General features: G+C 41.0%; 1 protein-coding gene across 5 annotated transcripts; it reads left to right on the forward strand.

Moving 5' to 3' along the window:
* Positions 1–16,291: 16,291 nt before the first annotated feature.
* LOC126278344 (ATPase family protein 2 homolog) lies at positions 16,292–185,436 on the forward strand. Of its 5 annotated transcripts, none has more exons than XM_049978384.1 (11): positions 16,299–16,501; positions 24,402–24,639; positions 29,439–29,624; positions 55,797–56,330; positions 61,683–62,025; positions 69,411–69,684; positions 74,880–75,089; positions 86,369–86,629; positions 93,377–93,544; positions 99,565–99,734; positions 185,380–185,436. In XM_049978384.1, exons 2-10 carry the CDS (start codon positions 24,447–24,449, stop codon positions 99,721–99,723), a joined length of 2,328 nt encoding a protein of 775 aa, XP_049834341.1. In that variant the 5' UTR covers positions 16,299–16,501; positions 24,402–24,446; the 3' UTR covers positions 99,724–99,734; positions 185,380–185,436. The 5 variants fall into 5 exon arrangements, with proteins under 5 accessions (XP_049834337.1, XP_049834336.1, XP_049834341.1 ...); XM_049978383.1 differs by lacking the exon at positions 185,380–185,436 and adding an exon at positions 103,678–104,771; XM_049978381.1 differs by lacking the exon at positions 185,380–185,436 and adding an exon at positions 103,678–104,715 and having other exon boundaries at positions 16,323–16,396.
* Positions 185,437–288,358: the final 102,922 nt, after the last annotated feature.

The raw sequence follows: 288,358 nt of genomic DNA on the forward strand, positions 1-288,358 counted from the left end.
CCCCTAACTGAAGGATGTTTGAGGACACTAGTCAAAGATCATTAGTCTATAAATTAAGTCTTCAGTTACTGCTGCAATATAAACAGAGATTCTAAGTTTTACAGGTGTAAAACTCTTTCTTAATTAGCATTACTGAAGTATAATGAAAAGTAGTGAAGTTTATACATCGATTATAAATACAGTAGTAACAACTCACACAAATTACTTCAGTTGTATTAAAAGAATCCTATTACCTCTAAAATCTCAAAGAGGTCCGAAGGTTATTTCTGTAGAGTATGATAGATTTGTTCCCATAGACGCCCTTTATTATCTAAAACATGTGATGCCTCACTAACTCCAGGCACGCCCCCAGAGAGACTGAAATATATCATTATTAAATCCCTCTACAAGAAACGTGGTAAGAGAGATGTCAATAACTACTGACCTGTTTCGGTACTGACATCATTTTTCAAAATTTTTGAGAAGTTAATGTATTCCAGAATGGGATTCCACCCGAGCAACAATAATATTGTCACCAAATCACAGTTTTGATTTCAGAAGAGTGTCTCTACTGAGAATGTAATTTACACGTTTACTCGCCAAATTTTACAAGCACTAAATAACATAATGATACCACTTGGTATTTCCTGTGACCTATCTGAGGCACTTGACTGTGTGAATCACAGCATTCTCTAAGATAAACTGAAGCTTTATGAAACTGATGGCACAGCTAAGCAAAAGGATGCAGAAAGTTGCACTTAATAATTCAACCAATGTAATCAGGGGAGATTCTTCTCACTGAAGAGAAATGACGAATGGGGTTACCCAATAGTAAATCAAAGGTTAACCATTGTTACTCATGTATGTAAGCAATGTTCCTTCTAATACACAACAAACAGCATTAATTCCTTTTGTGAATGGCACTAGTATTGTAATCAGTCTAAGTATACAAACAGTAACAAGAGATGGTAGAAAATATTCTTGAAAGTGGTATTAACTGGGTTCTGTGAATAGTATCACTCTCAATTTTAAAAAGGCAGAACACATTCAGTTTTTCACATTTAGTGATACTACATCAATGGTAAGTGTAACACATGGTGGGTAAATAATAAAAGGGTTTAGAAATTTCAGACTTTTTCATTGTTGATATTGATGAGTATTAAAACTGGAAAAACATCTTTTTGAACTCCTAAAACAATATAGTTCAGCCACATTTGCATTAGGATCATTGCAAATCTTGGGGAGAGACAAATCAGTAAGTTGACATTTTGCGTAGTTTCATTCAATAATGTTCTGGGGTATCATCTTTTAGAAAGAAAGCCTTCATTGACCAAAAACGTGCTGTAAAAACGATATGTGACTCTCACTCATGATTATCTCATAGACACCTGTTTAAGGAGTTGGGCATTCTGACTATTGCCTCACAGTCTTTTTATTCCGTTATGAAGTTCATTGTAAAGAAACAAAGGAAAAATGACATTCATTATGTTACATTATGGTTGTCTTTAGCACAAAAAGGGGTGCACAATGCTGCAACTAAAATTTTTGAACATTTGCCCAGTGATACAAAGTTCTGACAAAGGGCAATGTGAAATTGGAAAAAATACTGCAAATGTTTCTCCTTAACAAATCCTTCTATTCTGCAGAAGAATTACTATTATTGTAATGTGTAAAAGATGGTGGGTAGGAATTATTAACTCACATCTATATATTTAATAATATTAATAATTTTAAAAAACTTAAAAATATTCCGTTTGTAGCCATATTTGCAAATTAATTTACAATGTGAATGTAAAATGACTGTCTCCACATCGCTATAATTTATCATGCAAGTGATCCATGAAATGTAAAACATACTAACATAATGGATGGCTGTTATTAAAGTGTAGTTACTCATATAGGTCCTGTGTGGGCTATCATTATTTTATGGCAGTGAAACTTGGTAGATATTCTAATGCATTAATGCAGAACCAGTTTATGCTGAAAAAAAAAATTTCAATTTTGGCCACTAGGTGCATATTTCGATCTGTTCACATAACAAATACGTATAAAAATGTCTCCATATATAATGGGTTAGGAACAGAACTTGGGCAGAGAAGTCAAAAAAGTGAGAAAGGTATCATGTTGATTTTATTATTTACCACTGCTTACACAATTCGTTCAATGTTAGCACTGGAGCACCTAGTAGCCGAAATCAGAACTATTTTTTTTACAATGTATATCAGTTTCACATTAATCCATTAACATATCTACGAAGTTCCATTGCGATATGATAATTACATCCCACTCTGGATCTCAATGAGTAGCTACACTTTAATTATAACCACCCAGTAGTTCTTAATGGCGCGTCCACACAGTTAATGTTGGCCATCAACGACAGATGCCAGAGCAGTACAACTTTAGCAGCGAGACTGCAAGAGAGTAAAAACATGTCGCAGGAGTATTACTTAATCCTAATAATTTGACACCAATGGAAACTTTTTATCAGAGTTATGGATGGTAGTAGCACCTTAATAGACGGCATTTTTATGCTAGAAGATATAATCCATGAAGTTAACAGTGAACAAGTTTCGTGTAAGCTCTCAGATAATCGTGCTCTTTTCACTACAGTAGAGGAATTAAAAATGTGAGCAATATGTTGGCAACGAAAACAATATGTGTTTCAAAATGAACAGCTGTGGGAGGAATTCGCAGAGTATCAGAACAAATGACGTGTATAATGTACCAGATATCATTTGTGAATCCGTCTTTAACAACTGCCTTACAATGAAATCTGACATGCCTCCAGTGTAGTGTCAAAGAAATGACGAATAACAATGGGAGCTAAAATATCATTTTACAGGAAAAGCAAACTGGCAGAATAATTATTGCAAGCAAGCTGCACCATTCTTGGCAGAGAGGTGTTATACATGTAACTTTATTTTCAATCAAATGATATATGCAAGCTGTTCTAACTAGGAACACAAGGAAACACACGAACATAAAACAGGCATGTTTTATTGGGTCATGGAATGACAACAAGAATACAACGAATGTAGCTAGATGTATCAAATACAAGGGCTGGGCTGGTCGCGTAAAGCTACTGGAACCTGCCACATCCCAAAAACGACGAGGGCAGCAGAGGGCTTGAAGGTGATGTGTGCCATGAAATTGTTTCCACAGCCCAACCCAAGGGCAAACAGATCCGAAAACTCAGAGCATAAGGAATACAATGTGTGATAAGGCGTTTTGTGTGACACCAGATGCACTGCATCTATAATAGAAAAACCAAATGTTGCAAAGGCATCCAAACCGAAACAAATTTCCAATACTGACAACGTTAACCGCCAGGTATGTAACGGAATGAATAACTGACTTATAAACTGTGTCTGCCATGGATTGGCCGAGAATAGGGATCTGCTGCGTGTTATACACTCCTGGAAATGGAAAAAAGAACACATTGACGCCAGTGTGTCAGACCCACCATACTTGCTCCAGACACTGCGAGAGGGCTGTACAGGCAATGATCACACGCACGGCACAGCGGACACACCAGGAACCGCGGTGTTGGCCGTCGAATGGCGCTAGCTGCGCAGCATTTGTGCACCGCCGCCGTCAGTGTCAGCCAGTTTGCCGTGGCATACGGAGCTCCATCGCAGTCTTTAACACTGGTAGCATGCCGCGACAGCGTGGACGTGAACCGTATGTGCAGTTGGCGGACTTTGAGCGAGGGCGTATAGTGGGCATGCGGGAGGACGGGTGGACGTACCGCCGAATTGCTCAACACGTGGGGCGTGAGGTCTCCACAGTACATCGATGTTGTCGCCAGTGGTCAGTGGAAGGTGCACGTGCCCGTCGACCTGGGACCGGACCTCAGCGACGCACGGGTGCACGCCAAGACCGTAGGATCCTACGCAGTGCCGTACGGGACTGCACCGCCACTTCCCAGCAAATTAGGGACACTGTTGCTCCTGGGGTATCGGCGAGGACCATTCGCAACCGTCTCCATGAAGCTGGGTTACGGTCCCGCACACCGTTAGGCCGTCTTCCGCTCACGCCCCAACATCGTGCAGCCCGCCTCCAGTGGTGTCGCGACAGGCGTGAATGGAGGGACGAATGAAGACGTGTCGTCTTCAGCGATGAGAGTCGCTTCTGCCTTGGTGCCAATGATGCTCGTATGCGTGTTTGGCGCCGTGCAGGTGAGCGCCACAATCAGGACTGCATACGACCGAGGCACACAGGGCCAACACCCGGCATCATGGTGTGGGGAGCGATCTCCTACACTGGCCGTACACCTCTGGTGATCGTCGAGGGGACACTGAATAGTGCACGGTACGTCCAAACCGTCATCGAACCCATCGTTCTACCATTCCTAGACCGGCAAGGGAACTTGCTGTTCCAACAGGACAATGCACGTCCGCATGTATCCCGTGCCACCCAACGTGCTCTAGAAGGTGTAAGTCAACTACCCTGGCCAGCAAGATCTCCGGATCTGTCCCCCATTGAGCATGTTTGGGACTGGATGAAGCGTCGTCTCACGCGGTCTGCACGTCCAGCACGAACGCTGGTCCAACTGAGGCGCCAGGTGGAAATGGCATGGCAAGCCATTCCACAGGACTACATCCAGCATCTCTACGATCGTCTCCATGGGAGAATAGCAGCCTGCATTGCTGCGAAAGGTGGATATACACTGTACTAGTGCCGACATTGTGCATGCTCTGTTGCCTGTGTGTATGTGCCTGTGGTTCTGTCAGTGTGATCATGTGATGTATCTGACCCCAGGAATGTGTCAATAAAATTTCCTCTTCCATGGACAATGAATTCACGGTGTTCTTATTTCAATTTCCAGGAGTGTAGCTTACCAACCTACGATCAATGTGGTGGGGACCAGAGACCAGCGTATCCCTGTGAACTCAGTACAGTGCAGTGATTTCCATGTCAACCTATTTGCATAATGACTGATCCATCATCTCCACTTAAATGACAAATTTTATCTGGCCTGCAGACAATGGCGAACAAAACTATGAAACAGTATGAATATCGATGTCCATCGATTCCAGTAGTGACTCCTGAGGGGTGAGAGATTGATGGACTGCCGCTATGTGACCTTTGTTCTTCTTCTTCTTCTTCTAGAAGCCTACCACTTGGGGTAGGCCGCCCGCCCATGCCGTATAAAACACGAGGGCCATAAAGGAAATGGCGTTCGCTGGCTTGTTTGTACTTGACTAACTCCACTTTTCCCAGTGCTCTAGGCTCTGAGCACTGGGACTGCATGGTATCAATAACGATGACATCACTCCAAACTTTTAATTGGCTGCCTTAGCCGCGGGAGATCCCGAACTACCGTGCAATATTCTCCCAACATTCGGTCCTCAAACCGAATGGATGGGACCTTGATGTACCTCCTTATTTGCGGTCGATTGAATGATTGCATCCGAGACCATGATGTCTGCATGTGACTCCTGAGATGAACTGACACTTACGGCTGAGGTTGTGAAGTGGGGCCGCCCAAGTGCGATACGATTGCTGTGGCTGTTTGCGACATTGGTGGAATCAAACAAGGACAGCAAGCACACGTGTGTGCTTACAGTGATGGAAGGGCAGTGAACGACACATATTGTCAATAGAAAGTGACACTTTTCTTACAGGGGAGCTAACTGGCATACTAAGTGATACACATGAGGGTGTATCTGCAACAAGAAGAGCCTTACAGACCGCTTTGTCAACCACTGAGAACGCCACGAAATGTTGGCGAAGCCCCTTCTCGTAAGTGTCCCAGTCTTCCGCAGACTCATCTGGGGAGGGGGTGGGGGGTAATGTGGCAGCTGAACAACCAGTGCTTTAGCTTGGCCCATTGTAGCCAATAACCCTTCAACATGACCTTATTCATCTGTTGTTGTTGCTGGAATGACTGGAGTAGAGCCTCCATGGAAGAGCTGAATGGCAAAAAAAGGAAAAAGAACAAAAAAATAACAGGATTGTCACCATCATTAGAACAGAAAGAACTCGTTGTTTTAAAATGTGCTGTAAGAATAATATGTGGCTCTTACCACGATCATTTTGTAAACATCTGTTTAAGAACTTGGGCATCTTGACTACTGCTTAACAGTATATTTATTCCTCCATGAAACCTGTTGTAAATAATCCACTGTAGATCAAAATGAACAATGATGTGTATAATTGCAATACGAGAGGAAAAAATGACTTTCGGTACTCCACATAAAGGTTGTCTTTAGTACGAAAAGGGGTGCACAATACTGCAACTAAAATTCTTAATCACTTAACCAGGGACATAAGAAGTCTGATGGACAGCAAAGGAAAATTTGAAAACAAACAGAAAAAGTTTCTCCTGGACAACTCCTTCTATTGTGTAGAAGAATTGTTATTATTGTAATGTGTGAAAGATTGCGAATAGGAGTTACTAACTTAGATCTGTAAGTTAAAAAAGTACTTATAAATGTTCCACATGTAGGAATAATTAAAAATTAATTTCTGATATGAATGTAAAATGACTCGTTTTACATAACTGCGATAAATTACGTTTTATTCGGCAAATATTCGTACAAATCTGACTGCTTGAAGCTAATTCTCAAGTATTTTCAATAAATCTCTATTTAACGTTGTAAATCAGATTCTCAGTGTTCCGAAACCTAACTGCCAAGCTACAGCCACAACCGACTTCACACAAGCAGGAGTCACTGCCTTAGCATAGTAAGGTACTATGTTAAGGAAAATATAAATCGTAAATATTTTGACTTCTACTGTTGTGAGACATACAATGTCTGATAAACGAAACCTCCTGGCAGATTAAGACTGTGTGCCAGACCAAGACTCGAACTCGGGACTTTTGCCTTTCGCAGGCAAGTACTCTACCAACTGAGCTACCCAAGCATGACTCACGCCCCGTCCTCACAGCTTTACTTCTGCCAGTACCTCGTCTCCTTCCTTCCAAACTTTACAGAAGCTCTCCTGCGAACCTTGCAGAACTAGCACTCCTGAAGGTTCGCAGGAGAGCTTCTGTAAAGTTTGGGACGTAGGAGACGAGGTACTGGCAGAAGTAAAGCTGTGAGGAGGGGGCGTGAGTCGTGCTTGGGTAGCTCAGTTCGTAGAGCACTTGCCCGCGAAAGGCAAAGGTCCCGAGTTCGAGTCTCGATCCTGCACACAGTTTTAATTTGCCAGGAAGTTTCATATCAGCGCACACTCTGCTGCAGAGTGAAAGTCTCATTCTGGAAACATCCCCCAGGCTGTGGCTAAGTCATGTCTCCGCAAATCCTTTCTTTCAGGAGTGCTAATTCTGCAGGTTCGCAGGAGAACTTCTGTAAAGTTTGGAAGGTAGAAGACGAAGTACTGGCAGAAGTAAAGCTATGAGGACGGGGCGTGAGTCGTGCTTGGGTAGCTCAGTTGGTAGAGCACTTGGCCACGAAAGGCAAAAGTCCCGAGTTCGAGTCTGGCACACAGTTTTAATCTACCAGGAAGTTTCATATCAGCGCACGCTCCACTGCAGAGTGAAAATCTCATTCTGGTCTGATAAACGGTTTCGTTACAGTAGCGATAAGAACTATACCATGGTACTCTGGTTCTCGGCAGATATAGACACCACACAGGGCAGTTCTGTGGAAAGGCTGGATAATTCCAAGAGATTCGTTGTCTATGAAAAGTACGACTATTTGGAAGAAGAGGGCACAACAACTACTGAAATGTTAAAATGTTTACAAAGAAATGAGCAGAAGTATCCATGAGATCAAACAAAATTACCTTCCACATTGAAGCCGAAAATAAAACAATGAAACCTACGTCCAAGTAATTTCATAAATTGTGACTACTGAAATGTTAAAATGTTTACAAAGAAATGAGCAGAAGTATCCATGAGATCAAACAAAATTACCTTCCACATTGAAGCCGAAAATAAAACAATGAAACCTATGTCCAAGTAATTTCATAAATTGTGAGACGGAAGGCGAATAGGGACCTTCTGTCAGAGAAGTAAAATTTTTAGTACAAGCAAGAACGTTCGATAATGTCTAAAACTTTTATTTCCATTTTTTGTATATTGTAGTATATTACTTCATTGTGCACACGCTTGTACTGATTTTAAAGTTGCTTAAATCCAACAGGAGTCAATAATATCATTAAAAGCAATCAGCAACAATGTTTTGAAAAGTCATATTCTTGTCGTTATGGAGTCCCGATAACGGGACATTTTTCTAAATCTCGCAGCTGTGTAGGCGATGCTTCAAAAAATAGTATCTCCTCAGTTTTATAGCTGTTTTAAGTAGCTCTGAGTAGGTTTGTATAAAAGAAAAACTTTTCTGAATATAACAGTGCCAAACAACACTGGTGGTCCATTTTTAAATGAGTTATAAATGCCTAAAGATGTTAGCACTTTGCAGCTGGAAGACCTAAAACGCTTGTCCACAGCTGACAGCTGACGTTACTGTAGGAACAAAAACATTCACCTACAAAACATCTTAACTGTACTGCTGCTGTTCGAAAATAATGTAAAAGATGAAGTTGCTGTGAATATATACGATTGGCTAAATCTCTTGAAAAACAGTAATACTAACAAAGTATCTCACATAACTAAATACGCCCACTTTGAGTTCATCAACAGCTGCAAAGTTAGTGTATATTGTAAAATGGATGTTAATGGAAATGTATTTGCGAACCAGATCTTCCCGATGAAAATGGACCCTTTGGGTTTTGTGAAGCCGTGATTCCAGCAGGGATGACAAGACAACGGAAAGAATATCTATTTCATTCATTAGTACCTATTCAAAAAGGGGACAAAAAGACATTCTTAATCCTGAAACAGAACAAAACATGGACCAGGACCGTTACCTCAGGTTAGTGACAATGAGGATCCTGAGGAAGAACCTGACCAACCAGATATTCCAGGGCCAAAGAAAAAAAGGCGAATGCACTGTTTGTGACGAATGCACTGTTTGCGAACGATCTGGAACCCATTCAAACACAAGTAGTTTAGCAACAGAAAATCAGATCCTTTGACCACTATAAGATATGGGATCTTACTAAGCTATTTTTGGGTGTTTTGTGGATTCACGTACGATACTGCAGTGCCTGCGTTATTCCGAATTATGACGCAATGTTCCTTAGGACACACATGTCTGTCTGAAGGAATGGGCACTGCGCCGATTACAGCCATGAAATACATGACATGTATTTGCAGGTACGAATATGAACAACCATCAGCCGTATAATGGATTGAAGACAGTGAATACTTGGGCCGGACCGGGACTCTGACTTGCATTTCCCGGTCATCGCGACTGCTCTGGTTTGTAGCAGCCACTTGATCATTTTCGGGCATCAGTATTGCTCGTTCACAAAGCCGAGAATACTCGTGACGTGTTTATTATGATACATGTCCATAAACGAAATGAAATAGTTTCTCTACCGAAGGAACAATTAGACAAAAGTTTTCTGGCAGAGGCACTGACCCATTCGATTCGGGCAATGTGCCCTCGCCGATTTTTACTAAAACGTGCGAGATTTCTTGCGCACAGGGATTGCCACCCAACTGAGCCCACATGTTCCACATCATACTCAGCTTCTATACCCGAAGCCAGAGCACAGAGCGTTTGAGACATGCCCTCACATAATCTGCTCTAGTTTTTCAAGTTGTAACGGATAGAGTCTGGCGGAAATCACCACAAAATGAAACAGTGATGCCCCCATGATGCGATCGTTTCGCCAGATGTCTTGCAGACTGCGACTGGCACCTTGCACGGCTTTTTGTGTGCCATGGTGCATTCGCCTTGAACGATTAGGCTACACTCTGCAAGGATCTTCGCCTTGTCGCTGCTTCGGGATACTGCACATACTGGGATTTCATTTATGTCTAGGTCTGAAGGTATCTTGAATATGGTGTGCACAACTTCTCTCGAGGGAGTAAGGCAGCAGCAATCCCAGAAGACGCAACAGCTAATGTTACCTTCCCTTGCCTCCTGCTTTCAACCAGTAGTAATTGAGTCAAAAAGGTTTTGCCTATGCATCAGGCGCGTCAAGGAAAAAAGGTTTCATCCTTCTCTTGATTAACACTTCGTAATACTTTGTCATACAAGGCCTTTGCTCATCGGAAAGCGTCCCAATATTATTATTTATGATCTCAGCCACTGTGGTAGAACTATAATTTGTCTCCGCAGCAAAACCATGATTAACTGGCGGACCGTAGCGATTCCCTGCGGTTCTATGACACCGTAATGGCTCATAGGATTACCACCAATGGAAATAACATCTTGAAGCGAGCAAAGCAACAATCAACAACTCTCTCATCAGATTCTGTTGCACTGTTTTCAAAAATGCACGTACCTGCAAAAAGAAAATATTCTAATAGAGATTGCTGATATTTCTCCCACAACTTCACAGAATCGGAAAGTCTGCAGAACACGATGATAACTGCAAATAAATGACGCAGTCGACTGGGGCTTCCACTGGTTATGGGGTCTTCGAGCTCTTCGTCCCAATTTCGGTCGTCATCTGGCAGATGCAACGCGCTGCAAGCTGCATAAAACGTTGAACGTTCAATACCATATGTGGCTTCGCGGACTGTGTGCAGTAAAGCGCGCAAGTAATAGGATTCACTATTTACTTGGATGGACAGGGTGCACTCCATCTAATGTGGGGTCCTGATAAACGCCTGGAAAACTTTCCACTGGTTGACGGCATCGGCTTCTGCTGTAAACGGCCCTTTTCATAATTGTAGTTGGATGGCACATCATAGTACATAAGAATTTGAGCCAAACTATCTTCCCAACAGTCACTGGAATAAGCTAAGAGTGTGTTACGGCGAAGATTATCTAAACATTCGTGCAAATCTTCGGGATTGAAACCGACTCGCTGGCCGTTTTCTAAAAGAACAACTAAGTATATAACGGTACGGTGCTGTTCGCGAATTGGAAAACCCAGTATCCGCCACACTATTTCCGATGTACTAATATAGCAAACTGACGGATTTTTGGTCACCTCGTCACGATCAGCAGTGTCAAAACCAAACGTTGCTTAGTCACTTCCTTTACTCAGTATTTGCAAGTGACTTTGATCGACTCTACTCTAGCGCAGTATAAGACGTTCAGGTGAGCTTCAAACGCACATGAAAGTACTGGTAATTGCTGTACTACCCACCGATCATCTACCGCGACACACTCACAGCACCTATTAACTTCACCTGTGAAACCGCCGTCTTGAGGCTGCCGGCGGCGATACGAGGGATACCCTTTTTCACCAGTAACATTTTCACGAGAAAAAGTTTCGTTAACGACATTCTTCGGAAACCTCTTCGTGCAACGGCTTCTTCAGGCAAAGTGGACTGTTATTTAATGAGCCACATGGACCATGCATCATTTTGGTATTGACAATCTTGTGCAGAATGTGGTCTGTGTTGGGATTGGTTACTTTGGTGCTAATGACTCGATCAATGTCGTTGGGCCCAATCTTATCTTCGAGCCACAAAAGGTTGTGTGATTGAGCCAAATCACGCTTTTTCCACTCTGTGGAATACATATAGCAGCAGACTGCTCCTAATACCTTTTCTTTTCTAAGAAGGTGTATCAGCGTTTCTTTTTTTAATTGAAATATTCGAGGAATCAAGTAATGCCTATCGTGGGATGGTTGGCTGGCAAGCAAGTTGTTCTCTATTTTCGGCCACTTTGCACTGATGGTCATAATAATAAACAAATCTCCGCCGCCATATTTTCTAGCATAACAAAGTGCATTCTGAGTATGGTCTGCCATATACCTGGGACCACCAGTAAATATGGAAGGGAGAATCACCACCCTCCCAAGATTTCAGCATCAGAATCTTGTTGTAATGCGTCTCTAAGGTCGATGAAATTTTTCACATGTAATTGTCTGTGATGAGTACTAACCGTGATAAATACTAACCGTTCAGGTTCAGTTTTTGTATATACCTCTACTAAAAATTGGTTAAAAAGACTTCTAAGTCGGTGTAAGTCGATATGTTTGTTCTCACATATCTGGTTAAAAAACTGTATAACTGCCTTGCAGAAGTTTTTTGTTGTTGTTAAAATTTGGACCACACGTGTGAGGATGAATATTATACCTAGCAAAGTTAGCCATTTTCACCTCGACAAAACATTAAAGGATACTGGAAAGAATCATAAGTGCGATGCTTTTCATTGGTTATCAGAAGTCGATCATCATGAGTACATAACACAATGTCTTTCCTATCACATTCCTGGTCGATCAACAGGAAAGCGACTTCGTTTGTTGTTGGTGGATTATAGCGACCCAGATGAGATCCTCTTGGTCTTCTTTCAGCTGTAATTACAAACTTGTAATTGTTGTACTCGTCATTTAACTATTACAGCAATTCGAGAATGAATTGAAGAATGCATGTGGATAACGGGATTAAACTGTTAACATAATAATTATGACAATAAAACGTTTCAAAATACTACTTTTTATGGATTCTATCATTTCTGTCTTGGTTTGGGTACTTTAATTTTGTAAAACTACTGCTGTCCTGATTTTTTTCTTCCAATTTAATGAAATGATGCACATAATTGAGTTGATCAACATTTAAAAAATGGCAGTTTTACTCATTTTTCACGTACAGCTCGTGTTTGACCAAAAATTTGATTATGGCTAAAACATTTTCATAAAAAAAACACATAAGACAGTTTCTCTGTACCTCCTATTGATTCTGATTTTCCCATGCTGACCCAAAACCACTACGTATGTATAGAAAACTCGGCTTTTAGGGGGCTTATCCAGATGGAACATGCACCAGATTTTTAAGTTAGAACTCTAACTACACGGCTGTGACAACTGTATTTTATTTTGTGCAGTAGTTTATGCATGAAGTGCATACAAACATATGGCCAGACAGATAGACAGATAAACGAACAAAAATTCCAAAAATAATTGTTTTGGCTTATAATGCTGTTATAAAGACTCCTCATATTAAATTTCCTTAAATCGGCATGTTACAGTTTTGTTATATGTATAGCTATCTGATTCTAGTTTTTAATCTGTTGGTTTTGATGAGCAAGAAAGCATAGTAAAGTATAATATTGACAAATTCAGACATCGATATGAAAATCATTATCCTGTCGCAAAACTTCTAAAAATGTTACTTAGAGAGACGTTGTGTTCACATGGGGCATTTTTTGCCATCTTTTCTAATCTCTAAGAATTCGATTTGGGTAGTTGCTTCTGGATGTACAGTCATGCAATGAATCTACCAAAATATCTCATTAGAAACTCGTTGTTTGTTGAACCCGATATCTTTTAACGTCTTACCATTTATATTGCTGAAACTGATTACGAAATCCCTATGAATTAAGTGACTGTGTAATAACATTACAAACCAGTCATTTGTTTAAATTCCATATTGGGCTACTTAAATGGGAATACTATTACTGTTTCTTTCATAAGCACATGTGTTAATCATAACATTGCACTTTTCTACCTGCATATTCTGCCATGTACTTGACATCTGCAGAATGTTCTGTTTTCACATTTAGTAATTTTTGACACTTGTAAAAACTGCATTTGTTTCTATGTATATGTGAATGTATCAGTGATTCGTTGATATACATGCATTAAATGTTTATAACTATGTATTAGAGAGTAAAACAGCTTTGTTTGTAATGTGCGATGTGACATCCATTCTGAAAGTCCTGCGATCTATTTCACAGATGCGTGATGTTGAAGACACAAGTATATGTAGAGTAGACTATGTTACAACCAATTAAAACTGCAAGTAATTGACAGTGGGGTAAAGGCCAAATCACATGGCTGCAGCACACACCAGCCACATATGCAGCTGCAATGTCAGTGTCTACTCACACTGTCCATCATGTCATGTCATGTCAGTTCACTTATGCCAGTACTGAACAGTGAAAGTGACGGTACGAAAAATTGGAGTATGGCATCAGAACTGAGAAACTGAAAGCCCATCTAAATGCAATAATCTGCATAGATATCCATGTAAAAGTTTGTGCATGAAATGTATCGCTGCAAATACAGTGTGTTCACATGAAACAAGCTCCATTATACTGTTCACCCACCATATGTCGGTGTAGAAAATAAATTTCAGTGGCAAGCCACCACACTCTTGTCCCTCAAAGTTTATTTCATTTATTCAAAAATGGAGGGAATTCTATTGTGGTCTGTGTTTGCAACTTCCGTTGAAAAAAGTTATAAATATGAAAGAAACAGAAAGGCTAACCAAAATGACCCATACAGTGTCTGCTTAAGCAATGACAGTTTTCATACAGAAATTTATTTCACGGGATGCAGGGTGAACCTCTTGACTGGTGTAACTATTTGCAGATGGATTTGGAAACATATAAATATCTTTTGACACTCATAACTCTACTAAAACGAGGAAAAATACTTGTATACACACATAAATTTCTCTACATGAGCAGCTGATGGCGACATTAAAATTCCTGACAACAGTAAGGAACTAAAATAATCTAGAATTTTCTACTGCAGTTTCGAAACAAGAAAGAAATCATACATAACACATGCAAAGGTATTTACATTCTCCTCAAGGATAAGTTCGTGAAGGCAAGTAAATACTGTACTGGCACCTCAGTTCTAACAGGTTACCTACAGTACGTATTTTTTACAGTTTTAGACATGTTTGAAACGCAGTATACTCTTACATACATGGCCAGTCCAACTTTTTTGACCACCCAACCACATATGATCATGGCGTAGGACAATACTGAGTTAAAGTATCTGCAGCACAGATCAAATAAACCTTTGCAGTAACTAGTCTGAATCAAATTTATATTTTATTGCCGCTTCTCTGTTTGCTATAGGGACAAAGGCTCGTCATTTTTCTATGAAGAAAGTACAAACCACTGCCTTCATATCTCTATTACTGTATTCCGTACTCTAAATTTTCCATTAGCACCTATGACTTCCACACATTTCGATAAATGCGGCAAGGAAAGCACTTACGTGTATCTGCCGCTTCAAAAGTCACTTTTAAGTATGCACACACATACGAGAATCACAAGAATGAAGAAACAACTAACTCAAACACGTTTCATGCGGCAGATCTCCTGTCCAGCTTGTCTATGCAGATGTGATTTGAACCCACTGATTTTAAAAATTTCGCTCAAACCTCCAACTCCAACGACCAGATTTGCGCATATTTCATGTCTGTGCAGATTTCTTGTTCATTCACAATAATCTGTCTGTGCGGATGTGATGTGCTCAGACATTTGAGCAGATAGATTGTTACTTGTGAGTGGACCTTAACAGCAATAAAGTTTATTAACGCATTTCTTAGCAATGTTGTGTGCATACAATGCGAAGTTTAATTCCACCAAATGCTATCACAGAGAAATTATTATACAGAAGACATTGTGCATGTGCCAAAAAGCATTCGCAAGTTCTCTGTCTATGTTTTGCATATTTCTCATTCAACACCTCGTAAAAACAATAAATTGCTGAAAACTTTGTGTTGCATGTACACAAGAGTGGGAACACATGGATTAATGGCCAAAGCAAACTTCATAATGTCTGATCTCGATCAGCTTTGTGTGTTAAAGTGTTGAGGAGTGAAACAACATTTCAAAACATCATTTTTTCTAGCTTAATATATAAATACAAACAGCTTAAACAACATTTATAAGGGAACAAATAGCGCCTGTTTATCTTATCCATTACGTTTCTTTCTTAAGTAACCAATAACATCCTAACAATTGTGCTTTTCTTCTTCATTAGAGGGGAGTTTTTCTCTTAAAATATTATTTTTTAAAATTACTTCATCAGCTTCTATTCTTATTTATATACAGTGTAGGTGTCAGCTCTGTTCTGCTATTGTAAAACCTAAACAATTTTTGTTCTTACATATATCTGACTTCACTTTGCAAAGAACGCTCGATGAAAGATGTAACCAGTCGCCATGGAACATTTGCAGTTTGCCACAAACGCAAAGGACAGAAAAAAATATTAGATAAAGAAGATACAAAAGAACAAAATAAACTATTATAAAATGAGTGAGCGCGGCGAAAATAAGTTAATTTCCAATGTTAGCAGACAAACACACCGTCAAAAATTTTTACCAGAGAAACCTTGAAGTTACGTGACGTGATGGCATCCTATGTGAATGCCACCATTTTAAATGCATTGTGGAATATTGTCACGTGGCATGACGACCAGTACGAATTTGCCAGAAGGGCAGTGATGACACAAAGCTAAAACTATTTAAAATTTTAGCGTTTGGCAAAAAGTCGAACGACGCTACCAAAATCTGTATGTTTCCACATCCAATTTTGGGGGCGCCAGTGGAGTGGCATCACCTCGACTGCGTGACGATCCGAGTCTGCGCTATTTTTCTAAAATCCTTGGTCTCCACGTGTGTACAAACTTTGGTTGATAGTGTTTACGTGAAAGCCTCGAAAGATGTAAACAAAAACACGTGCGAGGGAGATGTCAAGTGCGTCTGATTAGTTTTGGAGTTTTAAGTCAAAAGTCATGCAGTTCAATGATGAGTGATGTTAGAACTTTTATAAATCCCATACAAACAAACTGCGAATAAACTGTAAGTGCCTTCGCGTTGTATTATCGTAACTGGAACGAATCTGTGAGTTGCCTACTGCGTCATGTGTTCCGTTTTCTGTGCTTCAGATCCTCATAGATTATTTACCATGTTCCAAACTCTTAAAGAATATTCATCGTTGTCCTCCCCCAAGGAACCTATTTTTACTCACGCCGTTTCTTAAAAATAGTTTTTTATGTCTCTTAACACCTCAGTACTATTTTTGTAGGCTATTATAGTACCATGAAATAAAGACTCCTTCACAACCATTTGCATTAGTTATCATAATACAGATGTAGAATGACATAATTTTCTATTTCCCTTTTTTAACTTATTTTTTTGTTTTTCACATTGGACTACAGGTTAATCCTCAAGCGTGTAGGGCTGTGCTGAAGCACGAAATCAGCAGATTCAAAATTTCCTAAATAGCTATTTTGTTGCTTGTTGTGGTAACATAATCGTGTTTACTGATGAAGAGTGTATCTTTCTCCCTATAGTTCAGGGGATAGCTCATTGATAAATCACGTAATTGTGAATTGAAGGATGACTGTTCCAAATTATAATCTCCGCACTTTAACTTCCTACGTGATGGTGGATATATATTATTTTTTCAACTAGCAATCTGCTGTCTTCGTCAGCCATTGATGATGACATGTCAGTTGCCAAAAGACCTGCTTGCACTAAATTCATGATGTCCTGAATTAAATTCCAAACCTCTTCACAGTGTTTTAAGGAACTAAGGTATAAGGTGACTAGACAGTGATCTGCCCATTGTATAGAGGGGTTAAGCTTGTCACATTTTGTCCTCTCCCTTCCCTTCAGCCCTAACAATACTAACATTGCAATGTTCAAAACCCAACCACAATAATCCACACAACACTGGTGCTTGATTCTTCATAACATGTTTGAGGAATGCGGCAGGATACCTTGTCCACTAGGACCTTGCGTATGACAGCAATACTGGATTGTGTTAGTGGCCCCTCAAGCCCATTTATAGAGTATTACACTATCTTTGACTTGAATGTCGTCTCCTCACTGTACACAGATAAATTGTTCCAGTGTTGTTTTTATAGTGCACATTCGTTAATATGAACATTGCAGCAAGTAATTATTATAAAAATAATTATATGGTATATTTTGGCCAGGAATCTGCTTTTGGGGAGTTCGGCTACCTAGTGCAAGACTTTCTATTTGATGCCACTCTGGTGACGTGGGTGTTGATGGCGTTGACAACACAACGCCCAGTCCCTGAGTGGAGAAAGTGTCTGACCCAGTCAGAAATCGAACCTGAGCCCCTCACATGGCTTTCAGCAATGCTGACCACTCATTGATGGAGGTGGACTTATGTGTATCGCTACCCTCTAAGAGACTTTCGAACAGTTTGTACATGCTTGAGACTTGTCGTTTTCACCACCATGAATGTGGTAAAAATATAAGAAAACTGAATAAAATCTTGTTTTATGTTGTGAATTGGCAAATATGAAATAGAATTTTGTGTGAACATGAATTTTTTAAAAAGAAGTTCGTGTGCATTGTTTGCCAAAGACAAGTCACTGTATGACTGTAAAATTTTCCATTGAATGGAAAGATCTTTGATAGCTCGCCTTTGCACTTTTGCAAAACTCACTTGCCTCTCACTTATTAAACTAACTATCCATCAGAATTGTGGTTCTTCCCCATAACTTTGTCACAAAAAAGCGGGGTGCAGAGTCTACTCAAAACAGAGAGAGAGATATGGTTGAAGATAAAAAGGTTATAAGGTAAATAAAGAAAAACTACCAATGAAAAATAATCTACCAGTTGGGGAAATGTGGTGGGGCTTTTTATGCTGTTTGAGTCATGGTTTGTGGAGGATTGGGAGGATGTGTTGAAGAGCAATTTTACATCATCAAAGTTCAGGGAAGCTAGTACTGGGTGGTAGTATCCAAATGACCCCTTTGGTGTAACAAGCATGTTGTTCCCTCAAGTCAATCTAGGTTTTACTTTTTTGTACTGGTTGTCCCTAAGGGGGACAGTTACGTGTTCGTTCATGTGCTCAGCCAGTTTAGTTGTCATCAGTCCTATATATCAAGCCACACAGTGAATACATGTTAGTTGGTTAATAACATATGTGGTTTGACATGATGCTCTACCTTGGTTTTTGTGGAATTCATCAGTGATAGGGCTGGAGTCAGTGGCAGTGGGTGAGTGCTTGGGGTAGGATTTACAGTGGGAACACTTACAGGGGTATAAATTGTGAGACATGGTAATTGCCTGTGAATGTTATATGATTGGACAAAGGTTTTACACAGGTTAGGTAGGAGATGGAAAGTGAAAAAAAGGGAGAGATTATCTCATTTCAGGGATTGGTTTAAGAAAGACATAGGCTAGGCAGTGTAACATATTGGTCCATTTGAGATCTGAGTAGCACTGGAAAACTAGGGAATGCTTCTGCGTGTTTGGGAAATGGGAGCTGTGTTTGTCAGAATGCAAAAGGAGAATGCTAAAAGATAGAATTGTTTTTGGATGTGGTCTATGGTATATTTGTGGGAGAGGCTGTTGTATGAGTGTTAAGAAATTTGACTTTGCGCCAGATATGTTGGCCATGGATGCCAAAGCTTTAAGAAAGTGGCTGTTATATTAGTGTGGAAGTGGTCAGAGCCATTGATGTGGATGTATGATTGTTTTTCGGTTGGTTTTACATGGGTGAGAGTTTCAGTGAGATGTAGCTCAACACCAAGCTAGCTTTGGAAAAACATTTTTCTGTTAAATGTAACCCTTTATTACTGTGATAGCATGCATGTGCAAGATAGCAGCTACCTCCATTCTTGTTCAGAGTAGTGAATCAATTTCACATTATGACTGCTATGACTACTTGCTGACTGGGGGGGGGGGGGGGGGGGGGGGGGGACATGGTTCCATGAAGTAGCTTGAAATGAGGGAAAGTAGAGCAGGAAAAGGGTGAGGGTAAACACTCATCTAGAGTAGATAATTTTTTTTTTTTTTCTAAAAGACTGGTATTAAGTTTAAAGGGAAAAGAGATTGTGAAATTAAAATTTCCTGTCTTTTTCTTGGAATTATATCGGCAGCTTTTCGGCCATGTGGTTGTAGAGCTAATAGCTGGTATAGCTGGTTGGAGATGGTGTTGCTTGATGAAACTGAGGTGGTTGCACGTTCTGTGGGAACTGAAGTGCATTTTTGTGCAGATGGTTGAGGCAGCCACTACTCCCCTTTTGATCATAATGCAGTATAGTGTAGGTTCCACAAACAGAAAAACTGTGCCCAGTAATTGGAAGAAAGCACAGATAACACTCATGTAATAGACGGGTTGCAGGACTGATCCACAAAACTAGCATCCAGTATTGTTGATAACCATCTGTTTTAGAATCTTTGAACATAGTCAAGCTAAAACAAAATGAGGTGACTCAAACAGAATGACCTCCAGCATGGATTCTAAACACATCTTTCTCACAAAAACCAACTCATGCTGTTCTCATGTGACATGCAGGGAACCATGGATCATGGCAGTCAAGTAGGTGCAGTATTTGCCTAAGTACCACACCAGTGTTTATTATCAAAAGTACATGTGTATGGGCTGTCAAGCAAAGTTTGTGACTGGACTGAGGATTTGTTGTCAAGGAGGATATAACATGTTACCTTGGATGGAGATTTAGAAGTAACTTTAGGGGGAGTCCATTGTCACGGGTGGGACAGTTGTACTACATTTTTCAACAGTCCGATGTTGATGTAACATAAAGTATAAATAGGAATAAAGTAAAGATTGACTGGTTGCCATACAAATAAATGTTTTACCTATGCTTTAAATCTGAATGTCAGAAGTTTACAAATTGAACTGTTATTAATCTTTAAAACTTTGTCACAGGTGGGACAGCAAATAGACGTAGCATTGAATAACCACCAACATTCTAGAAGAAATCTCTGATTTATGCACTTATTTTCTTTTGAAAATATTGAATTCACATTAATAAAACAATTCTCTACATGACATAATATCAATAAATATTATATTAGTAATACTTACTTACAATAATTGCAATCAAAGACTGTCATGGGTGAGACAAGGAAGTGTCACGGGTGGGACTGTTTTTTTTTGTTTTTTTTTAACTGATTTTATTACGTCAGTTAGCTATGAATCGATAGGTGACATATATTTAGAGGGCACGTTAAGTTTTAATAACTTTGTAGAACATTTTTGTTGCCTATAAATAATATAAATTTTGGTATAGTATTAGTTTACATTTCTGAGTACTTAATTATTTCACTTGAAGAATGTACCACTTCGAAAAAATATACACTTCACCTCTCACCCACTTTCGAAAATGTCTAAATTGCTGGGAAACTCATAATATAAGGTGTCCCTAACATGTTTGACATTTGGATTCGGGAGAATAGCAAGTACTTGTTTAAACTCTACATCCTGCTCATCAGCTTTGAATACTTTTGCTGAGTCCCCAACTGATCGCATACACATAATCTGTATTTCCCCATTGCCTTCTACACTTCTCTGTGCAATTGTAGCATATATATATGTAGTGGATTACTTTCTTGCAGTTTGGAACTCAACTAAAATAAATGTTCCTGGCATGATTTGTTCCACAGCTGGTTCTGAACATGTAACTTCTTGGGAATTGGGTGTCAACAGGACATCAGGATATGATTCCTCATCACTCATCTCAGAATCTGTGTAGATTAGTGAATATATGTTAGATGAAGGTGGAAAAACCTCCACTTTCTCTAAATCTGATTTTAGGAAAGTTCTACCACATACTAGCTTACAGGTATTGTAATCGTTGAAGTGATGGTTGCTGCGAATATCTTTTAATTTTTTAACAGCTTTCCAGTGTCCATCCAGAAGGTCTCTGTTTTCATCAATATGATCTTTTGTCTGAAGAAGAAAGTTTATTCCAGAAACAGATGATTTGGCACAGTCTAAAAATTCTTGTGCATTGCTGATGATGACTTTTCTTTGCTTAACTTTATTCCAAACAGACCTTTTTGTAACAGCTCCAATGCCATCCACTGCACCTTTCCGATGTAGCCTAATGTTGCAAAGAAAAACCATTCTCCAGTCACTCCAAAGTCTTGCATCATGTAGCAGAGGTTAGAAATGGTGAATTTGTTCTTAAATTGACCTTCGCAACCATCAGAAAAAATTTGTATCAAGGTCAAATTGGGAAGCTCTTGTTTCAGCTTACTTATTATAATCTTCAAACATGCATAAACTGAGTACTTGTCATGGCACAGTTCATCGCTCACAATTGCAAATGACTGTAGCCCTGTTTTCATCCAAACACAAATAGTGACCACTGTAATCTGTGTATGACTCCAGTGGGCACTTTGTATCTCATCTTGTGCCAGTGCTACATAGTTCCTGCAAAATCTATTTGCAGTATCACTTCATCATCACTAACTGATGCTTTCACAGCCTTGAAATCTCCAGATTGCATCCTTTTGACAAAGAAGTGCTCCTTGAATGTTTTTAGTTGAGTCTAAAGTTCAGAGAGAGCTTCACAAAGTGTTCCACTGGTAGTAGTCTGTTTAGGGTGACACTCATGTTTGGTCCATTTTCTCCAAGATATTATGTCACGCAAATCAAACTTTCCATTTATTAATGTGTGCAAATTCATGATGCATTTCTTGCATTGACTTGTCATGCATATTTCACTTTCTACATCACAGCAAACAAGATTCATAAGGTGAGTGTGAGTAGCAGGGACACTAGCTATTTTTTTGTGAATGGCTTCAATGATGAAGTTGAAGTTAGCATGATATCTGCACAAGCATACATTGTGAGGCATTTGAGATGTTAGAACAACATTTTTAGGCCGCAACTCGTAGAATTTTGAAATCTTGATATCAATATCTGGATTGTCTTGCTTAAAAAGAAAAAAAAAATGCTTCCTTAACTGTCATATTCGTGCAATGTTTCTGCAAGCTAACTCTTTTCCCAGTTTCGTGGTCTACAATAGACTTTACATCCTTTAACCAGGTGTCTGCCTGCTGATTTCATCATTTGTGAAAAATGTTTGTATTTTGAGCAGATTATCACCTGTAAGTTTACTAGACTTTTCTTCACTACTGGAAAAATCTGCTTTACTACCTTTTTAGGTAAGCTTCCACTTACAAGCTTTTTATTACTGCTGATTTTTTTTGAGGGGCTTGAAAGAAGCACCTTCTTTACCCAAGAAACAGCTTTGCCACGGGACTGAGGACATATATATGATCCTAACTGGGAAATACAGGTCTCAGACTGATCTTCAATTATTACAGATTTTAGTTTAAGTCTGTACTTCCTTTTTCTTTCAGCTTCCTTCTCTCAATATTCCAATAAAGATTTTTCACTGAGGATACCTTCATATTTTCCCTTCTTCTTTTATCCTGTCTCTTTCTTTTTCTTTATGGACGTTTTCTAAATAAATATTAAGTTTTTATTTAGTGTAAACCATCAAAGCACTTGTTATATCAACCAAATTAACTTAACAATAACAAAAAGTGTTAAATGGTTTGGATTTTAGTAACATCCAAAAAACTGTCACGGGTGGGACACAATTTCTTTTAACATATTTATAAATGATCATTTACAACTTAGAAGGTGTCTTATGGTTCATTGGATGTTTTTTTTGTTTGTTTGTTTGTTTGTTTGTTTTTCTTTTTCTTTCTCCTGACCTAAAATATATAGAATTACTATAATTGCTGAGTTAGAAGATAAACTTTTTCATGTTCTTTGTCATGTGTGGGACACTAAATACATAGTAACTTAATAACTCACCTTTCTTTAAAAACTGAAGTTTGTCAGAAAGATAAGATTCTGCTCTTGAAATTTAACAATTAAAACATCAACAATTGCTGCAACCCAAATTTAAACAGCTGCCAACACAAAAAGCAAACCTTTAGATGTGCCACAGGGTTGTTTGTTGGGACACTTGATTTTCATATTGTATTTTAATGACATTATGGACAATATTAATAACAAGCTCAGGGTTGTAACAAATGATGCAGATATGTGTAGTGAGTATGTACACAGATTGGTCACTTTGTTTAAATGTTCAGAAATGAATTAAGAAACCATAGTCCCCTGTGACTATAACATCAGTGAGGCACAGATGCATTTGACCAGTTCTACAATTTGTAGGCATAGGAAATGGAACAAACATATAGCCTAGTTCATAATTGACACAATTTCTCAGAAACAGTGATTTCCCCTGTTGTAATGAATGAATGAACACTATCTTGACACTATTTCTTTATTAATAAAAACCAGTTTTTATTTCATTCATTAGAATATGTAGGATCAGTCATACATAGAGCTGCTTGCAAACCAGTTCAGTGGTCTGATACTAGGAAAATTCCATCCACAAAGTATATTGCTTGCAAAACACTTGTACAATTCATCCATGATTATTACTGAAGTATGTGAGACCTGTACCAAATAGAACTAACAGCTAAGCAATAATCCACTTTATGAGTTTGAAAAGATGAGTGATCACATAGACTGTACGCTATGTAAAAATAATAAGATAATGGCTGTAGATAGAGGAGGTATGAGAATAGTACTCAGATGAAGTGATGGACAAAAAGATGGATGTAGAGTCGCAATATGAACCTATGACTGAGGAAGTAGAAGTAAAGTTTATAATTTACTGTAAATGTCTTTGTTGCTCAGTCAGAACAAAAATTAAATTTCTGTGTAAGACCTATTTCAGTTGCCTTTTGGGTTTTCAGATAATCTGAAAACACAAAACAATAAAAAGTTTTCTGTTAATAACTTTTTGTAACATATACTGTATTTTTTCTGTATTTTCTTGCAATTAGCATGTAAAGTGATTGTAATTAATAGTGTAAGTGCACTGTAACTTCTTTATAAAATTAGGCTGTGCTTAACTGGTTCAATTAATTTCTATAGGGACTTCCTTGGGCCTAATTTAAAAGGCTACTATAGGTATCGAGTATGTCGCGCAAATCTGCTACTAGAAAGTCTACATCTCTGTGGGAGAAATGTGAAGTTTGCCAGGCAGTTATATCTCAAAAGGATCATGCTACACATCTAAATGGATCATGCCCTCAGGTACCAGAAGCATGGAATCATGCTTACATTATGGATGGTGTTTTGTATAGCACACTGGAACAGTTACCATCAGTAGGTAAGTTGCAATGAGAATGAAAATATTCACTGTCACTTACTTTAATGGCAGTTGGTGGCAGAGTGTGTGGAGATCATATACCTTCTGCTTTACAGCTTACAGAAATCAATAGGAAGTTTGAGGTTTCCATGGGATCAACACTCAAGAGTTCTTAAAGTGTGATATTTGCATTCATGTGTTGAGACTCGGGCATGATATTTGTGGGAAAATGCTACATGAACCAATAATAAGTAAATGAATGCTTTATCACATTGTGAAAAGAAAGCTGATGTTTGAAAATGTCCCAGTAATAAAAATTGCAGGCGTCACTGCTATCAACGAATGTGGCATAGTTGGTATTTTGTAATAAAAGCAAATTCTGTGTAATTTGTAATGTTTGAAAAGTTGAAATTTGGGGAAATATTGTGATGGGAAATCTGGGAAATTCATGTGGATGGGCTATTACTTTTTATTGTAATTGTAATTTTTTTTACTACAGTATTCAATGTGGCCTGTAAATGTGCTTCATTAAAAATACACTAGCATCTTTGCTTTTGTTTTTGTATTTATTCATAAAAGCTGATGTATGTGCTGAATATTGCCTATAATTACCTGATGCCATTGTCCAGCTTTGTCAGTGGCAGATATGCTACTACAAGCATTAGCATTTAACATCCTATACTGTTGGAGTCTGGTGATGACGGGAGGGAAGGATTCCTCGCAATCGTTGGTAAAAAGGGGTAGAAGTGAGAGAATAAAGAGACAGGTAGCTTAGAATTCTCTGATCACTTGAGAAATTTTAGCTTGATATGTATATACAATGTATGACATTTATTCAGTAAGAGTTTATAATGAGATGAAGGGGCACCTTCCAATGCGATTCATTGCTGTTGTTGGAGTCCAACATGCTCATTGGAAATTACTACAGTCATCAAATATTACTTGGTGACATCAGAATCTTATTCTTCATAGCACATATCTTGGAGACATAGTCAATGTCCAACAACTTACCTCCACAACTTGCCACATATGTTATTGCTTATTGGTGGATGAAGCTCTCAGTAATTGTTGTTGTGGTCTACAGTCCTGAGACTGGTTTGATGCAGCTCTCCATGCTACCCTATCCTGTGCAAGCTTCTTCATCTCCCAGTACTTACTGCAACCCACATCCTTCTGAAGCTGGTTAGTGTATTCATCTCTTGGTCTCCCTCTACGATTTTTACCCTCCACGCTACCCTCCAATACCAAATTGGTGATCCCTTGATGCCTCAGAGCATGTCCTACCAACCGATCCCTTCTTCTAGTCAAGTTGTGCCACAAACTCCTCTTCTCCCCAATTCTATTCAATACCTCCTCATTAGTTATGTGGTCTACCCATCTAATCTTCAGCATTCTTCTGTAGCACCACATTTCGAAAGCTTCTATTCTCTTCTTGTCCAAACTATTTATCGTCCATGTTTCACTTTCATACATGGCTACACTCCATACAAACACATTCAGAAATGACTTCCTGACACTTAAATCTAGACTCAATGTTAACAAATTTCTCTTCTTCAGAAACACTTTCCTTGCCATTGCCAGTCTACATTTTATATCCTCTCTACTTCGACCATCATCAGTTATTTTGCTACCCAAATAGCAAAACTCCTTTACTACTTTAAGTGTCTCATTTCCTAATCTAATTCCCTCAGCATCACCCGACTTAATTCGACTACATTCCATTATCCTCGTTTTGCTTTTGTTGATGTTCATCTTATATCCTCCTTTCAAGACACTGTCCATTCCGTTCAACTGCTCTTCCAAGTCCTTTGCTGTCTCTGACAGAATTACAATGTCATCGAACCTCAAAGTTTTTATTTCTTCTCCATGGATTTTAATACCTACTCCGAATTTTTCTTTTGTTTCCTTCACTGCTTGCTCAATATACAGATTGATTAACATCGGGAGATACTACAACCCTGTCTCACTCCCTTCCCAACCACTGCTTCCCTTTCATGTCCCTTGACTCTTATAACTGCCATCTGGTTTCGGTACAAATTGTAAATAGCCTTTCGCTCCCTGTATTTTACCCCTGCCACCTTTAGAATTTGAAAGAGAGTAATCCAGTCAACATTGTCAAAAGCTTTCTCTAAGTCTACAAATGCTATAAACATAGGTTTGCCTTTCCTTATTCTTTCTTCTAAGATAAGTCATAAGGTCAGTATTGCCTCACGCATTCCAGTATTTCTACGGAATCCAAACTGATCTTCCCCGGAGTCGGCTTATACTAGTTTTTCCATTTGTCTGTAAAGAATTGGTTTTAATATTTTGCAGCTGTGGCTTATTAAACTGATTGTTCGGTAATTTTCACATCTGTCAATACCTGCTTTCTTTGGGATTGGAATTACTATATTCTGCTTGAAGTCTGAGGGTATTTCACCTGTTTCATACATCTTGCTCACCAGATGGTAGAGTTTTGTCAGGACTGGCTCTCCCAAGGCCGTCAGTAGTCCCAATGGAATGTTGTCTACTCCGGGGGCCGTGTTTCGACTCGGGTCTTTCAGTGCTCTGTCAAACTCTTCATGCAGTATCATATCTCCCATTCCATCTTCGTCTACATCCTCTTCCATTTCCGTAATATTATCCTCAAGTACATCGCCCTTGTATAGACCCTCTATATACTCCTTCCACCTTTCTGCTTTCCCTTCTTTGCTTAGAACTGGGTATCCATCTGAGCTCTTGATGTTCATACAAGTGGTTCTCCTATCTCCAAAGGTCTCTCTAATTTTCCTGTAGGCAGTATCTATCTTACCCCTCGTGAGATAAGCCTCTACATCCTTACATTTGTCCTCTAGCCACCCCTGCTTAGCCATTTTGCACTTCCTGTCGATCTCGTTTGTATTCCTTTTTGCCTGCTTCATTTACTGAATTTTTATATTTTCTCCTTTCATCAATTAAATTCAATATTTCTTCTGTTACCCAAGGATTTCTACTAGCCCTCGTCTTCTTACCTACTTGATCCTCTGCTGCCTTCACTATTTCATTCCTCAAAGCTACCCATTCTTCTTCTACTGTATTTGTTTCCCCCATTCCTGTCAATCGTTCCCTTATGCTCTCCCTCAAACCCTGTACAACCTCTGGTTCTTTCAGTTTATCCAGGTCCCATCTCCTTAAATTCCCACCTTTTTGCAATTTCTTCAGTTTTAATCTACAGATCATAACCAATAGATTGTGGTCAGAGTCCACATCTGCCTCTGGAAATGTCTTACAATTTAAAACGTGGTTTCTAAATCTCAGTCTTACCATTATATAATCTATCTGATACCTTTTAGTATCTCCAGGGTTCTTCCATGTATACAACTTTCTTTCATGATTCTTAAACCGAGTGTTAGCTGTGATTAAGTTGTGCTCTGTGCAAAATTCTACCAGGCGGCATCCTCTTTCATTTCTTAGCCCCAATCCATATTCACCTAGTATGTTTCCTCCTCTCCCTTTTCCTACTACCGAATTCCAGTCGCCCATGACTATTAAATTTTTGTCACCCTTCACTATCTGAATAATTTCTTTTATTTCATCATACATCATACATTTCTTCAATTTCTTCATCATCTACAGAGCTAGTTGGCATATAAACTTGTAATGCTGTAGTAGGTGTGGACTTCGTATCGTATCTTGGCCACAATAATGCGTTTACTATGCTGTTTGTAGTAGCTTCCCGCATTCCTATTTTCCTATTCATTATTAAACCTACTCCTGCATTATCCCTATTTGATTTTGTGTTTATAACCCTGTAGTCGCCTGACCGGAAGTCTAGTTCCTCCTGCCACCGAACCTCACTAATTCCAACTATATCTAACTTTAACCTATCCATTTCCCTTTTTAAATTAACTGATTTGACATTCCACACACTGATCCGTAGAACGCCAGTTTTCTTTCTCCTGATAACGGCATCCTCTTGAGTAGTCCCCTCCCGGAGATCCGAATGGGGGACTATTTTACCTCCGGAATATTTTACCCAAGGGGATGTCATCTCAGTAATTATAGTTGTGTAATTTCATATGTCAAAACAGAGTAGACTAGCATCTGAGCTTGACCAGAGTCTGGCCAACTCCATGATCTACTGCAATACTTTAACAACCATTTATGTTTAAGGACTGTCAGTTTGAGATAGATCCTCATTATGTATCCATTGAATGATATGAGCTCTCCCCTCTTAAGTGTGATGTGTAGTTATGCACATTAAACCAGAAAAGTTTCTTGAATCTTCTATAGAGTTAACTATGTTCATCATATTGCTTTGCATACCTACTAGTTAATCAGTGTCTGCAACAGGTGGGGAAGTGGTTGTTTAAGTTCTTAATAAATCTAGATAGAAATGTAATATTTGCTAGAGATGTTATTTTATATTTAGCATGATGCAACAGGAATATAGAGAAAAGGGCAAGGAATGTACTATTGATTTTGCAGTTCACACATTGCTGAAAGAACAAATATCTATGAACAGTAAAGGCAGAAATGCGTGCCTCATCATGAAAATTATGATTTAAACTTTCTATTATATCTTTGAAGTCCTCTTGTTGAGTGATGGTATCAAATATTGCACAAGGTCATTCTTGATACTTGAAGAAGAAGAAGAAGAAGAAGAAGAAGAAGAAGAAGAAGAAGAAGAAGAAGAAGAAGAAGATGATGATGATGATGATGAAGATTCTCTGAGTGTATATGATTTTTTAAAAAAAATAAATGAAGCGATAAGTGTGATGTGTCTTTTAAAAATATATACATCATTCATACTACAGGAATTTTGTGTGAAAATCAGCTATGTTGGATGCATTTTGTTACAGAATCGTTGAAAAATTTGCCCTCTCAGGAACGTGAGAAATTAGTACTTCTGTCACAGTCTGCTCTTCAGATTTGTGGTATGATGATTGGTGATCCGGTCATTATCAGTTCAAAAGGGAATTCTGCTGTGAAAATTGCCTGGCCTACTTCAGAAAAGTCTGTAACATCAGTTTTAATGATAAAAGAAGGTATACAGAAAATTTTATTTTCTTCATATAATTTAAAACTACTTTATTTGTTCATTTAAGAGGGTGGAATAATATTTCCATCAACAATCTTATTTTATGTGTACAATGGGAGCTACACTGTAAAATGTATAACATTCTATTATTTGTTTCAAATATAGGGTGAACATTAATAAAACTGACTAACTGCAGGGATAGATTTCTGACTGGTAATGGAGGAAAAGAGTCCGATGACTTTGTGTCCGGAAACACATCATTGCTACAGTAAATGGTGCTGAGGAATAACATTTCCTTTGACCATGTGTTGTGGGTTCCTTGTGTGTTGCCGCTGTGGTTGAGTAGTTCTAGGTGCTTCAGTCCGGAACCAAATGGCTGCTATGGTTGCAGGTTCAAATCCTGCCTCAGACATGGATGTGTGTGACGTACTTTTGTTAGTTAGGTTTAAGTAGTTCTAAGTCTATGGGACTGATGACCTCAGTTTTTAGTCCCACAGTGCTTAGAGCCATTCGAACTAACCTTGTGTATTGCAGGCTGTGTGATTGACATGTGTACAGTAAGCAGCAGAACGGTCCTGCATTCATGACTGGAACAAGCCAAGAGGGTGTCTGTGTGTTTGGCCAAGCAGATGGAAACGGATGAGAGGCAGCATGGCATACCGAAACAAGTACCCTCACAGACAACAACCCCATCACACAACATTTCAAGCTTGTTTTGAATGATTGTGTGATCTTGGGTTCTTTAAGACACATGGATGTGCAGGGAGGCAGTGGACTGTGTGTACACCATATTTGGAGGACCAGGATCTACAGGATATTGAGATGAACCCTACTAGAAGCTCTAGGCAAGTGACTCACCCACATGGCGTAAGCCAAAGTATGATTATGTGTATGCTGCATGACAACTACTACTATTCCTGTCACCTGAAATCCAAAGGAGGCCACTTTGAACATCTGTTATGACATGGGTGCAATGTGTTCCATGATTATTTGTTGTCATTGCACGCACATCGTCCATTTCTGGACACATGTTCATAGGACATTTTATCCTCCAGTTACAGTCAGGAACGCATCCCTGCAGTTTGTCAGTTTTATTGGTGTTCACCCTGCATAATCCATAATGGTATATTTCCAACCTATGGATATTTGAACATTGTAAGTTCTTCTAACTTTCCTACCTCTCTTTGTATCTCATCATCTAAATGATTCTATCTCTGGAAGGTATCTCAATGCAATATGTTATTCCCAGGAATTTAGGCATATCTTCTCTAAATGGTGTAATGCTTTACATGTATCACTAACGATTTTCTTATTGATGGGATCTTAAACAGTACTGAGGGTTCACATGTGTGCTTCTGCGCCCACAGTGATCCTCACTGGTTATTTCTCTTCGTTCGGTGAAGAAACAAAAAATCACATTGTGACAGATCTGTACTGTAATCTATAAAAGTGTGTGGAATCATAATTTCCCATGGAATCACTGTGCTGTCACCACCATGCAATGATGTACATTATTTTGGAGGAATATGACCGTGTACAGCTCCAAGTGGTTGCTCCTCCTTTTGAAAGCTTCAAAATGTGTGCCTCAGCCTCGTAGTCTGCAATTACTCTTCTACTTCCACTAAGTGCGACCCTGGCAATGTGTACTCTTATAGTGAATGATATGATTTTTCCCACACTCACTGCCCTTTATTGAATGGCCATCCGCCTTTGAGATGAAGATGCATGAGTGCTACTTTGGCATAAAATAACTTGATACGGCTACTTTTTCTTATAAGGTATGATACTGAGTAGTGAAGTAAGGTAAAGGTAAGCTATCATCAACCTGAAAGTTGGTTTGAAAACAGAGTGCTTTGCTGGACACAGGCCTGTTGGAGATGGTATGTCCTTGTGTTTCTCTCACCTTTGAACTGAATTATTCAGCCAGTTATAAGGGGTCTCTGAACCACAATGCAGCTTGGCATCTTCCACATTAACAAACATTACTACATCTACATCTACATGACTACTCTGCAATTCACATTTAAGTGCTTGACAGAGGGTTCATCGAACCACAATCATACTATCTCTCTACCATTCCACTCCCTATCAGCGCCCGGGAAAAACGAATACCTAAACTTTTCTGTTCAATCTCTGATTTCTCGTATTTTATTTTGATGATCATTCCTACCTATATAGGTTAGGCTCAACATAATATTTTCGCATTCGGAAGAGAAAGTTGGTTACTGAAATTTCATAAAAAGATCTCGCCGCGACGAAAAACATCTTTGCTGTAATGACTTCCATCCCAATTCGCGTATCATATCTGCCACACTCTCTCCCCTATTACGTGATATTACAAAACGAGCTGCCATTTTTTGCACCCTTTCGATGTCCTCCGTCAATCCCACCTGGTAAGGATCCCACACCACGCAGCAATATTCTAACAGAGGACGAACGAGTGTAATATAAGCTGTCTCTTTAGTGGACTTGTTGCATCTTCTAAGTGTCCTGCCAATGAAACGCAACCTTTGGCTCGCCTTCCCCACAATATTATCTATGTGGTCTTTCCAACTGAAGTTGTTCGTAATTTTAACACCCAGGTACTTAGTTGAATTGACAGCCTTGAGAATTGTACTATTTATCGAGTAATCGAATTCCAACGGATTTCTTCTGGAACTAATGTGGATCACCTCACACTTTTCGTTATTTAGCGTCAACTGCCACCTGCCACACCATACAGCAATCTTTTCTAAATCGCTTTGGAACTGATACTGGTCTTCGGATGACCTTACTAGACGGTAAATTACAGCATCATCTGCGAACAACCTAAGAGAACTGCTCAGATTGTCACCCAGGTCATTTATATAGATCAGGAACAGCAGAGGTCCCAGGACGCTTCCCTGGGGAACACCTGATATCACTTCAGTTTTACTCGATGATTTGCCGTCTATTACTACGAACTGCGACCTTCCCGACAGGAAGTCACGAATCGAGTCGCACAACTGAGACGATACCCTATAGGCCCGCAGCTTGATTAAAAGTTGCTTTGGAGGAACGGTGTCAAAAGCTTTCTGGAAATCTAGAAATACGGAATCAACTTGAGATCCCCTGTCGATAGCGGCCATTACTTCATGCGAATAAAGAGCTAGCTGCGTTGCTCAAGAGTGATGTTTTCTGAAACCATGCTGATTACGTATCAATAGATCGTTTCCTTCGAGGTGATTCATATGTTTGAATACAGTATATACTCCAAAACCCTACTGCAAACCGACGTCAATGATATAGGTCTCTAGTTAGATGGATTACTCCTACTACCCTTAAACACTGGTGCGGCCTGCGCAATTTTCCAATCTGTAGGTATGGATCTATCGGTGAGCGAGTGGTTGTATATGAGCGCTAAGTAGGGAGCTATTGTATCAGCGTAATTTGAAAGGAACCTAATCGGTATATAATCTGGACCTGAAGACTTGCCCGTATCAAGCGATTTGAGTTGCTTCGCAACCCCTAAGGTATCTACTTCTAAGAAACTCATGCTAGCAGCTGTTCGTGTTTCAAATTCTGGAATATTCCATTCTTCTTCCTTGGTGAAGGAATTTCGGAAAACTGCGTTTAATAACTCCGCTTTAGCAGCACAGTCGTTTGTAACAGTACCATTGGCACTGCGCAGCGAAAGTATTGGCTGCATCTTGCCGCTTGTGTACTTTACATACGACCAGAATTTCTTTGGATTTTCTACCAAATTTCGAGACAATGTTTCGTTGTGGAACCTATTAAAGGCATCTCGCATTGAAGTCCGTGATGTGTCTAGATGTGAAAGAAGTGAGAAGTAACAGATAAAGAATCCTAAGAGTGATAAGCTTTTTGTTTTCACTTTCATGAAAAATGTTAAGTGTATTTACTATAGTACTGACCTTTGCTGGTCATTCGGATGTGCTATCATGTTTAAGAGAATATCCTTCATCTCTGAATGTATTGAACAATCAAAATATTATGAAGTCAGTTGGAAAAGAATTGACAAATTCAGTCATTGAAGACACTGATTTGTATTCAAAATCTCTTGTTAAAAAAATTACAGTTCACAGAAATGCCCAAATTTCATCTCCTTGACTGGTACCTGCTGCAAGCAATGTATAGTATTCTTGGTGTATTGTGACAGATATAATTTATGCACATGTTGAGATACTTCTGGGAGATGCCACAAATGCAGAAATGTCCATCAATGTAATTAGTACTTAATACTTATGAATATAATAGAAAGAAACAGTCCACATGGGAAAAATATATAAAAAAAATATGCTGTAAATTACCAAACGGGAAAGTGCTGGTAGATAGACACAATAAAAAACACACAAACACGCACACAAATATCCAGCTTTCGCAACCCATGGTTGCTTCATCAGGACAGAGGGAAGCAGAGGGAAAGATGAAAAGATGTGGGTTTTAAGGGAGAGGGTAAGGAGTCATGCCAATCCCGGGAGCGGAAAGACTTACCTTAGGGGGAAAAAGGGACAGGTATACACTCGCGCGCGCGTGTAATTGTAATATGAGACACAATTTAGGTCGAATGAATGACGATACAGCTATAGTAATTTGGTTCGATCCTAAGCTTAGCAGTTAAGCTTTACCAGGTAGTCATTGCTATGCGTCAGTCGCTCCGTCCCTATTTATACGGGTACCCGTCCTTTTGCACGTGCTTCATCTGGTTTGAATTGATTGCTTATTTTTCTTTGATCTGATGAATGCTGTTCTCTTTGTTATAGGCGTTTACGTCACTCAAAGCTGAAAACTTATTATTGTACTGTGTCATGCATTGTTTGTCGCATTCTGATAATGACCTGTCGCCGCTCGCGGCATGGCTTGGTTTTGTGCTGACTACCACCACTTACAATTAAAAAAATAAAAAGAGAGAGGAATCGTCTCATTTGCGAAACAATGGCAAGAGACTGCTGTTTGTTGTTATTTACACTGCTGCTTTCTTTGATAATGATCAACAAAAACCAAATAACAGACTGCATATGATAGATGATGATCTAAAAGAGAGTTTAGCGAAATTTTTCTCTGTTTGAAAATCTTTGCAGATGCCTCTTTAGTACATTACATTCTGCACAGAAATTAGAGTCATCTTAGATTTAAAAACATAGCCAATTGCCATGCTTCATTTCTGACTGTATCACTATTAGGCATAAGAATAATACGAATATAAACATGACATGATATGTATATCCTCCCGCATTTTTGTTGTCTCACTCTAGTTTCGTAGTTTATTAGGCAGACAGGATTTAAATGAGATAGTAGCAAACATGAAAGAATACATGGCAAAATGTTTGTATTCATATTATTCTTATGGTGAAGAGAATTCTGCATGTGATTCACAATTCATAAAAGTTCCTATTAGCAGTCATCTCTTCTCACAGATAGCAAAAAATTCAGAATGTAGAGTTGGCCATATTGACAATCATCCCAAACAGTCTTGCCAGTCGGATTTTCGTAGTACACTGAAATGCTGCTACATTCGAAGATGAACAATACGGAATTTGTATTTACTTCGTTGGATAATGTAGGAAAATGCAGTGGTCGAAACTCGGGGCGGAGAACAAAGCTCGTCTTCCACGTTTTTTTTAAATTTATTTACTGTCGCAGAGGTTTTGGCGACAGTATTTAACTGTGTGCCTGCAAAGCATGCCTATGTAGCGCTACGTATATTTTACGGCAGAAGTTAGTTGTAGCGGCACCTACCGACATTTTTCAGAACTTCCACTTACTTTGCACTAGATTTTAAGCCGCAGGCAGTTTTTTGGATTACAAAAACCAGAAAAAAAGTGTGGCTTAGATTCGAGTAAATACGGTACCCTATGTCACTACCAGTCATTTCCTTTCCTGTTCCACTCACAGATACAATGAGGGAAAAACAAGAGCCCTAACTTCTTGTGCCTTATTTTCATGGTCCTTACATGAAATTTATGTTGTTGAGAGTAGAATAATTCTGTAGTCAGCTTAAAATGCCAGTTCTCGAAATTATCTCAATAGTATTTCTTAAAAAGAATGTCATCTTCCCTCCAGGGGCTCCAGTTGAGTTACTGAAGCATCTCCATAATACTTGTGTGTTGTTCGAACCTACAGGTAACAAATCTAGCAACCCGATTCTGAATTGTTTTGATGTCTTCCTTTAATCTGACCTGGTAAGGATACCAAACACTTGAACAGTATCCAAGAATAGGTTACACTAGTGTCCTTTACAGATGAACCACATTTTTCCACAAATTCTCTGAATGACCCAACGTTGACCATTCACCTTCCCTCCCACAATCCTCACATGCTCATTTCATTTCATATTGCTTTGCAACATTACTCCCAGGTATTTAAACAACATGGCTGTGTCAAGTATGACACTGCTAACACGGTACCTGAACATTATGGGTTTTTTTTTCCTCCTCATAGGCATTAACTTATATTTTAGTATGTTTAGGGCTAGCTGCCATTCATCCATTCTCTGTCATTTTCTTCTGTAAGAGCAGTAGCTGTAATGCTGGGTCCACATTCCTTTGACATTGATTGTCTCCCCTCTTCAAGCAATTCAAAACATCTCTGCGCTGGTCTGTAGGAAAGAGTAGGCTCACCATAGACCTCCTGTAACACTGTATAGGCCTCAGTAGTAGTAGTAGTAGTAGTAGTAGTAGTAGTAGTAGCTTTATTCATTCGTAGATCTCTGTTTACAAGGATATAGGACATGTCAAAGTATTTACAAATTTAGATCAATTTAAAATAAGCTAATTTGTATACACATAGAGACAATCATTAGATAAACTGAGTCAGCATCCCTCCATAATGAGTGAGATGTTGAGCTCAGAAAGAGAAAGAGGAAGAGGTGTTAGTATTGTGCTATGCATAGCTTGGGGGGTAAGTATTTCTAGGAAGGAAACAAAAATAAAGTGAAGATGTTATGTGGAAGGTTGGATATTTTATAATCATTATTATTATTATTTATTTGTATAACTTTTTTTTTATCAAACCCCTACTCTGTTTTAGCTAAGTACTCCTCCAATGTATAAAATGTATGGCAGAACAGGTACTTTTTAGCTGCCTTTGTAAATAAGTGTATTTCTGCAATTTCTTTAATCTTTTTTGGTAATTCATTGTACAGTTTTATTCCTTGGTAGAAAACGCTGTTTTGAGTTTTATGTTTATTTTTCTTGGTAAGTGTAAGTTGAGTCTATCTCTTGTTGCATGGTCATGCAGAGAGCTGTTTGTGCAGTAATTACCGATGTTATTTTTGATGTGTACAACTGACTGGTAAATGTATTCACATGGAGCAGTTAAAATCCCCAGTCTTCTGAACAGATCTTTATAATGAGCTCAACTAGTATTTTTGATTATTATTATTATGGCTCTTTTCTGGTGTTTGAAAATCGTGTTCATATTTTGTGCATTTGTTCCCCAAAAAAGAATACCATAGCTAAGAATTGAGTGTACATATGAATAATATGTAACTAAAAGACACAGCATGTTACACACTGATGATACGATCCTAAGGGCATAACATGCTGATGACATTCTGTTTGCAAGTACCTTTGTGTGTTCACACCACTTCAACTGAGAATCAATATTCATTCCTAGAAATTTTGCATCTACATTTAATTTAACATAGTCATTTTTCCTCTTCAAACTGAAATTCATGGCATTAGTTTTCTTTATTTTCAATGTCACTTTATTGCTTATTGATCAATCATAAACTTCCTTGAGAGTTTCATTTGCTGTCATCAGCGAAGAAGATTTTTTCACCATGAGTAACTCTACTGGGAAAGTCATTGATGTGTATCAGGAACAGTATTGGTCCTAATATGCTACCTTGTGGAACACCAATATTAATGTATTTTGGTTCTGATAAGTGTTTGCTGAATGTTTAGATGTATTTGAAGTATGTGTTATTTATATTCTTTGTACCCTATCTGTTAGGTATGATCGAAACCAGTCATTAGCTACCCCTCTTATCCCTACTGCTTCTAATTTATTAAATAGAATCTTGCGGTTGACTGTATCAGATGCCTTAAAAAGATCCAAAAAATAAGCCTGTGACACGCTTTTCTTTATCAAGACCATCCAGTACAACTTTTGTGAATTCTACTATGGCTGACTCCGTATTTTTGTCGCTTCAAAACCAAACTGTGATTCGCTTAAAAGATTGTATTTATTCAGTTAACTCATTAATATGTTTTTTATAATTGCTTCTATTATTTTTGAGAATGCTGACAGCAGGGAAATGGGCCAGTAATTTTCTGTCTTCCGCATTACCTTTCTTAAGCAAAGGTACAACTCTTGCCTGTTTTAACTGCTCTGGAAATGTCCCTGATGTGGAGGATTCATTTATTATATTTGTTAAGGGGCCTTGTATAATCCCTATGCATTGTTTCAGTACACACATTGGTATTTCATCTAAGCCTACTGACTTTTTATTTTTTAGTTTTTGAATTGTTTTGCTGACTTCATTCTCTGTGGTTGGAAGTAACATCATTGTTAAATACAACATTATTTACAGGTTTTATATTTGTTTGGGGGAATTTTTGTTGTAACTTCTTTGCAATACTTGAAAAATGCTCGTTTAAATAGTTTGCTAAGTGCTGTGGATCGTTTATTACTTTATCCCCCTTCCTTATCAGTATGTTATTCTGTGTTTGTTTGCCTCTCCCCGTTTACGTTTTTATACCATCACAGACTGCTTTTTTTTATTCTCTGCATTATATATTATTTTGTCATTAAATGACTGTTTTGTTGCAATCAGCACCTTCCTATACATATTTTTCTATCTATGATAGAAAATTTAAGAATTCTGGATCACTGTGAAACTTTTACATGGAACTGAGGTGTTTAAGTGTTTGGGAGGACTTTTTAATACCTCCTGTTATCCATCTGTTTTTGTGAGATGTTGATACAGACATGCATACTTTTGGAAATGCCTTTTCAAAGTTCAATTTAAACAATGTGGAGCATTAAGAGAATTTCATATTCACATTGGTTTCCTTGTACACTTCATCCCAGCTTTGTTTTTCTAGTCCTTTTGAAAAATCTTTTATTTTGATTTTTGATAGAGTTTGTTTGTAGGCTTGTAGTTTTGGGAATGATTTGATGGCTGACTTTACTGTTCTTATTTGACAGAGATGGTCTGATAGTCCGAGATCTTTTACAGCTTCATCACATTTTTCCCTGTCCATATTTGTGGCCACATGTTCAATTATTGATGAAGTCATCGTGGTAACCCTCGTTGCACTATTGACCAGTAGGGACATGCCAAAACTTTGGAGGATGTTTATGAAGGTGCTGTTGGATTCATTTATGATGTTAGTGTTGATGTTAATGTCCCCATGCAGAATTATGTTGACATTTTTACTTGAGACTTTATCTACGACTTCTGTTAATTATTGAAAAAAGTGTCCACACTACCACTGGGAGATCTATATACACAAAATGTTTAATTTCTTGGTGATATCAGGCCCTGTTAATTCAATAGCTCATATTTCATTATGACCATAAAAAAATTTTGATCATTCATTATTGAACACTCCTCATATTTATAATTTCATGTAAAGTCATAAATTATGTGTTGGAGAGCCAAAATACTTGAGAGATGCAATTAAAGCTGGTCTCTTTTTCAGTTAAGGTAAAATAAATGTCATGTTGTTGTTGTTGTTGTTGTTGTCTTCAGTCCTGAGACTGGTTTGATGCAGCTCTCCATGCTACTCTATCCTGTGCAAGCTTCTTCATCTCCCAGTACCTACTACAACCTACATCCTTCTGAATCTGCTTAGTGTATTCATCTCTTGGTCGCCCTCTACGATTTTTACCCCCCACGCTACCCTCCAATACTAAATTGGTGATCCCTTGATGCCTCAGATCATGTCCTACCAACCGATCCCTTCTTCTAGTCAAGTTGTGCCACAAACTCCTCTTCTCCCCAATTCTATTCAATACCTCCTCATTAGTTATGTGGTCTACCCATCTAATCTTCAGCATTCTTCTGTAGCACCACATTTCGAAAGCTTCTATTCTCTTCTTGTCCAAACTATTTATCATCCATGTTTCACTTTCATACATGGCTACACTCCATACAAACACTTTCAGAAATGACTTCCTGACACTTAAATCTAGACTCAATGTTAACAAATTTCTCTTCTTCAGAAACACTTTCCTTGCCATTGCCAGTCTACATTTTATATCCTCTCTACTTCGACCATCATCAGTTATTTTGCTCCCCAAATAGCAAAACTCCTTTACTACTTTAAGTGTCTCATTTCCTAATCTAATTCCCTCAGCATCACCCGACTTAATTCGACTACATTCCATTATCCTCGTTTTGCTTTTGTTGATGTTCATCTTATATCCTCCTTTCAAGACACTATCAATTCCATTCAACAGCTCTTCCAAGTCCTTTGCTGTCTCTGACAGAATGACAATGTCATCGGCGATCCTCAAAGTTTTTATTTCTTCTCCATGCATTTTAATACCTACTCCGAATTTTTCTTTTGTTTCCTTCACAGCTTGCTCAATATACAGATTGAATAACATCGGGAAGAGGCTACAACCCTGTCTCACTCCCTTCCCAACCACTGCTTTCCGTTCATGTCCCTTGACTCTTATAACTGCCATCTGGTTTCTGTACAAATTGTAAATAACCTTTCGCTCCCTGTATTTTACCCCTGCCAACTTTAGAATTTGAGAGAGAGTATTCCAGTCAACATTGTCAAAATCTTTCTCTAAGCCTACAAATGCTAGAAACGTAGGTTTGCCTTTCCTTAATCTTTCTTCTAACATAAGTCGTAAGGTCAGTATTGCCTCACGCATTCCAGTATTTCTACGGAATCCAAACTGATCTTCCCCGAGGTCGGCTTCTACTAGTTTTCCCATTCGTCTGTAAAGAATTCGTGTTAGTATTTTGCAGCTGTGACTTATTAAACTGATTGTTCGGTAATTTTCACATCTGTTAACACCTGCTTTCTTTTGGATTGGAATTATTATATTCTTCTTGAAGTCTGACGGTATTTCACCTGTTTCATACATCTTGCTCACCAGATGGTACAGTTTTGTCAGGACTGGCTCTCCCAAGGCCGTCAGTAGTTCCAATGGAATGTTGTCTACTCCTGGGGCCTTGTTTTGACTCAGGTCTTTCAGTGCTCTGTCAAACTCTTCACGCATTATCATATCTCCCATTTCATCTTCATCTACATCCTCTTCCATTTCCAAAATATTGTCCTCAAGTACATCGCCCTTGTATAGACCCTCTAATACTCCTTCCACCTTTCTGCTTTCCCTTCTTTGCTTAGAACTGGGTTTCCATCTGAGTTCTTGATATTCATACAAGTGGTTTTCTTTTCTCCAAAGGTTTCTTTAATTTTCTTGTAGGCAGTATCTATCTTACGCCTCGTGAGATAAGCCTCTACATCCTTACATCTGTCCTCTAGCCATCCCTGCTTAGACATTTTGCACTTCCTGTCGATCTCATTTTTGAGACGTTTGTATTCCTTTTTGCCTGCTTCATTTACTGCATTTTTATATTTTCCCCTTTGATCAATTAAATTCAATGTTTCTTCTGTTACCCAAGGACTTCTACTAATCCTTTTCTTCTTACCTACTTGATCCTCTGCTACCTTCACTACTTCATCCCTCGGAGCTACCCAATCGTCTTCTACTTTATTTCTTTCCCCCATTCCTGTCAATCGTTCCCTTATGCTCTCCCTGAAACCCTGTACAACCTCTGGTTCTTTCAGTTTATCCCGGTCCCATCTCCTTAAATTCCCACCTTTTTGCAGTTTCTTCAGTTGTAATCTATAGTTCATAATCAATAGATTGTGGTCAGAGTCCACATCTGCCTCTGGAAATGTCTTACAATTTAAAACCTGGTTCCTAAATCTCTGTCTTACCATTATATAATCTGTCTGATACCTTTTAGTGTCTCCAGGCTTCTTCCATGTATACAACCTCCTCTCATGATTCTGAAACCAAGTGTTAGCTATGATTAAGTTGTTCTCTGTGCAAAATTCTACCAGGCGGCTTCCTCTTTCATTTCTTAGCCCCAATCCATATTCACCTACTACGATTCCTTCTCTCCCTTTTCCTACACTCGAATTCCAGTCGCCTATGACTATTAAATTTTCGTCTCCCTTCACTATCTGAATAATTTCTTTTATTTCATCATACATTTCTTCAATTTCTTTGTCATCTGCAGAGCTAGTTTGCATATAACTTTGTACTACTGTAGTAGGTGTGGGCTTCGTATCTATCTTGGCCACAGTAATGCGTTCACTATGCTGTTTGTAGTAGCTTACCCGCCTTCCTATTTTCCTATTCATTATTAAATCTACTCCTGCATTACCCCTATTTAATTTTGTGTTTATAACCCTGTAGTCACCTGACCAGAAGTTTTGTTCCTCCTGCCACCGAACTTCACTAATTCCCAATATATCTAACTTTAACCTATCCATTTCCGTTTTTAAATTTTCTAACCTACCTGCCGGATTAAGGGATCTGACATTCCAGGCTCCGATCCGTAGAATGCGTTTTCTTTCTCCTGATAACAGCACATTCTTGAGTAGTCCCCACCCGGAGATCTGAATGGGGGACTGTTTTACCTCCGGAATATTTTACCCAAGAGCACGCCATCATCATTTAATCATACAGTAAAGTTGTATGCCCTCGGGAAAAATTATGGCCGTAGTTTCCCCTTGCTTTCAGCTGTTCGCAGTACCAGCACAGCAAGGCCGTTTTGGTTATTGTTACAAGGCCAGATCAGTCAATCATCCAGACTGTTGCCCTTGCAACTACTGAAAATGCTGCTGCCCCTCTTCAGGAACCACATGTTTGTCTGGCCTCTCAACAGATACCCCTCCATTGTGGTTGTATCTACGGTACGTCTATCTGTATCGCTGAGGCACGCAAGCCTCCCCGCCAACAACAAGGTCCATGGTTCATGGGGGGATAAATGTCATAGTAAATGAAAAATGTAATATGCTTATTAATGATATGATTAAGGACTGTGATTGTTTAGAATGTGCCCTTCATGTTTGAATTATTTGTAGTGCCCCTTCAGATGGAGTTAAGTGATCTAAAACAGACAAACTGCCATTGCGATTGAGTTGCACTTTTGGGATGTTCCGGATCTCAGTCATTACATGATGGCGATGTACCATAAATAATGGTAATTATGTGGGGTATTTGATAAAAAGTAAGATAGTAATTCACATTTGAATTCCAAGGCACTATAATTTTCATTGTTGTTCCAGTTAAAGCACAAACAATGGTCTAGTACAGTCATTTTGTATTGACAGAATTGATCCAACAGGGTGTGCATGGAGTCAGCATACTGCTTTCTGAGCCATTGGTAGTTTCCCATACTACTCACTCAAGTAGATCCTCAGATGGCATCACAAGGCTGAGTGCACCCTGTTCCAGTTTGCCCAACAAGGAAAAGTGCCTAGCGGTATTGGGAATTGAACCTAGGTTTCCCATATTGCAGTCAGATACACTGACTACTGGCCTGTGGAGGCAGACACACAAATCCATGTGGCTTCTACTAATTATTTCTTTCCAGAATGAATTTCCACCCTACAGTGGAGTGGTGCTGATTTGAAACTTCCTGGCAGATTAAACTTGTGTGTTCGACCGGAACTCGAACCTATAACTTTTGCCTTTTGTGGGCAAGTGGTCCGCTAACTGAACTATCCAAGCATGACCCACAACTCATCCTCACAGTTTCACTTCTGCAGGCACCTCTGTTCTGTCTTCCACATTTCAGTTGCCTTTGGAAGACAGAGTAAATTTGTTATGGTTGCTGGTCAGTTTAAATACTTTTACCTGAATAATGAAAATACTCTCAAGTCTTTGTGTTTACTGTTCTTGTTCCTAGTATTGATTTTTGTCAGCTAAACTATTGGTTTGAAAATAGAATGTATGAATTAACAACAAATTTAATAAAGAATAAATACAGTATTAGTTTACACTAAAAAAATTATAAATAATATATGCTTTAGAACTCAAGAAAACTATCTGCCTGATAAGAGAGATGATAGGAAATATTTATTAATACTACCCATTGCTACATAACATTGTAGTTGACATTAAGGGTAAAGGGTAAAAATGAAAATCTCATTCTGGAAACATCCCACTTGCCCATGAAGGCAAAGGTCCTGAGTTCGAGTCTCGGTCCAGCACCCTATCAGTTGTAGTTATAATGGAGTAGGGATAGTGGTCTCTGAATATCAGATGCATTGACAGATATGTTATGGAGTTTAGGGTGGCATTAGAAGGTGACGGTGGGTTGTGTTGGGAGGATATTGGCGGGAGGGGGGGAAGAGGAGAGGGGGGAGGGAATCTTATTTCAGGACTTGACTTGAGAAAATCAAGTCTTGACGGACTAATGTATTGAGGCATTATTGAAGGCCTGGGTGACAAGTGGACAGTGGGCGAAAAGAAGGATACTTCTGTGTATTTTTTTGGAATTGGAGAGGGTTAGATGAGTAAACTTCCCGTGAGATTTGTTCATGAATAAGATCTGTGGCATAGTTGCAGGAGAGGAAAGTCTGGTAGAATATGTTGGTATAGGCATAGAGGGATCTTGGGTGGAGCAGATAAAAACTGATGAGCTGTTCTGTCTCACAATTTTATAGTCTTATAAATATGAATTAATTACATCTATCCATAAATATGGACTTGAGGTAAGTGGATCACCTTTAATTACTGAATAGGATGTCAAATTAAACATCTTTCAGCCATCTAGTTGCCAACCTTATTTTATTTGGCAACCAGTTTCAGCATTTTACTAAACCATCCTCAGGGCCCTGACCAATGTGTAGGAAGATTCTACCTCAGTTGTGATCAAAACAGATGCTAGCAATACTGGTATTAGTGGCTTTTTGCTGTCATGATCACTTCAGACATCATCTGTTGGCAGGTGACAGTTGAAGTGATGGCTACAACCAAGTCCCACAACCATCTCTAAAAAGATGAATGTACAAAGACTTTAATTACTAACTTTGTTTTGATCATGAAATTTGTGTTGGTAACTTAAAATATTGCTTCATTAAGGTTTTTACGTAGTGGGGCCTTGCCTTCATAGCAGAAGATAAAGGGCTTCATTGACAAACTACACAACAGGAATAAAATTGATTGCATAACAGAAGATCTTCAAATTAAGAATCATACATGGGTCCCTGCAAGGCCTGCTGCTATTATTAGCTTACATTCATTCTGTTTCAAAGATTTTAAAGAAGTGTTCAAAAACTATAATGTTAATCAACCACATCAGACAGAGACCAGGTGACAGCTGAGGAGACCTATAATTGGTTCACAGAAAACTGATTATTTGTTACTATTGTGGTGTTTTATGTATTACACAATTTCAAATGAGTACAATGAGTTTTTGGTAATAGAAATAAGCATCAGTTATCATACGCTATATCAAACACTGTTGTAAAAGTGTTCAGTTGAATAACAATCTGAAACAGAATTGACACATAAATGGACTAATCAGGAAATTCAGTTCAGGTCGTTTGGCTGCTAATAGGATCTCTTGCTGTGTTGATTTGAAGAGATATGTTAAAGCTTAATTTGCAAACTGTCGCTCCAGGTTGTTCCATTGTAGCATGTTCTTGAGTAATACAGGTAAAGTAAATAAATTGTCTGTTCGGCAAAAGTGAACAATAAAAATATTGTGTGATGAAGTAAATGTTTTGCTGACTTCTCATTCAGAATTGTGGAATTCTTACCCTCATATCCTTGTAAATTTGTTCCCTAGTGGTATTTGGGGCTAATAATAAAACTCGGTATCAGATGAACTGTAATTTATACAATCATAATACAGCTCCCATAAATAAGTCCCTTGCAGACTTTGCCTCTTTATGTAGTTTACAGAATGGGCTTCAGATGTGAAGATCATCAAGAAGCTGGCACTAGACACGAAGCAGTAAATTGGGAATCACTGTAAATTACGATGGAAATCAGAGCATATATTATTAGAATTTTCTTCATAATGAATGGGGTGTTTTTAGGAACCATAGAAACTTCAAGGAAGAAAGTTGGTTCCAGTGCAAAGATTTGATTTGCTGGGTATTACCAGTTTCAACCTTAGGTCATTATTAGTCTGGTACTGCGCGCTGTGGAATTTGAATCACCGCCAAATGTCATGGATGTTGAAGACCCCTAGAGGTCTCTACACTACTGCGCCATAAGGTGTCGTGGCGCACGCTTCCTGGCCCACATTTGGAGTGAGGGTGCCACAGTGGAACATGTGGTTCTAGCGGCCAATAGCAGCGCCCCCGATAGAGTATTTAAGCGCCTGCCTCTCTCTCAGCCAGTGAGTCTTATTATTGCATAAGTCTTGACACATCGCCTTGACAACAGACAGCGTGTTTATCGTTCTTTGTTCTCATTACTAGTGGACATCTTGGATTCATTTGGTTGTCTCTGTCACTCCATTGCTTCTTGCGTGTTGTCGTCATAAGGTGTCTCTCCATCATCTGTCATTGTTTCGTGTCCTTCCTTTCCGTTCATTTGTTTGTTCGTGGGCCACTCTCCTTTTGGTCCTGCCGCACTTTCTCGACCACCCGCCACCAAAAATGTAACCGCGACCATTCCGGAATTTACTTGCATGGAGGCAAAGTTGGTCAGTCTTCTGGAGCAACAGCAGCAACTCATGCAGCAGCAGCAGCTCCAGTTAGACATCTTACAACAGTTGCTGCAGTTGCTAATGGACAAAGTCGATGTTTTGGACGCATTTCCACAACAGCTTCTGAGTCCTCAGGTGTCTGACGCTTTCCCACATCCGCTGTCATTTCCACCCTTTAATGACGCTAAAGAGGACTGGGAAACCTACTTACATCGGCTGAAGCAACATTTCATGGCTTTTCAAGTCACGGGCGATTCATTGCAGCAGTCGTTGTTTTTGTCTTTGGCCTTCCCAGACATGTTCTTCCTTCTCAGCAAGTTGGCACCGTTTTCTGATCCTGTGGCTCTCTCTTTCCAGGAGATATGCCTTTTGCTGACAAACTATTATTCGCAGTGCTACCATGTGGTCGCCTTGCGGCTGGAGTTCCACCAGTACCATAAACAGTCTGGCCAATCGTATCATTCCTGGGCCACAGAATTGCAAGATCTCAGCCATCAATGTGATTTTACGTGCACCAATTAGTAGTGTAAGGCTTTGTATGCTGACTCCCTGATCCGGGATGTGGTCGTTCAGCTGGCTCCCGATCCTGAGGTCTGTACTGCGGCCTTGAAACTCAACAATCCCTCCTTGCAACAGATTCTCCGCATTGCCCACTCCTTTGAAATTGCTCAAGCAGCTAACGAGCGCCTTATGGCATGACTGCCGGTGGCGGCGATTGTGGTGGCACGGCGGGTTCCGCCCTCACTACGTCGACGTGGCCCGGCCAACAGAGGCGAGCACTGCCAGGACCCCTCGTTGTCCGATGTCTCTATGGCATTGGTGCCTCCGGTCGCCCCTCATCACCGGTCACATGGCCCTCTTCCATCTGACCCACATTGCTTTACTGCACATTCATGGGCTGATTGTCCCCACCACTGGAAAACATGCATGCTGCGTAACGAGGAGGGCCACATCTGATCGGTTTGTCGTAGTTACTCGACTTGCTCCAGTCCTGCCCCTCCTGGGCCTCAAGATACAGTCCATGCTCTCCAGTCGGTCGTCCCACAGAATGACCTGTCTGCGCTGAAGCTTTTTCTAATGCTCCACCTTTTAACTGAGGATGACCGTTTTCAGGTCGACACCGGGGCGACCATCTCCCTAATTAATATGGCAACATATACCCGGCTGGGCTCTCCTGAGTTGTCACCTCCCTCTCGCCGTTTGGTCGCCTACGGAGACAGTTCCATTCTCCTTCGTCGGCAGTTCGTCATACGTAAGACGTACAAGTGTGTTCCCTGGCTTCTTACCCTCTTTGTCATCGACCATCTGTCGGCTTCGAATATTTTTGGGCTGGATGTATTTCAACTGTTTAGCTTTTCAATTTCCAATGAAGTTAAGGTTGTTTCCCCGGCTGTTCCTTTTCAGGACTTGGACGATCTGTGCTGCACTTTTGCGTCGTCATTTGCAACGGATCTCAGATGTGCTTCCGGCTTTCAGGCACACAGCACCCTACGGCTGGATGCACAGCCTCATGTTTTCCGGGCCCGGCCCCTTCCGGTGGCCTTATGGCCGGTGGTCAAGCTGGAACTTGATCGGCTCCAGGGCATTGGCGTTCTGGAGCCTGTAATTTACAGTGCCTGGGCGACGCCACCAGTGGGCATATGGAAACCCAGTGGACCCCTTCGACTGTGTGGGGACTTTGGCGCTACAGTCAATGCTTAGTCCCTCGTTGACTCTTACCCCCTTTCCAGACAAGAAGACCTTCTCGCCAAGCTTGCCGGTAGAGAGTATTTTTCAAAGATTGGCTGAATTATACCACCAGTTGTCCTTGGATACTGACTCTCAGAACATCACGATTATCAACATGCTTTTCAGATTGTGTAAGTACAAGCGCCTTCCCTTTGTTGTCTCTTCAGCGCCGGCAATTTTCCAGCTATTCCTGGAGCAGCTTCCACAGCTTATTGCCGCCTGTGTGAATTATCTGGATGATATCTTGGTCACCGGGCATTCCCGCCAGGAACATTTGCAAAACCTCAGCACCTTATTTCACCCTCTGCTATCTGCTGGTTTATGCTGTCGGCTGGACAAGTGGAATACTTAGGCCACTGGCTTAACAAAGATGGCATTCACCCTGCAGGTCATAATGTCACGGCCATTGAGGCCTTTCCTCTTCTCAAGGACCTATCTGAACTCCAGGTGTTTTTGGGCAAACTTAATTATTACTTAAAGTTTTTGCCCCAGGCTGCCTCCGTTGCTTGAACCCTCAACCACTTGCGTCGCAAAGGGGTACCTTTTGATTGAACTCCTGCCTGTGACCAGACTTTTCTCCGTTTAAAGGCGATTCTAAAGTCCTCCCCTTGCCTTACTTCCTTCTATCCGGACCACCCTTTGGTTGGGGCGGCTGATGCGTCGTCGTATGGCATTGAGGCCATCCTCGCGCACCAGGATGCCGATGGCCCCGAACAGCCCATTGCTTATGGCTCTAAGATGTTGACCCGAGCACAATGGAACTACTCCCAGATTGAAAAGGAGCCCCTGGCAATCGTGTTCACCTTCCAAAAATTTCACACCTTTCTCTTTGGGGCGAAGTTCACTCTACTGACGGACCATAAACCCTTCGTTATACTTTTCAGACCCCACTCTCACTATCCAGAGCAGATGGCTCAACGTCTCGAGAACTGGGCATTGCTTTTATGTAATTATGCTTACACCAGCCGGTATAAGCCCACTGCCCACCATGCTAGCTAACGCGGATGCTTTGTCACGTCTCCAAGCAGGCCCCGATCCTGCCTTTGACCAACAGGAGGTCCTCTGCTTTCACATTGGCTCCACCCACTGCGATGCGCTGGATAGTCTGCCTGTTATGCTCACATTGCAGCGGCTACCTGCCGTCACCCTGTCTTGCAGCAGGTTCTCCAATACATGGTCCACAGGTGGCCCTCCTATGTTACTTGTCGGATGCAGTCTGATTTCAGTCCCTGGCGCCACCTGTCCCACAGGCTCTCCATGGTCGATGATGTCCTGTTGGCTACGGAGTCGGATGCCGATTGGGTGGTCATCCCTCTGGAATTGTGGCTTCAGTTTGTTACACCACGGGCACTAGGGTATGTCCTGTATTAAAGTTTTGGCTCACCGGCACATGTTTAGGCCCGGCATCGATGGCGATGCTGAGCACCAGGTCTGTGGGTGTACTGTCTGTGTGCATCACCAGGCAAGGCCCCCCCCCCCCCCCCCCATCAGTCATTTGCACCGTGGCCAGTGTCTCGCCGACCCTGAGATCACATCCATATTGATTTTGTGGGCCTGTTTTTGGGGTCCATGTGATTACTCATTGTTGATGCCTATTCCAAATACCCATATGTTGTCCACATGGCATCCACCACCACGGAGGCTACACTCACAGCCCTGGCCCAGGTTCTCATCATTGAGGGCCTGCCACACATTTTGGTCTCCAAAAATGGTCCCAAATTCACGGCATCATCCTTCCACGAATTCTGTCATGCCAACAGTATCAAACATATCCGTAGCCCCCTCCTTTCCACCCTTTGCCCAATGGTGCGGCAGAGACGCTTGTCCGCACTTTTAAACACCAGTTGACAAAGGTGGTCGACACATTTCCAACCACGTCGGCCCTCACCCGGTTTTTAGCACCTATTGCCCATGCCAATTGACGGACACAGTCCAGTGAAGCTCCTTCGTGGGTGACAGCCTCGGACCCTGCTCCATTTGCAATACCATCCGCCTCCCGGCCCTCGCAGTGGTATGCCCCTGGCACGGCCGTGTGGGCCTGCGAGTATGGGCGCAAGATGGCTTGGAGCCCTGCCACTGTCATTGCGGCCCATAGACGGCATGTGACATTGGTGCAGATGTCGAAAGGGATGGAGCGCCACCATCATAATCAACTCCACCCCCATGCCCCTGTGGGACTCACACTGCTGCCTCTTCCCCTACTTCTTTCGGGTACAGATGTTGTCCTCGAGTCACCATCCCTGCCCCTCGGTTGCCGTCTCCCCGCAGGCCTGCTACCGGTCCTTTCCACCCCCGAGTGGATCGGCGGCTCCCTCTCCCACTCTGGATCAGCTGTCATGGATACCTCGGGCGTCCCTCCCTCCCCATCAATAGTAGTTGACGAGCTTGGCTCCTCTCCCCACTGCCGCCCAACTCGGCACCGTCCAGGGCGTTTCTGCCCCTACGCGCTAGTTTCAGGGGGGAGGGATCTGGTATAGCGCGCTGCAGAATTTTAATCCCCGCCAGACGTAATGGATGTTGAAGACCCCTAGAGGTATCTGTGCCATCGTGCTGTAAGCTACATTTAAAGTGAGGGCACCACAGTGGAACATGTGGTTCCAGTGGGCAATAGCGTTGTCCCCAATACAGTATTTAAGCACCTGCCTCTCACTCAGCCAGTGAGTCTTTTCGTTGCATGAATCTTGACACATCGCCTCGACAACAGACTGCGTATTTATCATTCTTTGTTCTCATTACTAGTGGATGTCTTGGATTCATTTGGTTGTCTCTGTCGCTCCGTTTCTTCTTGCGTGTTGTCATCGTAAGGACTCTCTGCATTGTCTGTCGTTGTTTCATGTCCGTACTTTCCGTTCATTTGTTTGTTCGCGGGCCACTCTCCTTTTGGTCCTGCTGCGCTTTCTCGGCCACTTTGCGACCGTTCTGGTCGCGATTACAGCAGGTTACAACAATTAGATGTAAAGAAAAAGCTCTAATGTGGGTAGCAAACATGATAGCTGCTAGGTATGTATTTTGACAACTTGAATTCTCAGCTGCATAATCTCCAAAGCTATTCATTACTGTATTTATTATCGTTTTTAGTTCTATTTATCTATGAAAACACAAACTGGATATTCTGCAGTATTTTGATGACCTACTGAAGTCAGAAGTAATTTTAGCTGGCCTTTGGTAGGAATACAGGCTTATTATAGCTTGCACTGTTACTAAATAGTATCTTGTATGTACAGTATATCTCTTTTTATGGTAGTATCTGGTATGCATATCTCTTGTTGTGGATGAACTCCATTAGTAACGTGAGTAGTTTACTTGTATAAAAGTTGCAATGGCACGGGACCTGTGACGTGCAATCTGGACTTTGAACAATTTTGTAATTAGATGAGAGTGCAGGTTTTTCAACCATGGAACACTTACAACAACTCCTAACAAAAAATATGCATGGGTATCAGCAGGATAACAACAGCTATATCAAAGTCAGTGCAAGCATTAGTTACTTTAGCAGGAATGTCTTCTGTGCCACTCGTATTTATAGACTTTCCACCATTTAATAAACAACATGAAGAGTGGGACACATAGTGCCTGTGACTGCAGTTACATTTTTTGACCTGTAATATTTCTGATACAGGAAGACAAAAGGCCATGTTGTTGTATCAGACAATACAAAAACTAGATATACGAAGACAGTAACTTGTTCTTGAGAGAACAGTTACTGTTGATGACCATGCAGCTTTTCCCTGGAATAAATGATGACTAACTGAAAACCTCAGCTGCCGACAGGTGTTGATATACCTCGATGTGGACAGCTGAAAATATGTGCCCCGACTGGGACTCGAACCCGGGACCTCCTGCTTACAAAAACTAGAGCCTATACTGAATCTAGTGGAACTTGAATTGCTTAGAATGTTTATTCCAAGAACATTTTTCAACAGAAACATGTCTTATTGCAGCCAGGTTAGAATTTTGACAACGGAAGAAGGGCCCAAATCAATCTTACGAAGACTGAACTGCTGACCTACAGGGATTTATTGGGAATTGTATTTTTAAAAATTTGTGCAGACAGAATTGAGGAAATTATAGTGTCTCAAACTTCTGACATGGAAGTGCAAACCACACATTGGGGCAATCAGATTTGTCTCTAATGGAAGTAATGTGAATTGAAACTGTCTGCTTCTCTGCCCTCTTTGACAAGGCCGTTGGCAGAACAAGGGTGAATCCTTATACCAAAAATCTGTCGGACACCACTGCTAATGATTGTTATTCATAACGGAAGCAGTAACTTTGAGTGAACCGGGGACTCAGGGTGTTTTGATTCCAAACTGAAGACCATGAATTTATCCTCAGTCACCTACAGACCTTTAAAATGTTTTGTTTCATTAATAGAAAACAGTTTTGGGTGCCTTTGTTATTCTACCTATTTTTATTAGGCTGGCTTTATGGAGTTTCTCCCTGGTTTCGTTTTTTTGTACAGCAGTTAGTCCTGTCATTAGCACCAGGCTCTAACATACAACTCACAAGACTCCCACAGATTTTCTGCACCTTCACTATTGCAACGCTGCCAAGGCACTGGCTTGTATAAACACAACATACTGTAAAACAATTGTGTATGTGTACCGTATATCGAGGGGAGAAGCACATTCAAAATGTGGTTGTATTTCGGAGTTTTTTGTGGCACTATAAATTGTAGCTACAATCAAAAATCTGAATGATGTTGGGAGTAAGTCAATGTTACGAATAACAAATGCTCATTTTGGGATGGATAGTCATACTTTCAAGCATGTGAGAAAATTTTTAACATTTCCATTCCTCTTAGTGTCTCCAGAACTTCTTCTCTTAATGAGAGCCACAAAATCTTGACCAGTATTTCATGATGTTACTAATGTATAAAAATGCATGGAAATTTTCATGATTGCAGACAAGCAGTCAAAAACTTTTACAAAAGGCTTACGTAGTTTCATACTTCAATTTCATAAAAAAATGTATAGGCCTACATACTGGTATATTTTAGTGGTTACGTATTCGAGCGAATAAGCAAACACGTAGTTGTAAGTAATTACTGTGGTCATGTATAAATAGCCAAGACTGTTAAATTTAGTGTGGCATCAAATGTTCATGAAAGTAAGGAGATGCTCTGGATTGCATAAGGCTACATTGTGTGGGTGTGAATAAATAGATAATTATAATATATTACAGATAGTGTAAAAAGTTTTGTGGTCTAATATGCATGCTTCCCCCCCCCCCCCCCCCCCAAATAGAGTAACCGTTTATTGTAACTCTCGAAGAAAAGAAGTGAGTTGTAAATGTGAGAAGGGCTGGCCTTATGAAGAAGCTTTTGCAGTATCTGTACAGAATATCAGCATTTGTGCTTTCTGTTTTGAGATACACCAGTTCATGAATGCAGGCAAGAAGAAAGTAGTGTGGAATGTTGTGCCAACATTGTTTGGTGTTCCAAATCAACCTCAGTCATGTTGCCCAACAGATGCACTATTCCAGTACAAAGAAAGCAAAAAGCCTTGTACTCTGTGGATGCCACTGATGGAGGTGAATTGAGTGTATCAGTAAATGCACGAATACAGAGGCTGCACTAGTTGATTCAGGTGTGCCACTCATTTCATGTGAGGAAGAAATAATTAAATGGAACAGCTCATCACATAAAGAAGCAATTGAAACATAAAGCTGCCAAGATTGTTTGTTTGCATCAAAGATGCAGACAGCTTAAAAGCTAAATATACCATCCAAGGATACCATCCAAGGACTGCAAAAAGAAAGTTGATTGCAGGAAAGGGCTAAATCAAGCAGGTTGAAAGAGAAGGTGAGGCGCTTTTCTTAAATTAAAAAAAAAAAAACTGTAAATTTGCATATGTATGATATTACATTAGTGTCAGATTTACCATAAGATGATTCACTGGATGTTGGGTCTTTGAAGAATTTGGTGAGACATGAACCCCATAATTCCAAACACTGTTGTAATAGTAGTGATAAATGGTTTGCGCCAATCATTATCACGTTTTTGTAATAAATGTGTGCCTGCTGATATATTTTCAATAGTACATAAGTTAAGAGAGATGAGTATTACTGTTAAGAACTGTGTGACGAAGGGTCAAATTTCATTGAGTGGAGGTAATGTCTGGGTGTGTGTGAAGAGAAATCTTTTGTGACTTATGAGAAAGAAAAGATTTATTTCCTGTATGACTCTCATCTTTTGAAGACTGTCAGAAATAATTTGTTTAAGTGCAATATTTTGTGTGAAATGCAAAGTCGCAGCTTTGATACAACTTCTTGGAAAGACATAGTTTTGCTGTATGAGAATGATAGTTAACACAGTTTCAGATTAGCACCTAAATTTGTCACTCAATAGTAGCAGTTGTTGAGGTGCTTGATGTTGCAGTCTTATGCCCACAATCATTTACAGCTTTGCAGATTTTTGTGAAGAAGAAGAAGAAGAAGAAGAAGAAGAAAAAAGACCTCCTCTGTTTGACATTTTTAATTGTGCAGTTTCAGAGGGCCTGTAACTCTGAAAAATGGTATCACAAGTCATTCTGAGAATTTGGCTGTTTTATTGAGAATGAAACCTTGGATTGAATCGTGGAAATTTGTAGATAGTAGTGCTAGAGATTATACTGGTAGAATCAGATGCAAAAATGATTTGCAAATGAATGTCTCTTCGCTGCAGTTGATGGCGAGTGAACTCACCGTAGAATGTGTGACAAATATCTGTTAATGAAGAAGGTAAACCAAAATGGCTTAGAGAATTATTTTTACAGCTATCAGACATAAAGGAGGGTTCTGTGGTAATCCCTCGACAAAACAGTTCACTCTGCATTTAAAAATGATGCACTGGGTAAGGTGAGGAGTTATCCATCAGCCAATAGCAGTTGTGATGGAGTAGATTGGGGAGGGGGGGGGGGGGGGGGGTCAGTAGATGAGGGAAAAGCAATTTTAGAATATATGTTGTGGATGACAAACTGCGACTGTGATTTAAACTGGCATTTATCTGGTAATAAATATGCAACCAGTTGCTGTCTTATGATTTATTCAACCATGAACATGTTTCCGAACCATTGCAGGCTCATCTTCAGATGGTGGTTACAGAAACATTATCTTGTGGACCAAGTGTTGCTAGATGCAGTGCTTGTGAGTGCACTCACCAGTGGTTTTGATACCTGGGAAGCCGGAAAAATAATCGTGATATGTACACACAGTTCACAGAAACATGGACAAGGTGAAAAGGGCATTAATAAGGAGAAATAGCACCTGTGCCAAGAATGTAAAAATCTTGTCTAGTTTTGAATGTATTAAAATGAGTTTGGTAATGAGCCACAATCACTGCAGAGCATCAGAAAGTACATACCAGGCATGCAGATATAATCATAACAAGTTCTTTTTTAACTTAAATATACCTGATTACAATACACTTTCTGTCTTGAATAATTTTCGACATATGTGTTACACTGCACTGACATTTCGTTGTTATGTATTGACATTAACAGGAGATGGGATATTACTTTAATTACATTTTCCTATTCATATTGGAAAATTCACCAGCATATTTAGTCGCTAAAAAATATGGATGTAACAGCATTAAAAGTACCAAACCCTCCATTTGTGTTGTGCCATTCTTCTGTAACTACAGGCTAGCTGACTGTAGTGCTAGCATTGCTTCAGCTGTCAAAAGGTTGCACTTTTTGCCCTACAGAGTTTCATGACTGTTTGTCTTAGATTGTGGTAGCACTGAAAAAGTTTCTCTTGCAGTGCTGTGTTTTAATTGTGCTTTTAAATGTCATACTGTTTTGTGCATGTCAGTTTATAATCATTGTCTTTTTTTTTCAGGGTTGGAAATATTTAGAGGACAATTTGGCGATCAAATTTGTGTAAGGAAGTTGAATGTGAAACCACTGCCTGCCCAAGAAGTTAGGCTCAAGCCACTGACTCACATAGAAACTACTTCAGATCTTTCACTACTGATTCATCACCAATATAATAGCAGCATAATTTCTGTACGAAATAGGCTAAGAATTTTACACTATGGCAGACCTCTGACATTTGAAGTGACTGACATTAAACCATATAAAATGTGTGATGTAAACATTGAAGAGATAGCAGATGATATTTCTGGGCTGAAAATTGAAGAATCGGAAACCTTTTCTGAGTCATGCCAAGCGAAGAAAAGTGTGAAAGTTATGAATGACTTTGAAGTTTATTCAGTGATCAGCAGCACTTCATGGGTTCTTCAGCGGACAAGTGCATTGCCAGCTGATGACAAACAGGATATTACTGTGGACAATGTAGGAGGCATGGCGGACATTGTAAATGAGATTACAGAGCTAATGAACCTGGCATTAGGGGATGTTAAGCCATTTGCAGGTATGTATCTTTTTATTGTCTGTGTACGTAATTAGCTATGTCAGACCAGTAATGGGTTTGAAGACTGCAACAACAACATATAACTGACATTGACTCATGCAAGTAAATGCGATAGAATGAGCAAAGATGAAGACATTATGTTAATAATTAGTTTTTTCAGGTGTAAGGAGTAGAAGTGTGATTGCACAGGAAATACAAGGTCCAGGTTGTTTGAAATAGCAGTATGTTGCTTCAGTATCTCCTAAGTTACTCTTACATACTGTCCATACTGTTTTCTGCAAAGTTTAGTGCACCTAGTTTTTAACTGATTTTAACACTTGTAAACTATTCATAAATCTTTAGTAGCTTATTTAGCTGTGTAATAAATGTAATAGCAATTAATTTGGCAAGACAGTGATGTTTGGATGAAAAATATGTGGCTCAGTTTCCAGGTTTGAAAGTTAACTTACGCATTTCATTCTCATCCATTCCCCACTTAAAAGAAATGAATGAAGACATAAGTACTTGCAGTTAGTAATTGTATATAGTACCTTACAAAAGGTAAATTACAATTTAAAAAGAAGAACATATTGTAGAATGAAGTTCAGAATATTAAAAAGATGAAACTATTTGGAGTAGTATGGAAATTTTTAGCAGAATATAAATAATTTAGGAGTAAAGGTAACAACTAGCTGAGTAGTAGAGGTGCTGAGTTATTGACAGGACACACACACACACACACACACACACACACACACACACACACACACCTCACACCTCACACCTCACACCTCTACAGCTACATTGTGCCACCATTATTTATTCAGCTGGCATACAAGTGTGTGTGTGCGCGCACTCGTGTGTGTGTGTGTGTGTGTGTGTGTGTGTGTGTGTGTGTGTCGGTGAGTTGTTAGCTTTGATCCTAAACTATATGAAAAAATACATTAAAATAAGAAGTAGGGGTTCCTGTAAAATGAAAGTAGAACATTGAATAAACTGAGGTGATATAGTAGTAAAGACACTGGATTAGTTTGTTGGAGGAGCAGACTGCTAATTGCCATGCCATCATCCTAATTTAGGTTTTCTATTGTTTTTCCAAAGCACTGCGAGTGGATACTTGGATGGCTTCTTCGTAATAGGGTATTATCAGTTTCTTCTTGCATCTCTGAACTGAGCTAGTGGCCTGTCTGTATGTACTAGACAGATTCAAACACAACAACAATTAAAAAAAAAAGAAAAAGATATGGGGGAGAGGGCATAGCAATTACCTAGCAAAGTGAAATGAAGAACTGTCTGTGGTGGCAGCATTGTTTTGATTACAGCTGAAAAACAGGTGGGGGTGTGGTTAACGGGATACCCTCTGGTGTTCTTACAAGTGGAGCTCTCAATCACTACATGTCATTATTGAAACTCTATCATCTCATTCACACATGATAACTCATATATTTGGCACCTTTTACAAACAAATTACAGATATATGCCAATTTTTTCGAACAAGGAAGATGTGGTTCAGGGTTTGGGATCGATGAACCGACTGAATGATGATATATCTTAAGGTGCCAGTTATCTCATCCTACAGCTGTTCACCCTAGTGGACCTTTGTGGGAGAGATGTTCCCTCAGAAAGTGGACCAGATCAATTTATTTATTATCCATTAAAATAAAACCAGTTTTTGGCGTGGTGAAGTAGCTCAGTGTTTGTGGTATCAGACACTGTGCTTGAAGTCTTGAGTTTAATGCAGGCCGTGAGATAATTTTATTTTTATTTTTTTGGCATTGAAATGCATTGGTTTATATGAACAGGAACAAGGAAGGAGATCATTGAATGTAGGTTAGAGACTGACTTGTTGTTGTTGTTGTTGTTGTTGTTGTGGTCTTCAGTCCCGAGACTGGTTTGATGCAGCTCTCCATGCTACTCTATCCTGTGCAAGCTTCTTCATCTCCCAGTACCTACTGCAACCTACATCCTTCTGAATCTGCTTAGTGTATTCATCTCTTGGTCGCCCTCTACGATTTTTACCTTCCACGCTGCCCTCCAGTACTAAATTGGTGATCCCTTGATGCTTCAGAACATGTCCTACCAACCGATCCCTTCTTCTAGTCAAGTTGTGCCACAAACTCCTCTTCTCCCCAATTCTATTCAATACCTCCTCATTAGTTATGTGATCTACCCATCTAATCTTCAGCATTCTTCTGTAGCACCACATTTCAAAAGCTTCTATTCTCTTCTTGTGTAAACTATTTATCGTCCATGTCTCACTTCCATACATGGCTACACTCCATACAAATACTTTCAGAAATGACTTCCTGACACTTAAATCTATACTCGATGTTAACAAATTTCTTTTCTTCAGAAACACTTTCCTTGCCATTGCCAGTCTACATTTTATATCCTCTCTACTTCGACCATCATCAGTTATTTTGCTACCCAAATAGCAAAACTCCTTTACTACTTTAAGTGTCTCATTTCCTAATCTAATTCCCTCAGCATCACCCAACTTAATACGACTACATTCCATTATCCCCGTTTTGCTTTTTATGATGTTCATCTTATATACTCCTCTCAAGACACTGTCCATTCCATTCAACTGCTCTTCCAAGTCCTTTGCTGTCTCTGACAGAATTACAATGTCATCGGCGAACCTCAAAGTTTTTATTTCTTCTCCATGGATTTTAATACCTACTCCGAATTTTTCTTTTGTTTCCTTCACAGCTTGCTCAATATACAGATTGAATAACATCGGGGAGATACTACAACCCTGTCTCACTCCCTTCCCAACCACTGCTTTCCGTTCATGTCCCTTGACTCTTATAACTGCCATCTGGTTTCTGTACAAATTGTAAATAGCCTTTCGCTCCCTGTATTTTACCCCTGCCACATTTAGAATTTGAAAGATAGTTTTCCAGTCAACATTGTCAAAAGCTTTCTCTGAATCTACAAATGCTAGAAATGTAGGGTTGCTTTTTCTTAATCTATTTTCTAAGGTAAGTCGCCGGGTCAATGTTGCCTCACGTGTTCCAACATTTCTGCGGATCCAAACTGATCTTCGCCAAGGTTGGCTTCTACCAGTTTTTCCATTCGTCTGTAAAGAATTCGCGTAAGTATTTTGTAGCTGTGACTTATTAAACTGATAGTTCGGTAATTTTCACACTTGTCAACACCTGCTTTCTTTCGGATTGGAATTATTATATTCTTCTTGAAGTCTGAGGGTATTTTGCATGTTTCATACATCTTGCTCACCGGATGGTACAGTTTTGTCAAGACTGGCTCTCCCAAGGCCGTCAGTAGTTCCAATGGAATGTTGTCTACTCCGGGGGCCTTGTTTCGACTCAGGTCTTTCAGTGCTCTGTCAAACTCTTCACGCAGTATCCTATCTCCCCTTTCATCTTCATCTACATCCTCTTCCATTTCCATAATATTGTCCTGAAGTACATCGCCCTTGTATAGACCCTCTATATACTCCTTCCACCTTTCTGCTTTCCCTTCTTTGCTTAGAACTGGGTTTCCATCTGAGCTCTGACTTATGGCTGCAAAATTAATGTAGAAAAACCAGTATTGCAGATTTTGAATGAATTTTCACTCTGCAGTAGAATGTACATTATTTGACACTTTCTAGCAGATTAAAAGCATGTGCCAGACTGTGACTCAAATCTGGGACTATGACTTTTGTGGGTAAGTGCTGTACTGGGTGATCCAACCACCACTCACAGCCTACACCTTCACTTTTACCAGTACCTCCCTTCCTCCTTTCCAAACATACAGAAATTCTCCTGTATACCATGCCGGACTAGCACTCCTGGAAGAAAGAACATTGTGGAGAAATGTCTTAGCCACAGCCTACATGATTTTTTGAGAATGAATTTTCACTTTGTAGTAGAATGCGTGCTAATATGCTTCTTGGCTGATTAAAACTGTGCGTCGGACTGTGTCTGAAACCTGGACATTTGGCTTTCTTGGGCAAGTGAAGATTGCAGATTAGGAGACAGGTACTGGCTGAAGTGAAGGTGTAGGTAATGAATGCTGCTTGGATAGCCCAGTAGAGCATTTCCCCATAAAAGTTAAAGTCCCAAGTTCAAGTCATAGTCTATCACACATTTTTAATTTGCTAGGAAGTTTGAGTTTTGGAGAATGTTAATGACATAATCTTCCACTCAAGTCTATGGAACAATAATGCCACTGTAGCAGAGTGTCCTTCATAGAATGTTCATGGTACAAGAACAGTTTATGTTACCAATTTTTTGAAAAATATAAATCATAACACAGTAAATAAATTTGCATGTGCCTGGTGCATATTAAACAGGATATCAGGTGTATTCTACCTTGTTGCCATCTATTTCATAACCAAAGTGATGAAGTGAGTTATTGTCCATGTACACAGTAGGCTATTGCCCTGTTATGCAAACCAAGACCATTTTATGCATGGTAAATAAATTCATCTTGTCTGCTTTCTGAGGACAACACCTCCTTAATGAAGACCTACTGGGGTGAATGGATTTATGGTGATGTAGGAGCTGGTGCCTTAAACCACACCTCTTCTCCCCAACCAACCAACCAACCTACCTACCTTAAACCACACCCATCATTCATTCTGTTCTTCAATTCCTATCTATGATCCCATGCCCTCCCCTTGTCAGAATTTATTTGCTAATTCTGTGTGTCATAAACTGTCAAGGTTTCGTGAAGTTATTATCTTCTAATGATTCAGAAATAGCTGCCTAATATCACATGTATCATATCTTCAGTGGCATATTTATTGCATGCACTTTGCTTTTTTGTATTATTTGAGGTAACTACTTCACTTCCACTCGTCTCACCATCATTTTCCTTCTGCTGTAATTTACACACCATTGGCTCATTAGAATTCAGCTTTAACATTTCAGTTGCATGTTCCATCACCTTTTTCTTCTGCACTGTGTTTTCTCCTTCACGTTGCTAAGAAATTCAGTTTTATTGACAGCAAGTTGCCACAGTCAGGTTGCTGCACACTACTCTGAACTGGAATTTGACTGTACCCAATTCCCACTATTGCCAGGCCTTTCCTCTGCTTTGTCTTTACTTTGCTTTGCCGAGTAATATGTATTATATTGTGTTACTTCAAGACTGTTTTGATATACGACTCTTCTACACAGTTAAAAGTGAGTATTAGTTATAAGACATATTTCACATCAGCGTCAAAATTGACAGTATGGGTGACAAAATTCGTTCTGAGTGTCCTTACACTTCTTTCCAGTCTTCCCCAATAAATACCTCTTTCCGCCCTGAGGAAGGAGCTGACAGTTTAGAAGCTAGAAGTGACAAGTGACTTTTACTTTTAATACAGTTAATCTTTTTTGTATCTTATTTAGATGATATTCTTACTTTTTTGTTGGTTAGGTTTGCGACCTACACGAGGAGTTTTGCTGCATGGTCCACCAGGTGCAGGAAAATCATTTATAGCAAGAGCAATTGCAAATTCCAGTGGTGCATCTGTTACTTACTTACACAGCTCTGAGCTGACATCAGATGCCAAAGCTAAGCTGTCGGCTCTTTCATCTGCCCAAGGACAACATGTTGCTATAATTGATGATGTGGATGTTACTTGCCGTAAGCGGGGACCAGGATCAGCGTCACTGTGCTTGTTACTTGACAGCCTGCATTCTGCTGCAAGTAGGGTCATCGTACTGGCTACCACTCGACATCCCGATGATCTTGATCCCACACTTCGTCGCCCAGGGAGGTACAGTTCCTTTTTATACAGAGTGTAAATTCTTGAGAAGGCTGCTTTCTTCTGTGTCTGTTGTGAAAAATTCACTTAATGTTGCCTGACATTTTACACATCCCACTGCAAAATATTCAGGAATGGGAAGACTATACCACAACAGCAGTTATGCTGCACTGTGCTATGAATTCTAACTACTCTATACATTTATTTCTTAATGTTGTCCCTTTAAATAAGAGTCAATTTTAAGCTTTATTTTTGCAGCCAGAATAAAAGATACAAAATAATTCACATGTAGAGTTTGTGCTCATGTCTTGTGTTCAGGGTGGGGCTCTCTATTTAGATGCAAAGGTCTTCAACATGCTCCCATCAGACAATTAAGATGAACTAATAGGTAAATATGAATTTATAACAATTGAAATAAAAATTAAGACTACATCTCATTAGTCACACATTGTAGAATTAATCTGATTATTTAGATTCAGGGTCATTGTTTTCTATAAGCTGTATGACAAGTAACAGTTTCCATTGTATACTAGCCTCTGCACCTTCTACATTCAGAGAACTATTATTCTTTGATGAATAACTATGTGGACATGAAAATACTAAGAGATCAATGAAAAGAAACAGCATCTATGTAATTTCATTGATGAAGTGCCAGCTCTTTTCAGAGTAACAGCATCCCAGTCAATTTACTGCATAACTTTTAGATTATGCATGCACAAATAGTGTATAGCAGAGCAATGGCAGTTAATTGTCATTACAGTGTACAGATTTAGTTTTAACAGCTGCTTCTCTGTGTTAATTTGTACTTTGGCTTATACTACATTCATGACGGTTCTCTTTCATGATTGGACCTACAGAAAACAATCAGAAAAATATCATAGTGATCTAAATGAACAAGTGTTCATATTCATTGATTTTGGTAACAGTGCAAGCATATAACCACCTCCACTGCACCCCATTAACACTGCTGTTTAAATAATAATTTTTAAACTGGACTCTCAAATCGGATTATGCTATTCTTATATTAGAAAAACAAAATAGCACAATTGAGATGTTGAACAGCTGACAAGCATGTAAACATGATTGAACTTGAAATCTGAAAGTAAAATATAGGCTAAGTCTACATTTTAGCTTTCAAGCTGGGTACAGAAATGATTATGACTAGGAGAGGGAGAGGCAGCAGGGGAAGCACAGTGTCCAAAAGCTTAACTATGAATTCAGCATTGTTTATATACCACTCTACCACTCATTGCCTTAACTATAAAGCGAGTAATCACCGTTACTCCTTCCATGTTTTTGTATTCCATCCAGAACTTTCCAGTATCGATTAAACACAATTTTTAATAATTAGTGAGTACCAGTAAAAATGTATCCATTAACTGCTGTTCCAAAAAGTTATACACGTATCACTTTTCATATCCTGACTGAGACTCAGTCTTTTAAACAAAATACAAACACATGAAAAACAGGAACACACACAGCAGTTACCTCATAATAGAGAACATCAAGTTAATGCTAATTGGTAGAGTTCACATGCTGGACCTCTACGTAGTGCAAAGCCCATTATGCAAGTGATGTAGGAGTCACTGTATGAATAATCAGAAAGTAGCACTATGCAACAGTAATGTGAAAAGAATTCATCTGTGGTTACTTGCCCTTAAATGCCTTTAGTCGAAATCCACTACACCCACCAAATGATATGATGCCTGTCGTGGAACATCTGTTTAAGTGTGGTGATTTCTTATGTGTCTTTGTTGTGGTTGGCAGGAGAGCCAACACCGTGTTACTAGAGGAGGCCGAAAGGCACGCATTTTAGCTCACGCAGGTTGGCGTGAGGTCTGGAACAGGACAAGGAAATTAGAATTTAGAAAAACGGACGTAGCTGGTGGAATACTTAACTTTAATCCATTAATGACGAACATTGGTTTTGATGGTACATAGTTCACCATATCAATAGTAACTGATAATGGCGCCTTGCTAGGTCATACCAAATAACATAGCTGAAGGCTATGCTAACTATCGTCTCGGCAAATGAGAACATAGAAGTCAGTGAACCATCGCTAGCAAAGTCGGCTGTACAAGTGGGGCGAGTGCTAGGAAGTCTCTCTAGACCTGCTGTGTGGTGGTGCTCGGTCTGCAATCATTGATAGTGGCGACATGCGGGTCCGACGTATACTACTGGACTGCGGCCGATTTAAAGGTTACCACCTAGCAAGTGTGGTGTGTGGCGGTGACACCACAGTCTTGTCATCATTATTTAGAGCAGGCAGTCTGAAATTTTGATTACCTACTTGGGGCACCAGATCCGTCCTCCCCGGAAGTGGTGCGAGGGACCAAATCCTTCAGATGTGTTCTTAGGGCAGCACAGAAGGACAGATGCTGTAACTGGAGGTTTCGCGTCCTCTGGCAGGTTATCCTTGACCGAGCAGATAATTATGCTGTCATCTTACAGTGGTGGTACACTGTTGGACCCAGTGGTGCTCATCAAATAATAGACAATGTCGATGTTCGCAGTCATGGCATGGGATAGTGGTCAGATCGTGCAGTGTGGCCGCCACAGCTGACGTTTTGGTGGTGATAGATTTGGTGATTTTGCCAGATAGTGGAAATACATCTGGTCCTGTTGCACCTGGACTGCTCACTGTGGAACTCACATCACTGAGCTCTCTCTCTCTCTCTCTCTCTCTCTCTCTCTCTCTCTCTCTCTCTCTCTCTTTTTCTCCTGTGTTATTGTGGAGCTTGATATCCACTTTGGATGATGCTGAAACATGTGCATCCAGTTGGGTTTTCAGTCCTGTAGTACTACAAATCACAGTTTAACTCTGCCTCCACTGTGGAAACAGTGCACAGAATGTGAGCTGCCATTTGTGTCACAAATTCATGAGATGTAAATTGTGGATCTTTGTCCATGACTAGTATGTCACTAACCACTATTTCAGCTGGTGTCCTGAATATGGTTTTACCAACTGTATAATGCATATTAATTGTGTGTGAATAGCTTGAGAGTGTCCACAACCACCAGCTACATCTCGTGACGAGGAATGATCCAATGAAATCCACATGTTTTCTTTTCCATGACTGTGGATACTTGACGGGGGTGAGGGTTCCTGTTTGATGTTTGATGCTTGAGCTAGATTTTCAGTATATTTGTTGATTTTGTGACTAGCTAGTAAATCTGGTGACATACACACTGTTTCATGTGTGACCTCTCCTAGTGAACTCTTTATAACCACTACAAATATTGTATTTGATTCTAAAGGACTGGAGAATGATTATGCGATATTCTTCACATTCTGTGACTATTAGGATAACACTTCTGTTTGTATTGGTAGCATTTGTCTTGATGAGAAGGATGAACTCGTGTTGATATTTGCCCATGTGAACACAAGTGTAAGCTAGCTTTCATGAAGATTGTATGGACCTGCAGTTATTGTGGCATCCTGGATATAGGTTGTGTACTGATAGTATTAGCTAGGAATTTATATAATGATTTCTAGCTCCCTATTATGATTTAGAAAAAAACCAACTGGATGCACATGTTTCAGCATCATCCAAAGTGGATATTAAGCTCCACAATAACACAGGAGAAAAAGAAAGCAAGAGAGAGAGAGAGAGAGAGAGAGAGAGAGAGAGAGAGAGAGAGAACTCAGTGATGTGAGCTCCACAATGAGCAGTCCAGGTGCAACAGGACCAGATGTATTTCCACTATCTGGCAAAATCACCAAATCTACAGTTGATTTAATGCATCACATGCATGAGCATCTGGGTGCTGGCTAGTTGGGCAGAAATGATTCTTATTACTGTATGAAATATTGCAAGCATTGGGCTATATTTTCCAGAAGCCTGTAATGAGACTCAAATATCACAATAAGGGATTTGTGATCTGTGGCTAAATGAAAATATTTTTCTTAAAGCTCTGCAAGGAACTTCTTTGTTCTAAAATAAGGGAAAGGCAACCACTCACCTGTAGTAGATTGACGTATGGAGCTCAGAACCATGTAACACGAAACAGTGTCCACACTAGTTTTTGATTTCTTGCTTCTTTTCTAGTGATTGAATACACACCTGTGGCCATGGGAATGTGTGTTGGGTGTCTGTCTCTGTGTGTGTGTGTGTGTGTGTGTGTGTGTGTGTGTGTGAATTTGTGTACTTTTGCTAAAAAAAGAGAAGGGCTCAAAAGCTTGTGTGAATGCTGTTTCTGGTGACGTGTCTTTGTGCTCCACACTTTGGTCTGCTACATTGTTTTACATATTGCTCCATCCAGGAATTTCCATGAGTGTTGAACTTCTTTATTGCATGGAATATCACTAATGTCTTCAGCACTTGTGTGAGGATGGTTCTGATGCTGTATTGGGAAATGTCTGTTGCTAGTATTAATTTAATGTTCAGTAAAGAAATGGTTAGATTGGCTACCAAGCATAGTAGCTAATTTAATTTACCATATGTCAATTGCTGGAGAGAAGAGAAATTTGTGGCAGAGCTTGATTAGAAGAAGGGATTGGTTGGTAGGGCATATTCTGAGGCATCAAGGGATCACCAATTCAGTATTGGAGGGCAGTGTGGAGGGTAAAAATCGTAGAAGGAGACCAAGAGATGAATACACTAAACGGATTCAGAAGGATGTAGGTTGCTGTAGGTACTGGGAGATGAAGAAGCCTGCTCAGGATAGAGTAGCATGGAGAGCTGCATCAAACCAGTCTCTGGACTGAAGACACCACCACCACCACCACCACCAACAACAACAACAACAACAACAACATGTCAATTTGCATATAATCAGCAAGTGTTCTGAAACACCTTTCTTATTAATTTAGGTGAATGGGTGTGTGATCGCTGCAGATGTTAGGCATGAATACTATGTAGTACTTTGTTTGTCCAAGGAATGATTGGAGATCATTTGGTTATGAGGAATTTGTGAGTCAGCCATTGCTGATAAATGGTGTTCTGTCGAGTGAATTTCTTTATTGCCAAAGATGTGTTCCAAGTATTCTACTTCTTTCTAAAAGAACTAAAAGTTTTGTATGTTGCTTTGCAATCCAGTAACCTGCAACATTTTGAAGAGTTGGTACGATTTTTGTAAATGCTGTTGGAGCTTATGGGCAGTCAGCAGCGAGGTTATCAGCTGTTAATGTTGTTCCTTGGTAGTGCCGGTTACTATTACATCTCCAAGTAGCTTGCACAAGGAGGAAAGGCTTGTGTCTGTTATTCCATCTATTGTTCTACTGCTGAAGAGCTCACTCCACCAGGTAGCAGTCACCTAATATTTGTACAGCTCTAAAGGTGTGTTGGTGATTTTATGCATTTCTGTGTCAAGTTGAAACTGTAGATATGTATTAGCTAAGTCAGGTATTTGAAAAATGTCATTGGCTGCCTGTTAGATAGCAACTTTTCTGAGTGGTATGGGATTAATGTTCATTACCACCTGAGTGCTGAGTTATTTTAAAATCATCTCACTGATAGGAATGCCATTCATCTCTTTTCTTCATTGCTATTTCAGGTGTTACCTACAGACTCAACAAAATGGGTTCTTTTAGCCCTTGAGCATGTAATTTGCTGTCCTTTTACAGTTACTTTTATGGGAGATGGAATTTTTGGTGCTTCCATTGGCTTAATCATGTTTAGTCGCTTGACTGAATAGTACTGTAATCTACTTAGACTAGCCATCTAATGCTTGGAACTGGGCGTCATCAGATATTAAATTGTAACTTTCTGGAATGAAAAAGCTAACAGCCATGAAGGTATCTAATCTCAGTATATTTTCTACTTAAGAATTTTTTGCTACTACTCTAGGATTAGTGGCATTTGTTGACGCACTTACAGTGTGGCCTCTAATTTTTCTGCTATTGCAACAGGCATAATGCTTCCTTGTCGGGAGTGGATGTCACTACCGTGTCTCTATTTAATGAGCAAATGTAACACTCCTTGCACCCCAGACTCGTGGATCTGCAGCTGTGTCTATGCAGGTTGACCACCCACACTGATAAGATTGTCCTGGTTGTTTAAAGCACTGGTGGAACTGAAACGTGAGTGGCACTACATGGCATTTCTGTGTGTAGTAGTTTTAAGTATGATTGACAACATCATATGGCCTACCTATGGGTGGTAACCTCCAGAACAAAAAATGGCCTGTTGCAGAATGGGATCTATTACCTCGAATTCTGTGAAATGCTGTCCCCTATGGCATATGTAAGAGAAACATGCATCCTTGGTCTCATTAAATGAGATGAATAGAATGGGCACAATGAGCATGCACTTACTTGCAATGCAAGAAAAAAAATGGAATACAGTTAAGTAGTTGGTAATGTCACAGAGAATGCACCATCATGTTATGATTTTGTAGATTGTTGCAATAGAAACTACTGCTTAACAGAGCATCTACACATTTCTTACTTTAGAAAACTATCAGCATTTATTACTGTTGAATTTCCTAACTGCTTTGTCCATAATTACAATGAAATGGAAGATGAGCTGTAAAATATTTCTTGTTATAAATCTGTCAGCAATAAAACACCACTGAATGTAAGTGAGAGAGAAACAGTATTTTTCTATAACATAAAAAACCCTTTGAGTAGGTTGGTCTGACCTGTAAATTTCTATTGTAGAATAATATTTATGCAGTCTAGGCACGCCCGAGTGATTCTAGGCACTTCAGTCCAGAACTGTGCTGCTGCTATAGGTTTGAATCCTGCTGTGCGCATGGATGTATGGGATGTCCTTAGGTTAGTTAGGTTTAAGTAGTTCTAAGTCTAGGGGACTGATAACCTCAGATGTTAAGTACCCTAGTTCTTAGAGCCATTTGAACCATTTGCAGACTAGGTGTACTGGCATTAGGGAAACACAGTAACCACAATTACATTGTGAGCATCTCTGTGGGCCTCTCCAATTGGTGAGTTACGTAGTAACTTATACAAATCATTTGATGACAGCCTGGTAATGAGAGAAGACCAATAATGATGTCACTTGTGTGACCTGACACAGAAATATAGAATAAAAAAAAGAGTGATATATTGAACATTTGTGTCACTGATGTGACACTGGACTTGTATTGGAGAGGAGTGTGTTTCAAATCTCCATCTACACATTATGATTTATGTTTTCTATTGCTTGGTTACTTCATTTGAGGTGCATGTTAGGACGGTTCTATTTATATGGGCTGACACTCTCCCCCATACCTACTCAACTAAGGCAAAGTGCCACCTTTAATGATAACAATGTTAACAGAATATTAAATTCTGCCTTCATTTGTGTTTTTTATGTTTGTTGGTAATATTTGTTGTAATTATGATGTGAAGTTGAAAACAAAATGACAAGCTACTTAAGGGAACATTACTTGATCTTTGTTACGAATGTTTCTGTTTTAACTGCATGATTAATTCATTCAACTTGTTGCACCTTAGGTTAGAACGTGAGATTGAAGTAGGAGTGCCAAGCCCAGCTGCACGTTTGGATATTCTGGGCCGCCTGCTACCAGATGTCACCCATGACGTGCTGAGTGATGCAGCAGCAGCTGCCCATGGGTTTGTGCCGGCAGACCTGGCATCCCTAGTATCACATGCAGTGCTATCAGCTGCTCGTCGCGGTGCTTCACAGCCAGTGAAAGATGATTTTGCTGCTGCCTTCTTGCAAGTTCGTCCGAGTGCACTACGCGAGGTCCTTGTTCAAGTGCCAAATGTGAGTTTTGTAACTACTTGCAGTGTTTCCTAAGAGACACTTGTAAATACAAGTGGTTGCAGAACATAACAGCTGTTGACTATGTCTTAGAGATTTGTAATAACCATGTTTAGTCAGCAATGAATGAAATAATGTGCTTATATGAACATTCTTTATTCAGTTTCTGCAAGGGCAACTTGCAAGGAAACATCATGAACTTGACTTCGTAGTTTAAGGGGAGGAAAGCCCACATGCAAGATTTCACCCCTAGAAATCAATATTGAGTGAAAATTTGAGTCATAATTCTGAATGTACAACTGTGCATGCATCAATTGTCACTTGCTTTGTCCCACTGCAGCAGCTTAATGTCTGAGTATGAAGTAATGTACAGTGGAATGAATAAGAGGGTTGCCAACATTGGTAACATGCTTTTTTCACTGTGTCAGAGTGTGTGGTTTCTAACCTACAGCTGCTGTCAGAGATATCTTTTATATTATGTTTCTCAGATGCAGTGTAGATGAATGAAATAAAAGAGTATGCTATTTCATAAGTAGTGTAATGGTATTTAATTATTAACATCACTGCTGTCCATTATTTTCTTTGGATTTTAAAACTGACATTGTTAAAGTTAAGTACATTTACATGAGATGTACTGTTCTTCAATATGATTTACATGATTAAATTGTAAAATGAAAATCATTAACTACATTTCATACTAAGTCATCATATGCTTAGATTTATTCATTTTGATTTTGAGGCATATACGTAGCTGTAGAAAATCACCGTGAGAATACTGATAAAAATATTGACTGTTTATGTGCATGAGGTCGACATGTTACATACTCATATTACTTTCCTTTTTTTTTGCATGGAGTAACATGTTCTTGAACAAGATTTAGAAAAACATTGGACAGAAGAGTCCACCTCCCCCTCCCTCTTCTCTCGCCATAAGTGGTACATGAATAGGAACGTTGTGGTTGTCACTCTGCCTTACAGTACTTTGCACTTGGGCATGAGGCAGTTGCAGTGGGGTGGAGCAACTGACAAACAACAGGTACCTGCAGAAGTTCAAAAGCTGTAATTTTTCCAACTTTTGTTCAGATGAATGGTAGTGCTGGCATTAAACATCATGGTTTCGTGTTGATATCACTCCTTCAGTTTTGACAAAACCCCTATGGTTATTGAAGCCTTTGTCGAAATGGGAAGTAAGTGTTTCCATTTCTTGTTGATGGGAAGTAATATCCTGCTCTCCAAGCTACTCTGTCTTCTTACAGTCCATTATCTGCAGAAAACCATCCACATTGTAGGTGTTTCTACCTACCAGTAGATGCAGTAGTTTTTAATAATCATGTGCTTTCCTGACAGATTAGAAAGGTGCTCACAATTAGGACTTGAACCGTGATTCTTGCCTTTCAAGGACTGTGTACTTTCCTGACAGATTAAAAAGAAGTGTATGTGATCAGAACTTGGAGTCTTGCCTTTCAAGGACTATGATTTAACAGTACTTTTGGTACCACTATCTGATCCCTCCAACTCTGTTACACTCGTGAATAGTGCGTCGGAGGAATGATTGCCAGTAAGCCTCTGTATTGGCTCTAATTTCTTGAATTTTCTCCTCGTGGTCAATACGCGAGATGTATGTAGGGGGAAGTAATATGTTGTCTGACTCCTCCTGAAAAGTGCTGTCCCAAAATTTCAATAGTAACTCTCTCCTTGATGCACCAACTCTCTTACCAGCTAAACGATCCCGTGGTGAAAGATGCCGCTCTTAATTGGATCTTCTCTAACTCCTGTATCAGTCCTATTTGATACGGCTCCCAGCTAGATGAACAATACTCAAGAATTGGGCGAACAAGCACCTTATAAGCCACTTCTTTTGTGGATAAGTTACATTTCCTTAAGATATTTTTGATGAATCCGAGTCTTATGTCTGCTTTTCCCACTATCTGTTTTATATGGTCATTCCACTTAAGGTCCACTGGATAGTTGCGCCTAGATATTTTGTGGCAGACACTGCCTCCAGCTGTTTGTCATCAATAGTGTAGCTGTACAGTAGTGGATTTCTTTTCCTATGTATGCGCAATATGTTACATTTATTTATGTTCAGGGTCGTCTGCTAGAGTGCACCATTCATCAATTCTCTGCAGGTCGGTGTGCAAATCTGGCATTGCTAGTTTGGTATGAACAACTGCATCGTCTACAAATATCCTTAAAGAGCATCGGAAGATTTCTACTAGATCATTTATATATACTGTGAGCAGCAACAGTCCTATCACTCTTCCCTCTGGTACTCCGGATATTACCTATACCTCTGTTGATTTAGTTCTGTTAAGAGCGAAGTGTTGAATCCAATCGCAGGTCAGCTCTGATACTCCGTAAGCTCATATTTTTTTCATTAAATGTCAATGTGGGGTGGTGTCAAATGTCAAGGAACATGGCATCATCCTGAGCACCATTGTCCACTGCGCTGTGGATCTCATGGAAGAACAGAGTGAGCTGAGGTTCGCAGGCTCTCTGTTTGCAGAATCCATGTTGATTTTCATAGAGGATCTGTTCATTTTTAAAAAAGACAATTCTTGAGCATAAAACATGTTCCTTAATTCTACAACAGATTGACGTCAACAACATAGGTTTATAATTGTATGGAACTGTCTTATGGTCTTTCTTAAAAATAGGAATGACCTGCACTTCTTTTCAGTTGTTACGTACCTTTCGTTGCTCAAGCGATCTACAGTAAATTACTGCTAGAAACGGAGCAGCAAGTACTTTCGCATAATCTTTATAAAATCTTGTAGCTATCTCAACCGGCCCTGAAGCCTTTCCACTACTAAGCGATTGCAGCTGCTTTTCAGTTCCGCTATCAGTTATCTCAATATCTGCCATTTCAGCGTTTGCATGACTATTGGAAGGAGGGACAGTGTTACAATCTTCTGCGGTGAAACAACTTCAGTAGACTACATTCAGTATTTCATCCTTCTCTCAGTTATCTTCCGTTTCGGTGCCAGTGTGGTGGCTGAGAGATTGAATAGATGATTTTGACCCTCTTACTGATCTTGCATATGACCAAAATCTCTTAGGGTTTTTACTCAGGCCAGTTGACAACATCTTACTTTCAAAATCGTTGAACACTTCTCTCATTTCTCTCCTTACACTTATTTTCACTTTGTTGAGCTTTTGTTTTTCAGCTGGGTTTTAACTTCTCTTGAATCTGAGATGAAGTGCTTTACCTCTCTTGAATCTGAGATGAAGTGCTCTTTGTTTATGTAGCGCTTTTCTAACACGGCTATTAAATCATGGTGGATCTTTACCATCCCTTAAAACCTTGCTCAGAACTTTCTTGTCTAGGGCATATTGAACGATGCCTTTGAATTTTTTCCATTTGTTCTCCATGTCTTCGTCCTCATCACTGAAAATTTGATGCTGACTGCTGAGATATTCTGAAATTTGTATCCTGTCACCCTTGCTGATCAAATATACCTTCCTACCTTTCTTAACATTCCTTGTAGGGCCCGTCGTCATAGGTGCTGCCACAGCCGAGGTAGTTTGTTCATATTTCATCTGCTGGCTCATTGATGTTACCTAGAGACATGTTATCAAAGTGCAGTGTCCTTCTTACTGAAGGTGTGGGCTCTTCACTTTCCCATTTGCATGTTGACAGCACTTTGGTTGTTTGCCTAAACTACTTTCTGCTTGTTCTTTGTAATATGTATCAATGGAGGACTTTCCTAATGTCAGCAACATGCACTCCCTAATATTTCATGTTAATGAAATTTGACAGCCATTACAATGTGCTGTAATGCATTAGTACATAATCATTTGCTAGTCATACACTTGCAGTTACCCTGAAGAAATCCAGAGTCTCTGCATATATGTAGAATAATGCTGAGTTTTATTTTATTCCTTTCAACAAGTTCAGTGTCATATTTAATATTGCCTTTGAGTTTGTATTGGTCCAGAAAACCATTTCACTCCCAAAATCATTGGTATTTGCATTCTGCACATTGGCAGCCATGGCGAAGCCAGACCACATTGCATCCTTCCTCTTTCACAGGTAACCGATAAAGTATATGGTTCAAGAGGGAGGGATGAGTAAAGAGAACACTGATGTAATGAATTCAAGACACTGATAAAAACCTGTTAAATTTCAGTCATTTTTAACAAATAAAACAGGTATTCATTAAAGCTCTTAATTCTAAAAATGGATGTATATTAATAAACACTTCAGAAATTTCAGAATAGTATGTTAGACACACACACACACACACACACACACACACACACACACACACACACACACTGAATTGTAAACATAAGACATTAATGACTTTTAAAATTTTCCATTTTATTATGAATGCTATCAAAATGTAACAAATGTTTTTTGAATCTGCTTGCAATAAAAAGAATTAATGTTAGTGCTGACACAGAAATGTTCAGTTATGCACTATTGCAGTACAAATAAATTGTGTTGATGTGAATAGAAAATACAAGTGCTGAATATATGTAGGTTTGAAAACTTTTCAGGCAGCCCCTGCATCACAGGAAAGAGATTTAGGAAATAGGGAAAAACGGTATAAACATGGTGATGTGCTGGACTAATTAAAACTTCAGTGCAGACACTTGACCGACAAGAGATTCTTTGTCTTCTGTTGACTCTGTTGAAGCATTGGGCAATAGATAAGCTCCTAAAAATGTTTTTGTATTGGTGCTTGTAGCAAGAGAATGAAAAACCAATATAGTGCCTTATGTAGTAATAGGTGGCTAAGATTTATTGATAAAGTATCGAATGATTGTGTTAATTGGGGTTGCTGTAGAGGGTGCCTAACTGTATATTTCCAGATATGTATGTCCAGTGACTTTTCCTTCAGTATAGCACCTATAGTTTTAGTTTATTGTGTGCTGATTCCTGTCTGTATGCTTTTCCCAATGAGGAAACTGGTATAAAAGTTATGAGTTGTTCTTATGCATTTTTCAGTATGGTGCACTGCTGTAGATGTTTATATTTTAGCAGTCTGTACATAAACATTTGTAGTCAGTCTAAAATAATATTGTGTAACTACCATTGTGAACTGAAGAAAATTTGTGGAATAGTATCCTATTTTCTTCAAGCTATTGGTTATTATGACATGGATATATTTTCTGTTTTGTATAAATTTTTGGGGGATTATCATTGCTGTGAAGTTGCCTTTAATACTAAAGCTTGTCTTCCATTAGAACAGGTGCAGTGGAGTGACATTGGTGGCCAACATGATTTGAAACTCAAGCTTCGCCAAGCAGTGGAGTGGCCACTGCGTCATCCTGAAGCCTTTTCACGTCTTGGTATCTCACCACCACGTGGTGTGCTGATGTTTGGACCACCCGGGTGTTCAAAGACTATGATTGCTAAAGCACTTGCAACAGAGAGCAAGTTAAATTTCATCTCAATAAAGGTTAGTTGCTTTTATTCTGAAATTACAAAACAAATTGTTAGCATAGAAAGCTACAATTGAGAATAATGTGTTTTAAATATCAATATAATGAAAATTACAGCATATAAACCACAAAAAAGAATGGAGAAAGGCCATTACTCACTTTGTAGCTAATTGATTCGTGTAACGTTAGACACACACATCTCAGAACATCACAAAGCTTCCATCCTTTAATCACTGTCTCCTCCTGTTAAGAAAACAGTGTGAACAAAGTACATAGTCAAATAAATCTGACTATGGTGGAGACAGAGATACCTGAGGAGCTTTTGACGTGAGAGGCAAGAAATGAGGTGGGACTGGGAATGGAGATAGTTGTGTAGCGCAATGACGTAGAGATACGAGGTGCATTCAAGTTCTAAGCCCAAGCCCTCAGATTTTTTTTCTAATTAACTACTCACCCGAAATCGATGAAACTGGCGTTACTTCTCGACGTAATCGCCCTGCACACGTACACATTTTTCACAACGCTGACGCCATGATTCCATGGCAGCGGCGAAGGCTTCTTTAGGAGTCTGTTTTGACCACTGGAAAATCGCTGACGCAATAGCAGCACTGCTGGTGAATGTGCGGCCACAGAGAGTGTCTTTCATGGTTGGAAAAAGCCAAAAGTCACTAGGAGCCAGGTCAGGTGAGTAGGGAGCATGAGGAATCACTTCAAAGTTGTTATCACGAAGAAACTGTTGCGTAACTTTAGCTCGATGTGCGAGTGCGTTGTCTTGGTGAAACAGCACATGCGCAGCACTTCCTGGATGTTTTTGTTGCAGTGCAAGAAGGAATTAGTTCTTCAAAACATTTTCGTAGGATGCACCTGTTACCGTAGTGCCCTTTGGAACACAATGGGTAAGGATTACACCCTCGCTGTCCCAGAACATGGACACCATCATTTTTTCAGCACTGGCGGTTACCCGAAATTTTTTTGGTGGCAGTGAATCTGTGTGCTTCCATTGAGCTGACTGGCGCTTTGTTTATGGATTGAAAAATGGCATCCACGTCTCATCCATTGTCACAACCAACAAAAAGAAAGTCCCATTCATGCTGTCGTTGCGCGTCAACATTGCTTGGCAACATGCCACACGGGCAGCCATGTGATCGTCCGTCAGCATTCGTGGCACCCACCTGGATGACACTTTTCGCATTTTCAGGTCATCATGCAGGATTGTGTGCACAGAACCCACAGAAATGCCAACTCTGGAGGCGATCTGTTCAACAGTCATTCGGCGATCCCCCAAAACAATTCTCTCCACTTTCTCGATCATGTCGTCAGACCGGCTTGTGACCGAGCGAGGTGGCACAGTGGTTAGCACACTGGACTCACATTCGGGAGGACGACGATTCAATCCTGTCTCCAGCCACCCTGATTTAAGATTTCCGTGATTTCCCTAAATCGTTTCAGGCAAATGCCGGGATGGTTCCTTTGATAAGGGCACGGCCGTCCTTCCCCATCCTTCCCTAACCCGAGCTTGCGCTCCGTCTCTAATGACCTCATTGTCGACGGGACGTTAAAAAACACTAACCTAACCGGCTTGTGCAAGCCCGAGGTTGTTTCGGTTTGTTGTCACACGATATTCTACCTTTATTAAACTGCACCCACGAACGCACTTTCAACACATCCATAACTCCACCACCACATGTCTCCTTCAACTGTCGATGAATTTCAATTGGTTTCACACCACGCAAATTCAGAAAACGAATGATTGCACGCTGTTCCAGTAAGGAAAACGTCGCCATTTTAAGTATTTAAAACAGTTCTCATTCTCGCCACTGGCGGTAAAATTCCATCTACCATACGGTGCTGCCATCTCTGGGACGTATTGACAATGAACGCGGCCTCATTTTAAAACAATGCGCATGTTTCTATCTCTTTCCAGTCCGGAGAAAGAAAATCGGAGGCCTAAGAACTTGAATGCACCTCGTATATGCCTGGAGGCTTGCATGACACCACGGTGTGATAGTTCCCACCTGTACGATTCAGAAAAGCTGCTTCTGCGAGGAGGGAGGGCAGGTGACTGGAAGATCCAGAAGGAACAGCTCATAAAATTGTCATTGAAGTAAACCATATTCTATTGAGCAATGTACTCTGTCACTAGAGTATCAGACTTAGTGTGGCAGATATATGTTGGCCATTGTCACATTAAAAAAACTGTGTAATGGTTTTTAGCAGTGCTGATACATGGCATTTATCACAGGGACACTGGCTTTGTTGTGATTAGATACGTCACTGACAGGGCTGGTAAGATGTGATGGGAGGATGCATGAGACAGGTTCTGCATCTTGATCATTTATATGGTGTGACCAATGTGACAGATATTTCACTTTTAAGGCAAAGAGTGGAATACCTATTTGGAAAGGATTTTGTGTAGGGTGTTCTTCATTTAAGTGGATATTGAAAGGTATTTGAAGCCCAGGCAGAGGATGTAATTCAGATTTTCCAGTCTGAAATGCTGCTTGACTCTTCAAGGGACATATATCCACAGGACATTGTCAGTAGACTTCTCCATGATGCACAACGCATTTCTTGCAGCATTTGATACTGGAGTCTGATGAGCCTCTGAGATGCTCTCATACTTCCTTAATGAATAGTGATATGTGGTTGTTTTCTTTAGATCTTTGTGATTCTTGTATTTGCTCCACTTCTTCAGGGTCACAAATTGCTGAGAAATGCTCAAGAATTGGTCAAATGAGGGATTTGTAAGCTACCTTTCTTATGGGTGAATTGCACATATGTTCCATTCTTCCAATGACCTATTAATTATACATAATTATTCCACTTTATATCTCTCCTAGATATTTTATCGTGATTGTTGTTTCCGGCAGCTGATCACCAGAAACAATAATGGCTTTTTCTGCTTGTGTATGTGTAATAACTAAAATTTGTTTATATTCAAGGTCAACTGCAACTTCCCTGAACCAAGTGTTGATTCTCTGCAGGTATTACTGTGTTTGGATACAGTTTCTCTTTAAACTGAAACATCCCTATGCACAACAGCATCATTTCCAAACAGTCTTATGGAGTGTCTGGCATTATGCACCATATCATTTATGTTTTCACAGACAATGAAAGGCCATATATCACTTCCATGATACTGTGTAATGAAAAGGGAAGAACTGTCATAAAAGCTATTCTAAATTTGTTTATTTGAAAACTCTTTAAAGCAGCCTGCTTCATAGCTCTTTTGTGCATGAACAGTCAGTGCATGGATCAGCTTTTCTTTAAAATTGTAACAGAAGCAGCTTGCCATTGCTTCCTGCTAGTTACGGTATGTTCATAATACATGTATCCTTGTTGACAATTGTGTCAGCAAACAGTAATATTAACCAGCAACGTAGGGTGGTGCATGCTACTTTGATATAGCATTGTTACTGCAGGTTTTTCTCTCTTTCTTCTTTCTGTATTGGCCCTCTATTGCCCATTTAGTCCACATATTTTCCTTGGCTTGTCATGGTCCCGTGTGTCCTGTATCTTCTGATTATTTTTAAAAATTCGTTTCTCCACTTGATCTTTGTTGTTTTTTATTCAAACCCCACAAAATACTGTGTTATATTATTGTTGGGAGAGCAACCTACTTATAAAATTTTGTTGTTGTTGTGGTCTTTAGTCCTGAGACCGGTTTGATGCAGCTCTCCATGCTACTCTATCCTGTGCAAGCTTATTCATCTCCCAGTATGTTCTGCAGCCTACATCCCTCTGAATCTGCTTAGTGTATTCATCTCTTGGTCTCCCTCTACGATTTTTACCCTCCATGCTGCCCTCCAATTCTAAATTGGTGATCCCTCGATGTCTCAGAACATGTCCTACCAACCGATCTTTCTTCTAGTCAAGTTGTGTCACAAACTCCTCTACTCCCCAATCCTATTCAGTACCTCCTCATTAGTTATGTGAGCTACCCATCTAATCTTCAGTGTTTCGAAAGCTTCTATTCTCTTCTTGTCCAAACTAGTTATCGTCCATGTTTCATTTCCATACATGGCTACACTCCATACATATACTTTCAGAAACAACTTCCTGACACTTAAATCTATACTCGATGTTAACAAATTTCTCTTCTTCAGAAACGCTTTCCTTGCCATTGCCAGTCTACATTTTATATCCTCTCTACTTCGAGCATCATCAGTTATTTTGCTCCCCAAATAGCAAAACTCCTTTACTACTTTAAGTGTCTCATTTCCTAATCTAATTCCCTCAGCATCACCCGACTTAATTCGACTACATTCCATTATCCTCGTTTTGCTTTTGTTGATGTTCATCTTATATCCTCCTTTCAAGACACTGTCCATTCCGTTCAACTGCTCTTCCAAGCCCTTTGCTGTCTCTGACAGAATTACGTCACTGGTGAACCTCAAAGTTTTTATTTCCTATCCATGGATTTTAATTCCTACTCCAAATTTTTCTTTTGTTTCCTTTAGTGCTTGCTCAATATACGAATTGAACAACATCGGGAGAGGCTACAACCCTGCCTCACTCCCTTCCCAACCACTGCTTCCCTTTCATGTCCCTCGATTCTTATAACTGCCATCCGGTTTCTGTACAAATTGTAAATAGCCTTTCGATCACTGTATTTTACCCCTGCCTCCTTCAGAATTTGAAAGAGAGTATTCCAGTCAACATTGTCAAAAGCTTTCTCTAAGTCTACAAATGCAGGAAACGTAGGTTTGCCTTTTCTTAATCTTTCTTCTAAGATAAGCCGTAAGGTCAGTATTGCCCCACGTATTCCAACATTTCTACGGAATCCAAACTGATCTTCCCCGAGGTCAGCTTCTACCAGTTTTTCCATTCGTCTGTAAAGAATTGGTGTTAATATTTTGCAGCTGTGACTTATTAAACTGATAGTTCGGTAATTTTCACATCTGTCAACGCCTGCTTTCTTTCGGATTGTAATTATTATATTCTTCTTGAAGTCTGACGGTATTTCACCTGTTTCATACATCTTGCTCACCAGATGGTAGAGTTTTGTCAGGACTGATTCGCCCAAGGCTGTCAGTAGTTCTGATGGAATGTTGTCTACTCCTGGGGCCTTGTTTCAACTTAGGTCTTTCAGTACTCTGTCAAACTCTTCACGCAGTATCATCTCTCCCATTTCATCTTCATCTACATCCTCTTCCATTTCCATAATATTGTCCTCAAGAACACCACCCCTGTATATACCCCCTATATACTCCTTCCACCTTTCTGCTTTCCCTTCTTTGCTTAGAACTGGATTTCCATCTGAGCTCTTGATGTTCATACAATTGGTTCTCATATCTCCAAAGGTCTATTTAATTTTCCTGTAGGCAGTATCGATCTTACCCCTAATGAGATAAGCCTCTACATCCTTACATTTGTCCTCTAGCCATCCCTGATTAGCCATTTTGCACTTCCTTTCGATCTCATTTTTGAGATGTTTGTTTTCCATTTTGCCTGCTTCACTTACTGCATTTTTATATTTTCTCCTTTTGTCAATTAAATTCAATATTTCTTTTGTCACCCAAGGATTTCTACTAGCCCTTGTCTTCTTACCTACTTGATCCTCTGCTGCCTTCACTACTACATCCCTCAAAGCTACCCATTCTTCTTCTACTGTATTTCTTTCCCCCATTCTTGTCCATTGTTCCTTTATGCTATCCCTGAAACTCTGTACAACCTCTGGTTTAGTCAGTTTATCCAGGTTCCATGTCTTTAAATTCATAACCAATAGATTGTGGTCAGAGTCCATATCCGCCCCTGGAAATGTCTTACAATTTAAAACCTGGTTCCTAAATCTCTGTCTTGCCATTATATAAATCAATCTGATACCTTTTAGTATCTCCAGGCTTCTTCCATGTATATAACCTTCCTTTATGATTCTTGAACAAAGTGTGCAAAATTCCACCAGGCGGCTTCGTCTTTCATTTCTTACTTCCAATCCATATTCACCTACTATGTTTCCTTCCCTCCCTTTTCCTTCTACAGAATTCCAGTCACCCATGACTATTAAATTTTCGTCTCCCTTCGCTATCTGAATAATTTCTTTCATTTCATCATACATTTCTTCAATTTGTTCGTCATCTGCAGAGCTAATTGGCATATAGACTTGTACTACTGTAGTAGGCGTGGGCTTCGTGTCTATCTTGGCCACAACAATGTGTTTGCTGTGCTGTTGGTAGATGCTTACCTGCATTCCTATTGTTTTACTCATTATTAAACCTACTCCTGCATTACCCCTATTTGATTTTGTATTATAACCCTGTAGTCACCTGACCAAAAGTGTTGTTCCTCCTGCCACCGAACTTCACTAATTCCTACTATATCCAACTTTAACCTATCCATTTCTCTTTTCAATTTTTCTAATCTACCTGCCCGATTAAGGGATCTGACATTCCACGCTCCGATCCGTAGAACACCAGTTTTCTTTCTCCTGATAACGATGTCCTCCTGTGTAGTCTCCGCCCGGAGATCCGAATGGGGGACTGTTTTACGGAATATTTTACCCAAGAGGATGCCATCGTCATTTATCCATACACTAGAGCTGCATGCCCTTGGGAAAAATTACGGTCGTAGTTTCCCCTTGCTTTCAGCCGTTCACAGTACCAGCATTGCAAGGCCGTTTTGGTTAGTGTTACAAGGCCAGATCAGACAATCATCCAGACTGTTGCTCCTGCAACTACTGAAAAGGCTGCTACCCCTCTTCAGGTACTATATGTTTGTCTGGCCTCTCAACAGATACCCCTGCATTGTGGTTGCACCTACGGTATGGCTATCTGTATCGCTGAGGCACGCAAGCTTCCCCACCAACGTCAAGGTCTATTTTTCATGGGGGGAGGAAAATTTTGTATGTGTTTTGAATTTAGATGTCCATTAATTTTTCCCCATACCATGTCAAACTTGTTTATTTTTAATTTGTGTTGTTTCTGTTGCCATAAGAGAAATCTCAACCAAAATGGTTGACCTTGGCTAAAATTTTACCATTGAAGATAGTTTCAGTTCAGACACCATTTTTGCTTAAAATATATATTGTTTTTCTCTTGCAGGAACTTTCAGCTGTTATCTAATAAGCAGCAGCATTCATTACATGTAACAAGAGCTAGACTTTTTATCAAACTTTAATCTAGTTTGCCACATAATAATCTTCTCTTTCCATTAAATGTCTCCTCCACTATAGCAATACAAGTTTTCACTTGCTGGAGGCATCTCAAATCCTTATGATTGTACTTCCAAGATACTGAAATGCTCTTACTTACCTAATAACAACTTGTAGTATCTTCTTATTTTCCTATCTTCTTCCTTTGTTGATCTCCATATTCTTCATTTTTCCAATTAAGGAGAAAACTAAAATCTAAGTATTCAAAATGTTAATTAAAGTAAACCTATTAAATAATTCATGCTACTAAGGCAGTGATTATTCAATATAGCAAAATTAGCAACACAACATGTTAATTTTGAGCTACAAGAGATGATATTACTGTATGTATGAATTAGTTTTTTTTTTTTTTAAATTGTTTCCTTTGTCAGATGAGATGACATATCTGATATTTTGTAAATGATCTACAGGTGATTGAACAACTGAGTAACCAACTATTATATTTGATACATATTTTGTTAAGTTGCGCTGTGCACGTTGTCCTCTTCTCAAAACACAGAATGAGGTCATCAGCTTAGTACACAGAATTTATCAGTGCTGAGTCATGCAGCTCAGCCTCTGTGTTAATGATAGAATCCCATCTCAGATGGCAACATCAGTATAAATATTTAAAAAAATTTAGAAGATAAACTACACTCCTTGCAAAAGGATGCAAAATCATCAAGGACAAGGTTATTTTATTGGCAAGTGATGACAGGAAGTTCATGATATTTGATGAAAACTTCAGGCCAAATGACACTCGTCACAGTAAAGTCACATCAGTACACAGTGCAGGCATGTATTCTTGCATGTAAACAATCATAAGGGTGCCAAATGGCAGCTGCAGTAGATTGTGTTGAGCATCTTGCACCTTTTGTTATTATTTGGAAATGGTTCTTGCAGGCTGTGAAGAATGAGTAAGTACACGCTTCACTATGTGCCATGTACACTGAAGAGCCAAAGAAACTGCTACACCTACCTAATATCATGTAGGGCCCCAGTGAGCACAAAATTGCTGCAACACTATGTGGCATGGACTCGACTAATGCCTGAAGTAGTGCTGGAGGGAATTGATGTCATGAATCCTGCAGAGCTGGTCCATAAATGTGTAAGAGGACGAGGGGATGGAGATCTCTTCTGAACAGCACGTTGCAAGACATTCCAGATATGCTCAATAACGTTCGTGTCTGGGTGTTTGGTGGCCAGCGGAAGTGTTTAAACTCAGAAGAGTGTTCATCGAGCCACTTGAAATTCTGGACATGTGGAGTGTCGCATTGTCCTACTGAAATTGCCCAAGTCCGTCAGAATGTGCAATGGACATGAATGGATGCAGATGATCAGACAAAATGCTTACATATGTGTCACATGTCAGAAACGTATCTAGATGTATCAGGGGTCCCATATCACTCCATTTGCACATGCCACACACCATTACAGAGCTTCCACCAGCTCAAACAGTCCCCTGCTGACCTGCAAGGTCCTTGGATTCATGGGGTTGTCTCCATACGTGTACACATCCATGTGCTTGATACAATTTGAAGTGAGACTCGTTCAACCAGGCCACATGTTTCCAGTCATCAGCAGTCCAATGTCTCTGTTGACTGGCTCAGTTGAGGCATAAAGCTATGTCGTGTGCAGTCCTTGAGGGTACAAGAGTGGGTCTTCAGCTCCAGAAGCCCATATTGATGATATTTCATCGAATGATTCATATGATGACACTTTTTGATGCCCAAGCAATGAAATCTGCAGCAATTTGTGGAAGGGTTGCACGTCTGTCACGTTGAATTCTCTTCAGTTGTTGTTGGTTCTGTTCTTTGCAGGAGTATTTTCTGGCCACAGCGATGTCAGAGATTTGATGTTTTATCGGATTCCTAATATTCATGGTGGTTGTTGTTGCGGTCTTCAGTCCTGAGACTGGTTTGATGCAGCTCTCCATGCTACTCTATACTGTGCAAGCTTCTTCATCTCCCAGTACCTACTGCAACCTACATCCTTCTGATATCTCTTGGTCTCCCTCTACGATTTTTACCCTCGACGCTGCTCTCCAATACTCATGAAATGGTCGCTTGGGAAAATCCCTACATTATCACTACCTCAGAGATGCTGTGTCCCATCACTCATGCTCTAACTATAACACCATGTTCAAACTACTTAAATCTTTGTAACCTTCCATTGCAGCAGCAGTAACCAATCTAACAACTGCGCCAGACACTTTTTGCCTTATGTAGGCATTACCAACTGCACCACTGTATTCTGCCTGTTTACATATCTCTGTATTTGAACATAGATGCCTACACCAGTTTCTTTGGTGTTCAGTGTATGTTCAATTGCTGAAAGTTCTGGTGATCTTGCTGGCTAAGGCTGTTATTCACTATGAAGAGCAAGTTGTGTCACAGCAGCTGTACATGGACATGCATTATCCTGCTGAAAAAGCACATTACATTCTTGTTGAAGAAATGGCAGTATCACAAGGATAACATCATGTGCAATGTAGTGGGCACTGGTTACTTTACTCTGCAGAAACACCAAATGTGACTTCGAGTTGTAACTGATGTATCGTTCTCCCCTCTCACACCATGAAGTGTAAGATGGTGTCTGTGTGTCATGGGCGAATGCACTCTAGAATTGGCCTCTCCCCAGGTTTGCACCATACGCATATACATCCATCGTGCATATACAGACAAAATCTACTCTCATCACTGAAGACAACTGAACACCATTCCACTCTCTAATTATATATGTCACGATACCAGTGTAGTCGTGCTTAGCAATACTGTGGTGTCAGTGGTAACCTGGCCAGTAGCAACCATGATCTTAATCCTGCTGCAAGCAGACAGCTCCCATTTGTCCATGGTGACACAGCAGGTGCAACATGTCTTTGGATTTCTTGCCTAGCTAGCAGGTGCAACATGTCCCTGGATTATACTCAGTTGGCCACTGTTGGTTGCACAAAACATCAGTCTTGAAATTTGTCTGTACTACTTGGACATCTGGAACCTGATCTACGGTTGTGGGATGTTCCAAAGACCACTGATGAAAACAGCAACACACGATACTATACATTGTGCTCAACACATGCTGCAGTCGTCGATACATCCATCCAGATTCCTGCAGGCTGCCAGTGCGACCCTCTATAAGTGGCTGAGGTTGTTCAATAGGAGTATGTAATCATTGTTGGGACATGGTTGTACCATAGAACGAATGTTGAAAATGCTGTTTACCTCTAAGCTCAGCAGTTTTACTTTCTACAGAGTCCAAACAGGGCCCACAGACAGATCTCGTGAGTGCCATCTGATCTCTGACGACCATGACAAGTGAATCACTACACTACAACCATCCAGTATGCACATATTGTAGACTGGCGCTACTGCATGCCGCCCTTGAGGGTTTGCATATTGCTTCTTTGAATTTCCCATCAGTATCTATCACAGTTGTCATGTTTTCATAAACATATTTGGCAGCCAGTAAAATTCCTAAGTGATCCCCTTTGCATTTCATTAGATCCCTTACATTTCTCTACTAACAAATTTAAACTCTTTCTTGGTCCAGGATACCTAATGTATTTCTTGGTTAACTTCCCTTTGCTATTCAACAGGTTGATATCAAATGGAGACTGCATGGTGGAAAATCCTTTTCTTACACCCATCTGTTACTTAATGGTTATATTCTTTTAAATCCATCAATAAAAGTTCTGGCTATGTATAAATATTAAGAATCATCAAGCAGACTTAAACAGCCGTGTTTATTACAGTTAATGTCTGTACCTTTCTTGTATTTTTATATTACCTTGGCCTTTCCCCCTGTTTATAATACATTTGCTGCCAGCACATATTTACAGAGTTCAGGGTGCTATAATGTACTAGTTTTCCCCCTATAATTAACTAACCTTTTGTTAATACCATCTAAGAATGATGCCTTCTAATTTATGTAGTGTACAATGATGTTGCTAAATAGTCGACCAGCGGTACAGCTGGTGTGTAATGTTGTTTCACTTTTGAAATTTTGTCACCATTCTTCTGAATCTTTTTATTGTATTAAAGGGTTTTGTAATGATTTATGACTTATGATGAGGAGTTAATTTAAATTCATATCTGCTTACAATTATTGAACATGGTGTGAGACTTGCTAAAGGATTAATTATATTTTTGTGTTTATAACTTACCTTAGGGACCGGAGCTGTTTAGCAAGTGGGTAGGAGAATCTGAACGAGCAGTTCGTGAAGTCTTCCGCAGAGCACGACTAGTAGCGCCTGCGATTGTGTTTTTTGATGAGTTGGATGCCTTGGGTGGTGTGAGAGGAGATGGTGGCGGCAGCAACAATGTACAGGAACGTGTTCTCGCACAACTGTTAACTGAGATGGATGGTGTCACTCCTCTGGGCAATGTGACAGTTGTTGGTGCTACAAATCGCCCTGACAGGATTGACAAGGTGAGTAATGTCACCGAATCAAAACTTTTAGCAATTGAAGTTATATATATCAAATTTTAGCAATATGAAACGACAACAACCATAAAAAAGTTGTTCTTTGTGTTGGCCTTTCTCTCTTAACAAGGAGGAAGGTACTTGACAAGTCCATGTACTGTGCACTGTGCGTGGTCTGTAGTGCAGTATGCATGACTGTCCTAGCTATTTCATGACAATGGACACACATTTGGGAGGTGCCTAAATTCAAGTTTGATAATCTTAAGACTGGTTTTGTCAGATTGACTTGCATGACTTTAGATTAAACATAATTCTGTCAAACAGATTATGGCATTGGGCTCACGTTTGGGAAGATCGGTGTTGAAATCACATCCATCTAGATTTATATTTTACGAGATTAAAGTAAACAATTAAATGGTTCTATGAATATGGGGATGGTTCTTTTGAAAAGGACACAGTTGACTTCTTTTCCTGTTCTTGCACCACCCAAGCTTGGTCTCCACCTGTGATGACTTCCTTTTTATCAATAAGAGAATGGCTGGATTCATCCCACTTTCTTCTGCAGTTGAAAAGTGCTTCAGCATCAATGAGACATTAAATTCCGATATTCTTTGTTTTTTAACTTTTGTATAGGCAAGCTTTATTGTAAACAAGACAGTTAAAACATTAGTAGTTATACTGAAGGAATTTCATGCAGAGTAACAAATAAACCACAGAAAACATTTAAGTACATGGATCAGCATGCTCACATTGTGATGAGGAGCTAGAAGATCTCTGCAAAGTAATGCAGAAGCTGTTAAATGACAGCAAATCCCATTATGAAATGATATCAGAGAATTTTAGTGTCAAAGTAGGACAAAGACTGTGTACAGAACAACTTCCTCACTGAGAAACTTTGGATATGATATCAGAAATGATTGTGCTATATATGTTAGTAGAATGTGCTGAGAACAGTTATGTTTCTCCTTCACTTTCTTCTCCAGAAGAAAGACTGTATATAGAAGTAGGTTGCTTTAGAAGATTAAATTAAATAAGAAGTTCAGCATCTTGGAAAGTGAAGGTTAACAGATACAGACAAAAGGAGTATAAACTTAACAAACAGTGTAAAATTCAAGATGGAATAACAGTACAAATTAGGATATATTGCAACTCACCCATGCTCCCTACCCCTTGCCCCATGGTTCCTATCCCTTTAAAAGGCCTAGATGCAAGACATGTGCCATACATTTTTCCACTACCCCTTACTCTAGCCCACCCAGTTAGCCGTGCGTTAGACGGCATGGCTTTCCGGCTGGGAAGGAGCGCCTGTTCCCCAGCACGAATCCGCCCGGTGGACTTGTGTTGAGGTCTGGTGAGCCAGCCAGTCTGTGGATGGTTTTTAGGCAGTTTTCCATCTGCCTCAGCAAATGCGGGCTGGTTCCCCCTATCCCACCTCACCTACATTATGTCGGCAATTACTGCGCAAACAAGTTCTCCATGTACGTGTACACCACTATTACTCTACCATGCAAACATGAGGATTACACTTGTCTGGTGTGAGACGTTCTCTGGTGGTAGCGGGGATTAACAGGGGGCCAAATCGCACAATAATCCTGAAAGAGTGGTTCAATGTGGGGCGGCGGAGGGGTGAAGTGGACTGCGGTAGTCATTGTGGACCACTGGGGCTGCAGCGTGGACAGATCGTCTCCGTCATTTCTAGGGCCCCGGTTTATGTACAATACAATACCCCCTACTCAAGTCCTGTCACAGGTGTTTATCAGTTTTTGAAAGTCGGGGTCAGCTGTAAAAGAAACCTGTCTCTCTGTATGGCATACTAGGTGTGCATGATCAGTAACAGGCTGTCTGTCTGCATGAATTGCTGTTGCAGAAGGATGGCCAAGAGAAAGCTGGATCCCCCATTTTCCAAGCATGCCACAGAACTTAGTATGTATTATTTAGTTGACTGCTTCACAGCCCAGGTTATATGGATGCTTTCTGTAACTCCGCTGGCCTCAACCTTTGTTAGTCTCATTCCCTTCCCTGCTCTCTCTCCAGTTCACTTGCAAAATCCTCTGTTTTTCTCTGCTCTCCATTCCCCTGCCCCACCAAGCTGTTCTCACTCGATGCTGTACCTAATAACCCACCATCCTGTCCCCACCGTGTCTGCATACACCCACAGACAGCTCTAGAGCATCTTCCCAAATGCCTGAACTTCTGTCCCTCTCTCTCCCCACCCCACACCTCTTACGTACCCCACTACCCACCCTAGCTACCAGCTGAGATCACCATTTTCCCCAGTGGAGCTACAACACCTGAAGATGAGAGTGGCCGTGTATGTGTGTGTGTGTGTGTGTGTGTGTGTGTGTGTGTGTGTTTGTTTGTCCAGTGATGCACTGTAATAAGTAAAAAAGTCTTTTAAAAGTGTTTATTTGCAGTTAAACACCTCCTCTGTGCTGAGTAGTAATCTATTGTAAATAGTATTACAGTTATTTAACAAAGGAAGTTTTGCAGACAACAGAGGATGTTGCAGGTACAAAAGACAAAATATCTGAAGTAGAACAAGGCAGCTAAATAAACTGAGGTCTGAGTTTCAGGCAAATGATAAAATATGTTGATTTAAACAGAACTAATCATAAGTGTGTTTAACACAATGTGAGAGAAGATGCAATAAAACTGTGATGAGAGAAATAATAGAAAAAATAAAACTACAAAGAATACAAAAAAGGAAATTTTGTTTATTAGACACCATATTGTATCATTTAAAATGGAAGATGGCCAGTAACTAACACAGAGAGAAAACTGTACAAACATCTTAAATATTGGGCAAAAGATGAAAAAGAAACATACATAATTTATCTTGAAAATAATGACATTCTCAGTTTAGTACTGGAAGAGATGTAGAGGTACAAAGCCATTCAGAGTATGAAGGAAACAAAGGCACCTGGTGCTTCAGTTATTTAAGTTGTAGGAAAAGTTGTACAGAACAAAATTACAAAATTGCAGAATTCCCATGAAAAAAATAAAAAGGGTTGCCCAAAACTGGAACAATATTGTACTTATTGTCCTTCATAGGAAAAGAAACTGAAATGACATAAAATTCCGTAGACTTATTAGCCAGATTTCTGGTATGTGCAACATATTCACTAAAATTCTTGCCAACCACACAGAAAAAAAATTAGATTGTCATCTAGCAAAGCAGCAAGCTGGCCGTAGAACTGAAAAGCATCATTTGAATATTCTGAAAGAAATTGTAGAATGTAGGAATAAATATGAATTGTCCCTTTGTTTGAGATTCATAAATGAAATCTCTACGTACAGCACCCAAGGAGCAAAGCATTGATTTAACTTAATGCTAGTATCTTGAAGAATTGGCATATCAATGCTGCAGTATGCATTATACTTCACCAGAGTAGTGAGAAATTTGGAATTGGAATAAAGCTTAAAAAGGATTAATATATCTAAAAACTACTGTGCATGAGTAATTTCTCAGAAGTGTGCCTCTGGTGCAGATAAACTACACCAATGAGTAGGAAAACTGCCTAGCACAAATTTAAAACTAAGTTTGAAAATCATTTACAATAAGGATAAATTAAACTGCAATGAACACTGTAAAAAGGAAGGCTTACAATTAAAGCGTGTTGTTAATTTTAGGAGATGGCAGTGAGAAATGCACTTGTGATGAGAGAACCTTTTGAAAATTGAAGTAGCTCATCAAGCAAGAGAGAGATATTTATTGGAAATTATCTTGAGAGACAGGAAAACAAACAAATGGATCAGGCAGCACCTTTGTGTGGAATAATTATTGCTGTTATGAAGTACTTTTCTAGCTTCCAAGAGCCAATAAGAGACTGAGGTGGTGAGATAATGGTAAGTGGGTAAATGATGTTACAAAATATTCAAATGCAACATGGATTCACGTAATTGGAGTAAAGTTTTATGACAACAGTGGTGGTGTTGGTGGTGGTGGTGGTGGTGATAACGATGATGATATGTAACAACATAGATTAGATTAGGTTTACTTTCCGTTCCAGTAGATCCATAATGAGGAGATCCTCCAGGATGTAGAACATGTCAGAAAAACAAGAATAAACAATAAATAATTACAAAGAAAGGCATATATGCTAATGTACCTTTCATTTATCCAAGTGAAATGGTCGTCAAGGCTATGGATACGAAAAATCTTACATATTTTCATGTAAAAGGTAATACATAACTTGTTACAAAACCAAAAAAGTGTTCAGTTCAATGAGATGCATATTATGTAGCCACACATCAAGAGAAATAACATTTTTCTCCATTTAATTACAATGATTGATTACTGCTGTGAATTTGTTACAGAACTCAGATTATACTAACTCTTGTATTACTTTTGTTAGTAATATGTCGGTTGTTTGTACTTAAAAATTCGTCAGTGGAGTAAAAGTGTTGGCCACCAATAAATCGTTTAGGCCTATCTTAAATTAACTTTGTTAGTGCTTAAACATTTTACAGCTGCTTGGCAAGTTATTTAGAATGTGTGTTCCTGAATAATGGACACCTTTGTTTGCAAAGATTATTCTTATTTCTAGAACTGTTTCCATCAACTGAACTGTTGCTTTGAAAAAGAAATATATTTTTTTTAGTGACAAACTTGACTAACGAAAAAATATATTGGGAAGTAGTAGTTACTATCCCTAGTTCCCTAAATAGGCCCCTGTGGGACGTTCTTGAGTTCACACTAGAAATGAACCTTATTACACATTTTTGGACATGGGAAACTTTAGTTCAGCTTGATGAGGTGCACCCAAAAAAATAATCCCATACAACATTATTTTGGGCCTGTGACATGATGGGTGTACAATGTTACACTACCTGCTTGTATGTGTAACAGTCAGTTGTTATCTTTACTCATTACATTGTTTGCATTCCATTCAAGACATTCCACCATAATATTAAATGTTTTAATATTATGTGCACCCATTCTAAGAAAACTATTATTATCTGTTTGAGCCAACTGTTCACATAAAATCTATATAGTGTCCCCCACTGCCAACACCACTTTCCCCACCCTCAGTGTGACCTGGTGGATGTCATGCTACGAATCTAGAGGCCCAGGCTTTAATCCCCAGTTGTTCCTGAGGTTTGTTGCACCATTGATCATTCCTTTCACCTCTTGCCATTATGTGTATGTGTGAAAAATGGTAGGTTGTAGCACGGTTTAAAGAACACACTCAACTAGTGGCCTCCTTATAACTGACTAACTCTTTTTGTCATTCTTCTATATTTGGGTGGTTCAAGTAATTTCAGAGTGTTAATTTTGTCCTCAAGGGTACTTCCCACCTGATGAATAATCACTGAAGAAAGTGTTGTTACATTGCGTTTACTAGTGGAATAACATAAGTGTGTAACATAGTGCCTGAGACTAATTCTTGGACCTGCCTGTGCATTCTGTCCACACCAATCTACGAGATCATATAACAGTGAAGGAGCTTCTCTTATTGTTGGTGTTAATCGCTGACTAAGAATTTAATGCACATCTTCATCTTTTGGTGCAAATAAATGCTAAAACATGGCAGGAAGTTCACCTCACTCTGAGAATAGCATTGTTGTAGGTGCCAAAACATTGCAGTATGATGTACCAGTCAAGTCACAAAATCACCATGCTGTTTGAATATGAGGGTGCATGTGCTGTAGTCCAAAAATTGTGGTAGGTTAATATGTTAGTTAATTAATTTGAGAATATCTGCTTCCACTGTTTACACTGTGATGATTTGTAATTAATTAATTAATTAATTAATTAATTAATTAATTACTGCTTTGTGCCCTCGGCAAGATTGTTTTTGTCATTCTCTATCAATTTCCAAAGCATAACACTCCACACCTCTTCAGTTTAATGATCCAAACATAGCTATACTCAGTATTGTAAACTGTTATGTGTTGTGAAGCTGTTCACACCTGTGGGTGTTTATCTACTCGATGTAAGATTTTGTTTCCCATCTGTAACCACATGCTTTCATAGCGCATCTTGGAAAAATCCAACTGTAGTAAAAGCACACTTTAGCGAACCAATAATAAAAAATTGTAACCTTATTTGTGTTAGCCTAATCAAGACATAGTCATTTACAAGTAGTTCCATAAAAGACTTACTCCTGCACTTTACTTGTGCTGTACAGGCTTATCCTTGAATAGAAACCCATGTGAGTTTTACTCTCATGAGTTTCATGTTTTGTAGACAATTAGCACAATTTTTACCAAAATGACATAGGACATGTCTTTGGTATCACCTAATTTACTAATGAAACAAACTTGATTTCAGCTATAGATGTGGATACATTTGTCTTTTCTTTTTAACTATTGTGTTCTTCACAAGGAGATATTTGCAGTAATTGGGATGTAGTATGCAGAAAAAGTCTCAAAGGAGGTTAAAAAGCTGAAGATAGGTAATTTTTTCTGATTCAGATATGCTCCAATCCATATGTATAAAGTTTGTACCTAGTATTTAGGTGCAGTAGACTTGGAAACACAGTGTATTTAGATATTATTATGATTGCTATTGTTGTTTTGGTGGTTGTTTTTATATGACAAACATTGTTGCCAAGTATAAAGTGACTGCTGGAGAAAATATTATGGGGAGCCTGTGTGATTTAAAATGTGTGAAGATGAGATTTTACTATTATGTTAAAAACAAATCAAATCAAAAAATTAATTTATGATTTTTCCCATTATTTCTGCAATAACTGTACTTATCACTTCCATCTATTCGATAGTACTTAATATCTTGATATCTGACTGTAGGCTCTCTTGCGTCCTGGACGTCTCGATCGTATTATTTATGTTCCACTGCCTGATGCTGACACTCGGCGTGAGATATTCATGCTTCAACTTGGACGTCGAACACCAGTTGCCTCTGACGTAAATGTTGAAGAACTTGTTCAAAGCACTAAAGGATATTCTGGAGCTGAGGTAATAATGCACACCCATATACACTGATAAGCCACAACACTATGCTAACTGTCCACACAAGACTGAATACGGCCTAGTGATGTTGCAGGCACATAACACATTAAGGAAAGTATATAAATGAAGCAGAGATGGAAGAGGATTCATTCTACTGATGATACATGCTGCAAATGGGGAAATCCACTGAGATGACTTTTTTTTTTTTGGGGGGGGGGGGGGGGGGGGAGGTGAGGGACTGTTATAGTCCGGCACCTGGGAACTAGCATCTTGGAAAGTGTGTTGGCTTTTTGCATGCTGCTGTCATGAGCATCTAAGGAAAGTGGCTGAACAACAATAAAACATGAGTAGGTGGCCATGTGTTTCATGTGCAAACCTCATCACAGAACGAGATTGTCAGACAATTACTCACTCTGTAACAGTGGCAGATGTGGTGAAGGATCACAGTACTATTGCAAGTACAAGTGTATTGGAGCACACACTGTTCAGATGTTCAGAGTGCACATTGTTGAACATGACACCTCACAGCAGGTGACTCCTTTGTGTTCTTATGTTGACCCAATGACATTATCTGTTACAGTAGCAGTGGGCACGGGATTGTATAAATTGTACTGTGGAGCAGTGAAAACTTGTCACTTAAATAAAATTTCTTGTTACAGCAGAACAATAGTCAAGTCCATATATACCATAATTCAGGCGAGTGGCAGCTTCAAGCATGGTCCATGCTGTGCACACATGCCAATGGGGGGCTGTGCCGTGCTATGGGAGACATTCATTGGGGTTTTCATGGTAATTGAAGGCACCATGACAACTGTGGGCTTTGGCTATAGTTGTTGTTGTTGTTGTTGTTGTTGTTGTTGTGGTCTTCAGTCCTGAGGCTGGTTTAATGCAGCTCTCCATGCTACTCTATCCTGTGCAAGCTTCTTCATCTCCCAGTACCTACTGCAACTTACATCCTTCTGGATCTGCTTAGTGTATTCATCTCTTGGTCTCCCTCTACAATTTTTACCCTCCATGCTGCCCTCCAGTACTAAACTGGTGATCCCTTGATGCCTCAGATCATGTCCTACCAACCGATCCCTTCTTCTGGTCAAGTTGTGCCACAAACTCCTCTTCTCCCCAATTCTATTTAATACCTCCACATTAGTTATGTGATCTACCCATCTAATCATGAGCATTCTTCTGAAGCACCACATTTCGAAAGCTTCTATTCTCTTCTTGTCCAAACTAGTTATTGTCCATGTTTCACTTCCATTCATGGCTACACTCCATACAAATACTTTAAGAAATGACTTCCTGACACTTAAATCTATACTCGATGTTAACAAATTTCTCTTCTTCAGAAACGCTTTCCTTGCCATTGCCAGTCTACATTTTATATCCTCTCTACTTTGACCATCATCAGTTATTTTGCTCCCCAAATAGCAAAACTCCTTTACTACTTTAAGTGTCTCATTTCCTAATCTAATTCCCCTCAGCATCACCTGACTTAATTCGACTACATTACATTATCCTCGTTTTGCTTTTGTTGATGTTCATCTTATATCCTCATTTCAAGACACTGTCCATTCCGTTCAACTGCTCTTCCAAGTCCTTTGCTGTCTCTGATAGAATTACAACGTCATTGGCGAACCTCAAAGTTTTTATTTCTTTGCCATGAATTTTAATACCTACTCCGAATTTTTCTTTTGTTTCCTTCACTGCTTGCTCAATATACAGATTGAATAGTATCGGGGAGAGGCTACAACCCTGTCTCGCTCCCTTCCCAACCACTGCTTCCCTTTCATGTCCCTCGACTCTTATAACTGCCATCCGGTTTCTATACAAATTGTAAATAGCCTTTCGATCACTGTATTTTACCCCTGCCTCCTTCAGAATTTAAAAGAGAGTATTCCAGTCAGCATTGTCAAAAGCTTTCTCTAAGTCTACAAATGCTAGAAATGTAGGTTTGCCTTTCCTTAATCTTTCTTCTAAGATAAGTCATAGGGTCAGTATTACCTCACATGTTCCAACATTTGTATGGAATCCAATCTGATCTTCCCCGAGGTTGGCTTCTACCAGTTTTTCCATTCGTCTGTAAAGAATTCGCGTTAGTATTTTGCAGCTGTGACTTATTAAACTGATAGTTTGGTAATTTTCACATCTGTCAACACCTGTTTTCTTCGGGATTGTAATTATTATATTCTTCTTGAAGTCTGAGGGAATTTCACCTGTCTTATGCATCCTGCTCACCAGATGGTAGAGTATTGTCAGGACTGGCTCTCCCAAGGCTGTCAGTAGTTCTAATGGGATGTTGTCTACTCCCGGGGCCTTGTTTCAACTTAGGTCTTTCAGTGCTCTGTCACACTCTTCACACAGTATCATATCTCCCATTTCATCTTCATCTACTTCCTCTTCCATTTCCATAATATTGTCCTCAAGAACATCACCCCTGTAAAGACCCTCTATATACTCCTTCCACCTTTCTGCTTTCCCTTCTTTGCTTAGAACTGGGTTCCCATCTGAGCTCTTGATATTCATGCAAGTGGTTCTCTTTTCTCCAAATATCTCTTTAATTTTCCTGTAGGCAGTATATGTCTTACCCCTTGTGAGATAAGCCTCTACATCCTTATATTTGTCCTCTAGCCATCCCCGCTTAGCCATTTTGCACTTCCTTTTGATCTCATTTTTGAAATGTTTGCATTGCTTTTTGCCTGCTTCACTTACTGCATTTTTGTATTTTCTCCTTTCATCAATTAAATTCAGTATTTCTTCTGTTACCCAAGTATTTCTACTAGCCCTCGTCTTCTTACCTACTTGATCCTCTGCTCCCTTCACTATTTCATTCCTCAAAGCTACCCATTCTTCTTCTATTGTATTTCTTTCCCCCATTCCTGTCAATCGTTCCCTTATGCTCTCCCTGAAACCCTGTACAACCTCTGGTTCTTTCAGTTTATCCAGGTCCCATCTCCTTAAATTCCCACCTTTTTGCAATTTCTTCAGTTTTAATCTACAGTTCATAATCAATAGATTGTGGTCAGAGTCCACATCTGCCCGTGGAAATGTCTTACAATTTAAAATCTGGTTCCTAAATCTCTGTCTTACCATTATATAATCTATCTGAAACCTTCTAGTATCTCCAGGGTTCTTCCATGTATACAACCTTCTTTCATGATTCTTGAACCAAGTGTTAGCTATGATTAAGTTATGCTCTGTGCAAAATTCTACCTGGCGGCCTCTTGCATTTCTTAGCCCCAATCCATATTCACCTACTATGTTTCCATCTCTTCCTTTTCCCGCTGTCGAATTCCAGTTACCCATGACTATTAAATTTTCGTCTCCCTTTACTGCCTGAGTAATTTCTTTTATCTCATCGTACATTTTATCAATTTCTTCTTCATCTGCAGAGCTAATTGGCATATAAACTTGTACTACTGTAGTAGGTGTGGGCTTCGTGTCTGTCTTCGCCACAATAATGCGTTCACTACATTGTTTGTAGTAGCTTACCCACACTTCTATTTTTTTATTCATTATTAAACCTACTCCTGCATTACCCCTATTTGATTTTGTATTTATAACCCTGTATTCACCTGACCAAAAGTCATTTTTCTCCTGCCACCAAACTTCACTAATTCCCACTATATCTAACTTTAACCTATCCATTTCCCTATTTAAATTTTCTAACCTACTTGCCCGATTAAGGGATCTGACATTCTACGCTCCGGTCCGTAAAACGCCAGTTTTCTTTCTCCTGATAGCAATGTCCTCTTGAGTAGTCCCTGCCCGGAGATCCGAATGGGGGACTATTTTAACTCTGGAATATTTTACCCAAGAAGACGCCATCATCATTTAATTTAGGGACATAAAATGTAGCATCCATTTTTGACAAAATTCACAGCTATCTTTTGCAATATTTGCATCTATTTTTGTCAAAATTTGAGCCCCCCCCCCCCCCTCTCTCTCTCTCTCTCTCTCTCTCTCTCTCTCTCTCTCTCTCTCTGTCTGTCTGTCTGTGTGTGTGTGTGTGTGTGTGACTAGACTTACAAATTTAAAAGTGAAGATAAACAAAGCCTTAGATTTTTTGAAATTGGCTGTTAGAAAAAAGTGCTGATTGGGATCTCTGACTGGAAAGTTTGCTTTTGTGAAAACTTCAGCAGCTTTTTTTCCAAAATGGCCTTTGTTTTCTTCTTTTGGCTGTATCTTAGCTTTTAAAAATGACTGTTCTGTCAAAAAGCAGTAGCACTTTCCCACCAGTGAACTAAAAGCATATCTGATTTAAGGTGTTTTGGACATCATTTTTCTTTTCCTACCTAATTCAGTGATTACAAAATCTACAAACTGTTAGTTTGACTTTTCATGGGCATTTGTTGCCAAGCGAACCATGCTTGACTTGCTACAGATAGAAGTGACAAGATAGTTGGTGTAGAAGTAGAACAAAATGGGAGTAACTATTTTAACGTTAGAGGAAGATTTTCCATGCAGTCGAAAAGCATTAAAGGTTTTGTTTTCCAATTGCTATAGTGTAGTCACTGCAGGCTAAAGTGGAGATGGTCATAAGTATAAATAAATTAGATTTTTGACCACCAGATGGAGATGAGTGGTGTGGGGAAACAAACTCCACCTTCCATTTGTAGGGCAGCAACCTATAGCAGAACTGACACATTGTCACAGGGATCATCGATCTCTTCTGGTGTTGAAAGAGTTGTAATTGATTCACTTATTTCAAAATAAGAAAAGGAAACGAGCAATGCACAACACAAAGCCCTCGGAAACGGTTACTGTGCAGTTGTTTGTTGAGATTAGCAGAGTATTGCTAACGACATAGTTCAGGCCTGCCCTCTTGCAGTATTTGATGCAACCACAGTTCAAAACATCTGTCTCACCTAATTTTCCATGTTAAAAGTGCCCACATTACCATATTTTTAGCTTTAGCTAGTGAATAAGCATACGTGTTTCTTTATTACAAAATGTTAGGCCCCACAGCTGATACTATATTGGATTATGCAGCTTTTATCTTAAATAGGCCATTCAGTTGCTCACTATTGGCATGACACCAGATCATCGAGTGTGTCGATATGTTGTTGTGTTCATATACCTTTTATTTTGCAAACAGGATCTTACACACATTATCTTTCTAAAATGGGCTTTGTCACATGATGTACCATACAGTAACTGAAAATTGGTTACATTTTTGACATTTATATGCACAAAATAAAGCTATTTCAAACTATTTCTGATAAAATGGTTTATCTGGATACAATTCACTACAATATAGTGTCTGTTAAGTAATTTCACGTTTTGGCATTGTGAGGCAGAATTCACATCTGTTTTGCATCTATCACAAAATGCAAATTTTTATGGTCCCTAAACATAGTTCCGTTCATACTTGATGTCTTTTCTGAGTATAGCGTCCTCTTCCAGCAGGGTAACTGCCCATATCAAAAGGCTGGAATCATGCTACAGTGGTTTAAGGAGCATGTTAGTCGACTCACGTTGATGTCGTGGCCACCAAATTTGCCTGATCTGAACCTGAAACACAACTGAGCGGCATCTCTGCATCCATGAACCTCCAAGCCATAATTTGTGGGAACTGCATCGTCTTCTGCAGACATTTGGTGCCACATACCTCTGGAAACCTACCAAGAAGTTGTCAAATCCATGCCATGCAAAATCACTGCCATACTGTGTGGACCAATATGCTATTACTCTGGTGTCCATAATATCTAATCCATCAATGTGTAATTACCATTTTGCAGGTTAGAATTTCTGTCACAAGTTTTTTTTTTCTGTGGATTAACACACAACTTATTTTATCCATGCATGTGTCTCATTTATTAAAAGAATAATTTCAAAATACATGTCACCACTAGCCATATTGTAGTGCACTGGATTATGAGGCAAATTAAACAATTTGCAATCCACTATTTTATTTTGAAGTGCATTTTGTTGTTATAAATAAGATACATTGGAAACAAATTATAACCTCAACAGTTAAGTGCATGAACTACAAAACTTTTGAATAAATATCTTTAAAATTATTCTCACAGGTTCTTGCAGTGTGCCATGAGGCAGCACTTAAAGCTCTAGAAGATGATTTGGAAACAGATGCCGTTGCACATAAACATTTCCAGGCTGCTCTTCAGATAGTCACACCTAGAACTCCTCCGTCGCTCTTGAAGCTCTATGAAACATATCTACAGAGTTGATTGAATAAGAAGTAAGAAGTCTAAATATGAAATTCAAATTAAAACAATTAAATTGTTCAACAGTTTCTAAGAAATGAGACAAGTTGCCATTTTGCACTAGTTTTTCTTTTAGTCTATAGTGCAATTACTTTATGACAGACGATTTCTATCCATTTTCATAAGTTAAATGTTTCATATTTGATTGTATCTGCATAACATTTTAAAGGCTTAGATACTTTGCTCCAATTATTCTTCTCGTCTATTATCTGAAGGCACTTTAGGTATTCTGTGTAATTGTTTCTGTGAGCTTTTGTTTGTTGAGAGTATGCTACCACCTGATACTGAAAATAAAGAGTTTTGAAAAGGAGATTACAGTCTACTATTTGATTACGGTGCCATCTCCAGGAAGTAATGTTTAGAAGTTTTGTTTGTGTGCAGTACTTGTCTGTGTAGCTATTTCTGCAGGTATCAAATTACATTCTCCACTGAGGACAACATTTTCTTGCTATTTTGTGCACTGACATTACACTGGGTTGTTTTTACTTAGGCATACACTACTGACTGGGTCTATCTTTTATATTGTCTGCCATTACCATTGCCACTCAACACTCACGATTCTTGTCCCTATGACATTTAGTAACCTAAACTTCCGAATAATGGATCTTCAGTAGAGAGAAGGAACTTTTCTTTATAAGAGTTACTTAACCATCAGGCCAAGAATGTGAATAATGAAAGGAGTTAATTATAACACCATTTCTGAAATTAAAAGAGGCTCCTAAAAAGTGTAAGTAGGTGCAGATCTCATACGTTCATGATTAAGAGATTCTTTGTACAGAAGAATTGCAGAAATGGCTTTAGAGACTCAGGAATTTTAAAAACTTTCACTCTGCAGCAGATTATATACTGATATGAAACTCTTCAAAAAATTAAAACCTTGTACCGTGTCCTGCTGTGTTAAGAAGTCCGTAAATACCTGCTGCACAGCCTCATCCAACAAGAATCATTGCCTCTTCACAGCATTGTTTAAGGGACCGAAGGCACCGTAAGTGCACGGGGTGAGATCAGGACTGTAGGGTGGATGCTTGACTATTTCGACACATGTCAGAAAGGCACAAATGCCACAGTGATCCCTTGCCTATGTGCTAGTTCTTATACACCAGCACCAGAGTCATGCCACATTGCGTATATGCTGCAGCAGTGCCTTCAAACAGAAACTTTTTGATCGCCCTTATATTCACCTTTTGCATCTAATGTCATCTACACTACGTATGGCAAGTGAAGAGCTCAGACAGCTGGTAGCACAGTTGGCAGTATTTGATGTGGTAGTGCACTGGGCCAGTGATTGGTGGGGCAGCCATAACTTCAGAGCCTAACAATGCCACGGAATTCATTACAGCTTTCTGGTTGGCAGCATTCTACTGAATGATGTGTTTCTTTATCACAAGTTTTTTCTCGTCCACTAGCAGTGTATGCCTCTTCACACAAACACTCACAAATATATATCCAACATTACAGGTACAGAAAAATGTACAAATGTTCCATGTAAAATATCGAATGAAGATGTTATCTTAATTTTTCGTATGGGAGAAAAGAAACTACAAGATTAATGTCATCTGATTGATCATCTATTGTCACAAACACACAGACTACAATACTTTTTCTGCTGCTGTCCTCATAGTATGTTAAAGAAATTACCAAATTTTGTATGGATTCTTCTGTTGTGCCTTTTGTGTTAAAGCTTGAAATCTTTTTTCCACACATGATTTGTGAAATTATTTTAATTTTCTGACATTATTTGTGTGTCAGCCTCATTTACCAGCCCCTCTGCCTCAGCAACATAAAGGTTTTATTTCACTCCACAACATCTGGTTTTATTTGGGCCAAGTTAAGTTCAGTGGCATTGGTGCAGTGCATCTTCTGTGGCTTGTATCATTTCACTACTTCCAGAAGTTCCACTTTTCACATATTGTGTTCAAAGTGTGTTTTATTGTCTTTCAACCATCTAACTATTTTATCTCTCCTTGCAGCAACCATTGAGACTTTATTTAATTGTACAAATGATATGATGTCCATTACAAAAACACTAACAGAAATGACACTTGTTAGCAAGCGAGTAACAAACCAGTCTTTGAATGTATCTGTGTTCATTTCCTCTTGGTAATTGATGTGTTTTTGCCTTTCTTTATCTTTAATTTATTTTTATTGAAACATTACCATAGTACCAGCAACAAAACTGTTTGTAGAGCCAGCATTAACAAGAATTAGTCACCCTTCCATACCAACTGACTCACTCATAGTCTCTTGGCACATGTCGTCTGTCCGCATGATGTATTGTGCATGACATGCATTGACCCATGTTTCAACAACCCGTCTTACATTCTCTGTATTCACTGGTAGCGACTCATACACGAAATAACATCTCCCTGCTACAATGTCTCTGCATCCCATTAGTACCTTTCATTCTGAGAACCATTTCGATTGAAGGGCAAGTGTTTTTAAAACACTGTAGGAACTTGTCATTCTGCCTGTGAACAAACTGCTATCCAACAGTGACGCCATCAACATTTTAAGTGTCGGGTACTTCTTCCACTTCCAGTATGCATATCTATGTTGCTGATATCACTTATGTCAGAGCTGTCTGTCTCAGTCACATTACACTATCTCTTCCTTAACTCCCCAGGTGTCACAATAATAGGACTCCCAGCTGAGTTGGCAACCTCATTATGGTTTGTGACCCTCTTAACTGGCCCTGTAGAGATGTTCTTTGTCTCTACCACCCTGACAATCGTTTTAGGCACTGGTATCAAAGACCCACCATTGTCCCTGTCCCTTTCAAACGAAACACATGATCTGTATATAAATTTGCACACTAGAGATTTCAGCATAGTTCCATTTCCAAAAGTCCTCTTCGCTGCACTACAGGAAACTATTTTCCACTCTCACAGCAAGAAACTCACAGAATTAGTGGAATACTTGCGCATGCGCGCGCGCTCGCACACACACACACACACACACACACACACACACACACACACAAAAACCTGAATTAAGCATGCAGTGCCACTGACTGAAACCAGGGGTCACCTACCACTATGGCAATACTGGGGCATTGCCACGGTGCCATAAACAAAATCTCTCGATCTGGTTGGACGTCATGGATGTGCAAAGCACATGTGCCAGTGCCACTTCAGCTGTCAGAACTCTTCTCTCACTGTACAGAGTATAAACTTTCTCAAAACCTTGTTTTGAGTGGCTTACTCCACCCCCAGTGCCCCCATCCCTCCACCAAATCTTCTTTCCTACCTGAAGAAGGAAGCGTTGGTTTCTCTCTCTCTCTCTCTCTCTCTCTCTCTCTCTCTCTCTCTCTCTTCAGGAGGGGGGGAGGGGGGGGGTGCAGGAGTGTTTTGATCTATTTGTGTGTGTTTTGGGAATTTTTGCTCCTGTAGGTAAGCATTGTTCAGTCTTTCTGTCTCCCTAGGGTTTTAACAGTATTCTGTATTGAATTTTCATTTTTATAAATTAAATTTTATATGCCAAGATATATTCATTTATCTTATATTTTCTAAGTGTTTTACTTTATTGTAGGAACCGCATAGTGTGTGATTTAATTTGTTCTACACCCAGTAATAGCATTTAAATTTTGTTGTGTGGATTAAAAAGTGGGTTAGTGATTGTATAAAACATTGTCGGTTTACTTTTTGTGTTATATCTGGGTAAATTCTCAAGCTTTTGATGAAAGCCTCCATTGTCTTCATCACTTGTTCCTGATGAAGACTATAGATGATTTCACTGAAGTCCTGAGATTTTACGTAGATATGAAGTGACAAGTGAAACAGGAATGTTTTGTACACATGCTCAAGTGGCGGAGGGTCTATCTTCATACTCACCATTATCAATTTCATTTTGGCACATCTGTACTTGTCTTTTACCAAGAAACTTTAAAAGAGCAGATTTTTTAAATATTTTGTTTTCAAGGTTTGGAGAAACTACTGCATACAGTCAGAGATTTGGTAAATGATGCAAGATATGTGAAGGAAGATAAACATTGAATCAAACAGAGGATTAAGAAATAGGAATTTTGAGTGAAAGATATTGTTTATTATATTTTGTGCATTGCAGTTAATGGATTATATTTCTTCTCAAGATTCTAATCATTTAAATTTGCCTCAGAGTTTTAAGAAGCATCAAAGTCAACATAACACAAATATTAAATTTCTGAAGAAAAAAAAGAAAATGTTGATTGTGCATAAGATTATAAAATAAAAATAAAAATATTTTAATGTTATTACTGCTTGTTAAATGATTACTTGCCTGTTCTGCGGTTGGAGCTAAATAACGATATGTTGAATCTTCCTTTTAAAAATATCGCAGTGTAGTTATTACTGTTATACTGTTTCAGTTTGAATTTGTATAGCATCCTGATAGCTTTGTCAGCTATCATGCCTGTTGAGGGTACCAATATTACTCTCTGTATCATTGCTGGAGTTCTCTCTCCCAAGCAACATGGCACTGTGGTAAGGCACTTGACTTCCCTTCAGCAAAATGGCTGTTCAAATCCCTATTGAATCATTGAAATATAGGTTTTAACTTTTAAGGCAAATGTTGAAATGGTTAGTTCCAAAAGAACATGGCCAGTTTCCTTCTTCATCCTGAGCTTGTGCTTCATCTCTGATGATCTCATAATAAAAAGTAACTTTCCTTCCTTCTTGGAGTTGTCTAAAGTGTGTTTATCAGGGTCAAATAATATGTGTGTTAAAGTTTAGCACAGAACATTTACAAAATGACACTGGTATGACTCTGGTTACCTGCTCCAGCAGTCAATTTAAAGTGCTTTGTACGCACTGAAGACATAGTTTCAAGCTTTTTCGTTTACTTATTTGGTGCCATTTAAGCCTGTTAGTACCACCTATGACTTTATTTCTGAGGTAGATGTAAAGACATTTTAGCATTTGTCAGTGTAATTTGTTGTATACTAATAAAATATCTGTCGACACCATTTTCTGCAATTTACATGTTTTGTTGTTTGTATAATACTAATTAAATCAACCATTGTATTTTGATTTTTAATTTAACATAATTATGTGCTTCATTTGTAACATACTTACACCTTCCTTCCGCAGAATTTATTTAATTTAAATGTGTTAACAATTGTCAAATTTAAAGCAAAAAAATATTTATACTTTTTTGTTCAGGTATCTGGAGTTTCTTCCGCATTTCTGTCTGTTTGGTAATTCTTTTACTTATTACTGCCCTATCTGCTGTAGTCTTCCACATTTGAATTTTTTCATTATTTTTAACTTTACCTAACAACCAGTATGATCATCTCTGGCATGGATAACAGTGGAGATGTGTTATGGCATGGAAGCAATGAGGCCTTGGTGGATGGAGTTAACACCATATCTGCACACGCAAGGCACCTATTTCCTTTACATTCTGGGGAGGGGGTGATGAACTCTGATGCCACATTCAATCACATCCCAGACATGTTCAGTAGGTTTCTGGTCTGGTGAGTTGGGGGTCAGCACATCAGTTGGAAATTGCCACTGTGTTTCTCAAACTACTCTATCACACTCCTGGCCTTGTGACATGGCACATTATATAGTTGAAAAATGCCACTGCCTTTGGCAAACATGATTGTCATGAAGGGGTGTATGTGGTCTGCAGCCAGTGTAAAATACCCCTTTGCCATCATGGTGCCTTGCATTTCTTGAGGAATGCCCATTTTTTAACCATTTATGTCTCCACTTGGGTTTGTCGTCTGAGTCATTGGCCATTTTAGCAAACAACGTGTGGGCTGTCGACCGCGTGTTACTTTTTATCCATCGTAGCAATATGGTGAAGGCCATTTAAATTTTAGTTCTGGACCTCTATTTCAATATGGTGTATTTTATAGACCTTTCTCCGCGTCCCTGTTTTTAGTTGTCTTCTCTTCTGTCAATTGGGAATGATGTGTAGTCGTTTTTATCTCCTTGTTTTCGTGTTTCACAGTTTTGACATAGGCTCATAACCTTAGTTGTTCTTGCACCCTAAAACAAAACAAATGGTGCCTTGCGTGAGCTCCACTGGACCTATGGATGCCCAGGTGGATGTTCCCCAGTGTATTTTATGGAAAGTTCTCTTAGCCCATCTTCTTTCATTTAGCCAGCCATCGTCTTTCATTTAGCCGGCCCATTGGTATGGCACTCTCCTGAATGTTGTTCATTTAGTTCATGCCGTCTGTGGGTAATACTGTGTTGCTACTAAGTATCCCAGGTTCATGTTCATCTTAATGTATCATTTCCTTCACTTTTGTTTTATTATCTTGTGGCTTGTTCTTTCCACAAAACTAGATAATCCACAAAAAAATCTTTCATTCTTCTGCAAAGTTTGTGCTGTTTTATACTTTCCTGGTTGTTTAAAACAGAGTGCTGGACCAGAACATGAAATTGGAACCTTGTGATTCATACACAGTATTCTTATGGTCTAAGTCGTATATCTGTGTCTTCACTCTGCCAAGCCATCTTCCAGTGGGAGGGTACTTTCTGTACCTCTGTCACTTCCACCTTTTCCTTTTCCATTCGCAAATATTTCATGGGAAAAATGATTGTAGTTAAGCATCTGTGTGAGCTGGAATCTCTCTCATTATATGTTCAAGAACATTTCTCGAGCTATACATAGCAGGAAGCAATATTTGATTGACTCTTCAAGGGATGTATGTGCTCAAAATTGTAACAGTAAACCACACACTAATGCAGAATGAAACATGCTGCAATTCTTTGAATCTTCTCTATTTCCTCTATTGGTACTATATGGTAAGGATCCCAGACTGACAAGCATTATTGGTCGAATGAAGGTTTCATAAGGTATCTCCTCTGTGGGTGGACTAAATGTCCTGAGGCCTCTTCCAATGAATCTGCTAGGCATCTGCCTTACTTGCTGCTGTGTCATCTGAACAAGACACAGCCAGGGCAAAAGCACCACAGGCGCAAAGATGCAAGCTGGTGCCAGTGCCATAGAGACTATCCAATTGCACGAGTTCCACCAGTGCCACGGGTGGTGCTGAGAATGCAGATATTTACTTCACCTCAGCCGATTGCTGGCTGAGTACAATCTGCCAATGACTGGACTACAACGGATAAATCTTACTAGGAAGATAGAAGAGCAGCTCTTGCCCACTTGGTTATATATCATCATCCAGGGCTGATTTAGACAGCAAACATCATTAAGTGAACTCTTCAAAGCGAACAGACAGTTGTTGTGAATTGCATTGCTAGGTACTGTGAACTTATGTATGATTATTTGCAGTTAGACATTGAGGGCCTTCTTTGTGTTACATTACATGTAATGTTGAAGACTTCATTATTCAACAACTCACAAAGATAAGTAAACCTTTTTAACTCATTTGTGTGTCTTTGTTACTAATTTGTTGGAGTGTTGTAGAACATTCGTTCTCCTGTCCTATTACTTGACCTTGGTGGGATATAGCTGCGTAACAGTGGCAGGGCGAAATTGTCATATTGGTGTACTGCACCAGAAACCGTTTCATCAACTCACAAACTCAGCCTACCCTAACAACAGTGGAAACTCAGCCTTCACAGCAGTGCTGGTGAGACCTTTGCAAAACTGGTGAGGTTTTACAAAACTGGTGACAAGGTTTAAAACTTGTGGTTAGTTTTATGTGGTCATTCTGCTTTAAATCACACTGTATGCATACTGCTAGATATTTCATGGATGTGGCAGACTCCAGTGATTATTAGTGATTATTCCACAGTTGTGTAATAATATAAAAATGGGTCTTTTTGTCACTTTGTGCACAGTATGTTACATTTGTTTGAGGTAAGGGTCACCTGCCAATCCCTGCACCAAGCATCCATCCTCTGCAGATCAACTTGTATTTCCCTACACTGTCCTAGCATTGTGACTTCTCTGTATACAACACCATCATTCGCAAACAGGTCATATATATGTGTTGTGAAAAGTAATGGTCCTATCACACTCCTTGGGGTGTACATGAGGTTACTTTTATGTCTGAAGATTTCTCTCCATTGAGAATGACATACTGTGTTCTGTTTGCTCGAAACTCTTGAATCCAATCTCACAGCCAGCCTGAAATTCCGTACACTTGTATTTTGTTCAAGCTTTATTGAACTCCTTCTGGAAGTCAAGATATCTGTATGGCGTGAAATTTGGCAATTGACCGTAAATAATGTAAATAGTGAGATCATCCACATGAGTGATAAAAGGAATCCATTAAACTTCAATTACACAATAAATCAATTAAATCTAAAGGCTGTAAATCTAATGGAATACCTAGGAATTAAAATGATAAACAACCTATAAATCTGAAAGAACACAAAGAAAATGTAATGGAGAAGGCAGAACTAATGCTTTGTTTTATTGGCAGAATAGCTAGAAGATGCAACAGATCTACTAAAGAGAGTATCTAAACTACACTTGTCCATCCTATTCTGGAATACCGCTGCATGGTGTGGGATCATTACCAGGTAGGATTAATAAAGTAGATCAAGATACTTTGTAGAAGGGCAGCACATTTTGTATTATCAAGAAGCAGGAGAAAAAGTGTCATCGATGTGATACCGTATGTAGGGTGGAAATCTTTAAAACAAAGGCATTTTTCATTGTGGCGAGATATTTTCATGAAATTTCAGTCACCAACTGTCACCTCCAAATGCAAAAATATTTTGTTGACATCAACCTAAGTAGGCCGAAATGATCATCATAATAAAATAAGGGAAATCAGAGTTCTCACTTAAAAATATAGGTGTTTGTTTTTCTTTGCATTGTTTGAGAATGGACTAATAGAGAATTAGTGTGAAGGTGATTCAGTGAACCTTGTACGAGGCACTTAAGTGTGATTTGCAGAGTAGCCATGTGGATGCAGATGTCGATGTGGGTGTAGTCAAGGAATGTGGGAAAACCAGCGTATAGGTATCTAATGGCTTCTTGGTCTCAGGAACAAATGGATCGAATTGGGTTTCACACAACTGTTGTTTTCAGAACACATGTTGATTCCTATGGAGCATATGTCTTTCTCGAAAAGTGTCATAATGTGAGTGTAAAACATGTTCCAGAATTGTACAATGCATTGATGTCAAAGCAGGGGCATATATTCAATGTGTGGTAGGAGTGTGCTGCATGCCCATAAAAATTGATTTATTTTATGAGTACTTCTATTTTTGAAATCTTAGGAAAATAATTAGCAGAGGTACAGGGAACAACAGTTTGTTCTGCTCTTTTACTGGACACTGTGACTGACTGTGACCTGTGGCAATAAACAAAGCCAGACATGCACTCTACATGCTGCAGGGTCAGAGAGGAACAGAGGAAACATTGCCCACCTGCAGATAGGCTGAGCCTTGCGGAGGGGTAAGTGTTCAATGGCGAGGCCACACATTGTTGAGAAAATGTGGGGAGGAGGTGAAAGACAGAACAGTGCATGCACATTCAGTTTTACGGATGGGTTGTGACTTCACTTCCCTTATAGTGTGCGATAAAAATACCTGGCTGTTCACTTTGACCAGTAAGGATGCTTTAGCATGTGGGTGTTTCATATTCTAAACATGTTCCCTAAGGTGTGATTGGTTTTCTGTTAACTGTAGATGTCTGTAATCATTTAAAATACAGTGAAGAGTTTTGTTTACAAAAGTAAAATAGTTTTTAGTGTTTTCTTTCCAATTCAGAATTGGCAAAGGAAGTAAATGCAACCATGAGACCCTGGCTAGAAATGCTTTTTTTTTTTATGAGAACACTTAAAGAGCGTTCCCAAGGTTACTTGAGGCAGTTTCAGTCGCCATGGAGCAGTGGTCTAGAGAGAATCATGCATTCATTGTTGTGACGTATTTTAAAGGTGATGAGTCTGTTGTCACACAATGTCAGTTTCGCAGACATTTCCATGCGAGTAGTAGTAGTATACAAATTCCGTTCCATAATACAATTAAGTCATAGGTCAATAACTTGAGATCAACTGGTCCAACATTAAAACAAAAGTCTAAAGGACATCCAAGGTAAGTCAGAACACCGGACGATGTTGAGTGTCTGAGCCAGGCTGTGCTCATTGGCCTGCACTGACCTGTGCATAGACAAGCTGCTGCGTTTCAAATGTCCAGCCACTCAATGAGAAGAATACTGCATGAGGAGCTACACTTTCACCCATATAAATGTGCAATTGTTCAAAAGCTTAAGCCTCATTAATACAGTAATCATCAGGGATATGCTAACAAACTAAATTTTTGCTATTGGTCAGACAAAAACCAACAAGAGTTACACGAGCATCCCCTGCATAAATCCAAAGTCACAGTGAGTTCCTCGAGGAGGAAGTTTCATAGAGCTGCGTCATTTCTCGCATGGTGACATTGCTTGACCTGTTCGTTCCCCTGACCTCAGTGTTTGTGACTGTTTCCTTAGGGTATACCTCAAATCAAAAGTGCTTGTAAACAAATCTTGTACAGTAGAAGACTTGAGAGATGCTACAAGACAAGTGACTGCATCTATATCAAATGAAATGTTGAGTAAAGTGCTTGGAAACTTTGCTGTAAGACTTGAGGAATGCGTGGTGATGAATGGCCACCACTTAAATGACATCTTATTAATGTAGCCTTAAGGTTTTGTGATTTTTGTGTCTGTAAATGGTTACATTTATGTTTCTTGCAATGTTTTTTATTAATTGCCATCTTTTGCAAGTCATAATAAATAATAAACATGCAAAACAGTTTATAAGCAGTGGAATTATTTTTGTTCAAAAAGCGTCACATATTTCTATCACTCCCAGTACCTCCAATAACTTTGAAATGTGCAAGCATGGCTGCCCAAATGGTGCTGGCTGTGAGATTAGAAAGGTGTAAGATTGTAGTTTTTTCACTATTTGTCTGTACTTTCAAGAAAAGGCATACTCTTTAGCTGCCAAACATTCAAAAAATGTTGTTAAAGCCTCAGAAACATAACAAATTACTAAATCAGTGTTCAGGAGCTTGTAATTACTTTTTTAAAACCGTATGTCTCCTTTAACATAGATTACAAAGATGGTAGTACCTAATTTTTATTTCCCATTATAATTTTGCAAATATGGAAAATATGTTTAAGCATTCAAAATATTTTCAGATGTTTAAACATTGTTTTTGGCAATGTTATTGAACAAATTATAACTTTTTATGTATAAATCACTAATTTGAACTAGCTGCTGTAACAATGCTGCTCTCTATGTCCATTTAAAAATCATTGTTACAAAACTGATGATAGTAATTCCATTTTTTCAGCAAGCCACACAGCTGTGTATATGTGTAATTAAATGATAGGGAAACAGCAATGTTAAAAGAACAGTTCTGAATTGAATGACGTAAGTAGCAAAAATTTTATAATGGATGATGTAAAGGTCCAGGTTTGTCAAAAATTTGTGCAAATACTTATTCACATTTTCTTTTATTTAGCATCCAGGCACGGCAAAATCATGAAATTTATGCAGCAGTTTTCTGCACATTGCTAAAGAGAGTCCTCAGATTTCATACTGACCACTGTCCTCAATCAACAAATTTGTAAAACATTACAAATGTATTTTCAATAGAAATTACAGTTTCCAACATAAAAAGTTATAGTTTGTGCACATTCTATCCATAGCACAAAGACTAACTTACAACTCTGTGCCTAAAAGAGGACTGTTCCACTCAAGTATGTACAAAGACTAATTACTTTTGGCTGTATGAAAAATGATATATTACAGCATGAAATTCTAGGTTTCAGAACGAGCAGTTGGTCAAATTAATATTTTTAGTTTTCTGTGTACGTTGGTGAACAGTTACAAACAAAGGAAGCCTCTTGAGATTAGTAAAATGTATGAAAATAAAACGGTTATAACCAATCTGTTGTACATTATCTTGAAACAGTTTTTTGTATAAATCACAGTGGTTGCCACATCATCAAAATAGTATTTTATATTGTCTTTCATATCACTGTTTTCCTGAAAGTTTGAGTTTGCTTTTAAAAAAGTTATAACAGTTCTTGCAGTAATAAATAATAAAATGTTATGAGAAATTTTGTAACCAATCTGTTGTAAAGTGTGAAGTATATGCCGTTCATTGTCAATAGAACATGGAATTTATGGGATAATGAACTTCTTTTAAAATCAGAAATTAAAATAATGTTCCAGAGTATTGTGGGAAAACTTGGAAAAGTGTGAAATTTAAATAAATATTTCCATACAGTGCACCAATCCCATAGGCTCGCCTCATATTTCAGACTTGCAATTTTAGGTGAAACATAGCTGAAAAAAGAATGGAATCATAAATTTCATCAAACAGGGTTAGTATTTTAATCTTCTATTGATCAAAGGTCCGTGTGGTTCTGGTTCCTTATAATGCCAATTCGCATAATATATGTTTCTTTTTTTTTTCAACATGTTGTTAATTGCTAATTAAGAATTTATCATTCCATATTTTTCTGTAGTGATTCAAAAAATTTATTTAAAAGAAGGGTTGTTATGAAAATGTACCTACTCAGTTTGGGTAATAAATTGCAGAAAAACATGCTGATGGCTCACACTAGATTTTCTTTTAAAATCATTTTTTGTCACTGTTATTGCTGTACAAAATAGCATGTGCAACAAATCAGAATTGGAACTCATAAATATCACTGGGCAGTCGATTAACAGAAGCTGTTGAGGTGAGGAGAAGTTGCAAAGAACTTGCAGCATTGTAGTGGAGGCCACAGTGGTGGTAACAGAGACAACAATTGAGATGTGAGCTGCTTGTGACCAGTATAGCTGAACATGGCGTTATCGGAGATTCTACATTACAAAGCAGTATGTCATAGGAGAGTATATGTCTAGCCCATTCATAGCAGCCAAAGAGACTGATCTAGTTTAGAAGGTGGTTTTTGAAATGGTTATTAAAAACTAAAAAAAAAATCTAAGGAGATGTGGTCAGTTTTTTATAGTTTGTTCCCCTTGTTATGTGAATTACTTGTTATGGGAAGTGCTCATTGAGCAAAGTGACTGTACATAAAGTTTTTACCATAGTAGTTAATCGTCACAAAAGAAATGTTGTCAGTACTGTTACAACTGCTTATGCCGCAGCTTTGTCTTTCCCATGGAAATCCCTGTGTTACTTTCCGTGTCCCTGTGAACCCCCTGAATCAAACTCAATTTAACTTTTATACAGACTGGGGCCCAGAAGCCCCCTCCCCCCCCCCTCCCCCTCCTCTTCAGCTTGGTGATCAAGAACAGAGCATGGCTATGGTGAAAGATATAAGTCTATAGTTTTGTGTTTCTGTTTTGATGACCCTTCTTGAAGATGGGAAAGATCTGTGCCTCATTCCAATTTCTAGGAATACTTCGCTTCTCAGATGATCTAAGGTACATTGTTGCTGGAAGAGGAGCAATGTATTTCACATAATCTATGTGGAATCGTATTGGTACCCCATCAGTCCAGTAATATTTCCTCTGTTGAGCGATTTATTTGCTTACCTTTCCTGTGGCCACTAATTTTTCAGTATCTGTTGTTTTGACATTTTTGCTACAATTTAAATGCGAAAACACAGTACAATCTTCCTGTTATCAGTAATGGAAAAAGTCATTTAATATTGTGGCCTTCTCTCTGTTATTTTTTGTTTTGATGCCATTATGGTCACAGTGTCTGGACATATGGCTTCCATCCATTTACTGATTTAACATAAGACCAAAGTGTACCAAGATTTTCTGCCAAGTTGGTAGATAGAATTTTATTTTCGAATTTGTTGAAAGCTTTACACATGGCTCCCCTTATGTGAATTTTGGTTTCATACTGTTTTTGGCCACATTCAGGTTCACAGTGAATCTGTAGCAAACAGATCTTTTCCATCCCTCATAGCTTTGCTCGGCACTTACTGTCTGTTAAGTAAGAGTGTGGTCAGCATTACACACAGATGCTAAAAAAGATATTGCCTTAGTTCTTTCACAGCCCAATTGAGGGAATCTTTGATTGTCATGCAATTTCCATAAAGCACTAATTTACTTTGAGTTCCTGACTGAGAGACACAAAAAGAGACACGAGGGCAACTTATGTGTCACATTTTGGGGCTGTGTTTCTCTTTTGTCTCCCCAAAGATCTGCATGTGAGGAAATCAAAGTTATTTGTACAAAAGTGGGTAACATGCTATAATTAATCATACAATGTAAGCTTTCACAGCCAGTATTGTCTTCACTTAAAACTTCCTCTGTACTGCTGATATAATCAGCGATTCCTCAAGTTCTCTTCGCAGTTCGTCGCTTTACCTCCGAGGCTGTCTCCCACAGTCGGAGGCGAAACATCAGGAGAGAGTTTTATACTTCGACCAAGGCCTATCAGCGAAGAAGTTTTAAGTGAAGAACGCTATAATTAGTTAAAAATGTGGGTGACTTTGATTGTAACTGGTAGGTACAAATCCCCATGTAATACTATAATGTGACTAGGAAATTTACTAAAATGTTGTACAAATTTCCTCTCAAATGTTGCAGCACTACTGGTTGCGAGATATGGGGTGTATAAAAACATCCAATAACCATGGTTGATCCTCTTTCAACACTTAACATCACCCAAATTATTTTACATTTGGAATATGCAATGATCTCTTTAGGTTACAGTGATAAACATGCCTCCATGACCCGAGTTCTGCCTATCTTTTTGTGATATGTATTCCAGTTGAAATTTAGAATTTTTATGCTGTTGGCATATGGTTCCAGCTAGCTTTTTATTCTTAGTGCTCGCTCCCATATACTGATTGCAGCAAGTGCATTCTTCTCTCGCTCTGTATGTGACTGGAACTGGAGGAAGCCCTAAAAACTGGTAGAATGTTGAAGGCCGCATATTAATGTATTAGCATATGATTCTAAATAGTTTGGAACTGAGCACTTTTACTGTATATTTATTCGCTACTCGATAGTGCAGTGCGGGCTTCATTATTTTTCAGCCAAGTATCCTAATTAGCCGGGAGTGGAGCAGAATGATTAAATTTGAGAGTGTTTGGGAGACAACTGTCAGTTCTGTTAACCACCAAGCCATTACGAAAAACCTCCCAAAAATTTTGTTAGTAAGCGGGTTATTGTCCACGGTCCGTGACAAAATTAAGAAACTGTGAGTGAGTGGGTTGGGGGGGGGGGGGGGGGGGAGGAGGAAGAGGAGAGCTGTGGGCGCGGCGACCTGTAGGCAGAAATCGAATCGACAGCAGTGGTTTTTAAATCCACAACTCATGCTTTATACGACTGCGACTGAAGCTACAATACTGCAGTAATTCCTCCCTAGCGATAAAGACGTGCAACTTAGGAACACAACGAGCCGTTTACTCATCACAAAAATCTAAGAGGCTCTGGCTCCGAAAAGGATCCAGTTCACTCAATAAACAAAGAAAATGAGGATAATAACACGGAGGACGCATTTTCCATTAGTGCTACGGCAGGTTACTTGGAATGTCAAGAATGACTGTGAAAGCTTCACACTTCACACTCATTCGTGCCCTCTTCCAAAGTAGGACACCCGGTGGGACGCCAGGCTGCTGAAATCGAGCGAAAAAGAGTTGCGACTGTTCTTGACGTCGATCCTGCAACATTTCGAAATCCTTGCGTTCTGCGCTTTGGCCAGTTGTTGTTGCTGGGCCAGTTGCTGTTGCAAGAGCTTTATCATTGACAAGCACCGGATTTATCTGAAAAATCTCATCGCCTGTGTTTCGGTAGGCAACCCACACGACTGTAAAATGCAAACCTTCACGGCCGGAAATGTTACGCTTATTAAGAGTTTTCCGGGCTATTCTGTCCTGGTCTCATGAATTTCTAATTAAAACCCAGCGTTTCGTCCCCGTCTGCGGAGGACATGTTTTTGCTGAGCAGAAGAATATCCATTCTTTACGACAGATGTGTGGCGCATTCCAGTTCTACGTCGACCACCTCTACTGAGATAAAAAGAGCGTTAAGAAGACACAAAAAGGTTATAGCAATGTGCGGGCGTCTGCAAAATACAAGATTTTCTTGCCTTTTATAGCAGACGCTACTGACCAGATAGGAAAGATATTGACGAATCGGAATGTCGCTGTGATCTATAACGCACAGGGAAAATACAGGTGCACCTAAAGTCGGACAACGATGCTTGCAAACTGCTGAAAAAAAGCAAGAATTTGCAGGATACCGTGCAGTTGTGAAGACGTGTACGTGGTTACTACTAAAAGAGCGGTCAGAAAACGATTAGCAGAGCACGAGGGCAACAGAGCTGTTGTGGAACGTGCTCTGCAACCAGGAGATCACCAGCTTCGACTGGGTAAGACTAGGGTACTGGCAACCACAAGCGGCTACTATACGGAGAGCCCATTTTAATCGAAAGGAGGAAGGTATAAATGGTACGTGGATTCTGGTGCTCAAAAAGATGTACACCAGATTTCCTCCATAGGGTGACAGTAACAGCAGATGACAGAACCGACGACGGTCAATTGCGCTCGAAACATGTGACGTCATACGTCTCCGCGGAAATGGAATTTTACTTCAGGTTAGTAGGAAATATCGTTGTTCAGGCCGGTGGACCCAGCTGTTGCTGGGTATTTGTGCACAGCAGATAGGGGCTTCCAAAGGTTTGTTGATCTGCCTATGATTCGGTTCAGCCACGGGCTGATCCTGTAGAAGAAACGCCGCCCCAAGTGGTTTCTCATCCATGCTCTGATCACTAACACATCGTTGGATCCAGAGTGTACAGCAGTGGGTCCACCACTTACATTCTCAGTATGTACAGTGAGTTTCCCCTCTCCCACCTTCCCGAACCCCCCCCCCCCCCCCCCCCCTCTCTATCTCTCTCTCCTTCTTTCTTTCTTTCCGAAAAGAGAGTGACTTGTGAATTACAACAAGCTCCCTATTATTCAAGTTAATGCGGATAAACTGAAAAATAAGGATAATTCAAAATTAAATTACGCTTCAGTCATAAAGGCTAAAGTAAAATTAGCCATTCACATCCACTACAATCCAGTTTCATTACCGTTGCAAATCTTTTCCAGGGAGAAAATTGTTCTGTTCAACGTATCTAAAGAATTCATTGCAAAAACCACCAGCTGTTTTTCTTTTAGCACTAAGTTCCTCGCAGTTTCTCAAGTCCCGTAGCGATGTTTAAATTGGGTTAGTCATCCTGAAGAGCTGTTTTATCCGAACTGAAAGAACAATAAAGGGAGAAAAAGCTGATGAAATGTTACACTTCCCTTCGGTTTTCGTAGTTATGTGGAACTCTCCTGGTTTGTGTATTAAAATTGGATCCGCAAGGAAACAAGTGTAGTGCTTCATATAGTTTCGCATAAGCTGAAGTTTTCAGGCACTTACGCCGTGACGATCCTGCTTCTATGTCAGCTTACATTGCAAAATTTAACTCCCAGTATGTATGCCTGTTCCTCGGTGTTGTGGAAGTTTTACTACAGATTCGCCATTTTCTAAATTATGTGTAACTGGTAAAGTCTTTTCGGTCGTTAGAACATGTTAATATGAGTGCTGCAAAACTGCTGAATTGGCTGCAAAATGAAATGCCACTAGGGGAAAAAAAAAAAAAAAAAACCGACATTTGCGCGCCGGCCAAAGTGGCAGCCGACACGGTAACTCAGCGTGTTCGGTCAGAGGGTCAGCTGCCCTCTGTAATAAAAAACTGAGTTAATCGATCAGCAACGAACTTAAACGGGTATCTTACGACGTCCGCCCCGAGCAGATGCAACGAACTAAAATGAACAAAATGAGATTTTGTTTTGCGCGTATCTGTCACCTTCCTAGAGTACGTAAACCTTCCGTAACAGCAAGAAAGGTGATATACCGTAGGTTCACTTATTCTCATTGTCCCATTTTAGAATCTACGGCATTACTAAGCTGTCTATGGCTAAAAAAGTGTGGATACGATCAACAATGCAGTCCTTCCGGAGACTTGTAATGGTATGCTTTCATTTCGTATTAACACAGAGCAAGCGGTCCAAGAAGCAAACGTAAATGAATTTCTTTCATTATCAGTAATGAGTTGAAAATTATCCTAGGGAAAGAGCAATGCAAACATGTAGAGGAAATCGCACACGGACACGTCACTAGGCTAGAGACCTATCTGAGGGCGTCCATACGGTAGTTTTCTGTGTGTGTGTAAGGGGGGGGGGGATGGGGAGGCTAAACCTAGGGGTATAGAGTATTTTTAATAGTTTGGAAGACCAATGGTGACTTTAAGTAGCCATAAAAAAGTTCCTCTTACGACCCTGTAAAAAAGGTACGCAATACCGACTTTTAAATCATTTTTTTAAAAGAAAAACATCTAATTACATTACATTTTTCTTAGGTTTCCATGTCTCAATCTGTGAAAACGGAACCCTTACAGTAGTGGTTCTCAAAATGTTTAGCTCAGGAGTCTGTTACTGACATTGCGGAGCGTCCCAGCCCGCACATATACCGATCTCACTATTCACTGACAAGCTGCATAAATTAGTATATTGTAGGCGCCCAACATGACTAGCTACAATAAGGGCGCGATATGTTGGCTGCAGATCCGCAACCACTCGTCGTTAAAAGTCGGCACCATTCCGAACAGCTCCTGCCGACTGTTCTGTTTCACGTTGCTGCTACCCCTGACCGACCCCGAAGTTCTGACCCAATAATTGCCTGGTAAAGTGGTGGAGTGTTTCTTTGTGAGCGTGTCATTAATTGATTAACAACAGCAATTGCACTTATATTTAAATCCGTTATGCAATATGAGACACTTCACTATGTTTTTTTTTAATATTTCGAATGACATTTTTCTTCTTGTATTACACCAGTCTTAATTTAATTTCATAGCTCCTTTCTCGAAAGATGTACCGCATTTGAAGTGACTGTCTCTATAATGCGCATTCGGGTGATTTCTGTTTGAAATGGCAGCTGATCGAAACGAGGCACACACGCCTTTGAGTTGCAACCACTGCATGCCAAACTTTTGTCTTTCTGTCCGACTGTTAAGAACCCTTTTTCTCAAGGAGGGGTGGACATACCAAGTTTATGCCACGTATTAAGGCCTACGGTCCCTTTTAAGCTTCTGAGTCTAATCCAGGCTCATCAAGAATTGTGCCCACTGGCCCTTGGCAGTGTAGATGAGCGCCCCGTCCGCGACCGTGTGTCGCTGCTGTCGCCATAGGAGCGAGCGAGAGAGGGAGAGAGAGGGCTGCGGAGCTAGTGAGACCGCACACACTGCTCTGCGGTGGACTGTCCCGCGGTCAGATCTAACGTAAACAAAATTAATTTTATGTGAGGGATGTAGAGTCTCATTCTTACTGTTAGTAGTTACAAGTAAGTATTTTTTGTTATACTTCGTGCCACAGCTTTTTGTATCCCTTTCCAGAGTTTAGAAATCGGATCCTTAGTTTGCTCTTTTGTAAGTAGTAATTTTAACTGACCAAGTTTGAAAACTTATTAAAATAGAATTCAGGTTATAAAGCTCTTTAATTCTTACAGTTAAAGTTGTTAAAGAAGACAATTAACATTTTACACCTTTTTCTTTTTCGAGGAAACGATTTTGTCTAGGCTTGGTACAGTATTCCGTGAGACTGCTAACCTCAAACAATTGGTCAAATTTTTATTGCCAAGGAATGAACGGTTCTTAGTTTTAGCAAGCTTTAAAAGAGAGAAAAAGCGCTCACAAATATACGTGGAACCTAACATTGAGAGAACTTTGGCCGCGTGCTTGTGCAAAAGAGGATATTTCTCTCGTGGAAGACAGCTGTAAAAGTCTTCCAAAGTTTTACACATAAGAAAGCGATCCTTCAGGCGGATATGGTACTGTAGGTCAATCAGCTCTAGTTGAAGCACTTGTGAAACGTCCTCTGCCGGAAGGGAAAACTGGAGAACAAATATATGTATCGGCTGGCATAAGAAAGCGATCCTTCAGGCGGATATGGTACTGTAGGTCAATCAGCCCTAGTTGAAGCACTTGTGAAACGTCCTCTGCCGGAAGGGAAAACTGGAGAACAAATATATGTATCGGCTGGCGTTCGGGCGGTCCGCACGGCCAGCTAAGCGGCACGGCTCGGCCACTGCAGGCAGCAACATACGAATTCGCCCGGGGCGCTGGCCGCGCCCCAGGGGCACCGTTTGGACGAGCCTGGTCTATTCAGTCAAAAGATACAGCCATTTATGTCGCATATTTCGATACTCGTAAACTCACTCATCAAAACCTATAGGATACTTCCGGTACAATCATGAAATTTGGCCTTACAGGTAAACGAAAAAATTGAAAATTGTTAAATTGTAATAATATCACATAAAAAAATATCTTTTTGCAATTACGACATACATTGCACTCGTCATCCGTCAAATGCGTAATAGACCAACACTGCTGCATGCAAACACAAAATGTAAGTTATAATCATGTCTTAGTAAGTAAACGAAAATATTTCATTAGATCTTCCACATTTACATAAATAAAGTCCTTCTTCTCTTCTTTTTGTATGTCCGAGTTAGTCTGAAGAACTGCTGTAGAGTTTCTGACACGGTCTTGGGATTCCTGGGACCTGTATCTTGCCAGTATCTATGTCGAACAGAGGCGAAAATCGTTGAGTTTCTCGATTTCCAGGATGGATGAACTGTTGTCTCACCTAACTCTGCCACCTCAAATTCAAATGCTTCGAATAGCTCTGAGCACTATGGAACTTAACATCTGAGGTCATCAGTCCCCTAGAACTTAGAACTGCTTAAACCTAACTAACCTAAGGATATCACAGACATCAATGGCCGAGGCTGGATTCGAAACTGCGGTCGCGCAGTTCCAGACTGAAGCGCCTAGAACTGAATGGTCGCAGTGGCCGGCCCACCTCAAATATCTCTGGAACAACAATAGATATTCAAAAGCGGTTTTCACCGGCATGGACGTACGGCAGGGACTTTGGAAACCAAATACTACAAGAAATTTTGAAACATAAACATATACTATTTTCAACACAAAATTGAGTATTTTTAAATGGACACCCCCTATTATTTCGTATGCAATCAATAGCATACAAAATCACAAAAATAAGGGCCTTGGTTGCGTCGTAATACGTCAATTATGTCCCGAGAAATTGCGAAGCGAAGTTCACACTTGAAATAAAAGAAGCGCAGAGCTAGAGCAAGTCCCGAGACTCAAGCGTGCACCTATCGCTGCCGGTAATCGTGATGTGATTGACGTACTACGTCAGTGGAATATTAATGTATGTTGTGGTATTGTTTGAAAACACATCACTGGCCATTATTTAATTGATGGCACTCCTAAAGGGGGATAGTTTAGTCCCTTTTTGAGCTGTACCTTACGTGAACCGGTCCACCTCGTATAATGTGTCAAATAATGCGGTATCAGAATGATTAATGTCCTGTTCATAATGTTTATTGTTGCGAAATGACACATAGAGGTACAATTTGTGGTAACACGCTTGGTTTCACGTTTCTAAACCTGATAAGTTGTGCAATATATGTCTTGTAAAGGATAACCGTAGCGTCACAGTTTTTGACGTAATGCATCGCATGTAGTACTGTGCTCAGAGCAGGGTTTGCCTACACTGGCGTGCACATACCAATATCACCACGGTACGCTCTATCTTCAGTGCACAAGAGTCTCCTAATCTGGACTGCTGAACTACTCTCGTACTGTAACGTAATTCACATAGATTGCCACATTAAAACATGTTTTCTTGTGGCTTGTTACATTTGCCGTCATCTGGTCGATATGCTGGCCTTCAGTAATGAAGAAAAACTAGATATCATTTTAATTTATGGCGAATGTCACAGAAATGCAACCGCGACTGTGACACTGTATGCTGAACGCTACCCAAATCGGCAGTGACCGTCACGTCGAACCACTGGCAACATCTGCAAGACACTCACGGAAACAGAAAGCTGAGCTCCGACAAAACGAACGTCGACGTACAACGCCAGCGACTGGCAATGGAAACGAAATTGCCCGAGGGAGGACTCGAACCTCCGCCGGGACCAGCCGCACGAGGATATGCAACATCGTATTACTGCGGCGTGTGCGGCAATATCTGTAGAAACTCTACAATCTGTGCAACACTCTCTCGTTACCCGTCTGCAAACGTGTGTTGATGAAAACGGAGGGCACTTCGAACATATGTGGGTGTATTTTCTATGTTGGATGTAATGCACGACAATACTCTTTCTGTGGACGACAGGGAACTAGTAAATATGTTTAGAAAGTGAAGTCAGGTGTGTTATCCGTAATTGTAGCTCTATTTGTCATTTCGCCAGAATAAACATACATTTACGATTTGAAAAACGTAACTTGGCGTTGGTCGTATTACTTGTTTATTTTTGTGGATTGTGAATACCGTGCACACTTGAGTCTCAGGACGTGCGCTAGCTGTGCGCTTCATTTATTTCAAGCGTCAAATTCGCTTCGAAATTTCTCGGGATGTAACTGACGTATTGCGATGCAAACAACGCCGTTATTTTTGTGATTTTTCTTGCTATTATTTTCATACGAAATAATAGGTGGTGTCCATTTAAAAATACACAAGTTTGTGTTGAAAATAGTATTCGTTTACGTTTTAAAATTTCGCATATTATTTGGTTTCCTAAGACCCTGCCGTACGTTCATGCTGGTGAAACCCGTTTTTGAATATCTGTTGTTGTTCCACAGATATTTGAGGTGGCAGAGTTAGGTGAGACATATGAGCCAAAGCCACTGATACATCTGGCTAATATCGTGTAGGGCCCCCGCGAGCACGCAGAAGTGCCGCAACACGACGTGGCACGGACTCGAATAATGTGTAAAGTAGTCTTGAAGGGAACTGACACCATGAATCCTGCAGGGCTGCCCTAAAATCCGCAACAGTACGGGTGGGTGGAGATCTCTTTTGAACAGCACGTTGCAAGGCATCCCAGATGCTTTCAATGATAATGTTCAAGTCTGTGGAGTTTGATGGCCAGCGGAAGTGTTTAAACTTATTGTTCTTGAAGTCACTCTGTACCAACTCAGGATGTGTGGTGTGTCGCATTGTCTTGCTGGAATTACCCAAGTGCGTCAGAATGCACAATGTACATGAATGGATGCAGGTGATCAGATAGGATGCTTACGTACGTGTCACCATGTCACAGTCCTATCTAGATGTATCAGGGGTCCCATATCACTCCAACTGCACATGCCCCACACCATTACAGAGCTTCCACCAGCTCGAACAGTCCCCTCTGCTGACATACAGAGTCCATGGACTCATGAGGTTGTCTCCACACTCGTACACGTCCATCCGCTCGATACAATTTGAAACTAGACTCATCCGACCAGGCAACATAGTTCCAGTCATCAACAGTCCAATGTCGGTGTTGACGGGCCCAGGCGAAGCGTAAAGCTTTGTGTCGTGTAGTCATCAAGAGTATGAAAGCCCATATCGATGAGGTTTCGTTGAATGGTTCGCACGCTGACGCTTGTTGATGGCCCAAAGTTGAAGTCTGTAACAATCTGCGGAAGGGTTGCACTACTGTCACGTTGAACGATTCTCTTCAACGTCATTGGTCCCGTTCATGCAGCGTGTTTTTCCGGCCACAGCGATGTCGGAGACTCGATGTTTTAGCGGATTTCCGATATTCACGCTACTCTCGTAAAATAATCGTACGGGAAAATCCCCACTTCATCGCTACTTCGGAGATGTTGTGTCCCATCCCTCGTGCTCCGACTGTAACACTACGTTCAAACTCACTTAAATCTTGATAACGTGCCATTTGAGCAGCAGTAACCGATCTAACAACTGTGACAGACACTTGTTGCCTTATATAGTCGTTGGCGACCGCAGCGCCGTATTCTGCCTGTTTCCATATCTCTGTATCTGTATACGCATGCCTATACTAGTTCCTTTGGCGCTCCATTGTATATCCATAATTAAGTTTGCGTGGAACCCTCAGTAGTGTCCGAACTTTACTTGCACTTTCTCTTAGAGCTAGAGGGAGCGCCCCCCCCCCCCCCCCCCCCCCGTCCCATCGTTTATCTGATGATGAAATGGATGGGAAACAACGGAAAAATATTTTATTTCATTGATTTCGGGTTGTAGGATTGGGGCCAGAATCGTTTACCGGCGGTAAAACACGATACACATGCATAATAATGTGTTCTAAACGAAAATATTCCTTATTACTGTAACAGTATACTTCAGGTTGTGATTTTTTTCCAAAATCGCCTTACTCAGAATGGATAATCCGTAAATCGGAAAATCCGCACTTTGATAATAGGGAGCATGCTGTTGTAAAGACAGTCCTGGACTTCTATTCGAAAAGAGCACTGAAGAATAGTGTACTTCTTTTCACAGGTCATTATTACAAACGTGGTGGTATAAATTTTTCACAAATTTCAGTTAGGTTCCCCAAGTCATCGACAGGTCTTCTACGGTCTGAAAAGATCTCCTCAATTCTTATAAAGTTTCAATCCGTTCTAAAATGGGAGACGCCTATGTCTGGGTTCAATATGAATTGGCGGTTAGCTGTTTTGATTAGATGGCCATCTAAGGAAGAAGGTGAAGCAATAGCACCACTGCAAACTTTTGAGCAACGACTGAGAGGAGTCGTCTGTAGCGAGTATACTCGCCAAGGATTACAGGGAAATCCGCAACAAGCTAGACGAGATTTCTATTTGATATACTGAATGGTGTATGAATGCAAGATAATTTGCATAAACGAGGTTATCCAGTAGTTTCTACTTCGACTTCTGCGGTCAGCTTCTGGACTATGTTACATCGACTGGATATTTAGAGCTGTTTAAAATGAAGGCCCTGGGTTGTTGGGTGGATTCCGAAACAAGACTCTCGCGCCATCTATTCTTCAAGTTCTTATGATTTCAAAAATGTGCTGCTAGGGTTATAATTGCCGAGGTTTGTGTGTATAAAAGTGTTAAAATATTGCTCAAGGAACATTAATCGGTATAGTTCTAAGAAAAGCATTGGAATCTGGGGAACTATTATCTCATTCAGATCATAAAGCAATTCTATTAAAGCGAATAATATGCAGGGTGTTACGAAAAGGTACGGCCAAACTTTCAGGAAACATTCCTCACACACAAAGAAAGAAAATATGTTATGTGGACATGTGTCCGGAAACGCTTACTTTCCATGTTAGAGCTCATTTTATTACTTCAAATCACATTAATCATGGAATGGAAACACACAGCAACAGAACGTACCTGCGTGACTTCAAACACTTTGTTACAGGAAATGTTCAAAATGTCCTCCGTTAGCGAAGATACATGCATCCACCCTCCGTCGCATGGAATCCCTGATGCGCTGATGCAGCCCTGGAGAATGGCATATTGTATCACAGCCATCGACAATACGAGCACGAAGAGTCTCTACATTTGGTACCGGGGTTGCGTAGACAAGAGCTTTCAAATGCCCCCATAAATGAAAGTCAAGAGGGTTGAGGTCAGGAGAGCGTGGAGGCCATGGAATCGGTCCGCCTCTACCAATCCATCGGTCACCGAATCTGTTGTTGAGAAGCGTACGAACACTTCGACTGAAATGTGCAGCAGCTCCATCGTGCATGAACCACATGTTGTGTCGTACTTGTAAAGGCACATGTTCTAGCAGCACAGGTAGAGTATCGCGTAAGAAATCATGATAATGTGCTCCATTGAGCGCAGGTGCACGAAACGAAAATGAGCTCTAACATGGAAATTAAGCGTTTCCGGACACATGTCCACATAACATCTTTTCTTTAGTTGTGTGTGAGGAATGTTTCCTGTAAGTTTGGCCTTACCTTTTTGTAACACCCTGTAGATGAAGTGTCAGAACCTCATGTTGATTGAGAGAGCCATATGTGCATAGAGATATTTTTCTAGAGGTTAGCAGTGAATTAACTATATCATCGCCGCCAGAGTTTTTTTAAATGAAATACAGTTGAACTAGCATTGTTTATATCTGTTACAAGTTCGAAATCCCACATAGTGTGGTATGTGAGCAATGTCCACAAACGAAATGTTGTTGTATCAAGACAATTTTTTTTAATGATGTCATTTACCTAATGAATCATCCCGATGACGGATGTGTAAGCACGCAATTAGTTTATGTTGTTATCCCCCCCCCTCCCCAAACCGCCCTGCGCACCAGACTCTACAAATTTTTAATGTTTCTTTTCTCAATTGTAAACTGAGCCAAAACACTGTAGTAAGCCACAAGACAGGCATGCCTCTGAAAGCAACAGATTGAATATCCTAACCGAGGGACCGGTTCCGATGGACCGCATCATCAGGTTCGTTTGGTATGTTCTCCACACTCATCGACCCGCCTCCGCTACCAGCTGACCTACCCGATTTAGAAACAGGGCTGAAACGGATATCGCATCAGTTAATACAGAAATTCTAATCAAGACCTATCGACTGGGTGGATATATATATATATATATATATATATATATATATATATATATATATGTGTGTGTGTGTGTGTGTGTGTGTGTGTGTGTGTGTGTGTCACGTTACATTGGATACGTATAGCACAAACTGTTCAATTGGTTGCCAAATTCTATATGTTGTTTATCAATACACGTCGAAGTTAAATAGCCGGCCGATTTGGCCGAGCGGTTCTACGCGCTACAGTCGCAGGTTCGAATCATGCCTCGGGCATGGATGTGTGTGATGTCCTTAGGTTAGTTAGGTTTAAGTAGTTCTAAGTTCTAGGGGACTGATGACCTCAGCAGTTAAGTCCCATAGTGCTCAGAGCCATTTTTTTTTTAAGTTAATAAATAGCTCACGTTTGTGGAACAATCTGACACTAAGAGAGTTTGAGTTAATATACTCAGTTTGTAAGTCGGTCAATGAAGAGAACTACCATTGATGATAAACAGTAGTAACAGACATAAGCTGTAAAGCAGCTTGTGAGCTGCATACATGTTATTTCCAAACTTTAATGCGACATGGCAAACAGATTAGAGAAGTGACTTCCCGTCTGAAAATGGCTCTAAGCACTATGGGACTTAACATATGAGGTCATCACTCCCCTAGACTTAGAACTACTTAAACCTAACTAACCTATGGACATCACTCACATCCATGCCCGAGGCAGGGTTCATACCTGCGCCCATAGCAGCAGCGCGGTTCCGGACTGAAGCTCCTAGAACCGCTCGACCACAGCGGCCGGCGAGCTCCTACCTGAAATCGCTTACCATAGACGCTGTTTGATGTGAAATGCACTACGTATCAGGGAGAGGGATCTACAGTACTTTATGGTTAACAGACGGGCAGGTAAACGTCTACACGTACAGCTGATGGGTAAACCGGAACACGTGTGGGACCCTTAAAGGACAGTCCACATTGTAAAGTTTGTTTGGGCGCATGTGTGCCCAGATCGCGACTGGACATTGGAGTTCTTAAGTTTGAGCAGAATTGCACAAATGTCTTCGCAGATCACAAGTCGGTGCGTGTGGATCGGATGGTCGCCACAGATTTGGCGCGCAAAACATATCTTGGGGTGAGTCGAGTGCGTGTTCAGTTATCGGATGTTTGTCGTGTGCGCGCGTTCCGATAAGGCAGGAAGGGCGACCACCGCCCCGCTGCGGCGTCGCCCGTAAGGAACAGCCTTATCTCTTCCGAGGACTCTGCAGAGCTCAGGCGGTATTCTGAGCAGCAGCCGACAGAACTTTGTTCCCCCCAGCGCTTGGGAAAGCCCTGCCCACTGTCCTGGAAACGTTGTGAGTTGACCACAGAATGAATTCATGGCGCGTTGCTGTAGAATTATGCAACGTGCTTTAAAAGAACGCGCAAAAGGCCTAGAAGTTGTGAATATGGAGGTGAATGATCGAAAACAGTTGTGTGGAAAGATTAGACCAGTGAAGTAGTTGTGAAAGGAATAAGTGCTTGGTGAAATCTCGTGACAACGACTGAACGAAGAAATCCTTAAAACATTTTAAAGAGCAAGATTTTCGGGAAAAAGCAAGACAGTAGATCAAAGAAATAGTACGAAACGTGCTTTACTGAAAAGACGAAAAAAAGGAAGGGAAGTGCAGACAAGGAATATGATTGCAGAGACCAGTCACATTCATTAGAAAATAATAATGATGACGTACTTTGAGATGCGCCTATATTTCTCGAGCAGCATTTACTTGATTTTTTTCTTTATATGAAAAAAAGCAGCACGCAGATGGTAGATGTCGTGTGAGCACTACTGGGGGGAGGTATGTCGAAAGGCAATCAGTCTAGCTTCAGTAACTGCTATGTTCTTTTCTGCTACTTCCGTAGATTATGTAGCTGTGTTGAGTTTTATCTGTGTAGCAGACTCCTGTCAGATATCACCAAGAGTAGTCCAGATGCAAAAGCCACTAACTGCATGATAAGCGAAACTGAGATAATCGCGAAAAACTCGCTCCATCCAAACTATTAAAGACTTAGTTTTTTTTTAAAAAAGTAAATAAGTAAAATAATTATTTGTATGGTATTAATGGCTAAAATCTGCGATTATGTTTTACACGTTAATATCTTAAATTGACTGAGCGGTTTTTGCACCAAATTTATGCACTTAGCGGGGTTTGCAAATGTATAGATCCAATTAAAAAACAAACAATCTGTTGCAAAATCCGCTATTCGGTGATGTGACATGTTGCGGAATGACAGCAAGGTGGAATTTAATTATTGCAAATATGAACGGAGTATGCTTTATTTCAAAGAGAAGTCTGAAAATTCAACAAACTTGGGATACAAAAAAAGCGAAAGTGATATTATTTTACCAGGAAAAACTGACATACTTAACGTCAACAAGGGAACAGATATGAATGCTCAACTTAAGTTTAAAAAAATACACCATCGCGTTTCTGACATCACAAGACACTGTAGAAAATAAAATAATCTCCAAATTGCATCTTAGTGAACTATCAAAAAATTTTTAGAAAATAATAAAATTGGTGGCAAGTTGCAACTTAGTAAAAACAGCGACAAAAAATTCTGTAAAATCAAATGAGCTGAAAATTGTTTTTAAGTGACAACGACCTCAACGCTGCCCATCAACTCAAAATCGCTTGCGTCATCTTCCGACGGTGCTCAGCGGCAGCAGCGACCCTATGAGTGCCTTCCTGCTAGTCTAACACCTCGGTGAAGACTGTGAGTTACCGTCGGTCTCCCAGTCTTCACCAAAGTGGGCTCCTTTCTGACACCTCCGGGTTTGGATTTTTAAAGTTTTACGCCAGCTGTGATTGGTGTTGGGCCGTTTCCTTTGCTGAAATTTTTTCCGTGCTTCAGAATACTCTTCTAGTTTCCAGCTTCAAAGTTGTAGAAGGGCTCTCCACGAACTAGGCAAATCATCTTGTTTTTACTTTTTGTGAACACAATTTTTTGGGCTTTCCAGCAACTTTCACTAATCCTTCGACGTATGTCACAACAATTAGTGTCAATACAGTATTCATTGCATAACCTTTCTGTTTTGATAACATTTCTTTTCCACTGATCAGGACGTCTCTTCCTTTTCGTAAGGGACCGCCGCCCACGGTCTCGTTCTGGTCATTTGTAACTACGATCACGGATTCGACTTCTTGCAGAATTCCTACTATTTCAATTACTACCACTTCGTTTGTACCATCTTCTTCATTTAAACCGTCCACAAAAATCACTTATTTTCTTCAAAACACTCACGCAAATGCGTCAACAAACGTTCTATTGATATGCTGAGCTGCGCTTACCTGCGTATAATTTGACAACGCAGCGGCGGTGAGAGCTTCATTGTTGCGTACGCGTTCACTACAGCGCAGCCAACCCTAATTCTGAATAAGAAAAATATCCCTTCGAATCGTAAGAAACGGAGAGGTAGCTTTGAATGTCTAGATTGGTAAGTCTGATGTCAGTTGGCGTTCCTTTTGCATCCGGACATAGCACGGCGACCGCCATGCCTATTGAACTTGGCAAACGTTGGACATTTAGCGCGCTTAGCACCTGGATACGACGTGTAATTAGCGGCTTTTGCAACCGTACACGATTTTCTACAGACAATTTCAACGGTTTGTAGTGGGTTTTGCGCCGTGAAACCTATTCCATAGTGTCAGCGCTGAAAAAAATCTAGACAGTAGTGTGCTAACCTCAAAATCGACAAAAATGTATTTAGCGGCTTTTGCATTTGGGCTACTCATAAAATGTTTTCCGCTCTGAAAACTTGGAGAAACAACAAATTAATTTCTTCTATTCGGAATGTAAGACTGCATAGACGTAAAAACGAAAGATACGAGTGTGGTATATGAAACACGCCATTACTGTACTTGATAAAATTACGTCTCCGTTTATATGCATACATACCCTACAAACCACTGCGAAGTGCATGGCATAGGGTGTTTAGCGCTGTACCGCATATTAGAGTTTCTTCCCGTTCTAGCCGCGTAAGGATTTTGGAGCTGTTTAAATGCCTCCAGGGCGCTATTGTTAGTTTTATCTGGTATTCGAGGTCCATAGAGGAGCGATACCTAGAGAGCTAAATGATATTTCAAGATTCTTCACTTAAGACTGCCCCCCTGAAACTATGTAAGTAGGCTCTCTGGAGATAGTCTATACATATTCTTAAGTCCATCGCCCCATTTTTCTGTTTTAACACGAACGCTATATCTCAGAACCTGCTGTAGGGTATGCTATAGCACCGACGCTACTTCATATCTCTACGGAAGAACCACTTAAGGGCTGGAGGAACAGATGTGGAGGGCATGGGAGTCCCTTGTGCTGATGATCTGCTCATCGTAGTAGGAGACCAGGATGATGCTGAGTACATGCTTCGGGAGTGAAAAGAGGAGTATGAAAGATTGGGCCTACGGCCTTGACGTAGTTGTAACACTGATTCCTGGCAGATGTGTAGCGCCGTCGGGCAAGGCTAGAACTTGGATGGTTCACCGTCCGTGTCTGCCGAGCGCTGTTGGCAAGCTGGATGCACTCAGGCCTTGTGAAGCCAATTGAGGAGCTATGTTATTGAGACTTAGCGACTCCGGCAGCGAAAACTGACAACGGCCGGGAGCGCGGTGTACTGACCACATGTCCCTCCATATCTGCATCAAATGACGCCTATAGGCCGCGGAAGAAACGTCAGTCGGTCAATATTGTTGGGACTTACGAGGCCTGATCGGAGGGATATATATATATATATATATATATATATATATATATATATATATATATATATATATATATATATATATATGAAAGACGGGGCCTCACAATAAGCATGCCAAAAACCGAACATCTGAAGATTGGCGACAGTACCAGTGAGGATTTGGACGTTGGAGTCAGTAAGACCAGGGGCTGAAAGTCTTTTAAGTATCTGAGTGGAAAATGTGAAGATGACATAAATAATAAAATAGGGCAGGACAGAAGGGCCGTACGACTACTAAATTCACCCCTTTGGAATAACAAAAAGGACCAGACAGGTGATACATCTTTCAGATGTTAGAAACATCCCCAAGCTGGACCATGTACGAAATACCAACATAAGAGAGGCTATGGGTATCGATAAATCAGACAACACAGAGATGAAACGTCTAAAACGGTATGGACATTTGGGAAAGATGTACGATAGCCAATGGCCAAAGAAAGTGTGTCAGAGGATGCTGACGGAAAGAAGAAAGAAAGAGGGTACGGACGTACTGGAGTTGTTCTTTTCGTGCTGTTCAATATGCCTCGTAGCGAGCGTCCTTCGAGCAAGTCTCAGACTTCAACAGAAGATGAACACTTGCCTCTAGGGATTGTCAGTTATCCTTAAGAGAAATCGGTGATCGCGTCGGATTGAACCAAGCATCTGTGATGCGGATCTGTAATCGTCGGATGTAGGAGTGTACGACAGACCGACGCGACTGATTACATCCACATCGTTGAGCCATTACACGTGATGACAGGCACATTGTGTGGATGGCAGTGATGGATCGCTCTACTACGTCAGGAGCCATACCACAACAAGAAAGGCGTCCATTGGTACGTTTGCCACTGAGTCAACGCCAGTGGCGTTTGCGCCGGCAGTGGTGCGATGGACAACGGAAATGAACAAGCGAAGGGCACGATATTGTTTTTACCGACGATTCCCGATTCTGCCTGCACCATCACGATGGACGGTTTAGAGTCTGGAGACAATGTGGTGAGAGGCTGTTGAACTGTTGACTTATGCATCGCTATACTGGTCCTTCACCCGGTGTTATGGTTCGGGATAGTATTGGAGCCCATTCCCTCACCCCCCCCCCCTTCACCCCCATTACCTAGAACGCATTGCTGGTACACTAATCAGCCAGCGTTACATCTCCATAACTTCGAAACTTGCCAACCACCACACTGCAACACGATCACACATGACAAGCAATGTTCAAGTCTTCGTTGCCCATTGGAATGCATTGCTGTATTGGTCTCCCTGTTCTCCCGATCTCGCTATTATCGAAAACGTATGGTCGATGATCGCTGAACGGCTACCCCGCGGTACACAACCTGCTGCTACACCAGATCAACTTTGGCAAAATGTGGAAGCAGCGTGGACTGTTATATCCCAACATCACATCCAGAGTCTCCTCGATTCATTGCCGAGATCTGTAGCAGCGGTTATGAGCGGCACTGGCAGCAACAAACAATACTGTACGTGAAGTTCAGAATTCAAATGCCGCTATACCAAAATAGCTTGAAGCAATTGTCAAATGCTCTAGAAAATCGACTTTGAACTTTTCTGAGCGTCTTTAATACCGTAAAATAAAATCAATTCCTCTCGACAATTAATGTTGTTCTGTCATAGAATGCTCGTCCGCAATGCAGGGGTACTCGTTCGATTCCCCACCGATGCAGATTTTTAAAGAAAAGTGCATGTTCCACGAGCATTTCTGTGATGCGTAAAATACATAATAATGGGAAAAAGTCAGTAGCAATCGAGACTCGGTCACAGGCTCAAGCCTCGTTTGGTCATTAATTTTTAATTTTTTCCATTCACAATCCGTACGAATACCTACGACATTTAAATATAAAACTCATCAAATATACGCTAATTATGAAAAATCACGTATCGCACTAAAAAATCCAGTTTTCGCTAAAAGAATAAATTCTTTATTACCGATCTTTTATAAAAGATGTTTGGATAAAGATCGTCTAAATGAAAAGAAAACATTACAAATTAATTTTTTCACCATTATGTATTTTATATTTCACGGAAAAGCTCATGGAACATGCACATTTCTTTAAAAATTCACAACATCCGGAAATCGATCTCAAGACCGCCATCACGGTAAGGTAACGAAACTGCAGAGCCATGCGGACAGCCGAAGAATCGAACCTGCTTCGGGGTATTAAAGACACACAGATAACCTGAAAGTCTATTTTCTGAAGCACTTTTGAGAGTTGCATCGAACTACCTTGGCAGATAGACATCTGAGTTCTGAACTTTGCAAACAATAAGTACAAAAAAAAAAAAAAATACAAAATTCCGATTGCCACATTGTATCCTTGTTAGTGCGCAACAGAGCGGGTCGGTAGTTCTGTATAGAATTTAAGAGGGATTACATCGGCTCCTAGAGCTTCTTATAATTTTAACGATTTCAGCTGTCACTTGTGTCATACGTCTGTATGCGAGATTAACACATTCCTAAACATCCCTAGGTCCACTGTTTCTAAAGTAGTGAAGTGGAAACGTGAAAGGACACATGCTGCACGAAAGCGTACAGGCGGACCTCGTCTGTTGACTGACAGAGACCGCCGACAGTTGAAGAGGGTCGTAATTTGTAATAGGTAGACATCTGTCCAGACGATGAGTCAGGAATTCCTAACTTTATGAGGATCCACTGCAAGTACTACGATAGGCGGGAGGTGAGAAAACTTGGATTTCATGGTCGAGCGGCTGCTCATAAGCCACACATCACGCCGGTAAATTCCAAACGACGCCTCGCTTGGTGTAAGGAGCGTGAACATTGGGCGATTGAACAGTGGAAAAACGTTAAGTGGAGTGACGAATCACGGTACACAATGTTGCGATCCGATGACAGGGTATGGGTATGGTGAATACCCGATGAACGTCATCTGCCAGCGTGTGTAGGGCCAACAGTAAAATTTGGAGGCTGTGGTGTTATGGTGTGGTCGTGTTTTTCATGGAGGGGGCTTGCGCACCTTGTTGTTTTGCGTGGAACTATAACAGCATCGGCCTACATTGACGTTTTAAGCACCTTCTTCCTTCCGCACTGTTGAAGAGCAATTCGGGGATGGCGATTGCATCTTTCAACACGATCGAGCACCTATTCAGAATGCACGACCTGTGGCGGGGTGATTACACGACAATAACATCCCTGTAATAAACCGCCCTCCACAGAGTCCTGTGACCTGAATCGTATAGAACACCTTTGGGATGTTTTGGAACTCCGACTTCGTGCTAGGCCTCACCGACAGACATCGATACCTCGCCTCAGCACAGCACTGCGTGAAGAATGGGCTGCCATTCCCCAAGAAACCTTCAAGCACCTGATTGAATGTACGCTTGCGAGAGGGAAGCTGTCGTCAAGGCTAAGGGTGGTCCAACACCATATTGAATTCCAGCATTACCGATGGAGCGCGCCACGAACTTGTAAGTCATTTTCAGCCAGATGTCTGGATACTTTTGATCGCATAGTGTATTTTAAGAAGTGCGGTAGTAATGAAGCACACTGTTCTATTTGCTTAAAAAAAATAAGAACTGGAGGAGGAACGTAGGATTAGGACCAAATGTCCACAGTGTTCCTTGGGTGAGCATTGAGATGCTGTAGACTTGGGGTAATAACTGAACTAATTTTGTGGGTACCTCAGGATGAAAAATTGATGTCATAGAAAAATGATGATGCAGGAAAGTCATCAACTTGTGACCTTCCGCTCACGTCACCGCTGTACTCGTCTGCTTTCTCTCCGCCATCTTTGCTGGAGAGGGACTGATTTCTGCCACAGCCTCAAGATCGCAAGATCTCCTACGTCTTCACCTTCACTAAATTTTTCAGTCTTTGTTCGGAGTCTACGTTTATTACTTGCAAATAATAGCAATAAAAACAGAAAGTGGGCTATTTCAGAAACCGGTATTTTGAGCGGTTTTAACACAAAAAATGGCTTTGAGTACTACGGGACTTAACATCTGAGGTCATCAGTCCCCTAGAACTTAGAACTACTTAAACCTAACTAACCTAAGGACATCACACATCCATGGCCGAAGCAGAATTTGAACCTGCGACCGCAACGGTCGCACGGTTCCAGACTGAAGCGCCTAGAACCGCTCGGCCACAACGGGCGGCTCGCGGTTTTAACAGTAAATTTAACAAAAAACCGGTTGTTTCAGCGATGACCGCAATTCTTAGTCCAAGGTGGAAGAATAAACTATCTTGGTGAGTTATGCAAGTGACGCGGCTGCTTCGAGTATCATTAAACTGTTACCTGAATTTTAGGGTATTTGTAGTCATTGCCGAATTCTGGAGAAAGATTAACGCCCAGCCGCTCGTAAGAAAAGTTAAATGGTTTGTTTGCTGGTTTCTAGCAGCGGTTTGTGACATTGAAAAGTGGATACTAAACCAAATACTAATTGTCGGAAAGGAATATTTAGTCTTTTACTATATCCATTGTGAATGGTGAACAGCAACTGTGGTTTACATTACTTAGTTGAGGAAATAATAAGCAACCAATAGTTTTTTTTTAAATTTTGATCCGATTTATTTTTTTGTAACATTAACTTATTTTCAAGGCACTACAGGCTCATCATCAGCGCATGTGCACTAGATGCCATGGTCTTGGTGCTGGTGGAAATAACGAAAATGTAGTTACTGCTAACGAAAAGCTTACGAAAAGAAAGGATGTGTACTGCACATTGCATTGCCTCGTGGCATCCATGACGAATTCGTTCTGCACACTATAGACACATACACGGTATTTCGCTGCATCTGCTTTCACAATCATTTATGCTAAGTTAGCACTGAACGTAAGTACAGAGAATATGAGCATGCAAGATGCAACACTTTGCCCCAGCGCTATCTTTAAGATGCATTGCATTACAACATTGCCTTTAAAAGTACAGATAATGAATGTGAATGAGCATTGACGTATTGTCAGTACTAGAAATATTGACGAGCACTATTGATGGCCCTCAAAATTTTCTCAGTAATGTTAATACACAATTTGTCCATTTTATTTGGACTGTTGAACTCCGTGGTCGTGGATAATGATATTTCACTGAAAAAATGCGGCAACCAGCCACTTTTTAATGCGTTTTTATTTACGCCAATATGCATTTCGGGTTTGCACCCATCTTCAGCTGGCAAATTACATGGATCTTCAGTTACTACAGTAGTACAATCTCGACAGCAGTTTGGATGCTGCAGCAGGCCTGTGCAAAAGCAACGATTCCAATCATTTACTTCAATTTCGCGAGTTTAAAGTCACACACTATCAGTTGTTCATTTTACTTACATTCTCCTCTCCTTGTTTTTTCTTCTTTTTTTGCAACAACACAAACACTTTTTATCGCGTATTTTATGTAGGCGCACTGCGTTATCCGCCATGTTGTCGACTGACAGTTTCTGTTCACATACAAATGGTTTATCTATGGACAGAGTTATATTTTTACGAAAGTTTTGAGGTTCTAAGATAAGCTACTGTTTACTAAATATTAACTTGGCTGATAGAAGTATTCTAAGTACGATGTATACAATTTTTTGTAGTATTGAAGATAATAAACTAACAAAACACATTTATACAAAGCAGTAATTTATACATTTACAATATAACAAAGATAGAATTAATATTTTAGAATTAAGATTTTTATTATTACATGCATTTGTTGGGTTTATAATAGATTATGTTATTTCTTGATTGTGCTTAGTAAGTGGTTTGATAAGTGGAATGTGGAAGTTTTTTTTAGAAATATTCGGTTTGGCAGCTCTGTTTGGTCGTTAAGTATGTCAGAAGGGGATGTATGTTTATGTGAATAAATTTCGATTTCTTCTCGGAGGTTCATTCTTTTTCCTTTGTTGGCTAAGTGGAGAACTTGTAGGTTATGGGATATGTCTGTTACTTGATGTTCTTCTTCTGCTACATGTTGGGCGTATGTGGATTTATTTAAGTTTTTTAAAGGAAGAGCATCCATGTGTTCTCAAAACCATGTGATGAAGTTTCTCCCTGTTTGGCCTTTGTATGTTTTTGGACATGAGTTGCAGTTAAGTTTGTATATTCCTGATTGATTGTACGGTTTGGTATTATTTTTAATGTTATGGATAGCTTTGTCCTTTATTTTGTTATTTGTATAGTAGCTGATTTTGATATCTGTTCCTAACAAGTTTGCTATTTTATATGACAGCTTTCCTACAAATGGCAAGCTTACATATTTTTCATTTCGCTGTGTTGTGGTATTCTTTAATGTAGTTTTGTTATTGTATTTGTTTATATGGGGATTTATCTTAGAGTTTAGTTCATCTATTAATTTTGGATTGTAACCATTATTGTAACCAATTGCTTTGATGGTGTTTAGTTCTTCTATTTGGTCAGCTGGTTCTAGTGGTATTTTGTGCATTCTGTTTAGCATTGCTCTGTATGAAGCCATCTTATGTTTATCCGGGTGGCAGGATGACTTATTAATTGTGTTAACTGTGTATGTTGGTTTCCTGTATACTTGAAATTTGTGTTTGTTGTTGGAGGTACTTATGCAGAGACCCAGAAAATTTAAACTTACTTCTGTTTGGTGTTCTACAGTGAAGATGATGTTCTGATGCATTTTATTCATTTCTTTTGCAAGGTTATCAATTTCTTCTGCTGTGCCATCAAATAAGACTATTATATCATCAACATACCTTTTGTAATAAATTATCTTGTTTACCATCTGGGGGTTTTCTTTAAAAAATTTACATTCTAAGTTGTTGATGAAAATATCTGCAAGCAAACTGGCAAGGCAGCTACCTATAGCCAGGCCCTCTTTCTGCTGGTACATTTTGTTATTAAAAGAAAAATAGTTGTGTGATAGTACAAGTGTTAATAGATCAATGAATTCATGTATTTCTGGTAATTCCAAATTTTTATGTTTAAGTAAATTAATTATTTCTATTGTTTCTTTGACCGGTATGTTTGTGTAGAGGTTTGTGATGTCAAGTGATGCAAAACTTAGCAGTATTAGGAATCTGAATTTCCTTTAGACAATTAATAAGTTCATAACTGTTCTTTACTGAGTATGTCTCTTCAAATTTGAATGTGTTGCTAAGGATCTCATTCAGTTTCTTGCTTATTTTTTAACTTGGGCTGCTCCGAGAATTAACAATTGGACGTATGGGACAGTTAACTTTATGGGTCTTAGGTTGTGCTCGTAGACGTGGTGCATAAGGGTTCATAACAGTGCATTCATGTATATCTTTTGCATTTAAGAGGAAATCACTTTTTTTCCATCATATTTTTAAGTTTATTCTGTAACTTAAGAGTGTGATCAGACTGAATTTCTACTATATTATTGTTCCTGAAAAATTCAATGGTTTTTCTTACATATTCACTTTCATACATTACAACAATAGCATTGCTTTTATCTGCTTTTACTACTAAAGCTTTACTGTCACTTAGTTTCTTATTAACACTTTTAAGTATTGTTCTGTCATGGTGCTTTATACTATTATTATTAGTTGCTTTCTCTATTTGTTTGATGATTGCCATAGGCCACAAAGTTAACAATTTATCACCAATCTATTATCTATTATATCTATTATAAACCCAACAAATGCATGTAATAATATAAAACATAAAGATCTTAATTCTAAAATATTAATTCTATCTTTGTTATATTGTAAATGTATGAATTACTGCTTTGTATAAATGTGTTTTGTTAGTTTATTATCTTCAATACTACAAAAAAAACATTGTATAAATCGTACTTAGAATACTTCTATCAGCCAAGTCAATATTTAGAAAACAGTAGCTTATCTTAGAACCTCAAAACTTTCGTAAAAATATAACTCTGTCCATAGATAAACCAATTGTATGTGAACAAAAACTGTCAGTCGACAACATGGCGGATAACGCAGTGCGCCTGTATAAAATACGCGATAAAAAGTGTTTGTGTTGTTGCAAAAAAGAAGAAAAAACAAGGAGAGGAGAATGTAAGTAAAATGAACAACTGATAGTGTGTGACTTTAAACTCGCGAAATTGAAGTAAATGATTGGAATCGTTGCTTTTGCACAGGCCTGCTGCAGCATCCAAACTGCTGTCGAGATTGTACTACTGTAGTAACTGAAGATCCATGTAATTTGCCGGCTGAAGATGGGTGCAAACCCGAAATGCATATTGGCGTAAATAAAAACGCATTAAAAAGTGGCTGCTTGCCGTATTTTTTCAGTGAAATGTTAATACATACTGAAAACACAACTTCATAAACCAGCCACATGGCGTTAGTTTGAACTGTTTATGTTTTCAACTCGCCTTTTTGAATATCTTACCCCAAATTTAATTTTTCAACTAGTCTTTTAACATAAAACAATTTCAATGGGCTTATGCAAGGATAATCATTGTATACAAGATGGATCACCTAAAACTTTCATCGCAAATGTTGAGGAAATGTAACGTGCTGTTGATGTGCCGTTTTCACAAAAGAGACTGGTAGTCAGGGGCTCGCATTGTTACCCAATAAAAAGATTGTAATAATAGTCTGTGCAAACATACACCTTTTTAAATGTAAAAGTGCATATTATAATTAAAAAACTAAAAGGAAGGTAAACTAGAAGTTCAGTGATGCTTGTTGCAGGAGTGTAGTGCGAGTCGCTTACGAGATACCGTGTTCTGAAAAGTTTGCTTGTACCATTCAAACTGCATAATTGCTTGGTACGATATTGGCGTGTTTGCTGACAGTGTGCTTGTGTATTCCGTGAGTGCATTGCAAATTCCTAGTCAGTTGTGTGACGGTCCAAGCAGTAGATCGTGAATGGACGAGTTACCAACGCTAGAAAAGCGTATATGCTCATGGTGTATGGAGTGTGTAGAAATAATGCAGTTCGTTCTTGTATGCTGCAAGATACCCCAATAGACGTCAAGCTTCTAGGCGATTGCAGTATTTATCAGCCTCTTCAACCGTTTACGTGAAAGTGGTAGTGTTAATGGTCTTGCTGCTCTTGCAGTTGATCCGCACGTTAGTTTTCACGCAATCCCACGAGGGAGTGGCATGAGTCAAGATAAGTGTCCTATGCATTCTCCATCTACATAGGATCCATTCGTATCACATCTCACTCCATCGAGAGCTGCGTGGAAACGATCGTGAGAATCGTGTTAACTTCTGCACATGCGCATTAAAACAGGATACTCCAGATTATTATGTATTTTGTTTAGTGTTGAAGCCACATTTACCAATCATGGCCAGGTAAACAGCTTAAACATGCACTGTTGGTCGTTGACAATCCCCGTTGGTTTCGTTACGTGGAACGTCAGCGTCCGTGGAGTGGAACGTGTGGTGTGGGATAGTGAACAATCAGTTCATAGGCCCGTTTTTCATAGACCGGACACTCAACGCGCACAAGTATTGCAGCCTCCTAACAAACATCTTCCACGGATGCTAGAAGAACTTCTTCTGTAGAGTGGGAGTAACTTGTAGTACTAACATGATGGCTGTCCAGCCCATAGCGCACGAAGTACTCCAGCGTGTCTTCACTCCGCTGATAATGATAGCACTTGTGCAGCAGTCGTTGCATACCAGACTGGAAACGTGTATTGCCGTTGCCGGTTGCCGGCGGTATGTTGGGCACAACTTGTGACGGCCAGTTGTCTCGTCACTGGCCAGAATCCACATGAGGTGTGTATGCATTTGTGTAGTTCTTTAGTGTGTGCTACCACAGGTATTCCATAAGTGTCGGTTTTGGATCTTTTCAAGATACGATATCTTGTAAACGACTTGCACTAGAATCCTGCAATAAACATCACTGACATACTGATTTCTCCTACTTTTATTTTATTAAAATCAATACGTATTATTCCATTTAAAAAGCTCATATTTGCACAAAAAATACACTTTCCAAGTATTATTACAATCTGTTGATTGGCTGACAGTGCGAGCCTCTGACTACCAATCCATTCTGTGAAAACGGCACATCAATAGTTTTAGATGATTCGCCGTGTATAACACTTTAGAATGTCAACAACGGATTCGCTATGACACTGCTTGCTTTATTAATCCGAAAATATGGTGTAGGTTTATAAATTGCATAGCAGTTTGGAAAAACTCTTGCACTTCGAAAAATACGGTATACCATATCTGTAATGACTTTTTAGAGGTTTGCGAAATGCGTAGCAGTTTCGCCAAACTATCATAAAAAGGGAAAGAATGTTGCCTGAACATAAGCTTTCCAGGGAGTTATAATTGCTTCACAGGTGTCCACAGAATTTTAGTACACTTAATTGTGTTTGCTGATAGTACAGGACGGAGCTTTAAGCATTCGAATGCCTTGTCTGTCGCCAGTTATCTCGAAGTTGCTGCTAATCTCTTGTCGACACTGATCGACCCGTTGTTAACGTACTTTATTCTCTATTTTGTTACGTATCGAAATAAATAATTTTTGATCCGAAAATAGTTTATGAACTCTTTCAGGAACGTGATTCTGATTTGAGCCAGTAGAGTAACATGCGGTAAGTCGCTCCTGTTTTTTTAGCCATTTTCTGACCAGCTTCCTCTTTTTCGTTGTTTTCTGTTATTACAGCTAATATTGTGTGGCAAGAGCCTCTCGTCAGATAGAATGGTCGCCTGGAGCAAGTCTTTTTAGTTGACGCCACTTCGGCGTCTCGCCTGTCGATGAGGATGACATGACGATGAAGACAACAGAACACCCAGTCCCCGAGCAGGGAAAACTCTCCGATCCAGCTGGGAATCAAATCCTAGCTCTGCGCATGGAATTCTGGGGCGGTGACCACTGTGGTATGGGTGTTCGGTATGTTAACCTTGTTAAAATCGCGTTGCCAACTGAAGATATTGACAATAGTATTGATGGTGTGTGGGTTAGTTCAAAATACACTGACTGGCACGAAAAACGCAACACTTCAATTTCTTACAAAAACTGAAATTTATTTTAAGTTTATGACAGTTTTATGGCACTAATCCACTATCTTATGATGGAATGTTGTGGTGTGGTCCCATCTAAGTGTCTAATAATGAAAAAAGAAAGACGATTATAAACAAATTTAACAAATTGAGCCAGAGATGCGCACTTCAAGGAATTTTTCAGTTCGCAGACCTCGGAGATGAAATCGCGACATCATGCACCAATGACAGTATTCAATCTTTCTGACATGCTCCTGATTAATGGAATAATGTCCTGTTGATGAATCATATACCAGTCTTCCAGGAGGGCATTCTATAGGTCCTATAGGGTCTCCAGATAGTGCTGACGGGCCCTTCTCCCAGACGATCCCAAACGTGGTCAATAGAATTCAACCCAGAGCAGGCCAAACCATAGCAAAAAGCACTGTTTCATCCACGAATTCTCCCATTAGTGTAAAATCGTCACCAATAAATAGAGGGAAAGGCACAGCAAGCTCCAGAAGGACTTCCTCTACGTACCGATGTGCGCGAAGGCAGCCACATTGATTTCTGCCCCCACCTTCACAGAGACACCCTGAACACGCACCCTGGATGAGAATATGCAAGGGTAATACCTCCGCCCTGGGCTGCTCTAGACCTCTTCCGTCAGGTGACTGGAGGACAAACCGCGACTCATCGGTGAACAACAACTGATCCCATTGCTGTACTGTTCTATCAAGATGTTTCCTTGTGAAATGTAGCCGAGCCTGCAATGCTCTCTGGTGAGTTCTGGACCTGTACCAGGTCTTCTGGACTGAGGTCTTGCTTCTTCCAGGCTTCTTCGAATGTGGTGGTGTCGATTTCGTGCTTCAGTAGCTGTGGTGTAACGGTTGCAGAGAACTTGAAGTTGGAAGAAGTGGTCATCTCTCTCCAGTGTTGCTCTTCTCGGGCCTGTTCCTTGTCTCCTTGCAATGCCTCCAGTTTCCCTGTCCCTACTAGAGATGGGCAAAGTCGTTCATCCTTGGGAACTAGTTCACTGGTGATCGCTCGTTTTTGGGAACCGTTTGTTTTTGCTCGTTCACCGAACATTGTGCTTGCTATATGGTTCTTATGAAAAATTGAAAATTAGTAGTATAGGTGACTGAAGACGGAAGGCGCCAAGAGGGGGTACTTGCCTCCCCCCTGGAGAACAGAGTTTTTATTCATAACAGAATTCTCACACACTTGTAATTTTCGTGATTCTGCAAAACATCTCGTTTAGCCAACTGTAACGTTATGTTGCTAATCGCAGTAAAGTAATGTAAGGTGGCGCACGAAAAACCGGCCTTGAGTACAGACTGCTCGCCAATTACGCACGATTTATTGACCGCTACGTGCATAATAGATAAACATGTAATAATTAGGCAGTGAAGAAATAACAAATAAGCTATTGCAAACAACTTCGAAACAATAGATGACGATTGGTAAGCGACAATGAGCAGTCTAGTACTCCGGGCAGATTTTTCGTGCGCCACCCTCTACCAGGGAAATGATATGACACCATGCACTCGATTACGAAGCGTAGGCTTCATTCGGTTGAAAGTCTGTCTGCCTTCCATAACAGTGAACGTGCTCTTTTACCTTGGATCAAAAAAAAGACGCAAAATAGCCACTCACGTGTGCCGTGCCGACGTCCTTTGCATGTGTAACAACAAAAAATCTTGCCTTTCCACAAGTATTTCTTCTAGTTCATCGAAATAGTGAAGTAAGCTGATACGCCGTTTTGTTACCTGAAAAGATGCATGTACTACATACCAAGTAATTGTTATGTAATTTACGTAATTATAAAATACATTTTAATTACCGGTCGTGGACGCTTGTAAGTAGGCTGTTTAAGTTTTTTTATTGGTAACGCCGCCGCCATGTAGCGCTCTGTATGAAAATCACTGGCTGTACCGTGTGCAGTCGGTGGCTGGTTGGCATTGTTGTAATACTCGCCATTGTAGTGTTGGGCAGCGGCAGCTGGATGCTAACAGCGCGTAGCGTTGCACAGTTGGAGGCGAGCCGCCAGCAGTGGTGGACGTGGGGAGAGAGATGGCGGAGTTTTGTAATTTGTAAGACTGGATGTCATGAACTAACATATATATTTTGACTATTAAGGTAAATACACTGTTTGTTCTCTATTAAAATCTTTCATTTGCTAACTATACCTATCGGTAGTTAGTGCCTTCCGTAGTTTGAATCTTTTATTTAGTTGGCAGTAGTGGCGCTCGCTGTATTGCAGTAGCTTGAGTAACGAAGATTTTTGTGAGGTAAGTGATTTGTGAAACGTATAGGTTAATGTTAGTCAGGGCCATAAAATACATTTTAATTACCGGTCGTGGACGCTGAATAGAAAACGAAAAGAACCAGAAGTTCAGAGTTAAAAAAAATATTTGAAACAGGTCTAGAATGGGCGTGCGAAGCGAAAGAAACGAACAACAACTCGATACTGAACTGACTAAGAGCAGTCTACAGTGGAACTGCAAACGCAAAGAAAGACGAGTCGCCGGCCGCGGTGGTCTCGCGGTTCTAGGCGCGCAGTCCGGAACCGTGGGACTGCTACGGTCGCAGGTTCGAATCCTGCTTCGGGCATGGATGTGTGTGATGTCCTTAGGTTAGTTAGGTTTAAGTAGTTCTAAGTTCTAGGGGACTAATGACCACAGCAGTTGAGTCCCATAGTGCTCAGAGCCATTTGAACCAAAGACGAGTCCGGCCGAGCGAGACCGAAACAGACGGGAAAGGGACCGAGGCTGGACCGAGACCGACCGTTTCCCGTTCCTGGGAACTAAAGGTAGAAAGCCGCGACCGAAGTGAACTATGAAAGACCGTTCCTTAGAATTCGTTCTTGGCTCGTCCCGTTCATCTTGGTGAACCGTTCCTTTGGACCCGTTAGTTCGCGAACGACCCATCTCCAGTACCTACGTACGGTTCTGCAAATCGTGGAAGGTGTAGTCCTCAACACTTCTGCAACTTAATGCAAGCTGCACACATCTTCCACCAAAGCAACAGCTTTCGCAGCTTGTTCATGTTCAAAAAATAGTTCAAATGGCTCTGAGCACTATGGGACTTAACTACTGAGGTCAACAGTCCCCTAGAACTTAGAACTATTTAAACCTAACTAACCTAAGGACAGCACATACATCCATGCCCGAGGCAGGATTCAAACCTGCGACCGTAGCAATCGCGCGGTTCCAGACTGTAGCACCTAGAACCGCTAAGCCACCTCGGCCGGCAGCTTGTTCAGGGCTTAATGGTATGTTTACTGCAGAAAGCTAAGTGCAAAAAAATGGTTCAAATGGCTCTGAGCACTATGGGACTTAACTGCTGAGGTCATCAGTCCCCTAGAACTTAAAACTACTTAAACCTAACTAACCTAAGGACATCACACACATCCATGCCCGAGGCTGGATTCGAACCTGTGTCCGTAGCGGTCGTGCGGCTCCATACTGTAGCGCCTAGAACCGCTCGCCCTCCCCGGCCGGCGAAGCTGAGTACAACAATCATAAAAAGATCGTACAAACACGTACGATTGAAAGCCGAACGTTTCAGGGCACAACAGTCCTACAAGAGCTGGAAAAAACATTCGATATACCACATTTCAAAAAATTGCTTGAAGTGCTTCACTTTAATTAACTAGGAAATTACACAATGATTACACATCGTTTATTGGTTATTGCGTTTTTCGTGCCGGCCAGTGTATTAAAGACCTGACAAATTAGTTTTGGCAATAAATATTGAACAATCTTCAGCGTAGCGTTCGAATTCGATCCGGGTCTGTCTCACCTGCCTGACTCGCTGGGTGCTGTCTCAGTACGCAGTAGGCTATTTTTGCGAGGTTGGCCGCTGTGCACTTAAATGTCCCTCGCAGTCTACGGGAAGGAGCCAGCTGGGATCCAATACCCGTGTGCCCTTATTGTTGTTGCCGCTGCCTGAGCAGCTCGCGTGCCGGCGCTTGTCTTGTGTTCCTCGGGCCAGGTGCGGGGAGCACCTGCGGCAAGCAGACAGCTGCCGCCCGCCAGCTGCGGCTTGACCACCTGACTGTAGGGGCTCAGCCGCAGGCTACCGACCGGCCTTGAGCAAATGTGCGCCCGCCGCCTGCGGAAATGAGCTCCGGAAATACCACTTGGCTGAATTTTTTACAGTCCTTGCGGATACAGACCGTACCGTCCCGCCGCAGTAAGCAACACGTTCGAGCTATGAGTCCGAATGCCGGACATTTGCCACGCCGGACGTTTGCCACACTTGCCCCTTCGCCAGATAGCGATCCCTCAGGTAAGGGACGCACTTCGTCGTACTACATCTGTCCGCTTTCAAACCGCAGTCTCCACATCTTACTCGATACAACCAGTACGTAAGGGACCTTCTTCTTCGACATCTTGGCCAAATACAGAGCTTCTTTTCCGAAATCGAAATATTTATAACTTTTGGGAAACGAAAGCAACACCGACGATTATGTCAGTATGTAATTAGTTCTGCCAAGTATAAATATAGATCCCTCTGTCTGTACGGTAGCTTCCTTTCACGCTTACTGATTACGATAGAAACAGTCCATCGCCATGGGAGCAACAAGAAAGGAACGATGTAAAGAGAATGCGAATGTGCGCTAATCATTTCTTTTTGATTACTGCATTTGTGCCTACTTTAATTACTACAACTGCATGCCCAAAAGACAATAAGGAAAGGAAAAATGGGAATGTGTGAAAAGAAGAACGACATACTCCATATTAATTTACTCTCTAAAATGCGATAACCCTTGTGGGGAAACATTAGTTAATAACGTGTAGCCGGACAGTGTTCAAAACATGACTGAAAATACGTCCACTAAATAGAGATAAGAACATCTATGATTGACTTGTCATCTAGAGTCGACGTACAATTGTAAAATTTTATAAATAAGGAAATGAAGTAAAACAGAATGCTATGCTTGTAACGTATGTTGTTGTTCTACATTGTTTAGCTCTGGTATTTACAGGGTCACAGAGAAAGCATCCTAGGTTTTGGAGGGAAAAAGCCGAAATTCTAATGATTTGCACTACAACAGAAACAAGAAGTACAAGTTAAGGAAAAATAATGTCCGGCGTGGCAAATGTCCGCACACCATGAGCACTACTCATTGTGGACGAAACAGAACACACTGCGGGAGACAAGGGACCCAACCCTTCGGAGCAGGTAAAATCGTGGCAAATGTCCGGCGTGGCAAATGTCCGGCGTGGCAAATGTCCGCACACCATGAGCACTACTCATCGTGGACGAAACAGAACACACTGTGGGAGACAAGGGACCCAACCCTTCGGAGCAGGTAAAATCGTGGCAAATGTCTGGCGTGGCAAATGTCCGCACACCATGAGCACTAATCATCGTGGATGAAACAGAACACACTGTGCCCGCCCAGTGACTGACAAAAAGCGCAGGTGACGCCTCTGTATAAGAAGGGTAAAAGAACGTACCCGCAAATTACAGACCGATATAATTATCATCGGTTTGCTGCAGAACTTTTGAATGTATTCTCAGTCCGAAGGCAATAAATTTCGGTGAGAAGGAAAAATGCTCCCGTCTACGAATCAGCACGGGTTTAGAAATCACCGCTCTAAACTCAGCTTGCTCTTTTCTCACGTAATATCGTGCGCGCCTTGGAGAAAGGGCAACAGATATCCGGGAATCGTTTGACACAGTGTCACACTCCAGAGTGCTGGCGAAGGTACGAGCTTTCCAGGTATGCGAGTGGCTCGAAGACTTGTTAAATGACAGAATTCTGTACGCTGTCCTTCACGGCATGTTTTCATCAGAGACACTGGTCCGGAATGAAATTTTCACTTTGCAGTGGAATGCCTTGATATGAAACTTCCTGTCAGATTAAAACTGTGTGCCATACCGAAACTTGAACTCGGGACCTTTGCCATCTGTGACGTCTGGAAGGTAGGAACAAGGTACGGGCGGAAGTAAGGCTGCGAGGTCAGGTCATGAGTCGTGCTTAGGTAGCTCAGCCGGTTGAGGACTTGCCCGCGAATGGCAAAAGGTCGAGGTACGAGTCTCGGTCCGGCATACAACTTTGATCTGCCAGGAAGTTTTGGAGACTACGGCACTGAGATTGCCGTAGGGAAGTGAGATAGGACCACTCTTATTCTCTATGTACATAAATGATATGACGGACAGGGTGACCAGCAATCTGTGCCTGTTTACTGATGATCAAGGGGTGTCGTTGAGTGACTACAGGAGAATACAAAACTGTAAAAATGTAAGTTAAAGCAGATGCATGGGAAAAACTATTCTATAATGTTGGAATACAACGTTATTAGTGTGCTGCTTGGCATAGTCGCCTGCCGGAGTGGCCGAGCGGTTCTAGGTGCTATAGTCTGGAATCGCGCGACCGCTATAGTCGCAGGTTCGAATCCTGTCTCGGGCATGGATGTGTGTGATGTCCTTAGGTTAGTTAGGTTCAAGTAGTTCTAATTTCTAGGGGACTGATGACCTCAGCAGTTAAGTCCCATAGTGCACAGAGCCATTTGAACCATTTTTACATAGTTGCGTCGGTTATGTGTCAGGCGTAACGTTACAAAGCGGTATGAAGTGGAACGGGCACGTCAGGACGGTAGTAGGGAAGGCGAATGGACGACTTCGTTTCATTGGGAGAATTTTCGGAAAATGTGGTTCATCTGCAAAGGAGACCGCGTATACAGCACTAGAGTGACGAGAGTGACTAGAGTGACGAGTGTGTGGGACCACCACCTGGTCAGATTAAAGGGAGACGTCGAAGCAAATCAGAGAAGGGTTGCCAGATATGTTACAGGTAGCTTCGATCAATAAGCGTGTATTACGGAGATGCTTCGGGAACTCAAATGGCAATTCCTACAGGGTCGAGACGTTCTTTTCGCGGAACACCGTTGAGAAAACTTAGAGAAGCGGCACCTGAAGCTAACTGCAGAACGATTCTGCTGCCGCCAACGTACAAGAGCTACGAAGATAAGAGAAACAGGACTCGTACGGAGGAACATTGGCAATCGTTTTTCCCTCGCTCTATTTGCGAGTAGCACAGGAAAGGAAATAAATAACTAGTAGTGGTATAAGGTACCCTCCGGCACGCACCATACGCTGGCTTGTGACCTACGTAGATGTAGATGTGATGTTTCTTCAGTGGCCATCAGTTTTGTCATCACGTAATCTTCTGCAATAGCAAATGTTTCTCGGCAGTTATTGGAAATAAACTTTTGAAGACCGCTATCAGGAAGCATTGTTTTGCATTGGAATGTTATTAGCAATAGTGGGAAATGGCCAATTGGCCAATGGAATGCCCTGTATGTGGCTATTGAAACTAATTAGTTTAAGCCTCCTTTAACCGTACCTCAAGCAGTTCGCCATTCTTCACTGCAATTCACTTGTATTTGTGAAGAAACGTTTACACTAAAAGTAAAGGAAGTTTGCACCAGATAATGAACATTGTCTATGAACACTGCGGTATTATCTTTTGACGCTAATAATCAGTAAACGGGATACAGCCAAAGAGAGAATATTGTCTGTCTCTCTGGACAAGATGCTGCACAGGGAGGAATAGTCAGTAACCGGGGATATTGCAGGAACGATCATTCGAAGCAAAAAAAGTCCAGTAAACATGGGCTCTAAAATTCATACCTTCAGAGCTGCGAGCACTTGTTCATCTTCGGTACTGGGAAACAGATCTCTTGTATTGAAGGCTCTTTGCTTTCCATATTTTGAGAGATGGTAGTATGGACCAAAACAAGGAAAAAAATGCACAGTAAACATGGGCTCTGAGGTGCATACTGTAAGAGCTTTGAGCACTTGTTCTTCTACATCTGCACTGTGTAAAGTATCGTGAGGTGCGTGGCAGAAGTTACAGTGTCCGCAGCTCGTGGTGTAGCGGATGCCGGCACGGTAGCTCAGCGTGTTCGGTCTGACGGTTAGCTACACACTGTAAAAAAAAAAAAAAAAAAAAAAAAAAAATTATATATATATATCAACAATGAATTTGAACATGTGTTAGGGGAGGTCCACACCGGACAAATGCAACGAACGTTAACGAACAATATGAGATCAGAAAAAAAGAGGCTAGCGTTGCTGTCTCTGGATTACGGGTTTGATTCACAGCCGGGTTGGGGATTTTTCTCTGTCCGGGGACTGGGTGTTTGTGTTGTCCTCATCATTTCGTCATCATTATCATCGTCATTCGTGACAGCGAATTGGTTGGACTGTGTAAAAAAGTGGATTGTAGAAAAATTGGGACTTTGCACGGGCGCTAATGACCGCGCAGTTTAGCGCCCCACAAACCAAACATCATCATCATCAGAAGGTACTGCTCATTGTACCAGTTATTAAGTTTTCTTTCTGTTCCATCCACGTATGGAGTGCAAGAAGAATGATTGTTCGAGTGCCTCTATGCATGTACTAGTTATCCTAATCTTATCCCCTCGATCCCTGTGTGAGCAATACGTAGGGGGGTTCTAGTATATCCATAGAGTAATCATTTAAAGCCGGTTCTTGAAAGTTTGTTAACAGACTTTCTCGGGATAATTTACGTCTGTCTTCAAGAGTCTGCTTTTCCGTTTCTTCAGTATCTCTGAGACGTTCTCACATGGATTAAACAAATCTGTGACTACTCGTGCTACCCTTCCCTGTATACATTCAATGCACTCTGTTAGTTCTATCTTGTACGCGTCCCACATATTTGAGCAATATTCTAGGATGGATCGCACGAGTGATTTTTAAGCATTCTCTTTTGTAGACTAATTACACTTCCCCAGTATTCTACCAATAAACCGAAGTGTACCATCGGGTTTACCTACGACTGAACCTACGTGATCATTCCATTTCATATTTCTACAATGTATTACACCCAGGTATTTGTACGAGCTGGCAGATCCCAACAGTGGTCATTGATATTGTAGTCATGGGATACTATGTGTTTTCATTTTGTGTAGTGTAAATTTTACATTGCCTTTCTCTGCACCATGTTGAAATCTTATCAAGGTTTGACTGAATATATATGCAGTCTCCCTCAGACAGTACTTCATTATAGATAACTGCACCATCTGTAAAAAGCTTGATTTTACTACTAATATTGTCTGCAGGGTCGTTAATATACAACTACAACATCTGACGATGACTCTGCATCCAAGAGAACATGATGTATCCTACTTACCAAAAAGTCCTGAGTTCAGTCACAAATTATTTCACTTGACAGCTCATATCACCGTACTTTTGACAATAAGCGTAGATGCGGTACAGAGTCAAATGCTTTTCGAAAATCAAGAAACACTGCATCTACCTGGGTGCCTTGATTCGAAGCTTTCAGTATGTCATGTGAGAAAAGTGCGAGTTGAGTTTCACATGATTGATGTTTTCGAAAACCATACTGGTTGGCATTATGGTTGAGCTCAGAATATGTTATAAGATTCTACAGCAAATCTATTGCAAGGTTATTGGACGGTACATTGGTGGATCACTTCTACTACCCTCCCTGCCTTTTCCCAAGAACTGGGTACTCCTTTTTGTTCTATGGATCTGTGATATGGTGAGAAGAGGGGCTAACAGTATAGAATGTGACAGGGATTCCATCAGGGCCAGGAGCTTCGTTCAATTTTAACGATTTCAGCTGTTTCTCAACACCACTGACGCTAATATTTATTTCGTCTTTGAAACTGTGAAACACATCTCTTCTACTGAAAAAAAGTGCTCATAGCTCTTGAAGTATGCTCTTTAGAGGCCATTATTACTAGAATTTTTTATGTTTGTCCATATTACCAACTTTCAAAATACGAAAAGCAAAGAGCTTACAACAGAAAGGATATGTTTCACAGTAGAAAAGATGAAGTGCTCATAGCTCTTAAGGTTCGCATTTTAGAGCGTATGTTTTCTAGACTTTTTTGATTCGAATGAGTGCTCCTTTCATATCACTGGATGCTGACCACTCCTCCTGGGCATCCTGTGTTTTAGAGACAAACTTAAATACTCGTATGTTCTGCATAGCGAGCGCGCTGTTTCTGACGAACAAGCAAACTGGCGTAGGAGAGGGACAGAATCTGCGTGTCTCAGTTTGTGCATAACCGTGAAATGCGTGGAATTACCGCACTTAACACTGAATTGCAGCTCCAGATTTCTTCAGCTTTAGTCCAAAACTTTGCACATATCTCGGTTGACGCTTTTCGCTGACTTCTTCTTACAACTTGGAAGAAATTTAAAAGCTGGACACTAATCACTGACGACGAACACAACCTGTGGTTAGTAGCATGCGGAGACATTTCCAATAAGATTGTTTTCCATTTCAAAAGCTCCTTTATAACGGATCGTTTCTGATGTCTGCAGTGACATATGCGAACCACTTCAAGGATTTTATTAAATTACATGTAAGGAAGCTAAAGTCAGTAAAATATGATTAATGAACAAAAATTTCAAACATAAGAGTGATACATCAGCCATATAATTAGAGATACCGTGGACATATGCCACGAGAAGAATCAGGTCTTTCGTACATTTTTAATATTAATCAACGTAATAGAAAAGTAACATTCGCACTTATTACCTTTCAAGAAAATTTGTTGTGCTTTTTCTTTTTAATAAAAATAGCTACAAAACTTGTGTTTATTCATTCCCTTCCTGCCTGATACGAATATCTAATTAATCTGTCGTCCGCAGCAGGACCTTTGAGTGCTTCGGTAATTTTTTGTCAGTGATATCTCTTTTCCTAAGGCATTTGTATCTCTTGGATTTCAGAAGGACTTACAATTTATACTCCTATCAGCAATCGGTATGCGCGCGACAGCATGTGCTACCGTTATGTTCCAAAACGCCGCGCAAAAAAACGGGATTTTTCCATGGCTCATACCTCGAGTTATATTGGTAATACAAAGGGAGGGAGGGGAGGGGTCAATAAGGGTTTTGGGTAGCCCTTAGGCGGGGGACCATTTATAAATCCAACAGAAGGATCATCTTAGAGTCACTATCCAACAGTATGTGATCAAAATATGAATAATGCACATTTCCTCCTGCTTAGGCAAATGGGGAAAATCGGTCGGTTCTTTTTGCATTAGATGTGGTCCAAGGAGCGCTTATGGAGGCACCATTTAATTCAAGGGCGGTTCCTGAGAAAAACAAAAAAAAGCGTTTCCCTTTAATTTTATCACCGTCAGCAGATATCTAAATAACTAACGGCAACAAATTCCTCAAATTTCAACTGTATATTTTCTAGGCATTTGTCTAGAAATACCACCTTCTCTTTTTTCACCCGTTATCGAGAAAACTCTCCAAAAACATGGTTTCTGGATACCAAAACAGAGTCGCGGATTCCAACACTGCTATCCACAGCAAATGACTGTAATTTTTATATGTTCCTAAGATCCCGATGTCGAACAACCTTAAAATTTTTCTTAATATCTGTACTCGTTTCTGAGACTTACAGATTTAAAGCTATCCTACTAGTAGACGTGAAATGCGTCATGAGACGTAAACGAGGCTCATAAAAGTGACGTAGCATGGAAAAACATGGTTTTCAATGAAACTTCCTGGCAGATTAAAACTGTGTGCCCAACCGAGACTCGAACTCGGGACCTTTGCCTTTCGCGGGCAAGTGCTCTACCAACTGAGCTACCGAAGCACAACTCACGCCCGCTACTCACAGCTTTACTTCTGCCAGTATCCGTCTCCTACCTTCCAAACTTTACAGAAGCACTTCTGCGAACCATGCAGAACTAGCACTCCTGAAAGAAAGGATACTGCAGAGACATGGCTTAGCCACAGCCTAGGGGATGTTTCCAGAATGAGATTTTCACTCTGCAGCGGAGTGTGCGCTGATATGAAACTTCCTGGCAGATTAAAACTGTTGGTAGAGCACTTGCCCGCGAAAGGCAAAGGCCCCGAGTTCGAGTCTCGGTCGGGCACACAGTTTTAATCTGCCAGGAAGTTTCATATCAGCGCACACTCCGCTGCAGAGTGAAAATCTCATTATGGTTTTCAATGTCTGTTATCATCATAAAGATTCTGGGAAGTTGTAGTAATGAACTACAGGCAAAATTTTGTGCTCTTAAAATCCAGTCTGAGGTGTAAAAATAGTTTTGCGTGACTTCAGTTTCACATAAGCAAACTACCAAAACCATAAAGTTCTTTTCACATGACTGAAATGCACTACTGTATGGAACTAGAGGAAAAATGCTCCAATCAGGGCACAAAAAAGGCGAAAATCTTGCAGTTTAAAAGACTCTGAAAAGCGGGGTGCCAGCTGCCTCATTCTACCTTCCTCAGCACCTTTAAAAATCTTCCCAAAAATTTGTGACATAGGAACATATTCGCGCTTTTTTATGCAGAGAGAGAAGTAGATAATTGTAGTGGGAAAGTAATAAATACTGGAAGATATTAGGCAGTCGTTGTTGTGGAGAAGGAGCGAAGAAGACAATGAGAGTGTCGGAGGAAGAGAGACACACAGCGGCAATAGAACATAGTTGATAGTGACAGAACAGTGAACGTAAAAGAGTGAAGGAGACAGTGCGAGATAGAATAAAGAGAAGGCGACAGTGAAAGCGAGTGACAGCCAATGATAATGAGAGACAGTCTATGACAATGACAACGGAGAAGAGAGATTTAGGGACAGTGAGAAGAGAGAGCAGCAGTGGCTCTGAGCACTATGGGACTTAACTTCTAAGGTCATCAGTCCCCTATAACTTAGAACTACTTAAACCTAACTAACCAAAGGATATCACACACACCCATGCCCGAGGCAGGATTCGAACCTGCGACCGTAGCGGTCGCGCGGTTCCAGACTTAAGCGCCTGGAACCGCTCGGCTACTCCGGCCGGCCCAGTGGGAAGGAATGAATGAGAAAGATGCAGTAAGAGACATCAAGAGGGAGAACGTGATAGTGAGAGGGGACTGTGGGTGTGAGAGAGGGACAGTGACAGACAGAGAGAGACAAAGAGATAATGAAAATGAGTTGGGCTGAATGGGTGAGTGAGAATGGGTAAGTCGGAGTGGATCGGCATGAGTGACTCACAGCGATGGACTGTTGGGCGTGAGCGAGTTACAATCGGGGGGAGGGGGGGGGGGGGGGACAGAGGCGAGTTGCATGTTAAGGAGATCGCGAAATCGCGAATATGTTCCTATGCCAACAGTTCTGTAAAAAAATTTCAGTTGTTGAGGTAGGTACAATGAGACAGTTGTAGCTCAATTTTCAGTTTCAGTCTTTTATCAACAGATGAACATTCGCATTTTTTGTTGTGCTATAGGTGCCTTTTTCCCCTGGTTTACCTTCTCCTCGTACCACTCCAACACTCGCGGAACTCGTGTCACCAACAGAAGTAGACAACCCTTTCACTAAAAGATAGACATGCAGCAGACCACGAGCAAACATTCGAATGCGAACCGAACACGAGCGAGTGCCGTTTGCCCACTCGCGCCTAGCATTTATACTACAGAGAATTCTCGTTCGCTGTTGCGCGTTCGCTCGTGTTCATTACCGTGTAAACGGGGCTTAAAGGGTCCAATGTTGCAGTCATTGTCGTGGAGCGCTTTTGAAGGTCGCTAAATAAATAAAAAAAATTTCGATCCGCAACCCTCCTGGGTGTCGCAGTCGTTGGCTCTTTGTAACAGAGCTGTTGGTTTGTGTGGTCGGAGATTGGTAGTGATCTACCGCGTCCAGGAAGTACAATAGCGTGCAAAACTAAAGCAACTTTCGCCTGATGTGTCACTGACAAGTAACATAGCTTGATGGAACTTTGACCATAGCTAGAAAGAACTGCAACAGTCTAGTACAGAAAGTAACTGGAAGAAATACGCAATAAGACGAACAAAATGACACTTTTATTGAGCCGGCCGCGGTTGCCGTGCGGTTCTGGCGATGCAGTCCGGAACCGCGGGACTGCTACGGTCGCAGGTTCGAATCCTGCCTCGAGCATGGGTGAGTGTGATGTCCTTAGGTTAGTTAGGTTTAAGTAGTTCTAAGTTCTAGGGGACTTATGACCTAAGATGTTGGGTCCCATAGTGCTCAGAGCCATTTGAACCATTTGAACTTTTATTCAAAGACAATAATTACTCTGAAGTCACTGCGTTCTCGGTGGACATTTCAAAAGGCGGGACATGGTTCTTAGCAGGCCATTTGATCACCACGGACTGCAGTGTATGCTCTGCAACGTACTTCCATGATGGCCACAAGTTTGGTGAGGACAGCTGCTGGATGGTCTTGGTCACATGTTGACGCCCTGCGGTAGGTTTCCCCGACGCATCACACATGTGCTTGATAGGGTTTAAGTCGGGGTAGCGGGCAGGCCAGCCGATTCCTGAATATCCTTTCGTTCCAATGGCTCCTTCTCCTGCGATGGTCGATGTCGTCGCACATTGTCAGGGCGAATGCTCATTTGAAAAGACGTACATGAGGAAGGAGTGGGCCTGCAGTGTTGCAATAATTTTGACTGCCAAGTGCACCGTTTTCACAGATTCGCGAAATCAGAACGTTCATCCAACATTATGCTTCCTCACACCATAATATCCCCTTTAGCGAGAAGTGGAAAGACTAATTCACCCCTCTCCGCTCCCTGTCCGGGACGGAATATGTGACCCAAATGGTTCAAATGGCTCTGAGCACTATGAGACTTCACGTCTGAGGTCATCAGTCTCTTAGAACTTAGAACTACTTAAACCTAACTAATCTAAGGACATCACACACATCCATGCCCGAGGCAGGATTCGAACCTGCGATCGTAGCGGTCGCGCGGTTTCAGACTGAAGCGCCTAGAACCGCTCGGCTACACCGGCCGGCAATATGTGACCCCAACTGCCTGTGTGTAGTATAATTCATAGGAAGCAGGGATAGTTTTCTAAATGTTTGCGAACCGTGTAACTGAACCAGGACTTGGGTACTAGCCCGGTTTTCATCTAGTGGGATGTGGGAAACCGCTTAAAAACCGTATCCAGTCTGGCCGACACACCGACCTTCGCCGTCAATTCGTCCGGTGGATTCGGCCGACGCACCTCTCCGCCGCGGAAGCGGCACTTTAACACGCACGGCTAACCCTGCTGGTCAATAACAAAATATAGCAACCTCAAAAAAATAATCTATAGTTCAGCCCAATATCAAGGATTTCCTTGACATTTCCGCCATCATACTGACATATAAATCCACGCAAACAGAGATAACTGACACAACATTGATTACTTGCTGGAAGAATTATTCGTATTTACCTGGTTAGCAACAACTTTTGAAGCGCATTTGCTTTCAGGGACATTCAGGATCTGTACCTGAGTCGTAGCTATCGACATCATTCGGGTGCTGGTAACCTCGTTGTTGGGCGCCCTAAAACACTAATAATCATCATCGACATCATCCTCAGATTTGTAGAAATCGTCCCTGAAAGCATTTTATGTCACGAACATTGCACACGTAATCTACTAGCAGCCATATTTGTTGCATTTACCGCAGCTTACATGCCCTCTTCCTGGTAAAGCTATAATTGGTGAGAGTGCGAAATGAGAGACTTCGATTGACGCCACGGAAGTCCAGGGATGGACTGATCGACTGAAAGGGAAGTTTCCTTCTTGGTGCACACCAGCGGTGAATATTTCTTCGACCATTAGAGTCAGAAACGTCTACCTCCGAGACGAGCGCTACCGCACAAGCGTAAGTCAGCGACCTCGGCTACGGAAGCGGGTAGAATCAGAGGAGAAGCGACAGTACGATTTCGCGAGCTAGGCCTGCAGGACAGCGGTTTCCCTTTGTACACAAAAGACGTGGAACCCGATACTGGCGCTGTGATCTCATGTTCCTGAGAGGACGCGAGCTCTTCCGCTGAGGCTGTTGCGTGTACGTGGCCGTCCCGGCGTCATCCCACGGGTGCTTCCTGTTTTGTTGCTCAGCCGGTCTCTGCGGTTGGGGTGACGGGATCGTGCTTACTGTAAAAGTCAGGCGAGAGTTGTGGCTCCGGTCTCTCTTACTGTGGCACACGATTTTCGGTTTGGTGCAGTCACCACACGCACCGCATGGCACGACAACTGAAAATATACGGTTGGCTGTTGTTGTAGGATATGATTCTGCTTTGTGGTGCTGTTGTAAACCGAGGAAAGATTAATGTTTCGCGTCTTGTCAACTATAGCGTATGGGGAGGCGCTGGCAAACGGGATCGACCATTCCGGTATTCTTCTGTACTGATCTAAGGACAACACGGAAGACCGCGGAAGACCGGACGGAGATTCGAACCTCTTAATCATTGCGTAGGATCCAGTTTTCGCTGAGTACAAGACACAGTCATTTCCCCTTCTGAATTATTATCTTGAGCACTAATTTCAAGTAGTACATCTTGAATGAAAGGTGGCAGATGATGTACGTTCGGAAATAAAGCTGTGAGGTCGGGACGTGTGTCATGCTTGGCTGGTTCAATCGTTAGAGCACGTGCTCGAGAAGGGCAAAGGTCCCGAGTTCGAGCCTCGGTACGACACACAGGTTTAATCTGCCAGGAAGTTCAGTGTCATCTTGTACAGCATCTTCAAATCTACAAATATTTAACATAAAGCAGCGCTTCAGCAACCGTGAATTGCTCAGACGATAAGAAATTCAGCCTTCAGTTTTTTTTAGTTTACCTACATTTCGATGCCAATAATGGTATCTTCTTGATAACCTATAAATTAACCCATACGGACCTATATTAAACATTGAAATACATCACCAATCTAATGATTTCATAATAAAGATAGGCGTGATGGTTGTTGTTGTGGTCTTCAGTCCTGAGACTGGTTTGGTGCAGCTCTCCATGCTACTCTATCCTGTGAAAGCTTCTTCATCTCCCTGTACTAATTGCAACCTACATCCTTCTTAGTCTGCTTAGTGTATTCATCTCTTGGTCTCCCTCTACAATTTTTACCCTCCACGCTGCCCTCTAATACTAAATTTGTAATCCCTTTATGCCTCATAACATGTCCTGCCAACCGGTCCCTTCTTCTTGTCAAGTTGTGCCACAAACTCCTCTTCTCCAAAACTCTATTCAATACCTCCTTATTAGTTATATGATCTACCCATCTAATCTTCAGCATTCTTCTGTAGCACCACATTTCGAAAGCTCCTATTCTCTTCTTGTCCACATTATGTTTCACTTCCATACATGGCTATACTCCATACAAATACTTTCAGAAACGACTTCCTGACACTTAAATCTATACTTGATGTTAACAAATTTCTCTTCTTCAGAAACGCTTTCCTTGCCATTGACAGTCTAGATTTGATATCCTTTCTACTTCGACCATCATCAGTTATTTTGCTCCCCAAATAGCAAAACTCCTTTACTACTTTAAGTGTCTCATTTCCTAATCTAATTCCCTCAGCATCACCCGACTTAATTCGACTACATTCCATTATCCCCGTTTTGCTTTTGTTGATGTTCATCTTGCATCCTCTTTTCAAGACGCTGTCCATTCCGTTGAACTGCTCTTCCAAGTCCTTTGCTGTCTCTGACAGAATTACAATGTCATCGGCGAACCTCAAAGTTTTTATTTCTTCTCCATGGACTTTAATACCTACTCCGAATTTTTCTTTTGTTTCCTCCACTGCTTGCTCAATATACAGATTGAATAACATCGGGGAGAGACTACAACCCTGTCTCACTCCCTTCCAAACCGTTGCTTCCCTTTCATGTCCCTCGACTCTTATAAACTGCCATCTGGTTTCTGTACAAATTGTAAATAGCCTTTCGCTCCCTGTATTTTACCCCTGCCACCTTTAGAATTTGAAAGAGAGTTTTCCAGTTAACATTGCCAAAAGCTTTCTCTGAATCTACAAATGCCAAAAATGTAGGTTTGCGTTTCCTTAATCTACTTTCTAAGATAAGTCGTAGGGTCAATATTGCCTCACGTGTTCCAATATTTCTGCGGATCCAAACTGATCTTCACTAAGGTCGGCTTCTACCAGTTTTTCCATTCGTCTGTAAAGAATTCGCCTAAGTATTTTGTAGCTGTGACTTATTACACTGATAGTTTTCACACATGTCAACACCTGTTTTCTTTGGGATGGGAATTATTATATTCTTCTTGAAGTCTGTCTCATACGTCTTGCTCACCAGATGGTAGAGTTTTGTCAGGATTGGTTCTCCCAAGGCTGTCAGTAGTTCCAATGGAATGTTGCCTACTCCCGGGGCCTTGTTTCGACTCAGGTCTTTCAGTGCTCTGTCAAACTCTTCACACAGTATCGTATCTCCCATGTCATCTTCATCTACATCCTCTTCCATTTCCATAATATTGTCCTGAAGTACATCGCCCTTGTATAGACCCTCTATAAACTCCTTCCACCTTTCTGCTTTCCCTTCTTTGCTTAGAACTGGGTTTCCATCTGCGCTCTTGACATTCATACAAGTGTCTCTCTTTTCTCCAAAGGTCTCTTTAAGTTTTCTGTAGACAGTATCTATCTTACCCCTAGTGAGATAAACCTCTACATCCTTACATTTCTGCTCTAGCCATCTCTGATCAGCCATTTTGCACTTCCTGTCGATCTCATGTTTGAGACGTTTGTATTCTTTTTTGCCTGCTTCATTTACTGTGTATTTATGTTTTCTCCTTTCATCAATTAAATTCAATATTTCTTCTGTCACCCAAGGATTTCTACAAGCCCTCGTCTTTTTACCTACTTGATCCTCTGCTGCCTTCACTACTTCATCCCTCAGAGCTACCCATTCTTCTTCTACTGTACTTGTTTCCCCCATTCCTGTCAATTGTTCCCTTATGCTCTCCCTGAAAGTCTGTACAAACTCTGGTTTAGTCAGTTTATCCAGTTCCCATCTCCTTAAATACCCACCTTTTTGCAGTTTCTTCAGTTTTAATCTACAGTTCATAACCAATAGATTGTGGTCAGAGTCCTCATCTGCCCCTGGAAATGTCTTACAATTTAAAAGCTGGTTCCTAAATCTCTGTCTTACCATTATGTAATCTATCTGATACCCTTTAGTATTTCCAGGATTCTTACCCGCACTCCTATTTTTTTATTCATTATAAAACCTACTCCTGCGTTACCCCTATTTGATTTTGTATTTATAACCCTGAATTCACCTGACCAAAAGTCTTGTTCCTCCTGCCACCGAATTTCACTAATTCCCACTATATCTAACTTTAACCTATCCATTTCCCTTTCTAAATTTTCTAACCTACCTGTCCGATTAAGGGATCTGACATTCCACGCTCCGATCCGTAGGACGCCAGTTTTCTTTCTCCTGATAACGACATCCTCTTGAGTAGTCCCCGCCCGGATATCCGAATGGGCGACTATTTTACCTCCGGAATATTTTACCCAAGAGGACGCCATCATCATTTAACCATACAGTAAAGCTGCATGCCCTCGGGAAAAATTACGGCCGTAGTTTCCCCTTGCTTTCAGCCGTTCGCAATACCAGCACAGCAAAGCCGTTTTGGTTATTGTTACAAGGCCAGATCAGTCAACCATCCAGACTGTTGCCCTTGCAACTACTGAAAAGGCTGCTGCCCCTCTTCAGGAACCACACGTTTGCCTCTCAACAGATACCCCTCCGTTGTGGTTGCACCTACGGTACGGCCATCTGTATCACTGAGGCACGCAAGCCTCCCCACCAACGGCAAGGTCCATGGTTCATGGCGGTACGTGATGGTTACAAAAATTAAATTACTTTGAGGGCCAAACGTTGGACATGCCACAGAATAAAACTAATACAGAATAAAGACGCACACTTATATGATTATGTCTGTCAGTACTAAAAGCAACAAGATAAACGTAGATAGATGGAGTACGCCGAGCCAGGCATAAGAGTCACACGTAGCCAACAAGGAAACTAGACGTCGGGAGCAACTCCGCAGCGAAGCTCGGCCAGCGGCCGAGCGCATGCGCGAGCGCTAGAGACGAGCTGCCTCAAAACTACCTAGCGCAACGTAAATTGTAAACAAAATGTGACAGGAAATAGTCCTGCAAATGGACAAATGTCTACGTATGTTACAGTACATTAAACAATTCTAAGAAACAGCTACTAAATCAGGCCAAGAAAATTTACAATCAAATATTAATATAAGTCGGTGAAACCCCTCTACAGTAACTAATGATTGCGTATGGGAGACTCAGGCGTACGAAGCATGAACTATCTTGAACATAAAACAGGCATATCGAGAAACACCTTTTGTAGCTGGTGTCTTTACATCTACATCTACATTCATACTCCGCAAGCCACTCCCAGATATTTAACAGAAGTAACTGCTACCAGTGTTTGTTCCGCTATCATATAATCATACAATAAAGGATCCTTCTTTCTATGTATTCGCAATACATTACATTTGTCTATGTTAAGGGGCAGTTGCCACTCCCTACACCAAGTGCCTATCCGCTGCAGATCTTCCTGCATTTCGCTACAATTTTCTAATGCTGCAACTTCTCTGTATAATACAGCATCATCCGCGAGAAGCCGCATGGAGCTTCCGACACTATCTACTAGGTCATTTATATATATTGTGAAAAGCAATGGTCCCATAACACTCCCCTGTGGCACGAAAGAGGTTACTTTAACGTCTGTAGACGTCTCTCCATTGATAACAACGTGATGTGTTCCGTTTGCTAAGAACTTCAATCCAGCCACACAGCTGGTCTGATATTCCGTAGGCTCTTACTTTGTTTATCAGGCGACAGTGCGGAACTGTATCGAACGCCTTCCGGAAGTCTAGGAAAATAGCATCTACCTGGGAGCCTGTATCTAATAATTTCTGGGTCTCATGAACAAATAAAGCGAGTTGGGTCTCACACGATCGCTGTTTCTGGAATCCATGTTGATTCCTACAGAGTAGATTCTGGGTTTCCAAAAACGACATGATACTCGAGCAAAAAACATGTTCTAAAATTCTACAACAGATCGACGTCAGAGATGTAGGTCTATAGTTTTGCGCATCTGCTCGACGACCAGTATAAGACAAAATATATGGAGACACCATGTACAAACGCACTATAATAAAGGTGCAAAGCAGATATGAAACAGCATCGGCCATTCGAAGCGGACCATGGATCAACTCCTCTGGAGTAAAGGTTCAAATCTTTCGAAATAAAAAAAAAGTCTTTCTTACGAACTACATATCCCAGCGAACCGAAACGTTTGCGAGAATAAATTACATTATAACGGAAATTAAGTGGAGAATCTTTCTCTACAACATAGAGCAACAAATTATTTAGATACACATTCCTCTTAAGGCGTTGGTTTTTCAATTGCTTTGCTACCGTTCTCCTCCTTTTTACGTGTTCGTTTTTATAAAAACACTCATAATCCTGAATACTGTGTTTTAAATACTCCAGGTTTTGTCTGCCCTTCAAATTTTACCGTTTACTGCTGCTTCCATTGCCAAGTTAAATTTTTGTAGACACCTTAGCACATGTATGTCTAACTTTCTTTTTTTCGGGGAAAGAAGTTCAAGAGACTTCTTTCTTTTAGTCTGTTTAGCCCTTCGTCACATTTTACTCCTTCTGTCATAATTTGTAGCACTCCCGAAGCTCTTTGTATGCTCCCTTTCCATGTTTTTCCACAGCCCACTGTAAGCTCTAGACGGATAGTGCCATGACCACTACATTAGAAGAGCATTGACTCCTAGTGGGAGTGGTTAGTTAGGAAAAACGTCCTGACACTTAGTTTCATTAACGTCAGACACAATGAGTTAATAACCCTAAGAGCGTACACGCAGAAAAGCGCTCGGGAGTGCGCGCGCGCACGCACACACACACACACACACACACACACACACACACACACAAGTACTTATATTACATCCACCACGTTTCCGCCACCTGGTTAAGCGAATGCCTAGTTAGTTTTGCATCTACGTCTCAGAAACATACCATAAAACATTTAAAATGCACTCAAGTGTGTGGAATTTCATATTAAAGTTGGATTAGCGGCAAGCTACACGGGCAAACACAGAGTAGGGTAGTACTACGACGCCTAACTCCGGTTGGCACCGAGCAGATTCAATGTAATGTAATTATTCATGTTAGGATGCACGACAAGAAACTGACAACATTCTGAAGTTTTTCCGAGACATCCACGAAACCTTGAACTCGTGATCTTCAGCTACGTATTTATACTAATTTCATTTCGTTTACTGTATTTGATGTAGTATATTCTCTTTCTTAAAAAGCTCTATGACTGTAATTATTACTACAATAGGGTGGTGTTGTAGTACCACCTCACGTAACAAATGACAAAAAAAAAGGCATCTGGCCACATCAACAATTTCCACATCGGTGACAAGCAGACGCTCACCAGGAATGTCTCGAAAGTTTTGGAAGGATGCCAGGAAAAAAAAGGTGTGGCATGTTGCATATACTCAGTTGTGAAGTTTAATCACCTGATTACCATATATACGAGCTATTTAAAATCTTTCCTTTGCTTCTGATTGGTTCAAGTTACTTGTTAGGCGCAAAGTCAAGCACCGACACGCCACGCGGGAATGATGAAAAGAGATGGTTGTGAGAAGACGTCAGCCAATAACACGCTGACCGACCCCTCTCCAGGACGACAACGCGACAGCAGCGGCCCGTATGTGAAGAGAACATAAGCGTCACGACCGACTGGCGCAGATTCAAGATTAGGCACTTGTATAGCACTGTGAACTCAACTTATTTCGCTTGTGCTCTATATCTAGCACAGACTTGGAATTGTCTCTACTGAAGAAGATTGCTTATTTTGTATGTCGCCCTTTGTTTGCGACACATCTTTGTAGTTGTCAAATTTAAGTATTATCATTTACTTTGTAAAACTCATTAATACGACTTGTTTGAATTGTCTAGGGATCCGAGTACGCAGGTTTTCTAGACATCACATATTTGACGACGAGATTGGAGACATAATATTAGTAAACGTAACCAATTTACAGGAAAATGCCAAGCATCATGACATGCTGAAGCATTAACGTTGTATAATAAACTGACATACATTAATAGCATTAAATTCACTGAATTTCATATATAATATCAGTGGGATCGAAATCAAAATAAACGAGTGAAAATTTATGCCAGATCGGAATTCAAATCCTGCTCATCGTAAGCAGTCATCTTAACCACCTAGGTAATTCGGGAGAGCTTCTACGACAGAGCTAAACTTTCTCAGTCACTTCTGTTTTCCTCGAATTTTTGCTAGCTGATTAAATGAGGGTTTTCCAACGGCAGAGGAAAGAACATGACGGACCACCGTGGCTGCCCTCCCCCCTTCCCGTCTCTCTCCACCCAACCCATAATTGGAATGAAACGCGCCGAAAGAGATGGAACCAAATGGAAGGACACAATGAAAATACTCGATCTAAGCAGATGATTTGGGTTCTAATCCTTGTCCAACACAAATTCTGATTGATCATGACATATTCATTGAACTGATTTAGCCTGAAGTAAATAGACTTACAAGGGGTAGCTACGATGCTTAAATCTCGGATTTACTTCAGACTTTGTAAACTTTTAGTAGTCCATTATGACAACATAATATGAAAGTAGTAAAGCGTTCTACATAGATGAGACAGTCGCGTCAGGGATGTACCTGTGCGTTGCACTCTTTAACACGATGTGGTGGCGATTTTGTGGTTGGCGTTCTAGCTGAATGATCGGTGGATCAAGTCCCTATCACGTTTTTCTTTTTTTCAACGTTAGTCATATTATTTCATACATATTACATTTGAAAAGTAATATGATGAAAAGACACGCGTATTTACACGAACGTTTATTGAATTTGAAGTGTTATTTGGTTCTTTGATAACTTTTATTTTCACAACAAATATTACATCGACAAGTAAATGACGAAACTCATAAGTTATTCTAAAAATGTATGCCTGTCGGGATTTCCGAAATACCTTATACTACCAATAGATTAGGGTACCAAGAACTGCTTTGCACATGGACGCTTCGATATGCAGACACAGCTTTCAAGGACGAGGGACAGACGTGGAAAGACCAAATCAAACATTACAATATGTCACGATATGAGTATAATATACGATTAGTCGTTGGATGTGCTTCCAACATTATAAATTGCAGGATGATATTTTTCATAGAGACATGGAAAACATAAATTAAAACCTCATCTACTACATCGAAAGAATGCAGATTTACGCTTGCACAAAGAATCTTCAGAGTTTGTAAGTAAAAACAAAGCTCATTGACATTTTGAAAAATTTTCTTTCTTATGGCAATTTGGGTGAAACCATACATAACTCAACAATTTCGTAACCATTGATGCCTAGAACTGGCGATGAAGTATTAAATGTATTTTAATAGTATCTTTAAGAGAATTAATTTCTCGTTCATTGTCAGTCAAACATTAAACAATTCAGAATGCACTTAATAAAGTTTTTAGCTTGCCTATAGAAATAAAAGTCGCATAATATTGGTTGTAGTAATAAAAATTAATAAACAGCCAAATAACAATGGAAATTCATAAGTTCATGCAAATACACGTGTCTTCTCATCATATTACCTTTCGAGTGTAATATATGCAATATAATACGCCTAGTGTTGAAAAAAATAAAAATGAATGAACTCGATCCAGCGACCCACCGATTGCCGTCTGTTGTGGCGCGGTTCTAAGCGCTTCAGTCTGGAACCGCGCGACAGCTATGGTCACAGGTTCGAATCCATGGATGTGTGTGACGTCTTTACGTTAGTTAAGTTTAAGTAATTCTAAGTTCTAGAGGAGTGGTTATCTCAGATGTTAGGTCCCATAGTGCTCAGAGCCATTCGACCGACCGATTACGGAGCTTGAACGACCTCTGTCAGCCCAGGCTCACGGTCGCAACGCAAAGATACGTCACTGACGTGTGAAACTTTTGCGATTTTCTCGAAATCGCCTAAGTAGCACGCCTTACCACTTACACGTTATATTGTCCTAATGGACTATTAAAAGTGTACAAAGTTTGATCAAGATCCAACGTCGTGGCCTCTTATTAGTCTCTCTTCATCCTATGGAATTCTGCCCCTCAAATGTATTGCACAATATATTTCAGGGGTTGCCTAACTGCGTAGGGGATTCCCGCCGCACCCATCATTGGCGTTCCGTTAACACCAGGCAACCCGCCAATTCCGATTCTTTAAACAATCGGACTCGCATGTATAAACCAGCGTCAAACGTTTGGTTACAAATGAGTTAATGCGTTTAACATTTGATGTTAGTAGTGTAAGCGAGAAAGAGTTCGGAAAAAAAATTGAAATTATGTTTATAGTATGTTGGAAGTTGCTAACTGCTCTCATTCCCAAATACTGTGTGACATAATCTGGGTAACTTGTGTTCGTTAGCTACCTGCCTCAAGACATATACACGGTTTCCAACTGTAATACTTATCAAACTGTGTCAGCCGCGACGTTAGAGGCCCCATGTCACGGATTGCGCGATCCCTCCCGTCGGAGGTTCGAGTCATCCATCGGGCATGAGTGTGTGAGTGTTGTTCTTAGCATAAGTTTGTTTAAGTAGTGTGTAAGTCTAGGGACCAACGATCTTAGCAGTTTGGTCCCTTAGGACTTCACACACATTTGAACATTGTTTACTATTTTAAACCATTAACATAATATTCTGGCTCTTAATGAGTACATTACGACAGCATTTTAAATTGTTACATTCAGTCACTGATTATGTGAAATATTGAAAATCAAATTTTTGTTGCCCCCGGACGCCATTAAATAGGCAACCTGCAACAGGGACCGTGTACCAGTTAGCTATTTAATAATACGGAAAAGCACACACGGCATATTATTTGGTTTAAAGCCGCTATCACTGTTGAAGTATTTACGTGAAAACGCCTTTTGGTTGCCTTTTGTTTCAACTAATATGACATACTTTATTTCTTGCCTAGTGCATAATTTTTAGGTTATTGTTACATTCCAATTCAAATTGATACGGACACTGCCAAGAAACCTACAAAGCATCAAATCTGAGTAGACTTTCCCTGCAATCCTAAACAATTTTTTCAGAAAATAAGCTGTAAAGTGTGTCGCAGTACACGGACAAATAGTAAGCTGACTTTTCTAGTTCATCTCATAAATAACTAATCATAATAATACACTTTATGTATCTTATTAACAAAAAGTAAACTAGTGTTGGACCAAGTACCAGTGTTACGCCACTGATTTATAATTAAGAATGATTATATATGGCATACAACTGTATGGTAAAATCTTGTGGTAAGTATATCTCCAGAGCTTACGTACTGTGTATCATGATATGTTGTGAAAAATCGTGTGTTATATGTAATTATGTGTAAACAGCGTAGTAATATACAGGGTGAATCATTTAAAACTTGCACCGTAAATATTACAGAAATGGGAAGTACTATTGAAGTGCGGTTTTCACAGAATGCATTGGTAGTCCGCTGTTAGCCGAACAACAGATTCTAATAATACTTAGAAAATGTAATCTTTGTGCAAACTTACACTTTTTAAATGAAACAATGCGTGCTACCATCAAACTAAAAACAGGATGCATTAGAAGCAGGATTCCAGTGCGAGTCGTTTACGAGGTATCGTATTTTGAATATTTCCCATACCGACGCCTGCACAGTACCTGTGGTAGTACGCACTAGAGAAATACACAAGTGCAAATACCAGCTACGTAACGAGACAGCTGAGCATAGCAGGTTGTGTTCAAAATGACCTCCGGCAGGGACAATACACGCTTCCAGTCTGATGTGGAATGATTACTGTACATGAGCTAGCATTTCAGCAAGAAGCCCAAGCAGACTGCAGTAGTACGTCATTCGTGAAAAGATGCTGCAGCACTTCGTGCAGTGTGGGATGGACAGACATTATGTTGATATCAGAGGTTTCTCCTAATCTGCAGAGGAACGTCTTCCTGCATCCGTGGAAGATGGTCTGTTAGGAGGCTGCGATACTTGTGCACTTTCAGTGTTCCGTGTACGAAGAACGGGTCTATGAGCTGATAGTTCGCTAGCCACACCATACGTTTACACTCTGTGGACGCTGACGTTCCACCTGAGAAAGCCAACAGGTATTGTAATCTGACGAATAATGCATGTTGCGGCTCTTTACATGACCATAATTGGTTACTGTGGCTTCATCAGTAAACGAGATACATGATACATCTGGACAATTCTGTCTTAATGTCCATGTACAGAAGTTAAGTAATCGTTTCGATGCACCTCTTGATGGAGAGAGATGTGACAGGGATGGAACCTATGTCGATGGAGAATTAGCCTGACTCATGCCGCTTCCTCGTGCGATTGCGCATAAGCTAAAGTGCGGATCAATTGCAACAGCAGCCTCTTCTGCCGTCACTTGTTTCCTTATGTTACGTTGTCTAGGTGTTACACTACCACTTTCATGTAACTGGGTGAAGAGGTTGAGAAATAATTGCCGAAATGGTTGTCGACATCTGTTGGGATATCTTGCCGCATACAGCGTACAAGAACAAACTGCATTCTCCCTACACTCTCCATACGCCATGAACATGTCGGCATTTTCTGCATTGGTAAATCTCATCGTCCAGTCCCAACCTACTGTTTAGACTGCGACACACTAACTGATTGCCCCTCGTAGTGGCCGCATGGTTTGAGACATCATGTCACGGACTACGCGGCCCCTCCCGCCGGGGGTTGGAGTCCTCCCTCGGGCATGGGTGTGTGTGTGTGCGTGTTGTTCTTAGCATAAGTTAGTTAACGTTAGATTAAGTAGTGTGTAAGTGTAGGGGCTGATAACCTAAGCAGTTTAGTCCCTTAGGAATTCACACACATTTGAACTAACTGACTAGCAACTTGCAATGCATTCGAGGAACGCACAAGCACACTATAAGCAGACATAACAACTTCTTACTTAGCAACTTCGCAGGTTGGATGACACAAACAAGTGTCCACTTGGAAACTTTTCAAAATACGATAGCTTTTAAACAACTCGCACTAGAATCCTGCAACAAACGCCACTGGTATTCTAATTTCCCTACATTTACTTTGTTAATATCGATACACATTGTTCCATTTAAAAAAGTGTATATATATATGTGTGTAAAACATAGTAAAACATACACTTTCTAAGTATTATTACTATCTGTGTATTAGCTAGCAATAAGAGCCCCTGACTACCAACGCATTCTGTGAAAACGGAACGTCAATAGCACTTTCCATTTCCGGAATATTTGCGTTGCAAGTTACCAGTTTCAATAAACCACTTGTAAAATGAATGAATTTAGTTCATAAATTACCATTTTCGCTAATTATTGTAGCTTTAAATGCGTTCAATTTAGGTTAGCCGAATTGTGAATGTTACGAATATAAAATAAAATACGCAAATAACCGTCACCAACCACACTCATTTATGTTCCCACTGCGCTTTTCAGAGGATTATACAAGGATTGGACCAAGATATGGGAACGCCGCAAGAAATATATATGTTAACATAAATGAAGATACGAGCCAAGTTGCACGTACACTGTTGTATTTAACTATGAACGCCACCTGTGCAGTGTCCTCAATACGTTACAAGAGCCAATCGTGGACATAACAGTGTTTTGTGTAGATGTGAGTGCATTATTCGTGCAGCATCTTCGCTCGCCACTAAAAATCACCAAATCTCAATATTACTGAGCCTCTGTTTCTGCTTTGGAGAGAAGGGTGCGTGATCGCTGTTGACCTCTATCACTGCTACCTGAACTGGCCACTATTTTGCAGGAAAAGTGATATAAGATTCCCTTGAAAAACAGACAGGAAATGTATTCATCCATACCAACTGTTTTCTTACACTCGATTAGGCATGACAATGTATCGTGTTTTTTGTGTTTCCCTATTTTTGTCCACTCCTCTACCTCCATCTCCTGCTGAATTTATTTAAATTTACCGAATACAGACAGTGCACACACACTATTTGTCTCCTGGTGACGGACAATGTTATAGTTTGCCCGCTTGCACAAAGACTATATGCCCTCTGGTATAGAGTTGCGTAGAGTAGAGAAAATTATAAAAGTAGCGCAGAGGCGTGTGGGGAGTCTCTCTAACGAAACGGGACGCAAACGAGAAAATTCCCTGACATAAACGACTTTGACAAAGGGTAGACTGCTAGAGCCCGGCGCCTGGGAACGAATATCTCGGAAAAGACGAAGCTGATCAGCTGTTCGCGTACTTCTGTCGTGTCACATCTATGGAAAGTGATGGACGGTGAAATCACAGGGCGACAAGGTGAATAGAAAGTGAAGGCCAGACCAGAGGCTTGTCCGTTCTGCAAAACCGGATGGGCGACGATCCGTGGGAGATCTGACGACCGTGTGCAGTGCTAGTGGAAGCACAAGAGTTTCAGAGGTCAACGTTCCGTTCACATTTTTCAGTATGGGGTTTCCCTACGTGTTCCCATGTTGATGTAACAACACTGACAATTACGAATGCAGTGGGGATTATCTAGTCGAACCTGTGGACTAATGAAAAAGTGCCCCTGCTTGGATGAAACACGTTTCTTGATACATCAGGTCTACAGTCATGCCGTGTCTGGATTCTCCATCATCCAATCCAACGCCTGCTCGCAGCATGCAGCGCACCGCAGACGCTGTGGTATGGGGGCGACATTAACATGGACTTGCATGTGACCTGTAGTAGTACTCGAAGGCACCATGACAGCTGTGCAGAGTTGTAAAACTACCATTGGGTACTGCAGACTACCGTAGGTAAGTGTAGGCTGTAGTAGTTGTCACAGGAGCTTTGCTTAGTTAAAGCTCCACCTGTCTTACCTCTACGTTAGGTGTGTTGCATACCCATTGGGCGTTACCTCATAACGACCGATTTCTTTACGTAGACGGCCGCTCTCTTACTAGATCATCATAACAATCGCAAGGGGTGAACCGTCTGGAAATTGAGTGAGGATATGTAAAGGGCCGAGTAACCTATGGATCATTTCTATTGTCCATAGATATTCTCCTGTCTGTTACTTAAAAAGAAACAGTATTCATAGCAAATCTGTAGCTGACAATGTTTAATTCAGGTTTTATTCGAAAATTGTTCATCTATAACGGTAAACAGAGGGACCTTGTAGTAAAAATAAAGAAAACAACACAGGCTTAACATACAGCGATAGAAAACGCAGTTTCATCAACAGAAAGGTAAAGTAAAAAGGAAAAAGGAACGCAAAAAAATATAGTCAGACATCGCTTCAATACTTCCTCAACCTCATATAAACATGTTTGTTTTATTCAGAATGGCTCTGAGCACCGTGGGACTTAACATCTGAGGTCATCAGTCCCCTAGAACTTAGAACTACTTAAACCTAACTAACTTAAGGACATCACACATATCCATGCCCCAGGCAGGATTCGAACCTGCGACTGTAGCGGTCACGCGGTTCCAGACTGAAGCGCCTAGAACCGCACGGCCACACTGGCCGGCTGTCTTATTCAGAAATAACAACCGTATTTATCAATAATAACAGGAAACTCTTGCCTTTGTTCATGATGAAGAATGCTCTATTGAGTAAGGATAACAACCAATTATATTTTTCATGTTTGTGCATTTAACAGAACTTGCATCTAACGTAATAGAAAATTTTGGAAATATGTGATAAGGTATTATGGGACCAAACCTTTGAGGTCATCGATTCGTAAGCCTACACACTACTTAATCTAACTTAAGCTAACTTACGCTATGGACAACGCACACACCCATACCCGACGGAGGACTCGAACCTCTGAGGGGAACAGCCGCACGGACCGTGATTATAACGTGGATTATAACGTCTTTCTCTTGAGGTTACCAGAGGTATAGTAAATCTGTTTTTTCCTCTTAAAAGTGAATGTTGAACCCACGCATTGCACCTGTGATAGTTCGTTCCACCAGAACGTTGTCGTCACATTTCCCAGCCCCAGGAGTGTGTCGTAACGGATGATATGCTTAGCTTGCAATATTAGTCACGGTGGGAAATATACGAGTCTATCAAATGGTTAAGTAGAAGCAAGGTTCTGACGTGGAGATTATGCTATTCTCATGTCAGCAGGATGGAAACACTCTTCTAGGCAGCATAGCCTAGATGTGAAGCCATTTTGAAATTGAGCAGAATTGCATTTTAAAAAATGTAGCACATCTTATCTACGGTGAGCGACGCTTACCATTACGCTACTAGCTGACACATAGCTCTGGCGCCTCCTGAGGTGAATAACAAGGCCTCCAGAACTTCCACATTCCACAGTGCTGCGAGATAATGCATATGGCTGGATCTAGACTTTTGAGAGACAGTTACAGCTTTTCTTTTGCACTGCATGACATTTCCAGCAAAGAGGTAGCGCACTAGAGTAGCTCAAGTGGAAAGGAACACTTCCTATTTAAATTTCTGCATCCAACACTGTTGGCAGTTCTGTGTAGGTGGCAGTTACGTGATTTAATTTCGGTGATTACAAAACAGAGTCGAATGCGTAACTAAGGCAGCTAGTTCATGGCTATTCGGTCAACCAAATAAATGAATGTACTGAACATGCGGCAAACTACTACGGGGAGCCTCTGTGTCAGAATTCTGAACCAGTGTCGCGTTATCAGCAAAGGATTCGCTGGTCTGTTGCATTGCTAATAGGTTCATGTACTTATGGTCGGGGTTCGATTCCAACTTCTGCTGATGATTTTTGCTAGGGAGAGACAGATGCTATTCTCTTCTGGCTACGCCAAGTGAAGAAGGTATAATGACACTGTGGTCTGAAATTCACATTAATCATGATATTCCTTCTCTAACAAGTTCACGTTAGGTTGAACCACAATAAAGTCACGAGTGGCGACATGTAGCAACTCTATCACCAGTAACCTTTATTATACTAGTTATTTATTTCTAGTGTCGAAACAGACGCTATGTAGGGTACAGGACGCTCATTCAATCTTCTATTTGAGCTTCTATATGTCGATAAAATTGGTTCTGAACTGGGAATGCAACTCAACCTTCCTTAACGCGGAATTTGATCCCTTCGTGACAATACAGCTCGACTTCAATTTGTTGTTTGTTCAAAACTGCAGACTCTTCAACATCTCCACATATTGCGCGTGAATGGGTTCGAATCCTGGCCCATTACTGAAGTTTACATTATGTATTATCGAGCTCTAGCTTGAGAACACCTATCTGCTGGTGGATAATAATTTTGATTTTTAATGTACTTTCATTCGTTGTCAACACGAACGATATGTGACGTTTTTGACTCCCAGTGAGACACCGAAATATTTGAGAGATCACTGTAAGTTTAAGGATGCTGGTGGAGAAAAATTCGGTAGCTGACGTCTCTTTGTGTGTAGTCAACGACGATATGTCTGGGGTTCGATTCCCAGTCAGCACTGAACTCTTCGTCATATAATTAGTTCAAACATTCTCACATGTCGCTGCTGGTGTAACAAATCCATATTTAATGTTCGTTTTCTCTAGAATATAACAGCGACAGGTGTCGGGTTGGAGTCCTGGGAAGGGAAAAAAATTGTTTCGTCTCGTCATTTCAGTTAAAACACCTAGTTACTGCCGAGAAAATCAGATATGCACAGTTGATTGTGCTTCGATAATAATCTGACTAGATTCTGGGTTAGAATCCCTGTCCAACACAAAGCTTTACCTCAAGGCATTTCAAGTAAGTTACTTGTGAAGAAGCAATATTTAACATCTCTCGTAGTTCGTTAACAGGAACAATATATGCTGGTAGGAATTCCTGTCTATTAAAAATGTTTACATTATGTAATTTAAAGTTGATATTTGCTAAATGATACTGTCTAAAATCGAGGTATATCACTCTCTGTATGCATAGTCAGGAATGACTGTTAGCTTCCGTCAGTCACTAAATCTTTGCTTAGTCTACATGAACTGGGTTTGAATCCATTTGCAGAACGAGACGGTTCGTCGTGTCATTTGAAGTTCATGTATATTCTGAACTAGCAGCTCGTGAATAATTGAATTTGTAATGTCATTTTGTGTTAAATAATAAGTACGGTATGTTATTTTGAAGAGGAAACCATGAATACGACGAACTTACTACGTGCATTACCTATCTGACGTAATAATGAGAGTGGTAACATTTCAGGTATGTCATTTATTGTAATAAATGTGAGCGTACAAGCCTTAAGGGGGTCTTATCTGTGATAAGGTGTTCCCTAATATTTGTAGTATCGTGGTATAACTTAACATCTTGAGATATTGCGATACAGAGCAGTGTTTTCTAGTGGTGACTTGTTGGAACCATTTTCAATAGTCAAACGAGTGTACCAGGGAGCGATTAGAGGACCTGCTAGACAGCTGCGTTATGTGGGTTGCATGCGAATCAGGCGAAATGCAATCCAGGTCGTTTGGATACTTATGAGCATGACTGTACCTACAAAAAAATTATATGAACGTACGACTAATAGTTCATGAGATAAGACGTCCTAAACATTAAGCAGAAGGCCAGATACTGGGTGGTAAAGTCGTGGAGGCATTTGAAAGCTGCTACAATAACAAAGGTTACATATTGTTTATGATATAAATTCCAAAGCGCAAAGGTGGAGATGAACCAAGCTTACGAATAACAATTGCTGATAACTTAGCTAGAGTCGTTAGTATCGCTCTTTGAGTGCTAAACGTCTTTCGCTTATCACTAAAAGTCCTTTGTGCGTTTGATATTATTTTACGGTAGGTAGAGTGAAGGGGAAATATCAGTAGCAGAGCTTCCAATCAAGCATCTCGCGCATTGCAAGTGGTATCCAGTACAATAGGAATTCATCAAGCTTCATTGCCATCGCTATTGCTTCTCATATTGGATTGTTCCAGAAGGTCTAGCTAAATCTCGGTCGTGATATCTCGCAGGAGTGGATCCAGGATTCGGATCTCTCTTTCCCTTCCTCCACGCAAAAATAATTACCGTCACATCCATATTTAACGTGTCACAGGTGCCGTAGGATTTTAATAATAATAATCAAATGTATAAAATGTTTTTATATATGGACAATAATTTGTTACTTCAATAATATTCCTCCGCAACCCACCGCCCACTTCTCTCCACTGTTTGGATCCTTGCCTGTTTCTTCTATCACAGGCCTGTAATATTAACGGACTCTCACAATTTTGACAACATCGTACTTTACACTCAACATTATCAATTCCGGACTACGATTGTGGACACACGTCTGCAGTGTATGGCAACTCGAGAGTATGAGTGATGTGGGAGCGATGCTGTTCGTTGCATCTGTTTCCATTTATGTTCTGAAAAGTTAATATTTCTGTTTTTTTTTCGGTGGTTATTCTTTCCACGCCGGTCTTGGTTTGCTGGGAACTTGATATGGTTTGCGGATTCTAACTGTATGCCTACGAGCCGTGCTGGTTTTGTTGTCGACTGAAGGTAAAATCAGGCTGCGGAATTTCGCCTTTGCATGCCTGGAATGTTTTCTGCAGTGTCAGGCAGCAGTCACATGTACGTGGGCGAGCAAGTGAAGGGAATAATCCTCTATAATTGTTTGCCACTGTTGTGGCATTTACCTTTCGCGCTCTTTTACTTTACAATATTTAGATGAGAAATTTACAAACTGATTTTTGGTGCTTCTTGATTCCTATTAGCAACTTACAAGGGGCGCCAAGGTAAACCTTTAGTATCGACGTATAACTTAAAATTCACTCTAAGCTTATGTCTTCATTCTTGTAGTAGATGTAGACTTGCGAAAACGGATGAATCTTTTTTCAGCATCCTGTTGCCTTCTACGAATTTGTACCATGGAAGGAATTCCTTTTTAGCCACCTATTATTTTCTGACTCCCTGCTTCCTTGTAATTAACGTTTAACATATTTTCCCACAGAATAAGTTCGGATGCAATGAGGGCATCACATCACTTTCAGTTTCTCTGCTGAATAACATCAAGGGACGCTGGATATACGCCATGTTCACTTAGATAATACTGGATACCTGTGGACGATTATGAGTAACGTAAGCACTCTTCCCAGAGACCGACAGATTCTTCTTTTGCCGTCCTTTTTAAAAGAAATTGATATCTTCACCATAGTCCATGTGAGCAAGAGGTTCGTAATGTGACTGTGTGTCCGCCAGCTCACTGGTGTGTCGTCAGCCAATGCTAATGGGGCAGGCGACATCCTCGAAAGCAAGTAGCCAGGCGCCGGCGCACCTCTGCGGCTGCGAGCCGAGTTCCGCCTAACTGGCCAGCTGACTAACGCCGCTCTCCGGAATCTGGGAACGTGCCACTTCTCGCAACAACGTCGCCACCAGGAAAATGAAGCCAACACGCGTGCCCCTCCTCACATAAATCACTGAAGAATTATCAGATACAAAGGGCATCCAAGACGCGACAAAAATTCCTTCCTAACTAATCAAATACCAGTTCAAATCTAAGGCTGTAAGCAGCCACGAAGTAGTGTTGCTAGGTGTGGTTGTATTAAAATAACAAGTGACAAACTACTGTCTAATTCTATTCTCTGAACTGGCTTATCCAGTCAGTTGTAGGGGGACCTACAGTGCAACGTGCCCCCCCCCCCCCCCCCAACCATTGTGCAACTTGGCACTTTCCACATTAATAAAAACTTTGATATATGAAAGAAACGTATAATGTCATGAGTGTGTACTAACTACATCTTTTTGTGTTATTAAAATGATGATCTTACGTGGAATGCATGAGAGATCTTAAGGGGGTACCCCTCTTCAAACTCAAGAAAAATCGATGATCTTCGTAACTTGTTTTTCTAAGTAAAATAAAAAGTACAGCTAGATCTGAGGACATAGTTTTATTCCTTAAAGAAAAAAAATCCTAGGACCTTTCGATTTATAACCTGACTTCCACTTAGTCACCAAGCCAAACATACCTCGACAGATAACCCACATTTGCAATACTTAACCATCTACCACAAAAGAAACCAAACCCACACACACAAATATCTATCTGTAACCACACATGTAGAACATGCAGGGACATATTAGGTTTCAAATGTTGCTACTGTTGAAATCCGCACAGCTGATAATGCCATAGTAAATATCACTTACCAGTGCCTCCAGACATATAGTACGCAGTGTAGCCAAAACGTGCTAAGCTCAAGCCAACTTCCATCACATTATAGCTATCAGATGACCAGTTATACGATTCTAAACAGTACATAACTGGCGTCAATAACAGCAGTTATAGTTCTAATATGTCATAATCCAACCGGAGCTGCTGTTTTTGAGATCAATGCACAATACCCACAGGTGGTCGTTGGCTGGCGAATCGGATCGACACTGTGGGCAGATGTTGGGAGGTAAGTGACCATGCATGAGTAGTGGGACAAGTCCTACATGAGCACATTTTGTTAGTGTGGCTGCCTACATTCAGGGGGAAGTATACATTCAGGAGCAACCCTATTGCTCTGTTTTTCATTGACAGGTCCTTAACTTACTGTTCTGCTAAGAGGATTATGACCCCCTGGGGATAATCCTTCTTTTTGATTGACAGGTCCTTAAACTGTTGCTCCCCCACTCCAATCCCCCTTCCACTCCGAACCCCAGGTAACCTTCAACTCTTCCCCCTCCTGCTCGCTGATACAGGTACACTTTCAGACCTGGATTAGTCGAATAGCCCCCTCTCACTCTTATCAATTTGACTGACTGCTTAATTAAATTGATCAATTAATTAACCCCTGCCACTGTGGTAAATCCTCCAACCCTACCCTCTTCTCTCCCGCTCCCCTGCCTGAAATGGGCGGCTCTGTGCCAGAGAGGAAGGATCTCATGACAGGAAATTCAATTAGCAGAAGATATGTTGTCTATTTATAAGAAATTCATTTTTCAGTGATTAGATCTCTCTTGCTCATCATTCTCTACCGTTTGGGAAGATGTAGGTTTCATAAGAGACATTGAAAAGAAGTAGTTAAATATATAGCTTTTCTTTTTATTCCGATTGCGCAAGGAATACCATCATGAATAGGATGACCAGACGTCCGGATTAATCCGGACATGTCCTCCTTTTTAGCTCCTAGTCCGGTGTCTGCGCGGATTTTTACAAAAAAATGGTTCAAATGGCTCTGAGCACTATGGGACTAAACTGCTGTGGTCATCAGTCCCCTAGAACTTAGAACTACTTAAACCTAACTAACCTAAGGACATCACACACATCCATGCCCAAGGCAGGATTCGAACCTGCGACCGTAGCAGTCGCATGGTTCCGGACTGCGTGTCTAGAACCGCGAGACCACCGCGGCCGGCCGGATTTTTACAGCGTCTGGCTTTTTCGCAAAGTTGAGCGTAATACAATTAAATGCATAATTCGCCCCTTTCTATTGCTCTTTTCTTAAATACTTTAACTATTGGCACAGCCATCGTTATAAACATGCATGAAGGTGGTGATAGTAGGTGGCACCACGATTGTCGATGTTATTGTTGATCAACCTATAAGCGAATGCAAATATCAATTATTTAAAATTTTCGTGAAAAATAGTGTTCTGGGAATCACCAGCTGACCACCACTAACAATTAACTACTAGTTTTACCGGTAATTCCCGGCAGTCACGTGACTTGTCCAAAGCTGACTGGTGGTATCCTCATCTGCAATAGACCCACTTGATGTGTCCTCTTCTTTCTTCCTTTGTCCTCCTTTTTGAAGCAGTTTGTCCTCATTTTTAAACAATTGCATTTGGTTACCCTAGTCATGAAACACCTATCACATGTAATTATACTGTTAAAAATCTTTCGATTGTGAAGTACGCACCGTCCCTAATACTGTCGTGCCACCTGTGCAGACTGCCCACAGTCAGGGTGTCCCTGCGGCCTCCCGTGAAGTGTCAACATGTCCGTCCGTGGCCATGCCTCACTCCGGTATCTACGTGGGCCTTGTGACTGAGAGACCAGATGTCACGCTAGTCCCTCAACAAAAGCACCTGAGAAATACCTGTCAAAACACGTGCTCTCTATTTCTCCTCTTGTAATGTCCCTCTGCTGGGCCTACATGCGCCATGAGTCTGAACTGCAAACAAAGCAGTGTTTACTTGGGAAACCCTTGTGGGTTACCAATGCATGTGACAACTCCTTCCAAGGCAAATGCCTGTCAACATCCTAATTACAGACCATGTTACTAAATGCCACCGACCACGGACCACATATCAGCCTCCTTTGATCTTGTGCCCCCAAACGAAGCATCAAGTGATGGCATTCTGTTGATCAGGAAATTACAGCCTCACTTCCCGTCTATGTCTTTCTCAAGAGGCCAGTCCCGGATTCTCTGTGTGAATCAATGTCCCAAAAAATGCAGATGTAGGCTTGCCTCTCTACTTGGAATACAGTATTCTTATTGGCTACTACTGGAGACAAAGGGAGAGCTGATGCAATTTCGATATCAAAAATATAATGAAATAAGCCATTTGCACTACCCTTTCAAATTAATTGCTTAATAATATACAGAAGTCAAAGAGATTGCACAAAACGCTCAACTCAACCTCACGATGATCCTTCTTCATAATAAAATATATTTTCAATGATTGATTATCACACACAAACATTATGCAAATCAAGTAATCACACACAAACATTATGCAAATCAAGTAATGAAATTTCCATCAAAAATAGATTGTAGTGCTAATAACATGGTCTGATACACACCAATGTTTGAGAGCACAATCATCCCCCTACCACCACAACGTTCCACTAAACATATCTGATGAAAAGAAAATGCTACCAATCACACAAACTATCGATCACAGGGCGGGCACCACTCACTGTCTGCAGTGTAGCACTCGTCTGCACCAGCCTAGAGAGAGAACCACACCTGAACACATGCATGCATGCAATACAACTACTGGAAACAATAAATTGATCAATCGGGTATTTGATGTCGTGCTTGCGTTTTTAAAAGTACTGTAGAATACCAAAACTGGTTCTCTCTGCTACCTTCTGGAGGAGGGAGGAAGGTATGTGATACAATAGAGACAACAGCAAATACCGCTTCAAGACAGAGCCCACTGTTGGGTTTGGGTTGTTTGGGGGAGGAGACCAGACAGCGAGGTCATCGGTCTCATCAGATTACGGAAGGATGGGGAAGGAAGCCGGCCATGCCCTTTCAAAGGAGCCATCCCAGCATTTGCCTGGAGCGGTTTAGGGAAATCCCGGAAAATCTAAATCAGGATGGCCAGATGCGGGATTGAACTGTCATCCTCCTGAATGCGAGTCCAATGTGCTAGAGCCCACTGTGATGTATTAAGAAGCACTAAACATGACACACTTAAACCACAATCCAGTCCATGGCAGTAGTTTTCATGACTAGATGATGGAGATAGCTGAAAACACTTGCACACCCCAAACACTCCTCTGCCGAGGTCCACATGCACTGTGTCCATCCTCATGTGCACCACCAGCTCCATGTATAGAGTTCAGTGAAAATTATCGCCACAGCTACAGTTGTGGATGCATATGTATGACAGTGCCAGAGTGCACCACTCCTGACAATGGAGGGCATCCAGGGATGATGGGAGAGGTAGGAATTCAGATGTTGTCAATACCTCCAGCGCAAATGTCCCATCTCTTTGAATCTTCTCTCATGTAAAACACAAATGTCCACTTCCGTCGCGGTCCCCCAGTATGCTGGTCACTTTGCCAGTCCTCGTTTCCATGGGCAAGATCAGACAGGTCAGTGCATTCTTGGTACCCATTAGAGGCTGAGCTAATCCGTTACTTCTGGTTGCTGATCCTCATGAGCACTGCTGCAGCCAGAGGCGGTGCACTGCAAAACAAGCAACTGCAGCTTGGATGTACACAGTAGTTCTAAACAATGCCACTCCAAGATAGACCACTCAGTTTAAAAAGCCCACTTCACCCTGTCTGTTGTAGAGATGTTTCTCACGTGAAATGTAGATTCGTCCCATTCATATATTTTCGAAGATAGAAAAATCAGACAATACACACGTTTTTACATCGCTAAACTATCATTACTTGTTGTGAAAATCCTGTACAGAATTATGGTATAGCCTATATTCCCACTAAGTATTCTTTCATCAACTAGTTTTATTATGATGTTCGTCTCTCTCTGTGTAGGCGAGAGATCCAAATATCGTTAAAAGATGTTGTCACAACGAAAACAACCCCAAGTCACGAATCATATCCTTGGTGCCCCAGCCATCACCTCCACCTGCCAGGTGGTATGTGTTCAGGTGTGGGTATCTCTCTCTCTCTCTCTCGGCCAGTGCAAATGGGGGCTACGCCGTAGACGGCGAATGGCTGTGCCTTGCGATCGGTCGATTGTGTGATCGGTAGCATTTTTTTCGTGAGATATGTTTAGTAGAACTTTGTGGTGGAGGATGGTGTTTATGCTCTCAAATGTTCGTGCGTACAGGATCTTGGACATATTTAGCATTATGACACATTTGTGGTGCAAATTTCAATACTTCATTTGTATAATGTTTGTGTGTGATACTCAAATGTTGAAAATATGTTTTATAGCGAAGAATGATCATTGTAAGTTGGAGGTGAGTATTTTAAGTGATCTATTTGAGTCCTGTAAATTGTTAAACAATTAATTTGAAAGGGTAGTGCAAATGGTTTATTTCAGTATATTTTTGATTATATAAATTGCATCAGCTCTCCCTCATCTCCATCAGTAGCCAATAGGATCACTGAGGAGAGATGCAAACATGTGTTTGCATGTTTTGGGATGTTTGTTCACACAGACAATCAGGGAGTGGCCTCTTGCGAAAAGCAAAGACGGGAAGCGAGTGTTGAATGTTCTGATCAACAGAATGCTGCCACTTGATGCTTTGTTTGAGAGTACGAGATCAAAAGACGCCAATATGTGGTCCGCAGTTGGTGGCATTTAGTAATGTGATCTGTAATTAGGACGCTGACAGACACTTGCCTTGGTAGGAGTTCTCACATGCGTCGGTATTCTCCAGAGGCTTATGGGTAAATGCTGCTTTGTTTATGGTACGGTCCAACCATGACCGATGGTGTGTGTAGATGATGGACATGTCGCCACTTCATGGGAGGCTACTGGGACAGCCGGCCGCGGTGGCCTCGCGGTTCTAGGCGCGCAGTCCGGAACCGTGCGACTGCTACGGTCGCAGGTTCGAATCCTGCCTCGGGCATGGATGTGTGTGATGTCCTTAGGTTAGTTAGGTTTAAGTAGTTCTAAGTTCTAGGGGACTAATGACCACAGCAGTTGAGTCCCATAGTGCTCAGAGCCATTTGAACCATTTTTAGCCAGCTACTGGGACACCCTCACTCTGGGCAGTCTACATGTGTGGCCCGATCGAATGATGGGTGGTGCATGCTTCATGATCGAGTTTTTAACAGTGTGACTATGTGAGATGGGTGCTTCATGACGGTATTCCTTGCGTAATCGAAATAAAAAGAAAAGCGATCAGTTTAATTACTTCTTTTCGATATATTTTACAAGACCTGCATCTTCCCAAACAGTAGAGAACAATGAGCAAGACAGATAGAATGCCTGCAAACTGAATTCTTCACAAATAAATCTGCAAGAAGCTGTCTCTCACGCATTACATTGACAATTGACTATTAATCTTTTATCACATGAATGGTACTTGTCAGGGTTACAGAAAGTATGGAGTAAGCTGCTGCCTGGAGCTGAGCTTAACTATGGAACCCAGTATGCAAAACCTGCCCAACTATAGCTTCAGCTATGTAATTGAATTTCCTGTTGGAAGATCCTTCCTCTCCAGCACAGAGCCGCCAATTTCCAGGTATGGGAGGGGGAGAGGACAGGGTAGGATTGGGGGTTTACCAGAGGGGGAGGAGTTAATTAATTGATGAATTTAATTAAATAACCAATCAAATTGATAACCGTCAGAGGGGGCTATTCGAATAACCTAGGCCTGAAAGTATACCTCAATCAGCAAGGGGGAGGGGAAGGGTTGGAGGATTGGGAGGATTAAGGGCATGGGTGGATGAACAATAAGTTAAGAAGCTGTCAATCAAAAAAGGAAGGATTACCCCCAGGAGGTCATAATACTCTTAGGAGAACAATAGGTTAAGGACTGGTCTATCAAAAGAGAACACTAGATTTGCCCCTGAATATATATTGCCCCTGAATGTAGGCAACTAGCACTAACAAAATGCGCTCTTGTTGGACTTGTACCACTGCTTGCGTTGCTCCATAAAGTTGACTGAAGGCTTACAAAATGAACTAAAAAACATGATGTACCACGAAAGAATAATCGAAATGGGACAGAAATTGGTGGATATAATGTACCTCTACAGGCAAACAAATGATTACAATACCAGAACACATTGATGATTTATTCAAGGAAAAGAGCTTCGAAAATTGAGCAATCAGAACTCAATAGTCCTCCTCTGGCCCTTACACAGTCAGTTATTAGGCTTGGCATTGATTGACAGAGTTGTTGGATGTCAACCTGAGCGATATCGTGCCAAATTCGGTCCAATTGGCGCGTTACATTGTTAGAATCTCGAGCTAGTTGGAGGGCCCTGCAAATAATTTTCCAAATGTTCTCCCTTGGGAAGAGCTCTGGTAAGCTTGGCGGCCAAGCCAGGTTTTGGGAAGCATGGAGACAAGCAGTACAAACTCTCGCCATGTGCGGGCAGGCATTATCTTGCTGAAATGTGAGCCCAGAAAGGCTTGCCATTAAGGGCAACGAAACGGGTCATTCAATATCGTCGACGTGCCGCTGTGCTATAAGGGCACCAGGGATGACAACTAAAGGCGTCCCGTTATGAAAATAAATTGATTTCCAGTACACTGTTTAGAATATGTCCCGCATTGTGTGCTGTATTTTTATGACGCAACATGCAACTGTGAACATTATGTATGTTGCACAATGTGCTTTATGTTTTTTAAATATTCTAGTGATGACAAATTTTCCATAATATGCTATTTTTATTCACTTGACATTTAGTGCGCGAGATCAGTGTAAAAAGAACATGTTTTACTACAAAAAGATTTTAAGGCCTGAAGATGACAGCATAGTCTGCTGAAACCGGTCGTCTTAAATAAAAAAGTATTTTATGCTACCTTGGCTGCAGAATGGTTTTTGTAATCATTTGTTTGTCTGTACGCGTACATCATATCTACCAGTTTCCGTTACATTCCTCTAATTCACTCGTCGTTGTGTTAGAGAGTGTTTATAGATATGTCTGTCCTAGGTATAGATTGTTCTGGCATTTCATGCCGGAGTGCGATGGGAAATTCTATCCTCTTTCAAGATTTCAAAAATTCTATCCTCCTTCAAGATTTCAAAAAATCGATTTTTATTGCTTAAAATGCTCTCTGGGATGTCTGTTTCATTGTAGTGTTTGCACTGAGTTGGCCAGAAACTCCGTTACACAGTTACAACGCGATTTGTGAAACAGTGCCTCCGAAAACTATTTACAGCGGGAAAAAAATAGCTGACATGTAGTTTCAACGCCAGCTTAAAGACATTATGAAAATTAAGAACATGATCGGAACTGAGATCGGAGTAGCCTGTTGCAACTTCTGCATAAAAGCGGACGAAAAATATGTCGAGCAGCAGATGACAGAAGCTGCCAAAGAGGCCCGTAGACCCGCCTTGACTACGAAGAAGATGAGGGAGGATCTGCGTTTGGATCTGGAAGGATTTCTGTATGGTCCAGAGATCTGTGTCTAGCTTTATGTTTAACTTAACTACAAAAAATGTAACCCAAAGCTGTAAACACATTTTTCTCGAAACTGTGTTTCTGTAATTGGCGGGGAACATAACGGTACATTCGATTTCCATCGAATTTGACGCCGGTATTCCAAATTGAATTCTCTGTCAGCGTACGTAGCCGTTTTGCTGTATATTATGATGAAGAACATCACATGTGTTTGGAAACGTCACCATTTTGTTAGACCTGAGCATTTTTCAATTATCCTATGTATGCTGAAAGAAAATATAGCGAAAATGATTTATACAAAGTTATTTTTTACAGGTCCAATTGGAGGGCTTCGGGAATTCCCGCCGATGACCAGTGTTTCGGGTGCAAAGGGTCCGTCCATTTGGTGCATTGGTTGCAGGGAGTGTCCGATGCGGACACGAAAATAATTTCTTAAAGACAACAGTGTAAGGAAATAAACTGTATCATCAGATTGAGCATTACTTTTTATTTTACTTGAAAATGAATCACGAAAATCACCTCACCAACTGTCAGTTGTGAGCTCTGCAAGATCTATGTACTAATTTATATTTACGTGACAAACCCTAATTCTAGGGCTATATTTCATTTTTGACAAATAGATCTATGCCGACACTTGTAAAAAAGGCGATGGTACATTAGTCCTTACTAATGTAAAATTGCCACCTTCTGAAGAAGACAAATTTATATTTGTCGAAACCTAGGTAAAGAATTCTTTATCCATTGCAACTGGTCGGCTGTTTATAATTTTATTATATAAGAAACATTCACCTGTACTTCAGGTAAAGAAACAAGTACAAATCACATGCAGCGAGGCCAGGACAACAAAATACGTGCACAAGACTCCTCACAAGCAGATGCGAACAGTTCCGGCGTGCCGCGCGCCATATGTTGCACGGCACAGCTGCGGGGACAGCCTGTCGTCGTGAGGTAAACAAAGTCCCGGACACAGCGTGTCTTGGCGTTTGTTTTGAATAGGTCGAAGCTGTCGTCGTGTCTCACAGTAAACAGAATCTGTAGCCGGCAGTCATGGTCAAGGGACAAACTTGCTGCCTCGTAAAGAAGGTGCGACCACCATGTTGGGGAAGGGGGTTCTCACTGAGCACATTAATATATCTACAGAAGTGAAACATAGATTGTGGGAAAACCGGCGAAACATTTGATGTGGTGTTACAGAAGAATGCTGAAAATCAGGTGGACCGATAAGGTAAGGAGCGTGGAGGTTATTCGTAAAATCGGCGAGGAAGGGAATATATGGAAAACACTGACATGACCAAAGGGCAAGATGTGCCGGTCCTAATGGACGAGCGGTTCTAGCCGCTACAGTCTGGAACCACGCGACCGCTACTGTCGCAGGTTCGAATCCTGCCTCGGGCTTGGATGTGTGTGATGTTCTTGGATTAGTTATGTTTAAGTAGTTCTAAGTTCTAGGGAACTGATGACCACAGAAGTTAAGTCCCATAGTACTCAGAGCCATTTGAACCAAGGGGCAGGATGACACGACATCTGTTCAGACATCACGGGATATTGTATGTGGTACTATATGGAGCTGTAGAGGGTAAAAACTCAAGAAGACAGAGATTGGAATAAACCCAGGAAATAAGTGAGGACCTAGGTTGCATATGCTACTCTGCGAGGAATAGGTTGGCATAGTACGAAAAAAAAGGAGTGCCAGTGTATTGGTTCCGCCCGCAGAGTTAATCGGAACGTGATTCGTTGCATGGCTTACAGAACTCAATTTTTTTAAAAAAAGTAGAGTAAATAAGAGTTTTTAAAAATCAGTTTGGATGACGTGCTCTCGAAACGGTGAATCAGACGAGAATGGCTGTTTTCGCCTCAAAAATTGATCCCTTTTTATGTTTGTCCACATGATGCCCTTTTTTCTGTTCAACTTCGTGCATGTGCATACATTTTCAACAGCGCAACCTTGCATGCGCGTTTGTCTAATTTCCTGGAAATGGAGGCCATGGGTAAAGCACACCGCTTCCCGCCTTCGCTAGGAATTTTGAGCTCTTTAGCAGACGCCAAGCAGTTGGGGCCCATGTGTGTTTCATTGTGTACAGTGCTGAGGGTATGCTGTGAAGCGATGTATATGCAATAACGTCTCCTGATTCCAAAGGAAGCACACTTCAAGTTATAGATGGTTACAGGCAAGAAAAGCCGGAAGGAATGCCTCTTCTAAAGATTATATGAATAAAAATTCGAGGTGTGATGCCCTGAGCGTCAGGTGTTACATAAAAGTCCCAGATCATATTACTGTAAAAAATAAGATACCGTAAGTTTCGAAGTAGAAAAACAGAGAAGAATAAGCCACAAATTTACGAAAACTACATATGAAAACTGTAGACGAATATTCATCCTAAGGCCACATATAGCTCAGCTGATATCTGAATAAAAGAAATGATGGGGTATGTTTAGATCCTCAACAAACCACTAGTAATAGAAATGAAGGAAACTGATGACGCAAAAAATACGAAATTGGAAAACACAACCGCCGTTCCAGTGCATTCTGGTTGTATGAAACTCCCGAATTTGTCGAGTACGAGTCTGAGGATGTTAATCCACACATGTTCTTCCAAGCTAAAGAAATGTTATTGACAGCTTTATCATTGGAGTTTCCAAAGAAGAAAATCTAAGATCTCACTGTGGCCTTCTTCTGAAACTTGCGAACAAAACACTGTCACATTGTGTTTCCCTTACCTCTGTCATTTAGATACTTCATTACCTACAGTCGCTTTCGCATTTTTTTTTTCTATCGCGTTTTCATAACAATAAACGCAGCAGAAGCTCCCAAGCAAACAATGGGATCCATAGCAAACGGCTTGCGCAATGGGGCACCATGTGGACACGAGAAAACCCATGGGCACCTGCATTCTTTTCATTAATTTTTGTGCATGCCCTTTCATTCCGGTACGTCTGCAGTTGCGCATCGTGTGGGCATACCTTTACTTTTCGCCTTGCAGTGCCTGTTTTCAGTACGTTGTTTAAATGAAGAGCTTGTGATGCAATTTCACTGATCGTCGCTTCTTCCGGTGTGTACTAAGTTACCACACTTCATCGGCCATAGCAATGCAGCCCAGGAAAAAGGTCTCCGTGTGATTCCTCGTATGTGAGTACTATCTACACTGACGCCCGTTAATTTCGTTTGTAATCTACAATCTCAATTTTGTGTCCATCCTGAACAAAATGTACTAAGACGAACTCTGTCTGCCGAAATTTCATAATGAATAATTCTTTACACTTCTGGCTTTGTTCAGTAAGTTCACCGTCAACTGACCGCCTGTGTATACTCAGATCATTTCTGAAAATCACTTGCACAATTTCGTCATTGACTAGTTCCTGGCAGTCATGCTTTCTTTCATCAAGAATGTCATTTCTTTCATGTTAAAGTCAAAGAATATTTTTACTTTATGTCCACTATTCAAATCAGTTTCATCATAAACGGAAACAAACTGACAAAGAATTACAACAGGTGACCCTTTATAACATGAAGAAAACAGGATTACATGTCTAACGTCACATTTGAGTTGGATTGGAATCGATACAGTTGTTTTGATATAACATTCAAATTACAGCTTACTACAGCTAGTGAATTGTGGTGTGCAGTGCACTACATAAATGTAAAAATGAGTACTTGTAAGACCTGCCTACGATGAAAAAAAAGTCTTTCCTATATATTTGCTTTTTGGATTTCATGGCGAGTAATGTGTTAGATTAAAAACTGCAATACAATTTATTAAGAAAACGTTGCTCTTTAATTATTGAGACTTTAATAAACTTCCTTTCAAAGCAAAAGTAAAGGAACAAAATCGAAAATTATTCTAAAAATAATGTAGCCATTTTAATAATTACGAGCCCCCAAGTACAGGAAATTAGCTTATTCTGACTTGTGCAAATAAAACTGTAAAAAGCATAAAAGTGAAACAAACCATGCATGCATATAAACATCTGAAACGAGATTTATGACAGGAATTGAAGGAAACACTAGATGTAATAGACATATGTGAAGTTAATGAACTAACAATGAAGTGCGGTTTATCTCATATGCTGAAGAATAATAGATCACTTTTGCAGTTACTGAATTACGTATATTGCTCCCTGGCAAGAACGGCGACACAACTCAAAAATGAACTACTTGAGCTAAATCGACTTAAGGAATTCAATTAAACTGATATTGAAATAGTATAAGGCCCTTCAAATTTCAGGTCAGTAATTTCCATTATAGTCTTTACAACAGTAATATGGACGTTTAGTTCCGTTCTCGTCGAGTATGAGTTGTTATCAGGTAATTATTAATTAATTTTTAGAGTTGTATCACTTTTCTTGATTTTCTAAAATCTTTTTTGTTTTTGTAGTCACCTTTTATGTAATATTTTCCCACTTATCCACCACATATAATATATTTATTTAACTTAATGTGATATAATAAGACATCAGGCAAAATTAGTACTTAAGTTAAAATATAACATGAAAAACAAGCTGAAGTTGTTGTAATCCGAAAATACGAAATGCAAAATTGTAATTTATGACAATTAATGCAGCTTAATAAGGAACATCAATTAGTTGCAATTTAAGAAACACAATTGACGAAAATATAGAAACATAAATGGGCCTGTATAATGTAGGAATGCTTTTCACCTAGAAAAGGGGTTAAATATGAACTTTCTTTGTAGCAGAAATGTCCATTTTTTTCCTGTACGCTGTAACGAACGATATTTCGTAATATTAATAACAGCTGTAATCGTCAAAACATCATAATACTTTACAAAGACAGACATTGTAATTATAAATGATGTTAAAAATTGCATTTAAGTTACCTTATACATTTGCCGGTAACAAAGCCACGGCAAGAGCACTGCAATGAAGTGGAAAAATTGAGAGACAGATGTGACGTTTTTTATATACTTAGAGGCACTTCACAGGTATTTTTCAGAGAAAAACCAAGAATTGCCGTTTAGTGTCTAGTCACTTTTCTTACTGGGTACGATAGTTGAAAATTATTGTGTGCCAGTTGCTTTGCTGCATTCGGTGTTGCAAGACGTGGGTGTTATATGTACTAGGGACAGGAAAATTTTTCGAAAATGATAATGCGAAAAAACACGAAATTATTGGTTTTTAGCGAAATAACGCGAAATCGGGGATATTAACAGGAAATAAGAAAATAGCATACAAAAATGTTATAAATGTGACGACAGTAGTTTACTGATATTCGTAATTGATAGTTATCGAATGCTGAAATTGCATATTGACATCTAATCTCCTCAAGGTTGAGGTTCATGTAGAATCTTCAAAATGAAACTTCGTTTCCCATGCAACAAACTTCGACCTAACGGCAAAAATAGTGCCGAAACTGGCAAAAAAGTAACACCGAATTTGGCAAAAACACAAGACAAAATTTGACGAATATATTGAATTTTACCAAAAAGTATCGACATTGTCAAAAGACAAACGAATTTCGTAAAAAAAGCAACGGAATTTGGCAAAAAAATGAATTTGGCAAAATCGACACCAAACTCAGCAAAAGAATTACAGTTAATTTGGCAAAAAACACTGACTTAGGAAAAAATGATATTATGTCAAGAAAAATCTCAAATGAGGCAAAAAAATACCACCCAATGTGGCACAAAATAACAGCCAATTGGGAGGAAAATAACATCGAATGTGACAAGAAATAACGCCCAGTGTGGCAAGAAATAACATTCGACGTGGCAACAAATAACTCCAATTTGTCAACAAATAACACCGAATTTGGCAATAAAATAAAATGATTTTTTTCCTATTCTACCTGTTACCCTGCAATTTCTCCCTCTGCCACTTCCTCTTTTCTGTTAAATATTTCATTTGCTGCCGTATTTGTGACTTAATTTTTAACATGATTTGATAGGATAACCATTCAAAGGGGCCTAATTCACTCTCTTTGTCTGCAATTCATTCACTTAAGGTGTTCTGCTTCAAATGGGCGGGCCATTTGAGAAATCTTTAAATGTAAAGCTAGTGTGTTATCTCCAGTAATTCCATCTACTGAAGAACGTCTTCGTGAACAGTGAAACATCTACTCTTTACAGCTACTTCACTTTCTTGCCCTTGTTAGAGCTTTTGTTTTAGACATCTGAATTCTCTCACTTTTTTTCTACTGTCTTCCCAGTCACAATGTTTAACTCGTGCCTGTGCCTCCTTATTACTCCAGCGTTAGCATTGTTTACTCTTAAGCGGGATTCTGTGCCTAGCAGTGTATGCGTCTCTGACACATAACACGTACAGCTGAGTCAAGATTTACTCATTAATACAAGTTTGTTAGAGGAACGTAGCAGAAGAATTGTGGTACAAAGGAACTTCATACTAAGACCTCCTTAGAACAATTTACACCCATAGTACCGTCTTTGGAGCATATCCGTAAAATGTAGAGAACCAGTGAGAAGGAAAAATAACAACATTATCTAATAACGTCAGAAATGAATATTGACTCTATTCAAAGGCTTGTAAATTAAACACAAAACGCAAGAAGCGTATTATATCAGCTACATTTAAATGCACGGCATTTTTAAAAAACAGCTGCTAGGACATAACTTACTTCTGCAACTGCGTAAAACACAATCACAAAACTAACTTCTGAAATTTTCTTGGCGTATTTCTTCTTCTAATAACTTTCGGGTGTGCAGCCGGATCCCGTCGACATTCTGCCACGATATTTTGGCCGAGAGACAACTACTGAAGAGGCCAGGTGCGTTCAAAGTATTTATGCCAATTTCCGCGCATGTGAAATGCGCTGGCGTCTTTCGGCGCTTGCGTCAGGTGATGATAGACGCGGGGCAGCCGAGTAGCGTGAGCTGTCCTCAGTGGTGGAGGTATCATTGAGTATCGAATGATCCCGTGGTTCCAACAATATCCCAGAGAACGTAGCAATAGGCTTTACCAATCAGGACACCTATTGCTCTCATTAACCCGTCACTTTGTGAATTACTCAAAGTGCCGACAGATAGAATTCCAGAAACGTTCTGCTTCGGAATCTTTTCAGAGCGTTTCAACATGTAGTTTGCTAGTGTATTCTCTTGGAAGAAGTGGGTGCTGTCAGAAACTTCCTGACAGTTAAAACTGTGTGTCAGACTGGGACTCTTGTGCAGCGCTCTTAACATCTGAGCCATCTGAACATTCCTCGCAGCCTAAACAAATTCTGCAAATTATTTTCTCTGGAGTGGAACATATGTTTTGGAGATGGTCATCTGTTTGGAGCTGGTACAACACTATCCTACGTGATATTTCGATGGTACTCACGTATCTTGGCTCCTAACATTTACAGTCACACAACTGCTCTGGCAGACATGCTACGTTAACAAGCCAGAAAGATTAACTGCTTGCATTACCACCGTGTGATGGTTTTCATTCCCCCCTCCACCATAGATACCACTGTTATTTCCACAGTTTAATTTGCACCACGAGATGAGTAAAACGCTCACTGCCATTGCACATACTGATAATGCCTTCATAAATTTGAACACACCTATTTAGATCGTCTCTTGTCAGACTGCGATGTAATCCGAAAGTCTAAAGCATCTACTTGTTAGCTTCAATATTCAATGGGTACTATATGGCTCTGAGCGCTATGGGACTTCACATCTGAGGTCATCAGTCCCCTAGAACTTAGAACTACTTAAACCTAACTAACCTAAGGACATCACACACATCTCTGCCCGGAGCAGGATTCGAACCTGCGACCGTAGCAATCGTGCGGTTCTAGACTGAAACGCCTAGAACCGCACGGCCACACCGGACGTCCATAGGGTACTATACTCTCGGGAAGTGTGTCATAAGGATTGGTTTCTCAGGTGAAAATCCTTAACACATTCTCTTTCCAAGCTTTTCCTTAAGATGGTGCATACCTGTAAGAATGATTGGAAACTTTAAAGAACAGACGCAGCTCTGCGCCCGTGTCCTGTTGTGACATTAGGTGCGGGCGCGGCTTGCACGCCGCTTGTTTTGACAGCGGGGAGGGTGTGTCTGCCGTTGTCGTCAGAAGATGGCGGCATCCTTTGTGCCTCAGTGATTGGCCGGCCGGCATGGCCGAGCGGTTCTAGGCGCTACAGTCTGGAACCGCCTGACCGCTACGGTCGCTGGTTCGAATCCTGCCTCGGGCATGGGTGTGTGTGATGTCCATAGGTTAGTTAGGTTTAAGTAGTTCTAAGTTCTAGGGGACTGAAGACCTCAGAAATTAAGTCCCATAGTGCTCAGAGCCATTTGAACCTCAGTGATTGGCTGACACACTGAGTATTAGAATTACCAAGAGCGCAGGAGAGAGGCCAGGCAAACGCTAACTCTGACCGCGTGGTCCAAAAAAGTCGGGTCCTCAAGCCGTTGGCGAGAAACTTGGAGAGGGTAACCGCCATGGCTGAATTGAGTGACCAGCAGGAATGTTAAATAAGACCAAATCCAATAAAAACTGGACCCGGCTACTTACTAAGGAGCCAACAACGTGGATACAAAGACATAAGTAAGACGTGGGCGTGGGCGAAAACGCGCCCTTGATTGGAAGAGTAGCGTTTTAGTTGTTTAATGTTACATGTTTTGTGTATAAAACGAAGAGAAGCTTCTTTTGACGTTTTTTCATCTTTGTGATTTAAAATTTCAGTTATTTAATAAATAGTATTTCGCATAAGGCTCAGTTCAGAAAAATGAACTTCAAAAATTCGTATATTCACGAACAAAGTGTTTCATTGAACACTATCGGATCGTAGTAGATTTTTTAATTCTTATGATCTATTTTGAATTATAGGCTGGAATGTGCATAAAAATCTGAAGTTTTATGTAAACAACAAATGGAGGATTGAGAGTAGCAGTAGCATTACTAAGGAGACATATACAGCGATGTATGAATGTACTAAGTTTTAATTGTTTATATTCATTAGCAACAAAACAGTGGAAAGTTGTGTTTACCTTGACGCAAATCATCATTTTTGAACAAACTATTAAACTTAAAGAAAAACCAAGAACACCAATCTAACGCTGAGAAAATTTACATGCAACCTGATGTTTGATGGGTGTTAATGACATTATAGTTTTTAAGTATGTTGAAGAAATCGGAAGTTTGCGCACTTGACTCTCGTCAAAGAGAGAGCTTAAACAGGAGCAGCCATCTTGTACGGGGCACCTTTAATCGGATTCGGAGGCATTTCGGTTTGCTGACTGGTGGAGACAGTACATACGAGGAGCAGTAAGTCACATATGGAGCGTTCCGAAATTTTTGTAAGTCTTGAATCGTGGACTTGTTACTTTCAGGTGTGTCGATAGCAAAAAGTCTAAAATATTTCCAGCTTGTGGATTCCGAACATTTCGAACTATTCTGACCTCTAAAACTTAAGCATGGTTATTTGCTAGTAATCTGCACAAGGAATTTAGCTAGCTCACAAATGTGAAACTTAACTTTCATCTTGCAATGAATGGACTTCGATTTATTGTCCGAGATTTTTTTCGGAAGTTTACGCGAAACATACGGTGAGACGTGCTCCGTTTTGAATGAAGCTCTCGTCCAGATACTCATTAATTCAACAACACCCAATTATCAGTCCGATCAACTTCTCATGTTCGTGGTTCACAATCATGAAGGATTTTTTTTAAGCACATGATATTTGTGGTTGACTGTAGAAGTTATTTCACAATTACAATTTCGGCATTTGTGCTAATTTCAAGTGCTACAGAAAAATATTTTTCTTCAGCACATGTCAGATTACAAAATCCTCAGGCACGTCATCGTCAAAAATTATCCTTTTCTCTGTATAAATACTATGATGTTACTGCATCGGCCTGTGCAGAATGACTGAGATTTACAGAGCGGCTACACAGTGCTGGAAAATTTTATAAAACTATAAGGCCACCTTCATTTGAAGGCAGAGGAATACGTATACTTACAGCGTTTCAAAGAGGAATTCCAACGATTATGCAAGCTATGAATGTGATCGTAGACGCCTAGGGGACAGTTTCATCATCATAAAGATCCCACAAACAGAGGTGCTGGGAAATTCCTGATAGCTATTTTACTGCCCCTGTCAATACTGGTGGTGTAGCTGGCAGCAGTGAAGTGAAATTCTTTTCTTCGACGGAAACCCGCAGGAGAAATCCCACATTCGGCGAGTATAAAGACCATGGGTAATAGCAATTGCCGTCGGTACGCTACCCAGCCGTGACTCGACTGATGTCGATTTATGTAGTTCCAGACTGTCATTAGTAGTGGTCTGCACTGATGTGGGTATCAGCAGATATCCGTAGTAACAATTACTTCTTCTATAAAAGCCTACGCCGATTTCGATATAAGCGGGTACATCTGCAGATATCTGGAAAAATAATAACTTTGTTGTCAAAAGTTAGAGGACGTGTCAGTATTACGATTTTCTATTTGAATTACACGTGGTCAATAGTAATAGCAATAATAATTATTATTGTTCGTAATCACCATTGTTACCCAGTAGCTCCAGTATGTTCTGGTGAGTTGTTATCATCTGCAAGGTTTAAAACTGGCGACATGCCCTTTGTTGCTGATTTTTCCACATAATTACACGAACGCCCTGTTTCCGTCATACTACCTTAAGTATAAGTCATTTCCTGTTTCGTTTTCTGTAAAAAAAAAAGTCATGTCTGCAATTTCCGAAAGCCGGCACAGAGTGACATGAAGGCTGGTCTAGGCCGTTCGATCGATTAGAATAATCGATTCAAACTCTGATTCTTGTTTTTGTATCATCATATCACATAAATTATGTCCAGTAGAAAGTCAATGAATTTCTCAGCCATTCTTTTAATTATATTTGCAAGTACACAATCCAACACTTATTACACTGAGAACTGTAGCATGTTAATGTAACTTAAAATTATGATTAGTTAACGTACTTTCTATGACACTGATTTACTATTCCGTCGGTTCTTGGCAGAATATTTTGTATGTTATTAATGAAACATACACAACACTGGTGTAGTGTTCTACAATATTTATTATTTGTTACACGAACCGGTTTCCGGCTGTTGCGAAATCATCAGGTTCAAAGGTAAGTATGTGGTGTCACCAAAGCTTATTGTTCAATTATGTTCTTCTATGTACAACTGCAGTAATTTGCCTATAGTTCATTAGTTAATGTATCACATATTTTATCTCAGTTAAAATATCTTACATCGCATTTTCACTGATAACTTCTGTTGTTTTATTCCTGTTCCAACATTAACATTCTCATCTCAGAAAATGGAGATATTCTGTACATGTACTAATTTAAAATCTTTGACCCAACAAAATTTCACTGCAATGATACTTTTCCCTGCACCTGATGACGGCGTAATAGCCGAAAACAGGTTCGTTCAACAAATATAAATGTAGTAGTATATTATACCAATGTTATATCTGTTTCACCTGTAATGTGCATTTTATAAATGAACGATGTGGCTAACATTTGACAGTATGCAACGTCTGACGACAACTTATAACACTCCCCACCGTTGCGAAAAGTCCCGAGAAAATTTCGGAAAAATAGTTTAAATAATTACGATGGAAGCTAATTGACAGGAAGAATCAAGAATGTGACTGTTTTGCATGAAAATGCGCTCATCATCGCCTTCTACGTTCTGTAGTTTAACGGCAGTTCATATATTATGGTGACATCGCTATTATTATTTCGAATACCATAATTTCTGTCTTCTTGCTTCAGTTGCGTCGATCTTCATCACTTGGATTTGTCTAATGGATCTGCTACACCACATAAATTATTGATTCTTGTTAATAAAACATATCGTCTACTGTAATGAATTTACGTGAATTTTCTCCTCACCACTTGTAGTGAAACTCGACAGTGATGCACTCACTCTCCTTCTCTAAAGAATAACTTGAGTTAACGCATTCGTAAACAACACGATCCAATAAAACTTCTCATACTATAACTTTTTTTTAAGAACTGCGATCTAGTACATTATTATCGTGACAGTTACGTATGTACCAATATGAAATGCATATATAAAAATTATTTCCACTGAAATGATGTTATTGGATACATTGGCTATTATTATGATTATTATTATTAATATTAATAATGATTATTTGAACAATTTCAAATAGAAAATTAAAAATTAGTTGTAAGTGAAAACATTGTCTGTTTGACGTTGAAACCACTGGAGCGAATTTATCATCTCTCATCTTTGTAGTGAGCTTCTCCGGCCGAAGGAATAAGATTGTGTTGGTCATTTTGTCATGGAAATAGAAAGTTTTATCTCATGACTACCAGTTAAACAGGGAGAAGAACTGTATTGGCAATGTTGATAAAATGTGAACAACTGAAGTCAAAGCCTGCAGCGCTTTATTGAACTGAACTACATAAAGAAATCTCATCAGCTGAAAACTAATTTACGAACAAGAATTTCATACACCTTAGACGAAAACTGTGTCAATAAAGATGGCAGGATGGAAGGGATGACGATCAGACGTTAAGTAAAATTTACAGATTTTTTATAACGCCAAGTTTCGATTTATGGACATTTGTAATCATTTTATTTCTTATGAAGATTATAGTGTAAACACTCACAGAAGGTATGTCCGAGGTTTCTTAACTAATAATAATTGTTAATAATCGTAATTTTCAGCACAAATCTTTGCCAGAACTGACCCCTAACATTCATGGCTATCTGTTTCTCGTCTCTAACCTAAAACCCATCTATTGCGGAACTTGTATTTTCTTTGGAAATTAACCATCTGCTGAGCTCCTACGTCCCACTAGAAGACGATTCCTGCGAAGTGCGCGGGTGCAGGTGGTGTCGATTTGGAGCCTTCCTTTTGCTAGCGAGGACCACCATTGACCACGGAAGACCAGCTCGTTCCCGGTTACACGGTTTATGTATGAAAAAAAACCAGAACTTTTCAGAAGTAGCACTGATTCGAGCTGCCATCTTTTCCTATATCTGTTCCTATCGGTTATCGTTTGATACAGAAAACTGGAATGCTTCGACTCATCCACACCGAGGTCGCGCGGAATACTACCGTTCTTTCTCGAGGAGGTCATGACGTTCGGATCACGATGTACTTCTCACTTTGTACACCTTTAGTAGTCCATTGGAACAACATAATATGCAAGCACTAAGACGTATTATCTAGGCGATTTGGCGACAATCACAAGAGAAGTTTTACGCGTCAGTGATCTGCTTTCGACATTACAAGCTACAGGATGATGTTGCGACTGTGAGCACGAGATTGTGCTTAGCGTAAGGTCCATAGGGGATCGCCGGATCTAGCCCCGCTCATGTTTCTTTTAAATTTTAATTTATTCGAAAAAATTCTTATTATTTCATACACATTACAGCTGAAAGATAATATAATGAAAAAACACGAATATCTGCAAAAATATTTATTGATTTTCCAAAGTTATTTGGTTGTTTCCTAATTTTTCTTAGTACAACAAATATTATATTTATAGCTGTTGACAAGAAAACGACCAAAAACATAACGTTTACCTGAAAATGTATGCTTGTCGTGATTTCCGAAATCCCTTATACCTGCAATCGGGTAAGATACCGAGGACTGTTTTGCACCTGGACGCACCGATCTACAGACACAGGTTTCGAGGACGCGGGAAAGACTTGGAAAGCCCAAGTCAAACATAGGTAAATAAAGCTGTAAATAACTTTGTTCAATAATATGCCAGGGTATAAGGATAATGTGCGATTAATCGTCGGATTTGCTTTCGACATTACAAGCTGTAAGATGATGTTTCGCATATAGGCACGGAAAAAATAACTTAAAACGGCATCTACTGCATCGAGTGAATTCAATTTTCCTGCACGTACAAGAAACCTTCAGAGTTCCTAAGGAAAAACGATGCTCGTTGACATTTTGAAAAATTTCTCTTTCATCCGACTACTTGATGCAAACCATGTGTAACGCAACATTTTTCGTAAATATCGGTGCCGAAAATGAACTATATACGACTGAATGTACGTATTTTAAAAGTATCTTCATGAGAAGCAATTTCTCTTTCGTTGTCAATCATATATGAATAAGTTTGAAGGCGCTTGATAACGTTTTTGACTAGCCTGTAGAAGTAAAAGTCGCATAATTGTTGTTATAATAACAAAAATTAGTAAACAGCGAAATGGCAGTGGAAAGTCAAGAAAAGTTCAAGCCAATACACCTGTCTTTTCATCATATTATCTTTTAAATGTAATATGTACGAACTAATATAACTAGTGTTACATCACTAGTGTAACGTCACTAATGTTACATCACAGATGTGTAAAACTTCTCTTGCGATTTTCTAGAAATCGTCGAAGTAGTATGCATTACTACTTGCAGATTATGTTGTCCTAATGGAGTATTAAAAGTGTACAAAGTAAGTCTCTGATCCGAGCTTCGTGGTCCCCTTGTCAGTCAATGGAATGCGAATGACGAGATCAGACTTCATCAGACGAAAATACAGGCCAGACACGAGCAGACTGTCAGTGCTCGCTGTTGTTAACCGGTTACAGTGATTTATAAAGATCGTTATATCCGCCGATGCGGAAATGTAAGGAGTGGCATTTATAGGTGTGCTGTTTTGATTTTTTTCTGCGAACGAAAGTGAACCAGACACGCGGCATAAATGAAAGAAAAAAAGAAAAAAATTATTGTCTTCTTTTGCGTTTGGTATCAATGACAGCACCGTGGAATAGTATTATCTCGATATTGCGTATAGTGCGCGTCTGCGTGTTGTTCCATTGCTGATAATGATATATTTCTGGAAACCCCCTACGATTGTCCGATTTAGGCTATAAAACTCTCATTAAACGTCTATCTCTTTGCGGGCTGATGAAACCACAGGTGTTGTACAATGCGCAATTTGAACAGTATTAAATACAATAGCTTTCGTGCTGGCAACTGACGTTAGCTCCAACTGGAAAAAAAATCTTGTACTCTTTGCGTTAATTATAGCCTAACAGTTTTTTTTCAGGCGACTGTTAACAGATTATGAATACTTGGAAAAAAGTATGCATCATGCTATCCTGTAATACTTATTTATTAGGACCGGTTTCGGTGACTGACCACCCTTCAGGTAACTGTAGAGCAAGAAAACAGAAGAAAAAGCAATGTATCACCAAAACAGAATGCAAGCCGTGTAAAATTAAGTATTAAATTTCAAATAGTTACCATAGAATACAGTCACAACACCACACGTGTCTTTACATACGAACAAGAACTTAAACGTAGTCAAAATATGTAACACAATGATCCTAAGTTTCCGATAATAAAGCAATGTGGTTTAATCTGTGGCAAGCGATAAATGGTAACGATCTAGGAAGTTAATAGATCGAATACCGTGCAGACCAAAGGGTACACTTGTGAGTAGTGATATAGTATCGTGTCTACCCAAGGCTATGTCGTAAGTTGATACCAAAGTGCAACGGTCCAATGGCCATGTTTAATTTTTGCTGTAATCGCTATGGTTTTCTTTCTGCGTCCGACCATGTAAAAGTACATGTACAATGTCCACATAAAATTTACATACATATGAAATAAAGGCAAAACACAGTTTCTTTTTAGAAAACGACAGTGTGAAAATTCAGTTGTAATCATAAGAGACAAGCACAAACTGAAACCAATGTATTAGTATCTAAAGTAGTGAGAAGTGCAATATGTTGGTTGAAGATTCTGTTTCACGTAAGTAACAGAAACAATTATCTAGTAATTCATGAAACATAAAAGTATAAAGAAATTAAATATACTAAGTCCTCATCATTCCTGTGCTGAACCACAACTAAAAGCTGTACTTCAAGAAAATGAAAATAAAACTCGTAGGTCATGGGAATCTCTCAGTATTAAATACAATACTGGTCGTACTTTCACGCTCCCCTCCACCTCCACCCCCCCAACCTCCCAACCTCCCTCCCTCGATAAGCAGATTATGAACCTGATTGATGTATGATTACATTCTGAATCTACTAATGTTATCTTGATTTACTGACTTCCAATTTAATTTGATGTTCCATATACCTCTGGATGTTTCTTTATTTTCAGATGAATATGTAGTGACTCATATATTGTAATTCCTTTATAACAAGATGTACTTATGAAATATGAAACAGGAGATGAGCTGCTTCATTCCTTAGTATGATTCCATTACATGGGTTTAATTAACAGAGCTCCTTATGACAGATGACTTTTATTTTCATATTTATGAAACTTGGTTTCAGACTTCTTGCACTTTAGCACAGGAACGAATGAGGACATATGTATTTAATTCCTTTACACTTTTTTTAATTCATGAACGATATAATATGATACAGAATCTTCAACCTAAATTTGTACTTCTCATTCATTTGCATAGTAATACATTTTTAAGTATGAGGTATTACTAGTTTACTTGGTTTCAGTTTGTGTTTATCCTTTATGATTACAACTGGGTTTGTTCACAGTTATTTCGTAAATAAAGTCGTGTTATGCCTTTCTCATACATATGTTAATAACATGTGGACCTTGTACATGTATTTTGACATCGCCAGGCAGAAAATAAACCCATAGCGATTTCATCAAATATCAAATTTGATTGTTGTTATTTTATATCAACTTATGACATAGCATTAGGTACTATGTTATTACACACACGTGTATAGCCTTTGGTCTGCACCATCTTCAGTTTATTAACTTCCTAGATAGGTATCTGTGTGCTGGACACCCAGTTTATCGCTTTCCTCAGATTGAGACACATTGTCTTCTCACCAGAAACTTATTGCCATCGTTTTACGTATTTTGACTATATTTAAATTGTTATTCGTGTTTGAAGATATGTATACCATGAGATGTTGTGTCTGTATTCTTTCCTAAGTGTTTTTAATTGATTGTTTGATTTTATAGGACCCTGTATCCTATTTTGGTGGTACAGTGAGGTTTCTTTCGTTCACCTGGAGAATAATGAATGACCAGACCGGTCGTAATAAATATTACAAGCCAGCATTGTGTCATGCATTTTTCCAAGTTAATTATAGTGCTTTAGCAGCGAAGATGCTGCCCAGAAGCGAATTGATTAGGCAAGCCTCCTTTCTCTCTACCAAAAATAATGGCCGGGGGGGGGGGGGGGAGGGGGGGGGGAATCTAAGAATTAAAAACAGTCTACTTGTGCTACATACAACTGCAAGATGTCAGAAAGAGGTAACAGTGCTATGTTAAAATAATGCGAAATTCAAAATACGACGGAAAAAAGCACCGAATTACAATGGCGGAAAAGATCACTTCTACAACTGCAAAATGTCAGAAAGAGGTCACAGTGCGAAGTAAAAATGATAGAGAGAGAGAGAGAGAGAGAGAGAGAGAGAGAGAGAGAGAGAGTGAAGAACTTGCAGGTTTACTCACCCAAAATTTCATTTTTTTATATACAGCCATAGAACCTGTTAAGTTCAACGGACATACTCACCCAAAATTTCATTTTTTTTATATACAGCCATAGAACCTGTTAAGTTCAACGGACATATCCCCCATTTCACACACAGCAGCTACTCTCACTGTTACTCTCAGCCATGAAAACACACGAACACACAGACAGACCTCCATACACCCCTACACAGAAGCACACAACATAACAGTCATTGCCGGCCGCGGTGGTCTCGCGGTTCTAGGCGCGCAGTCCGGAACCGTGCGACTGCTACGGTCGCAGGTTCGAATCCTGCCTCGGGCATGGATGTGTATGATGTCCTTAGGTTAGTTAGATTTAAGTAGTTCTAAGTTCTAGGGGACTGATGACCATAGCAGTTTACACCACATAAGGCAAAATTCCAGATGATGTTGACGATGATTACTGGTCTAGGACACTAAACCGGGAGGTCTTCAGCACAATTGTTTGAATTAAATATAGACGAGGGTGGTGAAAATCTATAAAAAATATTAAAACTAAGTCGTGCAACCTCACACAAGCAGCGAAATTCCACATTCCAACCGTCCCACTCAGTAATCTGCTGACATCACCTTTCTTGTTTGTTTAATTCTCGTTGCAGCTTAACCTGTTAATTAGTTTCATGAGATCAACACAATTTTGCAAGGAAATGAAAGCTATAATTACAATAATTCATTTTATTGATACAGTACAAAAACACCGAACAGTCCAGTCCAAAGTCGATTTGCTTGCAACGATGGCATGAATCCTTTTTCAGTATTTCCTTGCCGATCAATGTAAAGTCACAAAAACAAAACAGCAGGCACAGAATATAGTCTTTACACTTTCGTTGGGTCGACTCGTTTGCATAACGAGCTGTCTCTATCTTCTAGTAGTTGAAAACAAGTAACAATCGTCTCCGTGCCGTGGAAAGGTAAGTTTTATGGAACAGTTGCTAAACACAATCCAGTCGGAATATCCTCGTGGCTTCCCTTCGTATCTTTCTGTCCGCTGTTTAGTGCCCTCCAATCGATTTATTTCTTCTTCTTCTACCCCCTCCCTCACCCTAAGTTCGTTTGCACTTCCTCATTTTTCACTTACAGTTGGCTTCCCAGTTCAAACATTTTCTTGAAGTCAATTGCGTATGAAAATTCTTTCAAAAATCTTCGGGTTGCAGAAACAGGAATGGGATTAAGTACGAACTGATGTCGAACCACAATACTGACAACTCGCGTGTGTTGAAGCACACACAAGGTGCAATGGTTGGTGTAGCGCTCGTATTTTAGAGCAACAAAGACGGCGCTTTATGTTTACTATCAAATGGGGTGATCAAAGGTCAATGTCGAATATTCGTACTTTCATCTTTCAGATCGTGTTTATTTATGCTTTTGGAGAAAACATCTCTTAATGGAGTCATCCTAATTTTCAAGCTCTTGTTATTTAGTGGTGCACACATTCTAGATAATTGAGCTATGGAAATCAAGGAAGGGTCTCACATACTCAGACTGTTCCACACTTTTGGGTCAACAATAAACTATGTGTTTACGAGATCAGTAACTGCTCGGAAATGAAGACTTCAGACGTCACTACGTCTTGGATGAGCAACGCGTGTGGAGCATTTGTAAACTGCTTATATTAAATAACAAACAAGTAAGTGTTGCATCAACGATTTGACGATATCTTGAAAGCCATTACTGAACTGCCTTATGACGTGTTCACGAGGGAATTCACCACTGTGTACGCAACAAGTACTGGTAGTGAGGTGGCACAGTAGTTAGTACACCGGTCGCGTGTTCGGGAGGACAGGAGTTCAAATCCCCATCTGGCCATTCAGATTCAGGTTTTTCGAGGTTTTCCTAATTCACTTGAGGCAAATGGTAGAGCAGGTCCTTTGAAAGGGCATGGCTGATTATCTTCATCATCCTTCCCTCTGCCTCTCATGAGCTCATTGTCGACGAGACGTTAAACATTAATCTTCCTTTCTTCTTTCAGTTCACACATGGCTGAGAAGACAGGGAATTACTCATTAGTGGAGGCTGCAGACAAATATTCAATGTATAGTGCAGCAGTTGGTATGATCCATAAAGCTGAAAGAAGGAACCAAAAAACGTTTCGCATTAGCCTCCATCCTAAATGGAAGAAATTTATTGCCATGTGTAATAACTTACGAAAAACTGGAGTGTTCAAATAGCAGCTATCTGGCTAGGTCTTTGAACAAAGAAATTTGAGAAGATGGAACTGTGTTGTGTAGGAGAAGACTTATCAGTAAGCATTCTGAAAAAAAAAACGGTACAAATAGCTCTAGTGGACAAAAGTTCCATTGCTAACATTGCAAGCATTGGAATCAAATTATTTTGAACCCATAATTCATTCCTGTCAATGTCTTGTGTTATAATGCATGATATGAGACAGCGATCGACACGTTGAACAATTCCCCATCTGTATCTACGTGCATACTCCACAAATCACATACAGTGCATGACTGTTTCCTTAGTTGCTCCTCTCGCAAACAGAGTACAGGAAAATTGACAATCTACATTTGTCTGCATGAGCCCTGATTTCTCCTCTTCGTCTCCATAGTCCTTATGTGATATGTACATTGCTAGTTCTACAATCGTTCTGCAATCTGTCTCTTATGCAGGTTCTCTAAAGTATATCAATAGCGTGTCACGAAAAGAACGTCATTTGTGGGACAAAGTGGGCATGAGTCCGCTTTGTTAGTGTGGATTGCCTACATCGGGAGCAAGTATCCACTCAGAGGCAAACCTATTGCTCTCATTTGATTTACAGGTCCTTAACCTATTCTTCTGCCAAGAGGATAATCTTTCCTTCTGATTGACAGGTCCGCAACCTATTGTCACCCCACCCCTCTCCCTCCAACTCCTCCATCCAACCCCTCAGGAAACCTCCAGCCCTCGCCTCTCGCCTCGCTGATACAGGTACAGTTTCAGGCCTGAGTTATTCGAATAGCTGCCTCTCACTCTCATCAATTTAATTGACTACTTAATTAAATTGATCTATTAATTAACCTCTCCCCCTCTGGTAATCCCTCTCCCCTCCTCCCACCCCATCTGGAAACTGGCGGCTCTGTGGTGGAGGGGAAGGATAACATGAAAGCTAATTCAACTAAAAAAACAGAAGGTATATAGCTTATTCATAAAAAATCAGTTTGCAGGGGTTCCATATCTCTTGCTCATCATTCTCTGCTGTTTGGGAAGATGCAGGTCTTGTAAAGAAGGAATTAAATAGATCACATTTTTCTTTTATTCCTTTCACGCAAGAAATACCTTCATAAGACACCCATCACACGTAATTCCACCGTCATAGATCGCTTGAACATATCTGAAAAACTTGTCCAGATTGCAACACATCCTAGTACATTTCCTGTCGGCGTCCACAGCCATCTCAGGTCGTTTGTATTCATGAAGCAAACTGTCAGATATCCGCGCACATGAGAGTGCCTTCTTTCCAAAGAAAATGGCTGAATGGAAATCGATCAAGAAATACTGATGAAGTTAATAAATAACTAATTTCCGGTGACGTGGTCGTGATGTATTGGATATAAGATGGACACGGTAGCTATCTCACACGTACACACAAATTGACAGTGACACAATACTAGTAGCCGGTTGACACAAAACTAGTAGCCGGTTGACACGAAATACACTTTTTAAAAAAGATCGTTGCATACAAAGAGAGAGAGCTGTAGTTTGCTTCGCAGATGATATAGAATCTAGCATGAGATATTTCTTTCCGCCATGGACTCTAAACTGCCTCAGCCTTCCTGCGCACTTTTCTTGTGGTGATTTCACAAACTCCTTCAGGAGTTATTATGTCTGCTGCCGAACATCACATCTTGAAGATGTCACAAACGCTGCTCCAAAAGACGTGGCACGGAAAATATTAATTGAATCATTAACATAGTGTTTAAATAATTCTAACTACTCGAAATAAAAATGTATAAACAAAAGGGTTACGTATTCGATGAGAAGTTTCATTAAATAAACCAAACCTATTATTATGCAACGTCACGATTGGGAGCGGTGATGTATGAAATGATAGTTGGAATTTCAAATTTCGACGTGAATTTATACCGTCACGGTTATAGAGTTCCTGACCACTGCAATCTGCTAAATCTTATTTTCTTTTCTTAAAAGTACCATAGAATTTCTAGGTTCACTGGTTTTCTCCATTACCCCAGAACGAAGAAGGAGGGAGGAAAGGGTCCAACTCATGATAGGATAGTAACAACAACAAAGTCCGCTGTGATATATTGAGAAATAAGATCCAGACACTGCTGGAGACTGAGATGTGTGAAAACACTCTTACATCCCACGTACTCACTGTGCCACAGTATATTGCCAGCACTCAAAGACATGTCCCATGACCACAGCTGTGGAAGGGCGTGTCAGCCAGAGAGAGGCAGTTGGCCATAGAGGACCTCCACCCCAGGAGGACCTGAGTGGTAGAAGTTCGAATGCTATCAATACTTCCATCACAAACACTCATCGTATTGAATCTTCTCAATTCTCTGCAGAGTATACACGCGACACACACAGTCCCGAAGGTAAATCAATGCATCCTGGATATTAGTTCACTATTCACCCATCCAGGCGCAGCTGCGAGTCGACTCGTCATGACACAAGCTTTCTCAGAGTCTGTGAACTGGTGTACAAAGGATGGGCAAGCACCAGCACAGAAGAAAGGCGTCCGCTGAGATGCTGTTCTCTCCCCAACTTGCTTGCTGCTATTCTTTCTGTAGGGCTCTCCAGGCTCACCAGAGTATTGGGAACCAGGAACATGTTTATCAGTATAGCTACAATTAAATATTGTGACTGCTGCAGTCTGACACCAAGCGATGTACTGGAAATGTCTCCTCTTGACGGCCGTGGTTCTGCAACGAATCTCAATATCTATAGCGGACATAATTTTACACGTAAAATTTCCCTCATACCCTTGCAGCTATCGATGTGCTGAACCTATATCTCTCTGATGATTGGACACACTGTCATTTTCTCTGGACATGCTGGAACATAAACCGCAGTAACGTTACACTGCAAACATATACATATTTCAGACAAGCTGTGCAGTTATTGTTTATAGGTGTACAGCACCTAAAAAAAATTATGGTATGCCCACACTCACACCAGCTACGTGTCACGGTTCTCTTCAATTCTAGGAAATTATTTGACGTTTAAGTCTTCCAATCAGCTCTTCCAGAAGGTGCCGCATCCTGCAAAGACTCTCTCAAACAAGTGTTGTAAACACAGGAATCTGGCACTACGTGGTAATCAACAACACTCCTGCTGACGAAAGGCTTGGAAAGACATCACTGAAGCGTCAATTTTACCACTTTTTACAATCTCGACGAATGACACAGCAGCATGCTTCCAAATTTCTCATCGCTAAACCACTCCTCCTCTACTTTGTGAGTATCATTGTGAATGTAGATAGATTGTACGTCATTGTTAATTCTCGAACACTAGGGTACCATGGATATGATTCTTCACTTGGTGTTTTTTCCATTGCGGCGATATGTTTTAATGATATTTCTGACTTCCACCTACACAGGGAGAGCCAACCATCGTAATAAAATCATATGTGTTACTGAAATTATGAAGAGGTACATACTATAAAACTTTATTTACAGAATCTCTGTGCTGTTGCCTTAAGAGACTTCGTATGTTGTGGGACATTTGGTTACCTTAAGAGAGAGACCGAAAGTGAGATCTTAGTACCCTTCACGAGTCAAAAATGTGTTTAAAATTCTATTCCTGTGATGCATGACGTCACAGATATTCTTCTCTCTGATCAAAGAATACTTAGAGGGAATATAGTCTATCCCATAGTCCTGTACAGAATTTTCACAAGTAATGGTGCTTTAGCAATGTGAAAACTGGTGTATTGTCTGATTTCTTCTATCTTCGAAAGTAACTTATACAGGGTGTTACAAAAAGGTACGGCCAAACTTTCGGGAAACATTCTTCACATACAAAAAAAGAAAATATGTTATGTGGACATGTGTCCGGAAACGCTTATTTCCCATGTTAGAGCTCATTTTATTACTTCTCTTCAAATCACATTAATCATGGAATGGAAACACACAGCAACAGAACGTACCAGAGTGACTTCAAACACTTTGTTACAGGAAATGTTCAAAATGTCTTCCGTTAGCGAGGATACATGCATCCACCCTCCGTCGCATGGAATCCCTGATGCGCTGATACAGCCCTGGAGAATGGCGTATTGTATCACAGCCGTCCACAATACGAGCACAAAGAGTCTCTACATTTGGTACCGGGGTTGGGTAGACAAGAGCTTTCAAATGCCCTCATAAATGAAAGTCAAGAGGGTTGAGGTCAGGAGAGCGTGGAGGCCATGGAATTGGTCCGTCTCTAACAATCTATCGGATACCGAATCTGTTGTTGAGAACCATACGAACACTTCGACTGAAATGTGCAGGAGATCCATCGTGCATGAACCACATGTTGTGTCGTACTTGTAAAGGCACATGTTCTAGCAGCACAGGTAGAGTATCCCGTATGAAATCATGATAACGTGCTCCATTGAGCGTAAGTGGAAGAACATGGGGCCCAACCAAGACATCACCAACAATGCCTGCTAAAACGTTCACAGAAAATCTGTGTTGATGGCGTGATTGCACAATTGCGTGGGGATTCTCGTCAGCCCACACATGCTGATTGTGAAAATTTACAATTTGATCACGTTGGAATGAAGCCTCATCCGTAAAGAGAACATTTGCACTGAAATGAGGATTGACACATTGTTGGATGAACCATTCGCAGAAGTGTACCTGTGGAGGCCAATCAGCTGCTGATAGTGCCTGCACACGCTATATATGGCACGGAAACAACTGGTTCTCCCGTAGCACTCTCCATACAGTGACGTGGTCAACGTTACCTTGTACAGCAGCAACTTCTTTGACGCTGGCATTAGGGTCATCGTCAACTGCACGAAGAATTGCCTCGTCCATTGCAGGTGTCGTCGTCGTTCTAGGTCTTCCCCAGTCGCGACTCATAGGCTGGAATGTTCCGTGCACCCTAAGACGCCGATCAATTGCTTCGAACGTCTTCCTGTCGGGACACCTACGTTCTGGAAATCTGTCTCGATACAAACGTACCGCGCCACGGCTATTGCCCCGTGCTAATCCATATATCAAATGGGCATCTGCCAACTCCGCATTTGTAAACATTGCACTGACTGCAAAACCATGTTCGTGATTAACAGTAACCTGTTTATGCTACGTACTGATGTGCTTGATGCTAGTACTGTAGAGCAATGAGCCGCGTGTCAACCCAAGCACCGACGTCAACATTACATTCCTTCAACTGGGCCAACTGGCGGTGAATCGAGGAAGTGCTGTACATACTGACGAAACTAAAATGAGCTCCAACATGGAAATTAAGCATTTCCGGACACATGTCCACATAACATCTTTTCTTTATTCGTGTGTGAGGAATGTTTCCTGAAAGTTTGTCCGTACCTTTTTGTATCACCCTGTATAAAGGGGAGGAATCTACATTCGAGGTGTATGGTCAACAACGTCGTTGTGTTGAATAGGGGAAAGATTTTTTAAACTGGTGGATCTATGTTGGCGCGGAATTGTTGAGAACTACGGTATACATCCAAGATGCAGCTGCTTGTTTTGGAGTGCACCACAGCTGCCTGCAAGGTAGCTGCAGCCGCAGTGGACATTTTCACTGACCTCTCTACGTCGGCACTGCTGGTGTACGATGGGGACGAGCATGTTGCGTGTGGACACCTGGGAGGTGAGTGCGTGGAATGCGTGAGTGTTTTCAGCTGTCTCCGACATATAGCCATGACAGTATACTGCTACAGACTAGATCGTAGTTTAACTGTGTTGTGTTTATTGCTTCTCAAAACATCGCAGTGGACTTTCTTGCAGTGGTACATGCTGTTGTATCTATTCCATCACACAGTAGTGGAGAGAGCCAATTTAGCAAGGCTATTGAACTTTTAAAAACCCAATCGCGACGTTAAATTCCCGGTGTTCTGACATATCACCAGACGTGTGTAGGAAATAATCAAATTACTATTAACGTAAAAAAAAGTACGTCTAGTCGTAAGGGAATGCTAGATTTGACGTCGTGAATTGTGATTTCAGTGCATTGAGGAGTATATCCAAATGTAATGGGTGGTAGATTCATTTCGTAAATAGCTGCATAATATAGCAATGCAAGGGCTCAACTGGACCTGCTATAGTGTACAAACAGGACGGGCAATAAGGCTGTAACAAACTGTCCCCCCATCAGCATCCCTAAGTGTATCCTCGCATTTTTCTTCTTGCAGAATCAACAGCAATGTTGATTACAGAACAAGAAACTGTATCTGTGACGTCTTTCCAACCCTTTCGTCCGCAGGAGTGTTGTTGATTATCACATAATGCCAGACGTCTGTGCTGTGTGGGTGTGGGCATACCATATATTTTTGGGTGCTGTGCACTGAGTTACTAATGAGCATCATAACCGATATAGGGATTAGTGAACACAGGGTTGTCGTGCTTGGTACAAAAACGGGTTAGAACACTGTTGCAGAAACAACGAAACAAACATGCCAAATTTAAACAGACGCAAAATCCCCAAGATTGGTGGTCCTTTACAGAAGCTCGAAATTTAGCGCGGAGTTCAATGCGAGACGCCTATAACAGTTTCCACAACGAAACTTTGTCTCGAAACCTGGCAGAAAATCCAAAGAGATTCTGGTCATATGGGAAGTATGTTAGCGGCAAGAAACAATCAATGCCTTCACTGCGCGATAACAATGGAGATACTATCGAAGACAGAGATGCCAAAGCGGAGTTACTAAACACAGCCTTCCGAAATGCCTTCACAAAATAAGACGAAGTAAATATTTCAGAATTCGAATCAAGAACAGCTGCCAACATGAGTAACGTAAAAGCAAGTATCCTCGGAGTAGTGAAGCAACTCAAATCACTTAATAACAGTAAGTCTTCTGGTCCAGACTCTACACCAATTAGGTTCCTTTCCGGGTATGCTGATGCATTAGCTCCATACTTAACAATCATATACAACCGTTCGCTCGACGAAAGATCCGTACCCAAAGACTGGAAGTTGCACAGGTCACACCAATATTCAAGAAAGGTAGTAGGAGTAATCCACTAAATTACAGGCCTATATCGTTAACGTCGATGTGCAACAGGATTTTAGAACATATATTGTGTTCGAACACTATGAATTACCTCGAAGGAAACGGTCTATTGACACACAGTCAACATGTGTTTAGAAAACATCGTTCCTCTGAAACACAACTACTCACATGAAGTACTGAGTGCTATTGACAAGGGATTTCAGATCGATTCCGTATTCCTGTATTTCCGGAAGGCTTTTGAAACTGTACCACACAAGCGGCTCGTAGTGAAATTGCGTGCTTATGGAATATCGTGTGTTATGTGACTGGATTTGTGATTTCCAGTCAGAGAGGTAGTAATTGACGGAAAGTCATCGAGTAAAACAAAAGTGATTTCAGGCGTTCCCCAAGGTAGTGTTATAGACCCTTTGCTGTTCCTTATCTAAATACACGATTTTGCAGACAATCTGAGCAGCAGTCTTCGGTTGTTTGCAGATGACACTGTCGTTTATCGACTAATAAAGTCATCAGAAGATCAAACAAAACTGCAGAACGATTTAGAAAAAATATCTGAATGGTGCGAAAAGTGGCAGTTGACCCTAAATAACGAAAAGTGTGAGCACATGAGTGCTACAAGGAACTCGTTAAGCTTCGGTTACAAGATAAATCAGTCTAATTCAAAGGCGTAATTTCAACTAAATACCTAGGTATTATAATTACAAACAACTTAAATACGAAAGAACACATGGTAAATGTTGTGGGGAAGGCTAACCAAACGCTCCGTTTTATTGACAGAAAATGTAGCAGACCTACTAAGGAGAGTGCCTACACTACGCTTGTCTGTCCTCTTTTAGAATACTGCTGCGCGGTGTGGGATCCTTACCAGATAGGACTGACGGCGTACATCGAAAAAGTTCAAAGAAAGGGTGCACGTTCTGTATTATCGCGAAATATGGGAGATAGTGTCACAGAAATGATACAGGATTTGGGCTGGAAATCATTAAAAGAAAGGCGTTTTTCGTTGCGACGGAATCTTCTCAAGAAATTTCAATCACCAACTTTCTCCTCCGAATGCGAAAATATTTTGCTGACACCGACCTACATGGGGAGGAACGATCACCACGATAAAATAAGGGAAATCAGAGCTCGTACGGAAAGATATAGGTGTTCATTTTTTGGCGCGCTGTACGAGAGTGGAATAATGAGAATTGTCAAGATAGTTCGATGAACCCTCTGCCAGGCCTTTAAATGTGATTTGCAGAGTATCCATTTAGATGTAGATGTAGATATAAACGATAACTGCAATGCTTGTCTGAAATATGTACGTATATGTTGCAGTGTAAAGTTACTGTGGCTTATGTTCTAGCATATCCAGAGAAAATGACTGTGTGTCCTATAATGAGGGAGGTATATATTCATCACATGGACTTCTGTAAGGGTGTGAGAGAGAGTTCATGTGTAACGTTATGTACGCTATAGATATTGAGATTCGTTGTAGAACCACGGCTGTCAAGAGGAGATATTTCCAATACATTTCTCGGTGTCAGACTGCAGCGGCGATCGTAATATTTTATTGTAGTTACACTGATAAATATGTGCCTGGTTCCCAATATTCTTGTGAATCTGGAGCTGGCCATAGGAAGCAAAGAAGCAAGCAAGTTGGGGCCGCAACAGCATTTCAACGAACGCCTTTTCTACGCTCTGGGGCTTGCCCATCCTTTGTACACCATTTCACAGAGTCTGAGAAAGCTTGTGGCTTATGACAATTTGGCTCGGAGCTGCCCCTGGACGGGTGAATAGTGAACTAATATCCAATTTGCGTTGAGTCGCTTTCGCAACTGCGAGCGTCGTTGTATACTTTGTGGAAATTTGAAAAGATTCTGTACGACAAGTGTTTCACGGGAAGTACTGATAGCATTCGAACTCATACCACTCAGGTCCTCCTGGGATGGGGGTTCTCCACAGCCAACTAGCCTCTCTCTGGTTGACACACGCTTCCGCAGGTGTGGTCATGGGACACGTTTACGGCCAGGCTCTGAGCGCTGGTACAGTACTGCGGCACGTTGAGTATGTGGGATGTAAGAGTGTTTTGTTATCTCAGTCATCTAGCAGTGAATGGATCGTGTTTGTGAATATATCGCAGCAGTATTTGTCGTTGTTACTATGCTGTCATGAGGTAGAACCTTTCTTCCCTCCTTTTTCGTGCTGGTATAATGGAGAGAACCAGTGGACTTCCGAATTATATATTACTTTTAAAAAAGAAAATAACACTTAGCAGACTGTAGTGGTCAGGAACTCTATAATCGTGACGGTATAAATTCACGTAGAAATTTGAAATTCCAACTATCTTTTCATACACCACCTTTTCCAGTCGTGACGTTACATAATAATAGGTTTGGATTATTAATGAAACTTCCCATCGAAAACGTAACACTTTTGCTTATGCATTTTTATTTCGAGAAGTTGTGTGAAGCGAATTATTTAAACACTGTATCAATGATTCAGTTAATATTTCCCGTGGCACGTCTTTAGGAGCAGCATTTGCGACATCTTCAAGATGAGATATTCGGCAGCAGACTTAATAACTCTTGAAGCAGTTTGTAAAATCAGTACAAAATGAAAAATCTCATACTAGTTCCTATGTCATCTACGAAACAAACTACAGCTCTGTCTCTATCGTTGTATGAAACGATCTTTATAAAAAAGTGTATTTCGAGTGAACTGGCTACTAGTTTTGTGTCACTGTCAATTTGTGTGTGTGTGTGTGTGTGTGTGTGTGTGTGTGTGTGTGTGTGAGAGAGAGAGAGAGAGAGAGAGAGAGATCGCTTCCGTGTCCATCTTATATCCAATGCATCACGATCATGTAACTGGAAATTAGTTATTTATTAACTTCATCAGTATTTCTTGATCGATTTCCAGTCAGGCATTTGCTTTGGAAGGAAGGCGTCTCTCGCGTGCACGGATATCTGACAGTTTGCTTCATGCATACAGACCACCTGAGATGGCTGTGGACGTCGACAGGAAGTGTACTAGGATGTATCGCGATGCAGGGAATATTTCCAGATATGTTTAAGCAATCTGTGACGGTGGAATTGCGTGTAATGGGTGTCTCGAGACAGTATTTCTTGCGTGAAGGGAATAAAAAAAAGAGAATGATTTAATTACTTCCTTACAAGATCTGCATTTTCCCAAACAGCAGGGAATGATGAGTAAGATGGTCCAGCCCCTGCAGACTGAATTTTTTATAAATAAGCAAATATACCTTCTCGTTTGTAATTGAATTTTGCTTTGTGAGATCCTTCCTCTCCACCGCAGAGCTGCCAATTTCCAGATAAGGGAGGGAGACAGGGGAGGATGATTACTAGAGGGGAGAAGAGTTAATTAATTAATTAATTAAATTAAGTATTCAATCAAACTGATTAGAGTGAAAAGGAGCTATTCGAATAAGTCACGCCCGAAGGAGTACCTGTATCAGCTAGCGGGAGGGGGATTGTTTATGGTATTCTGAGGGGTTGGGGGGGGGGAGGGGGAGGGGGAGGAGAAGGTGACAATAGGTTAAGTACCTGCCAATGAGAAGGAAGGATTATCCGCAGCGCGTCTTAGTCCTTTTAGTCGAACAATAGGTTAGGGACCTATCAGTCAAATGAGAACAATAATTTTGCCCCTGAGTGGGTATTTGCCCTGTTGGCAATCCACACCAACAAATGCCCTCGTGCTCGTTATGTCCCACTAATAAGGCGTTCTTCCCCCCACAGATTGAGTTCAAGGAGTATTACAATTATATTCACTTGTCGATCGATCTAATTGTTACAAATTTGGGTGTACACCTTTGCATTGCTTCGATGTCTTGTGGGGATCACAAACTGTCGAGCAATACCGAAGAGTAGATTGCAGAAATGGTCTGTATGTGGTCTCCTCCATAGATGAGCTGCTTTTTCCCAATTCTCCCAATAAACTGAAGTCGACCATTTGCCTTCCCTATAGCGATACTCTAGCGGTCGTTCTATTTGTTGTCGCCTTGTAGTGTTACATCTAGATATTTGATCGACGTGAATATGTCAAACAGCAAACCACTAATATGGTATCTGACCATTATAGGATTATTTTTCCTTCTCATCTGGATTTTCTTCCACATTTCCACATTTAGACCAAGCGTCACAGTAAACAGAAATATGTGCAAGTCATCCTGTATTTTCCTTCTGTCACACAGAGACGAAACTTCCCTGTACACAACAGTGTTATGAGCAAACAGTCGCAGTCTTCTATGATTTTAAGTGTTACTACAAGATGTAAGTTGTTCAAGTCAATAAAAAATATTCATTTCGTTCTCAACATTTTATTTTTTAGGGAGTCGAAAGCTTCAGCCTGTTTTGGAAATGAAAACACGGGCAAGTAGGCTATAATCTGTTTATTATCTGTGCAAGTGGCCAGTTTCAACAGTGGGTAATTTTCAAGCTCGTATTTCAAGTCTCACGCTTCATTTCACATTCTAAAATATCTCTGATACATGTGGACAGGTGTACATCGCATTTCTGTGCGTTTGTGGCACAGTACCTTAGTGTATGTGGTTAAGTACATTAACCGACACAAACAGCGGTTATAACTAAAACTGTTAGTGCTGGCTAATGGACTTAATCACGTACACTACTGTACTGTTTTTGTGCCACATACGCCCGGAAATATATGTATATCTGCCTACATATACTGGAGATGTGCTAGAATGTGAAATGAATTGTGAAGCTTGAAATTTGTGCCTGAAAATGACCCACCGTTCGATCTGGTCATTTCTATGGATAATATGAGGTCTACCAAAATATCCCGGAACTTTGTACACAAAATTTTTCTACTCTTACTTTTTACTTATTATGGATGGTCACCTTCGAAACGCCCTCTGCGAGTTTTCTTTTATCTCGTTTATCGTTGCACATATTCGTCCATTCAACCGGGTTTTCAGCTCAGGAAGTAAAAAAAAAGCCCGCAGGTGCGATATGATTCCCTTAAGGAAGATCTCATTTAGCGATCCAAAAGCTCTTCACAGATGGCGAGGCGAACGTCTTTCTGGAGGACGAGCTTGGCGTCAGCACCATGCATTCCGAGATGCTGTGTCACGATTTCATGACATGATCCAACTGAAATGATGCGTACTTCTGCAATCTCTCGGACAGTGTCTTGCACATTCCTGACATGAGCGTCGTCGGTAGACGTCGAACGGCGTCCTGAATGAGGGTACAAGCAGCAATCGGTATTGTAATTGTAAACTGTCGAAGCTGCATTGGTAAAGTACCGGAACTTCAAGCGCTGATAGAAAGCACCGAAGCTGAAATCGTTATACGTACAGAAAGCTGGCTGAAGCCAGAGATAAATTCTGCCGAAATTTTTACAAAAGCACAGACGGTGTTTAGAAAGGATAGATTGCATGCAACCGGTGGTGGCGTGTTTGTCGCTGTTAGTAGTAGTTTATCCTGTAGTGAAGTAGGATAGTTCCTGTGAATTCTTCTGGGTGGAGGTTACACTAAACAACCGAGCTAGGTTAATAGTTGTCTTTTCTTACCGACCTCCCGACTCAGCAGCATTAGTGGCAGAACAACTGAGAGAAAATTTGGAATACATTTAACATAAATTTTCTCATCATATTATAGTCTTAGGTGGAGATTTCAAATTACCAGATATAGACTGGGACACTCAGATGTTTAGGATGGGTGGTAGGGACAGAGCATCGAGTGACATTATACTGAGTGCACTATCCGAAAATTACCTCGAGCAATTAAACAGAGAACCGACTCGTGGAGATAACATCTTGGACCTACTGATAACAAACAGACCCGAACTTTTCGACTCTGTAAGTGCAGAACAGGGAATCAGTGATCATAAGGGCGTTGCAGCATCCCTGAATATGGAAGTTAATAGGAATATGAAAAAAGGAAGGAAGGATTATCTGTTTAGCAAGAATAATAGATGGTAGATTTCAGACTACCTAACAGATCAAAACGAAAAATTCTGTTCCGACACTGACAATGTTGAGTGTTTATGGAAAAAGTTCAAGGCAATCGTAAAATGCGTTTTAGACGTGTACGTGCCGAGTAAAACTATGACGGACGGGAAAAACCCACCGTGGTTCAACAACAAAGTGAGGAAACTACTGCAAAAGCAAAGACAGCTTCACTCCAAGTTTAAACGCAGCCAAAACCTCTCAGACAAACAGAAGCTAAACGATGTCAAAGTTAGCGTAAGGAGGGCTATGCGTGAAGCGTTCTGTGAATTCGAAAGTAAAATTCTATGTACCGACTTGACAGAAAACCCTAGGAAGTTCTGGTCTTACGTTAAATCAGTAAGTGGCTCGAAACAGCATATCCAGACACTCCGGGATGATGATGGCATTGAAACAGAGGATGACACGCGTAAAGATGAAATACTAAACACCTTCTTCCAAAGCTGTTTCACAGAGGAAGATCGCACTGCAGTTCCTTCTCTAAATCCTCGCACAAATGAAAAAATGGCTGACATCTAAATAAGTGTCCAAGGAATAGAAAAGCAACTGAAATCACTCAACAGAGGAAAGTCCACTGGACCTGACGGGATACCAATTTGATTCTACACAGAGTACGCCTAAGAACTTACCCCACTTCTAACGGCCGTGTACAGCAAGTCTCTAGAGGAACGGAAGGTTCCAAATGATTGGAAAAGAGCACAGGTAGTCCCAGTCTTCAAGAAGGGTCGTGGAGCAGATGAGCAAAACTATAGACCTATATCTCTGACGTCGATCTCTTGTAGAGTATTAGAACATGTTTTTTGCTCGCGTATCATGTAGTTTTTGGAAACCCAGAATCTACTCTGTAGAAATCAACATGGATTCCGGAAACAGCGATCGTGTGAGACCCAACTCTCTTTATTTATTCATGAGACCCAGAAAATATTAGATACAGGCTCCCAGGTAGATGCTATTTTCCTTGACTTCCGGAAGGCGTTCGATACAGTTCCGCACTGTCGCCTGATAAAGTAAGAGCCTACAGAATATCACACCAGCTGTGTGGCTGGATTGAAGAGTTTTTAGCAAACAGAATACAGCATGTTGTTATCAATGGAGAGACGTCTACAGACGTTAAGGTAACCTCTGGCGTGCCACAGGGGAGTGTTATGGGACCATTACTTTTCACAGTATATATAAATGACCTAGTAGGTAGTGTCGGAAGTTCCATGCGGCTTTTCGCGGATGATGCTGTAGCATACAGAGAAGTTGCACCATTAGAAGATTGTAGCGCAGTGCAGGAAGATCTGCAGCGGATAGGAACTTGGTGCAGGGAGTGGCAACTGACCCTTAACATAGATAAATGTAATGTATTACGAATACATAGAAAGAAGGATACTTTATTGTATGATTATATGATAGCGGAACAAACACTGGTAGCAGTCACTTCTGTAAAATATCTGGGAGTATTAGTGCGGAACGATTTGAAGTGGAATGATCATATAAAATAAATTTTTGGTAAGGCGGGTACCAGGTTGAGATTCATTGGGAGAGTCCTTAGAAAATGTAGTCCATCAACAAAGGAGGTGGCTTACAAAACACTCGTTCTACCTATACTTGAGTATTGGGATCCGTACCAGATCGGGTTGACGGAGGAGATAGAGAAGATCCAAATAAGAGCGGTGCGTTTCGTCACAGGGTTATCTGGTAACCGTGATAGCGTTTCGGAGATGTTTAGCAAACTCAAGTGGCAGACTCTGCAAGAGAAGCGCTCTGCATCGCGGTGTAGCTTGCTCGCCAGGTTTCGATAGGGTGCGTTTTTGGATGAGGTATCGAATATATTGCTTCCCCCTACTTATACCTCCCGAGGAGATCACGAATGTAAAATTAGAGAGATTCGAGCGCGCACGGAGGCTTTCAGACAGTCGTTCTTCCCGCGAACCATACGCGACTGGAAAAGAAATGGGAGGTAATGACAGTGACACGTGCCTTCCGACATTCGTAACACTGAATACGGCTTAAGCACTCATCGCTGTAGTCTTCCTGCACCATTTGGTGTGTCCCTGTCAAGATTTTCTTGAGTTTCACGCAAAATTTAATGCAGATGCGTTGATTCTGTAACTCTTCCATCTCGAAATTCGCTAACTGTGCTACATAATGTTCTACTCAATACAGCACTGAAAAATGAATGACATTAAAAATGAAGCGTCCGTCAGTTAAACATTAAATACAGGCGTCTACAAGGATGCGAACCGCATTTCGCTCGAACTCATGATTGGCGCGAAATTACGAATATTCTGGAATTTTTTGAACAGACCTCGTGAACAGATTATAACCTACTTGGACCACATTTTCGTTCCCACTTTTTCTTTATCTCGATGTAGGATCGCCCTATTTGCACGCTATTCATTTGGGGCACGCAATGGGTACAGATTTATGCCTTGTTGATACATATCATAAAATCTCTGAATAAAGATGTAAGAACGGGACAATGCAAGATGGCTTGAATATCTTCCAGCCAACATATTTCCAGGTAAAATAAGAGCAGCGGAACTAGTTTCTTAATAGCAAGAATTTTAACGGATGAGCAGAAATACTACTTGTAAGAAGGAAGCATTACGAGGCAAACGGAAGACATAAACGGGGGAAGTGACGAACACGCAAATGAGCTCATAGTGGAGGAAGCGCAGAGCGCTGACGAGCGCCTTTGTGGTAAAGAATGAGCTTAGGGAAGGCAAGCAGGAAGACGTGACCATAGTGTGGTATGAATAGTGCTTGGGAGTGTTCTAAAACCCAGGAATTTCACGTATTTTGACTTGTCCTACCCATTGCTACAATATATAAATGTGACCTTTAAATGGATAGACAACCCAACATGACGAAGTTATTAAAAGTCTCAAAATTTTCAAGAAAGGAACCAGTTTTCCGTGATTTTGGTGTCCTGGAATGCAAACTTGCAGTTCCACATAGTTATTCGGAATACTATAAGTAAACACTGAAGAGTTCCACAGACAGCACTCGGAGAGCAGCTCAGATATGAAGATATAGCTCCAGGTGTCCTTTTCCGGTAACTAGTTCACGTTGGCGGAAACAGCGGAGGAACGTGGTAGTGTAATGAAGAATAATCAAGAAAGCAGTGCATGTTTTCCGTACAGAATTTCAGAAGGGTAACATGACATCGCTTGATCAAAGACTTTTGGGATCAAACATTGTCCAAAACACGCAATTAGAGACGTTCTAAAGGCAAAGGCACAGATATTGACCTGGAGAGACCTTGAACAACAACAAAATAAGTTACCCTTACGCTCTTGGTAGCACTATGACATTGTGTCCTTGAGGATCAAGTGTGATAGCGTAATGTTAACACACTGGACTTGCATTCGGCAGAGCGACGGTTCGAATACCCGTCCAATCGTTTCGTGAAATGGCCTTCCAAAATCTCTCAAAGTGGATACCGGACGATAGCTGCTGAGGTCCAAGTACGGTGGGGACTTCGTGGTCCCCCAGGCCGCTACGGTAGCTCTGAGGGCCTCAGCAGGACCCTGAAATGTCATCCCTCACACGCTGATCAGGTGACACTGCAAGTAATTACAAACGAAAAAAATGACAATGTACTTAGATAGAAATTAAAATTCGAACTAAGACTCGAAGAATTTAGATGGATTGTGGGCTGTAGAGGTTCTGCAAGCAGAAATCCATAGGTCGCTGGTTCGAATCTGGACCGGAGGAAACATTTTTACAACTTGTAAGTAGGCTGTTTAGGTTTTTTTATTGGTAACGCCGCCGCCACGTAGCGCTCTGTATAAAAATCACTGGCTGTGCCGTGTACAGTCTGTCGCTGGTTTGCATTGTTGTCTGCCATTGTAGCGTTTGGCTGTTGGCTGTTAACAGCGCGTAGCGTTGCGCAGTTGGAGGCGAGCCGCCAGCAGTGGTGGATGTGAGGAGAGAAATGGCGGAGTTTTGTAATTTGTAAGACTGGATGTCATGAACTACCATATATATTTTGACTATTTAGGTAAATACATTGTTTGTTCTCTATTAAAATCTTTCATTTGCTAACTGTGCCTATCAGTAGTTAGTGCCTTCCGTAGTTTGAATCTTTTATTTAGTTGGCAGTAGTGGTGCTCGCTGTATTGCAGTAGCTTGAGTAACGAAGATTTTTGTGAGGTAAGTGATTTGTGAAACGTATAGGTTAATGTTAGTCAGGGCCATTCTTTTGAAGGGATTATTGAAAGTCAGATTGCGTTGCGCTAAAAATATCTCGGAAGGACAACTGATACAAAAGCTAACGACTGTTCTTCGCTCGAGATTCTCCTTCACCGTACTGAATCTTCACCTGGGTGACGGTCAATGCAAGGAGGAGCTCGAAGTCTTTACGTGCCATGAGAAGATATTGATTATTCATACAGACAATATAAGTAATACATGAATGATTGAATATTAATACTATAGTTAGTTAAACTTTGACCAAGATACAGTTTATATGTACGTTTTTAGATACTGAAAGTATTGTAACACGTGGTATTGTGTTGTAATCAGTGGTGAGAAATAACTCAACTTGACATGTTAAAATAAATTCCTCCCCCATCATCCACTAATCTGTCTCTAACATCCACGTTCTTCACCGCATGTTAAACCTGAACCTCCCTTTGCCTTCTCTTCAAATGGTTCAAATGGCTCTGAGCACTATGGGACTTAACATCTGAGGTCATCAGTTCCCTAGAACTTTGAACTACTTAAACCTGACTAACCTAAGGACATCACACACATCCATGCCCGAGGCAGGATTCGAACCTGCGACCGTAGCGGTCTCGCGGTTTCAGACTGAAGCGCCTAGAACCGCTCGGCCACATCGGCCGCCCCTTACTTTTCCAAATGATTCAAAATCTATTTTAAATGATATCATAAGAGGTTCCGTTATTGTATCATGTGTTATAAAAATCACAAAATTTTTTGATGCATATTTTATTGTTTCTTGCCATTACCGGTTTCGGACGGGTTGTTCATCATAAGACGGCTGCATTGTATTTACGGGACGAAATGCTAATCAACTGTCGAATACACTGAATGCCATGGTGCCAGAGAATGTGGCCTAGTTGCTTTGACGGCTTATATTTTTCTCCGTGTTTGCACGAAATATTGTATTGAATAAACACAACGCTATTACTATGTCGCGTGCTTTTTACTCACAGTCACGATTGCAAAAGGTTCGATGTGGGTCATCGGCTTCAGTTCTTATGCATCATACACTGAACAACCCGATTTTAAATTAACATCAGGCATTCTATAGGTACTGTAGGCTATTGGTGACAAGAAGGATGAAACAGCATGTCCTTTAAAGCAGTGTTCACTCACGTGGAGTGACTCAAATAAGGAACTCAAGGATAACCTCATTGGGAATCCTCTATGTTCTTTTCGCGTGCGTGTTACGTCAGCTTCGGAAGAAATTCGTGATGTCGGTGCGTTGAGAGTCCCTGCTAGTAGAACAAAGAAGGCGGTTTGAAATTTCCATATTATCATCGTCTACATAATTTTCGTGGTGATCCCAAACCACATGAGGTGGAAGCGTGTGATTGTTCATTTTCCTGTCACTGAGAAATGTATTACTGCCTCTAAAACCGCAGAGTGATTAGTTTCGGCCATCTTTCCAAACAGTTCGCTTGCCAGCTAGCCTTTTGATTTCAGCTTGACTGCTGCGCCTAGTGATATCTACACTACTGGCAATTAACATTGCTACACCAAGAAGAAATGCAGATGATAAACGGGTATTCATTGGACAAATATATTATACTAGAACTGACATGTGATTACATTTTCACGCAATTTGGGTGCATAGATCCTGAGAAATCAGTACACCGAACAACCACCTCTGGCTGTAATAACAGCCTTGAGACGCCTGGGAATTGAGTCAAACACAGCTTGGATGGCGTATACAGTTACAGCTGCCCATGCAGCTTCAACACGATACCACAGTTCATCAAGAGAGTGACGGGTATTGTGACGAGCCAGTTGCTCGGCTACCATTGACCAGACGTTTTCAATTGGTGAGAGATCTGGAGAATGTGCTGGCCACGGCAGCAGTCGAACATTTTCTGTATCCAGAAAGGCCCGTACAGGACCTGCAACATGCGGTCGTGCATTATCCTGCTGAAAACTAGGGTTTCGCAGGGATCGAATGAAGGGTAGAGCCACGGGTCGTAACACATCTGAAATGTGACGTCCACCGTTCATAGTGCCGTCAATGCGAAGAAGAGGTGACCGAGACGTGTAACCAATAGCACCCCATACCATCAGGCCGGTTGATACGCCAGTATGGCGATGACGAATACGCGCTTCCAATGTGCGTTCACCGCGATGTCGTCAAACACGGATGCGACCATTATGATGCTGTAAACAGAACATGGATTCATGCGAAAAAATGACGTTTTGGCATTCGTGCACCCAGGTTCGCCATTGAGTACACCATCGCAGGCGCTCCTGCCTGTGATGCAGCGTCAAGGGTAACCGCAGCCAAGATCTCCGAGCTGATAGTCCATGCTGTTGCAAATGTCGTGGAACTGTTCGTGCAGATGTTTCTTGTCTCGCAAACGTCACCATCTGTTGACTCAGGGATCGAGTCGTGGTTGCACGATCCGTTACAGTCATGCGTATAAGATGCCTGTCATCTCGACTGCTAGTGATACGAGGCCGTTGGGATCCAGCACAGCGTTCCGTATTACCCTCCTGAACCCACCAGTTCCATATTCTGCTAACAGTCATTGGATCTTGACCAACGCGAGCAGCAACGTCGCGATACGATATACCACAATCGCGATAGGCTACAATTCGACGTTTATCAAAGTCGGAAACATGATGGTACGCATTTCTCCTCCTTACACAAGGCATCACAACAACGTTTCACCAGGCAACGCCGGTCATCTGCTGTTTGCGTATGAGAAATCGGTTGGAAACGTTCCTCATGTCATCAGGTTGCAGGTGTTGCCACCGGCGCCATCCTTGTGTGAATTCTCTGAAAAGCTAATCATTTGCATATCACAACATCTTCTTCCTGTCGATTAAATTTCGTGTCTGTAGCACGTCATCTTCGTGATGTAGCAATTTTAATGGCCAGTAGTGTATGATCTACCGTTATATCATACATCTAGACCTCTTCAGCGAATATGTCCTTCCACCATTCCTATAACTTGAGTATGTTAGTAGGCATAATCTTGGAAAAACAAAAGTTCCAGTCTCAGAGTTCCAAGCAGCTTCAGAGAGTCATTGAGCGTTGTGCTATCATCCCTACTACCCTGCCTATGATGCGAGCGAACTGCCAAGGCGGCATCACTCGTGCCCACCTATGCTCTGCATACCTTCGACGAGAACTAAATGTTTCAAGTTCCTCGTTGAGATATGACACTTTGCCTCTTATCTTGTTTACTGAACGCGTAAATACGCTGCCGAAAAAAAATGTAATATCCTGTGTTCAGTGGCAATAGCGTGTAATAGGGGTAAGTGCACATTTCCTAGTGATGACTGAGGACAGCATATTGAACAACATTACGTCAGTATTTATTTCTTTTGCAGACAAATAATTATAGCTACTATAAGTAGGGTGTTTTTAGGTTGGTTACTAAGTGTGGCACAAGCAAACTATTGTGGTTAATTTTGTCCACCTCGGTAGCTGCGCGGTCAGCGCGGCGGAATCCCAAGTGGAAAGGCCCAGATTCGATTTCCGGTCGGGTCGAGATTTTCTCCACTTGGGGACTGGGTGTTTGTTGTCCTTACATTCGTGACATCATAACTGACATTCCACTGTTCAGCTGGCTACGTGCACACCTCCCTAAAGCTAATAAACTGGATTTTCTCCTGGGCAGCAGATCAGGTACTGAAGTGTGGATGCGTGGAGGCAAAAGGATAGTCTATACTGACAGGCATTGTCCATTTCACGTGTAGAAAACATCAGGTAGGAAATTAAGAGATGTGTTTGCAGGAAGACCGTTGGAAGCCGAGAGAAAACATACGCTGAAGTTTGTACTATACAGGTACCAATGATCACGATATCTTTAATATGCCCCTAGCACCCTGTATGTGCATACTGAGGGGTTGTAGTGTTGGCAATCCATTTGTCACGGTCATCGACTTTCAGATGGCGTCCAGGAGGCCTGGCTATAAACTCTCAGTTTTTAACTCTTCAGACAGTAACTGTGCTGAGTTTAAAGCCGAACAGTGTTAACAACATTCATTCTAAGGTTGCAACCATGCGTAAACCACGAGTAAGTACTCATGTTGAGAAACTTCGGCCGCCATCTGAACGGGGTCCTATTGTGGGCCTGCAGGAAGGTGAATGGACGAGACAACGGATTGGTGAGCATGTTGGGTACAATGTGTCAGTGCTGTGTCGCTGTTTTTAGGTGTGTAGACCAGCTTTTGCGTAATACAGGCGCACGCCAATATCGACGAATTGTGTTATAACATTTCAGCTCCTCAACACCAAATTAAAACGTTCCACTTCAATTTGTTTGCACTTATAGCGATCCCAGCTTCCTCAACCAAATTAAAACGTTGCATTAGGAGGTGTCTGCTTCGTGCAAAAGGTCTTGAGTTCATATTGACGACAACAAGTAATTCTTCATTACAGACTTTTTTTACAAACAAAACTGACAGACTTCACAGACTCAACAACTGACTCTCAGAGCTAACCGCACTGCATATCCGAACTGGCAACTGACAACTCCTAGGTGTATTAATATCTTTCCAAACAATGAGAGTCTTTGACAATGTTTTGTTTACAATACGATAGCAATTCACGACTTAAAACTAAATTAGACATTACAGAATTTTAGTACAGATTAAAGTAAGTAAAAGGATCAGTACATATAAATTCTTACAAGCATAATTTCCAAATAGATTTTATAACATTTTTCTACCAGCTTCTGGATAACCTTCACCAGATTTGTACCGATGTTTCCAGAAATATCTTGACATTTGATTCTGGATATTTGTTGAGTGATTTAGAACAACTATTTATATGTAAAATGATTTAAATCGTGTTTCAAAACGTAAATAAATCTTTTTAGCAATTTTTCTTGATACAAATCGTCTTTCGAAATTAGGTTATGAAACAGTTTTCACAAGTTTTCGTATTTTTGCGATCATAATATAGATTTTCTCCATAGAAAGTTCCAGAAGTGTGCATTAAACGTTCATTTACAGACTTTCTATTTAGTTGGTGAGTTTTTAAAAGTATCTTGTCCATATTATACGAAATAATTTAGCTCAAAACTGATAATTTATACAATTAATCAGAGCTACAGCAAACAGTGAGTCTTTCTTTTACAAAATGAAATATAATTACAAAATTGAATGAAAGTAGGTTACTAACACTAATATATATTTACATTAATTCTATTTTTGTTCTTTCTGTGCAAAATGTCCTAATATTGACACAGTACAATATTTAAACATCACCAAAGTTTCCCTTTACGTTTTGCATATCTGTATCGACATCCCCTAAAAGTCTACAGTATCGAATGCTTCAATATTTCCCAATATGTCCTGTAATGTTACACAACCCCCCCCCCCCCCCCCCCCGCCATCAGCACTTCCACGTGAAACACGGAAGGGTTGATGTCCTTACATTACAAAACAGAAAAGTTTTACACATATCTTTGGTGTCTTTTTTCTTGAAGACCGGTGATCTTCTTTCTTGAAGGTCGGTGATCTTCTTCCTTAAAGGTCGGTATACCTCAATGCCACACACTGTATTTCAGTCTCATCTTCACAGTCTGTATGGTTTCCATATACACTGCAGGCTATCACAGGCTGCAATAGCACAGTCCGCTATGAATATACGGCATACAGTGGTCAAACCCAGTTAAACATTAGCAAAAGCATTTAATAGTCGGTGGACCGGTTTTTAAGGACACAGAAATTTGAATTCTCTAAAGTCTAATTACTCAAGAAAATTTACTCTAAATAATTTCTTAAAGCTAAGAGAGGATAGACTGACAGATGGAGAAAACTGATTATACAGGATCACAGAATAAGTGTAACATGCAATGCCAGAATACGAAAATGAAATATGACAATTGCATAGCTAGGGGACCTAGTGCTCGCCAAACACTTAGCACACAAAGAATGTATGCTCCCCTGAGGAATCAGATAAATACAACATAACAAAGTATACAAAAATATCCTGGTAAGATTACATATAAAAGTCTATAAACATCTATTATCTAAAATACTTTTTTACATTTTTTATACAATTTCAGTTCGGTCACGTTTCGTAGGCCAAACAGTCTGCCAGAATTTGGGTAGACTAGATGGTAAGCATTCGGATGAGGATCGTCCTGAATCTTGAAAGGTCCAATGTATATGTCAAAAAACTTTTTTAATTCACCACTGATGGCTTTAGACTTCTCTTGTGTTTTAACAAGGACCAAGTCTTCAATTTTAAATTGAGTAGGCTTCAATCTGTTGTCATGTCTACATTTCCTCTTATCACCTTGAGATTTCATGGTCTTTCTCACTGTTTCCTCTCTCTCTTGAGTACGTAATGGTTTGCAGACTGGAAAATCAATGAAATCACTAATTGGATGTGGTGGTTTGCTATTATATTGTATTTCATAAGGCGAAAACCCTGTTGAGGAATGCTGTAGGCTGTTCACAACATCTTCGAATTTCTCAACATAGTCAATCCAACTAGCATGATCAGTATTGCAGTAGGTTCTAAAGAATCGCCCAATTTCCCTCATGTATCTCTCCGAAGGGTTTCCTGACGGATGATAAGCTGAAATAAGAATGTGACTTATATTTTCATCTTCAACAAAAGCTTTCCATACTCCAGAAGTAAATTGCGTCCCATTGTCTGATAAGATTTTCTGAGGTTTTCCAACCCTGCCAAAATAGTCTCCTCTGATTTTTGAAATAATGCTCTTACTGTTTGCCTTGCGAAGAGGGTATAACTTAATGAATTTTGAAAAAACATCAACCATAACAAAAATGTAGCAATAGCCTCTTCTGGTCTTCGGTAATGGTCCATATAAGTCGACAGCGACTAACTCGTGTTGTTCTTTTGGTAAGATGTTTTGCATCAATCCTCGACAAGTTTGGTTGGATACTTTTACTCTTTGGCACCTGTCACAACCCGTCAAAATTTTTCTAACCTTCCTGGCTATGTTGTTAAAGTACACATTTTCTTGGATTTTCTGGATACACTTTTGAATCCCACAATGACCAAAACTTTCATGAATGTACTTGATGAGTACATTGATGTACTGTTCAGGCCAACATAATTTCCATACATCGCTATCTACACTGTTTCTCTTGAATAGAATCCCCTTGTAGATTTTGTAATAATCTCCCACTTTTTCATGTCCCTTTTTCCCTAAATAACTTTTGACCAGTTTACAGTTCTCATCGTGGTTCTGATTCCGTCGGATGTCATTACAAATGCCTCTGATTTCTTGTTCATTGTCCACCCCTCTTAAATACATAATTTTGAATTCTTTTTCACATTCCCCACTGTCATCTTCAAAGTCACTCCCCACAGGTAGTCTAGATAAAGCATCAGCAACTACATTATCGGGTCCTCTAAGATATTTTATTGAGTAATTAAATTGTTGTAACAAGAGTGCCCACCTGGTGATCCTTCCATGATGCAACCTACATTCTTGAATATAAATTAATGCCTTATGGTCTGTGTAGACAACTACCTGGTTTCCCAATAAGTAATTTCTGAATTTAGAAAATGCCCAGTAAATGGCCAAAAGCTCTTTCTCGGTAACAGTGTATTGCCTCTCATGTTTTTTCAAGGTTCGACTAGCAAAAGCAATAGACCTGTGTTCTATTTTCCCATTTATATTTACTTCTTGGAAAAGGTGAGCACCTAGGCCATAATCACTACTATTTGCCACAATGCAAAAAGGTAAACTTAAATCAGGACAGTACAAAATTTGACTGTTACATAACTGTGTTTTCATTTCTTCAAAAGCAGCTTCACATTCCTGATCCCAAACCCACATTGCGTTTTTCTTCAGCAATCTGTTAAGACTTGGAGCATTTAGAGCTTGGGTACTAATGAACTTTCTGTAGTAACCGCACATCCCGAAAAATGACTTTAGTTGTTTCTTGGTTTTTGGAATTGGGAATTTTGCAATTGCCTCGAGTTTTTCAGGATCTGGCAAAATACCTTCCTCAGAAATACTGTGCCCCAGAAACTTCAATTTTTTCATACCAAACTTACATTTAGATAATTTAAGTGACATTCCCCCTTTCCTTAATCTATTGCAAACCTCCCTCAAAGTATTAACATGTTCTTCCCAAGTTTCTCCAGTGATCAAAATGTCATATACATACACAGTTAATTTTGATAAAAGATCTTTTCCCAAAACAAAGTCAAGTGCTCTAATGAATTCGGCTACTGAGACATTCAGCCCAAATGGTACCACACAATACTGGTAACATCTTCCCCCATACAAAAAGGCAGTATACTTTCTGGAATCATTTTCTAATTCTACTTGGTGAAATCCTGATGTGAGATCTAAACTGGTCATGTATTTCATTCTTTCAAATTTATGAAGTAATTCGTCTATATTCTCGGGATGATCGGTCTCTCTTTCCAGATACTTATTTAGGTGTCTTGAATCTAGTACAAGCCTGGCACTGCCATCACGTTTTGCAACCACTACCAAAGGATTATTGTATTGGCTCTTACTTCTCTCAATGATGCCCCACTTTTCCATCTTTTGAAGTTCCTTTTCTACATCTTTTCTCTTTGCAATGGGTACACTATAAGGTTTTATAAAGAATGGCTCATGTGGTTTTAATCTGAGTTTACATTGATAATTCTTTACTCTGCCAGGTCTATCATCAAAAACATCACAGTAATTCCACAATAATCTTTCTAACTCTACTTTCTGTTCTTGGTTCAAATTATCTGATTCCCGTAATTTTTCTTGAACTATATCCCCATATTCTCCATCATCATAATCCTCAGTAATTTCCTCTACACAATAACCACTGTCTTTAGAAAATGTAACGTCCCTAATTTCAATTCCCTTATCAGCACAGTTTTGAACCGACATGTCAGTACTGGAACATACTCTCGTCTTAGGATCAATAAAGGTAAACAAACTCTTTTCCCAATCAAATGCTGCGTTAGCTCTTAATATACAGTCCATACCCAACAGTACATTCTCATTTAGGTCACTTATTATAAGACATCCTTGAGTAAACTGTACATAATTTATACTGAAGGACAACAACACCTGTCTATTAACAATTTTGCTCAGTTTGCCGGTAATGCCTCTAGTTTTTATTCCAACAACTGGTAATTCAACAAAGTCAGGATCATGCTTAATTATATCTCTTAATTTGCTTGAAATGGCACTAATTGGACTCCCTGTGTCAATCAAACAATACCCTTCCCAACCTGCAGCTTTAATTTTTATGTATGGACTACCAATAGTGGTGTTTTCCCTTTCTTCCTGTTCTTCATACAAAAGATCTTCTGCTATCTCATCATACCTCTGTTCCATATTTAGGTTTTCTTTATTAGGCAATACTTTCTTCAAACTTCTAGGTCTACTGGAATTTACTGGAATGTCTGGATTACTATTTACCTCACACACATCCTGACTAGTGCCCCGTTTGATGATTTCATGAGGCTTAAAAGCAGAAACTGGTTCACAAATTTCCCTTAATTTGATCTTAACATCATTGTCATCACTGTAATCTTTAAATTTGTACCAAACAGATTTCAAAATAAACTCAGATGCATCAGCACAATCAACCCCCCTGTCTCCTGATGTATTACTAAGCTGAACTGGCACAATCTGATTCTCATGTTGAATGTAGTTAGAGTTCCTGGCACAACTATTCTCAACACTATTGCTTATAACATCCTCCTTAACTTCAACATAAAGTATTCCATCCAATTCACCATCAAAATCTTCTAGTACATAATCACCATTAGCCTTAACATCAACATTATCATCATCATTGCTTGAGCTTACACTACAAACACTACTAGTATCACCAACATTACTCACAACACCATCTTCACCAACCACATCCACATGAATATCAGACTTTCCAGAAACTTCAGTACAAACATCATTATGACAACTTACATCTAAAACATCACCACACATAAGTTTGTACAATCCAAAATTATCAAAGTTATCCTTACCTTTCATTTGAGCATTAGGTACTTCTTCTTGATTATATAAATTTGCAATTATATCATCTTCTAAGCCTACTTCATCAAAGGTAGCCTGGTTCCTATTACAGTTGTTTCTAGTATTTTCTCTGATGACATTCCAAAATTTCCTGTCAAATTTAATTTTTTCATTACCTCTATCTACAGATCGATCATAAGCATACTGTCTATACTGGTTAGGTCTCTGATTATAGTGCTGTCTGTTCCGGGTGCAATTAGCCTGATTTTGAAAATTCCTTGCCCCAAACTGACAGACTCCCAGTGGAGCATTTAGTCGTTTAAAGGCCTATGTCTGTCGTTTCCCTGCCTCGGGTTACCTTCTCTCATGTCATTACCCCAGGACCTGTTTCGATTTTCCCATTCTCTGATTGAATTAAAGTGTTGATCATTCCTAACAAAATTTCTTCTGTCATTACTATTATAATTATCCCTGTTGTTGTTAAAGTTTCTTCGTTCACTATTATTGTTATTATTTCCACGGTTCGGTTCCCACCCTCTGTGTGATGAACCTACAAAGTCGTTGAATCTGTTGTTTTGTTCAAAGGCTCTATCAAGTTTGTCCACATATTTCAAGAATTGTTCTATGGACTCATCTGGACCATATACTAAACCCCATTGTACTCTTTTCGGAAGTCTCCGTTTTAGTGCATCAATTTGAGTTAGCTCATCAAATGGCTTATCCAGATGCACTAATTTTTGCAACTGTTTCTCACAATAGGCTTTCATTGACCCATCAGATTCTCTGTAACTAGGACCATTCAAGAATTCACTTTTGATTCAAGCTTGCTCAGTTTCAGACCAAAATTTGGTTAGAAAACATTTTTCGAAATCTTCAAAGGACATTTCCGCAGAACAATTCTGATTGGCCCACGAAAGCGCCTCATCATCAAGTAATTTCTTTACAAATTTTATCTTAACACTATCTGTCATTATGGACGTGAACTGCTCCTTGCAGAATTGCATGAAGTCTTTTGGGTGTATATTCTTGTCACCGGGGTAAGTTTTAATGGGAAAATTTCCCCATACCCCATTACAGCTATTACTAAAACCTTTTTGCAACATAGTTTCTTGTATTTCTACAAATTTTCTGTCTACAGTTTTTTCGACATTACCTACTCTACTACAAATTTCTGTGACCTTTTTGTCAGAATCAGATTTGAAAGATTCAATTTCGCTTTCAAAAAATCGTTTTGTCTGGTCAAATTCATTTCTCAATTGAGAATTTTCCTCATTTACAAAATCAACAACTTTTTTAAGTTTTGACTGGTTATTTGAATTTTCGTTACTTAAATCAGTTTCAAGGACAGAAATTTTGCTCTCAACCGTGTCCAAACGACAACTAAGTTCTTTTTGGTTTGACTCAAAAGTAATTCGCCATTCTTCGAGAACCTGATTAGTGTGAGCAATCTGTTCTGTATTTGAATTTATTTCTGATTTTAAATCACACACAGCCTTCGAAATCGACCTGTCCATCTGTTGTTGTGTCTGTTCAATTTGTTGGCGTAATTCGGCACGAGAATCGTCAATCTTCGAGTTTGTGTTATCCAACTTCGAGTTTAACTCTGAAAACATTTGTTTTAACATTTCCAACATTCCTACACTGACAGAAGCACTTTCCCTAATAGGTGTACTCGCTACACCGCTGTCAATACTGAAATCTGCGTCTTTTTCCATTATTTTAAGAAGCAGGTACTTATCTTAGTGTCCGTCGGCGGTCGTTGGTGTCCGTGTTTTGCGAAATTTCTTCAATTCCAGGATGGTTTCGCTCGGTTGATTCACTCCTCTTCTTGTGACCCCAGAATCGACGTATTTACTTCTGAAGAATGACTGGTCCGTCGTATATCCTCTTCTTGTGATCCCAAAACGGACGTATTTTCTTCTTGTGATCCCAGAAGAGACGTATTTTATTTTGAAGAATCACTGGGTGGTTGTCAGATCCTCTGCTTCCTCCACCAAATTATAACATCCCAGCTCTTTCTGCACCAAATTATAACATTTCAGCTTCCTCAACCAAATTATAACATTTCAGCTCCTCAACACCAAATTAAAACGTTGCATTAGGAGGTGTCTGCTTCGTGCAAAAGGTCTTGAGTTCATATTGACGACAACAAGTACTTCATTACAGACGTTTATTTACAAACAGAACTGACAGACTTCACAGACTCAACAACTGACTCTCCGAGCTAACCGCACTGCATATACGACCTGAACTGACCACTGACAACTCCTAGGTGTATTAATATCTTTCCAAACAATGAGAGTCTTTGACAATGTTTTGTTTACAATACGATAGCAATTCACGACTTAAAACTAAATTAGACATTACAGAATTTTAGTACAGATTAAAGTAAGTAAAAGGATCAGTACATATAAATTCTTACAAGCATAATTTCCAAATAGATTTTATAACATTTTTCTACCAGCTTCTGGATAACCTTCACCAGATTTGTACCGATGTTTCCAGAAATATCTTGACATTTGATTCTGGATATTTCTTGAGTGATTTAGAACAACTATTTATATGTAAAATGATTTAAATCGTGTTTCAAAACGTAAATAAATCTTTTTAGCAATTTTTCTTGATACAAATCGTCTTTCGAAATTAGGTTATGAAACAGTTTTCACAAGTTTTCGTATTTTTGCGATCATAATATAGATTTTCTCCATAGAAAGTTCCAGAAGTGTGCATTAAACGTTCATTTACAGACTTTCTATTTAGTTGGTGAGTTTTTAAAAGTATCTTGTCCATATTATACGAAATAATTTAGCTCAAAACTGATAATTTATACAATTAATCAGAGCTACAGCAAACAGTGAGTCTTTCTTTTACAAAATGAAATATAATTACAAAATTGAATGAAAGTAGGTTACTAACACTAATATATATTTACATTAATTCTATTTTTGTTCTTTCTGTGCAAAATGTCCTAATATTGACACAGTACAATATTTAAACATCACCAAAGTTTCCCTTTACGTTTTGCATATCTGTATCGACATCCCCTAAAAGTCTACAGTATCGAATGCTTCAATATGTCCCAATATGTCCTGTAATGTTACAGTGCGAGCAGTCGTGGTCGACCGCACATCGTCCAGGGACGAAATCTGGGCACATGATGCACTTGCCCTGTCATTAGGGGGCACTGGGCGCTGTCTGCTTGCAGCAGGATTATGATCAAGTGCGCCTCTGGGCAGTCTGGCATTGGCACCACGACACGCCGAGCAACGATAATCTGGTCTCATGAAGGGGTTGACTCGAGAGTGGAACGACGCTCTCTTGTTTTCAGTGACGAGAGAAGGTCCTGTCTGGATGTGAGTGATGGACGTACACGTGTACAGCGTGGACCTAATGAGCTGCTTATTCCAGAATGCACTGACACGTCGGCGTTTCCATCCCTGGGTGCAGTATGTGTGTGGGGGGGGGGGGGGGGGGGGATGATTTGTTCCTGCAGGGTAAAGTAACCAGTGCCTGCTACGTTGCACAGGTTGTTATCACCGTGCTACCGTTATTTTTTCGACAGCTACATGATGCGCTTTTTCAGCAGGCAATGCACGTCCACAAACGCCTGCTGCGATGCAAAGTGCTCTTCGTGGTCTACATCAAACTGGCCTGGCCAACAAGATCACCAGATCTATCGCCAGTTGAACACTATGGGACAGGATGAAGCGGGAACTTACTCGTATTTCACAGGCTGCAAGAACCATTGCAGAATTGCAACAGAAAGCACAAAATGCTTGGGACAATATCACAGGATGTCACATCGGCAACTTTATAACCGTTTGAGCGCGAGGATACAGGCCTTCGCTGCCCCCAGAGAGGGGTGTACTGTGTTTTGATGCGGCTGTTTGACCACCATTTACTGTGTCGTGTCTGTTTTGTTACACCGGAGCCAAGGTAGACCCTGAGGACCGGCAACCCATATAACACCAGAGAGGACGAGGTTGCCTGTGCCCAAGGCGTACCCAAAAGCACCACGGTAAACATAGGCTATTTACATACTAGATAATGGAACCATACATTCCGAGTACTACTTCTTACAGGGGGAGCTCTAGCCATGGCCTGTAGGAAGTATCACTACGCCGAAATCTGATTGGCTGGAGACAGCTATTTAGGGGCTAGAAGCAGGCCCGAAGTTTAGATTATTCTGGACACCGACCTCGTGTACTGCGACTGTCGAAGATTACGTCTTCTCGGAATTCGACTGTTACTAGTGTTTGTGTGTTTTACCACGAACTTTTGTGGAAAATAAGAAGAGAACTTTTGTTTGCTCCACTTAGGAGGCTCTGTTTCGTTGTTACCTTTCGTTTGTATGTTCAGTCACAAACCTTGTGAACTTATCAGTAGATGTTGTGTTTGTGAAAAATTGCTAATTGTCAGTCACAACATGTTTCATTTGGCCTGAATTTATTACAATACATTCCTACAACGATGAACTAACTGATGTGACTCGTCAGTAAAGTGACCCTCCCCTTGAGGATGTGTTGCATTTTTTTTCAGCAATGTATTTTTACTTTTTTTCCGTGAATTTTGCACTTATTGGTAAACCTGCCTCAGGGTCTCTCATATTAGTTTCAAGATGGCTATTCTCAAAGTGGTCGTTTCTTTTGCCATTAATCAAATGTATTTACATCTTGAAGGGGCTTCCGACCTATGTATTCTAAGTTAAATTTAGAACTGTTTCATGTGTGTATCGGTGGGTGTGGACGGAATATATGCGCTCCACGGCGAGATTATCAGTGCAGTAGTGTTTCACAGGATGTATTGTTACGGCCATGACTTATAAAACTGTAGTCTTCCACTCTCCCAATTCGCTGGAATGATCAAAGTATGACCTGAAAGCCCAAACGATAGCCATCGTACCGTGACAAGGGGCCCGAGACCGCGCGGCTACCCCACGCGGCTGTGCTTGTTTTCCCCTGAGAGCCGGCCGAATTGGCCGTGCGGTTCTAGGCGCTACAGTCTGGAACCGAGCGACCGCTACGGTCGCAGGTTCGAATCCTGCCTCGGGCATGGATGTGTGTGATGTTCTTGGGTTAGTTAGGTTTAATTAGTTGTAAGTTCTAGGCGACTGATGACCTCAGAAGTTAAGTCGCATAGTGCTCAGAGCCATTTGAACCATTTTTTTTTTCCCCCTGACACGGGACACAGCAGCTTCCCCAACAGATGGTATGTGTAACATCGGCACAGTTTTAGTGGAGACACTACCTCAAACTTGTTAGTCAGAGGTGTGTGGGTGTAGTGCCTATAGTTCAGGTGTTTTGTGATTTGTGATTTCTTTGACGCACTGCCGCGTGAAACAAAATGTGACCATTCGTTCTGCTCTTCTTTGTATATTTTCAACATCCCATGTTAATGCTACTTGATGAGTGTCCCACACACCGATAGGTTGAGCACGGCTTTACCTGGTCAATATTTTCAAAATTGTATGGAACTGCTTTAATTACATAAATGTTATTCATGAACTGCTACAGTTCGTTTTGATGCCTCTGAGAGTTCCTCTTGCATTTCGCCAGAACTCAGGTATTTGTTCCTATTGCATTTGTGAAAACCTTTTTGAAATTCAGAGATGTAGTGTGAGCTCACCTCTTTACTTTTGACGCAATGTCCTCATATTCTGTTAGCTTAATTTCATCTGAGAAAATATCGAGCTTCTTCAGTAATTTATCATTTTACCTTTATTATTTTCTTCATTCCCCAAATTGCTTTTCCATCATTGATCACTGCTTCTTATTCTGTGCTTCCTAAAGTGAGAGGTTAAGTCTTTGTGTAGCAATTACACAACTCTATTTCAATCACCTGTGTATTTCATCTATCCTTCATCCATCCTCTTCTATCTTTTCTAAATTTCTGATTAATTTTACAACTGAGTGACTTATATATCTTCTGCTAACTTTTAACGTTCACAAATTCGTAGTTGCTTTATTACTTTCAGTAACCTATCAGTTAATCATGAATACATGTTTCTGTATTTTTCCTATCCTAGTACCTTTTCTGCTGTGTTTCTTTTTAGTACTAGCTTATGCTCACTATCAATAACAAAATTAGTCCTTACTCGATTCCTGTATCCATGTTTACCTTAAACACAGTCAGACTGGTATCTTCTATGATGTTCTGTCATCTTCTAAATACAGATCTTCCTTTATCACTTCTCGAAAAGTTTATTTGCACCTACTAACTCCTGCCTAGCACAGAATTTTATTGCACTTTATCCGTTTTATTTTCCGCTTTCCAGTTATTTTCAGTTTCCTAAATTCATCATCGGTTGGAATCAGAAGATCTAAAGTAAATGTTCTAAAGCGAAAATGACCATTATTGTACACCGTGGGCCTACAGTCTTTCTACAAGTATCAATATTTGTTTTACAAAAACTATAGAACTTACAAATTTGTGTTTTGCGACTAATGAAAGTTTTTGTTACAATGTCAATAAACATCAACATATGCGCCGTTTTTTGCTCGAAAAATATCTAATAGATTATCGATTTCACGTCGTACGTTTAACAATGTTCTTTATGTAACACCAGCCACAACATCTGTTGTTCTTCTTCTTAATGTATCCAGATAAGGTACTTGTGTAGCGTAAACTTCGTCCTTTACGTAGCCCCACAAAAAGAAATCTAAAGGCGTTAAACCTGCTGATCTAGCAGACCAGGCAGCGAGACCATCACGCTCCATCCACCGCTCAGGAAACGCTTGGATAAGAAAATTTCTAGAATGCAGTCTCCAATGCGGTGGTGCACAACATTGTTGGAGAATCACATTGGGCTGTAAGTCTCTCAGTCGCGGTTCTGCAAACTGTTCTACCATATTCAGACAGATGTTGGGTCTTACTGATTTCTCAGCAGAAAAGAAAGGGCCAATGACTTTCTCGTGCGTTAAACCTCACCACACCTTCATTTTAGGGGAATCCCTAAGGAGATCTAAGACAATGTGTGGACTTTCCGAGCCCCACACCCTTCATCGTGCTTGTCGATTTTGCCTGATATGTGGAAATTAGCTGGCTCTCCCAAGGCTATCTGAAGTTCTAATGGAATGTTGTCTACTCCCGGGGCCTTATTTCGACTTAGGTTTTTCAGTGCTGTGTCAAATCCTTCATGCAGTATCATAGCTGCCATTTCATTTTCATCTACATCCCCTTCCATTTCCATAATATTGCCCTCAAGTACACCACCCTTGTATAGACCCTCTATAGACCCTCTACATACTCCTTCCACCTTTCTGCTTTCCCTTCTTTGCTTAGAGCTGGGTTTTCATCTGAGCTCTTGATATTCCACAAGTGGTTCTCTTTTCTCCAAAGGTCTCTAATTTTTCTGTATGAAGTATCTATCTTACCCCTAGTGAGATAAGCCTCTACATCCTTACGTTTGTTCTCTAGCCATCCCTGCTTAGCCATTTTGCACTTCCTACCTATCTCATTCTTGAGTCGTTTGTATTCCCTTTTGCTACTTCATCTACATCTACATGACTACTTTACAATTCACATTTAAGTGCTTGGCAGAGGGTTCATCGAACCACAATCATACTATCTCTCTACTATTCCACTCCCGAACAGCGAGCGGGAAAAACGAACACCTAAACCTTTCTGTTCGAGCTCTGATTTCTCTTATTTTATTTTGATGATCATTCCTACCTATGTAGGTTGGGCTCAACAAAATATTTTCGCATTCGGAAGAGAAAGTTGGTGACTGAAATTTCGTAAAAAGGTCTCGCCGCGACGAAAAACGTCTATGCTGTAATGACTTCCATCCCAACTCGTGTATCATGTCTGCCACACTCTCTCCCCTATAACGTGGTAATACAAAACGAGCTGCCCTTTTTTGCACCCTTTCGATGTCCTCCGTCAATCCCACCTGGTAAGGATCCCACACCGCGCAGCATTATTCTAACAGAGGACGAACGAGTGTAGTGTAAGCTGTCTCTTTAGTGGACTTGTTGCATCTTCTAAGTGTCCTGCCAATGAAACGCAACCTTTGGCTCGCCTTCCCGACAATATTATCTATGTGGTCCTTCCAACTGAAGTTGTTCGTAATTTTAACACCCAGGTACTTAGTTGAATTGACAGCTTTGAGAATTGTACTATTTATCGAGTAATCGAATTCCAACGGATTTCTTTTGGAACTCATGTGGATCATCTCACACTTTTCGTTATTTAGCGTCGACTGCCACCTGACACACCATACAGCAATCTTTTCTAAATCGCTTTGCAACTGATACTGGTCTTCGGAGGACCTTACTAGACGGTAAATTACAGCATCATCTGCGAACAGTCTAAGAGAACTGCTCAGATTGTCACCCAGGTCATTTATATAGATCAGGAACAGTAGAGGTCCCAGGACGCTTCCCTGGGGAACACCTGATACCACTTCAGTTTTACTCGATGATTTGTCGTCTATTACTACGAACTGCGACCTTCCTGATAGGAAATCACGAATCCAGTCGCACAACTGAGACGATACCCCATAGCTCCGCAGCTTGATTAGAAGTCGCTTATGAGGAACGGTGTCAAAAGCTTTCCGGAAATCTAGAAATACGGAATCAACTTGAGATCCCCTGTCGATAGCGGCCATTACTTCGTGCGAATAAAGAGCTAGCTGCGTTGCACAAGAGCGATGTTTTCTGAAGCCATGCTGATTACGTGTCAATAGATCGTTCCCTTCGAGGTGATTCATAATGTTTGAATACAGTATATGCTCCAAAACCCTACTGCAAACCGACGTCAATGATATAGGTCTGTAGTTAAATGGATTACTCCTACTACCCTTCTTGAACACTTGTGCGACCTGCGCAATTTTCCAATCTGTAGGTACAGATCTATCGGTGAGCGAGCGGTTGTATATGAGTGCTAAGTAGGGAGTAGTATCAGCGTAATCTGAAAGGAACCTAATCGGTATACAATCTGGACCTGAAGACTTACCCGTATCAAGCGATTTGAGTTGCTTCGCAACCCCTAAGGTATCTACTTCTAAGAAACTCATGCTAGCAGATGTTCGTGTTTCAAATTCTGGAATATTCCATTCGTCTTCCCTGGTGAAGGAATTGCGGAAAACTGCGTTCAATAACTCCGCTTTAGCGGCACAGTCGTCGATAACAGTACCATCGGCACTGCGCAGCGAAGGTATTGACTGCGTCTTGCCGCTTGTGTACTTTACATACGACCAGAATTTCTTCGGATTTTCTACCAAATTTCGAGACAATGTTTCGTTGTGGAACCTATTAAAGGCATCTCGCATCGAAGTACGTGCCAAATTTCGCGTGTCTGTAAATTTTAGCCCATCTTCGGGATTTCGCGTTCTTCTGAACTTCACATGCTTTTTCCGTTGCCTCTGCAACAGCGTTCGGACCTTTTTTGTGTACCACGGGGGATCCGTTCCATCTCTTACCAATTTATGAGGTATGAATATCTCAATTGCTGTTGCTACTATATCTTTGAATTTGAGCCACATCTCGTCTACATTCGCATAGTCAGTTCGGAAGGAATGGAAATTGTCTTTTAGGAAGGCTTCTAGTGGCACTTTATCCGCTTTTTTAAATAAAATTATTTTGCGTTTGTTTCTGATGGATTTGGAAGAAATGGTATTGAGCCTAGCTACAATGACCTTGTGATCACTAATCCCTGTATCAGTCATGATGCTCTCTATCAGCTCTGGATTGTTTGTGGCTAAGAGGTCAAGTGTGTTTTCGCAACCATTTACAATTCGCGTGGGTTCGTGGACTAACTGGTCGAAATAATTTTCGGAGAATGCATTTAGGACAATCTCGGAAGACATTTGCTGCCTACCACCGGTTTTGAACAAGTATTTTTGCCAACATACCGAGGGTAGGTTGAAGTCCCCACCAACTATAACCGTATGAGTGGGGTATTTATTTGTTACGAGACTCAAACTTTCTCTGAACTGTTCCGCAACTGTATCATCGGAGTCTGGGGGTCGGTAGAAGGAGCCAATTATTAACTTAATTCGGCTGTTAAGTATAACCTCCACCCATACCAATTCGCACGGAGTATCTACTTCGACTTCACTACAAGATAAACCACTACTGACAGACACAAACACTCCACCACCAATTCTGCCTAATCTATCTTTCCTGAACACCGTCTGAGACTTCGTAAAAATTTCTGCAGAACTTATTTCAGGCTTTAGCCAGCTTTCTGTACCTATAACGATATCAGCTTCTGTGCTTTCTATTAGCGCTTGAAGCTCAGGGACTTTTCCAGCGCAGCTACAACAATTTACAACTATAATTCCGACTGTTCCTTGATCGAAGCACGTCCTGTAATTGCCAAGCACCCTTTGACATTGCAGCCCATCCCGCACTTTCCCGAGGCCTTCTAACCTAAAAAACCGCCCAGTCCACGCCACACAGCCTCCGCTACCCGTGTAGCCGCCAGCTGAGTGTAGTGAACTCCTGACCTATTCAGCGGAACCCGAAACCCCACCACCCTATGGCGCAAGTCAAGGAATCTGCAGCCAATACGGTCGCAAAACCGTCTGAGCCTCTGATTCAGACCCTCCACCCGGCTCTGCACCAAAGGTCCGCAGTCGGTCCTGTCAACGATGCTGCAGATGGTGAGCTCTGCCTTCATCTCGTAAGCAAGACCGGCAGCCTTCACCAAATCAGATAGCCGCTGGAATCCAGAGAGAATTTCCTCAGATCCAAAGCGACACACGTCATTAGTGCCGACATGTGCCACCACCTGCAGCTGGCTGCACCCTGTGCTCTTTATGGCATCCGGAAGGACCCTTTCCACATCAGGAATGACTCCTCCCGGAATGCACACGGAGTGCACACTGGATTTCTTCCCCTCCTTAGCCGCCGTATCCCTAAGGGGCCCCATTACGCGTCTAACATTGGAGCTCCCAACTACCAGTAAGCCCACCCTCTGCGATTGCCCGGACCTTGAAGGCTGAGAATGATCCTCTGAAACAGGGCAGGCAGCTGCATCTGGCTCAGCCAGAGACAGTGCCTGAAACCGGTTTGTCAGACGCACCGGGGAGGCTTTCTGATCAGCCTCCGGGGACGCCTTTCGCTGCCTGCCACGCCTTGGAACGACCTCCCAATCAACCACAGGCGAGGGCTCAGCCCCACTGCGGGCAGCAACCGGGGCAACCACAGCGGCAGACCGATCTGGTGACAGACGGGACGAGGTTGACATCCCCGTGATACCCAAGTCCGGCTCCCCACAGTGGTGCCCATTGGCAACAGCCTCAAGCTGCACGACCGAAGTCAGCGCCGATTGCAGCTGTGAGCGAAGGGATGCCAAGTCAGCCCTCATCCGAACACAGCATTACTGCATTTTTATATTTTCTCCTTTCATCAGTTAAATTCAATATTTCTTGTTACCCAAGGATTTCTACCAGCCCTCGTCTTTTAACCTACTTGTTCCCCTGCTGGCTTCACTATTTCATCTCTCAAAGCTACCAATTCTTCTTCCGCTGTTCCTGTCAATTGTTCCCTAATGCTCTCTCTGAAACTCTGTACAACCTCTGGTTCTTTCAGTTTATCCAGGTCCTTTCTCTTTAAATTCCCACGTTTTTTGTTGTTGCTTCAGTTTTAATCTGTAGTTCATAGCTAATAGATTGTGGTCAGTCCACATCCGCCCCTGGAAATACCTGTCAATTTAAAATCTGGTTCCTAGATCTGTCTTGCCATTATGTAATCTATCTGAAACCTTCCAGCGTCTCATGGTTTCTTCCACGTATACAACTTTCTTTCCTGGTTCTTAAACCAAGTGTTAGCTATGATTAAGTTATGCTCTGTGCAAAAGTCTACCAGGTGGCTTCCTCTTTCATTCCTTACCCCCCTCCCATATTCACCAACTACTTTTCCTTCTCTTCTTTTCCTACTATCGAGTTTCAGTCCCCCATGACCATTAAATTTTACGTTTGCCTTCACTGTCCGAATAATTTCTTTTATCTCATCAAACATTTCTTCAATCTCTTAATCATATGCGGATCTAGTAGGCATATAAACTTCTACTACTGTGGTAGGTGTGGGCTTCGTGTCAATCTTGGCTACAATAATGCGTTCACTATGCTGTTCGTAATAGCTTACCCGCGCTCTTATTTTTTATTCATTATTAAACCTACTTCTGCATTACCCCTATTTGTGAGTACAGCATTGTAACTACAAAATCAGAGTCGTGCTGTGGCTAGCGTTGGTGCTGTTCAAAAATGGTTCAAATGGTTTGAGCACTATGGGACTTAACATCTCAGGTCATCAGTCCCCTAGACTTAGAACTATTTAAACCTAACCAACCTAAGGACATCACACACTCCTATGCCTGAGCAGGATTCGAACCGTAGCAGCCACGCGGATCCGGACTTAGAACCGCTAGGAACCAGTGGCCGGCGTTGGTGCTGTTAGTGGGTTCCCGTCCTCCGTATCGTTCAGTTAACATGGTTGTGGTTGTTTGTCTTCTCGTGTTGACTGCCGCAACTTTGTTCAACAAGCGTTGCCTGTCCGCTAGTGGCAGCAGCGGCGGTTATCGATATGTAGCAACAGTGGCCCTATCTTTGGGGCGACGTCGTGGTTCTTCCGGGTCGTGTCAGTGTGCAGTTCATTTGGGGACTCAGCAGGAGCCAGGTCCGCGCAGTGCAAGAACACGCCGGGACCGCTGGTGACGCAGGGTCGAAGGCCTGTGGTCACGAGGGTGCACGACCTCGTCGTAAACAATCCTACAAGTGTTAAGTGCATTTGGATTCAAGTAGAGAAACCTCCACCATTGAGATCTTGCGATTCTCCAGTGACTTGGGCTCGTGTTGCTGCTCGTAGTGTTGCTAAGGCGAAGAGCACCGAGAGGGATGCTTGGGGAAGGCGGATCTGATTAGCTTTCCTGGACTTCTAATTACTATTTATTGCGCTCAGTTTGTTACTGCTTGTTAAGTTCAGCCATCTGTATTTTTCCTGCCTTGTGGCCTCTAACTCCCCAGTTACTTGCCCTTGGGGTTAGTGTTTGTAACAACACTGTACGTTTCCTCGCCTTGCCGCTGATGTCCGGTGAGGAGTGTGGTTTTGACGGCTTTCTTGATTGTAGGTTGGTTGGCGATTCTTCTACACTGGTGGTAATGATTCCTTTCTCGTTCCAGGGGCTCTAAGCACAGTATTGTGCAGAATGAGTCCAGACCACCAGTTCTGGCTTTGGCGCATTTTTACATCTTTGCATTCTAATTGGGATCACATTAGCTTGTTTTTAAAACATTATTTGCTGTGTCTGTATTTCATGCTCATTTGGTAAATTGTAACGCACTGAAAGAACTATTAATTACGCAGTTGTTTATTCTTTCATTAATAATGTGTGATGTCTTTATTTACTGCTCAGTCTGGAATTACCGTTTTAAAATAAATGTGTGTAATTGCAAAAGGCAACCAATAATAACTGATTACCGCCCGGCCTACCTACCTTGACTGCCAGATCCCATTCACCTGACCAGAAGTCTTGTTCCTTCTGCCACACCGGCCGCGCGGTCAGGGGCGTCTTGTCACGGTCCGTGCGTCTCACCCCCATCGGAGGTTCGAATCCTACCTCGGGTATAGGTTTGTGTGTTGTACATAGCGTTAGTTAGTTTCAGTTAGATTAAGTAGTGTGTAGGCTTAGGGACCTATGACCTCAGTGGATTGGTCCCATAAGACCTTACCACAAATTTCCAAATTTCCTTCTGCCACAGAACTTCACTAATTCCCACTATATCTAACTTTAACCTCTCCATTTCCCTTTTTAAATTTTCTAACCTACTTGCCGGATTAAGGGATCTGTCATTCCACGCTCCGGTCCGTAGAACGCCAGTTTTGTTTCTCCTGATAACGATGTCCTTCTGAGTAGTCCTCGCCCGGAGATCCGAATGGGGGACTATTTTACCTCCAGAGTATTTTACCCAAGAGGACGCTATCATCATTTAACCATACAGTAAAGCTGCATGCCCTCGGGAAAAATTACGGCTGTAGTTTCCTCTTGCTTTCAGCAGTTCGCAGTACCGCAACAGCAAGGCCGTTTTGGTTAGTGTTACAAGGCCAAATCGGTCAATCATCCAGACTGTTGCCCCTGCAACTACTGAAAAGGCTGCTGCTCAACAGATACCCCTCTGTTGTGGTTGCACCTACGGTACGGCTATCTGTATGGCTGAGGCATGTACTTCATTCATTGTTATTCGTGCGCTCCCTTAACCTGAATCAATAAGAATCGTCCCAGGATCCATACTTCAAAACTTGATCTTTTATGGCCATCGCATCTCACTAATTCCTACAATATTTTTGTGTGCCCTCTCCATTTCTATCCTTAGAATTTCAACCTTCTTACACTACGTATCGTTCTAAACTTTAACAAGACCATCATAAGAACCAATTCTCTTCTGGTCTGCTAGCTCCCACTACGAGGAAATCAGAATTGGGAGACTATTTTACTTCGGGAATATTTTCCCCAGGAAGAAGTAACCATGGCATATTTAATAGAGTATTGCAAGGCAGTGCGTTTTCCAGTTAAAATTGTCATGTGTCTGCAACACGAAAAACTTAGCACACTCTACATCTTGTATTTCATTATTTCCGTTTAGTGTTCTTTTGGCTTGTACAGTCCAATGGCCAGCACTGAAATTTATCTACCTAGTGTTGTCAAAAATTACTTAAATTGATTATTAAACTTCGACGAGATTAAATAGTTCATTTCAGTATTTTTGGCAGAACTCCACAAATTATACATCTACCCAAATAATCAAATAGAAGACGCAAAAAGTGTTTTGTTTTCCCGACTACATTAACTGGAAAACTCACTACCTTGACTGAATGAAGCGCCTTAGTTCAGCTACACATGCAATATAGACTATAATTACTAAACTACAAATTACTACAACAATACTACTGTCTGATATTTTTACTATCAAAAGAATTCCGAGGAACGATCCGAAGCAGCGGTCGCCACGTGCATGTGGGCTTAATTAAATATAATGCAAATAATTTTAATTTTAGTCGCTGTATGTCCGGCTACGAAGTCTCGTAACCGGTTGGCCCTGAACAATGTCAGTACGCAATCCGACTGCATAGAATAACAACAAAGAATGAAAGGAAATTTCCGTTAACACAATTACTTAATTAATTAAGTCCCCAGCAACTATAAAAGCTACGAAACAAGAAAGTATAAGTGTAACTGTTCTGTGTGTGGAAGTGTGATTCAACGTACACATCTAGCACGGTTCTTCCTCAATACGACAAGTTGCTTTAAACGCCATTTACACTAAAGTAATTTTAAAAAAACCAGAAATACTATAATTGCATATAGAAACCAGAATTACAGTCTAATACAAGAACACGAGCCAGATGCTTTGTTGACTGAACCTGTGACCAAGAGGCATAAGACATTTGAAATAAAAAAATTTCTTTACCTTCATATATATTGACGAAAAATACACTCTGATTATTACAACATCCCCAATCCAACAACATCTGGTGTCATGCCCAACAGAACAACTGCACACGACATGCTCACATCTAGTACTCTAACTACGGCTACCTCAGAACTACAACTGCCCACAGCAACTTCTGAACAAGCACTGCCAGTGGAGGCGACTGAATAATACTCTTTGGCGCAATCTCTGGCGCTGTGACTCAGTGTAGCCACCTTTCAACTGAAGCGCCTAGAACCGGTCGGCCACAGGGCCGGCCCAGCGTTCCATCCCTCCACCAGCTGCTGAATGGTCGCCGAAGCGTGTGGTCGTGCACGCACGCGTGCTCGAAGGGATTTAACTGAAAGGAATGAGCAGGTCAATGTACCCATGGAATATCCTCTTGTTCCAAGAGCTCATTTAGTTGGCGGTTTATTTAACTTGCAAGATCAGGGCCATCAGGCTTTCTCGTTCTTTAACAGACGACAACAAGTAAATGTATACAAGCAGACTGAAGTTACGAATGAAGATGTGTACTAAGTCCGCGGTTCAAACAGGTGTCTCCTGCTCGCTGGGCGGATTCACTAACCACTACGCCCCGTTGGCACAATCAATGGCACAACTACTTGGGCTATCGTACCAAGCTCCCTGCTTAATCCAAGTTGCCATTCTCACCTCAGACCACTTGGTATTCCTCTTAAACTCGAGGCTCTCGTATTGTATTGGAATACCACCTCAGTTTAGAATGAAACGGGGATTTGCCTGAAATGGGAATTTGGACTAGGTTAGTCAGTGAAGTTCTGCAGGGTGACGTAGTGGTTAACTCGTCTCCCTAGTGAGCAGCAGACTTTGTTTCGAATCCTGTCCTTGGTACATATTTTCCTTCATCATTTCAGTCTGCATTTTTACATCATAGACTTTTGTTAGTTGGTAAGGCTTCTGGAACTATATAGTTTCATTTTATAAAATAAATTTCCCAATTTGTTAAAAAGCCCAGTACAAAATACCGAATAAACAGTAGGAAACAGAGAGAGGTTGTAATGCCGTAATATTTCCTGTTGTAAGTTATTACGCTGTATTACACTTAAACGAAGAGTACAGCTTTGATTCCATTTCATGACCCAGAGACTCTTATGCACGGTGTCCATGGATTACAACGAATCCAGTGTACATGGGAATAATAGCTTCCAAAATTGCAGTGAATACATCAACTGAAGATGTAATGAGCTTCTGCTATTTAACATCTCGAAACCGTGACGGCAGAAACATACTATCGGTGCTTTCAGTATTCCAGGATCACCATATAGACCCTGACTGCCGATGAATGATTGTCAATGTTTGCCGAATTTGTGACGTAAGGATCTGACATAAATAATATATATAATTTCCTTTATCTTTCTGCTCTTCTTCCAGGGAGTCGAGTGGGCTGTTCGAGATCCTTCTCATTTAATAGGGGCAGTTCTGTTCAGCTAAGTATCAGACCAGCTTATAGTGGGGCAGTTGCGCCGGCCGGTGTGACCGAGCGGTTCTAGAAGCTTTAGTCTGCAACCGCGCGACCGGAACGGTGGCAGGGTCGAATCCTGCCTCGGACATGAATGTGTGTGATGTCCTTAGGTTAGTTAGGTTTAAGTAGTTCTAAGTTCTAGGGGACTGATGACCTCAGAAGTTAATTCTCATAGTGCTCAGAGCCATTTTATTTTGCTGCTACGCGATTGCAAATGTATTTTCAACACGACGGCGCGCCGCCACATTTCATCAACGCCATTACTACACATTTAAATGAAAATTTCCCCAGAAATGGGTTGGTCATGGTGCTACACGTCTGTGGCCACTCAAATCGCCCGGTTTAACACCAATGGATTTTTCCGTATGGGTATGGAGTCAATACATGTGAGGCATTACTTGCTCACGTTATGAATGCAACAGACGAAATTAAGAACAACCCTGTGAAACTGAAACGAGCAACAAAATCTGTTCATACACGTGCAGCTAAATGCATTGAACTCGGTGGAGACATTTTTGAACAGTTATTGTGAATGTATTATGAAATTGTATGTACACTGTACAACTTCCTTAACACTGAGCTTTGTTTTTCCGGTTTAAAATGAATTCACGTGTGCTATGGTATTAATAAAAGTAGATTATCTGACATATTCACACAGTTTCAGTTAACGTTATTACCATCATTCTTCCAAAATTAAATTCTCGACAACTTCTCTTGAAAACTTTGTGCAATTGTATGGAATTTAAAAAACAAATTGGGCCAAGTAGTTAACAAATTAAAAATTTTACGAAATTACTTCTTTGCTTCTCTGGATGTTCTGGAGAACTACTGCAGATACACGTCTGCGACATGTTTTATTATATTCACCAGACGAATAACAAAATAAACGGAAATCGTGGTTTACTTTAACCTTGTACAGTATTATGATGCCTTCATATTAACGAAGTTTCTGAATTTCGTGCAAAATCTTTTATTAGCCGTAACTCCGTAACTAAACATTTGCAGACCTATGTTTATATGAACTTTTTTCTTTAGTTTCATTTGAAGAGTAACATATTAACATATTTGCATATTTTGGTGAATCGCCCTGTATATAAGTTAACTTCTTTTTTTCAAATTTGACATACGAAACTACAAATTGAGGAGGTTATTGACTGATCAGTTTATCTGCATCCAGGAAAACGTTCAGATATTTGTACAGTAGCTCCGCAACTGCGTGCTGCAACCACTATAGCACAGTGTATTCGATCAGAGGGTTAACTGTGCCCTCTGTAGTAAAACAACTGAGTAAACAGATCAACGATGAACTTGAAAGAGTGTCATAGGACGTCCGGCCCGAAAAATGCAAGGAAGAATAACGAAAAAAAAAAAAACATTGTCAGCGCGGCTGAACATCAGGCGAGAGACCCGGCTGCGATTACTGGCCGGATCGGAAATTTTTTCAGCTCGGAGATTGGATGTTGTGTTGTCATCATCATCGACACGCAAGTCGCCGTAGCAGCTTCAAATAAAAATACTTGCATCAGGCGGCCGAACTCTCCGCAAGGGAACTCCCCGTCAAGTATACCATAAGCACATTTCACTTCACGCTGCAGTAAGACCATGGAATGGTGGTTGAAATATTGCAGAATTTCTACGAGTCAATGCCTTTATCTCGAATATTTGCTACATTAATACTGTAAAAAGGAGTGGTAAAGGTGGTAAAGTGCCACGCAGGGGATCCAAAAGCGTCAGGTTAGATCCACCTGTAGCCCTAGGATATGTCACTTATCGCTTGTTTCACCTCTGCCAATGTTTGTTGACGTGAAAAAAGCCAAGTTATAATATAACTGGCTGGAACATTAGGATTGATGACAATTTTATTTCGGTAAACTCTAGAATTGACAAAGGAGGGTCCAATCCAGTAAATAAAATGTGGGCGGAGGGCTCAAAAAAATGTTCAAATGTGTGAGAAATCTTATGGGACTTAACTGCTAAGGTCATCAGTCTCTAAGCTTACACACTACTTAACCTAAAGTATCCCTCCTTGCCCGAGGGAGGACTCGAACCTCCCTCGGGACCAGCCGGGCGGTTGGCTCAACAGAGTACGAGGGGGGGGGGGGGGGGGAGGGGAGGGGGGAGGTCCCAAAATAAATTGGACAGCACTGCCACTCATAGACGTAGTGCAGGGTTCTTACGCTAGATGGTGTCAGTAGAAACCTTCATGGAACAGCTGTGCAGACGGCGTCAGTGTAGAGCTGAACGTGCAAGTGTGGTATTGTGTTTCTCTGACTGTTGGCGGGTTACCTCTGCGAAGTCGTTATGGCAACTTTAAAAGAACAAAGAGTGTGTGTGAAATTTTGTTTTCTGCTTTTAAAAAAACTGCAACAGAGACACACCAAATGCTTGATAAAGCTTTCCAGGAGGACGCTATAAGCCCCACACAGGTTTTAGAGTGGTTTGGGCGCTTTAAACGTGGTGAGATCTGTGTTGAAGACCAAGCTCGTTCTGGACGCCCTTCAACATCGCGAAATGAGAACATTGGAAAGGTCCGCCAAAAGATCAACGAGGATAGTTGCCAAACGATCTACCAAATTTCAGCAGAGACAGGAATCAGTTGGAGCTCGTGCCAGCTGATTTTGAGAGAGGATTTGCACTTGAGACGTGTTGCTGCTAAATTTGTTCTGCGCCTTCTCACACATGAGCAAAAAACCATCCACATGAATGTGTGTCAGGACTTGAAAATAGAGATTGCACGTGATCCAAACTTCTTGAACAAAGTCATTACAGAGGACGTGAGTTGGTGTTACGGGTATGACCCAGAAACCAAGCAAGCGTCAAGCCACTGGAGGACTCCCAACTCTCCCAGACCAAAAAAAACAAGGCAAGTGAGGTCAAATGTGAAGACGATGATCATTGTCTTCTTTTATGTTCGTGGAATTGTGCATCGGGAATTCGTACCCCCTGGCCAGACTGTTAACCAGCACTTTTACTTTGATGTTTTAAGGCGTCTGCGAGAGGATGTGAGGAGGAAACAACCGGAACTTTGGCGATCAGGTGACTGGTTTCTGCACCACGAAAACGCTCCAGCATACACGGCCTTACGAGTGAGCCACTATTTGGCATCTCAGAGGTGGTCTGTCGTTCCCCACGCTCCGTATTCGCCGGACCTAGCACCGTGGGACTTTTTCCTATTTCCACGAATGAAAAAAACGCTAAAAGGGGAGCGTTATGACGATGTGGGGGCGGTAAGAACAGCTTCTCAAAGGGCACTGGACAATATCAAACTTGAAGAGTTCCAAACATACTTCCAACAGTGGAAAAAGAGATTTGACAAGTGCATCGCATGTAATGGAGAGTATTTTGAAGGTGACTGAAGTAATTTTGTAGAAAGGTTCATTAATAAATTTTTTATGACAACAATCCGGTTTCTTTTGGGTCCCCCCTCGTATGTCTAGAAGACGCACAAAAACACTGCAACGAAATTAAATAAACTTTCTGATCTACTCAACTGAATACAGTCGGAGAGTTGAACTCAAATATTTGACTTCGAAGTACGACGTTCATACTGACCGAGCCATCTGGAACCTTTCACGGACACAAAGCTTCCATCTGTTTGTACTATGAATTATTCTGATCAGTCAATGCGCCGGTAAAACATGAAGATTCACAGCAAAATCAGTGTTTCGTCAAAGGCGTGGGGAATGCGGAACACGCAACGGGGCGTCTGCTCAGTCTTTCCTCGAACGGTGCAATCGTGGGAGAAGCTCGTGGGGAATCACAGCGCCTACCGAGAAACAGGGTCGTGTCGGTCGGTAAGCGGAAGAGAAACCGCTCCCGCTTCCAGCAAGTCGTTGACGCCCTCTATATCGCAGCGTCTGTCCTTGCCGGGAGAAGAGTGGTCCCATACGAACAGGTGAGAGTAGACCAGCGCGCAGGGCTTTTGGTGGTACCGCTACAGCTGACGTCACACGCTACGCGCAGGGGGACACGCTTACGATTTCTCCTGTGGGAACGAGCTTGGCTGGATATCGGTGGTTCGGCCTCGGAAGAGAACTGTTTGACGCGTGGTCGCTATCGTATACGGCCTAGCAATGCAGTTCTGGAGTGCGACGCTTTGCTAACTCATGTGCGGACCCACAGGCTGGTGATCATGAGTCCACTCTAAAAGTATTTTGGTAGGAGCTTGTGTGTGTGTGTGTGTGTGTGTGTGTGTGTGTGTGTGTGTGTGTTTACCCGGGGTAAACAGCGAGGTGATCAGTGCCCCTATACATTAGAATAAACGAATGTGGAGAAAATAGCTAAAAACGTATCACACATTGAGGTTTAAACCTACAAATTGACAGTAACTCCCACCTCACTCACGTTGCCTCCCATAATCACCCTGTCACACACCCCGTAAGACAACAGAGAAAGAAAGAAAGGTGCTACACAAAGGGTTAAAATGACAAAAGAGCTGAAATAATAGGATACGAAAATGTGACTAGCCGACAACGTACAAAAAGTGGATGAGCCAGTCAACCAGTTAATTAAGATCATTTCCCTAATATTCTGGAAACGAACTGGACATAGTAGAAGCGTTATAATTTTTATGAACATAGGGTACCCCGAAAGGAGTGATCAACAGGAGTTTCACAAACGATTTTTCTAAGCAAAAAGGATACTTCATGGATAATCCGCAAATCACACTTAAGTACCTGGCAGAGTCTTCATCGAACCACATTCTCAATAGTTCTTTTATTTCAGGCTCGAACAGTGGACGGAGAAAACGAACACCTACATCTTTCCGTGCCTACCTGTGTAGGTTGGCGCCAACAAAATATTTTCGCATTCGAGATATAGAGATGGAGAGTGAAATTTTGTGAGAAGATTCAGCCGCAACGAAAGACGCCTTTGTTTTAACGATGCCCCCCCCCCCCCCCCCCCCGCCCCCCACTTCAAAATCCAGTATCATTTAAGTGAAATGATTTTGCGATATGGCAAAACGTGCTGTTCCTCTTTGAATTTCCTCGATGTAATCCCAGACCGTGCGGCAGTACTCCAAGAGAGTTCGGACAAGCGTAGTGAAGGCTATCTTTTTTGTAGATCTGTTGCGTTTTCTAAGCGTTCGCCCAATAAAATGCAGTCTTTGGTTTGCTTTCCCCGCATTTTCTATGTGATCTTACCAATTTAAGTTTTCGTAACTGCAATTCCTAGGTATTTAGTTGAATTTAAGGCCTTTAGATTTGATTGCTTTATCGTGTAACCTAAGTTTAACGGATTCCTTTTTGCACTCATTTGGATGAACTCATACTTTTCATTATTTAGTGTCAATTGCCAATTTTCGCACCATACAGATATCTTTTCTAAATCGTTTTCCAATTTGTTTTCGTCTCCTGATGACTTTACTAGACGATTAACGACAGCATCATCTGCAAATAACCTAAGAAGGTTGCTCAGATTGTCTTCTATATCGTTCACATTGATAAGAAACAGCAGAGAGCCTCTAATACTAAATGTGGCTCGAAAATGCATACCTTAAGAACTGTGAGCAATTTTTCGTACTGTGAAACAAATCTCTTCTACTGTCAACTCTTTGCTTTCCATAATTTGAGACGAGATGGTATGAACCAAAACAAGGAAAAATTGCCTAGTAAATTTGAGTTCTAAAATGTCCATTTTTTTAGAGGTATGAGCACTTCTTCAGGAGAAGAGTGTGCTTCACAAAAGCGAGGATGAACAGGTGCCCCTAGCTACAAAAGTGTGCACTTACTCGTATACAGAATATATTTACTGGATATTTTTCCTTGTTTTGGTCCATACCACCACCTCTCAAAATACGGAAAACAAAGACCATGCAGTAGAAGAAATTTGTTTCACACTATCGAAGATGTGCTCAAATCTCTTAAGCTATGGATTTTAGAGCCCAAATTTACTAGACTTTTTTTGCTTGGAATGATTCTTTTTCCTAAATACTGAGCATTCCTCTTGGGGCACCCTACATAAATTTCCAAAATTCAGAGCTAACTTTCAGAGTACAATAAAAACTAAGAATCTCGAAAATCGTAAGGAATTCTAGAAGTTACAAGCTACGTTTAACAAGCGATTCTTTGCAGTTGCTTGCGTTCTGACGGGTGACGTACCATGCAGGTAAAGACCCACGGTCAGAGGCTAACGGTGCCTGCTTTCAACGACAGCCGACCGGAGTGGCCGTGCGGTTCTAGGCGCTACAGTACGGAACCAAGCGACCGCTGCGGTCGCAGGTTCGAATCCTGCCTCGGGCATGGATGTGTGTGATGTCCTTAGGTTAGTTAGGTTTAATTAGTTCTGAGTTCTAGGCGACTGATGACCTCAGAAGTCGCATAGTACTCAGAGGCATTTCAACCATTTTTTTCAACGACAAATCCAACGTGGTTCGTGAGCCCACAGGTAAAATCGGTACACAGAAGGAAACTGGGTAAGGCAAGACAGAAAGCGAAAGACTCGCCCTTAAAAAAATAGACAAGCACGCGTAGGAGTAGCTCTCTGAGGTTCCGTACAAACTTAATATGTACACTGAATAGCCAAAGAAACTGGTACACCTGCCTAATATCGTGTAGGGTCCCGCGAGCACGCAGAAGTGCCTCAACACGACGTGGTATGGATCCCACTAATGTCTGAAGTAGTTCTGGAGGGAACTGACACCATGAATTGCAGGGCTGTCCATAATTCCGAGTGGGAGAAGCTCTCTTCTGAACGGCACGTTACAAGGCAGACTCAATGTTCATGTCTGGGGAGTTTGGTAGCCAGCGGAAGTTCCTGGAGCCACTCTGCAGCAACTCTGGACGTGAGAGTAGTCGCATTGTACTGCAGGAATTGCTCAAGTCCGTCGGAATGCATAATGGACATGAATGGATGTAGGTGATCATACAGGATGCTTACATTCGTGTCACCTGTCAGATTCGTATCTAGACGGAGCAGGGGTCCCATATAACTCCAATTGCACACGCCTCACACCATTACAGAGCCTCCACCAGCTTGAAGAATCCCCTGCTGACACGCAGGGTACATGGATTCATAGGCTTGTCTCCATACCCGTACTCGTCCGTCCGCTTGATACAATTTGAAATGGGACTTGTCCGACCAGGTAACATGTTTCCAGTCATCAATAGTACAATGTCGATGGTGACGGGCTCGGGCGAGGCGTAAAGCTTTGTGCTGTGCAGTCATCGAGGTTACACGAGTGGACCTTAGGCACCGAAAGCCCATATCGATGATGTTTCGTTGAACGGTTCGCACGCTGATGGCCCAGCATTAAAATCTGCGACAATTTGAGGAAGGGTTGCACTTCTGTCACCTTGAACGATTCTCTACAAGGTCCCGGCGGAGGTTCAAGTCCTCCCTTGGGCATGGGTGTGTGTGCTTGTCCTTAAGGCTAAGTAGTGTGTAAGCTTAGAGACTATTGACCTTAACAGTTAAGTCCCATCAGATTTCACACACATTTGAACATTTTGATTCTCTTCAGTCGTCGTTGGCTCATTCTTGCAGGATCTTTCTCCTGCCGCATCTATGTCGGAGATTTGATGTTTTACTAGGATTTCTGATATTGACGGTACACTCGTGAAATCCTCCCCCAATGAACCATGGACCTTGCCATTGGTGGGGAGGCTTGCGTACCTCAGCGATACAGATAGCCGTACCGTAGGTGCAACCACAACGGAGGGGTATATGTTGAGAGGCCAGACAAACGTGTGGTTCCTGAAGAGGGGCAGCAGCCTTTTCAGTAGTTGCAAGGGCAACAGTCTGGATGATTGACTGATCTGGCCTTGTAGCAATAACCAAAATGGCCTTGCTGTGCTGGTACTGCGAACGGCTGAAAGCAAGGGGAAACTACAGCCGTAATATTTCCCGAGGGCATGCAGCTTTACTGTATGATTAAATGATGATGGCGTCCTCTTGGGTAAAATATTCTGGAGGTAAAATAGTCCCCCATTCGGATCTCCGGGCGAGAACTACTCAAGAGGATGTCGTTATCAGGAGAAAGAAAACTGGCGTTCTACGGATCGGAGCGTGGAATGTCAGATCCCTTAATCAGGCAGAAAGGTTAGAAAATTTAGAAAGGGAAATGGATAGGTTAAAGTTAGATATAGTGGGAATTAGTGAAGTTCGGTGGCAGGAGGAACAAGATTTCTGGTCAGGTGACTACAGGGTTATAAACACAAAATCAAATAGGCGTAATGCAGGAGTAGGTTTAATAATGAATAGGAAAATAGGAATGCGTGTAAGCTACTACAAACAGCATAGTGAACGCATTATTGTGGCCAAGATAGATACGAAGCCCACACCTACTACAGTAGTACAAGTTTATATGCCAACTAGCTCTGCAGATGACGAAGAAATTGAAGAAATGTATGATGAAATAAAAGAAATTATTCAGATAGTGAAGGGAGATGAAAATTTAATAGTCATGGGTGACTGGAATTCGGCAGTAGGAAAAGGGAGAGAAGGAAGCGTAGTAGGTGAATATGGATTGGGGCTAAGAAATGAAAGAGGAACCCGCCTGGTAGAATTTTGCACAGAGCACAACTTAATCATAGCTAATACTTGGTTTAAGAATCATGTAAGAAGGTTGTATACATGGAAGGACCCTGGAGATACTAAAAGGTATCAGATAGATTATATAATGGTAAGACAGAGATTTAGGAACCAGGTTTTAAATTGTAAGACATTTCCAGGGGCAGATGTGGACTCTGATCACAATCTGTTGGATATGACCTGTAGATTAAAACTCAAGAAACTGCAAAAAGGTGGAAATTTAAGGAGATGGCACCTGGATAAACTGAAAGAATCAGAGGTTGTACAGAGTTTCAGGGAGAGCATAAGAGAAAAATACACAGGAATGGGGGAGAGAAATACAGTAGAAGAAGAATGGATAGCTTTGAGGGATGAAGTAGTGAAGGCAGCAGAGGATAAAGTAGGTAAAAAGACGAGGGTTGCTAGAAATCCTTGGGTAACAGAAGAAATATTGAATTTAATTGATGAAAGGAGAAAATATAAAAATGCAGTAAATGAAGCAGGCAAAAAGGAATACAAACGTCTCAAAAATGAGATCGACAGGAAGTGCAAAATGGCTAAGCATGGATGGCTAGAGGTCAAATGTAAGGATGTAGAGGCTTATCTCACTAGGGGTAAGATAGATACTGCCTACAGGAAAATTAAAGAGACCTTTGGAGATAAGAGAACCAATTGTATGAATATCAAGAGCTCAGATGGAAACCCAGTTCTAAGCAAAGAAGGGAAAGCAGAAAAGTGGAAGGAGTATATAGAGGGTCTACACAAGGGCGATGTACTTGAGGACAATATTATGGAAATGGAAGAGGATGTGGATGAAATGGGAGCTATGATACTGCGTGAAGAGTTTGACAGAGCACTGAAAGACCTGAGTCGAAACAAGTCCCCCGGAATAGACAACATTCCATTGGACCTACTGACGGCCTTGGGAGAGCCAGTCCTGACAAAACTCTACCATCTGGTGAATAAGATGTATGAAACAGGCGAAATACCCGTAGTCTTCAAAAAGAATATAATAATTCCAATCCCAAAGAAAGCAGGTGTAGACAGATGTGAAAATTACCGAACAATCAGTTTAATAAGCCACAGCTGCAAAATACTAACACGAATTCTTTACAGACGAATGGAAAAACTAGTAGAAGCCGACCTCGGGGAAGATCAGTTTGGATTCCGTAGAATTACTGGAACACGTGAGGCAATACTAACCTTACGACTTATCTTAGAAGAAAGATTAAGGAAAGGCAAACCTACATTTCTAGCATTCGTAGACTTAGAGAAAGCTTTTGATAATGTTGACTGGAATACTCTCTTTCAACTTCTAAAGGTGGCAGGAGTAAAATACAGGGAGCGAAAGGCTATTTACAATTTGTACAGAAACCAGATGGCAGTTATAAGAGTCGAGGGACATGAAAGGGAAGCAGTTGTTTGGAAGGGAGTAAGACAGGTTGTAGCCTCTCCCCGATGTTATTCAATCTGTATATTGAGCAAGCAGTAAAGGAAACAAAAGACAAATTCGGGGTAGGTATTAAAATCCATGGAGAAGAAATAAAAACTTTGAGGTTCGCCAATGACATCGTAATTCTGTTAGAGACAGCAAAGGACTTGGAAGAGCGGTTGAATGGAATGGATAGTGTCTTGAAAGGAGGATATAAGATGAACATCAACAAAATCAAAATGAGGATAATGGAATGTAGTCGAATTAAGTCGGGTGCTGCTGAGGGAATTAGATTAGGAAATGAGACACTTAAAGCAGTAAAGGAGTTTTTCTATTTGGGGAGCAAAATAACTGATGATGGTCGAAGTAGAGAGGATATAAAAATGTAGACTGGCAATGGGAAGGAAAGCGTTTCTGAAGAAGAGAAATTTGTTAACATCGAGTATAGATTTAAGTGTCAGGAAGTCATTTCTGAAAGTATTTGTATGGTGTGTAGCCGTGTATGGAAGTGAAACATGGACGATAAATAGTTTGGACAAGAAGAGAATAGAAGCTTTCGAAATGTGGTGCTACAGAAGAATGCTGAAGATTAGATGGGTAGATTACATAACTAATGAGGAAGTATTGAATAGGATTGGGGAGAAGAGGAGTTTGTGGCACAACTGGACCAGAAGAAGAGATCGGTTGGTAGGACATGTTCTGAGGCATCAAGGGATTACCAATTTGGTTTTGGAGGGCAGCGTGGAGGGTAAAAATCGTAGAGGGAGAACAAGAGATGAATACACTAAGCAGATTCAGAAGGATGTAGGTTGCAGTAGGTACTGGGAGATGAAGAAGCTTGCACAGGATAGAGTAGCATGGAGAGCTGCATCAAACCAGTTTCAGGACTGAAGACCACAACAACAACAACTCGTGAAATGGTCGTACGGGAAAATCCCCACTTCATCAGTACCTCGGTGATGCCGTGTCCCATCAGGGGTCAGTCACCTAACGTTACCACTAGAAACACCTCCCAAACCAAAACAAACACGGAATATCCAATTCCGCTGACCGAAAATTAGAGGGGCTGGTTAATACAAACCTATGAGAAATGCACGGAAGTCTGATTTTCAACACATATTTAGATTTTTTTTATGGAAACCTGTTAGTATTTTTTGGACAACTGAAAATATAAAGAAATACTTAAACAATGCCGTTTGTTACATTTTAAGATGTTAAATGAACTTCTGCATACAACATTTTTTTAGGTAGCGCTAACCTGTTACTCTATTCTAGAACCGCACAAACTGACACACAAAACGAAATTCGTGACCCCCCACTCAATTTCGTGATATTTTTTCATTCCTTTCATGACCACCTGTTAATTTTCATTACTTTTTAATGATTTTCATGACCAGTCGGCACCATGAATAACAGATAGACAGACAGACAGACAGACGTACAAGAAACGGAAGAACATATAATTTTTGTGTGATATAATTACAAATTATCAATTTTGGCGGTTTTCCCCTTTAGTTGTAGTGTGAAACCTTGATTCTTGCCAAATTTCATGATCCTAAGTCAACGGTATGTACCTAAAAGTTTTGATGAGTGTGTTTGCGGGTATCAAAATAAGTGACATAAATGGCTTTATCTTTTGATTGTATTAACTTAGAAGCTTAATTGTTTTTACACAGCGAAGCGATGTTAGACCTCAGTATTTGATAGCTTGATACCTCCAACTGTTCCTGTGAAAATTGGGGTCTTAAAAGACAGACAGGCGGACAACGAAGTGGTCCCATAAGGGTTTTGTTTTTACGGATTGAGGTACGTAACCTTAGAGTATAGCTGATTTCCCCTAGGTAGACGGGGAACGACAGAAAAAAATCAGTATCCTCCTAATTTGCACTTCCACATACCCATACTTGGGAGAGCAGTCTTGACAATCGTCATGCTAAGTACTGATAACGACGAAAGCAGACATCAATTTTATTTTGCGTAAATTATGTCGTTGTCAAATTTGTGAGAGTTTGGTGCTACCACGGTTCTTAAATCAGTTGCATGACGCATGTACGTAGGGACTACAAAAAGTAAGTTATGCATGTCGTCACACGCTAGGTCCATCGTCAACAAGAGTGGCGCATTGTCAGTTCCGGATTTCCTGTAGTGAGAGTTGTGCTGAGGCACGGATGACAGATGCATCACAGTGTGGGATTCGAATGGCACGGCAACTAGAAACGTCGCTCCAAGATTAAAGTACGAGGGACAGTACGATTCTTGTCGGCAAAATTGCAATTGTAATGTCGCGTCCAGCCGTAGAAGGGTCGTGCCAAGGATATGACAACGGTCGGACAGACGTCACGTATGCAGGTCAGTAAGTTAGGCGATGGACATCGACGACAGACGACAATGCCATACTGTCGCGCCTTTGTTGTTAAGAAGGCAGAACCACTGTAGTATCGTATTTAACCGCCGATACCAGGCAGCGACTTTCAACTGAAACGTCCTCCCCTTCACCGGAATTACATAACGTGTGTACGAGTACAGGCTGTGACGCAGTAACCACGATGTTTGGAGGTTTAGGTGTGGCAGTGATTCGTGCACTGGCAGCCAAAGCAGTTAAGGCGACTGCTCGCGTAAAGCGGAAAATCCGATTTCGAGTTCCGGTCCGACACAAATTATCATTGTCAGCATTCCCTTATACAGCTGATGGTTGACCGTATTCGAAACGGCGAATAAATTTCATCTAACAGACGACAGTGGCCAGGCAGTCGAGAAAGGAAAGAGATTTTCCAACGATGAGGACGTTCACATAGCAATTGTCGAATGGCTTCGTGACTAGGCGCGGATTTCTGTTGCTGAGGAAGTGAAAGATTGGTCGCACGTTTCGACCGTTGTTAGAGATACTTGTTGACTACGATGAAAGATAATGTTATGTATCTGTACCACTTTGAAGTGTAACAAAGCACTCAATAAAAGCTACCTGGTCTGCCATAATAACGTGTAACTTACTTTCCGAAGTCCCCTGATACTTCTCATTTAGTTTTCAAATGTTGTGTTTCTTTGAATTGCAATGTCTTGGGCATCAAGCTAAAGCGCCGTCCCATGAACTGATGTAAACATATTATTATTATTATTATTATTATATGAAAACGTGATGTATATCGTTGTATTACAACACTTTATATATATTTTTGTTAAGCAGGCAGAGCTGCCATCTATCCGAAGATTGGTTGGAACACAAGAGTGCTTCAATAGACATGGTCCTGTTCGAGGTTCTATTGGTTGTCTTCCTCCGACTTTTGAACTGCCCACCCAGCCAATTGCTTACGGGTAACCTGCAATTTAATGTGGATTCCGAACCACGGTACAACTAGGCCTAGTTAACATTAACAAACATTGCCAATACTGACAGTTGTGGAACGTTACAGACGGAAGTCTTAAGACTGACTGGATATAGAACAGGAGACCTCTGGATCTATAGACTGACACTTCCTGTTAAGGTAATTATTATTATTAAACACTGGTATCTGTGGCATGTTAAAAGTGAAGATGAGGGGGGTGAGACAGTAACAGCGAAGTGGCGACCCTTACTCCCCCCTCTGCCTCACGCCCCCCTCCTTTCGAATCCAAGATCCGCGTCTGCTGTTACCTGAGGCACGACGCACTGCTTACATGTTTGGAGCGGCAGTTTCATTAACTCTAGTCCTCAAGTGAAGGTCACGGAGACTCAGCGTTCATGTCATGAAAGACGGTCACGAGATTCACTCTTTGTTCACGCAATAAATGGCTTACAACTTCCTGACAGACCGAGAGAGTCTGCCGTATTGGCCCTCCAACTCGACCCTTGCCTTTCGCAACGTTAATACCGACTAGTCTACCCAGGCACGAATCCCTTACCAGCTTTATAATCACTTCACACTTTCTTCAAGACTTAGAATTACATCAGCATGAGCTCGTACCATGTTTCAGGAACCGCCGCATTTGCCACTTTCTCTCATATTTTCTTTCTACCGTTGGCATCCAGATTCACCCTTTACAACGAACCAAAATTTACTGAATCCGACGCTTCACGTATCACTGGAGTCTGGCGCAGAGATTGGTGGGTGTCGCGGGAAGGCTTCCAAGGTTGAGCAGGGTTTGAGGGGGAAAAATGGATGCTTGAAGCAGAAGACAGGTACGAAAAAATTAGCACTCGAGGAGCGAATTCATTGCTTTTCCCCTTCAGTACAACCTCTACGACGCAGAAGCCTTCGCACGCACCTTCAAAGATATTAATTAGTCACACATTTTTAATATCCGCGGATGCTGCGTGATCTGGCATCTTGCTACATAACGCACGGACGTTTCCGTGTCGTAGAAGCTGTACAAAAGAGGAAATGCAACTAATTCGCTCTTCCAGTGCTCATGTCTTCGTACCGGTCTTCTAGCATCCATTTTCTCCCCTCAGACCCTGATCAACCCCGGAAGCCCGTGTGTCGCGTTCCCGTGACACCTACCAACCTCTCCAACAGACTGACGTGATATGTGGAGCATCGGATTCAGTGAATTTTGGTTCCGTATGAAGAGTGATTCTGAATGCCAACGGTATAAAGAAAATACGCGGGAATGTGACAACTGCGGCCTCGCTGAGCTGTTCACGATGTTGCATTCTGTAAGGCTGAGAGTCTCTCTACACTTATTAGCTGCCTCACCTCCCTCTATTATCCAATTCAGTGCAAGATCCGCCTGCAAAATTCGGTGAGTTGTCTCAGAAAACAAAGGAAACAAGAGCTACAAACAAAATACTTGCTTTCCAAGCAATCACCATAAGCTGCAACACACTTCTGACATCGGCTGTAAAACTGGAGACTGCCAGCTAACGCTTCTTGTGGGATTTCACGAAGCTCCATGGTTACGCGTTGTTGAATATTTGCAACTCCTGCGACGTGTGATTCCTTCAGGGCTACTTGAAGGCAGGGGGAACGAAAAGAAATCTGCGGGCGCCAAATCCAGAGAATAAAGAGGGTGTTGAAGAACAGTTGCCTTGCGTTGAGCGAGTAAGTTGAGCACAGTGTGCGGATGGGCGTTGCCGTGGAGTAAATTCCACTGTCCGCTCGGTTGCAGTCGGGGTATGTTGCAGCAGCCGTTTCAAAGCTCCATCGTTAACTTTCGCGTTGACACTTTGACATTGGTGTAGAAATTAACGATTGATCAAGCCCTTCGTCGTCTTAGTCCTGGATTTTGTCTGCAGGACTTTCTTTTGGGATGCGAAGAAGACGATGAACGTCATGCCATCTCCGGATCACCCCATCGTAATCGGCGCCGTTTCTAACATCACTGAATCTTTCAGACGTAATATACTCTTTGCAGGACATCCACTACTGTTGCTCAGATGTTTCGTTATGAATAAGCCCGCACCAATTGTACCTGACTAATCCTTTATTTGGATGAAACAGTACACGTGTCCAAGGTCTCAGGAGTAAATCTTATTTTCAGGCGCTACAATAAACAACGAGAACTAAGAGGGATTTTTCATAAATTAACGTTAAAAGGACCTATAAAATGTGAACATCAGGTTATACCTTGATTGCGTACGGCAAATTCGTGCCATTAATGCAAGAAACACAGCAAATTTTTCAAGCAGCATGCGAGATCCCTTGCAGATGAGGCATGAGAAGGTCCTCTGGGCCAACCACTACACACCGAGTAAACGGGGCCTAACCGAAAAAACATGAATGTAACAACAAACAGACACGCATTTCCAGCATATGAACCAACAGCGAGCGACTAAAGATGTGACGTGAGCTTAATAAATTAAAATGAAGGGATATAAGCCATAGAATGCCAATTTGTGAACCTCAAAAGCAGCTTACCATATTAAGTGCCCAACCAGACGCAGATCGCGGAAGCCCAGCAAGACCGATCAACAAACAGTTATGCGAACCACAGCGAGGCTCCTGTGTACACACGCATGTCAGAGAATGGCCGCCACCAGAACTGATACCGAGGGCAGGACGAACCACCGAAGATGTCATAGCTAACAACACGGTCACATCCACACGTTTCGTATCAAACGCCGACCGCTACCAGTAGCACTAATAACATCTTACTTATGCATGGCATTAGCTAAGATAAGCCTACTACAGAGCAAACAATGAAACTAATCCTTCCAATGTATAATGCAATTGTCAAGAAATAAAAATACTAAAAAGGCAAAATGAAAGTCAAGAAATAAAATGAATAAATCCGTAGTACAAATTATAAAATTAAGAAGACCATAGTCTAAAATACAACAGAGGTCAAACCGACGTACCAGAAATAACACATAGTGCAAGATATACAGGATACGTCATATTAAGAACACAAGTCTGACGAATATGTGTCCACAGGAGTCTCACTGTGGTTCGAGCGGCAGTCGGTTGACCGTGATGTGTGGCGGACTGGGCTCTTTTATGGTGAGCTACCTTTGAAGTTCACAAATTGGCATCCTACGGCTTATGACGCCATATTAATTTGTTAGGCCCGTGTCACATCTCTAGTCGTTTGCTCTTGGTTCACAGGTTACATTAAGCTGGGACTGTGTGCCTATTTCTTGTTACATTAATGTTTTTCAGTTGGCCCGTTTACGCGGTGTGGAGTGGTTGAGCCAGTGAACTTTTTTATTCCTCACTCGCACGGGATCTCTCACGCTACTTGATAAATTAGCTGGATTTTTTTACACGAGTGGCACAACTTCTTCGTACGCAATCAAAGTATAGGCTAATGTCCACACTTTTATAGGCCCTTTTAATGCTATTTAATTTTAGGTAGAACCCATCTTAGTTTTCCTTGTTTACAGTAGCGCCTGAAGAAGGGATTTACATCTTGAAACCAGAGTCGCGTGTACAATTTCATTCAAATAAAGGATTATTCAGTACAACTGACGAGGATATATTCATCACGAAAAAATTTCAGACGAACCTTGTATATCTTGATACCTCAGTATGTGTTCTGTCAACTTGTTCCTTTCTTTAATCAAATTGTGTCATAGAGCTTGTTTCTCCCCGATTCGATTCAGAGCCTCTGCATTAGTTACCCGATCTCTCTGTTTGACCTTCAGCAATATTCTGTAACATCACATTCATAATCTTACATTCTCTTCTCATTTATCGCCCACTTGTCGGTTCGATACAAGGATGCATTCCAATAGATATTTTGAGAACATATTTCATAAAACTTCATTTAAATTAGATGTTAACATATTTCTCATCTTGCTGTTGACAGCCTACGTGTTATATTCGACTATCGCCAGTTAATTTGGCGATCAAATAGCAAAACTTGCAAATCAGTTACGGCTATTCCCACTGACTTATGTAAATTAATTCGATTACAGTCCATTAACCCCTTTTTTTTCGTTGATATTCTTTGCAAGGCACTACCTGGGTTCGACAAAATATGGAAACATCGCAAGAAACGCATGCAGATGCTAGTCAAGCTTTCAGGTTGCGCTGCTGCATTTGACCACTAACGCCGCATGTGGACGGAGAGACGTGGCGCAATGGTTAGCACACTGGCCTCGCTTTCGAAAGGACGATGGTTCAAACACTAGTACAGTCATCCTGATTTAGATTTTCTGTGATTTCCATAAAGAACTTCAGGCAAATGCCGGGATGGTTCCTCTGAAAGGACACGGCCGACTTCCTTCCTCATCCTTCCCTAATCCGTTGGGACCGATGACCTCGCTGTTTCGTGCCCTCCCCCGAATCAACCAGGCAACCAACCAGCCGCGTATGGAATGTCCTCAATGCGTTACACGAGTCAGTCATGATCAGCGCAGTGTTTTGTGTGGATGTGAGTGCATTACTCGTATGTCGGAGCTAAGTGAATTCGATCCTGGACAAATTGTTGTTCTTGTACAGTGGGTGCCTGCATAACCAAGGTAGCCGAACTGCTTGGTGTTTCAAGAGGCACCGTATCGAAGATCCACACCGCATACACAGAAAGCGGAAAAACACCATCCACTAAGTCATAACGCGGTCGAGAGTGTGTGTTGACTGATCGTGACGGACGATCATTGAAGAGAACTGTGGGGAAAATAAGGGGTCAAGAGCTGCGGAAGTCACTGCGGAACTGAATGTCGCAATCGCGAACTCTCTTGCACCAAAACAGCGCGAAGGTAGCTCCATAAACAGGGAATTCCAGGGTGAGCTGGAATTCCAAAACCACTCATCACTAATGCAAGTGTCCGTAACAGGAAAACGGGATGCCGAAGCCACAAAACGTGGACTACGGTGCAGAGCCAACATCCGGCAGAGCTTACGCCTGGCGCATGTCGTTCCAAGTCTACCGTGCAGAGTTCTTGCTGCCAAGAGTGGAACATGGCGGGCGTTCGGTGATGATTTGGGCAGCCGTGTCGTGGTACTCCATGGGCCCCATTGGTATTCTGCAGGGTCGCATTTTTCTCAAGGATTATGTTATCAATTTGGCTGATGAGAGCTAGCCCATGATACAATATTTGTTCCCTGATGATGATGGTGTTTTCCAGGACGTCTGGGGCCCGTGTTAACACAGCTCGCTTAGGCCAGGACGGGTTTTTTGAGCGCGGGGATAAATATTGTCACATCTCTCCTGACCGCCACAGCCGCCAAATCTCAATATTATTATTAAGGCCTTCATCATTTGGACTTGTTGCTCATGCATTTACTGTGGCCGGCCGCTGTGACCGAGCGCTTCTAGGCGCTTCAGTCCGGAACCGCGTTGCTGTTACGGTCGCAGGTTCGAATCCTGCCTCGAGCATGGATGTGTGTGATGTCCTTAGGTTAGTTAGGTTTAAGTAGTTCTAAGTCTAGGGGACTGATGACCTCAGATGTTAAGTCCCATAGTGCTTAGAGCCATTTGAACATTTGCTGTGTCTGCAGTTACAATTATTCCACATAAGGTCTGCCTGTTATACAAAACACTGTGTTTCATGTGACCCACTTGAGATCATGTGAACGCCGACAGGGGTAGGTCCAAATGGTTCAAAGGGCTCTATGGGAATTAACATCTGAGGTCATCAGTTCCCTAGAACTTAGAACTACTTAAACCTAACTAGCCTAAGGACATCACACACATCCATGCACGAGGCTGGATTCTAACCTGCGGCAGTAGCGATCGCGCGGTTCCAGACCGACAGGGATAAGACAGACAAGAACAACGTATACATGGGGTTTGGCGAAGTGTACGTTACAAAATTACACAACACGTGTGTGGTAATTGTACTTCTGAATGTCATGAGAACACAAAAAAGGAGCTGCCAAAACAAAACGAAAGTAGCAGCAAATATCTTCTCACAACATCTTCACACATCAAAATTGCGTTTAAACGTAAAGAGATGTATTAACTTGCTAACAAAATTCACATTAACATCGTTTGATTGCAGTACTTGATAATGTTCAAATAGTCCTGCTTAAGATTAAATGTAAAATTAAGGTAATGGCAGAAGCAAACAAAAACTTTTGTTTAGACCTAATTTTCGCAGGCCAGTGTCCTCCTAAAATATGTTCACATTGCACAGATTTGAGTAAAGAAAACCAACTGATGATGGCACAGAGCTGCTGAAACATGTTTGTCTCTCACGAAAAAATGTTTTGCATAACAGCTGCACCTTGCATCCAATAATCAGTGAATCTTTGTGGCCTACTTTGGAGAGAAGCTGGCGTGATCGCTATTCACCTCCATAAGCGTTTCTGAATTCGTCACTGTTTTGGAAAATTGGAAATTTGTGATAAGGGCTTATGGGTCCAAACAGCCTAGGTCATCGGTCCCTAAGCTTACACACTACTTAATCTGATTTAAACTAACTTACGCTAAGGAGAACACACACACCCATGCCCGAGGGAGGACTCGAACCTCCGAAGGGGGGAGCAGCGCGAACCGCGACAAGACGCCTGAGACCGCACGGCTACCCCGCGCGTCCGCTCTTTTGAAGATTCCCTTGAAAGCCAAACAGAACCTGTAATTATCCATTGCGATAAGGCTAGAACCTGTTTTGAGTGGCAATGATTCTCTTACGCCGTATTAGGCATGGTAATGTGTTGCGTTTCCCATGTTGCCATATTTTTGTCCACCTCCTGTAACTTCAATCACATCGGCAAACCTGTAAGATTTTATTTCCTCTCCTTGCAGTTTCATTCCTTTCTCAAAGTTCTCTGTACTGTTAACTCAATATCATACACACGGGCGGTCACAGTGGCACAGTATTGTGCCAAGGTGCCCGAACGATATGTTCAGCTTTTCCGATTTCACTTTTATAAACTACAATAAACGACCGCCCATGACGAGAATCCTCTGTGTACTGCGTGAATTGATGTATATGTTTTTGATTACACCCCAGAAGCTGCTGACTGGTATACGTTATCTGTATCCCTGATGAGCCATACTCTTCTATTAATGACGTGGTCAGACGCAAAGCAACCGCAGCGTTGGAATGAAAAATTCTCCCTTTAGTCACAAGAAGCTTTACTTTGAGCTATTTTTCAGTCAGAGGCTTAGCTGCCCTCTGAAATAAAAAATCTGAGTTAATGCATCAACGATGAACTTGAGCAAGCGTCATGGGACGCCCGCCCCCAACAAATACAACGAACAATAACGAACAAAATGAGAAACAAAAAAGGTAAGGCTATTGCTCGCGATAAGCGGGATAACCGGGTTCGTGTCTCGGCCCGGAACAAATTCTCACCGTCGTCATTCTGTTATGATGCTGATGCTTGTCCGTATTGGCAACTGCGAATACATTTCATGTGTTACCTGGTATTGTCTCTAGGACACGTACCTTTGGTATTTTATACCTTTTGATGGCTCCGCAAGGTGCGGAACGTCCCTGAGCTGAATTGAAAATTATGCTGTTTGTAACTCAAGATGGGATTCATATTCCCTAGTTTAAATTACTGCATTCACAGTGCACGATGTGTCACGCGTATGACGTGTTACGCATTTATTTACATACTGAAGGTGAATAAATGTCAGATATAGTGTATGAGTTGCTACGGATTAACTTGGAGATGAGAGGTAGGGTAAGGACAATAGGCGTTGCCAGCAGACGGCTTAGAACTCTCGGAAGAGCAACACGGGCTTCTCCGAGCTTAACGTCACCATACGAAGGCCGCATCGCTATCTACAGCTCACTCACGCCCTCGTGGAACCGAAGCAACGCTCGGAATATAATGCTGGGCGTTGCCGTACACTACAGTGATCAACAACAGCTACTGCTCGCGTCTTCTGCAGTTGGAGTTCTACCGAAAGCAGAAAGCTTTTTTCCTTCGTCAGTCGCTGATGCCTGACGCATTTCCTTCCCCATGACTGTCAGAACCGCGTAGAATTACGTGCCCAGCATCTCGCCTAGGACATTTAAGTCGCGCTATTCCACTAGCCCTATCAACAAGTTTCAAGCGAATGTGTAAGAAGTGTGTCACTGCCCCAGCGGGAAAATCCATGAGCAGGTAAAGAAAATTACATATTCCCTATATACTGTCGGAACAGCGACAAAGAAAACCAGAAAAAAACATCATTTTCTTCCTAGACAACAGAACGCAGCATGTCATTCTCAATGGAGACAAGTCTTCCGAAATAAGAGTGATTTTATGTGTGCCGCAGGAGAGTGGTTCCAATGGCTGTGAGCACTATGGGACTTAACAGCTGAGGTCATCAGTACCCTAGACCTTTGAACTACTTAAACCTAACTAACCTAAGGACATCACACACACCCATGCCCGAGGAAGGATTCGAACCTGCGACCGTAGCAGCCGCACGGTTCCGGACTGCGCTCCTAGAACCGCGAGACCACCGCGGCCGGAAATCCGTACCAGATTGGGTTGATATAAGAGATACAGAAGATCCAACGGAGAGCAGCGCGGTTTGTTACAGGATCATTTAGTAATCGCGAAAGCGCTACGGAGATGATAGATAAACTCCAGTGGGAGACTCGGAAAGAGAGACGCTCAACAGCTCGGTACGGGCTTTTGTTGAAGTTTCGAGAACATACCTTCACCGAGGAGTCAAGCAGTATATTGCTCCCTCCTACGTATATCTCGCGAAGAGACCATGAGGATAAAATAAGAGAGATTAGAGCCCACACAGAGGCATACCGACAATCTTTCTTTCCACGAACAATACGAGACTGGAATAGAAGGGAGAACCGACAGAGGTACTCAAGGCACCTTCCGCCACACACCGTCAGGTGGCTTGCGGAGTGTGCATGTAGATGTGGACTGTATAGACAAACATTTATTTTATCAACTGACTGTCGGTTTCGGTATGAACTAGCATCATCGGACTATATCTAATCTACATTTGCATGATTACTCTGAAATTCACACTCAAGTATTTCGCAAATTGTTCACAGAATCACGTCCAGACTCTTTCTCGACCATTCCATTCTCGAATAGCACATGGAGCAAATGAACACCAAAATCTTTCGCAGCGAGCTCGGATTACTCTTATTTTGTTACAATAGCCATTTACCTCTAGGCAACTGGGAGTCAGTAACGTACACTGAAGCAAGAAACTAGAAACAGTAAAAATAAATAATGCAGAGTAATGAAATTACGTGTATACATTTCTCTAGGCCCGATATTTAAATGATTTACAGTGTAAAATAACAGGTTAATGTACGAACGGGGTAAGCCATTGCAAACGTGAAATGCTGGTACATTATTAACCAGTGTTACCACAAAAATATCGGATGCAAGCGTGCAAACGTGCGTGCATTGTGTTATACAGGTGCCACATGTCAGTTTGTGGGAGGGAGTACCAGGACTGTTGCACTTTTTCGCTCAATAGAGGGACGTCAATGCTGGTTGTGGATGACGCTGGAGTTTTCAGAATGATATTTTCACCCTGCAGCGGAGTGTGCGCTGATATGAAACTTCCTGGCAGATTAAAACTGTGTGCTGGACCGAGACTCGAACTCGGGATCCACGAAAGGCAAAGGTCCCGAGTTCGAGTCTCGGTCCGGCACACAGTTTTAACCTGCCAGGAAGTTTCGACGCTGGAGTTTTCGTCCTATTATGTCCCATGTATGATCGACTGAAGGCATATCTGGTGATCCAGTATTCCAAGGCAACATGCCGACACCCTGTAGAGTGAGCGAGCGTTTTCCTTTGGAGAAGGTCGAATCATCAGACTGACGTACAAATTTGCTGTCAAGGTGCATGGGATGACCACGGAGTGCTTCTGCTGTCACACGAAATCGCAACCCAGACCATAACTCCAGATGTGTGTCTCGCATACAGACAGGTTGGCTGCAGGCGCCCAGCTGGTCTCCTAACCGACACATGGACATCACTGGTGCCGAGGCAGATCCAGCTTTCATCAGAAATCACAACAGATCTCCATCTTCCCCTCCAATGAGCTCTCACTTGACATCACTGAAATCGCAAATAATGGTGGTTTGGGGTTAGTGAAATGCACGTTACAAGGCATCCTCCTTGAAATAACCGCTTTGTATCAGTTGTCTGTGCCACTGTGATGCCAACTGCTGCTCAGACTGCTGCAGCAGATGCAGTTCGATGCGCCAGAGCCATACACAGATCATGATGGTGTTCCCTCTCCAGTGACAAGCGGCCGTCCGGAGTGGGGTCATCTTGAGACCGTACTGTCCCATCATCACTGATGCCAGCAATCATGTCCGGTGTTTACATTCCTGCCCAGTCTTTCTGCAGTATCGCAGAAGTAACATCCGGTTTCTCGCAGCCTCATTACACAATCTCGTTCAAACTCAGTGAGGTGATGATAATGGTGTCTTTGTGGCCTTAAAGGCATTCTTGACTTTATCAACCCATCACGTCCAATTTCTAAGGTAACTAAAGCTCGGCTATTCATTTTCTTTGTAGGATTAATAATTTCCGCGTTGCAAGTGATGGAAGAATCACATATTATAAAAAATAGTGTTTTATTGGTACAAAATTAATGTTTGTTGTTAAATGGAGTGGGTTAAGAACAAATGTTAAATGTGTGTACGACACTGAAGTGCAACTGAACATTATTAAGGGATAAATTGTGTCCTGAAGTGGCACAATGTGGAAAGTCGGGGATGGAGTCCGACCTTAAGAGAAGGTATGACGCTGGATTGTGGTAAAACTTCCCTCTTTCATAGTCCAATTAGGTGTGAGCAAGCAGTTCCCATTACGTCGCGAAAAGGAAGTGCCCAGTATTTCAAAAAGTTATACCGACCCTTGCGCAGACCGCCTTATGAATCACTGCCGACGCAGTGAGCTGATACTACCGGGGAAATAGAGGAGTGTTTATTTCCGGCAAGGTGTGTTAACACTACATTGAGTGCAGATATTAGTTTAAAAATAATACAAACGCATGGGAAATATATGGACAGATTCTACGTGAATCTCTGCACACTGTTGTACACTACCATAGGGGAAACTGACATTGCTGAGTACATATTGACAGCTTGTTACTATTGGGGCAGGTTCTCAATTCTGGTAGACTGTTGGCAGCTCCAGCTGTTGAGCTTTTTTACGTAACGGCTGCCAGTAAATACTGACTTAATAAACTGATAAAAAGCTCCACTGTTTTCCTCTTTAATGGTTTTGTGTATGAGCGACGATAAAGCAGTCCCCTCCCGCAGATCCGATATTTGGGGGACTAATCCGGAATCTTTTGCATTAGTGGTACTCGTCATAATAATAAGTCTTAAAGGTTTGAAGCATATATATATATATATATTCCGGATTAGTCCCCCAAATATCGGATCTGCGGGAGGGGACTGCTTTAGCGTCGCTCATACACAAAACCATTAAAGAGGAAACAGCAGTATAACTGCAGGTCACTTGTGGGTGAATACAGACTAAGCGAAATTGAAGAAGAACTGGAGAAAATAAAATGGACTGTAATTGGTCTGAGTGAAGTACGTCGTAAAGGGGAACAGTGTGTAGCTCTGAAGTCAGGAAATGTTCTGTATTACTTCGGAGAAGAAGATGGTATAACAAAGGGTGTGGGTTTCCTAATAGATAAAGATGTAAAAGACAAAGTATCAATAATAGAAGGAACATCAAGCAGAGTATCAAGACTTCTTATCGAAATATCAAAAAGGTACAAACTACAAACAGTCCAAGTACACGTTCCTACAGCAACCTATTCAGATGGTGAAGTAGAAGTATTTTATGAAGAAGTAAAAAAATGCACATAACAAAGGACGAGTCTACTACTTTAAACTAGTAATTGGGGACTTGAATGCCAAGGCTGGTATCAAAAACCAGGGTGATGTCTCAGTAGGCTGCCATGGAATCGATGAGAGGAACGAAAGGGGTGAAAGGCTAGTTCAGTTTGCGGAAGAAAATAAATCATTCATGATGAACACCTTTTTTTAAGAAACACCATAATAGGAAATGGACATGGAGAAGCCAGAATCATGAGACCCAAAATGAAATAGACTACCGTCTCAAATCACACCAAAATAATCGAAGATCTTTCGGTTTTAAATCAGTTTAATACTGGTAGTGACCATAGACTGGTAAGAGCGAAAATAAAGATTAATACCCAACAAGAACGAAAAAAACTAATATCACAGAAAAAAGAAATTATAGGTATGCATAAATTTAATGAAAGGAAAAAGAATTTTCAGTATATTTTCCGAGTGAGATTAGAAGAGTCAACAGAAGAAAATCTAGCTGAAACGATAGTGGAAACTGCAAAACAAATAGGTGGACTGTCAACAATTACTAAACAACCAGAAAAGTTAAGGGCTTTACTCGTAAAAAGATGAGAGATAAAAATTAAAAATAAAACTTCTTGTGACAAGATAGAATATTCAGAACTGTGTAAGTGTATAAGGAAGAATATGAAACCCGACATACAAGTATACAATGAAAACACCATAAAATTGCCGGCCGGAGTGGCCGAACGGTTCTAGGAGCTTCAGTCTAGAACCGCGCGACCACTACGGTCGCAGGTTCGAATCCTGGACGTGTGTGATGTCCTTAGGCTAGTTAGGTTTAAGTAGTTCTAAGTTCTAGGGGACTGATGACCTCAGAAATTGAGTCCCATAGTGCTCAGAGCCATTTGATTTGAACCATAAAATTAGCATTAGAGAATAAAAGGAGTTGCAAGAAAGCTAAACAAAAGCTTACGATTGGTAAAAACGAAATCTTAGAAATTGACAGTGATAATTGGCGCATAGCGGACAAGGAAGAAATTCTAAAGCACGTAAAGAATTTCTATAGTAAATTATATGAACGAACACATGAACTACTAGGAGAACCTTACGCAGATGATGATGAAGTCCCCAAAATCCTCCCCGAAGAAATACGAAAAGCTATAAACGAGATGCATAATGACAAAGCAGAAGTCATGATGGTCTGACAATTGACATACTGAAGCATCTGCCTAAAGTCTTTACTTCGTGTATACAGAATGGTAGCATCCCAACCTGCTGGAACAAAGCAACATAATCTTACTACACAAGAAGGGAAGTATTCGTGAGCTGAAGAACTACCGCCCCATTAGTTTACTTTCTGCTATATACACTCCTGGAAATGGAAAAAAGAAGACATTGACACCGGTGTGTCAGACCCACCATACTTGCTCCGGACACTGCGAGAGGGCTGTGCAAGCAATGATCACACGCACGGCACAGCGGACACACCAGGAACCGCGGTGTTGGCCGTCGAATGGCGCTAGCTGCGCGCATTTGTGCACCGCCACCGTCAGTGTCAGCCAGTTTGCCGTGGCATACGGAGCTCCATTGCAGTCTTTAACACTGGTAGCATGCCGCGACACCGTGGACGTGAACCGTATGTGCAGTTGACGGACTTTGAGCGAGGGCGTATAGGGGGCATGCGGGAGGCCGGTTGGACGTACCGCCCAATTGCTCAACACGTGGGGCGTGAGGTCTCCACAGTATATCGATGTTGTCGCCAGTGGTCGGCGGAAGGTGCACGTGCCCGTCGACCTGGGACCGGACCGCAGCGACGCACGGATGCATGCCAAGACCGTAGGATCTTACGCAGTGCCGTAGGGGACCGCACCGCCACTTCCCAGCAAATTAGGGACACTGTTGCTCCTGGGGTATCGGCGAGGACCATTCGCAACCGTCTCCATGAAGCTGGGCTACGGTCCCGCACACCGTTAGGCCGTCTTCCGCTCACGCCCCAACATCGTGCAGCCCGCCTCCAGTGGTGTCGCGACAGGCGTGAATGGAGGGACGAATGGAGACTTGTCGTCTTCAGCGATGAGAGTCGCTTCTGCCTTGGTGCCAATGATGGTCGTATGCGTGTTTGGCGCCGTGCAGGTGAGCGCCACAATCAGGACTGCATACGACCGAGGTACACAGGGCAAACACCCGGCATCATGGTGTGGGGAGCGATCTCCTACACTGGCCGTACACCTCTGGTGATCGTCGAGGAGACACTGAATAGTGCACGGTACATCCAAACCGTCATCGAACCCATCGTTCTACCATTCCTAGACCGGCAAGGGAACTTGCTGTTCCAACAGGACATTGCACGTCCGCATGTATCCCGTGCCACCCAACGTGCTCTAGAAGGTGTAAGTCAACTACCCTGGTCAGCAAGATCTCCAGATCTGTCCCCCATTGAGCATGTTTGGGACTGGATGAAGCGTCGTCTCACGCGGTCTGCACGTCCAGCACGAACGCTGGTCCAACTAAGGCGCCAGGTGGAAATGATATGGCAAGCCGTTCCACAGGACTACATCCAGCATCTCTACGATCGTCTTCATGGGAGAATAGCAGCCTGCATTGCTGCGAAAGGTGGATATACACTGTATTAGTGCCGACATTGTGCGTGCTCTGTTGCCTGTGTCTATGTGCCTGTGGTTCTGTCAGTGTGATCATGTGATGTATCTGACCCCAGGAATGTGCCAATAAAGTTTCCCCTTCCTGGGACAATGAATTCATGGTGTTCTTATTTCAATTTCCAGGAGTGTACAAAGTGTTCACTAAAGTCCTGATAAGTCACATTAAAATGATAGTTGAGACTGCACAGCCCATAGAACAAGCTGGATTCCGCAGTGGTTTCAGTGCAATCGACAATATAAACACACTGGATGAGGTGCCGACCGGTGTGGCCGTGCGGTTCTAGGTGCTTCAGTCTGAAACCGCGTGACCGCTACGGACGCAGGTTCGAATCCTGCCTCGTGCATGGATGTGTGTGATGTCCTTAGGTTAGTTAGGTTTAAGTAGTTCTAAGTGTAGGGGACTGATGACCTCAGAGCCATTTGAACCATACTGTACAACATTTATGACACGTCTGTGGCATCTATCAACATAGGGAAAAACAAGTGTGAGTTTCCCACTGGAAAAGAAGTAAAACAGAGAGATCCTATGTCCCCGAAGTTATTTCTAGCAGAGATGGCTATGTCCAAAATTATTTGGAACAACAGAGGAATAAGGATAAATGGAAAACGCTCACCAACCTGAGATTTGCTAACGATATAATGATCCTAGCTAACAGTAAGATGGAAATGCAGTCGTCTATAAAAGACTTAAGAGATCGTTGTCAGGAAGTTGGAATTAAAATATACCACTCTAAAACTAAGGTTATGCATAATAAGTGGGAGCTGCAGGACAAGTAACACTGAACGGCAACAGCCTAAACAATGTTACAGAATACGTTTATCTGGAGCAATTAATTGACACAAAAGGGGATTTGAAACCTGAAATTTTTCGTTCAATTAAACTGCGTTGGAGGGCTTACGGAAGTAATGCAAAGTTTTCAAATCTAACATGCCAGTCTACTTAAAGAAGACGGTTTTTGATCAGTGTGTCCTACCGGTTTTGACGTACAGGTGTGAAACTTGGACCTTAAATGAATTTTTCAAAAGGAAACTTAGAACTGCTCAGAGAGCAATGGAAAGGTCGATGTTAGGTCTCACGAAGAAAGATAGACAGAAAAGCGAAGACATTCGATCAATAACAGGAGTAAAAGATATTATAGAACGGGTTAAGACTCTAAAAGGCAGTGGGCATGACATATTGCACGAACGAAGGATGGAAGATGGACAAAATCAGTTTTAGAGTGGAGTCCCAGAGAAAAACGGAGACCACCAGGGAGACCACCTAATTGCTGGGATAAGGAACTCAGGAATGTTGCGGGCTTCAACTGGCAGAAGACAGCAGCGAACAGAGATGCATGGAAAAACCTGTTAAAAATGTATTTAATAACTTAAAGAGGCTACATCTTGCATAGATTGAATTAGCTGAAAGATAAATAAATAAATATAAACAGCAGTTCAGTGAAGTTAGTTTGTCTAATTGCATAAGAGAACTGGCACGAAATGCTGGGGAGGTACAGTCTATAAACAGGAAAGCAAGCAGCACTTGCCTTTCCCAGGATAACGCTACAGATGTCGCACACTATGAACGGTAATCAATTGCCCCCTCTACCAATGCAGAACACATTACAGAGACTTATGTAGATTCTGTTCATATGCTTTTCTTGCTTTAGTATTATTAGTAACCAATATCTACATTGCACGTAGTATTAACGCACTTTGAGCCCTGCGTTGCAAGTGATTCATAAGGCGTGCAGCGGAGGCTCGCTGTAACTTTGTGACTCAAGGCACGTAGTGGGGTAGGTGTAGTGGGGAATCACTGCTTGCTCTTCAGTTTGCAGGGCTGTGAAGGAGGGAAGTGCATGACCGCAATCCGGCGACCTAGCTTCATTCACACTTCTAATCTCGATCCCTGCCTCCATCCCCAGCTTTTCACCCTGTTAAATCTCGAGTAGTCTACATAATTTATCCCTTAATAAGCCTCTGCTTCACTTCTATGTGGTACAAACATTTAATATTTGTTCTTAAGCCTTGTTATTTAACAATATACATTGATTTTATACTACTGAAAAACTATTTTTAAAATCTGCCATTTTTCCAGTCCATGCAACGCGGAAACTGTTGGTCCTAGAGAAAAAAGGTCGGGTTTTTGCATGAAATTCAATGTCGTATAATCTTTTACTGGGAAATATTTGCTCTCGAAGCCACGCTTTTAGAAATACAGTAGTCAAGAGGAACCTTGCACAATGACATTTTAACTCCCCCCACCCCTGCCCTCCTCCGTCCTCTCTCACCCCACCGGTCGGCATTCTTAGTATATTATTCAGAACATTACCCCTTGCCATAGCACAAAAAATTGTAATTTCACGAATTTTGTTCCCTAACTTTTCTTCGTTGACTGGACTAAATGTAGGCAGTGCCTGTAGTATATTTGTTGTACCTTTTAATGTTCGGCTAATAAAAAGCAATTTTTGTTTCGCCACCGCTTAACATTTTCTGTTTGACGGCTCCGGTTAAGTTGTTCGTAATTGAGTATTTGAGTATTTATTTAAATCGACAACTTTTAAATTTCTGTGATTTATCGTGTAATCTAAATTTAATGGGATTATTTAGTACTCACGCGGAGGACCGCACACTATTTATTGTTCAAGGTCAATAGCCAGTTTTCGGACAATGCAGATATCTTGTCTAAATCATTTTGCAATTCGTTTTGACCTTCTGATAAATTTACTACTCGGTAAACGACAGAATCATTTGCAAACGTATGCAGGGCTGCTCAGATTGTCTCCTGTAACATTACCTCTGGGAACTCCGGATATCACTTCGGTTTCACTTGTTGATTTCCCGACTATTATTATAAGCTGTGAATTTTCTGACAGGAAATCACAAATCGAATCGCACACCCTTTCGCTCAGTCGCAAGCTCACTTATTCAAGTAGGGCTGTCATACACTGAGGTGACAAAAGTCATAGTATACTTACGAATATCGTGTCGGACATCCTTTTTCCTCGTGTAGATCAGCAACTCGACGCCACATGGACTCAACAAGTCTCTCGATGCCCCCCGTCAGGGAGATTAAGCCATGTTGCTTCTATAGCCGCTCATAACTGCGAAAGTGTTGCTGAGGCAGGAGTTTGTGCATGAACTGACCTCTCGATTATATCCCACAAATGTTCGATGGAATTCATGGAAATTTGGAAATTTGTCGTAAGGTCTTATGGGACGAAACTGCTGAGGTCATCAGTCCCTAAGCTTACACAATACTTAGTCTAACTTAAACTAACTTACGCTAAGGACGACACAGACATCCATGCCCGAGGGAGGACTCGAACCTCCGACGGGGAAAGCCGCGCGGGCAGTGACAAGACGCCTCAGATCTCTCGGCCGACCACCCCCAGGCTGGCCGGCACACCGGACCTCGACACTAATCCGCAGGGCGGATTCGTGCCGGGGACCGGCACGCCTTCTCGCTCAGAAAGCAGCGCGTTAGACCGCGCGGCTAGCCGGGCGGGCTGGGATTCATGTCGACAGTCTGGGTGCCAAATTATTCGCTCGAATTATACAGAATGTTCCTTAAAACATTCGCGTACAATTTTGGTCCGCTGGCATGGCGCATTGTCATCCATAAAAACTGCATCGTGGTTTGCGAACATGAAGTTCATAAAAGGCAGCAAATCGTCTCCAGGTAACCGAACGTAAGCGTTTACAGTCAATAATCGGTTCAATTAGACCAGACGACCCAGTCCATTCCATGTAAACAAAGCTCACACCATTATGGATCCACCACCAGCTTGACAGAGCCTAGTTGACAACTTGGGTCCATGGCTTCTTGGGGTTTGCGCCACACTCGTACTCGATCAACAGCTCTTACCAACTGAAATATGGACTCATCCGACCAGGCCACGGTTTTGCAGTCGACTAGGATCCAACCGACAGGGTTACGAGCCCAGGAGAGGCGCTGCAGCTGATGTGTTAGGCAAAGTCACTCGCGTCGCTCGGCTGCTGCCATAGTCCATTAACGCCAAATTTCGCCGCACTGTCCCAACGGATACGCTCGTTATACTTCCCACATTGATTTCTGTCGTTATTTCACGCAGTGTTGCGTGTGTGTTAGCACTGACAACTCTAACGCTGCTCTCGGTCGTTGAGTGAAGGCCGTCAGCCTCTGCGTTGTCCGTGGTGAGCGGCAACGCCTGAAATTGTGTTCTCGGCACACTCTGGACATTGTAGGTCTCGGAATATTCAGTTCCCTAATGTCTCATGCGTCTAGCTCCAGCTACCATTCCGCATTCAAAGTCTATTGATTCCAGTCTTGCGGCCACAATCACGTCGGGAACGTTCTCACATGAATCACCTGAATACAAATGACACCTCAACCAGTGACTCTCCTTTTGTACCTTCTGTACACGATGCTACCGCCATCTGTATGTGTGCGTATCGTTATTGCATGACTCTGTCGCCTTCGTTTATACTCTGAGTATGTACGCTATGTAGTCTGAGTATGTGACACTCTACATGCGTAAGCGGGTTTGACACCGCGCACCGGAGATCGTCTGATGATAGCACTAGGTACCGAAACATGTAGTAGTTTGAAAAGAATAAAAGTGCAACTATAGACTAATGCAAGTCAAACTTTTCCAGTCGAAACTTACTGTTGAAGTAATCGGTGCTGCACTCTCCGGTTTACATGTACGAACACATCTATAGCACTATATACTTCATACTCTGCAGGACGCCTTATGGCTTGTGGCGTAGGGTACATGTGGTACCATTAGCATATTTTTTCTCTCTTTCAGCTTTTGAGCTGAAGGTCGTGCAGTCATTTCTGTGTTTTGGAAATTTTCTAAAATGTTACAGGGTGAGATCACATTTACGAGGGTTGGAACTTTAATAGTGGTAACTATTTATTTACAGCTCGTACAAAATAGATACGTGTTTCGAAGTTTTGCTGACCTTCAAAGTAGTAACCAGCATTGTGTATTCCAGCGATGTGGAAGTTGTAGGATACTCTTAGCAGTGCCAGTTGAGTTGACAGTTCGAGAGGCACGGTCTAATGCCAGACGAATTTGTAGCAGTTCTGAAGCGAATGCCTTGAAGTGTTTCCTTCAGCTTAGAAATCGAGTTGAACCCACGAGGGCTTAAGTCGGGGGAGTGCAGTAGGTGGTATAGCACTTAGCAGCCCCATCAGTCAAACAAATCAGTAACAGGTTGCACTGTACATGCTTGAGCATTGTCCTACAAAATGATAATCAGGTCTTGCAGAATGTGTCATCACTTCTGTCTCTAAGCTGGTTGTAGGTTGTATTTCCAAATTAACAGCATAGAGACACAAGTGACCACACTTTCTGCAGGACCTGGCCATCATTTTGCAGGACAATGCTCAAGCACGTACAGTGTAAGCTGTTACTAATTTGTTTGACTGATGGGGCTGCTAAGTGTTCCACCACCTACTGCACTCCCCTCGTAAGTTCAACTGGATTTCTAAATTGAAGGAAACACTTCACGGCATTCGCTTCATACCTTCTACAAATTCGTCGGGCAATAGACCGCGCTGCTCGAACTGTCAACACAACTGGCACTGCTAGGAGTAACCTACGACTTCCACATCGCTGGCAATGGGCTACACACAATGCTGGTGACTACTTTGAAGATCAGTAACACTTTGAAACACGTATCTATTTTGTACGAGCTGTAAATAAATAGTTCCTATTATTATTATTGTTATTATTAACTACTAAAGTTCCAAACCTCGTATTTAAAAATATCACAAATAATTTTAAAATTAATATACTGGGTGGGTCAGAAGGGAAGGTACATGCTTTGAGGATTGACAGTATTGGTGATTCTGAGCAAGAAACTTCGAATGAACATATGCGCTTTTCCTAATAATAACCGACACACAGTTGTCGCATGTCCTTCTTCACCAGCACTTACACGTGAATACAACCAAAGAGACATTAGGCTATAGAGTGTCGTATTTACTGACCATTTAGTGCTCACTTCATTCATTATTGATGACCATCTCACCTATCCAGTTGTTTTAAACAACCATCTTAACGGCGTACGGTATAGTGATTTCCTCCAAAATTTGTTACCAGAAAACTTGCTGGGCATTCCTTTGCCAACACGACGCCTTAAGTACATTCAGCATGACGGAGCTCCTGCACATTCCGTACGGCCATTGAGACAATAGCTCACTGAAGCGTACCTAGAGCTGTCTACAACATCTGCAAAATGCATTACACTTGACCGTGAACTTTTTCAACATCTTCTATGAGGAAATATTCGCAATTAAACCAAACATTGGATCACAATGTTTCATTCATTATCACCTCTATTTGTCGTGTTTCTACTGTTTTCATTAACAGTGAGAAGAATTAGTGACTGCATATCTTGGAGTAAACTTGTGCAATCCGCTAAAATCAAAATTTTTGTTCGGAGACTCTCTGCAAGAAATATAAACTGCAAGTAAAGCTAGCACTTCTGCTGCAAAACTAGGAAGCAAAATCAGTTCCTTGTAACCTGTCCTTGATACACTATGCCGTTACCAGTGGCTTTGGAGTCGTCAGTATATACTTCGCAATTCTCTTGGGAATACATTTTCAGTAATGCAAGTTTTTTCTCTGATCCGGCAAACGTTTTTGTTGCAATGTAGAAAGCGTTAACTGCTTTTGATATTTCATTATACTTGCAATGGGAACTACACTAAGTCGGCATTCTTTGGGGCTCATGTGACATTTCCATTAAACTTATGACGCTTCTGCATAATTTTGATGTTTGGGCAGAGTTTATTTTTTGTCTATTTATTTGTCCTTTAGACCATCTGACGAGTTCCTGTATCAATAGGGAGTCAGTTGTAGAAAGTCACTATCTAACATTCTGTGTGGTGTCTGTTTGTTCTATATCGTGTCTCCCTACCACTTTCGCGCAACGACGCTCTGAGCGTGTTTTTTAGGGAATTGACTAGTTTGAACCTGGGACCTGTTGCAGGCAAGAAGACGCCCGACCACACATGACATGTAGAGTTCAGAAGAGTTCAGTGAGACTAGCGATGATATAACCAAATACTTAATGATTTCAGCGTCAGCTCCACTGCACTCCCAGTAAAAGAATCTTAATACTAACTAAATTTAGTGGAAGGGGTACAAGGCTTTCCTATTTTTAGTTAGCTGGTAAAATAACTTCGAAAAAGCAGTTAAGTTTACCATTGGAAATTTTATTCTACTGACAAAACATTGTTTATAAATTGCACTATTGACAAAAGGAAATGTTTTAGTACAGGATGATAAAAACCAACTGCATTCAACAAAAATGTGAACGAATATTCCCTGAGTGGATTTCCAAGTTCTACAATGGATCGAAGGATGACCTAGGCCATATCACATCTATAATCTAAGTTTAAATTAAGTTTCACACAAGAGAAAACTATTGTCTACAGTGACCCTCAATTATCTTTAATTACTTATCTAACTTGTCGTAAATTACAGTGGCTGATGTGGCTTCTCAATAACTATATAACGGAAAAATCATCACGTTTCAGATTTTTACTTCAAGTGGCAAATGTGAACACCATGAGCTTTAATTGAAGATCGACACTAGGATTACGCAAAAAGGGGGTGTAACATATGAGACTTCTGCAGTTCTGAGTGAAGCTTTATGCGCTGTTATGCGGCATTTGAGATGTGGTGCTATAGACGATTGTTGAAAATTAGGTGGACTGATAAGGTAAGGAATGAGGAGGTTCTACGCAGAATCGGAGAGGAAAGGAATATGTGGAAAACACTGATAAGGAGAAGGGACAGGATGATAGGACATCTGCTAAGACATGAGGGAATGACTTCCATGGTACTAGAGGGAGCTGTAGAGGGCAAAAACTGTAGAGGAAGACAGAGATTGGAATACGTCAAGCAAATAATTGAAGACGTAGGTTGCAAGTGCTACTCTGAGATGAAGAGGTTAGCACAGGAAAGAAATTCGTGGTGGGCCGCATCAAACCAGTCAGTAGACTGATGACCAAAAAAAAAATATGCGGCATCGCGTGCGTTCGTTACCTTGTCGGTGTTTGTCAGGGGGCGGCGGGCAGCACAGCTCCGCTCACCTCGCCGTCTCGGAAGCAACTCTCTCCTGACTTTTCCTTACTACAATTTACCGAAGTTGGTTTAAAAAAATATCTGGCTGTGTTTTCATCTGACCAATCAGGGTCTCAATGTTAACCTTAAGCTCTGCCTACAAAAATTCTGTCTATCCAATGAGAAACGTTATACTTTTCGTGGTGGGGCAATGTTTTTAAAGTTTGCAACGCAACAGAGACGCGAAAAAGTCTCACGCTAAAACTTGCAGCTAGTATGGTCCTTTTAGTGTTATCGTAAGATCTATACTGTTCTTCTGGAGGGCTCTATCTTTTAACATGGGCTGGGGGTGGTCCTGATGTAACAGAGACGCGAAAAAGTCTCACACTAAAACTTGCGTCTGGGGTGGTCCTAGTGGTTAGCTGGAGACGTGGGTGTCAGTACCTTCTCGCTTAACACGGTTCTGCTCTCGGCTTCTGTTCTCGTTTCTCCCCTCAGAACTGTGTCTGTCTCACGGTGGGAAGGTATGACATGCACTTAGGCATTCTTGTGTTAGTCTGTGTTATTCCATTTGCTCACTAGTTACCCGTATTACTTTGGCTAATTTAATGCCACGATTTATTCGGAGCTATGTGACATACTACTGGATTTGCTTATCATGTCAGGGTTTTCATGGAAAGTGTTGGATTTGCCTGACATCTTACAACTAATTGGCATTTCTGCAGCTTCCGCTAACAAGGTATTTGTTGGCGTGAAATGCGTAGCTCCTAGGCACGTTCTAATGCAGATAAACTGGATTTTTTTTCTAGTTTAGAAAAATGACTTTCTTTTGCCTCTGCAGAAGAACATGCTACGAGAACTATAGCTTGTCAGTTTTCACACCATGCAGGTTTGGAACCTAAATCATTTTATAATTAATTTTGATTTACCGATGACTTTTTGCCAGATGGTAAATGACAGCATCAAAAGCATACACTCAAGAAGGCTGCTCAGATTGTCTGCTCTTACACTTCCTTCAGTTTCAATAGATGCCGTCACGTCAATTGTAATGAACTGCGATCTTTCTGGCGGGAAATGACGAATCCAGTCACTGACCATAGCGCACAGTCACAAGCTTATGTACCCATGTAGGGATGAGCATTCGGAATTTCAGCTGTAAACCTCTTCGTCACACACATAGCCTGTCTTGTGTCTTCTGCCCCTGAAGTCAGTTGCGCATGCCACGCTGAGTAAACGATCACGAGGAGAAACGCGCCGTTCTTCGCTGGATTTTCTCTTTCACTTATACTAACCCAACCCAATAGGGTCCGACGCTGACGAGGAATATTCAACATCAGTCGTACGAGTGTTTTACTTTCGAGACTGAATTTCATCTCATTAAGATTCTTCCAGGTTATCAATAATATGTCAAATAATGTAATCAGGAGTAGATGTAAACATGTAAAGGAAAATGGGAATGAAGATTGGCTGCTTTGAACAGCAAAGTGAACGCATCATAGTATCCAAGGCAGAACCCAGACAACACTAATCAAAGTAGTGCAAGTTTATTTGCCTACTAGCTCCACTGATAACCAGGAGACGGAAGGAATAGATAATGAGATAAAAGAAATAATTCAAATAGTTAAAGGACTGGAGTTTAATTGTCATGATGGAATGGAATTCGATAGTAGGAAACAGTAGAGGAGAAATGGTAAGATAATATGAACTGGGGAAGAGGAATAAAAGGGAAGATACTTTGTCGAACTTGGTATAAAGCACAATTTATTCATTGCTAACATATAGTTTGGGAATCATGAAAGCTGGTTGTGTAAGAGGAGATATGATCTGAATACCCTGTGAGGTTCCAGGTATATTGCATTATGGTAAGACAGATTTCAGAGTCAGTTTTTAAACTGCAAATCATTTTCTGGAGCCGGTGTGGTCTCTGACCCTAATATATTTATCATGATCTGCAGATTAAAACTGAAGAAATTGCAAAAAGATGGGAAATTAAGGAGTGGGACCTCAGTATATTAAATTAACTAGAATTTGTCGGAGCCTAGACAACGATTGATTGAAAAGGGGAAAAGAATGCCAAAAAAATGCAGCAAATGAAGCGGAAATGAAGCAGAATAATTGGGTTAACCGAAAGGTCAAATTAGGTACCGCTAGAAGAGAAATACAAAGCACTTGCAGCCTGGAAAATTAAAGATCGCAGTTGACAAGCCAGTACTATGCAAACAATGAAAGACTGATAGGTGAAACGAATGTATAGTGGAAGGTGGTATAAGGGAAACGAACTTAAAGCGACAATATAGAAAGGGAGCAGGAAGTAAATGAATGTGTAGATGGAGGTGACATAGGAGACATTATACTGCGAGAAGAGTTCGACAGAGCGCTGACTGTCCGCTGCTCCTGGTCTAGTGTTTAGCATTGCTGCCTCTGGATTACGGGGAAGAGGGGGGTGGGGTTTGTCTGCGCGAGGAGTGGGCGTTTGTGTTGTCCTCATCATTTCATCATCATCATCGTCATCATCATAACGGTAGTGCCGCTACAGAGGCGTTGACTGTCTCAGATAGACAGATACGAGTAGCTCTGCGGAGAGTATTTGATCGCGGCCGCGGGAGTTACACGGGGCGGAGGCGAATCTTTTTTGAGGCGGCATGCTAGCTGTCTGTATACGATGATGTTTCCAAAAGTCGCATTCCTGCGTTAACAGTAGACAAAACAGCATCTGCCTCCGATTCACTTGGGCTACTTCGTTGTTCATAAAACATACCCTCGAGTTATTGTATGTCTCACCCGCATGCTGATGGCTCTTAAAAAGGCAGGTTTTTAAACCTTGGGTCGAGTAGAACAGCAATGGCTCCATGGTCATTTTATTCAATTAACGTATAACTGTTCTTCTGCTTTCTCAACAAAACGCCCTTGCATTCTTCGACAGCTGGTGAGAGTGGTTGATATCACCAAGTTCTGCTGACAGACAGTTAATCATTGGTGTAATTTTGGATATTGTAACGTATGTAAAATCGACTCCCTGCAAGTACTTTTCTTTCGACGCCGAGTAAGCATCGAAAGAATAATTCGATTCTAAAAATACACAGTATCGAAACAAAATTATCGAGTAGTTTCTTTTATAACATCCCTTATTCTGACGAGCTGCCATCACCAATGACTAATTTTTTTGAATTCATATTACGATCAGTCTAGAAGCAGTCATGTTGCACAGGCATTCCTTTTTGTCGTCAGTCCTCTGACTGGTATGAGGCAGCACGCCACAAATTCCTTTGTGTCCTTTCTCCTCCGTCAATAGTTATTTTGCTGCCTATTTAACAGAACACTTTAACTTCATCTACTTCGTGATTTCAAATTCTGCTGTTTAGTTTCGCGCTGTTCTCATTTCCGCTGCTCCTCATTACTTTTGTTTTTCTTAGATTTACTCTCAGTCCATATTCTGAACTCATTAGACTGTTTTTTTCCTATTAAGACATCCTGCAGTTCTTCTTCACTTTCACTGCGTATAGCAATGTCATCAGCGAACCTTATCATTGACATTCTTTGATCTTCAATTTTAATCCCACACTTGAACCTCTTTTTTATTTCCATCATTGCTTCTTCGACGTAGATTGAACAGTAGGGGTGAAAGACTACATCTCGCGTAAGACTACATCTCTTATTATTCTCTCTTGGTTCTTGTACATATTATGTGTTACCCGTGTTTCTACGTAACGTACCCCCATTTTTATCAGAATTTCGAACATCTTGCACCATTTTACATTGTCGAACGATTATTCTGTCGACAGATCCTGTGAGCTTGTCTCGATTTTTCTTCAGTTATGCTTCCATTATCAACCGCAACCTCAGAAGTGCCTCTCTGGTACCTTTACCTTTCATAAAGCCAAACTGATCTTCATCTAAGACATCACCAATTTTCTTTTCCATGCTTTTGTGTATTATTCTTGTCAGCAGCTTGGATGCATGAGCTGTTAAGCTGATTGTGCGATTATTCACGCACTTGTCGAGTCTTGCTATCTTCGG

The sequence above is a fragment of the Schistocerca gregaria genome, chromosome 6 (genome assembly GCF_023897955.1).
Source record: "Schistocerca gregaria isolate iqSchGreg1 chromosome 6, iqSchGreg1.2, whole genome shotgun sequence".
Taxonomy (NCBI): Eukaryota; Metazoa; Arthropoda; class Insecta; order Orthoptera; family Acrididae; genus Schistocerca; species Schistocerca gregaria.

Excerpts from the sequence above, each read along its gene's own strand:
- LOC126278344 (XM_049978380.1), top strand. The coding sequence starts at position 24,447 with ATGTCGCGCAAATCTGCTACTAGAAAGTCTACATCTCTGTGGGAGAAA. Across the intron at positions 29,625-55,796 it reads AGTTTTAATGATAAAAGAAG|GGTTGGAAATATTTAGAGGA; the intron begins GTATACAGAAAA and ends TTTTTTTTTCAG. Across the intron at positions 86,630-93,376 it reads GCCCTGACAGGATTGACAAG|GCTCTCTTGCGTCCTGGACG; the intron begins GTGAGTAATGTC and ends ATCTGACTGTAG.